Source organism: Bufo bufo, chromosome 5, assembly GCF_905171765.1.
Source record: "Bufo bufo chromosome 5, aBufBuf1.1, whole genome shotgun sequence".
Lineage (NCBI taxonomy): Eukaryota > Metazoa > Chordata > Amphibia > Anura > Bufonidae > Bufo > Bufo bufo.
In genome coordinates, this window is record NC_053393.1 from 52,285,813 (window position 1) to 52,574,170 (window position 288,358).

Here is a 288,358-nt window from a genome sequence, read left to right on the forward strand (position 1 = left end):
ATGTCACCATTCAAAGGGTGAGAACCTAGTAGAGGCCTGGGGCACCTCTCGCACAGCGAACATGAGATAGGGTAGAAGAAGGTCCCAGTCCTTCCCATCTTTAGACACCACCTTTTTTAACATGTTTTGTTAAACCTCTCAACTAGACCGTCCTTTTGCGGATTGTACACCGACGCCCATAACTGTTTAATATGCAGCAATTTACAGAGTTCCCTCATGACCTTGGACATAAAAGGGGTCCCTTGGTCAGTCAGAACCTCTTTAGGTAGACCCACTCGGGAGAACATCTCCATTATCTCAATAGCTATAAGTTTAGTCGATGTATGTCACAGTGGCACCGCCTCCGGGTACCAAGTGGCGTAGTCTAGGGCGACCAGGATGAGTTGGTGTACTCTAACGGACTTCGGTACCGAGCCTACGAGGTCCATAGCCATTCGCTCAAACGGTACCTCGATGATCGGGAGAGGTACCAAGGGACTGCGGAAAAGGCGCTGGGGGCTAGTTGCCTGGCAGTTCGGGCAAGATTTACAGAATTCGTCCACCTCTCTAAACACACTGGGCCAGTAAAACCATTGTAATATCCAGTCCTGTGTTTTCTGCATTCCCAGATGACCCCCGAGAACATGTTGGTGGGCTAACTCTAACACAAGTTTGCGGTAAGCCTGGGGCACCACCAACTGTTCAATATGTTCAGCCCACAGTTGGTTTACCTGATACAACATATCCTGATGAACCACAAAACGGGGGAACACTCACTCTGCCCCCGATTGTTGTGGTTCAATACATTTTCCCAGGCTCGGGATAGGGTTGGGTCTCGGTGTTGGGCGGTACCAAAATTATCCCCGGAGACATTGAGGTCTGCCAGCTCAGGCCCTGCCAGCTCAAGCCCTGGACCGCACCAGCGGAGCCCTTACTAGGGACACCAGACTCCCTGAGTCCAGAAGGGCCTCCGCTGGAGTGTCTCCCACTTCCACCTGGCACAAGTGATTTAGAGTTTCTGGGGTACCTGCTGCACACAGCTTCCTGGCATATATTGTATTGTTCGGCAATTGTGTGCGGTTCTGCTGCGATACTGCAGGTATATAGAGGGACAAGCGTTATTAGAACAAATAATTTCTACTGGTGTGATATACCAGTCGCCCCCCAAAAAAACTGATTGAAGCGGGGTGTTATATACCAATATACTTTCTTTATAGTGCATTTGGGTACTGTATAGTGCATTTGCGCATGTGCGTACGCGAAAATTATATTGCCGATATTTTGCATTGAAAAACTAAATAAATGGAGATCGCAAATTTGAATAATACATCTGGTATGTCACTGTCCATGTTGTGGGACTATTTGTGCACTTCTAATAATTATTTCTTGGCTGCAAATATGAGCTGAAGGTTTTTCAGGTTCGCCTGCCATTAAAATGAATGGAACCCGCCGCGAACTTGCGGTTCGCGTACATTTGATCGAATTTGCGAGATCACGTTCGCGAACCGTCCCGGCAGATGTTAGTCCATCACTACAGGTATATGCTGTTATGGGGGCAGTAGTGACTGGTATATGCTGTTATGGGGGCAGTAGTGACTGGTATATGCTGTTATGGGGCAGAAGTGACTGGTATATGCTGTTATGGGGGCAGTAGTTACTGGTATATGCTGTTATAGGGCAGTAGTGGCTGGTATATGCTGTTATAGGGCAGTAGTGACTGGTATATGCTGTTATGGGGGCATCGTTACTGGTATATACTGTTATGGGGGCAGTAGTGACTGGTATATGCTGTTATGGGGGCAGTAGTGACTGGTATATGCTGTTATGGGGGCAGTAGTGACTGGTATATGCTGTTATGGGGGCAGTAGTGACTGGTATATACTGTTATGGAGCAGTAGTGTCTGGTATATACTCTTATGGGGCAGTAGTGACTGGTATATGCTGTTATGGGGGCAGTAGTGACTGGTATATGCTGTTATGGGAGCAAGAGTGACTGGTATATGCTGTTATGGGGGCAGTAGTGACTGGTATATGCTGTTATGGGGGCAGTAGTGTCTGGTATATACTCTTATGGGGCAGTAGTGACTGGTATATGCTGTTATGGGGGCAGTAGTGTCTGGTATATACTCTTATGGGGCAGTAGTGACTGGTATATGCTGTTATGGGGCAGTAGTGACTGGTATATGCTGTTATGGGGCAGTAATAACTGGTATATGCTGTTATGGGGCAGTAATGACTGGTATATGCTGTTATGGGGGCAGTAGTGACTGGTATATGCTGTTATGGGGGCAGTAGTGACTGGTATATGCTGTTATGGGGGCAGTAGTGACTGGTATATGCTGTTTTGGGGCAGTGGTGACTGGTATATGCTGTTATGGGGAAGTAGTGACTGGTATATGCTGTTTTGGGGCAGTGGTGACTGGTATATGCTGTTATGGGGAAGTAGTGACTGGTATAAGCTGTTATGGGGCAGTGGTGACTGGTATTTGCTGTTATGGAGCAGTAGTTACTGGTATATGCTGTTATGGAGCAGAAGTGACTGGTATATGCTGTTATGGGGGCAGTAGTTACTGGTATATGCTGTTATGGGGCAGCAGTGACTGGTATATACTGTTATGGGGGCAGAAGTGACTGGTATATACTGTTATGGGGGCAGAAGTGACTGGTATATGCTGTTATGGGGGCAGAAGTGACTGGTATATGCTGTTATGGGGCAGTAGTGACTGGTATATGCTGTTATGGGGCAGTGGTGACTGGTATATGCTGTTATGGGGCAGTGGTGACTGGTATATGCTGTTATGGGGCAGTAGTGACTGGTATATGCTATTATGGGGACAGTAGTGACTGGTATATGCTGTTATGGAGCAGTGGTGACTGGTATATGCTGTTATGGGTCAGTAGTGACTGGTATATGCTGTTATGGGGCAGTAGTTACTGGTATATGCTGTTATGGAGCAGTAGTGACTGGTATATGCTGTTATGGAGCAGAAGTGACTGGTATATGCTGTTATGGGGCAGTAGTTACTGGTATATGCTGTCATGGGGCAGTACTGCAGTGCTTGAAGTGGGCCGGAACGCGGCGGTACTCAGTACCGCCACTTCCAAAAATTGCCCTGGAGAGTACCAGCACCTCTCCGTGCGCCCAGTACGTGGGTTTCCGGTACCGGAGCGCAGGGCCGGCCTTTGGGGTGTGCGGGCTGTGCGGCCGCACAGGGCGCCATAGTAACAGGGGCGCTGGGCGGCCGACAGCTCGCAATGTAATATGCGGCAGGCGAGGCTGAACTTGTGTTCTCCCTCGGGGCGCCCCCTCCATCTAGCCCTCCCCTGTCTGACCTGATTCGTTCCTCCTCCCCTGTCTGACCTGCCTGCTGCCCCCGCCGCTGCCAATAAGAAGAGAGACGGGAGGAGGAGGGGAGGGGCTGTGGCCACTGCGCCACCAATGAAGAAAACTGACCTGAAATACAAATACAGGAGGCGGGTGCTGGAATCAAATAGCCGGCACCCGACCTCTGTGACAGGGAGCTGCGATCAGCTGCAGTTGAGTTAACCCTTCAGGTGCGGTACTGGAGGGGTTAATTGTAGCTGATCGCAGCTCCCTGTCACAGAGGTCGGGTGCCGGCTATTTGATTCCAGCACCCGCCTCCTGTTTTTGTATAAGAAACGTTTGTGGCACAGTGCGCCCCCCCCCCCCCCCCCAACACCCCAGTATAAGAAACGTTGGTAGGCAGTGCGCCCCCACCCCCCCCCCCCCTCAGTATAAGAAACGTTTGTGGCACAGTGCGCCCCCCCCCCCCCAACACCCCAGTATAAGAAACGTTGGTAGGCAGTGCGCTTTCCCCCCCAAACACCCCAGTATAAGAAACATTGGTGGCTCAGTGGGAAGTGCCAGTGAGGGTTAAAAAATAATAAAAAAATTTTAACTCACCTCCTCCAGATGATCGCGTAGCTGCCGTTCTCCTGTTTTCTTCAAGACCTGTGGTGACGTCACTGAGCTCATCACATGACCCATTACCATGGTGATGGATCATGTGATGCTAACAGTGATGTCACCACAGGTCCTTTGACAGGTCATGAAGAAAGAACAGAAGACGATCAATTGGAGGAGGTGAGTTAATTATTATTTTTATTTTTTAACCCTCATTGGCACTGCCCACTGCGCCACCAATGATTATTATATTGAGGGGGGGCCCACTGCGCCACCAATGTTTATTATATTGAGGGGGGGCCCACTGCGCCACCAATGTTTATTATATTGAGGGGGGGCGCACTGCGCCACCAATGTTTATTATACTGGGGTGATGGGGGGGCGCACTGCGCCACCAATGTTTATTATACTGGGGTGTTGGGGGGGCGCACTGCGCCACCAATGTTTATTATACTGGGGTGATGGGGGGGCGCACTGCGCCACCAATGTTTATTATACTGGGGTGTTGGGGGGGCGCACTGCGCCACCAATGTTTATTATACTGGGGTGATGGGGGGGCGCACTGCGCCACCAATGTTTATTATACTGGGGTGTTCGGGGGGCGCACTGCGCCACCAATGTTTATTATATTGGGGGGGGCGCACTGCGCCAATGTTTATTATATTGGGGGGGGGGCGCACTGCGCCACCAATGTTTATTATACTGGGGTGATGGGGGGGCGCACTGCGCCACCAATGTTTATTATACTGGGGTGTTGGGGGGGCGCACTGCGCCACGAATGTTTATTATACTGGGGTGTTCGGGGGGCGCACTGCGCCACCAATGTTTATTATATTGGGGGGGCGCACTGCGCCAATGTTTATTATATTGGGGGGGGCGCACTGCGCCACCAATGTTTATTATACTGGGGTGTTGGGGGGGCGCACTGCGCCACCAATGTTTATTATACTGGAGTGTTGGGAGGGGCGCACTGCGCCACCAATGTTTATTATACTGGAGTGTTGGGAGGGGCGCACTGCGCCACCAATGTTTATTATAATGTCATATGTTTATAGTAAGTGTCTATGGAATAGACCCACTATAAAGTATTCTCAGTGGTCTCAAGTAAATATTGTTAATTAACTGAGTGTGCCTTGTTGTATTTATATTTAAGAATAAACTTTTATTTTTATCATTTAAAATAATGATGAGACGGCTGAGTTCAGTGGAACTGCTACGCTATTTTTATTAGAGAGAGGGAGAGGAGGGATCAGTTACATAGTGGTGGTTTAAGCTTGTCTGTCTAGAAGGCTTATTGTATATAGGGGGAGAACCTAGTTTATTTCACTAGAAGTCCCTATGCCCTTACCCTACTTGACCTAGTCTAGTCAGGGTGATAGCCTTAATGGCTGTAGTCGGAGCACTCGTCTTGAGAAAGACGACCCCCAGCCTCAGGAACCTCGGGCCTGTACTAGGAGTCCCTATGCTCTTACCTCTCTATTGTTTGTTGTCCTTATTCATCCGACGCGTTTCGCCAGGTATGGCTCTTCAGGGAATGACGAGGATGTTCAGGTGATGAAGGCAGTAGCTCTCACCTGTATCGATCATGCGCCACCAATGTTTATTATATTGGGGGGGCGCACTGCGCACAATGACGGGTTAGGGAAATTTCACAGCAGAGTGCGCATGCGCTGGGAGCCTCGCCGGCGGTTAGGGTAGGGAAGAATTATGGGCCAGTGCACAGGTGCGGTGATCGGATGGATGTTCTCAGCAGGACACCGGCCGACACTGCGCATGCGCTGGGAGCCTCACCAGCGGTTAGGGTAGGGAAAAAGCACTGACCCGTACATAATTTTTCCCTTCCCTAACCGCTGGTGAGGCTCCCGGTGCATGCGCAGTGTCGGCCGGTGTCCAGCTGAGAACATCCATCCGATCACTGCGCCTGCGCACTGGCCCATAGTTTTTCCCTACCCTAACCGCCGGCGAGACTCCTGGCGCATGCGCACTCTGCTGTGAAACTTCCCTAACCTGTCATTGTGCGCCTGCGCGGCGCTGCACACCTCCTCACGTCATGTCCGGTGCGACCGGAAGTGACGAAGGTAGGGAAATCTCACGAAGTAGGGAAGTATAACATTACACCGGCCTTTGGGGTGTGCGGGCTGGTAACTACTTGGTTGGATAGTCAGCCAGCCTATGCCATGATGCCAGCAACAAGCAGTGTTTTTTTGTTTTTTTTTGGGGGGGGGGGGGGGCGCCACAAGGTTAGCTCGCACAGGGCGCCTGGACACCTAAGGCCGGCCCTGCCGGAGCGCAGCGGAGAGCTGGCAGTATCTCCTCCCTAATGTCGTTGGCTGGGCAGCTAGTGGAGGGGGGCGGGTCGTTGCAGAGTACGGCTAAGGCTGGCGCAGGCAGGGAGTTGACCTCACGTTAGGTGACGTCAACTCCTTCCCGCGCGCCTGTGACTGAGGAGCGATCAGTGCGGCGACCAGTGACTGGTCCTCCTTGGAGTCAGGAGTCGGACGGTGCAGCAAAGAACATCGACTTTGCTTTGGAATCCAACTTCTGAAGAGTACTGGTGAGTGACAGGCACCCCCCCTCCCCCCACACACATTAGTTCCTCTCTGTACCAGTACCCCCCCCCCCCCCTGGCAGGGGGGTACTGGTACAGAGAGGAATTGATGTGTGTGATGAGGGGGGGGGGGGGTCTGATGTGCAGGGGGGTACTGGTACAGAGAGGAACGAATGTGCGGTGGTGGGGGGGGGGGTACTGGTACATAGAGGAACTAATATATATGTGTCTGATGGGTGGGTCTGATGTGTAGGGGGCCCCTGCACATCAGACCCCCCCATCACACACATATATATTAGTTCCTCTATGTACCAGGCCCCCCCCCCCCACCACCGCACATTCGTTCCTCTCTGTACCAGTACCCCCCTGCACATCAGACCCCCCCCCTCATCACACACATTAGTTCCTCTCTTTACCAGTACCCCCCCCCCACCACCACCACCACACATTAGTGCCTCTCTGTACCAGTACCCCTCTGCACATCAGACCCCCCATCACACACATATATATTAGTTCCTCTATGTACCAGTACCCCCCCCCCCCACCACCGCACATTCGTTCCTCTCTGAACCAGTACCCCCCTGCACATCAGACCCCCCCCTCATCACACACACACACACATTAATTCCTCTCTGTACCAGTACCCCCCTGGCAGGGGGGTACTGGTACAGAGAGGAATTAATGTGTGTGTGTGTGATGAGTGGGGGGGGGGTCTGATGTGCAGGGGGGTACTGGTACAGAGAGGAACGAATGTGCGGTGGTGGGGGGGGTACTGTACTGGTACATAGAGGAACTAATATATATGTGTGTGATGGGGGGGTCTGATGTGCAGGGGGGGGGAGCACCGGCGCCTAATAGAGTACCGGCACCTCTTTTGGCCCACTTAAAGCACTGGGCAGTAGTGACTGGTATATGCTGTTATGGGGCAGTGGTGACTGGTATATGCTGTTATGGGTCAGTAGTGACTGGTATATGCTGTTATGGGGCAGTAGTTACTGGTATATGCTGTTATGGAGCAGTGGTGACTGGTATATGCTGTTATGGGGCAGTGGTGACTGGTATATGCTGTTATGGAGCAGAAGTGACTGGTATATGCTGTTATGGGGGCAGTGGTTACTGGTATATGCTGTTATGGGGCAGTAGTGACTGGTATATGCTGTTATGGAGCAGAAGTGACTGGTATATGCTGTTATGGGGGCAGTAGTTACTGGTATATGCTGTTATGGGGGCAGAAGTGAATGGTATATACAGTTATGGGGGCAGAAGTGACTGGTATATGCTGTTATGGGGGCAGAAGTGACTGGTATATGCTGTTATGGGGGCAGTAGTGACTGGTATATACTCTTATGGGGCAGTAGTGACTGGTATATGCTGTTATGGGGGCAGTAGTGTCTGGTATATGCTGTTATGGGGGCAGAAGTGACTGGTATATACTCTTATGGGGCAGTAGTGACTGGTATATGCTGTTATGGGGGCAGTAGTGACTGGTATATACTCTTATGGGGCAGTAGTGACTGGTATATGCTGTTATGGGGGCAGTAGTGTCTGGTATATGCTGTTATGGGGGCAGAAGTGACTGGTATATACAGTTATGGGGGCAGAAGTGACTGGTATATGCTGTTATGGGGGCAGTAGTGACTGGTATAGGCTGTTATGGGGGCAGTAGTGACTGGTATATACTCTTATGGGGCAGTAGTGACTGGTATATGCTGTTATGGGGGCAGTAGTGTCTGGTATATACTGTTATGGGGGCAGAAGTGACTGGTATATACAGTTATGGGGGCAGAAGTGACTGGTATATGCTGTTATGGGGGCAGAAGTGACTGGTATATGCTGTTATGGGGCAGTAGTTACTGGTATATGCTGTTATGGGGCAGTAGTGACTGGTATATGCTGTTATGGGGCAGTGGTGACTGGTATATACTGTTATGGGGCAGTGGTGACTGGTATATGCTGTTATGGGTCAGTAGTGACTGGTATATGCTGTTATGGAGCAGTAGTTACTGGTATATGCTGTCATGGGGCAGTAGTGACTGGTATATGCTGTTATGGGGGCAGTAGTTACTGGTATATGCTGTTATGGGGTCAGTAGTGACTGGTTTATGCTGTTATGGGGGCAGTAGTTACTGGTATATGCTGTTATGGGGGCAGTAGTTACTGGTATATCCTATTATGGGGCAGTAGTGACTGGTATATGCTGTTATGGGCAGTAGTTACTGGTATATGCTGTTATGGGGGCAGTAGTGACTGGTATATGCTGTTATGGGGCAGTGGTGACTGGTATATGCTGTTATGGAGCAGTAGTTACTGGTATATGCTGTTATGGAGCAGTAGTTACTGGTATATGCTGTCATGGGGCAGTAGTGACTGGTATATGCTGTTATGGGGGCAGTAGTGACTGGTATATGCTGTTATGGGGGCAGAAGTGACTGGTATATACTGTTATGGGGCAGTAGTTACTGGTATATGCTGTTATGGGGGCAGTAGTTACTGGTATATGCTGTTATGGGGCAGTGGTGACTGGTATATACAGTTATGGAGCAGTAGTACTGGTATAAGCTGTTATGGGGGCAGTAGTGACTGGTATATGCTGTTATGGGGCAGTAGTGTCTGGTATATGCTGTTATGGGGCAGTAGTACTGGTATAAGCTGTTATGGGGCAGTGGTGACTGGTATATGCTGTTATGGGGCAGTAGTGACTGGTATATACTGTTATGGGGGCAGTAGTGACTGGTATATGCTGTTATGGGGCAGTAGTGTCTGGTATATGCTGTTATGGGGCAGTGGTGACTGGTATATGCTGTTATGGGGGCAGTGGTTACTGGTATATGCTGTTATGGGGGCAGTAGTGACTGGTATATGCTATTATGGGGACAGTAGTGACTGGTATATGCGGTTATGGGGGCAGTAGTGACTGGTATATGCTGTTATGGGGGCAGTAGTGACTGGTATATGCTGTTATGGGGCAGTAGTGACTGGTATATGCTGTTATGGGGACAGTAGTGACTGGTATATGCTGCTATAGGGGCAGTAGTTACTGGTATATGCTGTTTTGGGGGAAGCAGTGCCTTGTACAGTCTGATGCTAATGTCTGTAAACCACTGCGGAATATATTAGCGCTATATAAATAAATAAATATTGACAAAACTGACAAAAAGTAGACTATGAACCACAAAGTCTAACCAGTTTTAAGTTTCTGTTGTTTCCTGGTCAATAAAAAGAAATGCTGATTGATAAACCCCACGAGTGGGAACTTCATACCAGGACATGTTGTGTCTGAAGTGAAGAGTGCGATTTTTTTTTCATTTTTCACATTTCTTGCAGGGTTATCTTCAAAACTGCTGTTATGTTTAATTTTCTGTTCGAGTCTGATTTTATAATTTTTTTATTTTTTATTTGACCTGTAATAGTTTGTCTATCATGACATACAAAATCGAGAATTTTGCATTACCTTATCCAAGCCACTAGATGGCGCCAGTTTACAAGTAATAGGACTATTCATTACCCTTGTTATATGGATGTATAAGTAGCAAATGAGGGCAGATAAAAGCTTTAGTTTAACCCCTTAGGCTATATTCACATCTCCAGCACAAACTCTGGTAGTCTTCTCTGGCACAGGAACAGACTACCAGAGTTTACCACACCCAGCATTGCCAGATACCACTGCTAGGCAACTCCAGATCCCCATTGACTATAATGGGAACCGCCAGAGTTCCAGTGGATGTCCAGTATAAATGCCATCTTTTGGTTGCATAAATATTGCAGCAGTATTTTACCAGTCAAAAGGAAACATTTATGCTGTAAAAGCATTATTATATATTATCTAACATATATTATTATTATTATTATTATTATTATTATATTTAAAAAAGTATAGGCAATGGGGATCCTGCGGTGCCTGGCAGTGTGCGGTGGTATGCGACTATGCAGGATATGGTAGACTCCGGTAGTCTGTTCTTCAGCCAGAACTGACTACCGAAGTATGTGATGGAGATGTGAACCTACCCTTAGGGCTCTTTCACACGAGCGTGTCTCTTACGCTCTCACGCTCCATGTGAGAGAGGGATCGTGGGTCTGGACTACAGAAGCGCCTCTGCCTGACCTGTATGATCAGTATGATTCTGGTACAGAAAGGTCAGGCAGAGGCACACAGCATTATCAATCATGATAATGCCTTGTGCTTCCTAAGTCCAGAAAGCATGATCCTTCTCTCACAAGGAGCGTGATTCCCGCAAGGGACACACTCGTGTGAAAGAGCCCTTAAACTGAGTTCACACTTCTGTTATTTCCATCAGTTATTGTGAACCAAAACCAGGTGTGAGCCAAGAACACAGAAGAGGTGTAGATCTATCCATTACACCTGATCTCTGATTAGTCTTCACTATTGGTTTTGGTTCACAATAACTGATGGAAATAACTGAAGTGTGAACTTGTCTTTAATCAAATATCCCAAAAAATAGTTCAAACTAAATTGTTTAGCTTTGGTAGTTTACTCTACATGGAGGCCGTCACTGTTATATGTGAACAGATGTATATAGTTATGTGGAAATATTCACGTAACGTGGAACTTATACATTGGCGTCCCTTGTCTGTGGCTTTTTAGTCCATTTTCTCCTGACTGTCCCATACACATGCAAGCTCAGCTCGATCAAGTGTTGTGCGTGTTCTTAATAGGGAGAGAGATGAAAGCCACTAACAGGCACCACCGAAGGGGGTTTACCTCCCATGGGAACAAAATTCAATGGATGAGATCCTTTTCTTCTCCGACATTATCTGTTGGAATAAAGTCTGGAGCTCCCCATACACATTAGACTGTCAGCCATTCCCAACGTAAAAGGTCAGGTTCAGACGACAAAAGTATAATTTGTATGGGGCCCTTAAGTGACTGTCTGTTCTTCAACTAAAAACCCCTGCAAGGAGATATAGACCCCTGTGAGGAGGTGTAGACCCCTGTTTGGAGGTGTAGACCCCTGTTTGGAGGTGTAGACCCCTGTTTGGAGGTGTAGACCCCTGTGAGGAGGTATAGTCCCCTGTGAGGAGGAATAGACCCCTGTAAGGAAGTGTTGAGCCCTTTGAGGAAGTGTAGTCCACTGTGAGGAGGTGTAGACCCCTGTAAAGAGGTATAGACCCCTGTAAGGAGGTGTAGAGCGCAGTGAGGGGGTATAGACCCCTGTGAGGAGGTGTAGTCCACTGTGAGGAAGTATAGTCCCCTGTGAGGAGGTGTAGAGCACTGTGAGGAGGTGTAGAGCCCTGAGAGGGGGTATAGACCCCTGTGAGGAGGTGTAGTCCCCAGTGAGGAGGTGTAGTCCCCAGTGAGGAGGTATAGTCCCCTGTGAGGAGGTGTAGAGCCCTGTGAGGGGGTATAGACCCCTGTAAGGAGGTGTAGAGCCCTCTGAGGAGGTATAGTCCCATGTGAGGAGGTATAGACCCCTGTGAGGAGGTATAGACCCCTGTAAGGAGGTGTAGACCCCTGTGAGGAGGTATAGTCCCCTGAGAGGAGGTAGAGACCCCTGTAAGGAGGTGTAGTCCCCTGTGAGGAGGTATAGACCCCTGTGAGGAAGTATAGACCCCTGTAAGGAGGTGTAGTCCCCTGTGAGGAGGTATAGTCCCCTGTGAGGAGGTATAGTCCCCTGTGAGGAGGTATAGTCCCCTGTGAGGAGGTATAGTCCCCTGTGAGGAGGTGTAGAGCCCTGTGAGGAGGTATAGTCCCCTGTGAGGAGGTATAGTCCCCTGTGAGGAGGTATAGACCCCTGTGAGGAGGTATAGACCCCTGTGAGGAGGTGTAGACCCCTGTGAGGAGGTATAGACCCTTGTGAGGAGGTATAGACCCCTGTGAGGAAGTATAGACCCCTGTGAGGAGGTATAGACCTCTGTGCGGAGTTATAGTGTTGAGCACGAATATTCGAATCGCGAATTTTAATCGCAAATATTGCCACTTCGAGAATTCGCGAATTTTTAGAATATAGTGCTATATATTCGTATTCGCGTATAGTGTTGATCGCAAATATTCTAATCGCAAATTTATTGAGAATTTATCATGAATATAGGCACTTAGCAACATCCCTAGCAACCAATAGGAAAGTTGCCTACCCCTTAGTGTTGATCGCAAATATACTAATGGCAAATTTTCATCGCAAATATATTACATTGCCGATTTTTGCAATCAAGTAAATAATGACTGGAGATCACGAATTCTTGAATTTGCAAATTTATGGCGAATATTCGGTTCTCAGGCTGTAGCTGAGACTGCCCATATATAAGGATGATTTAATACTGAACACTGAAGGGGAGATACTGACCTTTCACCAGCAGATGGCAGACAGCATTACATATTAATAAAAGTGGAGTCCAGGAGAAGAAGGAGCCATATACGAGTATGTCATCTTGTGCCACTTTGAGCCAAGATGATATGTAGTTTGCTTGTCCTAGTGAAGGCATGCTGTTCTATTTGTCTGCCTATGTACTGACCTCTGATCGTTGACTGACTCTGACCCTCTGCTGTCTGTCCTGACTATTGCCTGTTTATCATATAGACCCTTAACTGCTTTCCCTGACTTCATACTAGTGTCATGGATACCTGTCTGTTTCCCGACTACAAGTATGGCTTTAACCCTTGGTGCTTAGTACTTGTAATGCTTATTTAAAGGACCTTTACACAGACCAATGCCAACTATACCAGGAATGAATGAATTGATCATCCCCCATACCATTTTTCACAATACTGGCAGGTATTACGGGCAGTGGGTGTGGAACCAGTGGATGTCTGAGTGCTGAGACCCCCACTGATTTCAAGAATGAGGAGGGAGAAGAGCACTCTATCTCCTCTTGCAGTGAGGAGAAAGTACACCATGTGAGCTCTTCTGTCTCCTTGTTCTAGCGATTGGAGGCTTATCAAGAGTTTTTTGAAAGCTCAGTGACACTTTTAATGGTTACAAAATTTTTACACAACTTTGCATAAATCAATAGTATAAGCAGCCACTCCCATTCAGGACAAATCATCTCTGCAGGGGGATCATATTACACGTGTCAATTCAAGTCTATAGAGAGGAGCGGGGGAAGGCGTGAACAGGAGCTAAGGCGAAAAGCACAGACAAAGAGAAACTGCACAGCTACATAGAAATGTTATAGCTCAGCACAAGTGCTTCACAAAAATACAGGTCAGTACTTCTGTGTAATGTCCTCCACTATCCTGCTTTTGAGTGATTGTGAGACAGTTAGGAAGTAGATTCTTCTCTATTTTCTATGGATAGTGTATGGCAGTTAGTCTCCACCCACTATGTCTGGAAGAACTGCAAACTAGATATTTAATAGGCACAAAGAAAAACTGCTATAAAAAAAATGCCATATACAATGATATAATGGTCATAAATAGTGTTATTCCTCATGTACACATATGGTACTATTGGTAAAGGTAACGTTTTTTAAAAGCTCATTGACGCTTTAAGTCATGGCGACAGCCTCTTGCATAGACATGACTTGTGTCTTTGTGCATGGGAGTGAGAGTCAGCTCCCTATCATCTCACAGCAAAGAAGAAAACAACACAGCACTTCAAACCATGTGACTGCTTATGAAATCTGCTCACCTGAAATGAACACAAATTAAAGGGGCTTTGTCACCAGGATCAACCCTATTAAACCAGACATACTGCCTGGAAGGGCTCATCATGCTACAACAAATGTATTGTTTAGAACAACTGCAGAGAAATCAGTGTTTTATTCATATGCAAATGAGAAGTTCGAGCACCAGGAGGCAGGACTGAATCCTTTGAGCACCGCTTTGTAACATCCCTAGTCTTCTGCACAGTCCCCCCTCCCCTTCATTGACAGAGCAAGTATAGAAAAAACATGCTTCTCTGTGTGGCAATGCTATAGGTGGGTGGTAAGTCCTTGGTTTTGCATGTAGAGATCCAAGGTTTAAATTCTGTGAGAGACTTTCAGGTTTTTTCGTCAGATATTTTTTTTCTTCTGCATTTAAACCATAATAAAAGTCTATGGGGGTCATTTATTAAGACTGGCGTTTTAGACACTGGTCTTAAAGGGGTTGTCTCACTTCGGCAAGTGGCATTTATCATGTAGAGAAGGTTAATACAAGCCACTTACTAAGGTATTGTTATTATCTATATTGCCTCCTTTGCTGGCTTGATTTGTTTTTTCATCACATTATACAATGCTTGTTTCCATGGTTACGATCACCCTGCCATCCCACTGTGGTGGCCATGCTTGCACACTATAGGAAAAAGAGCCAGCCTATGTACGGTTCCACGGTCCCGGCCACCAGAGAGGATGACGCTTTTTCCTATAGTGTGCAAGCACGACCACTATTGATGGATTGCAGGGTAATCATAACCATGGAAACAAGAACTGTACAATGTGATGGAAAAATTAATCAAGCCAGCAAAGGAAGCAATATGGATAGTAACAATACATTAGTAAGTGGCTTGTTTTAGTTTTCTCTACATTATAAATGCTACTTGCTGAAGTGAGACAACCCCTTTAATAACCACTATAGCTGGCGAAAGTTATGAAGAGGCACCTCTACATAACCTCGGTGTATCCAGCAACAGTCTAAATGTAAGCCAGCTCCCTTGCTGTCTTACATTGAGACATAAAACTGGCGTAGAAAATGATGAATGAGATGGGCCTGGCGGTCACTTACTTGCCCGCGTCACGCACACTTTGTTAGACCTGGCGTGAATAGGGAAAAATCGCAGATTGCAATGCAACTAACCTTTGCGCCGCAATCTGCGCCAGAAATACGCCTAATATAGTCATATTTCTGGATAGTAAAATAACTCCTATATCCTTATCATATTGAGAATAATGTTTTTAGGCTTAAAATCATATATTATGCCTGTGAATAAACCAGTAATAGGTTTTAGTTTTCTAAGAAAAAAAAGGATCTCAATATAGTAAGGTATTTTATTGTTATTATATGATTATATATTATTTATTATAGTATAGCCTTTTATTATGGGTTAAATGAGAGAGAGAGAGAAAAAAATAACAGAAAACAAGCTTATGTAAGTCTCTCCCAGGATTTAAACCTGGGATCTCCACATGCAAAACCATGCACTTAGCACATCGAGTACTGTGTTTTTTCTATGCTTGTAAGCTTACATATATTACTGGTGTCTTTCTAATCATATATTGTGCTTGTGAATAAAGCAGTGATATGTAGATTAGCTTTCTGAGCATACATCAATGTGGTGATGCTATAGTACATGAAATATGATATGTACATGTAGTACAAGTATATGATATGTAGATGCTAGGTGTAAGGGATCGCCTTCTTTCAGGGGGTCACAATCACAGATATCTTCACGGACACCAGGATTAAAGTCCAAATGACAGTTTATTTTCACCAGCCCAAACATACACAATACAAAATAAACACCTACCCGTCTATAAATGACAATTCTTTTATCGTCCGCACTTTCCTTAAAAAAGCGCCAGACTGTGGAATACCTGCCCCTTGGCAAGGGAGATTGCCGCAAGGGGGTGCTCCGGAGAACAGTTGCGGGCCTGTTTGGCGTGGCCCGCCTTCTCCTTTTTGCCACCCCACTGTCTCTTCCAGCCTGTTGCAGTACTGCAGATCCCTCCCCCTCTGTACTGCTGTCCTAGCTCGGCTTGCCACCTTCCCAGGTTGGGTCAGTGACTTCATCGTCCACCACCTCCTTTTCTACTTCCTCACTCTGGTCATCTTCCTAACTTGTTGACCTAACAAGAACCTCACTTATTGACAACTGTGTCTCATCCTCATCATCAACCTCTTGAGACACTAATTGCGGTTGACTTATTGGCAACTGTGTCTCATCATCATCATCCACCTCGTGAAACACTAATTGCCATTCCCCACCGTCATCTTTTTCTGACTGTGGATGCTGAAGAGTTTGGGAATCAGTGCACAAGGTCTTCTCATGTCCTTCTTCAAGCGGGCTTGGCGCAGGCCCAAATTAAAGAATTGCGATGAAAACAGCTCCTCGGAATATCCGAGTGTGGGATCACTTGTTTTCCAAGACTCTCCATGGTGGGAGGAAGGAGGATCGGGGTGAGGATTCTTTGACCAGACTCTTGGCTACTGAGACTGGATTTTGTGGAAGACAGGGTGGTGCTTAACCGACTGGAAGCATTATCTGCTGGAATCCAACCGACCACCTGGACGTAGAATTGTAGCGCAGGTAATGTTGCTGCTGTCACCAGCAGCTTAAGGTATACAGGAGATGTAGCGCAGGTAATGTTGCTGATGTAACTAGCGGCTTACGTTATACAGGAGATGTAGCGCAGGTATTGTCACTGCTATTACCAGTGGCTAATGTTATACAGGAGATGTAGCGCAGGTAATGTTGCTGATGTCACTAGCGGCTTACGTTATACAGGAGATGTAGCGCAGGTATTGTCGCTGCTATTACCAGTGGCTAATGTTATACAGGAGATGTAGCGCAGGTAATGTCGCTGCTGTCACCAGCGACTAACGGTATACAGGAGATGTAACGCAGATAATGTCGCTGCTGTCACCAGCAGCCAAACAATTGCACGCAATTTAGCGCACGTTGCGCTAATATATTTCACAGCCAGATAAAACAATAGTCCTTAAAAGGACTGTTGGGTCTCTAACACCTTTCAACACTCAAAACTCCCTAAAAAACACACACAATTCCTCTCCCTACACTATCTGCTGCAGCTCGCCCTGACTAAGTCTGACCAGAACCAAGTGTCATCAGGTGCTATATAGCACCCGATGATGCATTATGGCCAGCCAATCACTGCAATGCCAGTAACCAACATGGCTACGGCATTACAGTGAGTGGCACTACTTCCCCGCACTTTTATTGGTTGTGTAGTAGCTCAATGCTCGAGTGAAAAAGGTGTTCGGCCGAGCATGCTTGCCCAACACTAACTGGGAGGTGCTTAATGCCAGCCTGATTACAGCAGGCCTCACCTGCGATCACCTCAGGTAGAAGGGAATACCCGTCCTGGAAGGGTGTAGATTGGCAGATCCCACTTTCAGTCCTATCTGCCAATCCAACTAAAATCCAGCCCAGAATTAATAAACAAAACTGTCTCAGCAAACTATGCTTTGCTGAGACAACTGCCGCTCTCTGGATTTTAGCTGTCTCACCGAGCTGAGGTACTTGAGTGGGACATACACGCCTTCAAGCACTGTTCCTATTACCACATAGGACACAGCTCTGCCCTCAGCATGTCTAGCCCTGTCAATCAAGGGGAGGGGGGAGTGTTCAGAGAACAGGGGGTGTTACAAAGCGGTGCTCAAAGGATTCATCCCCGCCTCCTGGTGCTCAAACTTCTCATTTGTATGTGAATGAAACAGATTTCTCTGCAGCTGTTTATCGTACAGACAAAAGAAAAGTATGGTTTTAATCAGCATGATGAGCCCTACCAGGCAGTATGTCTGGTTTAATAGCCCATTTAATAAGTGTTTAAATTATTCAAAAGAAGCAGACATGAATTTTTGTACTACTTTAAAAATCATAGATAAAATGTATCTGAAAAATATTGATAATTGGGTGATTCAGATTTTTCATATTTTACATCAGATCTTCATGGCAAGGAATGAAGATACATACAGTTTAGAAGTATATATGGCGTAATAAATGAGCTTGTCGAATGTCCTTATTTTGACTTCAGCAATAAATTCCCTTACTCTTTCATGAATTATCAACCCCAGACATGTTCAGCTCAAAAGCAAGGCCTTTTATCTAGCAACTGTTTCATTTCTCTGATTAAATTCTGTCATTTTCACTTACTTTTTTGGATTATCCTAAATTGAAACTTGGACAGGAATACCTTTAAAAAAAAGTTTAAAAAATTAAAGTCATGAATTAAAAAGCAATCTGTTCTAAATTAAACACCCCCCGCCTTTCATGGTCATTGACTAGCTTGACCACTGTTTTAACCTTAGGTAGCCCTTGGCCTTTGGTGTGGTGCATGTAGCAGATGAAGATTACAGAAAACTTCCTTCTTCTAGCAGATAAATTAAGGGATCGCGGCTTCTCCTTCTTCCTCCTCACCCTGCACGGCATATTAGGTGGAAGCTAAGTGTAATTATTGCTGACAGCTGCATAATCAAAACCGTCTACATATCTGGAGCTGGTGGAGAGGAGTCGAGAGCATGCCTTCAGCACATGGAAACAAATATTACTCTTTGCTCATAGAAGACACTTGTGTTGTGTATTAAGCAAATGCATGACCAAATCTGTGTCTTGTGGTGGCTTCTGAGGTACTTTTATAAAGCCCTGTCCTTCCTTTACTTCCTATATTGTGGTGCAGATATGATTGTTGGAGGATGTGGCATACAGTACGGAAGATCAGAATCTGTTGTGATCCTTACAGGCTCTATGTCATGGTCTTACCTGCTTGCTGCTCTCCTTCGTTTGACATGTGCTGGCGGCCATCTTGGGTTCTGGGTTTCTTGTAGCCTTCCACCCTGCGGCTCCTCCTTCCCCTGGGAGGAGCTGGATGCCTAGCTCATATATATAGGAGGTCTGTGGCTTCAGTTCCTTGCTTGGTCCTCCTGTGTTCACATGCTTCTAGACTGCTGCTGCTTCTGGTTCCTGATCCTGGCTTTGTCTGACTACCTTGCTGGTTCCCGATCCTGGCTTCGTCTGACTACCCTGCTGGTTCCTGATCCTGGCTTCGTCTGACTACCCTGCTGGTTCCTGATCCTGGCTTCGTCTGACTACCCTTCTGGTTCCTGACCTCTGGCTTCGCAAAGACTCTGCTCGGTTTCACCATCCGTTTGGACTTTTGCTTTACAGCTTTATTTTCAATAAAGCCTTCTTATTTTCATTTATCTCTTGTTGTACGTCTGGTTCATGGTTCCGTGACATTAGGACCAAGCCATGAATTCTGACGGTACAGGGCCATCCTCGCTACCCACGCTGGTTGCCAGACTTGATCAGCAGGATCACCTGTTGGGTCGGTTCGCTGTGGCGTTGCAAACCCTGCTTGAACGCACGGCTCATTTCGCTCCCGTTGCCGATGGGTCGGTTGTCACTCCTGGGCTCGCTCCTACTGCCGCTCCGGTTGTTGCGCCAGAGTCTACCCCGACACCTGTTGTTGCGCCTGCGGTGTTTCGGGGTATGACCGGTTCTGCCCCTCTTCCACAGCGCTTTGGAGGAGAGCCAACTCAGTGCCGAGGTTTCCTTAACCAGGTGGGCATTTATTTCGAGTTGCTGCCACATGCCTTTCCTACTGAGAGATCAAAGGTGGGCTTCTTGATCTCGCTGCTCTCGGACAAGGCCTTGGCCTGGGCCAGCCCTTTATGGGAGAACAACAATCCGGTGGTTGCCGAGTTTTCCGGTTTTGTTGCTTCTCTTCGGAAGGTATTCGATGTGCCGGCTCGTGCTGCCTCTGCTGCGAAGCTCCTTATGTCCATCAGACAGGGTTCACGATCCGTAGCTGAATACGCCATTGAGTTTCGTACCCTGGCAGCAGAGGTGGGCTGGAATAATGAGGCTCTGGTTGCTGCTTTCTCTCATGGTCTCTCGGATGCCTTGAAGGATGAGGTTGCAGCTAAGGACCTACCAGTTGAGCTCGAGTCTCTTATTTCTTTCCTGATTTTGATTGACACCAGACTCAGGGAGAGACCTTCCTTTAAGGAGAACCTGCGGAGGTCTTCTAACAGATTGGTGCCTACGTTTGCTGTCCCACCCGTGCCTCCCTCTCCTCCCACGCCTCCTGGGGATGACTTGTCTGGGGGTGAACCCATGCAGCTGGGGTTTGCTCGCCTGTCCGAGGGGGAGAGGGCACTCCGGAGACGCGAGGGCCGATGCATGTACTGTGGTCTCGGTGGGCATTTTCGGTTGGCATGTCCGAACCGTCCGGGAGACGCTCGTACCCTGAGATCCTGTCGGGGGCAGATCTTGGGTGGAGTCTCCTCGTCCCCGGTTTCCCGTGTTGACAAACCACTGATCACTGTTGTCCTCTCCTGGGTCGGGGGCTCGGTGACGACCCAGGCGTTGGTGGACTCTGGTGCTGGTGGTTTGTTCATTGATAGTGTGTTCGCTGCCGCCAATTCCATTCCTCTGCAGGCTCGAGGTTCCCCACTGGCTCTTGAGGCGATAGACGGCAGACCCCTTCTGCCGCCACACGTGACTCATGAGACCCTTCCAGTGGGGATAGCCATTGGTGCCGTTCACAGAGAGTCGGTCTGCCTCCAGGTTATTTCGTCTCCACACTACTCGGTGGTCTTGGGGTACCCCTGGCTCCAGAAGCATAATCCGACTTTCGATTGGAGATCGGTCGAGATCCTCTCGTGGTCACCGCAGTGTGGGGCTAGTTGCATCCATGGGTCTGTCAAGTTGCTGTGTACTTCCTCGGACTCTCTGTTGCCTCCTGAATACGAGGAGTACCGGGATGTATTCGATAAGGTGCGCGCGGTTGCCCTACCTCCGCACCGCCCATACGATTGTGCCATAGAGTTACAATCTGGTGCCGTTCCTCCTCGTGGCAAAGTCTATCCACTGTCGGTAGCGGAGAATGAGGCCATGGAGGAGTACGTGAGGGAGGCGCTTTCACGCGGACACATTCGCAAGTCTTCGTCCCCGGCAGGGGCTGGATTTTTCTTTGTGAAAAAGAAGGGCGGTGAGTTGAGGCCTTGCATCGATTACAGGGGTCTCAATCGCATCACGATCAAGAACGCTTACCCGATACCCTTGATTTCCGAGCTGTTCGATCGCCTTAAAGGGGCCACGGTCTTTACCAAACTCGACCTGAGGGCGGCATATAACCTGGTAAGGATCAAGGCGGGCGATGAGTGGAAGACCGCGTTTAACACCAGGACCGGTCATTACGAATCCTTGGTTATGCCCTTTGGGTTGTGCAATGCGCCCGCAGTCTTTCAGGAATTCATCAACGATGTTTTCCGTGACCTGTTGCAGCAGTGTGTGGTAGTCTATTTGGATGACATCTTGGTATATTCTGAATCCATGGAGGCCCACATTCTGGATGTCAGACGAGTGTTGCAACGGTTACGAGAGAACAAGCTGTTCGGTAAGCTTGAGAAATGCGAATTTCACCGATCCCAGGTAACCTTCTTAGGTTACATCATTTCCGCTGAGGGGTTCTCCATGGATCCTGAGAAGGTTTCGGCTGTCTTACAGTGGCCCCAGCCCAGTGGTCTTCGTTCCCTGCAGCGCTTTTTGGGCTTCGCCAATTATTATCGGAAGTTCATCAGGGACTTTTCCATGCTGGCCAAGCCTCTCACGGATCTGACCAGGAAGGGCAGTAATTCCCAGGTCTGGCCGCTCGAGGCCATCCGAGCTTTTGAGGCCCTAAAGTCCGCCTTTGTGTCGGCTCCGATTCTGTCGCATCCCAACCCTGGGTTGCCCTTTGTCCTCGAGGTGGACGCGTCTGAGACGGGAGTAGGCGCCCTTCTGTCTCAGCGTAGAACACCAGAGGGTCCTCTGCTTCCTTGTGGGTTTTACTCCCGGAAACTGTCTTCCGCGGAGTGCAACTATCAGATTGGTGACAGGGAGTTATTGGCCATCGTGCAGGCCCTTAAAGAATGGAGGCACTTGCTCGAGGGTTCGGTGGTTCCGGTTCTCATCCTGACGGACCACAAGAATCTGACCTACCTTTCTGAGGCCAAGAGATTGACACCACGTCAGGCCAGATGGGCTCTGTTCTTGTCACGTTTTAATTACGTGGTCTCCTACCTACCCGGTTCCAAGAACATCAGGGCGGATGCCTTATCACGGCAGTACTCCGAGCTGTCCAGGGAGGAGTCGATTCCGACTTCGGTCATACCTCCGAATCAGATCCTGGCCGCCATTCGCACCAGCCTGACCTCTCCCCTGGGTGAGCAGATTTTGGCGGCTCAATCTGGTGCTCCCTCTGGGAGACCCAACGGCAGATGTTTTGTGCCTGAGGAGTTGCGCACTCGGTTGTTGCGAACCTACCATAACTCCAAGACCGCGGGGCATCCTGGAAAGAATCAGCTGTCCTGGGCTGTTTCACGTCTGTTCTGGTGGCCTTCCCTACGTTCCGACATCGCCGCATATGTAGCGGCATGCTCCGTTTGTGCCCAGAGTAAGTCCCCTCGGCACCTTCCGTTGGGCCTTCTGCAACCCATAGCCACCGGGGAGCGCCCATGGTCACACCTGGGGATGGATTTCATTGTGGACCTCCCTGCATCCCGAGGCCATACGGTCATTCTCATGATTGTGGATCGGTTTTCCAAAATGTGCCACTGTGTTCCTCTCAAGAAGTTACCCTCTGCACAAGAGTTGGCCACGATTTTTGCCAGGGAGGTCTTCCGGTTGCACGGTTTGCCTAAGGAGATTGTGTCGGATCGGGGGAGTCAGTTTGTGTCCAGGTTCTGGCGCGCCTTTTGCTCCCAGTTGGGGATTCATCTCTCCTTCTCCTCGGCCTACCACCCTCAGTCCAATGGGGCCGCAGAACGATCCAATCAGGCCTTGGAGCAATTCCTTCGTTGCTATGTCTCCGATCACCAAGACAATTGGGTTGACCTCCTGCCTTGGGCTGAGTTTGCCAGGAACACGGCGGTGAACTCTTCCTCTGGGACGTCTCCCTTCATGGCCAATTATGGGTTCCAACCTGCCGTGTTACCGGAGGTATTCTCTCCCCAGGATATTCCGGCTGTGGAGGATCACCTTTCCGTCCTACATGCTTCTTGGGTACAGATCCAGAAGTCCCTTGAGGTCTCTGCGCAGCGCCAGAGACTCCAGGCTGATCGCAGACGAGCGCCTGCTCCTTCCTACCAGGTCGGAGACCGTGTATGGTTGTCCACCCGCAACCTCAACCTTCGAGTGCCCACTCCCAAGCTGGCGCCTCGCTTTGTTGGTCCCTTCCGAGTGCTTCGCAGGGTAAACCCGGTAGCCTATGCCCTTGCGCTTCCTCCTGGCATGCGGATCTCCAACGTGTTTCATGTCTCCCTGTTGAAGCCTCTGGTGTGTAATCGTTTCACTTCCTCGGTTCCTCGGCCTCGTCCGGTCCAAGTGGGCAATCGTGAGGAATATGAGGTGAGCAATATCCTGGACTCACGCCTGGTCCGCGGTCGGTTGCAGTTTTTGGTCCATTGGCGTGGTTATGGTCCAGAGGAGCGTTCCTGGGTTCCCTCCGCAGATGTCCATGCTCCTGCCTTGCTCCGAGCCTTCCACGCACGCTTCCCTCAGAAACCGTTTTGTGCTCCGCGGAGGAGGGGCCCTTGAGGGGGAGGTACTGTCATGGTCTTACCTGCTTGCTGCTCTCCTTCGTTTGACATGTGCTGGCGGCCATCTTGGGTTCTGGGTTTCTTGTAGCCTTCCACCCTGCGGCTCCTCCTTCCCCTGGGAGGAGCTGGATGCCTAGCTCATATATATAGGAGGTCTGTGGCTTCAGTTCCTTGCTTGGTCCTCCTGTGTTCACATGCTTCTAGACTGCTGCTGCTTCTGGTTCCTGATCCTGGCTTTGTCTGACTACCTTGCTGGTTCCCGATCCTGGCTTCGTCTGACTACCCTGCTGGTTCCTGATCCTGGCTTCGTCTGACTACCCTGCTGGTTCCTGATCCTGGCTTCGTCTGACTACCCTTCTGGTTCCTGACCTCTGGCTTCGCAAAGACTCTGCTCGGTTTCACCATCCGTTTGGACTTTTGCTTTACAGCTTTATTTTCAATAAAGCCTTCTTATTTTCATTTATCTCTTGTTGTACGTCTGGTTCATGGTTCCGTGACACTCTACACATTGTATCAAGAAATCCCATTTTTGAATGATCTTGGACATAAAGTTCAACCAGCAAGCCAGGTATCCAGAAATATCCATGTGTGGAGGTGCAAGGGTGGGACAAGCTTTCTTGGTGCCTAGGTTAGTCACCAGGCCTGTAAACCACTGGGTCAGCCGGCATATATACTGGGAGGTCTGTGGTGGTGGTAAAAATCTTTCACCAGATATAGCAAGCAATGGTAATTTTTCACAATACATGTACTCTTCAGATTACTACCTATTTGGATTGATATTCATCCTTTGCCAGACCACCTGGCCCCACAAATATCAGTAGTTTCGAGACTAGGTCAAGCGGGAAGCAGATGGCAGCAAACATGGTGACAGAGAGCCAGAGACGCTCCCTATTGCTGAATACCCCTATTGCAGATACTCCAGCAGTCCTGATATCTGTTTGGTATAAATTACCTTCTGCGTTTGGTACCATGCTTCAGATTTCCAGTAGGTCCAGTGGGTTCTCCGGTCAGCTGTTGCTAACATAAAGGGGGAAGGGGGGGTTCGTGACCATACTTACATATTTACATAGTAATTGCGTACACAACACACACATGTATGGTCATATACAATGCTTTTGGAGAGTCCGAAGACTCTTTCACTATTTTCACTTTTGTTATGTTGCGGCCTTATGGTAAAATATTTTTTTTTATTTTACCATAAGGCCACAACATAACAAAAGTTTCCCTCCATCATTCTGTTAATGTGAATCATAATGTTCGAAATCTTTGCTAATTTATTGAAAAGGAAAAACTAAAATCTTGCATTGAAATAAGCATTCAGACCGATTACTCAGGACTTAGTTGAAGCCCCTTTGGCAGCGATTACAGTGTCCAGTCTGGCCACTCTGCATAAAGCTCAGATTGGTGGATTCCAGCTGCAATATGGCAGGCATCGCTCTGTTGCTACTGGAACCAGCCCTGCTGACTGTGGGGCTGCTTAACCTATCAGGGAGACAGAATGCCAGACCAATCAGGCTCTGTTCTGGCGTCACATGTCTCCTGAGGAGGGCTATTTAAACAGGCAGCTGCTGGCCACAGGTGCCTGTGATTGGTTTTCTAAGCCTCACTAGCTAGCTGTGTGTTTGTTACTCTACATCACTGTCTGCTGACTTTCACATTACCTCTGATTACTAATTTTGTCTCTGATGTGACCTCCTGGTATTTGACTCTGCTTGTTGTGACCTCACCTTTGCCTGCTGACTTTGTCTCAGACATTATCTCCTGGTTTCACATTGCTGTGTATTTGTATCTGATTTTGGATCTTGTTCCGGTCCTGGTTTTGCTTGTCTGGGTTTCAACTCTTACTACTCTTTTCCCATTTTGATTTATGTCCCTGCACTTAGCTAAGAAGGGACTGTCGTCCAGTTGTGGGTCGTCACTTAGGACAAATCTTGTAGGTAAGGACAGTGGTGCGGTTGGAGATTAGGGCTGCATTGTTCCCTACCCTTTCATGACGGATGGTTGAACTTTTGGAAGTTTCTCCCATCTGCACACAGGATCTTTGGATTTCAGCCAGAGTGACCATTAGGTTCTTCGTCACCTCTTTTACCAATCTCACTCAACTTCTTTGTTTGGAGGGGTGGCCATCTCTAGGAAGAGTTCTGGTGGTTCCAAATGTCTTCCATTTAAGAATTATGGAGGCCACTGTGCTCCTGGAAACTTTCAGTGCAGCAGAATCTATTTTGTACCCTTTTGCAGTTCTGTGCCTCCACATAATCATGTCCGTGAGCTCTTCAGGCAGTTCTTTCCTCTTCCCGACTGCATTGTCAGCTGTGAGACCTTATTTAGAAAGGGGCTCTGTCTGTCTAAATCATGTCATATCAACTGAATTTACCACAGGTGTACTGCAACCAAGGTGTAGAAATATTTCATAGATGATCATGAGAAATGGGAGGTCCCAGAGCTAAATTTCACACGGCATAGCAAAGGGTCTGAATACTTATGTCCGCTTGCAATTTTAGTTTTTCCTTTTTAAAAATATGCAAAAAATTCTAAAATTATGTCTTTGCATTATCATAATGGGGTATTGAGTGTAGAATGATAATGAAAATTAAAAATGTTTATTTTTTATTTTAGCACAAGGCTGCTAAAAGTAAAAGGGTCTTAAGACACCCTGTATACAAGCACACCATTGTTTTTCTTGTGAAATTCCCAATAAGTTTAATGTGTCACATGACCCTCTTCCTATTGAAAAAACTAAAGTTGGATTCAAAATGGCCGACTTCAAAATGGCCACCATAGTCACCACCCATCTTGAAAAGTTTCCCCCCTCACATATACTAATGTGCCACAAACAGGAAGTTAATATCACCAACCATTCCCATTTTATTAAGGTGTATCCATATAAATGGCCCACCCTGTAGAATGCCTAAAGCTTAGGCCCCCCTCCCCCGGGAAAAGGTTCCTTTAACGCTTTCCTGGCGCTGCAATTTTCCATCTTCGCATTTCTGTTTTTCGCTTACTGCCTTCCCAGAGCCGTCATTTTTTTATTTTTCCGTTCACATGGCTGTATGAGGGCTTGTTTTTTGTGAGACAAGTTTTACCACCATTTAATATTGCATAGGATGTAGTGTGAAGCGGGAAACTAACTTGTACTCATTCTCCAGGTTTGTATGAATCCAGTGATACAATGTATAGTTTGTCTTGCATTTCAACACAAAAAAATCTTTAAAAAAATATGGTTTTTCTTTTCATCACCACATTCTGACCCACATAACTTTTTTATAATTATATTTTTGGAGATATATGGGGGCTCATTTTTGCGGGAAGATCTGTTGTTTTTTATAATACTATTTTGGGGTGTATGACTTTTGGATCAGTATTTATTCCTTTTTTTTTTTTGAGATAAAGTGATGACAAAAAACTGAAGATAGGTCATCAATACAGGAAACGGGACAGCCCCCATGACAGGGGCGTAACTACAAGTGCCTGGGCCCCACAGCAATTTTTTGTATGGGCCCCCCCAGCCCCCCGCCCAATTTTTGATATACTATTTTTACCCCCACCTGTCCTTTTTATTTTCGAAAAAAAATCTTTTTTATTTATATGCAAATTACCTTCCTAACGTGCCCAAAGGGCTGTCCCTCCAGCCGTTTGTGCCCAGCTGCGTCCATTATCGCCAAGCCCAGCGCCGTCCCGCTATTAATTATTCACTGCTGTCCTCGTCTTTTGTTACTCACGTGCGGGCCCGCGCGGTGTCCTGGCAGCAGCCTCAAGTAATGTAATCGCACATGCGCCAGAAAGCAGAGAAAGCTTGCGCATGCGTGATTACACTACTTGAGGCTGCTGCAAGGACACCACATGGGCCCGGACGTGAGTAACATCAGCGCATGCGTGAGACTACGGCGCACTTAGAAAAAAAAAAAGAGGAGGACAGCAGTGAATAATTAACAGCGGGGCGGTGGTGGGCTTGGCGATAATGGGCGTGGCTGGGCACAAACGGCCGGAGGGACAACCTCTTGGGCATGTTAGGAAGGTAATTTGCAAATGCATATAAATAAAAAGATTAAACTTGACTGACATGCTGTCGGGCGCCGGGCCCCTTGTCAGCCCGGGCCCCGAAGCAGCCGCTTCCCCTGCTTCCCCGGTAGTTACGCCACTGCCCCATGATACAAGTCTCCTAAATACTAATAAAGCTCACCTGCCTGCTCTCCTTCCTTTCTGGATTGTAAGCCCTCGTCGGCAGAGTCCTCTCCTCCTCTGGGCCAGTCTGTCACTGTTAGTTCATTCCTTTTGTATGTGTTTATGTATTTTACTATGTACACTTCCTCCTTTCACATGTGCAGTGCCCGCTGGAATTAATGACACTATAAATAATAATAATTTACACAAGTTGGACTGTGGTATTTTCTTGGAGTAATGTGTGCAAAAATGCAGGAAAAATCGCATACTTTTTAAGGTGATGTTGGTAAATGTATAATATGTACCTACATTTTTTTCACAGGAAAAAAGGTGTTTCATTAATATATATATATATATATATATATATACAGGGTGGGCCATTTATATGGATACACCTTAATAAAATGGGGATGGTTGGTGATATTAACTTCCTGTTTGTGGCACATTAGTATATGTGAGGGGGGAAACTTTTCAAGATGGGTGGTGACCATGGCGGCCATTTTGAAGTCAGCCATTTTGAATGCAACTTTTGTTTTTTCAATAGGAAGAGGGTCATTTGACACATCAAACTTATTGAGAATTTCACAAGAAAAACAATGGTGTGCTTGGTTTTAACGTAACTTTATTCTTTCATGAGTTATTTACAAGTTTCTGACCACTTATAAAATGTGTTCAATGTGCTGCCCATTGTGTTGGATTGTCAATGCAACCCTTTTCTCCCACTCTTCACACACTGATAGCAACACCGCAGGAGAAATGCTAGCACAGGCTTCCAGTATCCGTAGTTTCAGGTGCTGCACATCTCGTATCATCTGAAGGCAATCGTCTATGCTGTGAAGATACGAGATGTGCAGCACCTGAAACTACGGATACTGGAAGCCTGTGCTAGCATTTCTCCTGCGGTGTTGCTATCAGTGTGTGAAGAGTGGGAGAAGAGGGTTGCATTGACAATCCAACACAATGGGCAGCACATTGAACACATTTTATAAGTGGTCAGAAACTTGTAAATAACGCATGAAATAATAAATTTACGTTAAAACCAAGCACACCATTGTTTTTCTTGTGAAATTCTCAATAAATTTCATGTGTCACATGACCCTCTTCCTATTGAAAAAACAAAAGTTGGATTCAAAATGGCCGACTTCAAAATGGCCGCCATGGTCACCACCCATCTTGAAAAGTTTCCCCCTTCACATATACTAATGTGCCACAAACAGGAAGTTAATATCACCAACCATTCCCATTTTATTAGGTGTATCCATATAAATGGCCCACCCTGTATATATATATATATATATATATATATATAGTATGGGTTAATTACTTATTCTCATGACTGCATGCATCTGTCATTTATTTGAAGTTTTTCCAGGATTAAATAAGAAAACAAAAACTTTCTGGGAATGTGATGAATTCAAAAGCAAGTGGAATTTATCAGGCGGGTAAAGCCTAATGCACACAAACATGTGGTGCCCGTGCTACAGACTGTATTGTCACCGATGGCATGGCCGCCATCTGCATGCACTTATCCATTCATTTGAATGGGGTTCGCGATCCGCATCCAATGGTCCACACCGCAAAAAAGTAGTGCATGCAGCTAAGCAGCAGAATCTGTCACAAAAGGTAAGTTTGTACTGCTCTCCGACTCCCACCCCCACCCAGTGCTGTCAGCAGTTTAGAATGGGCAAGACTCCCTTTAAAGGCTATATACTCCTTTGGGGGCAATTTTATTTTATTATTGCATTGTACTCATTTTGAGCAAAAAAAATTTTTTTTACCTTTTTAAAAATATGGCTTCCTTTTTTCTGTATAGAGCTGAGATGCTCTAGAAGCACCCTTTGGATTTTCTGTCTTTTCCGTCAGACCAGGAAATGACGGAATCCTTATCTCTGCTCTCTGACATTATGAACACTCATTATAGCTTAGTTCTTATCTTACTGATAAGAATGTCGCTTAAATAAGTGCTACTCAGTAGCACCTCACAGTAGTTGACCGGCACAAAGTGAAAGTGGAAGTACCAGTCACACAGCTAGAAAAACAGTTAATCCTTTCTAACAGAACCGCTTAATATTTTTAATAAAGGCCAATTGAAAAAATAATTTTTAGCCAAAAATGAGTAACATGCAATCATAAAACAAAAATTGCCTCCGAAGGTGTACATAGCCTTTAAATATTTATTGCAGTTGTGAAGTTTATAAGTTGCCTTTACAGATGTAGCAGAGCTATACTTGACATTCAATGCATTTTTTAGCTTACTTTTAGTGTAGTCCTTTAAAACCACTGACAGCAAAAATTCTGATATTACAATGAGTTGTGCCAAGCCAATGACAGGTCCAGATCTCTATATCTAAATAAATATTCTTGCGCTTTAGAAAGAAGATTCTTTTTTTTTTCTTAAACACAGGTAGAAGTGACAAAGTTGCAGATGACATCTGTACCTGCAGGAGCCGTGGAGCACTTTGAGGAGATAGGATGCTCTTATTAAATTGTCCCTGCATCATCTGTGCATTAGTTGAGACCAGCTGGGATCAATTCCAGCACAGTGTCATATCCACGGCCGACACCTGCCGATGACTTGCACTGGCTCATTTTGGGCTCTAGCTTGCAGAGAATGAGATAAATGACACGGTAGGGGGGTGGGGGGTCGTCTGCCTTCCTTCTCCTTCTATTTTTCAGTTTTTCCATCATTATCAAAAATTTTCTTCCTCCATGCAGGAAGGCTCCAATTATATTCCCAGCCCTTTGTGCTGTTCGGGGACTTACATTCACTAACGTTGAGGTTGCATTATAGTTTTGCTCTTTGATGGCTTCTTTGTTTTTGATCCTGTGCTTCATTCCAGGTTGATTTATCTTCCAATTTAACTTGAAATAATGTATGAGTTCATTTATTTCTATTTAACGTTAATGCTGCATCCTGATCCACAGTCACATGCCATATCAGCAGATCTGCACTTACTTCACGTATCGATTTACACCGCTGCTAAGGAATAGGCTGGAATGCCAGACGTCACCTGAAGGTCCTTCCTGTTTTTTAGTTGGGTACTAAAGAAAGTTCATTGCCTGGAATTCTGCAATGAAGTCACAAAGTCACATATGACTACCAAAGTCATATATATATATATATATATATATATATATATAATCCACCAAGTTACATATAAAATCCAACAAAGTCAACAATGACCCACCAAGGTGACATATGACCAATCAAAGTAGCATGTGACAGACAAAAGTCTTGTATGACCCGCCAAAGTCACATAGGAACAACCAAAGTCATATATAATCCACCAAAGCAACCTATGACTCACCAAAGTCACATATGACCAACCAAAGTCAGACATAATCCACCAAAGTCACATATATATATAACCAAAGTCACATATGACCAACCAAAGTCAGATACAGTATAATCAATCAAAGACACATATGACCCACCAAAGTCACAAGATGTCTCACAAGGCATAAAAAGTATACATGTAATTTTTTGTTGGATCATCACAAATTTTATAATTACAGAAAAACTATTTATCTCTTTTACAAAGAAAATGGCATTTTTTTCACAAGCATCATAACTAGTCTTGAGCGAATCAAGCTTCAGATCAAAGATCTGAAGTTGATTTGTTCAAAAACTTTGATTTTAATGCTGTCTCCATACAGCATTAAAATGTATTGGCTCCGAAGCCACGCCAGACTTCGGTAAATGACTGCGTCTTTAAAAACATTTTAAAACAGGAATCCGAAGTCGGGTTTGGTACCAAAGTACCAGCTGGTACCAAACCTAACTTAGGATAAGTAATTTTAAATGTTTTTAAAGATGCAGAAATTAATACCGAATTAATTCACCAAAGTCTCACTCTACTGAAATGAAATGAAGTTTGGCTCCACAGGGCCAATACATTTTAATGCTGTTTGGAGAAAATTAAAGAAATTTGGAGAAAATAAGTTTTTGAACGAATCGACTTCAGAGCTATGATTTGAAACACGATTCACTCAAGACTAATCTCAACCAATAAATGTGTCAAAAGCACCAAAAACGTCACCCTTTAGAGGTATTTACAGGAGACTTTATGGTAGTATTTGGTGCTGCAGCATTGGATTAAAAAAATTACAAAAATTGTATTTAAAAAATGCAGCAAGTCTCATGAAAACACACCCAAAGGGGAATATTTGACAATACCGGTGTAACGGGGTTCCGAAGGTGCACTCGGTCTCCCATTAACCGCAGACCTGCTGCTTAGCTTCGGGAGCGAGGATCTGTGTTTGACCTCGTTCCCAGGGCGGCTTTGCTAGCTGGGAGGCCCCCTGCTCCTAAGTCTGCCTTGAGCGCCGAGCTGATCACTCAGTGTTCGACTGGTTGGTCTGTCGGTCATGTGACGCTGGCCACGTCACATGACCCTCACTCCCCACTATAAATACAGGCAGCCTGCTGGCCACAGGTTGCCTGTTAATTTAGGTTCCTGGCAGTTGTTGGTTACCTGTGTACTTACCTGATCCTGTTCCCTGACGATCCTTTGCCTGCTCCTCCTGTACTGCGCATCCTTCCTGGTATACTGACCTCGGCTTCCACCTGACTACTCTTTGCGGACTCCTTTGGTACTTCTCGACTCTCCTGGTATTTATGACCCCGGCTTCTCCTGACCTTTCTTTGCTTATCCCTCTGTACTGCGTTGTCCTCTTGGTTTTGACCCGGTCCGTTCACTACCCGTTATTTGTCGTGTCTGTCCTGCCCGCACGTATACTAAGTTAGGGACTGCCGTCCAGTTGTCCCCTGTCATCAGGACTCGTGAGGTAAGTAGGCAGGGCCAGGGGTGAGGGTGGAGCGCAGTGGTCACTATCCTCTCCCCTGTGTGTGTGTGGACGTGACCGTTAAAACCAGCTAGTAAAGATAATGTGTAAAAACCTCACACTTATTTCTTAAGACTGGAGCAAGAAAACTCATCACTGTCTAGATCAGGGTTTTTCAACACCGGTTCTCGGGACCCACCTACCAGTCATGTTTTCAGGATTTCCTTAGTATTGAGCAGGCAATATAATTAGTGTCCATGCATCAGAACTTACCAAAGGTATTCATTCTGTGGGATATTCTCAAATCCTGACCGGTAGGTAGGTCCCGAGGACCGGAGTTGAGAAACCCTGATCTAGATGCTATATAGTCAAAATAAAAACAAGGTTTTACCACTCGACAGATGGAGTTGGCAGTCCAGACGACTTATACAAAGGAATTGCCTTAGACACGTAACCAAAGGTGAAAGCATGTGTGCTGTCTGCCAGTTTTTTACTTTGGATCTATATGGCCAGTTTTTGTTTTTGCATTCTCTTTTTTTTTTTTTTGCTTTCCGCCATCCAAGAGTCATAACTTTTTTAAATCTTCCCTTCATACAGCTGTATTAGGGCTTATTTTTTGCTGGATAAGTTTGATTTTTATTTAGCATAGCTTGTATTAGAAAATGGTGAAAAAGATTTTTGTGGGGTGAAATTCTATAAAAAATTCTATTATGTTTTGCTACTTAAAGTTTTTTTTCGTTGAATCGCCATATTCTGACAGAAATAACTTTTATTTTTCTGTCTGGACTGATTTATTTGTGGGTTAAGCTGTACTTTTAATTGGTACCATTTTTGGGTATATACAACCTTTTAAATCACTTTTTAAACAACTTTTTTGGGGAGTGGGGGGCAATATGACTAAAAAAACAGCAAATCGGCTATTGTTATTTTTTCCCTTTATGACGTTTACCGTATACAATAAATATTGTTATAATTCAATTGTTCAATGTTCTGACATTTTTTGATGTTGCGATACCTATTATGTTTATTTTTTATAGTTTATTTAATTTTATTAAATTGGTGATTTAAATATTAAATGATTTATTTTTTAAACTTTCTTAATTATTATTATTTTTTTACTGTATACACTTGTCCCATATACTGCAATAGAATACATGGGATCTTCACTGGCTGCCTGTGAAGCAACCAATTAGTCATAGCAACCAATCAAAGCACTGCGATTTCCCTGTAGGGGGATCCATTTGGAAGGCAGAGGTAGCCCCCTCCCCTGTTTAACCCTACACGTTGCCATTGACTGTGGTATTCGAGGGGCTAAATTACCAGGATAGGGGTCATCTTTGTTATACAGCCAGCAGTTACTGCCTATGGAGCAACATCCGAGCATGAGCCTGCTCCATACATCCCGTTAACTCTCATGACCTACGGGTACATGATGGTAGGTTAAGGGGTTAAAAACCAACCCACACTGCAGCCAAATTGGAATCCTTTTAAATTTAACTGAAATTGTTTAGCACTGCCAGACTAAGTACTTTGGCTGCATTTTATACTCATAGAATATCAGCAATAAAATGTGGCACACCAGATCATCTGTTCGGCCCTGGGTTTTGCTCCTTCGGCTTCTTCCGGAACGTCAGTACATCAACACATTATATGAACTGTGTGCTGATCGCTTCCACTGTGCAGTGTGCCAGAGAGTTATCTACAGGATTTATGCCTTCATAGGGCCCATTCACACACACTCTATTGATGTCTGCCTCCCATTTTTTTTCCATGTGGGGCAGCACCGCAGGTTGCACGGCTGGCGGTTTAAAGCAATGGTGTCCCTCCTTAATGCAGTGTCTGGACGGACGTCGATGGAAGCCATGGCAGGTGTCCGTTTATGTATTAGCTCCATTCAGTGGGGCTAAACTGCAAGTGGGTAAGCAGCATCCAAAGTAAAAACCATGGCAAAAACCACATCAATTTCTGCTGCGGTGCACGCATTGGATTTGGAAAGGCAAAATCTGCTATGTGAACGTAGCCTTATAGGGGTTGTCCGAGTTATGAAAAAATAATACAGCACTGTAAATCTGATGGTCAGCAATATATGTACATAAGCTAAGCAAGTTTTAGGCAAAAAAAAATCAGTTTCCTCATTTCCCTGGTTCTCTTCTGGCCCTTTGTTTACCTTCAATAACAACAATCTCTGAGGTTTTCCTCGTGAATATTTGTGCCCTTCCCCCTGCTCTGCAAAGGGAGTGAATACAAGTGCTGCAGTCCGTCAGCTGTGTGTTTGCAGGATGAGGAGAGAAGATCCTATGCCCAGCATTTGTTTCCTCACTGCCTGCCGCTGCTCAGCAAATCCTCCAGCCCCGAGTCTGTGCTGCTGATGGTAGAAGGGATTAAAGTTTCCTGAAGAATCCAGTGGGAGGGGAGACACAGAGCAGAGCAAGGAAAGAAGCTGACACCACAGATCATGTGACCCTCAGTGAAATCTGAGACAGGAGCCACTGCAGATTAAGTAAAAAAAATGTAAACCCCTTACATTACATTAGTTAGAAACATACAAAGACCAAAAAAATAACTTGGACAACCCCTTTAAGGGAAAAAACACTCCAGGGTTAGTTTTCTGATATATTTTTTTTGTGTCCTTGTACAAAAACATTTCTATTTCGGTTGTTTGGTTGGTTGTTCCCAATCCAGGTGCTGTTAGTGATTCCTCGCTCCTTGATATTTCTAGATACTACTGCTGATGGTGATGTGCTTGTAGTTGGGAATTTTTTGACACAGCAGCAGCAGTCCTTGGTTAGCTTGCCACAGATTTTTTTTACCACTTCTTCTTCTTCTTGATTTTGCCTCCAGACTTGTTCACACGATCCCTGCCTTTCATGACAGAGTTGCCCATATCCATCTCTTCTAGCTATCATGTTGTTGCTCATTTATGTAACTTTTGTTTTACATTGTTTTAATTCTACTATGGGACCTGAACACTAGCCGGTCACTGATCTGATCACTGATAATGCTGTATTGTAGTATACCTGCAATACCTCGGTACAAAACCCAACTTTGGATTCCTAATTGTGATTTGCTTAAGCCCAATAGTGGCCATTGGTAGACCTTGGCTGCCATAGCAATACATTGGCACCTAGCTAGTTGAGTTGCGCGGGGACAGGGACATGGCGTGACAAAGGGGGCTCTAAGTGTAATGGCAACTCCTCCTTTGCTCCTAGGGGCTTATTTGCATACATTAAAACATAATTTTTATCAGCAATGCCGGCACCTAGGGACATTGGACCAAGACAGATGCCTTCAGCTGCCAAGTTCACATGTAACAGGTCAGCCAGTGTCATAGCTCCAAACCCTCTGACAGATGCACTATAATAAATGTGCTCTATTATTTGATTGGTAATACAATGCTAAATAAAATGCAGCCTATATAAAACTATGAACTATCTCTAGTACTACTGTCATTAGTGGTCAGTGCCTGAACCTCTGCTTACACATAGAGGGAGCTCAGGAGCTCACCACATACTGCACATTTACTTTAATGTTTAAAAGTATGCAGTAAGCTCCTAAGCTCCCCCTAGTTGCAACTGCAGGTACTCAAAATTTTACCTTTTAACTTTATGTCTACCCAGGGGACTGTATATGAGAAGAACAAAGTTCTGTCCTCTATAAAGGTATATTTAAAAAAATTAATCAGTAGACTTCTACTTTAACCCCTTAAGGACCCTGGGATTTTCCATTTTTGTGTTTTAATTTTTCACTCCCCGCCTTCCCATAGTCCTAACTTTTTTATTTTTCCATTCACATAGCCTTATGAGGGCTTATTTTTTGCGGGACAAGTTGTACTTTCTAATGGCACCATTTATGCTTGCATACCATGTAGTAGGGAGCGGTAAAAAAATTCCAAATGGGGTAGAATTGGGAAAAAACGCAATTCTGATAAAGGTTTTTATTTTTATTTTTTTATATTGTACACTATGCAGTAAAATTGACCTGTTATCTTCATTCTCCAGGTTAGTACGGTTCCAACGATACCACACTTGTATAATTTTTCTTGCGTTTTAATACTGAAAATTTTTTTTTTCAGAACCATATTGTGACCCCTATAACTTTTTTGTAGCTATGTATACGGGGCTGTGTGAGGGCTCCTTTTTTGCGAGACGATCTGTTCTTTTCAGTGATACCAATGTTAAGTGTGTGCGACTTTTTGAGAACTTTTTATAAAAAAAATGATTGGGTAGTTGAAGTGACAAAAAATGGCAAATTGGCTGTTTTTATTTTTTTTTCTGCCATGCCATTTGCCGTATGCCCTTAATATTGCTATATTATGATGTTCATTTTTTTTATTGGTTAAGTATTTTTATATTTATTTTAAGGAAAGGGGGGTGATTTGAACTTTTAGGTTTTTTGATTTATTTTTTATATTTGTAAAAACATTTTTTTATTTTTTTTTAAGTCACCTTGGGTGACAATAACTGGCAATCATTCGATTGCCCAAAGTATTCAGTGATGGCTAAATAACCATCATTGAAGACTTCACTTGCACTATATCAATACAAGGCTGCCACCTAGTGGCCTGTATTGATATATACATCTAATTGACTCTGAAACCTGCTTGAGGCTTCGGTCAATTAGCGCAAGGTAACAGATTTCCCGATCTAAGCCGGGGAAAGCTGTTACCGATCCGGAAGCGAGGTACTTCCAGTTCCTGTCTGCCCAGATGTCGTGGTCACATTTGACCACAGCATCTGAAGGGTAAGATATATGCGATCAGTGCTGCGGGTCTCTGCACGTACGAGCGGGCGCCATGTTTAGAGATCGGACCTATGACGTACAGCTACGTCATGGGTCCTTTAAGGGTTAGGGGGTTTTCAAGCGTTTATGGTATATCTACCCTGATCCTGAGACTAGAAGTACAGATGCAACTGAGCATGATCCATGCTCCACTGTCTTCATATCGCCCATTGTTTTCTAATGTAGACTGAGTGTCGGGAACGTGGACTTAGCACACCTACAGTTGATATACCATAAACATTGTTGGTAGGAATTTGGACAATACCTTTTAGGATTTAGCAGCTATGGTATATGATCAGAAGAGCAACTTGAAGCTCCCGGGCTTCAATGCCAAATCTGGTCCTTGAGCTTCTTATGTGGTGGAGGAGTCTCTGGGCCCCAGAGCCTGGATATGACTGATACCTCTGCCCTCCCTATAGCTACGCCCTTGGATATGATTTAGGTAAAATATCACTCTAAAAAATCATTAGCAGAGAATCAGTTTACAATACATTTCTTAGATCTGGCCTCAAACAAATGTGTCTTCTGTAAAGTTTTGCTTCACCTTGTAATTACAGATAAACTGCTCGTTCTCACCACTTGCCTGCAGCCATGACTTACATGCACTTTATGTTCAGTCCAAGCCCTTTTATCTTAAGATAAATATATAAAACCTCGGCGCACGCCTTTAAGGGAGTCGAAGTTTACCCGTCTTCCCTAGGAGTGCCTGCAAGATACAAAAACCATATCCCATATTAACGAGCCCAGAAGCTTTGTGGAATAATAAATACATAGAGTTGAACAAATCGCTGGAAATCTGCGTTTGTTTCATTTTAATCCACATGAGACTGATCTTTAAACAATCAGCGCCGAGGAGCAATCTGTAATTATGTACTTAGTGGGAGAAAATGAGTTGATTTAAAGTGACCCCTGCTTCTCAGCGATGGTAATCAAATCAAGGCCTGCAGACGGTAAACTTCCTGTAGAAGCAGCCATGGTGTTTGTTCCTTCACCAGAATGGACTCATTAATAAACGGGTTTACTGCTTCATCCTGTCAGCTATAGAAGAACGCATGGAGTGTCGGCCATAAGCGAAAATGAAACACGTACTAAAAACGTTCAAGTCAATAAATTCTGCCATCAACTTTTTTTTTTATCTCGCGTTACTGAGAAGATTTATTTTTTCATTTTGTCATAAATTTTATGTGTTTTTGAGGATGTGATCTAGGGGTCCAATCACACTAAATCCCTAAGTTTGAGGTTAAAATGCTGGTAATAAGCTATGACTAAAAATACTCTTGCTCTTCCACCTTAAAGGGGTATTCCGTTCATTGGATTGGGTCTGCTTTGAAAGCATTGGGCAGGTTTTCCAAATGTCTAATATACTGTGATAAACATTTTTGCACTGTTCTCTGATAATATCTACTTACTTCTTAGTCTCCCTTTGCCTTGTTTACAGTCCTGCATCTCTTAGTTACGACCTGTCTGCTCTCTCCTGCTGGTGGTCGATCATGCTCAGTTTCTCTGCTCTGTGTCTAGTCCCAGATCTGTGAATGAGCATTCTCTTGCATCTGGGGACAAGCTCAAGTTGGAGCTTCTCATCCCGTACCGAACTTTGAGAGTTCGGGCTCGAGTTCTGTGTTCGGGCATTTAATAAAGCTTGTTGAAAGGCTGCAGGGCAGCCAATCAATAAGCTTTTAAACTGTGGGCACGTAGAAGCCATCACAGCCATGCCTAGTAATGGCATGGCTGTGATTGGCTGGTGCATCACGTAACCCAGCCTCTATACAAGCTGGATCACCTGTAGCACCGCCCATCAGCTCCGAGTAGTGCAGGGACAGGAAGCAGGCAGCTGAAGTGAGGGACAGTGTTAGGAATTTTATCTGGCTATTTATTCTGGTGGGTGACCTATAGTGATTTTTTTTGTGGGTGCTATACACCAGCTTTACACCCCTGACACAAAAATATAATAGTTAATCTGTCTGTTAGTTCGTTGGGTGACCTATACACATTTTTTTGTGTGAGGTACACCTGCACTGGATACGTGACAGGGAAATTAATATAGTTAATGTGTCTGTTAGATCAGTGGGTGATAAAAATGAGTGAATCGAAGCTGATGAAGTGGAATTTTATCCGAATTTCAGGAATTATTCGATTCGCACCGAATCCGAATTTCCTCACGCTTCGTGGTAACGAATCGTATATATTTTGCTAAAATGGCTGCTGCATATGTTAGGACATGGAGCAAGGAACTCTGGGAACGAGGAATCACCCACAATACCATGCATGCAGCCAATCAGCAGTCAGCCAGCCCTGTGATGTCACAACCCTATAAATAGAATCAGCCATCTTGGATTCAGCCATTTTCCAGTGTGCTTAGTGCAGAGAGAGACGTCAGCAGGCGCTAGGGACAGTGGTAGAAAAGACTTGAAAACTTATATTTTTCTCAATATAAGTTCAGGGAAAGAGCATTAGAAGTGTAGGGAAAGGATAGGGAGGAATTTTTCCACAGTACTGAAGCAGAACAGGGTCCAATAGGGGAGTTTACAGCCTGGGTTATAGGAACAATCCTATTACACCTTGCTGCACTGACTGGGCATCCAAATTGCCATTATACTGCTGCTCATTTCAGGTTTGCAATAGATCATACCTCTGTAATTACAGCAAGCCGTTCTTGTTATTTGGGTCTTATTAGCCCTTGTGTGGTGCAGTTATATATGTTCTAAAGCCTTTTTTTGGCGTGTATTAGTGGGGAAAAGGGGCTTATTAGCCATTGTGTGTTGAAGTGAGAAAATTACAGCCCTTTTTGGCGTGTATTAGTGGCAAAAAAATATATATTATTTGCTGTTCAGGGATGCAGTTATATATTCTAAAGCCTTTTTTTGGCATGTATTAGTGGGGAAAAAAGAAAAAGGGGCTTATTAGCCGTTGTGTGTTAAAGTGAGAAAATTACAGCCCTTTTTGGCGTGTATTAGTGGCAAAAAAATGTATTATTTGCTGTTCACGGCCCAGTTATATGTTCTGAAGTCTTTTTTTGGCGTATATTAGTGGGGAAAAAGAAAAAGGGCTTATTAGCCGTTGTGTGGTGAATTGAGAAAATTACAGCCCTTTTTGGCGTGTATTAGTGGCAAAAAATATATATTATTTGCCGTTCACGGCCACAGTTATATGTTCTAACGCCTCTTTTTGGCGTATATTAGTGGGGAAAAAGAAAAAGGGGCTTATTAGCCATTGTGTGGTGAAGTAAGAAAATTACAGCCATTTTTGGCGTGTATTAGTGGCAAAAAAAAACTTTATTTGCCATTCACGGCCGCAGTTATATGTTCTAAAGACTTTTTTGGGCGTGTATTAGTAGGGAAAAAGAAAAAGGGCTTATTAGCCGTTATGTGGTAAAGTAAGAAAATTAAAGCCCTTTTTGGCATGTATTAGTGGCAAAAAAAACTTTATTTGCCATTCACGGCAGCAGTTATATGTTCTAAAGCCTTTTTTTGGCGTGAGAGGGGGAAAAAAGGGGCTCATTAGCTGTTGTGTGGTGAAGTAAGAACATTACAGACCATTTTGGCATGTATTAATTTCCTTTTTATTTACTTATTTGATCTAACAGTATGTCAGACAGAGAAGTGACAGGCCCTGCAAAAGGGAGGGGCACAGGCCTAAATGTTTCTGGCGCAGGCACAGGTTGCAGCAGAGTAAGGGGGCGTGGCAGCAAGGGTCACTTCGAGAGGCCTGAGCTCCCAGTGTTAGCTAGCGGTCGAGTCTTGACCAGCAACCCAGCGGTTCTTGAATGGTTGACTCGATCATTGACTTCATCGCAAGTGACAGATCAGACACCCCCAGCCAAGAGTAGGTGGGTTCGTCAGACATAAACCTTAGTTGGCATAGCCCTGTGCCCTCACCTGTCCTCAACCTGCCTCTGTCCTTTTCTGTTCCTTCAACCAGAGAAGTACTATATGCTGTGGGCACAGCTCCACTATACAGCGAGGACGAGCTACTAGAGGACAGTCAGCAGCTACTGTCCAGCCAAGATCCGGAGGAGACATCCGCCGCTTCCTCTGGTAGGCGGGCAAGTAGTGATGAGGAGAGTGGCGTGGGAGCTGGTGTTGCGAGCGGTCAGGATCCTGGCTCAGAGACCGTTGAGGAGGACATCAGTGACATGCAGACAGTACTCAATGATGATGTAGCCATCATTTGGAGAAGAGGGTGGCAGCTGGCGCTTGAGGCAGCGGTGGAACCAGCAAGTCATTAGCGTGGCCAGGAGTCAGCAGGGAGGCAGCAGTGGGAGGTCGGGAGCAAAAGGTGCCCCGGTAGACCACCCGCTTCGCAAGAGCCTACCGGCCCGGAAAGTAGTGGTGCAGGGGTTCACGTAGGCAGTGACGGTAGCAGCCAGTCAGTGCAGAATGTTGGGGGTCAAATCACCTACTCAGTGGTGTAGCAGTTTTTTGTTAAGCCGCTGGGGGAGGTGAACATGGCCATTTGTCAAATCTGTGGGCAGAAGGTGAAGCGTGGCCAGGGTGCCAATGTTGGCTCCAATGTGGTGGTCCAGCCTGCCGCAGCAACCGCTGCATCACCCAGTGGCACGCACCCGATTTCAGGCAGTCAAGGCTCCACCACCTCAGCCAAAGGAAGCTGTCTGTCCTTCCCATAATCTGCTGGTCCTAATGCTCCTGCTCCTCCTCGTACTCCTCGTCAGTCATTCCGTCAGCAATCAATCACCGAAGGGATTGCCAAGAGACAACAGTATGCGTGCACTCATCCAATGGTGCAGAAGCTGAATGTGCTCTTGGCCAAGTTGCTGGTACTGCAGTCCCTCCCTTTCCAAGTGGGGGACTCTGCACCTTTCAGAGAACTGATGGCTTGTGCCAAGCCGAGGTGGAGAGTCCCAAGCCGTCATTTCTTTGCCAAAAAGGCAGTACCAGCCCTGCACACATATGTAGAACAGAAGGTGGGCCAGTCCTTTGAGGAGGCCACTTTATTTGTCAGTCGCCAGGACTACGGGATGAACAACGTCATTCCACTGATTCATATCCTGGAAAAGATGCTGGTAAATCTGGCTGGTCAGGGGACTGGAGACGTGGCGCCTACATCTCACAGCCTCATGAGCCCTGTGGGGCTAAACTGGAGGAGGAGGAGGAGGACATTGGAGCACAAGCGAAATGGATGATTTTTCTACACAGGTGACAGGAGAGGAGGAGCAAGAGGGAGATGAGGAAGACGAGGCAGATCACCCAGACACACTGTGGCAGTATGCAGTGGAGATGGAGGCAGGGAGTCCCTCCGACTCACTTGTGCAAATGGCCCGATGCATGCTCACTTGCTTGCGTAGTGACAGCCGAATTGTCACCATTCGGCAGAGGGATGACTTCTGGCTCTCCACCATGTTAGACCCTCGGTACCGGTCCAAAATGGGGGCCTTTTTTACACCCGGTGAGAGGGAGGACAAACTGAACTACTATAGAGACATCCTATGTAGCCAGTTGGCCTCTGCCTATCTGCGCCATCGTCCATCCTCTCGCAGGTCTGACCGGGGGGGGCCCTCTTCACTCACGTTCCACTGCCATGGCTGCTGGGGCAGGGTGGCAGGAGCAGTTCCAGCTCCATCAGCAGAATCCTGAGTCTAGAGTTGCTGATGGGAAGCTTTCTTCACCCGCATAGTGAAGAAACTACTTACCAGCAGCTAGAAATAGAGCAGAACCTGAACCAGCAGATGGTGGCATACTTGGAGTGCACCCTGCCAGCCGTCATTGAAGATCTGCTGGACTACTGGGCTGCCAAACTGGATTTGTGGCCGCAACTGGCTGAGTTTGCCCGGCCAGTAGTGTGGCATCAGAGCGGGTGTTAAATGCAGCGGGGGCCATAATTACCCCAAGGAGAACTCTCCTGTCCATCCAAAATGTGAAGAGACTGACCTTTGTCAAGATGAATCAGGCGTGGATCAGCCAGGATTTCCACCCACCAATGCCTGATGCATCAGATTAGATCATCCATGCTGCCTCACCCAAACCTTGACAAAAGAGACCGGTTTCTTCTGGTTACCTGCCTCAGCTACTATTCTGATGCTGCCACTCGCTTGATGCCACACATCTGATGCCAAGTGCTCCTTCTTACACCCACCATCACCTGCGGGTACTGTTAGTGCCACTCACCTCCCCACTCTGTCACCGGTTCACTCTGTGGTCTCTTGATGCTGCTGCCACCTCCACCCTATGTCACCTTGCCACTCTGTGGTCTCCTGATGCTGCTGCCACCTCCACACTATGTCACCATGCCACTCTGTGGTCTCCTGATGCTGCTGCCACCTCGACACTATGTCACCTTGCCACTCTGTGGTCTCCTGATGCTGCTGCCAACTCCACACTATGTCACCTTGCCACTCTGTGGTCTCCTGATGCTGCTGCTACCTCAACACTATGTTACCTTGCCACTCCGTGGCCTCTTCATGCTGCTGCTGCCACCTCCATACTCTGTCATTGTGCCACTCTGTGGTCTCCTGATGCTGCTGCTACCTTCACACTATGTCACCATGCCCTCTGTAGTCTCCTGATGCTGCTGCCACAACACTATGTCACCTTGCCATTGTGTGGACTCCTCATGCTGCTGCTGCCACCTCCACACTCTGTCATTGTGCCACTCTGTGGTCTCCTGATGCTGCTGCTACCTCCACACTATGTCACCTTGCCATTCCGTGGTCTCCTCATGCTGCTGCCACCAACACACTATGTCACCTTGCCACTCTGTGGTCTCCTGATGCTGCTACCACCTCCACACTATGTCATTGGGCCACTCTGTGGACTTCTCATGCTGTTCCCACCCTCCCCACTCCATGACTGGGCCACTATTTTGCCATTTTGGTCTGGTTGACATCATCATTTATTTGACCCTTCTTCTGATCTGTCAGAAGGAAGGAAAAATGAGACACACAGCGGATCCTGTCTGTTTAACAGCTGTAAGGCCTGTAAGGTCCCATCAGAATTGGCTTATGATTTGGTAGCCAAAAGCAGGAGTGGGTATAAAACACAGAAGACATGCAAATATTCCATTCACGTATCATCTCTGTTTTGGATGCACTCCTGTTTTTTTTGGGCATTAGCAATATTGTTAGATTACTGACCAAATGCTGACCGAGTGAAGCCGGATGCTCAACAGACAGGATCCGTTTTTTTGGGGGGTTTTGTTCTGACGAATCAGAGGAAGGGCAAAATAATCAGTGACGTCAACACAAACTTACTGCTGACACCCTCTCCACTCGGTCAGGGGTCTCTACTTGTATAAGCGTTTAATAGAACAGGTTCTGTAGAAATCTTTGTGAAATCAGCTAACAACGGTGTAAAAGAAGTGCGTTCTTTCACGCTATAGTAGGATCTTGGGCCTCTGCACTGTTCTTTATACCTGACGCTAACATCGACCTGTAAGGCTGAGTTCACGCTTGAGTTATTTGGTCAGTTTTGGCTCTGTAACTGCCCAAAGAATTGAAGTGTTTCACTACCACAGCAGACTCACTATGCGTGTTGCTGCAAGGCACAGTGTTCTACACCACTATACAGGCTCTCTGCAGCCAGGAAATAGCTGTTTTTTAACGTGATTCGCCACAAATTACTTTCGGATCGAATCGAATCTTTTCGGAAAATTCGGCGAATCGACCAAATCAAATTTTTGAGAAATTCGCTCATTCGCAGGGTAATTAATATAGTTAATCCATATGTTAGATTGGTGGGTGACAAATACTGTAGCTCACGTTCATTAAAATGAACCAGGCATAGACCCCTCAGCACTTGTCCGTACCTTGCTGAGTAGACAAGTATACCGGCCGCACCCAGCCATTGATATACTCCAGCGCACTTTCTCTTTGCGTTCTATTTTCCATTTCCCAATGTTTTTGGGCCTTCCTAAATTAATTTTTTTTAAAATTAAAAAAAATAAAGGGAAAAAAATAATAAAAAAACAACAAAAACAGTGTTGGTTAGGCCTCTTTCACACTTGCGTTGTCCGGATCCGGCGTGTACTCCACTTGCCGGAATTACACGCCGGATCCGGAAAAACGCAAGTGTACTGAAAGCATTTGAAGACGGAACCGTCTTCCAAATGCGTTCAGTGTTACTATGGCACCCAGGACGCTATTAAAGTCCTGGTTGCCATAGTAGTAGTGGGGAGCGGGGGAGCAGTATACTTACAGTCCGTGCGGCTCCCGGGGCGCTCCAGAATGACGTCAGAGCGCCCCATGCGCATGGATGACGTGTCTATGTGATCACGTGATCCATGCGCTTGGGGCGCCCTGACGTCACTCTGGAGCGCCCGGGGAGCCGCACGGACGGTAAGTATACTGCTCCCCGCTACACTTTACCATGGCTGCCAGGACTTTAGCGTCCCGGCAGCCATGGTAACCACTCTGAAAAAGCTAAATGTCGGCTCCGGCAATGCGCCGAAACGACGTTTAGCTTAAGGCCGGATCCGGATCAATGCCTTTCAATGGGCATTAATTCCGGATCCGGCCTTGCGGCAAGTGTTCCGGATTTTTGGCCGGAGCAAAAAGCGCAGCATGCTGCGGTATTTTCTCCGGCCAAAAAACGTTCCGTTCCGGAACTGAAGACATCCTGATGCATCCTGAACGGATTTCTCTCCATTCAGAATGCATTAGGATAATCCTGATCAGGATTCTTCCGGCATAGAGCCCCGACGACGGAACTCTATGCCGGAAGACAAGAACGCAAGTGTGAAAGAGCCCTTACCTCCTGCTCCTCCACCGCTGCTTCAACCTACACCGCCACGTCCACCGCCTCCTCAAACTCATACTCCACTTTGATCTCTGCCTTCTAGTTCAAGATTATTATTATTTTATTTTTTTCTATTCTATGTTATTTTCAGTCATTTCCCTATCCACATTTGTTTGCAGGGCAATTGTCCTGATCTTACCCCCATTTTGCTTCCTTTTGCAGCCCTCTAGCCCTTACTACGACTATTTTACAGCCATTTTAGTGCACCAAAGTTAGGGTCCCCATTGACTTCAATAGGGTTCGGGTTCAGGTTCGAATTCGGGTCAAGTTTTTTTAGGCTACTTTCACACTAGCGGCAGTCTTCTCTGGCAGGCTGTTCCAGCGGGGGACGTGCTGCGGCCGGACCTCCGGCCTGCCCCCATTATAGTCAAAAGGGCCGGAGCGGACTTCTGGCGGCACGATGCACTAGCGGCAGCATGGATCCGGCAGGCTGTTCCTCCGCTGGAACAGCTTGTCGGAGAAGGCTGCCGCTAGTGTGAAAGTAAATCACAGAAATAAGATAATAATGCACTTAGTAAAGTAGATGCAAGCATTATATATGGACAAAGTCCTCACTCTGATATGATAAAATCTGAGACACTTAGCCAATATATTTTGATCAAAACACATCTTTGCCCGCCTACCAAGCGCCAAGGTGGTCTCAGGTCAGGCGGGTCCTATGCTAAACCTACCTAAGCCATTGGGCTTCTATGTTCAGGAGCGCAGACGCCGCACATATTGTGTGCTGCTCCTAGTCACCTCATATGGCCAGTGACATCCGCAGATTTGTATATCATACCGTGCAGGATGTTTTTATCTTTTTGTCTATGTAGTTTGTGCTTGAGGGAGTGGCACCTTCAAGTGTGAATGCACACCTACTTTATCTTGGGAGTAGCATTCCTCTGCACTTTTGCCCTTCCTATCCAATAGAGCGCCTTGATTAGGTGGTACATATACAAACCGGATACCAAAAAAGTTGGGGCACTAAACAAATTGTGAATAAAAACTGAATGCAACGATGTGGAGATGGCAAATGTCAATATTTTATTTGATATAGAACGTAGATGACAGATCAAGCGTTTAATCCGAGTAAATGTATCATTTTAAAGGAAAAATACGTTGATTCAAAATTTCACGGTGTCAACAAATCCCCAAAAAGTTGGGACAAGTAGCAATAAGAGGCTGGAAAAAGTAAATTTGAGCATAACGAAGAGCTGGAAGACCAATTAACACTAATTAGGTCAATTGGCAACATGATTGGGTATAAAAAGAGCTTCTCAGAGTGGCAGTGTCTCTCAGAAGCCAAGATGGGTAGAGGATCACCAATTCCCACAATGTTGCGCAGAAAGATAGTGGAGCAATATCAGAAAGGTGTTACCCAGCGAAAAATTGCAAAAGACTTTGCATCTATCATCATTCATCAACTGTGCATAACATCATCTGAAGATTCTGAGAATCTGGAACAATCTCTGTGCGTAAGGGTCAAGGCTGTAAAACCATAGTGGATGCCCGTGATCTCCAGGCCCTTAAACGACACTGCACCACAAACAGGAATGCTACTGTAAAGGAAATCACAGAATGGGCTCAGGAATACTTCCAGAAACCATTGTCAGTGAACACAATCCACCGTGCCATCCGCCGTTGCCAGCTGAAACTCTACAGTGCAAAGAAGAAGCCATTTCTAAGCAAGATCCACAAGCTCAGGCGTTTTCACTGGGCCAGGGATCATTTAAAATGGAGTGTGGCAAAATGGAAGACTGTTCTGTGGTCAGACGAGTCACGATTCGAAGTTCTTTTTGGAAATCTGGGACGCCATGTCATCCGGACCAAAGAGGACAAGGACAACCCAAGTTGTTATCAACGCTCAGTTCAGAAGCCTGCATCTCTGATGGTATGGGGTTGCATAAGTGCGTGTGGCATTGGCAGCTTGCATGTCTGGAAAGGCACCATCAATGCAGAAAAATATATTCAGGTTCTAGAACAACATATGCTCCCATCCAGACGTCATCTCTTTCAGGGAAGACCCTGCATTTTTCAACAAGATAATGCCAGACCACATTCTGCATCAATCACAACATCATGGCTGCGTAGGAGAAGGATCCGGGTACTGAAATGGCCAGTCTGCAGTCCAGATCTTTCACCTATAGAGAACATTTGGCGCATCATAAAGAGGAAGGTGCAACAAAGAAGGCCCAAGATGATTGAACAGTTAGAGACCTGTATTAGACAAGAATGGGAGAGCATTCCTATTTCTAAACTTGAGAAACTGGTCTCCTCGGTCCCCAGACGTCTGTTCAGTGTTGTAAGAAGAAGGGGAGATGCCACACAGTGGTGAAAATGGCCTTGTCCCAACTTTTTGGGGATTTGTTGACACCATGAAATTCTGATTCAACATATTTTCCCCTTAAAATGGTACATTTTCTCAGTTTAAACTTTTGTTCCGTGATTTATGTTCTATTCTGAATAAAATATTAGAAGTTGGGACCTCCACATCATTGCATTCAGTTTTTATACACGATTTGTATAGTGTCCCAACTTTTTTGGAATTCGGTTTGTAGGTGTGCTTTCTCCTCCTCCCATTGGTTGCTTGATGCACATGGAGGTGACTAGAAGCAGCACACCATATGTGCGGCGTCTGCGCTCCTGAACATAGAAACCCAATGGCTAAGGTAGGTTTAGCGTAGGACTCGTCTGACCTGAGACCACCTTGGCGCTTGGTAGGCGGGCACAGATGTGTTTTGATCAAAATATATTGGCTAAGTGTCTCAGATTTTATCATATCAGAGTGAGGACTTTGTCCATATATAATGCTTGCATCTACTTTACTAAGTGCATTATTATCTTATTTCTGTGATTTTCTTCAATAATATGGCCAGGAACATCTGCAGATTTGTATATCATACCGTGCAGGATGTTTTTATCTTAGTTTTTTCTCTGATTTTTTCTCTGGTAAGGGGATGCTCTTGCTCAACCTGATTAATTTAGGCAGAAGTTTTGATTGCTTGACCTTCCTTTAAATGTTCGTGTTTTCTGCTCTTTTGTTTCTGGGTATAGCGAAAGCTCTGTGCATTTGAATCTAGCTTTCTTGAATTTTTAGTATCCTGCTCAGGTGCATTTTTGTGAGGTTCGGGTAGCTTAGCGCCTGTAGTCCTTCTGTCATTTATTGCTGCCAGCATTGATTTTTGTTGCCTGTAGTTTTCCTGTGAATTCTGTTTATTGTCTGCTTGCTGAGTTTAGTTTTTGATTGGTCTCTGGCTGTGTTCCTGAGTTTATATGGATGACCAGGGCCAAGTTCAGTTGGTGTCTTTATCTCTATTTATCATCTTTCATCCGCACTCAGCCTGAATAACATAATAATCTTCCATCTGCTCCATTGCCATCTCCTTCATCCATTTGTGATTATAATTAAGTCATCTGTTGATAGGTCACCTTCTGTATTCATGTTGTTTACTAAAGCACTCAATTTACTTGCCCCTCCTTGGGATGGCTGGTCTTGTTTAATAGGCCTGGTCTCTTTGCTTTCATAATGCTCAGGCTAAGCATCTCTTTCCATCCCTTTTGCCCTGGCCTCAATTCCACTGCAGTGCTCAGCTACAGATGTCCTCTCTAGGTCCCAAAGCAACGCACTCCTATGGCTAGTGCCATATGGCCCCACTGTCTAGCTAGCTGTTACCAGGGTTATACTGGCATACCAGAGGATCCTCTGGTGGACCCAAGCTCTGACAATATTGGACCCCTAGTAAAACAGGACCCTTAAGGTCCCATTTATACGGAGGATGGGCCCTCAGAATAATTTCCTCTGATGGGCCCAATTAACTTCTGTCCAATGCTGGCTGTTACACAAGTATTTCTTGCAGAAACAAGACTCTGGTCTCACTTGCTCCAGTTCTCCTGCAGTCTCCTACGCTTATCTATTTTCCCTCTAGAGAAAATGTACCTAACGTGGGGACATCAGTGGTGTTGCCCTCATGTAAAAGTGCAACACAATATACAGTGCCATAATGATAGGATGCAGCCTTTCTGTAACAAAGAGTGCAGTTCCTTTTAAAAACGTATCATGACATATCTTTGGCAATACACTCCCTTCAAAGTTTTCCCTGCACAGAAGAGCTCCCAGTCACCGGCTGTGCAGTGAACTGGAGCTCAGCCCAATTCACTTGTGCCACACAGTACTGCAGTTGCCCTGCTCACCAGGTGTCTATGACATTGCTGTGCATTAAAAAACAATAGGAGCCTCAGCCCGAAATCAGAGCTGCGACATCTTCATTTCCAGAACCAGTGGGGGTCCAACTGGTGAGACCACCACCGATCATCAAAGTCTTTTTTTCTCTTTACATTGGGGCTTATCATTTTGTGTTTGAATTAGCTGTATAAGATTTTATTTTCATGGGATGGGTTTTGTAGATTTATATAGATGCCATGTGTTGGCACATATCCAGTATGGTACTTGCAAAGTTGTTTATGTTATTTAATGACTTATTCACAAGGCTTGAGCCCTAAAAACAACCTTTATTAATGATTCTTAAAATTAAGTACTTCAAGGAAAAAGGTAAAAAGATAAACAAAAATATGTCATAAATGGTATAAGATACAAAATATGGTTGCGTAATTTGTCACAAAGCAAATTTTTTGTAAAATTCAGCAAAGCAGCCAAATCGAATTTTCAATAAATTTGCTTATCTCTACTTAGTTGTAATCCCTTTAAATTATACAAAGTCCCGCCTATACACAAGGTAAGTAATTACATGGGTGGACAGGAGGCTAGCAGGCTCCTGGACTGGCATAAGTTAATGCAGCAGAGAACTAACGCCCGCTATGAGGCTTAAATAGTGGCGCCGCATATAATTTCTACCCGCCGGAATAGTCACTTCCGATCGGGTGGAACGCACATTTGGAACGCATGTGTTTACTTCCTGCGCATCGGCTGGTTAGGTGGATCGCTCTTCCTCCAGCGCAGTGGAACGCATGGAATGAACGTTGCGTTCCACATGTATAATCTGGCAATATTGGAGGATCTCAAAAGCTAGTATATATCAAACAGGCGCACCCTCCAGAATATTTATAGTAAAACTTGATTATAGTGATAAATCAAATAACAGCTACATATAAATAAATTATAGCCATGATTATCATGCCATGTATTTAATATAAACTCCATTTGTTCATACTGCCGCTCCATTGCCAGTCAGTACACCCAATTCAGACATAAAGATGCCAACAATGATACTTGAGGACACCAGAGTTTAATTAACAACCACTGATATAGTGGCCGTTATCAACACTATGAAATGTTAATATGCTTCTTGCATCAAAGGCTAGCTATAGGCAGAATGCAAATACTGAAAGCAGAGGCAGTCAGGGAAGAAAATAACCCATTGTTTAAATAACGCACGTGAACGTTAATCTCTCATTTAACCCCCTAGTGGACTGGGACAGAAAACGGTAGATCCATTCAGATTCCTTCTGAAGGATTTTTTACGATCCCAATACCGCTTCCTAGGGGGGAACTGTATCACTTCAAGTGCCACAAACTTAAGGGCACGGGGGTTACCGCTATGGAAGTCAATTACATTTGCTACCGGTGTATTATGTTTCTTATTAATATCATTGATGTGTTCGCAAACCCTGCGCCTAAGTTCTCTAAATGTCTTACCAATATAGTCCATTGGACAAGTACACTGACAAACGTAGATCACTCCTTTACTTCTACAGTTTATGAAGTCTTTAATGACATAATTGCGATTCGTCACAGAGCAAGTAATTTTTTTAGAAATGCATACAAAGCTGCATGCTTTACAGGATCGGCAACGGAACATGCCCCACGGTTTTCTATCAAGCCTTGTTCCTGCTCTTTTTGGGCCATTATAATGACTTTGAACCAACCGGTCACATAAACTTCTACCTTTCTGATAGGTGATCTTGGGAAAGGGAGAGACTGCCTTTGTAAGATCCAGGTCCATAGACAGAATTGACTAAAGTAAGTATGTGTTGGGCGAGCACTCTAACATCAGGCTTGGAACAATATAGCAATATACCCAATATAAAATCAATATAAAATCAATATAAAACAAATAGTCGCAATATATTCGCAAAGGGGACAATTCAAATGCGCCACCATAAATGTCTGTGTTGTAATATGGATCTCTTTACCATACATGCGCATGTAATACTCTTTGTTTTATATGCGACACCTGAGGGATTGGTATTGTGTCGCAAAATAGTCGCAGATAATGGAGGTATAGATATTACTTTCGGATAAGTTCTAATATAGTCTGAAGAATGATAGTATTGTAAATAGTCATATATGACTTGAATACGACTTTTAGATGACGTTGTCGGCTATTTAGCTGCTGTCCTCCTTCCTACGGGGGTTATCCGTGGTGTCTCTGCTGACTTGACGAGGGGCGAGCGGTGCAGGAGACTTCCGGCGTCTCGCGTCGCACTCCCTGAGTATGTATTATCGAGATCTGTTTTGTCGAAAACTCGCGGGAATACACTCGCGATACTTCAGTTTCATCCGGGTCTGGCGTCTCTTGTATGTGAACTTGAAATCCAGTTTTTTCGATTCCTTTATGGAAATGTCTGCATGGCCATGCAACTGGAGATATTTCAGCAGGTGTGCGATGTTACCATACGAATAGTGAATTCGATACCTCTCCTCCAGGCACCACACAGAAGCTCCGTCCATAGACAGAATTGGCCAATAAATATTCAGAATGCCTCTAACCTCTCTGTTGGCAACATCATAGGTGGATATAAGGCAGATAAGAGCCTTATCTTTATCATCATTGATCTTAGGGACGAGAAGATCATTTCTCTCACATCTGTGCTTGTTTAAAGGCATCCCTGATAATTTATTGGGGATAACCCCTTTGTAGGAGTCTCTCATATAATTTCCTAGACTCCACATGGAAGTTCTCACGGTCGGAACAGTTCCTGCGCATGCGCAGGTACTATCCCTTTGGATACCTCTTTTAAGGTAACCAGCTTGCCCTCCTGTTTTTCAACTGCCACATTCAAAAAGGTTATACATTCCATTTGTACCTCATATGTAAAACTAAGTCCAATCTCAATGTCATTCAAAGTCTCAATCAGTCTACAGAACATGTCCTTGCTCCCATTCCAGATAAGAAATATATTGTCTATATAACGAGTCCAGAAAAAAATCTTATTCCACCAAGCTTGATTGTCAGGGAAATCACTTTTGTCTTCCCACCAGCCCAGGAAGAGATTCGCATATGTGGTGGCACAAGGGCTGCCCATAGCAGTCCCTCGGAGCTGGTGGTAGAAGAATCGGTTAAACAGAAAAAAATTATGTGTAAGAGTAAATCCAAGAAGACTTAGAATGAACTGATTGTGTTTATTAAACTGCACTCCCCTTGTACTTAAATAGTGGCCATACCTTTATCATGCAGGGTTGATGTATAAAGAGATTCTACATCAATACTCGCAAGTAAGCAAGTAAGGTCTACCGGGAGGGTCTCAATCTTCTGAAGGAAGGAAGAATGACGGAAGAGACAAGACAAAATGTTTCAACACCTTGTCAAGATAGATACCACAGTTTGGTGTGAGTGAGTTGACATCTGACACAATGGGACGACCTTTGAGTAGATGGACCCCTCTATGAATTTTAGGTAACCCATAAAAGGCTGCAATTTCTGGTGATTTAGGGAGTAAAAGGCAAAATTCTGCTTCACTGATCACGCTCTCCTCCAAACCATGTCTGAGGATTGATTTTAACTCTGACATGATTTTCACGGAGGGATCGGAGGAACTATCTGATAACTCCAAGTATCACCAAGGAGGTCCAAACACATTTTCTGATATATTTTGTGATCTAAAATAACCAGATTGCCACAATTGTCTGAGGATTTTATAATAATCTCACTATCCCCTTCAAGGCTCCTTAGTGCATTTAGTTTACACATAGATAAATTCTGATAAGAATTCTTTGTCTCTAGCTGTTCTAAGTCAGAGACAACCATCAGTAAAAAGATGTCTATGTGTTCGGAATTGACGGGGGGGGGGGGGAATCTGGTGCTAGTTGGACGTAAGTCCGTGAAGGGACCCTCACCAGGGTTTCTGGAACCTTCTTCCCACAAATCCATTAGGGAAAATCATTTACACTGACCCCTAGTTTTTAACATGTTTGCTTAATAGAGTTATGAAAGAATTTGTGCCATTTTAATTTCCTACAAAAAAGATGTAAATCTTTGACGCATGTGAATAAATTAAATCTTGTTGTTGGTAAAAATGAAAGTCCATTCTGAAGAAGATTGACCTCTGTCTAATTCAAAACATGGGAGGACAAGTTGATTATCTGTAAATCATCAGGTGATTGTCGCCCCCCTTTTGTGCGGTCCTTCAATTGGTAAGGTGTTTGGTTGTTGCTTAAAAAAGAGGTTGAATTGCTTGCTTAAGAAACTAATGAAGAAGAAGAGGAAGAGGAGCCAGAAGGTCCCCCTCTCCCCATATTTCCTCACTGTCTACCCTATTTCTGCCACAGATTTTTTTATAGTTGGAACTGGCTTTTCCGTATCCCCCTGTTTTGTGGGATTGACCAAATTCTGAGTCTCAATATTCAACATCGTATGACGAGATTTCCAACTCAGACTGAGCACTCAACTTATTATCAAAATAATAGGCCTTATTCTCTTAAAATTCCCCCAGATCTTTTACAAATTGTCTATGTTTTCTCTCCTTGAGGAGATTCTGATATTTCTCGACCGACATTTGGAGAGATGCTTCCCTTTTATTAAACTCTGGATCAGCCTTGAACTTCAGGGTTGTATCTGTCAGTTATTTTATTTTTGTAGATGCTTTCTCAAATAGCTTTTTTTCTTCCTCAAACAAAATGGTCTAAGTGTGAGTTCCTGTTCCCACTTCTGGATCAGCTGTGGAGAGCCTATACATGCCGCCGGTCTAATTGGTATATGGAGTCCTTTGGGTACTATTTTATGTTCCAAATTGCTTTCCAGGGATTTGATCTCTCACCAGGATTTTATATTTTCTTTATACCCTGTATATAAATCCTTGAAGGCTAATTTACAAGTGGCAGATGTGGATAATCCAGGTATTTCTTTCTCTGAAAAAATATCCCTTGTCTCCATGATAAGAGCTTCCGTAAATAGAGTACCTGACAGAAAGCTAGCCATAATAAACCAAATCACCAAAGAAAAAGAAAGAAAAAGAGATATTACACAATACCTATCTTGAGTCACACAATTCTCTTAAATCACTTATTCACAAGGCGTGATCCCTAAAAACAACCTTTATTAATGATTCTTAAAATTAATTACGTACTTCAAGGAAAAAAGTTAAAGATAAAAATGTCATGAATGGTATAAGATACAAAATATGGTTGCAAGTATAGGTCTAATGGATGAGTGGATAATGGGGATGGGATCATCTGTCTCTGATTCACCCTATATATCCCTCAGCCCCCAGATGGTAGGGGCTCCCTGTCTTCGTACCTATCCTGAAACCGCCCTAAAGATACCCTATGCAATGTCAATAGTAGAAAAATAGTATCTAGTAGAAGTTCCCGCATCCCAACGCATTTCCCACAAGGCACTGGGTTCATCAGGGGGTTATAAAGGGAAAAATAAAATAAATTGGATATAAGAATATAGGGTAATTAAAATAGAGCTAATAAAAAGGTTATATACATCTAGTATATGTTTTAGAAATTTTTTGCTCCTCGACTGACGGGGAGGGGGTGGTTTAACGTGGATTATGTTGTACCAAAATGAACCAAAATTGAGCACAAATTTTAGTGCAAAAAGTTAGACAAGTTTCTAGCTAGTCGCTAGTCACCAAATTCTGTTACATTTGCAGCATTTTTAAATTGTCTAGTCTACGTTTATATTGTCTAACTATTGGGATCTTGAAAATCTCATTCACATCGCAGCTATTGTAAAAAAAAATGGAGCTTTGCTGCAAGAAAATCCACAGCATATGCATCATGCATGGTAGACAGGATTTGGAAATTTGCCCCGTGTTTGTATTTTTTGGGGGGGGGGGGGTTTTGCTAACTTTTTAAGATAGTGATTTACTTTTGCTAGTTCTGTACGTAGCTTCTAAAAGTTGTCATATATCATCCTAAAATCCACAGGCTACAAATATGATATAAAAGCTTACTGGAAACCATCCAAACGTGGTCAGAAGACAGATGTTTGGAGAAACTGAGAAAGGTTAGCAGCATGAATAAAATGATTTTATTCTTTATAGTCAAACATCAACCAGCAGAGTGGGTTCTGTTCTTTTACTGTTTGCTGTATGTCCACGATCTGTAATAGACTGTATAGATTCATCTCTACTGGACCTATATGTATGTATCTACTACATAATTGATTAAAGGGGTTATGCCAAGTATTACACTTAAAGGGGTTTTCTGGTAACAATTATTTTTTATCCAGTACCCACAGCATGTCTCTTATTTACCTGCTCTGGTCATCTGCACTGACCCGCTCTTTTCATCTTCCGGTCCCTATGCTGTTTACATCCAGCTGGTCACATGCACTGCTCCAACCAATGACTGGCTTCAGGAGTGACATGATGTTTGTGGTCACATGACCACTGAAGCCCATCATTGGCTGGAGAGGTGCATGTGACCAGGCCCATGGTCAGTCGGATGCATGAAGACCAGAAGATGGTGGAAGCTAGGGGAGCACGGAGGACCAGAGCAGTGAGGAGCAGGTAAGTATGAATATGAATATTCTGTTTCAAAGAGCCGGCTGAAGGCACTTGATAAAAAAATTATTATTACTGGAAAACCCCTTTAACCTCTTCATGTTACAAAAATTTTCTATTTATTCTCTTTTATTATCTTTTCCAGAGCTGAAACTTTTTAATTTTTCTGTTCGCATAGCCATATGAGCGCTTGTCTTTTTTGCAGAGCATGTTATACTTTCTAATGGCACCATTGAATATTTCATATGATGTAGTGGAAGGCTGGAAAAAAAAATCCAAATGTGGTGGAATTGGGAAAAAAAGCAAATTGTTTTTTATGGGTTTCCTTTTCTTACGGTGTTCCCTATGCCGCAAAATTGATCTAGTTTTTCTTGTGTTCTAATACTTAAAAAAAAAAAAAAACTTGGAGACTTCCGGTTCCGGGCCTGCCATGTGAGGATGCAGCGAAAAGAGCTCCTCTGCTACACTGACTCCTAGAGCACCATTTCAGAGCGTCTGCACAGCATTCCCTCTTTAGAAACCTGGGAACGGCCTGGGAGGTTCCATCCTCGATACATGGACCGGTACTTATTACGGCGCGGACACAAATCCATGGGGGTTCGGATCCACTGGACTGCAAGCGTCTAGCTATAGAAGTGGCACTGCACATTACCCCAGACATCCAGAGGACTCTGGAGACCACCATACAGTCTTCCCTGTCCCTGATGGGAAAGTACGAGGAATACACACTAGGGCCAAGTATTAATGAGCTGAAAGAAAAAATTGCGGTGTGTTCCAGCCTGGAACGCACCACCGCTAGGCTGGCCGGGTAATATGGACCCTCTGGAACGCACCGCAATGTATGAGCTTCCTCTGAGTGGGAGTAGCTGTGGCCGCTATGTCGACTGGATATTTTTCTGGTTTGCGATGCGCTCCAGCCTGGAATGCATCGCGATGTATGGAGTGGTTGTGACCTGGCCTCTTTTGATATTAATTATAACGCGATGCGATGCGTTCCACGACATGGTGTATATTCCTCGTACTTTCCCATATAAAGTCGTGGCCAAAAGTTTTGAGAATTACATAAATATTGGAAATTGGAAAAGTTGCTGCCTAAGTTTTTATAATAGCAATTTGCATATACTCCAGAATGTTATGAAGAGTGATCAGATGAATTGCATAGTCCTTTGCCATGAAAATTAACTTAATCCCCCAAAAAACTTTCCACTGCATTTCATTACTGTCATTAAAGGACCTGCTGAGATCATTTCAGTAATCGTCTTGTTAACTCAGGTGAGAATGTTGACGAGCACAAGGCTGGAGATCATTATGTCAGGCTGATTGGGTTAAAATGGCAGACTTGACATGTTAAAAGGAGGGTGATGCTTGAAATCATTGTTCTTCCATTGTTAACCATGGTGACCTGCAAAGAAACGCGTGCAGCCATCATTGCGTTGCATAAAAATGGCTTCACAGGCAAGGATATTGTGGCTACTAAGATTTCACCTCAATCAACAATTTATAGGATCATCAAGAACTTCAAGGAAAGAGGTTCAATTCTTGTTAAGAAGGTTTCAGGGCGTCCAAGAAAGTCCAGCAAGCGCCAGGATCGTCTCCTAAAGAGGATTCAGCTGCGGGATCGGAGTGCCACCAGTGCAGAGCTTGCTCAGGAATGGCAGCAGGCAGGTGTGAGCGCATCTGCACGCACAGTGAGGCGAAGACTTTTGGAAGATGGTCTGGTGTCAAGAAGGGCAGCAACGGAGCCACTTCTCTCCAAAAAAAACATCAGGGACAGATTGATCTTCTGCAGAAAGTATGATGAATGGACTGCTGAGGACTGGGGCAAAGTCATATTCTCCGATGAAGCCTCTTTCCGATTGTTTGGGGCATCTGGAAAAAGGCTTGTCCGGAGAAGAAAAGGTGAGCGCTACCATCAGTCCTGTGTCATGCCAACAGTAAAGCATCCTGAGACCATTCATGTGTGGGGTTGCTTCTCATCCAAGGGAGTGGGCTCACTCACAATTTTGCCCAAAAACACAGCCATGAATAAAGAATGGTACTAAAACACCCTCCAACAGCAACTTCTTCCAACAATCCAACAACAGTTTGGTGAAGAACAATGCATTTTCCAGCACGATGGAGCACCGTGCCATAAGGCAAAAGTGATAACTAAGTGGCTCGTTGACATTTTGGGTCCATGGCCTGGAAACTCCCCAGATCTTAATCCCATTGAGAACTTGTGGTCAATACTCAAGAGGCGGGTGGACAAACAAAAACCCACTAATTCTGACAAACTCCAAGAAGTGATTATGAAAGAATGGGTTGCTATCAGTCAGGAATTGGCCCAGAAGTTGATTGAGAGCATGCCCAGTCGAATTGCTGAGGTCCTGAAAAAGAAGGGCCACCACTGCAAATACTGACTCTTTGCATAAATGTCATGTAATTGTCGATAAAAGCCTTTGAAACGTATGAAGTGCGTGTAATTATATTTCACTACATCACAGAAACAACTGAAACAAAGATCTAAAAGCAGTTTAGCAGCAAACTTTGTGAAAACTTATATTTGTGTCATTCTCGAAACTTTTGGCCACGATTGTACTTTCCTTACTTCCCTCCTTAATAATAGGTCGATTAGTTTATTTATCCACCCATTACCCATTTTTTCATTAGATTATCTTAATATTTGAAAACTTCCTGTTTCCGGCCCTAATGGTCATGTGACCAGGAAACCACTGCCCACATTGAAACACCACATGGAATCCATCAAACAAATGAGGTATACCTCCCTCTATATAACTGAGATTTTATCTTGTCATGTTATGTTTGTCTATATGCTTCTGATGAAGGGGACCTTTATGTAGTCCCCGAAACGCGCCAAGCTCTTATTCAATAATAAAAAAAAATGCATCCTTTTAAGTCCTCAAGTTCATCTGTTCAACAAGGACGGGGTGTATATCCATCTTACAGGCGATCTCGGCGGGGGAGGTTAGGGGGACAGGTGTCTTGAGTTTATCCTGTCTGCCCTCCTCCTCAGTGAAGTAAGTCCCTGAACTCACCTGGCTTTCTTTTATTTCATTCTTTTACTTTATCATGTAATGTTTTTTAATATATTTATATTTACTATTATATGTGACTACTGCCTAGTTTCACTTCATATTCCATACGGCTTGCCCATTATCTAGGGTGTAATTCTCCTCACTAGGCTTTTAGCCTATTTACTACCTTAGCATCTCACACCAAAATCTTGTTAGATCCTCTTTCATCACCTTATTCCTTCCTTTCCTCCATAATCTGGTATCAGTTTTGGCTCCCCACCTACTTTGTTTAACCATTAGAAATGCACAGTGTATAGGACCTGAATAAAATACATAAGATGACGCTTTGTTAGCCCATTAGAGATAGTAGCAGGGTGCAGAAGGGGTAATGCCACTCTGGGGCATTACACATGTGGTATACTGGATGGGAACTGTGAATTGTCCCTGCAGTGGAGGCTGAGGACACGGTGGAGGATGAGGAGGCAGAGGCGGACATTGTCGCAGGACCAACGATGTGTGAACGTGGAGGCGGAAGTGGCATACCTGGCCAAGTTGCTGGTGTGGCTGAGCAGGAGCCACATTCACCAAGTGGGTCGGAAAGGACATGTATTGTCCCTGACCGTAGTTACAGCTCCACACGTCAGCGCTGCCGTGCACTTTGGCAGACACCGACAGGCTCAAGGACTGGCCCACCTTCTGTTCTACATACGTGTGCAGGGCTGGTACTGCCTTTTTGAAAAAGAAATGTCGGCTTGGAACTCTCCACCTCGGCTCTGCAGAAGCCATCTGTTCTATGAAAGGTGCAGAGTCCACCACTTGGAAAGGGAGGGACTGCAGCACCAGCAACTTGGACAGGAGCACATTCAGCTTCTGCACCGTTGGATGAGTGCACGCATACTGTCGTCTCTTGGCAATCGGTTCGGTGATGGATTGCTGATAGAATGACTGACGAGCAGGAGCATCAGGGCCAGCAGATGATGGGAAGGACAGACAGCTCCCTTTGGCTGAGGTGGTGGAGCCTTGACTGCCTGAAATCGGGTGTGTGCCACTAGGTGATGCAGCGGTTGCTGTGGCAGGCTGGACTACCACATCAGAGCCACGGTTCTCCCAGGCCACTTTATGGTGACGCTGCATATGTTGACGCAGGGCCGTGGTGCCAACATTGGCACCCTGGCCACGCTTCACCTTCTGCCCACAGATTCCACAAATGGCCACCTCCTCCGAAAGCTTAACAAAAAACTGCCACACCACCGAGTAAGTGATTTTACCCCCAACAGGCCGCACTGACTGACTGCTACCGCCGCTGCTTCCATGAACCCCTGCACCACTACTTTCCAGGCAGGTAGGCTCCTGCAAAGCAGGTGGTCTACCCTGGGCACATTTGGCTCCCGACCTCCCACTGCTGCTTCCCTGCTGACTCCCGGCCACGCTATTAACTTGCTGGCTCCACTGCGGCCTCACGGGCAAGCTGCCACCCTCTTCTCCCCATGATGATGAAGCCCCTACATCATTATCATCATCGAGTACTGTCTGCACGTCACTGATGTCCTTCTCAACGGTCTCTGGGTCAGGAGCCTGACCGTTTGCAACACCAGCTCCCATGCCACTCTCCTCATCACTACTTGCCCGCCTATCGGAGGAAGCGGCGGATGTCTCCTCCACATCTTGGCTGGCCAGTAGCTGCTGACTGTCCTCTAGTAGCTCGTCCTCGCTGTATAGTGGAGCTGAGCCCACATCATATAGTACTTCTCTGGCTGAGGGAACAGAAAAGGACAGAGGCAGGTTGAGGACAGGTGAGGGCACAGGGCCTGCTCCCGGGCCATACCAACTAAGGGTTGTGTCTGACGAACCCAACGACTCTTGGCTGGGTTGCTGATCAAGACACGACCACTAGATGACACCGGGAGCTCAGGCCTCTCGCTGCGACTCCTGCTGCCACACCCCCTTACTCTGCTGAGTCATGTACCTGCGCCGGAAACATTTAGGCCTCCCCTGTGCAGGACCTGGCACTTCTTTGTCTGACATACTGTTAGAGCAAATAAATAAATAAAAAGGAAATTAAAACATCCCAAAAAAGTCAGTAATTTTCTCACTTCACCACACAACGGCTAATAAACCCTTTTTTCCCCACTAATACATGCCAAAAAATGCTTTAGAACATATCACTGCACCGCACAAGGGAAAATAAGACGTAGAAATATTTCCTTGTAATAAACCCTGTTAATGGTTGTATCAAACAGCACTTGCACCCAAATAACAAGAACGGTTTGCTGGAATTACAGAGCTGTATAATGTCAATTTGGATCTACAGTCAATGCAGCAAGGTGTAATAGGATTGTTCCTATCACCGAGGCTGTAACCTCCCCTACTAAACCCTGTTCTGCTCCAATGCTGTGGAATGATTCCTTCCTATCCTTTCCCTGAACTTCTATACAGCAAAATAAAAGTTTTAAAGTCTTTTATATTACTGTCCCTAATTCCTGCTTACATCTCCCCCTGTACTAAGTACACTGGAAAATGGCTAAATCCAAGATGGCTGAGGATATTTATAGGGCTGTGACATCACAGGGCTGGCTGGCTGCTGATTGGCTGCATGCATGGCATTGTGGGTGATCCGCCCAGCGCCGCTGCCTTCTCAAACAGCTGATCGGCGGGGGTCCCGGGTGTCAGACCGCCGCCGATCAGAAGCTGATGATCTATCCAGAGGATAGATCATCAGTAAAAACAAGGTGCAGAACCCCTTTAACTTCGCAATGCCTCAGAGCCTTCAGAAGACTCAAGGCTGGCATAGCAATTGAATGGCTCCCCCGATCCCAGCAGGGCTCTTCGGTCCTTTTGATATAATGGGGAACCCGATTTGCTCCCACCAGTATGCTGAGAAGTCTGTAGTCACAATGTAGGTGTATGGCCACTGAACATTCTGCTGCATTCAGTAACTATTTCACTAAAGGGCTAGCATATATGCTGTTGCAGTAAGCCGGATTGGGACTGATGCACACTGGCGCAATATTAATAGTTTTTAGTTTGTGACGCCAATTGCAATATGCGCAGGTTATAGTCTCAGGGCCCTTTAAGATGTAATAACTCACATACCAGGTGAGGAATGCCAGAGGGGGATAATGTCTCTGTGTAATGTCAACGGTGTCTCCTACCTGGGTACGGCTGGACTCCTGGATCCTGGCTCACATGCAATAAATTGAGTGCGGTCAGTAGGAGTAATTGAGGAATGAATGAGATCCAAACAGGTAATATGATCCAACTTGTCTTTACTTAATGGGTGCAGCATAAATCCATATGAGTACAGCAATAGTCTTTAGGTCCCAGCAGGTATTGGCAATGTATGGCAGGGGTTAATGCCTCTTCTGCTTCTATACTATGTGCCCAGAGAGTCTGGCAGGTATCTATCTTCTGCTCTGTCTGTCTGTCTTCTGCTTGATATGGGCCTGACTAGCTGAGGAGGCATTTGGCTTCTCCTGGACTTTGGATTAAACACTCACAGCTTAGCTCACAGGGAATGCTTCTTCCTGAAGGCTGGAGATGGCTGCTTTTCTTGTCAACCAGCTGAGGCTGATGGCTCAGGCTGGGAAGAGTGATCTTGGCCTCAACCGAGACTTGATCCTGTCTTGGGATCCCTGTGTCTGGGAGCTCCTACTAACACAGCCTTCCCCTAGCCGGGGTGGCTGGTACACACTGGATCTAACTGGTTTCTTCTCTCCCTTGCTGCAGGGCGTGGGACCAGCCCACTTCTGCTCCTAGAAGAGGGGGAGCTAAACACTGGAATGAACTATTCCAGTCTAGCTATGCTAAACTGAACTAAACACATTGCTGCCACCTGCTGGTGTACATGGAAATTACAGCATATATGTATATAACAGGCTTGTAAAATACACATAATGGAAAATGCATTGTTAATACATATGCACCAGACATGTTGTAGCGGGGAGAAAGAGTTTAGTGACATACTCCAGGATGTTACATAGTCACTCGGTTGCTTTTATAATCCACAGGGGAAGAAAGCTGTTAAGTCCAGATCTTTGCTGCACACACATCCACAGCTCACACTACACTGAATTACGTCCTCCTAGAGAAAAGGGGTGGTGCCAGCCCTGCCTAGCAACAGCAGTTAGGGACCCACTGCTTTCTCTGTATATACAGCGTGTGGGACACACAGTGCACAGAATACAATGACATACAAACTTGCAGTGGGAACACTGCATGTCTCTTCATGTAATCCCAGATAGACTTAAAGGGGTTCTCCGGGCTTAACCTTTTTTTAGCTAAAAAAAAAAAACCTGTGGAGGAAAGATTATTGATCAAATACTTACCTTCCACATTGCAGCCGTTCTTGAGATCTGCCTCCCAGTCACGTGGTCCCTCCAGATGGGTTTTCGGTGCTTCCGGGCGAAGTCCGTCTTTCTCTCTTCTCTTCCTGCCTTGAGCAGAAGACGGATCGTCACTAATGAGGTCACCGCCTCCTGCAAGTTGAAGCACCTGCCTCAGTCTTCTTCCTCCAACGCAGGCGCAGTAAGCACATTTACAGTGTGCATGCACCGGTCTCTCTGCTCTGGCTCCGTACAAATTTACACTGCGTATGCGCCGGTATCTCGAGTGAGGGAAGCGTCAGAAACTGCTTCCTACAGTTTCATTTCATTTGAACTTCAACTATGGATTGCAAAGGGGGCACATGAGGGGCAGTGCGGGTGGCAAAGGGGCACATGAGGGGCAGTGCGGGTGGCAAAGGGGCACATGAGGGGCAGTGTGGATGGCAAAGGGCACATGAGGGGCATTGTGGATGGCAAAGGGCACATGAGGGGCATTGTGGATGGCGAAAGGAGGCACATGAGGGGCACTATGAATGGCAAAGGGGGCACAGTATGGCACACAAGGGGCACTGTGAATGGCAAAGGGGGCACTGAATGGCACACAAGGGGCACTGTGAATGGCAAAGGGGGCACATGAGGGGCACTGTGGATGGCAAAGGGGTCACATGAGGGGCACTGAGGATGGCAAAGGGGGCACATGAGGGGCACTGTGAATGGCAAATAAGCATAAGAGGGGTTCTGTGGATGGCAAAGGGGCACATGAAGGGCACTGTGGGTGGCAAAGGGGGCACATGAGGGACTCTGTGAATGGCAATGGGGGCACATGAGGGGCACTGTGGATGGTAATGGAGCACATGAGGGGCACTGTGGATGGCAAAGGGGCACATGAGGGGCACTGTGGATGGCTGATTCCAGCTGTTTATCACACTCTGGAGATGGTGAGGGCAGAGCCTGTGGACGGTCAGTGATGGTATTAGATACACAGCTCAGCAGGCTGTATCACACAGGATAGGATTAGATACACATGAGGGCAGAGCCTGTGGACAGTCAGTGATGGGATTAGATACACAGCTCAGCAGGCTGTATCACACAGGATAGGATTAGATACACATGAGGGCAGAGCCTGTGGACGGTCAGTGATGGGATTTAGACACCGGGTGAGAAATAGACTCAGGTCTATGTGCAGAAAGATGGACACAGGAGTTGTAGTGGGTGTGGCAGCTGCAGGCAGAGCAGTGTGGGGGCGTGGCCAGCCTGTGACTCATCACTGTGCACTGCAGCCAGGCTTGTGTATCAATAAAGTTATGCATTCAACAAAACAAGAAGGGGAGAAAGTAAACAGATCTGCCAGGATAATGTGATCAGTGATGGCCAGTTCGCATGTGAACACATGCGGGCTGCCATCTATTCTCACAAGTCCGGCGATGCACAGGTAAGCCCTTACCTGTGCCGCGAGCCGGTCTGAAATCAAATGCGGTCACCGGGAGCAGGCAGTTCCGAGATCAGCCGCCGGGGGCCTTCATCGGGCTGTTCTCGGAACTGCCTGCTCCCGCTGCAAACTGGCCATCACTGAATGTGATGTCTTCCAGGGGGGAAGGAAAGCTCGGACATGAAAAACAGGTATTGGGGGCATATGTATGGAAGGTGAGGGGTGTTAGGAGCACAGAAAAAGAATTTTGATTTTGGGACCGGACAATTAGTGATGTTTAGATCAGGGCTATGTGGGGACTATATTATCACTTCCAGGACTCCTTGTTCTTCTTAATGCAGTGGACCCGGGAAAGGGGAGTGGAGGATGGGAGTGGTAGTTTGGGCCCTGAGTGTTGTAGTAGTACTCACACTAGCAATGCTCCCTTTATTTCTATGAATGCCCTTGGTTTTTGGAAGGCTATCTTCTACAAGTCCATATGTTCTGGTGTCCCACATACCTTGACCATGTACCATGTTTTCTAGTCTCACTTCAGCTGACGGAATATGGCTGTGCCTTATAAATAAACACTGGAAAATCACATTTGGAAAATAATAACTGATAATTGTACATTTACATGGAGTTTTCAGTCTGTGCTTATCAGTGGCCGGCAGATCTGTATTCTAGATGGAAATCGGAATAATCTCTATAAACCAGAAAATGCCCGCAGTCTGAAAATATTTGTGCGCCCAGTTCTGTTTATTAATAGCTTTTAGCTAATTGTTTTACTAGCTATGGAAAATCATTCCCATCACCTTTACCCTAGGTTTCCAGTTATTGGAAATCTCATTTCTGCCAAGTTTCATGGTTGTAATTATGGATATCGGACGGATTTAATTAATGGATAATTTTCATTTATTTTTTTTCATGAATAATATTATTTAGGAAATAAAATCATTTAGTCAAATAACTATCATCAGCGGGTAGTCTCTTCATATTCCAGTAGTATAGGGTTTAGGGTCCGTTCAGACGACCTTAATTCTGGGTCCGCATCCGTTCCGCGATTTTGCGGAACGGGTATGAACCTATTCATTTCAATGGAAAAGAAATAGAGCATGTTAATATAAGGCTGGCCGTGTGCGGTCCGTATTTTGTGGATTCACAAAACACTTACGGTCGTCTGAATGGACCCTTACAGTATTAATGGCCTAGTCTCAGGACAGGTCATGAATATCCGATCAGTGGTGTTCTGCCAGATTTCTATACCTTGCCAGAACGGTATACCGGAAGTGACGCGACCGCACATAAATCAGCTGGAGGAGGGTGTGTGCGGCGCTGCACAAGCGCACATCCACTGGATTAGCAAAAAATCACTGCAGCGCCACGGGAGAAGGGCTTCATGCGCATGCGCGAAACCGTACACCGCACGCGTGCACTTAGGGGGTAGGTAGATTTTCAAGCGCAAAATGTTCCATCAGATCTCCCTACCCCTGAGTGCGCACAAATTATAAGGAGCAGTTCATCCTTACCGCAGAGCTGAGTGCAGAATATCGAGGTCACCACATAGCAGAGCTGAGTGAGGGATATTACCCCAATATCCAGCACTCAGCTCTGCGGTGTCCCCCAATATCCCGCACTCAGCTCTGCTATGTGGTAACCTCGATATTCTGCACTCAGCTCTGCGGTAAGGATGAACTGCTCCTTATGATTTGTGCGCGTGTGCGCACTCAGGGGTAGGGGGATCTGATGGAACATTTTGTGCTGGAAAATCTACCCCTAAGTGCGCACGCGCAGTGTACGGTTTCGCGCAGAAAGTCCTTCTCCCGCAGCGCTGCAATGATTTTTTGCTAATCCAGTGGATGTGCGCTTGCGCAGCGCCGCACAGACCCTGCTCCAGCTGATTCCTGTGCGGCCACGTCACTTCCGGTACAGCGTTCTGGCAAGGTATAGAAATCTGGCAGAACACCGGCACTCCCGCTAATCAGCTGTTTGAAGAGGCCACATCGGTGAACCCCACGGATACTTACAGCACACCAAGCACAGCGCCGTACATTGTATAGTGGTGGTGCTTGGTACTGCAGCCCAGGTTCATTAGCTTGAAGGGAACTGAGCTGCTTATAGACCTTGTAACTGATGAACGTGATGTCATTGCCCTCTCCAAGCAGCTGATGTGCCAGGAGTGCCAGGAGTCGGACGCCCACCAATCAATTATTGATGAACTATCCTGGAGATAGCTCATCAATTTTAAACACCCAGACAACCCCTTCAATCACTTACGGTAATTACCGGAGAGGTTACCCCAACTATTTTGGCAGATTGTTTTATTCCTGCTGCATTCAGAGAGCAATGACTTTTTTATATTTTTTGGTTGTCGTAGCCACACAAGAGCTTGTTTTTTTTACGGGATGAGTTGTATTTTTTAAATTCTGCTATTTTGGGTTACAAGTAACTTATTAATTAAATTTTAGGGGGAATAAAAAAATAAATAAAAAAAAGGAAAACCACTATTCTGCCATTCACTCTTATATAGATATTTAAATTTCCACCGTTCATCAATCAATGGGAGAATATGGCAAAACCACATATCTATTTTTTCTTTTTTTCTTTAAATATTTCTGCACAAAAATTGCATTTTTCTGTTTTTGTATATTTTTTATGTCGCAGCATTCCGAAAACCATATATTTTTTTCCATTTCTGCAGGATGAGATTCATGTTTTTAATAGAACCATTTTAATATCTTTTATTACATTTTTGGAGCTGATGGTAAGAAAAAGCAATTCTGAAGGTTTTTTTTAATGCATTTTTTTCACCATTATTCATTGTTCACCTTGTGGTTTGAATAACGTCATAACTTCATAAAAAAACCTGGTTCACACGACTGATACGGATTGGCTCTGGATGTGTTCAGCAAAACTTGCACCATTTCCGCGCGGGTGCAGTCAGTTTTGTCTGTATTTGCGTTCAGTGTTTCAGTTTTTTCCGCGCGGGTGCAGTCAGTTTTGATGCATTTTTCATACGCATGAAAAAAAAACGCAACCATCTGTTAAAAATACATTGTATCCAGACTGCATCTGGATTACATCCGAATGCAATTCGTTTTTCACTGAAGCCCCATTCACTTCTATGTGGCCAGGGCTGCGTGAAAAACACAGACTATAGAACATGCTGCGATTCTCGCACAACGCAGAACTGATAGATGAAAAAAAAAACGCTCATGTACACAGAACCATTGAATTGACTGGGTCAGGAGTCAGTGCGAGTGCTTTGTGTTCACCTACCGCATCGCGCCTTAGCGGTAAACTCACTTGTATGAAAAGGGCCTAAGGCCCCTTTCACACGGGCGTTGCGGGAAAATGTGCGGGTGCGTTGCGGGAACACCCGCGATTTTTCCACGCGAGTGCAAAACACTGTAATGCATTTTGCACTCGCGTGAGAAAAATCACGCATGTTTGGTACCCAAACACGAACTTCTTCACAGAAGTTCGGGCTTGGGATCGGTGTTCTGTAGATGTTATTATTTTCCCTTATAACATGGTTATAAGGGAAAATAATAGCATTCTGAATACAGAATGCTTAGTAGGTGATCAATTGAGGGTTAAAAAAATAAATAAAAATTAACTCACCTTCTCCTCTTGTTCGCGTAGTTCCCGGTCTCTTCTTTAATGATGAGCTGTGGGCTAAAGGACCTTTGGTGACATCAGATCACATGCTCCAATCACATGGTCCATCACCGTGGTGATGGAGCATGTGATTGGAGCATGTGATCTGACGTCACCACAGGTCCTAGCCGATAGTTCATCTTTTAAGAAGTAAAGAAGAGACCGGGAACTACGCGAACAAGAGAAGGAGAGTTAATTTTTTTTATTTTTTTTTCAACCCTCAATTGATCACCTACTAAGCATTCTGTAACCATGTTGTAAGGGAAAATAATACAGTGAATAGACTGTCACCTAGCAACAATGCGTGAAAATTGCACCGCATCCGCACTTGCTTGCGGATGCTTGCGATTTTCACGCAACCCCATTCACTTCTATGGGGCCTGCGTTGCGTGAAAAACGCAGAATATAGAGCATGCTGAGATTTTCACGCAACGCATAAGTGATGCGTGAAAATCACCGCTCATCTGAACAGCCCCATAGAAATGAATAGGTCGGTATTCAGTGCGGGTGCAATGCGTTCAACTCACGCATCGCATCCGCGCAGAATACTCGCCCGTGTGAAAGGGGCCTAAGGGTATTATGATTGCAGCAATACAATGCATATTGATTTTTTTACAACTTTACCAAAATCAAAACATTTTTCAGGGATTATTTTTTTTTGCTTTAAACACTTATTATTCTTCGTTCCACACTAGGAGCAGTCACAATACAATTGTTTGACGACTTCTTCAATGCTTCAAAAGGTAAAAGGTGGCAGGAGATCTGTGAGACTGGCAACGCGTGGTATGATCTGACATGTTTTCCGTTTGGATCAAATGACGTCTGTATTGTTTCTGGTGCTTGCCACACCTTCTTTCCCCAGGTGTGGCTATTAGGGTCATTTAACCTTCTCTATTCATAGTTGCTTCTCCCACAATGCTGTGCGGTTTATAGCTTCGTTTTGGCCCTTTGGATAGATTGTGGTTGGATCTCGTTCCTGGTGCTTCCATTGCCCCTTTGAAGTTAAGTCTTTCCTTTCCCTTTTTGTATTTTGTTTGGGTTCTGTGTGTTGCTTTTCCCTATTGTTTGTATTAGGCCTGTAGGAGACTCCTGTTCGTCCTTCCTTTTGGAGGAACAGGTAGTCTCGTCCCTGCCATTAGTACCAAGGTCCTATAGGGCTTGATAGGACTCTAGGTATTCCTGCGTATGAACTCACCTACCTTTGGGGTCTGTTCATACTGGTAATCAGTCAGGATTTTGGTTAGGGTTTTCACTAGGAGGTGTCCATTTTCCTTCCCTAGTTCTCAGGCCTGATTCCCTGTTCCCTCCTATGCTCGATGTGGTGTTTCCCTCCCACACCGAAACATGACATACTCAGTATACCAAAACATTATTGCCTGTTATGCCCTAATAGGTGTATAGCCATGGCAGGCCTAAGGGTCCTTTATTAGGTATCAGCTGTCATTGCTATCCATTGGCGGACCCATGACTGTGTTGCATGGCGCTGATTGGGGGAGCAGAAAGCTGTATAACCACTACAATTCTGTAGTGATTTACTAAACTAACAGCACTGTAGATCTTCCCTCACCCACCTAGTAACATTACCATCTCAGGGATCTGTAGTGCCATTGGTGCCAGTTTAAGATAAAACATGCACTATGGGGGGAGATTCCACCTTTCATTTTTCACAGCTCCTTTGGAAAATGAAAGGGGGAATCTTATTGGTTGCTATGGGCAACTAAGCCAGTTCTACTTTACACCACTTTGATAACTCTCCCCCTATATTTATATTGTAACTCACACAGGGGCATACACAGATATCATAGAGCCCCATAGCTAAACTTAGTATGGGCGCCTCAGTATGACTTCTGACAAGGAATATTAATTAAAAAAAGGTCATGCTTTTCCCCACTTACCCCAACTCTTATGTAGGAAAAAGCAGAACAAGTGCTTTATAAATATGCAACTGTATGTATGTTTTAACGCTATGTTTCCTGCTTCCCTTCACATTGTACATGATAAAACTGCCTGCCCGAAGCCACCACTAGGAGGAGCTCCGTGCCCAAGAACATATACAGGTAGATTTGAACTCAGTGAAAGCTGTTGAAATCTCTTTGCACTGCTCTCCCTCTAGTGGTGGCTGCAGGAAAATGCTATGAAGTTATGTCAGGAAGCAGAAGGAGACCATCACTGTCCCCATCACCATCACTGTCCCCATAGCAGATGCACCGTCTGCCTCCATTGTGAGTTCGCCACTGGGCTCACAGCCTAATGCCATGATGTACAGTATATTGTAGTGCAGAATTCGGAAAGTGGTTACAACGCCCCGGTCCTAACCAGTGAATCTGCTAAATGGCCATAAAGAGCTAAGGGTGGGATGGGGTTTTGGAGGTGTACATAAGCCTATTCATTATGTTTAGTAGGATCTTTTTGTTTTTACCATTTTTTATAACCATTCACATATAACAAAATGTTAAAATATTCTCGTCTTCACACTAACCACTGGAGCACAATAGGCGGACACATCTGGTTTTCTGCAGCTCGTCCTCCTCAATAAAAGCTGAGAAAAACTATGTAATTTTAGGAAGTTTTAGGCAGCTCCCTGTACTATTCCTGGTCTCAGAGAGGAGCTATGCTCCAAATCAAAGCCAAACGAATTGATTTCAATCCAAATTTCTGGAAAAATTTGATTTGGAGCCAAGCCGAATTTCTTCGCGCTTCATGGTAAGGGTGGGTTCACACTAGCGTTAGGGATTCCGTTATGGCTTTCCGTTATAACAACTGGGTCTCGTTATGCAAGACGGAAAACAAAGTCCTGTCGAAAGGACTTTGTTTTCCGTCTTGCATAACGGGACCCAGACGGATCTGTTATGCTTTCCCATAGACTTCTATTAGGACGGAGAGCAAACAGAATGCCTTTTAAAGGCTTCCTCCGTTTTGCATTCTGTCATAATACAAGTCTATGGGCAGAAGAACGGATCCATCCTTCCGTCTTATGGATTCCGTTATTTTCCGTTATAACCATGTTATAACAGAAAGCCAAAATGGAATCCCTAACGCTAGTGTGAACCCACCCTAGCAAATCTATTTTTCCTGAAATATTGGCAAAAAAAAAAAAAAAGATAGATTGAAGATACCGCACCAAATCTTGCACCGAGTGATGACACCACACCAGTGATGACGTCAGCGAGCCCGGCCAGCATGATGACATCATCACGACACCACGACTGCCTCTCCTCAAGCAAATGGATAAAATGAGTATTTTTTTTTACTGGATTAAACCCTGAAAGCCCACAATTGTAGCATCAGATGCCACGATCAGCAATGGATGCGGCATCAGAGGGGTTCAATGGCGGGAGGCCGTTGTCGCGCCTGCTACATACAAAGGAATGTGCTTTGTGACAAAGTAATTGGTCACGAATCAAATGACTTTGTGAAATTTGGCGAAGAAGCCAAACAGAATTTTTCATAACTTCGCTCATCACTAGTGGCCACACACATTACTTAAATGTCAGCCGAACCCAATTCAACAGGATTTCACGCAGTGGCGTGCTAAGTGGAAGGGGGGGTGTTTCCACCCCGGGTGCCCACTGTCAGGGGGGTGCCAGAGCCCAGAAGCAATGAGCGCTTCCATCAATACAGATAGAAGTGCTCATTGCTGGAGCGCCGGCAGCTGCGGTCCTGTCATTCAGCTCCACGCGCTCCGTCTCTCCCGCACAGAATGGTGAAGCAGGAAGGCACGAATCGTGCTGCCGGCCTGTGTGGGCGGAGCCTGGGTATCTGCCTAAGCTCCTCCCACAGAGTGCCGCAGAGCGATCTGTGCCTGCAGGGGAGAAAGCTGGTTGCGAGCTTCAGGAGCGGGACAAGCTGAGTAGTTACTGTGTTTTGTTTTTTTGTTTTTTAACAGAGGGGGCACAGAGGGCATTTCTACCATGGAGGCGGCATAGAGGGCATTTCTACCATGGAGGCGGCACAGAGGGCATTTCTACCATGGAGGCGGCACAGAGGGCATTTCTACCAAGGAGGCGGCACAGAGGGCATTTCTACTACAAAGGGGGTACAGAGGGCTTTACTACTGTGAAGGGGCACAATGGGCATTTCTACTATAAAAGGGGCACAGAGGGCAAAACTACTACAAAGGGGGACAGAGGGCATTACTACAATGAAGGGGGCACAATGGGCATTACTACTGTGGAGGGGGAACAATGGGCATTACTACTATGGAAGGGCACAATGGGCATACTACTGTGAAGGGGGAACAATGGGCATACTACTGTGAAGGGGGAACAATGGGCATACTACTGTGAAGGGGGAACAATGGGCATTACTACTATGAAGGGGGCACAGATAGGGCATTACTACTGTGAAAGGGGCACAGAGGGCATAACTGCTGTGAAGGGGGCACAATGAAGGGATAAGTACTTTAAGGAGGCACAATGTGGGCATAACTATTGTGAAAGTTGTACAGTGAGGGGGCACTCAATACCTGAAATAACAACGCAAGTGTGAAAGTAGCCTAACATGGACTATATGTACCATTTGCAGTATTGGTACCTGAGGAGTTATTGGGTGTCCCCAGAGACCAGGACTCAGATGCAGCTGCTGAACCTTCTCCCCCTACAGCAGCAATGTGTTGAATTTGATGATCTTGTCATCCTATGTCACCAGTCACCAAGGACACAACCCACTGGTATTTGACTATTTTTTTCTTTTGTAGCCAAGCTATAGTTTTGCACTACAGTCTTAGGGTGGGTTCACATCATGTTTTTTTCCATCCGTTTAACATATACAAAAAATGTATATGTTCAAAGGATGCCTCAGACTGATGCCATCCATTCACCATAGAGTCCTATTGTAAAAAAAAAATTTAAAAAAAAGTAGACTTTTTTCCTCCATTGTAAAATAAAACAAAAACATACACTTTTTTTTACTGGACTCTGCAGGATACAAGAACGTGGTTGGCTGCGTTTTGTATCCCTTTTTTCTTTTTACTAACTTATACGTCAAACGGAGGCAAAAAAACTTGACGTGAACCCAGTCTTACACCTCTCCGTTCACCTCACACGAAGTGCACATCGCAGGGCACGGAACGTCCTGTTATTTCGATTTCAGAAGCAATGTTATTTATGCATCAGACTGAAACACAAGCAAAAGTGAATCTGTTTATAATGAATTTAAAGCTCCGTCTCGCCCATTTCACATGCTGATATTTATGCCTTAAGCCATTTAAGTGCGTCTGTTGTTTGGCGTGTATTTACCTTAAACGAGGCTGACAAATAATGACTAAATGGAAACCACATCTATATTATGGTGAAACGGAAAGAGTTCCATAAAAGCCTTCGAGAAAGTCAAGAAAATTGAGCCATCACCGACGGTGAAATAACGGAGGTGGTATTATGAACCATATCAAATGTTAGCCAGAAAGTCATTGATTGACTATAAGAATAATCTAAAAGTGCAGCCTTGTAAAAAAGAACAGCTGATAACAATCTCCAGCGGTACGACTGCGGGATTTAAGGAGATTTCTGAAAACAATGCACGCAAGACGCGAAGCTTAATATTGGGAACAGATGCAAAAATGTCTCTGAATAATGATCATATATGAAGAAGGAATGCTTTCCCTCATCTTCCACTTGCCATATATAATGATTCCCATATTACTTGTCCTCACAAGGCACAAGTCAGTGTAAATTAATCCCAAGCAGCAGAATCATATTCCATACGACCAGCCAGCCTCGCCTCATAGATGGGCATCAGAGTTCAAAAAGAAGGGGGGGGGGGGAAGCCAAAAATTATTAATCGAGTTTCGAAGATTATGTTATGCATTAACTTGATGGGGGTTGTTTTTTCTTTCTTTTTTCTTTTTTAACATTTACAAATTGTTGTCAGATCCTTAGCAAACCCCTCTGAAGGCCATGTTTAGCTTGAGGCAGGAGAAGGATAAGGTATAATGACCACAGAAAGAACTGACTTAATACAGGGTGATCTGCGAAAAAAGTTCCCCCGTCTCCAGCGATGGTATGACAAGAAGAACGAGCAAGTGTTTTTTTTTGTTTTTTTTTTATTGCCCACAAGTCACAAAAGATGCTGAAAGTGGTCCCCATTCAGGTCTCTGCATCTTTGGGCATTATGTTGGCCGATACTGCTTGAAGCTCTTCAACAGGGATGCTGTAGAAGAAAAAATTTCCTGCTTTTTCCAACAAGATGGGGCAACATGCCGCACCTCACGGGACTCACTGGGACGGGTTCATGAACCGTTTACGAAAGAGCGAACTGTGAGCAAGGGGTTATGGCCACCACGTTCCCCAGACGTGTCCACATGCGATTTTTTTTATCTGTGGGGAAATTTTAATCAGATAGTGTCTGCTAACAATCCACATCCCCTGGAGAAACTCAAGGAAAACGTCACAAACACTATCCGCAGCATCAACTTGCAAGATAACAGGCTGAACTGGATGGACAGTTGTCTTTTTTCAGCTTTATAAACTATGTTACTGCTAAAGAGCTGCAAGCAGTATCAGCCAGCATAATAGACTTGAACGGGGAGCACTTTCAGATCCACTTGCTCATTCATCTTGTCATACCTATCGCTGGAGGCTGGGCTACTATTCCATGGGCCACCATGTATAAGGCCAACACATATTATGTCATGTATTGTTATGCCTTGTATACTCCCAACGTGGCTGTGTGTGGTAGTGACGGAGTTAGCTAACTCTGACACAGCCATTTGTGGGAGATTGCTAGGTGGTGGCTGGCTCCATCCCTAGATCTAGAGTGTTCTAGGAGAGTCTAAGGAGGGAGTTCAGAGTGGGAGGAAGCAAAGTCCATATTCTACCTCTCCTCAGATTTCAGGATTCAGAGACTAACAGATATCTGTTTGATTGCTGCAAGATCTACAGTGAGAGAAAAAGGAGAACTTGGAATCTGCATGGCGGAGTGAACAGAAAAAAAATCAGTAAGGTAACCGCCATTTAGGGCAATACAGACTTAACTGCTGTGGAAGGATTATAGATAAGACACCCTACACACTTGAAGGGTAACTTTCATATTTTTTTATTTGCTAGTTTATTAGAGCTAGATATGTATACCTGAGTTAGTCTGTCAATGATTGTCAAAAGATCTGTAATTACCTTATAATAACAGCTTTCATTAATGTCCTCTGTCCCTTTCCACTGCTCCCTTAAAAGACTGTTACTAGGGCTTGTCTGTCTCCCAACTTAATGTAAACAGAAGACAGAGGGGCGATCCTTCACACTGCATGCCTGCATTAGACTTCAGTAATCCAATCTGATTGGCTGGCAGCGAGCTGCTGGCTACAGCAAGTGTGTATGGGAAGTGAGGGAAAGCAGTTTTGGCCTCAGAGAACTGGCAGAGGAGCGATCTTGAGAAGGTCCTCATATTGTAAATGTTTAAACAGCCGTAACTAAGGGAAAAACTCAAAGAAAACAGTGGTATGTGAAGAAACTAAAAATTGCTTTATGCATAATGCTGCTGCAGCAGTAACATATGCTAAAGTTTTTTTTATTTTTATAAAAACATGACAATTACCCTTTAAGGAACGACCCGGCCAGTCATATCATCCAATCTGTATGCCACAGTGTGCCTTACAGGTATTGTTGAGCGAAGTTTACTAAAATTAGATTTGGTTGCTTCACCAAATCTCACAAAGAAATTACTCACAAATAAAATTACACCATTTGAGGCAAAATTTATTCATTACCACGAAGCACAAGGATAATCTTCTTCACGGCGAATCAAATTTTCCCTGAAATTTGGATCGAAGTCCACTTTGGATACTTCTATTCGTCCAACACTATATATGATATGTCCATTCTAGGACACAGTTCTGCACTCGCCAGGCTGATATCTAGCCCTGTCAATCAAGGGGAGTGTGCAGAGTACAGGGATGTTACAAAAGCAGTGCTCCAAGGATTCAGGGCCGCTCCTGGTGCTCCAACATGCTCATTTGCATATGAATAAAACATAGATATCTCTGCAGCTGTTTAACACACAGACAAAGGAAAGGAATTGCGTGAATTAGCATGATCAGCCCTACCAGGCAGTGTGCCTGGTTTAATAGGGTTGATTCTGTTGCACTGATTTTCAAACCATATTTGCCACCATGGGTGGCTGCCTATCACAAGTCTACCTCTTACCCTATGAATGCAAGACAACTATGTATACACAGTAAATACGTTTATTATATGTAGCGTCTCAGCTCTATGTACAAAGTATAACTGCTGTGCCCTTCGAGACATAAAGCAGTTACCGCTGTAGTACTGAATATTAGCATCAACAGTTTTAATACACAACTGTTTGGTTATAATAGGCACCGAGAACCAACATCAGCTAAACAAAGATTTCAAATACAGTCGTCTTAAATGTACAATGTGGAAACCATAAACTTACAAAATTAAAAAAAACATTTACATTTCTACTTCCAAACAGTTTAGTTTTTTTTTGTATTGTTCCTTTACAGAAATATACACAAGTCCGTTATTTTTTGCTGCATGGCATCCTGTTAACAGTCCCGGTCTAAAATACTGGCGGTTTCCATCATAGGCACTGAATAAAAAATAAAAAATAAAGTAAAAAAAATAAAAAGCGAGAGTCTTTGACACATCTACACCAGGTCACTGATTCAACTCAGTAATTCCAACTGTTGGCGAGGAAAAATAATAATAAAAAAAAAAAGTATAAATAACACAAATAAGCTTGTGATATGTTCACAAAATATTAGTAACCAATACCGTTAAAGCAGCCATTCTGCAGTTCATCTGTGTGCAAGAGCATGTAGCAGCCTTTGTGCACTTAGCAAATGAAGAGAATAAAATGAAAAAAAATTGTCTCTTTACGGACTGATTCTATCTGTGGCCAGAAAAGCGCTGTGTTGCTCCTGGGCCCTTTCAAGCAACTTCTTTTTCTTCTTTTTGTTCCTTTTGTCCTTCTTCATTGTTCTTTTACCTGGAAAAGATAACATCATTAGGGTTTTCTATACATAAAATATACAACTCACTTCACAGCATCAGCAGGGTCCCTCGTTTATAGCAAATCGGACAATATGTTCCCTGAATTACTGCTGTACTTTAAAGTGAATCACCTTTTACCATCATTCATATCTTATTATATCTTTAAAGCTCCAAGGCACATATATCAAGTGTCACAGTTCATAGATAATAAGGTTGGTCCATCAAGCTTCACGGATGCTGTACCTTTGGTTATTTTGTAGTAAAAGTCTCTGCAGAAGAAACAAACAAAACTGCAGCAAACCCTCCAAATCTCCATGTTTTCCATAGGACTGTCCTGCTTAAATGACTCGGGGTGGAACTTACATGACTCGGGGTGGAACTTACATGACTCGGGGTGGAACTTACATGACTCGGGGTGGAACTTACATGACTCGGGGTGGAACTTACATGACTCGGGGTGGAACTTACATGACTCGGGGTGGAACTTACATGACTCGGGGTGGAACTTACATGACTCGGGGTGGAACTTACATGACTCGGGGTGGAACTTACATGACTCGGGGTGGAACTTACATGACCCGGGGTGGAACTTACATGACCAAGGGTGGAACGTAAAAGGCCAAGGGTGGAACGTAAAAGGCCAAGGGTGGAACGTAAAAGGCCAAGGGTGGAACGTAAAAGGCCAAGGGTGGAACGTAAAAGGCCAAGGGTGGAACGTAAAAGGCCAAGGGTGGAACGTAAAAGGCCTAGGGTGGAACGTAAAAGGCCTAGGGTGGAACGTAAAAGGCCAAGGGTGGAAAGTAAAAGGCCAAGGGTGGAACGTAAATGGCCAAGGGTGGAACTTAAATGGCCAAGGGTGGGGCTTCAATAAGGATTTAAATATTGGAAGGTATTCAGCACAAATGGTAGATAAGAGAGGTTTCCAGCAAACAAACTACAGTGTATCTTGCCTTGTGAGCTAGTGCACAACTCCACAATAAATTACAGGCAGGTTTCGAAGCTTGAAATGTTGAACAATCCCATGTCATAGGCTGTAAGCTGTTTGGGTCCTAGGGATATAGGATCTGTCTGACATGAATCAACTGTTAAAGAGGACCTTTCACCGATTCTTACCCTATGAACTAAGTATACATACATGTGGAGCGGCGCCCGGGGATCTCTCTGCACTTACTATTATCCCCGGGCGCCGCTCCGTTCTCCTGCTATGTCCTCCGGTATCTCCGTTCCCTAAGTTATGGTAGGCGGAGTCTGCCCTAGCGCTGGCCAATCGCATTGCAGAGCTCACAGCCTGGGAGAAAATAACATCCCAGGCTGTGAGCTCTGCGCTGCGATTGGCCAGCGCTAGGGCAGACTCCGCCTACCATAACTTAGGGACTGGTATCTCCGCCTACTATAACTTAGTGAGCGGAGATACCGGAGGGCATAGCAGGAGAACGGACCGGCACCCGGGGATAATAGTGAGTGCAGTGAGATCCCCGGGCGCCGCTCTACATATCTGTATAGTTAGTTCATAGGGTAAGAATTGGTGAAAGGTCCTCTTTAAAGGGGTTGTCCAGAATAATGCCACTTATGTCCACAGGTAGTGTGTGGTTTTGAAGCTCAGCCCTGCTCACTTTTAAGGGGCTAAGCTCCAGTACCAGACACCACCCATAGAGAGGCGCGATGATGTTTCTGTAAGTGTTTGGCCTTTGCCATAAAAAATTAAATAAAAACGGGAAACGCAGTGTGACATTTCCTGAAAATGTCCATCTATGGCTACCACATCCAGATGGAGAATGAATGGAGAGGTGACTGCAGCTCTCTCTACTCAAGTCAACGGGATTTATAGTAATAACGAAAGTAGGGAAACCTTTATATTATCTCATCTCATACCTTGTGATAACTGATGAATTAACTGATACTCCGCTCTAAGACATCTCATTCTACAAATGCCATAGGTAATCAAACTGAAGCTGCTGGATATGATTATATTACCACAGAACAGTAGTTTACTAAACCAAATCCCTTAATATTCTGATCGGAGTCATGAAACTCGCGCTCTAATCACAGTGGTAACTGTAACATGTTACTGATTGTGATCCCAAGCGATTTGTAACGTCGGCCAAAAAATCTGGATGTAGTTAATATTTTAATGAAGCCGTGTTTTATAACATAATCCATTAAATCACAAGCAATAGTTTGGAGCAAGAATCAAAAACACATGAGGGAGATTTTTTGTCTAGCACTCTACATAGATGGCTGTGCTTACAATAATGACCCATATGTGTGATGGTGCCACCAGATTTAGAACATCTATTATTCAGTATATCAGTTCTCGACCAGACATACAATATAAATATAATGTATGTACGAAAGATATTGCTCGTGGCTGGAGCCCTTGCCACAGAGTGCAGATCTCAGCAGGGACAGACTTGCATGCACCAATGCAGTCTTGCCAGTGCGAGTGCAAGATTTCAGGGCCAGGCATCTGAACAGAGAAGATGAAGTGGCGACAGGAGAGGAGGAAGTTAAGCGGTGCTCAGAGGAGCTAGGCCAGACCCTCGGTGCTCCAATGATCCCATTATAAAAAGTAACAATTATGCTACAACTTAACATCCGTGATTCCCCATGATCAACCTTACCAAGCAGTCTGCCTGGTTTAATAGGGTTGACCATAGTGACAGATGTTCTTTAAACTTCCTCTGTCTGGACTTTAGGCACAGCAAAGGCTCACTTAACTGTCAGACCATCACTGCGACCAGAGAGAAACTCCTTGTAGTAACTCAATTAGAGCATCCCAAATTACACTAAATTAATGCCATGTTCTTTTGTGGCAGTCTTTATCTAGTCCTATCAAGAGAACAATAAAACTGTCATACTGTTATCCCAATTCTACATCTACACTTGTAACAAGGATTACCTTGTAGATAACCTATTCCACTCATGGCAGCAGTAAATTGAACAATGGATTGCCCATCTATATAGACTGCTACAGAAGGAAAGGACAGTACTTTGTGTTTGATTTTCAATGGTGTAGTACTGCAAAAATGAAACCGAAGAACATGCCCCAAAAATGTGTTCCCTTTAAACACAATAGGGGGAAGGATGGGGGGGGGGGGGATTCTCAATACAGAGGGAACTTGTTTTGTTTGAAAAGTCACTAATTCTAGGGGAGTTGCAAATTGCACACACATTTGCAAAAAGATTGCACAAAAAAGAAGTTGAAAGGAGGCATTGTTTATAACATTTAGACAGATTTATTAAAATTAAAGCCAGAAAATGGTGCAAGCTTTGGCTCGGATCTAAGCCTGCTCATAGCAGGCCTAGAATTAATTTGCTTTCTTTTAATAAGTTTAATATTTTTTTTATTTTTTGCAGGTGTCTGAAACCATGTCTTAATAGACATAGGCCAACAATTTGAAAATCTTCTTCCTTTTATCAGGGATCACCATCACATAACACTGGGAGCATGAAGCCCTCCACAAGGTGGAGATATTCTGCCGAAAATCAAAGAACTGCACAATGCGTTATGTAAATATTAAATCAGACAAGTTCATTTGATGGGGCATAAATGTCACATCCACATAGTTATTTTTTATGCAATAATGAACTGCTGGTAGTATTAATCACATACAGACCCATTAAAGGATTGTTACAACATTATAGCATAGCAGTTAGGTCTTCCACACTATCTGTTCCCTATTAGGAGTTCATAAAACTGGATAATACAGTATGACTAAAAGCCTGAATAGAGCTAAATAAAAACTTAAAATTCAGGCTAATACAGCAAAATCTTCTCAACTTCTAAGCCACTCTGAAAGCTGTGATTTAGGCTGCTGTTTGAAGGTTTCTTGGACCGAGCGGCCATTGTAGTTGCTGGACATAGGGAATAATATAGTAACTAAAACTTTTTGCATGCATGTAGGGTTTGGGATGGAGCAGGTATCGGTTCAGAAAATTATGGCCGTTTTCTGCCAGAAACTGTGCCGCATTTGTGTGTGCGTCATCCCTGGTATTACAGCTGAACTCCATTAAAATGAATAAAAAAGGGCTACAATAACGCACACAACCTGTGGACAAGTGTGGCACTGGTTTTGGAAGAAAGCAGCCACGTTTCTTATAACCTTGCTCATATTAAAGGGATTTTCTTCTGGATAGGTCATCAGTATCTGTTTCAGCAGAGCCCATAGCCAGCTGGATGTAAACCATGCTGGGACTGGAAGATTGAGGCAGTCTGGAGGATCGGAGAGGCATGGAGCAGGTAAGTATGAATCTTCTGTGTTCAGGGGCCATGCTTTTTACCAGAAAACTTCTTTAAATGGGTTGTCTCACCTCAGACATTGGGGGCATATCGCTAGGATTTGTCCATCTTTGGGACCCGCACCTGTCTTTAGAATGGCGCCTGCAAAGTGAAGTAGGGTGCACCACGCATGGTGGCCAACTTCTATTCATTCCTATGGGAGCTCTCGGCTTTTTTCGGCAGTCCCATTGAAATGAATGGGAAGCGCATTACGCAAGCGCGGCCACCGCCCCATTCAATTTTATGGGGCTGACGGAAATATCCAAGCCAGTGCTCGGATATGGCTTGGATATTTTCGGCGCTCCCATAGGAATGAAAGGGAGGGCGGCCGCACATGCGCAGTGTGCCCTCCATCACTAGACAGTGGGACTCGCACCTATCAGATGTTGGGGGCATATCCTAGAGAGGCGAGACAACTCCTTCAAGTACTTTGACATCATTTTGGGAACAGTGAACTGAACGGGGCTACTGAATAAAGTTCCAATATGATATATTTGCAATTATCCTAAATCAGTGATTTACATCAATTGTAGCGATATTTTTCAATATAGAATAGGAACAAATCCTCACTTACCGTATATATCTTAAAGGTCACCTGATAGCCTATGATGTTTGTGTTTCCTGAGGAACCAGTGTTTTGCTGGGGACACGCAGCGTCGGGACTTTAGGTCTACCAAACTTTTGGGACAAGATGATATTTATTTGATATATAGGGTGTGGACAGGTACAGAAAGGGTCTAGCCACCAAGAGGTGGGGTCGCCTCTTTCTTGGTGGGTGCTCTGCCTGCAGGCAGGGTGAGCTTTAGGGACATGGTAGGGACAGTACAAATTTTTGTCCCACAATTCCAAAACAGATAACTCCAACCATCAAGATATATGGGTCACCAAACCGTGAGTAAGAACTTTAGTCCCGCCTCATGATGACCTGTTCACTCTCTGTCTGTCAATACTGGATTATCAAGGCTTATTACAAATCACTGTATTTATCATATTAGAGGTATTCTGCAATTTTTTGATAATATAATAAAAGTTATATTTTAATTAAGGGAGGTAGTCACTTTAAGTTTCATCTAGAATAGGACATGCATTCCATATTGATTACAGATGGAAGATCCTCCCACTATAGTTTTGTGGTCTTTGAAATGACCGATGAAGAAAAAAAAAAAATATGGCTTTCTTGACGAAACAGAAAAAGAAATACACACAGAGAATCTGGCGCCAAGAAGATTTGATTTCAGTGTAAGAAATTAGATTAGGCTCCATTAGGAACGTGCCTGCATTTAAGAGGCTATAGCTAAGCTTATTTGTGCTCGTCTTGAGCTGCAGTTCTTTCAATAAATCCTGTACAAGGAATTTCCCTCAGATTCAGTATAGGAACACGACTTGTTCACCAAACTAGGTAAAAGTCAACCTCCGCTTCCATGCAATGTACTGCTTCGTAGACGCTAGGTAAGATATGGTCTAAACCAGTGGTGTGTGCACCCAGGGAGGAACTTGCCATTGTCTTCAGGGGGTACTTTTACTCATCCTCAGGATATGACCAAAACATTGGTTCTCACTGAAAAAGCCCAGCAGGTGTGTGAAGACAATGCTTATTGGGAAAAAAGTATGCAAATTAGTTCAAGGGAGTCCTATCTGTAGACCGCTCTATTTTGGGGTGCGTTCTTGGACCCGCTGGGTAATGGCTGGCTGGAGGAGATGCCTTTACACATATCTTAGGGGTTGGGGGTGCAGGTTCTCACTGCAGAGAATCAGCCGTGGGAAAAATAATTACACGCCCAGACAAGGGTCAAGATCAGGGCCAGCCATTGTGAATTTGTATTGACTTGCAGACTACGCATCTAAAGTTTTTATATACTAAATGTATAGTATAATGTTTAAGAAACCTATTCAAAATCCAGTAAAACTAGTTACCTAGTCAGGTTGTGTGATGGACATAAGCAGTAGTGTGTGAGATATAATCAAATTAGGGTGCATCTGTCTTCATTTAGGGTTCTTCAGTGCTCCCAGTTGGCCCCTTTAGAAGTGAAGGTACTTTAGCGATCCCCAACCGCCGGGCCGCGGCCCAGGACCGGGCCCTGGAGGATGGTTTGCCGGGCCGCGGCGATCAGGGCAGTCTTTAACGCTGTACTAATGAAGCGCTTCCATTATGGAAGCGCTTCATTAGTACAGAAGGACCAGGAAGCGGTGAAGGATCTGTACTCACCGCTTCCTGGTCCACGGCTCGGCTATCGGCTGAGGTCGCAGGAGAGGTAAGTGTTTTTTTTTATTTTATTTTATTTGCACTGGGGGCTGATGGCTGACCTGGGGGACATATGGCTGACATGAGGGGCTGACATGAGGGGCTTATGGCTGACATGGGAGGCTTATGGCTGACATGGGGGGCTGACGGCTGACATGGGAGGCTTATGGCTGACATGGGAGGCTTATGGCTGACATGGGAGGCTTATGGCTGACATGGGAGGCTTATGGCTGACATGGGGGGCTTATGGCTGACATGGGGGGCTTATGGCTGACATGGGGGGCTTATGGCTGACATGGGGGGTCTGATTGCTGGTCTGACCTGAGGTGTAATGAAAACTCTAAAACCTAGGTGCATCTTATAGGGCGAAAAATATGGTACAGTGCAGCAGAGACCAGTGCAGCAGAGAACATAGTCAGTTTATATAGTCGTTATATATTTTAATATGCACCTTGTGTTTTGTTATGCGCGTGAATCAGCCAGCCCCGCCCACCCCCTAAGCCCCGCCCAGTAATTCATGTTTACACGTAGATCCCCTGATCTGCCTGCTGGCGTGGCACCAGCAACATGGCCGCCATCCATCAGTGGCCTCCATTCTGTTACACTGGAGATGACTCCGTATGCGTTAGTTCCCCTGTCTGTCCCCACTGTAAGTGAATGGAGGGGAGCTGCACGTAAACACGAATTAATCATATTTAACTATCTGACATCAGGCCCAACAGTTTGAAGGGGTTTTCCAAGACTAAAAGGGGTTTTGTCACTTCAGCAAATAGCATTTATCATGTAGAGAAAGTTGATACAAGCCACTTACTAATGTATTGTTATTACCCATATTGCTCCCTTTGCTGGCTGGATTCATTTTTATATCACCTTATATACTGCTGGTTTCCATGGTTATGACCACCCTGCAATCTATCGGTGGTGGCCAAGCTTGCACACTATAAAAAAAAATTACCAGTGTGTGCTTCCATTGTCCCAGCCACCAGAGAGGCCTGAGCTTTTTACTATAATGTGTTAAATGGCTTCTGTGCTCCTCTGCTGGTCCTTTTCGTCGGTTGGTCCCAGCAGAGAGCACACATCACTGTAAGTACCCACCAAACACTACACATTTAGCCCCAGATCACCCCCCCCATCACCCCAATTAACCCCTTGATCACCCCTGTTAATCACTAGTGAAAGGGAAAAAAGTGATCAGTGTAAACTGTCACTTTTTTTTCCCACTAGTATTGACTGATAGGTTTTAGGATAGTTTAGGCCCCTTTGGTAAGTAGTTAGCGTCAGTTAGCGCCCAGCCCACCGCACTGCAGTGACTGATTCGCTGATTAGCGTATCGCTAATCAGCATTTGTACTTTTATAGTATCTGTAAGTGATCAGAACTGATCACAGTTAGATCTATAATAGTATTAGTGTCACCTTAGCTCGCCCTCCACCCAAAACGCAGTGTTTGCCCGATCAGGCCTGATCGGTCGCCCACACGTGCGTTCACCCACGCCCGCCCCGCCGCAGTGACAAAATTTTTTATTTTTTTTATCACTGCACAATCACTTCACAAGCGCTGCAGCGATAAAAAAAACTGTTTTGATATTTTTTATCAATCCCAGCGGCTTTCTGTACTTCGCTAGCCTTCCATTTGTAAGACAGGCTTGCTTTTTTTCTTGGGTAGTCTCAGGGAATACCCCCTAAATTTAGTTGACCAAATGGCAAATAAGGGGTATTCTTCTGAAGAGGCCTACAGGCTTCTGACCCAGTCGGATGAGGAATGGGAACCCTCATCTGACGAATCCAGCGGGTCAGAATACGAACCTGTAGAAAGCAGTGGCACTCTGACCCAAAGTTCGGACGATGAGGTTGAGGTCCCTGATACCACCAGGCGTACCCGGCCCAGTGTTGCTAGACCACAGGTTGCGCAGGATCCGCTTCAAGGGCAGCAGAGTGGGGCTGGCGCTGTTGGATTACGTGGTGAGGCATACACCAGCAGCGCAGCCCATCCTGGACCTAGTACCAGCACTGCCGTAGAACATGGTGAAGTGGCGAGCACCAGAAGGGCAGTTGAAGACAGACAGGCCCGTAGAGCCCCTAGAGTCCCTGAGGTGCTGGCCAACCCTGATTGGCAGCCCCCAACTTCAGCCGCACCTGTAGTTCCCCCTTTCACCGCCCAGTCTGGAGTTCGGGTTGAGACAGCTCAGATCGGATCGGATCGGCACTGGGGTTTTTTGAGCTGTTCTTGACTGCGGAGCTCTTGGACTTAGTCGTGGCAGAAACAAATCGGTATGCCACTCAATTTATAGCCGCCAACCCGGGAAGCTTTTATGCCCAGTCTTTCCGGTGGAAACCAGACCAAGTTTCAGAATGTAAAACTTTTCTGGGCCTTCCCATCAACATGGGCCTGACAAAAAAGCATGAATTGCGGTCATATTGGTCCTTCAAACCCAATTCATCACATGCCCATGTTCTCTGCTGCCATGTCCAGGACACGATTTGAGACCATCCTGCGTTTTCTGCACTTTAGTGACAACAGCACCTCTCGTCCCAGAGGCCAACCAGCCTTTGACTGGCTCCACAAAATTCGGCCCCTCATAGACCACTTTAACAGATTTGTATACCCCTGAGCAAAACATCTGCATAGACGAGTCCCTGATACATTTTACCGGGCGCCTTGGCTTCAAACAATACATCCCAAGCAAGCGCGCCCGGTATGGGGTCAAATTGTATAAGCTCTGTGAAAGGGCCACAGGCTATACCCACAAATTTCGAGTCTATGAGGGTAAAGATCAGACCCTGGAGCCGGTCGGTTGCCCTGACTACCTGGGGAGCAGTGGGAAGACAGTCTGGGACTTGGTGTCACCCTTATTTGGCAAGGGGTACCATCTTTATGTGGACAATTTCTACACAAGTGTGCCCCTCTTCAGGCATTTGTTTCTAGAACAGATTGGCTGCTGTGGCACCACGCGACCTAGTCGCCGGGGCTTCCCCCAACGGCTCGTTACCACTCGTCTTGCAAAGGGGGAGAGGGCTGCCTTGTGTAACGAAGAACTTCTCACGGTGAAATGGAGAGACAAGCGTGACGTTTACATGCTCTCCTCCATTCACGCAGACATGACAATCCAAATAGAACGACCAACCAGTGTCATTGAAAAGCCTCTCTCAGTCCACGACTATAATTCGCTCATGGGAGGGGTGGACTTCAATGACCAGATGTTGGCTCCTTATTTAGTGTCCCACCGCACCAGACGCTGGTATAAGAAGGTGTCTGTATATTTAATTCAATTGGCTATGTACAATAGTTTTGTTCTCTACAGTAAGGCTGGGAGAACAAGATCCTTCCTCAAATTTCAGGAAGAGATCATCGAGAACCTCCTGTATCCAGGAGGTTCCGTGGCCCCATCCACTAGTGTAGTGAGCCGTCTACACGAGTGACATTTCCCCAATGTCGCTGCTGGTACCTCAACCCAAGTGCCACCCCGAAAAAGATGTCGTGTCTGTAGCAGGAGGGGAATAAGGCGTGACACCCGCTATTTCTGTCCTGACTGCCCTGACCACCCTGCCCTATGCTTAGGGGAGTGTTTCCGGAAGTACCACACACAGGTACACTATTAGCATAGGGATTGCGTGACACAGGACAGGCACACAGGGCTATTAGGGCCCTTTCACTCACAGCTGCTGCAAACCTCTCCTTTCACCTGGGACAAAGTGCATAATGTACTTCGCCACATCTCTGGGCGATTTGCGCTTTGCACATTGTCCCATGGGGAAGGAGAGGTTTGTCCTATAAAAGGTTAAAAAAAAAAAAAAAAAAATCACAGGTAAGCAAAAAAGTTAATGTTCCAAAAGTTCAATAAAGTTTATAAAAGTTAATGTTCTGCTTCAAATGTTATATAAAGTTAATGTTAATAAATTGATTGCATTGCGGCCTGTTTTTTTGTTTTGTTTTGTTTTTTTACCTTCTAGGTGGACCAAGCGATCAAGCAGCTGCAGCACTGATGTGCATTCGGACAGAAGCATTGCGCTGCTGTCAGATTACACAAAAGTCGGTGTATGCGGCGCTGCAAGACGAGATTTCTCCTCTGCAGTAAAAAAGATACGTTTGCCGAGGCTTATGAGCTGAGGGGCGGTGTTCATATGCTTTGGCAAACACTTTGTATATAAAAAAATTAAAAAATAAATCCCGGCAATGATTTATTCATCCACATTGATTGATGTGAATGGAGAAATCGGGTTTGCCAGGGCATACGAGCTAAGTGGGTTTGGATGTTGGGCGGAGCTCCTATGTCCTGGCAGACGCCTTTCCCCTCCTTTTTTTTTTTGGGCAGAGATTTTTTCATCCACCTTGATTGATGCGAATGAAGAAATCTGTGCCGTTCATTTTTTCTTTCAGCCCAGAGGCTGAACGGAAAAAAAAATCTCATTACCCGTATGCTCAATATAAGGAGAATAGCAGAAACTCCTAATGCTGGCCATACATGTAATGATTGCGGAGAACCTCAATTGCCAGGGTAGTACAAACACCCCACAAATGACCCCATTTTGGAAATAAGACACCACAAGGTATTCGCTGAGGGGCATATTGAGTCCATGATTTTTACATATACCCATGCTGGGTGAGAGAAATATCTCTCTAAAATGACAACTTTGTATAAAAAAAAAATGGGAAAAGTTGACTTTTACAGAGATATTTCTCTCACCCAGCATGGGTATATGTAAAAATACCCCCGTAAACACATTGCCCTACTTCTTCTGAGTACGGCGATACCACATGTGTGACACTTTTTTGCAGGCTAGGTGCGCAAAGGGGCCCAAATTCCAAAGAGTATCTTTACGATTTCACAGGTCATTTTTTACGCATTTGGATTCCAGACTTCTTCTCACGCTTTAGGGCCCCTAAAATGCAAGGGCAGTATAAATACCCCACAAGTGACCCCATTTTGGAAAGAAGACACCCCAAGGTATTCCGTGAGGGGCATGGCGAGTTCATGTAAATTTTTATTTTTTGTCGCAAGTTTGTGAAATATGAGACTTTGTAAGAAAAAATAAATAAATCATTTTCCGCTAACTTGTGACAAAAAAAAAAAAAAAACTTCCATGAACTCACTATGCCCATCAGCGAATAGCTTAGGGTGTCTACTTTCCGAAATGTGGTCATTTGTGGGGTGTTTGTACTGTCTGGGCATTGTAGAACCTCAGGAAATATGACAGGTGCTCAGAAAGTCAGAGCTGCTTCAAAATGCAGAAATTCACATTTTTGTACCATAGATTGTAAACGCTATAACTTTTGCGCAAACCAATTAATACACACTTATTGCATTTTTTTAATCAAAGACATGTAGAACAATAAATTTAGAGAAAAATTTATATAGAAATGTAGTTTTATTTGAAAAATGTTACAACTGAAAGTGAAAAATGACATTTTTTTGCAAATATTTCGGTCAATTTCGATTAATAACAAAAAAAGTTAAAATGTCAGCAGCAATGAAATACCACCAAATGAAAGCTCTATTAGTGAGAAGAAAAGGAGGCAAAATTCATTTGGGTGGTAAGTTGTATGACCGCGCAATAAACCGTGAAAGTAGTGTAGTGCAGAATTGTAAAAAAGTGGTCTGGTCATTAAGGGTGTTTAAGCTAGGGGAGCTGAGGTGGTTAAATACAAATGATCTATCGTCTGGATAGGTCATCAGTATCTGATCAGTGGGGGTCTGACCCCCGGGAACTCTGCCGATCGTCTGCTTGAGAAGGCATCAGCGCTTGCAGTTTTATAGAAATGAATTGGGCTGAACTGCAACGTACGGTGCTGTGCTTGGTGAGCACGGGGAAGACTGGTAAAACCCTAGCACATGTTCAGCTAGTAATATAAACTGGCCAACCCCTTTAAGAAACGTTAGCAAAAAGAGACAAGAAATAGAAAAGTAATGCAAAGAGGAGTCGAAAAGGGTCTCCAGCATCCTCAGACCCCTTCACAATATATGGTGCCTGGTACTGCACTCACAGATGGTTAATTTAATATAACATTTACATATGGAAAATCAAAGATAATAGAAAAAAAACGTCAGCTATCCGCAGTGACAGCAAAATATGACGTGTTTGCATTGACAGCGAGATTCTGATATGTTAGATATCAATCACTTCATTAATATTTTACCAAATACCTACAAGCTACGGCTTTAAATGACCTTGGTATGTGCTCAACTTTTCATCTTAGGCCTTAAAGGAGCACAAATAAGCAAATATGCAGTGACCCAGCGGATCACTGCTCAAGGTCGCTTGCAAAAAGTTCAATGTTGTGATGTTAAAAGCAGTTCTCTCTCTATGCACTATGTATTCCAAATTGTTGTGTTTGGGCATCACTGGCAGTCTTGGTTAGGCTAGGTCGGGCTCCTCTAGTTAGTTAGTAAGTTAATGCTAAGCAAAGCTAGAGACAAGACCTACATGCGCGAGCTCCTGCAAAGTAGGCCTAAAGAGAGGCCTCATCCAGGAGACACCATTCCTGAGACTGAATAGCTACCAGGGAACAACTTAACTGAGAGACTACACCTGAGGGAAATAACAGACATCCACAGAAGGTCTAGAACCATCAAGGCCGTCCTGGATTCAGACAGTAAGGTACCGAACGTGTATGATAATAAGACTTTACTGCTTGTGGGAAGGGTATATTGCTTCCAGCACTTACCACACTTTGAGATGGACTGGCCATCCGGATCTAAGATCTGCACCCCGCAGCCTAGGAATTGCAGAAAGAGTAACTACACGCCTGTGGTTATTTGGAAAGATTACAAAGTGAACTTAGATTGAGACTCAGGGAGGACTACTACCACCATCATTCTACTGCCTATGCACAACTATTTGGAGAAGCCTACTCTGTAGCATAGTCCAGAACAGTGCCTATTTCTGCTACTACTACAAAAGTCATTATCTATTCAATAAAGAAGGACTTTATATTTATTGCAACAAACGGACCTGGTCATTGTCGCCAACATTCATCGACCCTCTCTACCTGACTTCTCGCCTTGCCTCCTGCCAAACATCCTCCATCAGGGGCACCCCAACTACTACCCGGCAAGGGTTCCAGAAAGCTAATGAGTGCCCCGAGGGAGGAAAGGGTGCACCCGCCATTCATTGTGCACAGCCCAAGGAGTGCCAGAGGGAAGATTGTCACCACAAACTGTGAGTACTACTACCATCATAGCCACTACCACTCCTGCCATCCTCACGCAAATATGTTCAGACACATATACAATAGTGCCCATAAGTTAACATACCCCAGACCGAATTTGTAAGATGCGTACCATTTTTGGAAAATAGGAGCGGTTAGCTATTTTGGGCAGCCTATACAGTGGACGAAGTTAGAAACAGAGGGCCGTCACTGTGTAGTTTTCAGCTCTGTGTAGAGCTTCTCAGCTCCCATTCACATGTATGGGAGTAGAGCTGCAGTACCCCAGCACAGAACCACGTGGCCTCCGGCTCCGTCCACCGTATAGTTTCTGCTGCTGGTGGCTGCCCAAAACATCTGATCAGTGAGGATACCTCGTGTAGGACCTCCACTGATCTGATAGATATGGATGACCTATCCTAAGGAAAGCTCATCACTAAATCTTGGGAAAGCCCTTTGATATCAATTAAGCTCTGCTACATCTACATAATTAATAAATAAATATATACAAATTTTGGTAGCCGTTTATTCGAAGCAACCTAAACAAGTCCAGTTCCAGTCCTGTGTAAATTGTCTTTCCATTCCACCCAGGAGCTGATGTTAATACATCAATATCTTTCAACACACAAGACATACGGTACATTATGTTACGTCTGCTCCTGTCACAATGGTGTCATCACCTCCCACTTATCCATGAAGTACAGATTATTTTTCCTGTTCCACTCGGGCCTCCACCTAATGAACTTAACATACGTCCCAACTTTCCATAATGAGCCACACTTACTACTGATAGATGCCTCTTTTTGCAGTGTTGTATACCATTATATCGGTTTCTTAACTGGTCCAGGACATGGCCGCACAAAGCAAAGTCATCAAGGTGTGAAGCAGTCAGCATTCAGGCATAGATGTAGCAGAGCAAAATTTGACATGTGGCTCAATTGTTGTCTGTGGTTCTACATAGAAGTACATGTTAATTTATTAGATTGTCCCATTAAAGACTGCTGTCATCACACTAGGATCAGTGGGGACCAATGGCTGCAATCCCTGCCAATTGTCCACTTTTAGCTCCATTCGTCTTTGTCCGGGTGATGTCACACTGTGGCTTTCTAGCACCTTTAACACATCTTTCTAGCAAACGCAGGGGTCAGACCCTCGGTAATCACATATGAGACAAACTATGAGAAAAACCTGTATACTCAAAAAATTTACAAACGATGCAGCTCCAAAAAAGGAAAATGATCATGTCAGCTATGCTACATCAATATAAATATACTGGGGTTGATGAGAAAGCTAAAAACATAACCTTCTAAATTTGGGATCAGTTGTTCAAATAAAAAATAATAATAATAATAATAATAATAAAAAGTGAGAAGAACACTTACTTGGAGCACTTCATATCAACTTTCCAGCTGCAGACTCACCAATTCCTGGGCTCCTCCTTTGCCATACAAGATGGCCGCACCACTTTTCGAACAACCTGATGCATACAGTGCACTTGGTAGTCCAAGACACTTCCTGCTGCCCTTGGATTGGCCAGCACTGCTCACGTGAACAGTGAAGGCCAATCAAAGATCAGGGCTGGACAAGTAGGAAGTGGTTTGGGCTACCAATGCACAGTGTGCATCAGATAGTCTTAGAAGAGGTGCGGCCATCTTGGATGATAGAAGAAGAGACTGAGAATTGGTGGATCTACAGGTAAAAAAAAAAAAAAATGGAGGGCACCAGGTAAGTGTTCTGCTCCTTCCCCAGTTAATGTGATTTTTTTCTTGAACTGTGTGGTGATGCGTACAGTATAAGTGCTGGGAGACGTGTATATCCCACCCAGATACCTCAACTGAAATCCAGAAAGCTTCAGTGGCTTGAGCAAAGTGTAATTTGTAGTGTTGGGCATGCTTGGCTGAACACAAATTTTACTCGAGCATTGCGATGCTTGGCACATCGCGGTGTTTGGGAAAACACTGCGTGTGCTCTAGAGCAATGCTAGAGTCTCCTCCCCGCACGTTTGATGGCTGCGTCGCAGCCAATAAACGTGCAGGTAAGTGCTGCCGCTCACTGTAATGCCATAGCTATGTTGGCTATTGGCATTACAGTGATTCGCTGGCCGGAACGCGTCATCGGGTGCTTTATAGCGTCCGATGACACATGTTCAGCTCAGTCTTAGTCAGGGAAAGCTGTGCTGAAGAAGGGACAGACAGTGTAGGGCAGGGATCAGCAACCTTCGGCACTCCAGCTGTTGTGAAACTACAACTCCCAGCATGCTGCTTTCACTTCTATGGGAGTTCAGAGAACAGTCAAGCATCATGTGCATGATGGGAGATGTAGTTTCACAACACCTGGAGTGCCGAAGGTTGCTGATCCCTGGTGTAGGGAGGGAAATCCTAATATTTTTATCAAAAAAGTTGTTAGAGACCCAACAGTCCTTTTAAGGACTATTGTATCTGGCAGCAATATAATTATTAGCGCAAACTGCGCTAAATTGCGTGGAATTGTTAGAGAGACCCAAAAGTCGTTTTAAGGACTATAGTTGTATCTGGCAGCAATATATATTTTTAGCGCAACCCTCGCTAAATAGCTTGCAATTGTTTGGCCGCTGCAGACAGCGACATTATCTGCGCTACATCTCCTGTCTAATGTGTGCGCAGCCTAAAAATATCTGTGACATCCAGTGTACTTTTTCCGTAGACGGTGTCCGCTGCGGACAGTTACTTTACCTGCGCTACATCTCCTGTATAACGTTTGCGTATCCGAAATATCTGTGACATTCATTCAGTGTAATTTTTTATCAGCCGGTGGTGACAGCGACATTACTTGCGCTATACCTCCTGTAGAATGTTTGTGCATCCTAAAATTAACTGACATTCAGTGTACTTTAGTTGCGCATATACTTACAAAACCTGCGCTACTGTAGGTGCGACACATTTGCAAGCATATATACCATTTAAAATCCGCAAGGCAAGCAGTAAGGGACGGGGAAGTGGCCATGCTGCTGATGGTGCATGCAGAGGCCATGGCCCTTGGCACGGTGAAACTGTGCGTGCTGCCAGAGCACAAGAAACACACTCATCCACGATACCTAGCTTCATATCCCAGTTTGCAGGGTGGCGCAGGACACCATTCTTGAAGTCACACCAGTGCGACCAGGTCGGTTGGATTGCAGCAGATAATGCTTCCAGTCGGTTAAGCACCACCCTGTCTTCCACAAAGTCCAGTCTCAGTAGCCAAGAGTCTGGTCAACAGAATCCTCACCCTGATCCTCCTTCCTCCCACCATGGAGATTCTTTGCAAACAAGTGATCCCACACTGGGATATTCCCAGGATCTCTTTTCATTGCCATTCCTCAATTTGGGCCTCTCAACAAGCCCGCTTTAAGAGGGACATGAAGAGATCTTGTGCCCTGATTCCCAAACTCTTGAGCATCCCACAGTCAGAAAAAGATGGCGGTGGGGAACAGCAATTAGTGTTTCACGAGGTGGATGATGATGGTGAGACACAGTTGCCAATAAGTCAACCGCAATTAGTGCCTCAAGAGGTTCATGATGAGGATGAGACACAGTTGTTAATAACTGAGGTTGTTGTTAGGTCAACAAGTCAGGAGGATAACCAGAGTGAGGAAGTGGAAGAGGAGGTGCTGGACGATGAAGTCACTGACCCAACTTGGGAAGGTAGCAAGCCAAGCGAGGACAGCAGTACAGAGGGGGAGGGATCCGCAGCATCGCAACAGGCTGAAAAAGACAGTGGGTGGTAAAAAGGGAGCAGACGGGCCAAGCCAAACAGGCCCGCAACTGTTCCCCGGAGCACCCCCTTCCGGCAATCTCCCTTGCCAAGGGGTAGGTGTTCCGCAGTCTGGCGCTTTTTTTTAGGAAAGTGCAGAAGATAAAAGAATTGTCATTTGCAGCCTGTGCCGTACAAAAATGAGAAGGATCATGAACACTAGCAAACCTCACCACCACCAGCATGATCCGCCACATGGCATAAAAGCTCCCTAATAGGTGGGCCGAACGCCTTGGGTTCACAATCAGTGTCTGCGGGTCACACCACTGCCTCCTCTTCCCCTGTGTTACGTGCTGGCCAATCCCCTGTCCAAGACGCAGCCCCGGATGCCTCCCGCCATGCACCTGGACCTTCGCAAGCACTATCAGCTAGCACATCCACTTCTGTGTCCCAGCGCAGCGTACAGATGTCTATACCCCAGGCCTTTGAACAAAAAGCGTAAATACCCAGCCACCCACCCACAGGCCATAGCACTAAATGCGCACCTTTCCAAATTGCTGGCCCTGGAAATATTGCCATTTAGGCTTGTGGACACTGAGGCTTTCCGCAGCCTGATGGCGGCGGCCGTCCCGCGGTACTCTGTCCCCAGCCGCCACTATTTTTCACGGTGTGCAGTCCCAGCCTTACACAGCATGTGTCCCGTAACATCACCCGTGCCCTGACCAACGCAGTTATTGGGAAGGTCCACTTAACGACTGACACATGGACAAGTGCATTCGGCCAGGGACACTACATTTCCCTGATGGCACACTGGGTTAACGTTGTGGAGGCCGAGAGCGAGTCGTACACGAGGATGACACAGGTGCTACCGACGCCAAGGATTGCGGGCCCAACTTCCATCAGGGTTTCCGCCACCACCTATGTAAGTGGCTGCAACCCTCTTCTCCTCTGACTCCTCAACTTCCACCTCTGAATTATCATCTTGTAGCACCAGTCAGACATCAGTCAGTAGCTGGAAGCAGTGTAGCACTGCAGTGGGAAAGCGGCAACAGCCCGTGTATAAACTGATCTGCTTAGGTGACAAACAGCACACTGTCGCAGAGCTGTGGCAGGGTATAAGGGACCAGACTGAGCTGTGGCTCTCGCCACTCAACCTACAACCAGGCATGGTCTGATAATGGCCGTAACTTGGTGGCGGCTTTGGAGCTCGGCAAGCTCACACACATACCACGTGTTCAACGGTTTCTCAAAACCTACCTCAATTTGCCTGAGCTACTGGTGAAGGTGCGCCGTGTGTGTGCCCATTTCTGCAAGTCATCGACAGCTTCCGCCGGTCTGGTAACGCTGCAGGAGCGCTTGCAATTGCCAGATCACAGAATGTTGTGCGACGTGAGCATGCGCTGGAACTCCACATTCCACATGTTGGCCAGGCTTTGTGAGCAGCAGAGGGCAGTAGTGGAATACCAGCTGCAACATGGTTGTCGCCTTTCCAGTCAGCTTACGCTCTTCACAAGCGAAGAGTGGGCATTGATGTCTGACCTCTGTGAGGTTTTACGCAACTTTGAGGAATCAGCACAGATGGTGAGCGGCGATAACGCCATTATCAGCGTAACCATCCCACTTCTGTGTCTACTGAAACGCTCGCTGCTCACAATTAAGGCGGACACTTTGCATGTGGAAGAGGTGTAAATGGGGGAAGACACCACCCTCAGTTCGTCTTCTCAGCGCAAATTGGATGATGATGAGGAGGAGCAGGAGACGGTTGCCTCTGCTACAGAGGGTAGTACCAATGAAAGTTTTATGCCATCTGTTCAGCGTGGATGGGTAGAAGAGGATGAGGAGATTGTTAGTCATCCTCCTGATGAGGACAGCGAAGTCTTGTCTGTTGGGACTCTGGCACACATGGCTGACTTTATGTTAGGCTGCCTTTCTAGTGAATCTCACATTATACGCATTTTGGCCAACACCGATTACTGGTTGTTCACCCTTCTCGACCACCACTACAAAGAGAACTTCTCATCTCTCATTCCTGTGGTGAAGAGGACGAGCAAAATTGTGCAATACCAGAAGGTCCTTGTGGAAAAATTGCTCCAAAAATTTCCAGCTGACAACTCTGGAAACAGTACGTAGTTCCTTGGCCAACCGAGGAGGGGAGACGAGGGGAACACACAGCAGTTCCAACAGAGGCAGGGAAACACTCTCCAAGGCCTAGGACAGTTTTATGACACGCCACCAGCACCCTCAACCTGATGCGCGGCCTAGTGTCACAAGGAGGGAAACATTTTGGAAGAGGGTGAAGGAGTATGTAGCAGACCGTGTCAGCATCCTCAGTGATCCCTCTGTGTCTTACAACTATTGGGTGTCCAAGCTGGACACGTGGAACGAACTGGCGCTCTACGCCTTGGAGGTGCTGGCCTTCCCCGCCGCCAGCGTTTTGTCAGAGTGTGCATTTAGTTCTGCTGGGGGCATAATAACTGATAAGCGCATCCGCCTGTCAACTGAAAATGCTGACCGGCTGACTCTTATAAAAGTGAACAAGGCCTGGATTGCCCATGACTTCTCTACTCAACCAGAGGAAAGTGGCTGAACATAGGCACTTTAAATGTGGCTTTTATGGTGTATTGAATACACTGTATTCCCAAGCACCCCTTCCACCACTAAAAAGGGTATATGGTTTAATCTCCCTTTTCTCGTCCTCCTCCTCCTCCTCCTCCATCATATCAACATGCTTATTAGGCTGCCTTCGCTCCTAATGTTTTAGAGGGTCACCAGCAGGCCCTCGCCCATAATGTTTTTGAGGGTCACCAGCAGGCCATCACCCATAATGTTTTAGAAAGTCAGATCAGCAGCAGGCACTCGCCCCTAATGTTTTAGCGGGTCAGCTCAGCAGCAGGCCCTCGCCCCTAATGTTTTAGCGGGTCAGCTCAGCAGCAGGCCCTTGCCCCTTATGTTTTATATGGTCAGATCAGCAGGCTCTTGCTCTAATAGTTTTGAGGGTCACCAGCAGGCCATCAATCATAATTTTTCAAGGGTGTGTATGATGCCCTCCTTTATGTGTAATAAAGGGTGTATTGTAGTGCCGGTTCCTTGTAATTTTTGGCAGCCCTTTCACTTAGTGCATAGGCTTTATGAGTGTAGGAGTCCCACTACCTGAACAATTGTACCACAATGTGAATGAGGCCCTCCTTATGTGATATACAGGTTGTATCGGAGTGCCTCTTCCTTGCAATTTTTGGCAGCACTTGCACTTTATATACAAGTAAATATACAGGAAAGAATGTTTCCTAACAATTTTTCCTCTAAAATCGATTTTATCTTTGGTTTTGTGCGTACTATTATCAGTCTGTAAAAGTGGCGTACTACTCAGACAACATCGTTCCCAGCAGCGACCTAAGAGTCCAAAATTCATCCAGACATCCTCCCCATGCTATTCCCGAACAATTTCAGTGGTGTTTCCATCAATTTCTGACCTTTTCATGTGAACCAGACACCCCCCCTCCCCCTCTTCAGAGCAGGGGGTGCCTGGTTTAATGCTCTGGTTCTCCCATTGACTTCCATCTCGAGGTGTTCTACTCGAGCACTTTGGTGCTCGACCAACACTAGTAGTTTGCTGAGACAGTTTTGTCTACATGTTCTGGGCTGGATTTCATGTGGACTGGGGAATAGGTTTGGTAGTGGGATCTGCCAGTCCACACCCTTCCACTACATATATTGTCTTTTGCCAGAGGTGATCGCAGGTGAGGTCTGCTGCTGTAATCAAGGAGGGGTAACGCAACCCTCTGTGTATGACTTAGGAGGGGGAAGAAAGGCTGAGGAAGCCTGAGTTTCTCTGTGTGGTCTCAGCCAGGAGAGCTGAGGGGTCACAAGGCTTTGTAAAGCCTGAAGTTTGGGGGGGCCCAGCGACACCTACGGATAGAGGGTCAGAGTCGGGAGGACTTCTGGACCATCTCCCCCCAGGGGTGCTGGTGTGGTCACAGCCTGGAGGCTTCTGGACTGTATATGGCTGAGGAAGCCGGATCTAATCCCGTGTGTGAACAGCGCTCTATAGGTGAGGTAGAGACAACACATGTATTAGGTAGAGCCCAGATGGGCAGGTGTTTATTTTTGATGTTTGTGTGTGTGATGGTGCCGAAATGCCGAAATAAAGCACCTTTTGGACTTGAACCCCGTTGTCAGAGGAGAAGTCTGTGGTTGTGACCCCCTGAGAGAGAGCGATCCCTCACAACTGGAAGATCATTTTAAAGGGGTTATCCAATATCACAAACAGCCCCCCCTCCCCCCCATGTGCCGGGCCTGTGAGAGGGATTATTATTACCTGGCTCTGCACACCGCTCCTGGTCCCCGCACCACCTCTGCTGCTTCTCCCTGTACACGGATGAAAACATCCGGTGTCAGGGAGGAGCACCTAATGGCAGGCAGGGACGTGAACGAGCCTCCCTAGCGTCACCCACGATGCTAGAGAGGCTCGTCCCCGTCTGCCAAAGTATTCATAGTAAAATATTTTTGCTTGCTCTCTCTGCTCTGGCTAATGAGGGGGGGGGGGGGGGGGGGGTTGCAAGCAGAAGACTATCCTAAATTACACATGGATATAAGTTGACATATTGGAAAAGGATCTATTTTCTTTCCAGAAACAGTGCCACCCTTGTCTATGGGTTATTCACGGTATTGCAATAGGGTTGGGCTGCAATACCAGAAAAAACACCCATCGTATACACCTAAAAGGGTTTTCTGAGATTCAGATATTGATGACCTATCCTCCATATCAGATCTGCGACACCCCCTCCAATCAGCTGCTTGAAAAGTCTCCTCGCAGCTTACCAAGCACAGCACAGTCTATTGGATAGCAGCTGTGCATGGTACTTTGCTGCGCCTAGGCCACATGACTGATGAACATTATATCACTAGCCCGGTGACAGCTGCGGCCTCTTCAAACAGCTGATCGGCGGGGGTCTCGGGAGTCGGAACCTTGCCAATCTGATATTAATGACCTATCCTGAAGATAGGTCATCAATATCAAAATTTTGGATAACTTCTTTAATTTAATCTATAGGGCTCTACTTACCTGATGAAGGCCAGGAGAGTGTCCTATCAGGTCGGTACACATTGGCATACCTCTTTCAACTTTATAGGAAGATGCAAAAGGTGTAGCAGACTGTGCTTTCGCGGGGGGGGGGGGGGGGGGGGGGGAACATACTGCATGGCAAAATTTTCTATGGGTGACTTATGCCAGTGTATGTTCCCAAAGTATACCTCCGACAAAAGGCTAATTTTGTGCACCGAGCCCAACATACCCCCTGTACCCCCCCCCCCTATAAATTGTGAAAAGATTCAGATCCCCCTTTTTCTTAAATGTTCAGAAATGTGCAACGTATTGTAAGCCTCAAGTGTGATGATGAACGTAGGAAAGGCTGGAACCACCTCTAAGCATGGTCAGATCTCAGAGATGTCCCCATTAAACTGTCTCTACTAATTGGAGTGTCTGTATTTGTGTAGGAAATGTAACATTACCAATGAGAACACGCGTTTATTGAGACTAATAAGCCCGCAAGGTCAAACCCTTCCAATGCTATCAGTTACCATTCAGGACAGGGCGAATATTATAACACTGAAAGACCAAGATCATTTTGCCACATGTCTGAGATCTCAAAAGCCGAAAGGCCCTGCGAGGTTACGACCTTCTCTTGAACTTCTCAATCCAAGCCCTTAGTCCATTTGACACACCGTAGACCACTGGTCACATTACATTGTAACTTGCTACAGGATACTTTCCTGTCTAAATGACATCCAGCAGAGACCAGTCTCCGGGGATCCTTGAGAATGACCAGCCTTGTGTTTCTAATAGCACAGAAGCCTGTCAAAGGATCATGTAAGAAAAACATCTGCAATACTACACTGAAAGAACATAATGTTGACAAATTAACCTCTATGAACCGAGCAGTCAGAACATGTTAAGAACAACAAACAGCAGCGCCAAACAATGGGGTTACTTATCCACGCCGAAAAGAAAAAAAAAGTCGCCATAAACATATAGAAAGGGAATACAGAGATAATACAGCCAGTGGTAAAATGTGCACTATCCAAGAAAAGAGACATAAAGCACAACAGTACTATCATAAAATAGTGCACATTGCACCAAATTTCTGAAATTGAACAATTTGCTCGAGATGTTCGATTTTGTTCTTGTGAGATGTAAAAACAACAACAATAAAAAATAATCAAAATCCCATAATATATTTGACAGACACAATGCACTCTACTTTTAAGGTGCAAGATATGCTAGACTTATTTGTAAATGTTTAGCGCAAGGGGTTAGTCACATGACTATCAGTTTTGCGGTCCGCATATAGCAGATCTGCACAATATGGATATCCTATCTTTTGTGGTGCGGAGGCACGGACCCCAAAGTCCACTGAAGTGCTTCCAATCCATGCCTCTGCACCACAAAAGATAGGATGTGTCTTATCTTTTGCCGTATCTTGTAGATCGTGGACCCACTCAAGTGAATGGGTCCGTATCCGCAGCACAGGGTGCACCCTGTCAGTGCCCGTGTATTGCATTGAGATTTACAGTTGTGTGAAAGGACCCTAAGCAGAAGTAATTAAAAAAAAAAATTGAATGAAAAGTCGTCCTCTGCCTTATCGGCTTCCTTCATAGAATGCATTATAAAACTGTCTGGAGGGGGAGCAGCGTTCACGTCAGTAACAGGAGCAGCAGTTCAGCCTGGTCCCCATAGTCATGTGGTCTGCCTCCATGGAAAGTACATCATTGGCTGCAAATTGCTCTCTCTACTCGTTACTCATATGTTAATATACAGGAGTCCTTCCCTTAACCTCACAAATACCGTATTTGCCCTCCCCTCCCCCTAAAGGTTTGTGGCAAGTTTTAAATGAATGAAATAGATAACACCACGCAACAAAAAAAAATTTTTCGTCTGCTACTGGGCAAAAAACATTTGTCCTATACTAAATCGAGTGTGCGGATTCAGAATCGGTGTCCGAAGTCAGAATTGTTCTAACGGGTCACGAAATGTTGCTATGCATAAGTATGCCTAAATGAGATAAGCACTTGGAAAGCATTGAAAAATTTCGAACAGAACGAGATTTACTCCAACAATTACCTGATCTACATAAAAGTTTGCGTAGTAAACAGTGTATAAAAATGTAATGGAATCACAAAATTTCAAAAAGTCAATTTTTTTTGTTTAAGGCCCCTTTCACACGGGCGAGAATTCCGCGGGTGCAATGCGTGAGGTGAACGCATAGCACCCTCACTGAATCCGGACCCATTCACTTTAATGGGGCTGTTCAGATGAGCGGTGATTTTTCACGCATTACTTGTGCGTTGCGTGAAAATCGCATCATGTTCATGTACATTCTGCGTTTTTCACGCAACGCAGGCCCCATAGAAATGACTGGGGCTGCGTGAAAATCGTGAGCATCCACAAGCAAGTGCTGATGCAATGCGATTTTCACGCATGGTTGCTAAGGAGAAGAGGGATGAGACACCAGGGACCCCATTTACTTTATTATTTTCCATTATAACATGGTTGTAATGGAAAATAATAGCATTCTTTAATTCTGAATGCTAAGTAAAAGGTCCATTGTGGGGTTAAAAATTTTAAAAAATGTAACTCCCCTCATCCACTTGATTGCGCAGCCGGGCTCGTCTTCTTTCTTCTTCTTCTTCTTGCAGGACCTGGCTGGAAAAGGACCTTCGGTGATGTCATCGCGCTCACCACATGATGAGCATGGTGACGTCAGCGCAGGTCCTGCTGAATGAAGATAGAAGAACCTTCTATCTTTATTCAGCAGGACCTGCGCTGACGTCACCGCGCTAACCACGTGGTGAGCGCGATGACGTCACCGAAGGTCCTTTTCCAGCCAGGTCCTGCAAGAAGAAGAAGAAGAAAGATAAGCCCGACTGCGCGATCAAGTGGATGAGGGGAGTTACATATTTTTTTATTTTTAACCCCACAATGGACCTTTTGCTTAGCATTCTGAATTAAAGAATGCTATTATTTTCCATTATAACCATGTTATAATGGAAAATAATAAAATATACAGAACACCGATCCCAAACCCGAACTTCAGTCAGTGAAGAAGTCCGGGTTCGGGTACCACAGTCAGCATTTTATCACGCGCGTGCAAAACGCATTGCACCCGCGCGATAAAAACTGAACGTCGGAACGCAATCGCAGTCAAAACTGACTGCACTTGCGTACCTACTCGTACAATTTCCCCTGATCACAGACGCAACGCATCCGGACCTAATCCGGACACGCTCGTCTGCAAGGGGCCTAAAAATCTTACTTGAGCAAGGCCCAGTACTGTTAAAAGTGCTTCAGGCATCTGCTTTTGCGTTTGTGAACGGTCATATTTTCCTGTTGTAAAAACCAGCAGTAGTCCCCCATCATGTTGGGATTCCAGCGGCCTTGATAACTGTTCTCCATTGTAGAAATATCTTTATGGAACTGCTCTCCATGTTCGGCACTTACGTGTCCCAAATTGGGTGGGAAAAAGTCAAGATGGGAATGCAAGAAATGCACTTTCAATGACATTCGGCAGCCAAGTTGTTCATCAGCTGTAAGCATGTTGTCTACTAATTCAGCACAGTTTGCAGCTCGTCTGTTCCCAAGGAAGTTCTTCACTACTAGCACAAATGCATCCCAAGCTGCAAGACGCACTCGCTTTGTCAGATTCTTGCGCTGATCATAAGTAGTGTATTTGCCACATATGTAGCAGAAATGGTCTGGATCGTTAACACATTTGCGTTTAACCATCTTAAGTTTGAAAACTGATAGCACTATAACAGATCACTTTATCAAAATCTGTCCAGCTTGGCTTATATACTTACTGCTGACATCAGCCTGAGTGCGTCCGAACAGGTCTGGACATGTCCATTGGAATATCTCCAATATAATGCATTAATATTATAACTGAATAGGCTTTGCATGTACTTAAGCCTTTAAGGACCTCCGACGTACATGTACGGCGGAAGTCCGGTCCCCAAACATGGCCGTGCAGCGGGCACCATAGCCGCTGGGTTTCTTCTATTTTAAATAAAACAAATAAAAATACTTAAACGATAAAAAAAAAAAACATCATGGGCATTCCCACATGCGAAAATGCGCATACTATTAAAATATAACAATATTAATGGCATACAGCAAATGGCGTAACAGGGGGGGAGGGGACTGCCAATTTGCAATTTTTTGTCACTTCAACTTCCCAATAATTTTTTCATAAAAAGTGATCAAAAAGTCGCACACACTTCAAATTGGTATCACTGAAAAGAACAGATCGTCCCGCAAAATGAGCCCTCACACAGCCCGTATACATAACTACAAAAAAGTTATAGGGGTCAGAATATGGTTATAAAATAAAATAAAAATCCTCAAAGGTTTTAATTTTATTTTCAGTATTAAAACGAAAGAAAAATTATACAAGTGTGGTATCGTTGTAACCGTACTAACCTGGAGAATGAAAATAACAGGTCAATTTTACCGCATAGTGTACAGTGTAAAAAAATAAAAACAAAAACCTTTATCAGAATTGCGTTTTTTTCCCAATTCTACCCTATTTGGATTTTTTTTCCTGCTTCCTACTACATGGTATGCAACCGTAAATGATGCCATTAGAAAGTACAACTTGTCCCGCAAAAAATAAGCCCTCATAAGGCTATGTTAATGGAAAAATAAAAAAGTTAAGACTATGAGAATGCGGGGAGTGAAAAACGAAAATGCAAAAATGGAAAATCCCAGGGTCCTTAAGGGGTTAAAATCTAGATGTGTCAGGCAAATTACGAGTTCATATTTGGAATCAGCACGCTCATTTTAGTATAAATCACATGTTTTTCTCTCAGTAGCAAAATCATTGTTGCGCGGTGTAAGTGTCTGATCAGTGGGGGTCTGACTGCTGAAACCAGGGGCATGCCTAGGGTATTTGGCACCCGGGCGGGTCCTTGCTCTGGCACCCCCCCACCAATACTTTAAAAAAATCTTACCCCCTCACAGTCGTTATGCCCACATTGTGCCCCCTTAAAGTACTTATCCCTTCATTGTGCCCACTTCATAGTAGTTATGCCCTCAGTGCCCCTCTCACAGTATTAATGCCCTATCTGTGCCCCTTCACAGTTGTAATGCCCTCTCTGTGCCTACTTCACAGTAATAATGCCCCTTAATAGTAGTAATGCCGATTGGCCCCCTTCACAATAATAATGCCCATTGTGCCCCCTTATTAGTAATAATGCCCATTGTGCCCCCTTCACATTAATAATGCCCCTTGTGCTCCCTTCACAGTAATAATGCCCTCTGTGTCCCCTCCATAGTAGAAATCCCCATTGTGCCCCATTAATAGTAGTAATGCCCTCTGTGCTAGTACTGCCCATTGTGCCCCCTTCACCGTAATAATGCCCTCTGTGCCCCCTTCATAGTAGTAATGCCCTCTGTGAACTTTGCCACCTCCATAGTAGAAATGCCCACTGTGTCCCCTTCACATTAGCAATGCCCTCTGTGCCCCCTTCACATTAGCAATGCCCATTGTGCCCCCTTCACATTAGCAATTACCATTGGGCCCCCTTCACATTAGCAATGACCATTGTGCCCCCTCTGTGTTAAAAAAAAAAAAAACACAGTAACTACTCACCTTGTCCTGTTCCTGAAGCTCACAGTCCTCTCTCCCCTGCAGGCACAGATCGCTCTGCAGCACTGTGTGGGCGGAGCTTATGCAGACTCCCCGGCTGCAGGCTCCACCCACACAGGCCGCCAGCGCGATCAGTGCCTGCAGGCTGAATGGTGGAGCGGGGAGAAGTCTTCCTGCTCTACCAGAGCGGCCTGAAAGAGGGGAGGAGCGCGGGGAGCGGAGCGGTGAGTGACAGGAACCAGCTCCCTGCGCTCCAGCAATGAGCGCTTCCATCTGTATTGATGGAAGCGCTCATTGCTTCTAGCACCCACTGTGAGAGCCGACACCCGGGGCGGACCGCCCCCCACCCTTACCTCATCCCCTTAGTACGCCACTGGCTGAAACCCTTACTATTCATGAGAATAGGGGTACTATAAATCTCTGTATGACTGGGGCAGCGGCCGAGCATGAGTGCTGCCGCTCCAGTCATCTCTGTGGGACTGCTGGAGATTACAGAGCAATTAACTGTATTTTTCACTTTATAAGACAAACTTTTTTCCAAAAAGGTGGGGGAAAATGTCAGTGTGTTATGGAAGCACTCATTAGTATGCAGGAAGAGCAGCGAGCGGCGACTGTAGCGCTTCCTAGCACTGCTCAGCACTGTGTACTGACCACGTATAGCATCAGTACATAGTGCATTTAGGTGTGGCACTATGACCTGACACTGTGCAACGCCACAGTGCAGTGCGGGGCTGGAAGAAGACCAAGGAGCGGTGACTGCTGAAAGAGAGCACCATCCGGAGCAGGAGAGGTAAGTTAATTTATTCTATGTCTGATCTGAAGTCTGATGAGGATTGGGGGTCTGATTGAAGGGTCTGATCTGAGGTCTGATACAGATTGGGTGTTTGATTGGGAGGTCTGATCAGAGGTCTGATAAAGTCTGGGGGTCCGATAGGTTGATCTGGAAAAGATTGCGGATCTGATGAAGATTGGGGAGTCTGAACTGAGGTCTGATGAAGATTGGAGGCCTGATCTAAGTTCTGATGAAAAAATTTGTTTCTGATTTTCCTCCTCTAAAGCGGAAAATATGTTACTTGGCCTCTCTGAATGGGGCAGCAAGACCACCACCATTCATATAGAGGATTAGTTTAAAACTTGCCGCAACTCCTTAAAGTAAAAAGTAAATAAAACTGGTATAACTTTCCTCTAACATAACAGATGAGCATGACCTAACCTCCTGCTCCTTACGATGCTTGTAGACCATGAGTCCCATTGCTGGAAATCACTGGTCATCGACGACTGACCACCATTTATAGTAAATACACAGACATCAATAAGCAATATAAAGTTCTTCATGACATCAAGACTATAAAAAGACTTGATTTTCCATTTTAATATGGCAGTTACGAATGTAGTTATCGCTGCTCACTAAATTATTTATATTTTTTGCACTTTTAACCCCACTAGCAATTGACCTTCTGCCTACAGTCTTGATTGTACAATACATTAGCCGTAATTGGACTGTAAATTGTTAAACACATTCCATATTCCACTCTATGGCTTGAGAAATATAGAGAGAGATTTATCAAAACTGGTGTAAAGGAAAACTGGCTTAGTTGCCCATATGAACCAGATTCCACCTTTCATTTTTTCTGAGCTCCTTGTCTATGGGTCCTGAGTAGTATTGTAGCTTACCCTAATTTACAACAGCGGAGGTGAGCTACATATACCAGAATACCAGACACAACCCATGAGCAGATATTGAAAAAGGAAGCCGCCATGTTGAATATCCCATAAATGCTCAATTGGTGATAAACCTTGCAGGCCAAGGAAGTGTTGCAATCTGGTGGAGAACTTCCTGGGAAACCCTTGTTATGTGTGGGCGAGCATTATCCTGCTGGAAAAATGCCAGTTGGAAGCCCTTCCATGACAGGAACACATGTGGCTGCAGAATGTCCTGCACATATCGCTGAGCTGGTAGTGTCCTTCATATCACTAATGGGGCAACCAATTGTCATATGCGGTTGCTCCCAAAATCATCAATTGGGGCAGTGTGTCATACCAAAGCAAAGGCAGGACTGAAGCGCTCACCACGAGGCCTCCATACTCTATCTAAACCCTAGTCAGATCCCAAACAGAACCTGGATTCATTGCTAAAGACGATACAGTTCCAGTCCATAGTCCAGGTTTCTCATTCACAACACCACTGCAAATGAAGGTGACGGTGGCTGGCTGGCTGTCGATGGAAGGACATGTAATGGACGCTGTGAGACACCAAAATTTCCTTCTGCTAAGGGTCCATTCACACAATCGTAGGCCGCCCATGCCTGTATTGCGGACTGCAAATGGCGATTTCACAATATACGGGCACTGGCCGTGTGAATCCTGTATTCTGGATGCAGACTCATTGACTTGAATGGGCTAGCAATCCTCAAGACACATTGCGGTGCAGAGCGGAGGCACAGATCGGAGGTCCACAGAAGCGCTTCTGTGGGCTATTTGGCATGTGCCTCCGCACCACAAAAGATAGGCCATGCCGTATATTGCCGATCACGGACCCGTTCAAGTTAACGGGTCTGTGCCGCAATACAGGATTCACAGGGGCAGCTTACGTTCATGTGAATGTACCCTTAGCGCCTGGAAATGGTCTGGGCAAAGACAAGGATGTGTAATTAAGGTGCCACCTTTATCTGGATGATGGATAATGAAACTGTTGGAACTACTAATTTGTGTTGATGGATCAAACAATTCTCTCTACAGGTGGTCTTTCTGGTGCCTGTTCTCTGTGTGTGTGCGCATGCCCTCACATAACCACTGTTCCCAACATCTAACAGCGGGTCAGAACAGCCTAGGTGGCAGGCAATTTGTCAAAACTACCACCCTGCTTCTCTCAGTCCAATGTTGTGCCCCCTCTCAAAGTTTGCCAACTGGGCGAAATGTCTTCGAAATGCCTCTATGACGCACTCAAGCAGTCAACAAACTCTCGCCAAGAGGTACACTACCCAAAGGTAGCCTCTGAGAGCACTTTTATAGGGAAGCACTTTTATGCCAGTTTAATCAGGCCACACCTGTAATCATTTACAAATCTGTAAATGACAAATGCACGCAGAGTCTTGTAGCAATCTGACATTTCTATCTGGGTGCTTTATTGAGTGTATAAAATGGAAATTGTAATTTTTAATACATTAAAGTGTCCCTGTATTTTCATGTCCTAGACAGACATCAAAGATTTTGATTGGTGGAAGATCAGAGTGCCGAGACCCTCATCGATCACTAGAATGAGCAGAAAGAAGCCCTCCTATAGATCGCTCTCTCTCCTCGCTGCTGAAAATGGACCCAATAGAAAGTCTTGGAACTCATCTCAAGTCCAACTGCTGCAGAAAGGAGCGAGAGCGCTCATTGTGAGTGTATCTTTCTCTTCGTTCTAGAAATCAGTGGTGGTCTTAGCACTCAGACCCCCACCGATCAAAACTCTTGATATGTCTCTCTAAGTATAGGTAAACTTTGAATAGAACTGCCTATAACTCTTTAAAATGGAGTTGTCTGTCTGATTAAAATAAAAATAAAAAATAAATGTAAAAAGTACTCAAAAAGGTGTAAAATAATAAGATAAGTCATACTTTCCTTAATGATCCCCACTGCCCTCCCAGACTACTTCCTGGTCTTTCTTGACACGCAGGAAATAACTGCTCAGCCAATGAATGGCTGAGATGGACAGGCACATATGAAAGGAGCTAGGGAGGAAGTAGTCATTCCCTAGGCCTAGTGCCTAAGGGGGGGTCTTTCATTTAAGACTCCATTATTATAAGTGGCACATGATATGTGGGGGGGGGAGTGTATTACCGATTTTGCCCTGGGGCCCAGGAGCTTTAAGCCATGCCTCTGCTAATATAGCTGTAGCAACGAGTGTAATTACACCCATTAAATTTCCATCCAGAATGCCAATCAAGGCCCTGAAAATAAAGCAAGTCTACTTTTGGAATTTGTGACATGTAATAGCCATAGTGGCTCCCAGGGGTAGCATTGACACTTAGGCACTGGTGCAGAACTAGAAGTGATACATAACCACTGGGGCAGCCTTGTTACAGATTTCGCATCAGGGCTCAAGGAGCGTAGAATTATAAAACAAATGCATTGATAAAACTACTCCAAAACTTTTACCTGTAAGTAAAAGGAACTACATGAATGGGACATTTTTTTTTTTCCTGGAGGGCAGAGAAGAATTGTATCATCTGAAAGGGCTAACCTCTCTATTGTGCAATATATTTCAGGGATCATTTTCTCTTTTCCTAACCTGGCAGTGACCTTAGGTTTTTCTATAGATATTTCTAAGAATAGCACATCTGTTCTTCTTTACTGCGGTAACATGATATTTTATACCCAATATAAATGTGTAGGCCCCCTGCAGGTCTGTGGAGCTTTGCCAAATTCTTCAAATAAGACTGTTCCAACAATGGTGTTGAGCCTTCGGTGGACTGGCCCTAGAGTGAGATTTTGCACATACTGAACTGTATGGATTTTTCACCTTGAAACATTAAGGTATTACCATCACAGTTCTACAGCAGTTATCAAAAAACATAAAAATGATCATAAAAGACCTTCTGGAAGAAAAAAAGAAAAAAAGAAATAAAAATCGACCTACAGATGTAGTAGTCAATGCCAATTGTAAACCTGCACCTACGGATGTGTCCACTATTGCCTTCTTTCAAATTTGGTTGAAAGGGAATGTATCGTTAGCAAATTATCTATTTTTTTTTAAATAACTTTATGTTTTATGTTTTTTTTTTTTTTATTATTTTTGGTGATTTTTTTTTTTTTTAAATGTCCATGTCACTATCTATATAAAAGAAAATTGTATATAGTCTTGCAATTTTCACACTGGCCTGTCTCGAGAGCAGCCACATAGGCTATAGACACAATGGACAGGAGCGGACCCCATTGACTTCTATGGGAGAGTTTTCTAGGCGTGCTCTGTGACCTGTACTGAGGTCAGGAGGGAGCAGATAAGCTGTGACATCATCTATTGCGATTGGTGGATCCTGAGTCATCTAGAAAGAGCTGTTACTTGTGATTATCACCCCAGGTAGAATTACAATGATAATAGCTACTGAAAAGTTACCTGTACAGTAACAGGACAGGAAATGACTTATTACGCCTAGTGGCCAGTCTGAAAATTGCAGGATTAGAATTTTTTTTTAAAAATATATATAGTGACATGGAAAAATTAACCTCTTAAGGACATAGGGCGTACATGTACGCCCTGTGTATTTTCGATCACTGCCGTGCGGCTGGCAGTGGTCGGAACCCGGTGCCTGCTCAAATCATTGAGCAGGCACCTAGGCTAAATGCGCGGGGGGGTCCCGTGACCCCCCCATGTCGGCGATCGCGGCAAACCGCAGGTCAATTCAGACCTGCGGTTTGCTGCGATTTCTGCAGTTTCTGAAACTTTATATGCCTAAAAAAAGTTTTATTCACCCCCCCCTGCACCCCCGAATGATTTTATGGTGGCGGGAGGTGCAGGGGGAGGGTTGCGGGCGGTGTGGGCGGTGCAGGAGGCGGGATCGCGATCCCCCGCCCGCCTCCCCTGGTATAATCGTTGGTTTCTAGTGGGTATACCAGGGTGCCAGCACATTGCTGGCACCCTGGTATAAACGGCTGACATCTGCGATGCGATGTCAGCCGTTTAACCCTTTCCATACAGCGGTCCGTACGGACCGCTGTATGGAAAAGGTTAACAGCGCAGGGAGCGCCCTCCCTCTCCCATCGGGGGGCTGCTGTGCCTTTGCAGCCCCCCGATGGGGAGGGAGAGAGCCCCCAGACAGCCCCCCGACAGATCCCCTCCTTACCCTTCCCCGTCTGCGAAGTTCTGACCAGAACTGAGCAGACGGGGAAGGTTCCCATGGCAACAGGACTCCTCTCAGGCATCCTGCTGTCCATGGTGCTGAACAGATCTGTGCTGAAGGCATAGATCTGTTCAGTGTAAGTAAAATACAGTGCAGTACAATATATATTGTACTGTACTGTATTATACAGACATCAGACCCACTGGATCTTCGAGAACCAAGTGGGTCGGGGTCAAAAAAAAGTGAATAAAAGTGAAAAAAAAGTAAAAATCAAAAAACACATTTATCACTGATAAAAAATGAAAAAAATAAAATTCCCTACACATGTTTGGTATCGCCACGTCCGTAACGACCTGATCTATAAAACGGTCATGTTACTTTACCCGAACGGTGAACGCCATAAAAATAAAAAATAAAAAACTATGATGAAATTGAAATTTTGCCCACCTTACTTCCCAAAAAAGGTAATAAAAGTGATCAAAAAAGTCGCATGTACGCCAAAATTGTAACAATCAAACCGTCATCTCATCCCGCAAAAATCATACCCTACCCAAGATAATCGCCCAAAAACTGAAAAAACTATGGCTCTTAGACTATGGAAACACTAAAACATGATTTTTTTTGTTTCAAAAATGAAATCATTGTGTAAAACTTACATAAATAAAAAAAAAGTATACATATTAGGTATCGCCACGTCCGTATCGCCCGGCTCTATAAAAATATCACATGATCTAACCCCTCAGATGACCACTGTAAAAAAATAAAAATAAAAACGGTGTAAAAAAAGCAATTTTTTGTCATCTTACGTCACAAAAAGTGTAATAGCAAGCAATCAAAAAGTCATACGCACCCCAAAATAGATGCCAATCAAACCGTCATCTCATCCCGCAAAAAATGAGACCCTACTTAAGATAATCGCCCAAAAACTGAAAAAACTATGGCTCTTAGACTATGGAGACACTAAAACATTTTTTTTGTTTTAAAAATGAAATCATTGTGTAAAACTTACATAAATAAAAAAAATTGAATACATATTAGGTATCGCCGCATCCGTGACAACCTGCTCTATAAAATTACCACATGATCTAACCTGTCAGATGAATGTTGTAAATAACAAAAAAAAAAACGGTGCCAAAAAAGCTATTTCTTGTTACCTTGCCGCACAAAAAGTGTAATATAGAGCAACCAAAAATCATATGTACCCTAAACTAGTACCAACAAAACTGCCACCCTATCCCGTAGTTTCTAAAATGGGGTCACTTTTTTGGAGTTTCTACTCTAGGGGTGCATCAGGGGGGCTTCAAATGGGACATGGTGTAAAAAAAAAACTGTCCAGCAAAACCTGCCTTCCAAAAACCGTATGGCATTCCTTTCCTTCTGCGCCCTGCCGTGTGCCCGTACAGTAGTTTACGGTCACATCTGGGGTGTTTCTGTAAACTACAGAATTAGGGCCATAAATAATGAGTTTTGTTTGGCTGTTAACCCTTGCTTTGTAACTGGAAAAAAAAATATTATAATGGAAAATCTGCCAAAAAAGTGAAATTTTGAAATTGTATCTCTATTTTCCATTAAATCTTGTGCAACACCTAAAGGGTTAACAAAGTTTGTAAAATCAGTTTTGAATACCTTGAGGGGTGTAGTTTCTTAGATGGGGTCACTTTTATGGAGTTTATAATCTAGGGGTGCATCAGGGGGGCTTCAAATGGGACATGGTGCCAAAAAAACAGTCCAGCAAAATCAGCCCTCCAAAAACCAAACGGCGCACCTTTCACTCTACGCCCCGCTGTGTGCCCGTATAGTAGTTTACGGCCACATATGGGGTGTTTCTGTAAACAGCAGAGTCAGGGCAATAAAGATACAGTCTTGTTTGGCTGTTAACCCTTGCTTTGTTAGTGGAAAAAATGGGTTAAAATGAAAAATTTGACAAAAAAATGAAATTCTCAAATTTCCTCCCCATTTGCCAATAACTCTTGTGCAACACCTAAAGGGTTAACAACGTATGCAAAATCAGTTTTGAATACCTTGAGGGGTGTAGTTTCTTAGATGGGGTCATTTTTGGGTGGTTTCTATAATGTAAGCCTCGCAAAGTGACTTGAGACCTGAACTGGTCCCTAAAAATTGAGTTTTTGTAAATTTCTGAAAAATTTCAAGATTTGCTTCTAAACTTCTAAGCCTTGTAACATCCCCAAAAAATAAAATATCATTCCCAAAACAATTCAAACATGAAGTAGACATATGGGGAATGTAAAGTCATCACAATTTTTGGGGGTATTACTATGTATTACAGAAGTAGAGAAACTGAAACTTTGAAATTTGCTAATTTTTCCAAATTTTTGTTAAATTAGGTATTTTTTGGTGCAAAAAAAATTATTTTTTTGACTCCATTTTACCAGTGTCATGAAGTACAATATGTGACGAAAAAACAGTCTCAGAACGGCCTGGATAAGTCAAAGCGTTTTAAAGTTATCAGCACTTAAAGGGACTCTGGTCAGATTTTCAAAAAATGGCCTGGTCCTAAGGTGTAAAAAGGCTGTGTCCTTAAGGGTTTAAGGAGAAAAAAAAAAAATAACCAATACAAAAAAAAACAACCTTTAACGAAAAAAATGTGATTTAAACAATAGATCACTATCTGATGACACATTCCCTATAAAGTGTAAGGGATTGAGCTGCAATACCAAGCTCAGCCACTATACAATGTACAGCGTTGTATTTGGTTTGCTATGAAGAGGCCGCAGCACTTGTCAGAGCACCACAGCCCCTTAAAACGGTGATCGGTAGGGGTGTTGGGAGCCAGACCCCCATCCATCTGATGTTGATGACCTTTCAAACAGTCACTGGTAGGGGTACTGGGAGTGGGACTCCAATCAGTCTGATGTATCCTGAGCATAGGTCATTAATATTTAACTCCCGAAAAGTCCCTCCTTATAAAATGATTGGCAAAATACACCAATTATTTGCGATTGATTTTCTAATTGTTGGATTAAGCTGTGGAAGTCGAAAGAATTTTTCACATTCCTGTCATGGTTCACGTTGCCAAGTTTTGAGCTTGGATCGCTTTTAACCACTTTTACGCCATCATTTTTACTACAAGTACCATTTAGGTTAATATATGTAAAGGGAATATTCAGGCCATTTAATGCAGTGCTGATATATAACATTTCAAGCGCTAGGCAATCATCGGACTCATGCTGAAGGCATTACGCCCGTTTTATAAAACCTGTCATCATTTTGCCTTTTCCTATTATGATACTTACAAGGAATGTATTTAAATATGTATTTCATTACTAATCCTGCCTACGAACAAAAGTCACACCGTCGGGCTCAGAATGATTAGTATGAAGGATGCAATGAGAAGGAGAAGAGGGATTAGCACAATTTGTCAGCTGACTGACACAGAGGAAAAATGACCATGATGGAATTAGGGAAGTCTGGTTCGAATCTTGCGTTCCAAGGAAAGGATTTCACCGTGAGATATTGGGTTATTTGTCAAAAAATAAATATTTGAGAGGAAAGAAAAAAGAATGCTTTCACATGGTAATACATACTAAACGTCATCAGACCTTTCTACAAAATGCCATTCATTTTACAAGAGTCTTCTGAAGCTTAAAGGGGTGACATATCCCCTTTTTCATCCAGGCAACCGCCCCCCCCCCCCCTCCCCAGATATGAGCATTACACTGATAGGCAGAGGCTTCTAGGGAGGGATTACTATGTAGGGGGGCAAATTACTATATGGGGCAGTATGGGGGAAACTACTGTGTGTGGGGGCAGTGTGGGGGACACTACTGTGTGGGGTAAATTACTATATGGGGCAGTGTGGGGGAAATTACTGTGTGGGCAGCAGTGTGGGGGAAATTACTATATGGGGCAGCGTGGGGGGCGTTGCTATTGGGGAGGCACTGTAGGGGAAATTCTATTATTTCTGTGGACACTGTACAGGGATTATTACCTGGGGCACAATATAAGGTGTTATTATTACTGGGGGCACTCTAGGGGACATTATAGCTGCTGTGGACACTATAGGGACATTTGGGGTCATTTATCAAACTGGTGTAGAACTGGCTTAGTTGCCCATAGCAGCCAATCAGATTCCACCTTTCATATTTGACAGCTCTTTTGGAAATCCAGTTCTACTTTACACCAGTTTGATAAATGACCCCAATGTCTACTGGGGTCACTATTTTTTCAGCAGTATAGTACCTGGGTGAGTATTTAGCTTTTTTTTCTTTTTTTTTATGTGCCAACTTTGGGAGACATGGGGGGGCACAGGAGAACATGTGGGGGGAAATATTATGGTGAGATACTGTGTGGGGGCAAATAATTATGGGAGGGATTACTATGTAGGGGGCAAATTACTATATGGGGCAATTTGGGGGAAACTACTGTGTGGGGCAAAATACTATATGGGGCAGTGTGGGGGAAACTACTGTGTGGGGGCAATGTGAGGGAAATTACTGCATGGGGGAAATTACTGTTTGGGGGCAGTGTGGGGGAAATGACTGTGTGAGTGAAATTACTGTATGGGGGCAGTGTGAGGGAAATTACTGTATGGGGGCAGTGTGAGGGAAATTACTGTATGGGGCAGTGTGAGGGAAATTACTGTATGGGGGCAGTGTGAGGGAAATTACTGTATGGGGGCAGTGTGAGGGAAATTACTGTATAGGGGCAGTGTGGGGGAAATTACTGTATGGGGGCAGTGTGGGGGAAATTACTGTATGGGGGCAGTGTGGGGGAAATTACTGTATGGGGGCAGTGTGGGGGAAATTACTGTATGGGGGCAGTGTGGGGGAAATTACTGTATAGGGGCAGTGTGGGGGAAATTACTGTATGGGGGCAGTGTGGGGGAAATTACTGTATGGGGCAGTGTGGGGGAAATTACTGTATGGGGGCAGTGTGGGGGAAATTACTGTATGGGGGCAGTGTGGGGAAAATTACTGTATGGGGGCAGTGTGGGGAAAATTACTGTATGGGGCAGTGTGAGGGAAATTACTGTATGGGGGCAGTGTGGGGGAAATTACTGTGTGGGGGCAGGGTGGGGGAAATTACTGTGTGGGGGCAGGGTGGGGGAAATTACTGTGTGGGGGCAGTGTGAGGGAAATTACTGTGTGGGGGCAGTGTGAGGGAAATTACTGTATGGGGCAGTGTGAGGGAAATTACTGTATGGGGGCAGTGTGAGGGAAATTACTGTGTGGGGGAAATTACTGTATGGGGGCAGTGTCGGTGAAATTACTGTATGGGGGCAGTGTGAGGGAAATTACTGTGTGGGGGCAGTGTGAGGTAAATTACTGAATGGGGGCAGTGTGAGGGAAATTACTGTATGGGGGAAATTACTGTATGGGGGCAGTGTGGGGGAAATTACGGTATGGGGAAATTACTATGTGGGGGCAGTGTGGGGAAAATTACTGTATGGGGGAAATTACTGTATGGGGGCAGTGTGGGGGAAATTACGGTATGGGGAAATTACTATGTGGGGGCAGTGTGGGGGAAATTACTGTATGGGGGAAATTACTGTATGGGGGCAGTGTGGGGGAAATTACGGTATGGGGAAATTACGGTATGGGGAAATTACTATGTGGGGGCAGTGTGGGGGAAATTACTGTATGGGGCAGTGTGAGGGAAATCACTATGTGGGGGCAGTGTGGGGGAAATTACTGTATGGGGCAGTGTGAGGGAAATTACTGTGTGGGGGCAGTGTGAGGGAAATTACTGTGTGGGGGCAGTGTGAGGGAAATTACTGTGTGGGGGCAGTGTGAGGGAAATTACTGTGTGGGGGCAGTGTGAGGGAAATTACTGTGTGGGGGCAGTGTGAGGGAAATTACTGTGTGGGGGCAGTGTGAGGGAAATTACTGTATGGGGGCAGTGTGAGGGAAATTACTGTATGGGGGCAGTGTGAGGGAAATTACTGTGTGGGGGCAGTGTGAGGGAAATTACTGTGTGGGGGCAGTGTGAGGGAAATTACTGTATGGGGGCAGTGTGAGGGAAATTACTGTGTGGGGGCAGTGTGAGGGAAATTACTGTATGGGGGCAGTGTGGGGGAAATTACTGTATGGGGGCAGTGTGAGGGAAATTACTGTGTGGGGGCAGTGTGAGGGAAATTACTGTATGGGGGCAGTGTGAGGGAAATTACTGTATGGGGGCAGTGTGAGGGAAATTACTGTATGGGGGCAGTGTGAGGGAAATTACTGTATTGGGGCAGTGTGGGGGAAATTACTGTATGGGGGCAGTGTGAGGGAAATTACTGTATGGGGGCAGTGTGAGGGAAATTACTGTATGGGGGCAGTGTGAGGGAAATTACTGTATGGGGGCAGTGTGAGGGAAATTACTGTATGGGGGCAGTGTGAGGGAAATTACTGTATGGGGGCAGTGTGAGGGAAATTACTCTGTGTGGGGGCAGTGTGAGGGAAATTACTCTGTGTGGGGGCAGTGTGGGGGAAATTACTATGTGGGGGCAGTGTGGGGAGAAAGTATAAAAGACACATATGACTTCTCCACTCCTGGCTTTGGCTTCCAAAACTCCATGCAGGAACCTTACCATGTGGCTGTACCCTAAGGAACTGATGAAGATAGCCAAGTACAAAACTCAGCTGTTTTCGTCTGCCCTATAAATATTGAATAAGTGAAAGCTCACATGCTCGACTGCTGCTCTATTCCAACTCCTCCTCACTACAGCAATGCCATGTGGAGGAACAGGGGTCTAGTATAGAGATCAGTGGGGGTCCCAAAGATGGAGCTTGTTAAGATCAGAATGTCCCCATTCTGGGAAAACACCTTACATTTTTCAGAAACTTATTAAACAGCATATGTAACATGGACAAAAACAAATTACCAAAGAGGTTTTCCAGGAGTACACTATTGATGACCTATCCTCAGGTCATTAATGTCTGATTGGTGGGGGTCCGACTCCTGGTACCACTGTCGATCAGCTGTTTGAGAAGCCAATGTCCTCCAGTACTATATCCATATGCTAATCATACATTGTATAGCAGCGGCTGTAATTGGTATTGCAGCCCAGGGCCATTCACTTGAATAGGACTGAGCTGCACATGGGCCATGACATCCATGTACGTGATGTCACTGGCCTAGGAAGTAGTTCTGGTGCTCACCAGAGCGCCACAGCCTCTTCAAACAGCTGATCGCATGGGTGCCGGGAATCAGACCCCACGATCCGATATTGATGACCTATCCAGATATTTTACTCCCAGAAAACCCCTTGAAGGGGTTATCTGTCGGAATAAAATTTTCTTAGATAAGGGCAGAATGGGTTAAAAAAATATATATAATAACACATGCACCTCATCATTGCCCCACTAATGTCATTCCCATGCTTACTGCTGCTCTGGGATCAACATGCAGGAAATAGCAGAAGATGTCTGCTCGGCCAATCACTGACCTCAGCTATAACCCTCCTGTGCCATTGGGCTGAGGGGAAATTTCCTGCCATGTAGGGCTGCAGCTAACGATTATTTGAATAATCGATTAGTTGTCGATAATTTCATCAATTAATCGGGGAAAAACAGCAAAATGACAAACAAAAGGGGTTTATATGATTTTACTTGAAAAATTATGTTCAAAGGCCATATTAAAACAAATTTAGGAGTTACATAATTATTTAAATTTTGCATTACAATGTAAAAAAGACAAGTTATGGGGGATCTGTGGATGAAACTGTTATGGGGATCTGTAGATGGTACTGTTATGGGGAGGGGGATCTGTGGATGGCACAGTTATGGGAGGGGGATCTGTGGATGGCACAGTTATGGGGAGGGGGATCTGTGGATGGCACTGTTATGGGGAGGGGGATCTGTGCACTGTTATGGGGAGGGGGATCTGTGGATGGTACTGTTATGGGGAGGGGGATCTGTGGATGGTACTGTTATGGGGAGGGGGATCTGTGGATGGCACTGTTATGGGGAGGGGGATCTGTGCACTGTTATGGGGAGGGGGATCTGTGGATGGTACTGTTATGGGGAGGGGGATCTGTGGATGGTACTGTTATGGGAGGGGGATCTGTGGATGGTACTGTTATGGGGAGGGGGATCTGTGGATGGTACTGTTATGGGGAGGGGGATCTGTGGATGGTACTGTTATGGGAGGGGGATCTGTGGATGGTACTGTTATGGGGAGGGGGATCAGTGGATGGTACTGTTATGGGAGGGGGATCTGTGGATGGTACTGTTATGGGGAGGGGGATCAGTGGATGACACTGCTATGGGGGGGATCTATGGATGACACTATATAGCATCGTATGCTATATGTGTCATCCACAGATCCCCCTCCCCATAACAGTGCCATCCACAGATCCCACTCCATAACAGTGCCATCGAAAGATCCCCTCCATGACAGTGCCATCCACAGATCCCCTCCATAACAGTGCCATCCACAGATCCCCTTCATAACAGTGCCATCCACAGATCCCCTCCATAACAGTGCCATCCACAGATCCCCTTCATAACAGTGCCATCCACAGATCCCCTCCATAACAGTGCCATCCACAGATCCCCTCCATAACAGTGCCACCCACAGATCTCTCAATACACCGGCCACATCAGTATTCAGACTATTCCTTAACTGGCAGTAACTTTTACTTGAACTTTAAATCAGCTCTATGATCTTTATTACCTTACAAATACAATGAAGCTCCAGTAACAGGCAGAGCAGGCGGCGGCGTAACGTCGCTCATGTGACGCGCCTGCTCTGCCCACTTTATGAATGAAGCAGACGGAGCAGGCGCGTCACGTGAGTAAGTGACGTAACGCCGCCGCCCGATCTGCCTGTTACCGGAGCTTCATTGTAAGTTAGTAAAGATGCGCCGATATAAAGTTGAAGAAAAAGTTACTGCTGGTTAAGTACCCTGACCGCCCGCTCCCGCCCCGCATAGCAACGAATCGGCTGATTATTCGATAACGGGATTCGTTGACAACGAATCCCGTTATCGAATATTATCAATAACTTTGATTAATCGTTGCAGCCCTACTGCCATGTCCTATCTAAAAGAAATTTCACACCACCGGACAACTCCTTTAACATTGACCTTTAAAAGTGGTGTTCTGAGAGTTTTTTTTTTTTACTGCTGACCTATCATCAGTATCTGATCAGTGGTGGTCTGACACCCGGGGCCACCGCCGATCAGTTATTTGAGAAGGCACCGGCGTTACCAGTAGTGTCAGTCTTCTCTCACCTCACCAAGCACAGCGCCGTACATTCTATAGTGGCTGCTCTTGGTATTGCAGCTTAGCCCCGTTCACTTCAATGGGGCTGAGCAGTGCCTAGGCCATGTGACCGATGAGCGCAATGTCAGTGGGTAAGCTGGACAAGGCCGCTGTGCTACTGCTAGCACCGGTGACTTCTCAAACAGCTGATCGGCAGGGGTCCCAGGTCTCTGACCCCCACCGATCAGATACGGATGACCTATCCAGAGAATAGCAAATACTATATTCAGAGCAGCACTCAAATACCAGGTAGACTCTAACTGGAATGCATCAGCCCATCCACAACCTGAGATCCACCTTGGTCATCCGGTCACCATACAAACACAAGTTGACAGCAGCCTATCCAGAAGTGAACTTTATTCACTATATACGTTTTTTGAGCTCACTTTATGATTTGCTTGATAAAAGTCTACTATGTAGTCGAAACGTTGCACTTCATTTGACGTTATTGCACATTTTTTCATGGACCCACTGTGAATAAAGTTCACTTCTGGATAGGCTGCCGTCAACTTGTGTTTGGATGCTATCCAGAGAATAGGTCATCAGTTGAAATTTCTTGGAAAACCTCTATAAAAAGCTGTGAAATAAAACAGTTGCAATACAGAACGCAGCAGAGTCAACCATCTTGTTACAATAGTAAAGCATTCTGCATAAAAAAGCCTTTGCCAAACAACCTCAGTTATGACCTAGCTGTGAGCGCTGCCCCAGCTTCTTGGCGGTACCTGCCGCTGGCAAGTACTTTATCTCCTGATCTTATGGGAAGTCTATGGAGCAGCCAGAATGGCTTTCATCAACAAATTATATATTTGTCAAACGTAATCTTGTAAAAAATAAAAATAAAATAAAAAAAATATTAAATTGAGAAATAGACATTACAGGAGAGAGAGGAATGGTAAAAATGTTACTAGACAGAAGGTACGGGCTTTTGATCTGGTCATACACGAAAACAAAATCTCCTTAAGTATTTTAATCTAGCGTGAGAATAATTGCAGAAGACAGGCATGAAGTAGTCCACAAGGGATTTTCACCAATGTAGGAGCAATTTATGATAAATGACATACTCCTTGGTTGTTGGTGCCAGTCAGGGCATTGCCCATGGTCTACGAGGCAAAAGTTGCCCAACATCTAGTCTTAAAGGGGTTGTCACATCTCAAGCATCGGTGGCTTATCTCTAAGATATGGCCCCAATGTCTGATAGCTGTGGGACCCACCTCTGGTACCCGCAGCTATCCCTAAAACGGAGCCCGCATGCATGGCTGCCTACCATTCATTTCTATGGGAGTGCAGAAAATAGGCGATTCCTAGAAATGAATGGGAGGTGTGCTGTGTAAGCGAGACCACAACTCTATTCCTTTCTATGGGGCTGACGGAAATACCCAGCGCTCGGCTATTATTGTCAGTCCCAGAAACACATAGAAACGAGTGGAGGGCAGCCATGCATGCGCAATCTGCTCTACTTCACTCTGCAGGCTCCATTCTAGAGGTAGGTGCAGGTCCCAGAGGTGGGGCTAGCACCTATCAAACATATCCTAGCGATATGCCACCAATGAATGAGGTGAGACACCCCCTTTTAAGAGATGTTTGCTCGGGTTAAGGAACATCTTTGCTTTTAATTAAAGGAGGCTTCCAGGACTTCAATGTTGATGACCTATCCTCATGATCAATATCAGATTGGAGGGAGTCTGATGCCCCGGCACCCCCACGATCAGCCATTCATGGCGGCTGCTAGAAACTAGAGTGGACAGAGCCAGAAGGCTTCATACACTGTGTAGTGGTCGTGCCAGGGTACTGCAGCTCAGCTCCCACTGAAGTGAATGGGAGCTGAGCTGCAGTATGTCAGGCCCAGAAACTACATGGTGTTCAGAGCCTTCTGCTTCCAGTGCTATCCACTGTATAGATGGCCACACTGGCGGCTGCCACAAAACGGCCAAACGATGAGGGTGCTGGGTATTGGTCTGATCGGGGTGCTGATCCTGAGGACAGCTTATCAACAGTGTTGAGCGAATCGAAGTCCACGAAGTGGGCTTCGAACTGAATTTCAGGATAAATTTGATTCGAATTTCCACGTGCCTTGTGACTGCAAAAGACAAAAAAATAATAAAAATAATCATACTTAGCGGCTCCATTTGTTCGCGAACGGCTGACCGCTGCCATCTTGCTTGAAGATTCCAAGCACGGTGAAGTATAACATTACCACGCTGGCCGGCGTGATGACGTTATCTCGGGCCGTGCAAGATTTTGCACCAGATCTTCAAGCAAGATGGCGGCAGCCAGCCTGTCATGAGCAAATGGTTGTTTAAAAAAAATAAAATTTAACACCAGATTGTTGCTATCAGATGCGCAATCGTCGCTCCGTCATTGCACCCACTACTTACAAAGAAATGCATTTAGGGACATAGTCATTTGTCACGAAGCATATTTTTTTGTAAAATTCAGCGAAGCAGCCGAATCAAATTTTCAAATATCTCTAGTCATTAATATACAAGTACTGTAAAACCACAAAGTGATACTCTGACCACATTTAACATGGTGGAATAGTTAGTCAGCTGAGATCTGCAGAGCGCAGCCGTATGGGTACAGACCTGTGCAGTAACTTCTCTCGTTTCCGCCTCTCCCCCCAATAAGGTGGACAAATAACCATACCACATAATGCTCAATTATCACCGCAGTTGCTTAAACACTGTTGAATCCACCAAACACTACAAAAATAATATAGTGTGCAATTCCAACTCTTTAGTTTCACATAAAAGTGCAAGTAAATATCACCGTACAGTGCTCAAATACTAATATATAGTGACCAATACATTGGAGGTGCCACACAGGCTGCACATCTCTAAGACTGAACTTCCATACAGTACAGTCTACAGATGCACCATCTACACAGGGATCTGTTTGACCATGGGTCTATATACTGTGTTTTATGAGAATGCAAAATATAGTTAAACTTATTCTTCACTGCCACAGAGTCAGCTCATCAGCAGGCCTTCAACTACAATCTTTTACAGGGTCAGCTCACCTGCAGGCCCTTGCATATAATGTTTTAGAGGGTCAGATCACCTGCAGGCCCTCACCTACAAACTTTTTTTTTCAATGCATGTAAAATTAAAAAAAAGAAGCAACTTTGCAATTTATTTTTGCTCAGTTCTTTTTTTAAAAACCTAAGTGTCTCCATGGTTACAGACTACAAACAAACCGTGTAGTCTGATCCCGTTGTCATACTGCCTTTCCATCTTTCTCCTGCGTCTTGGTCGCCTCCAAAGTGCTCAGATGAGAGCTGGAGAGGCTTTATTCTTGTTATCACTCAATCTCTAAGCTCACTGACCCACATGCCAAGGGAAACATCTGACTTGTCAGGAGGAGTTTTATAAAACTGAGAGGCACATTTCTTCGGATTATTATATAAAGTCATAAAATACTATACAGTACGGTATTATTATATTTTTTTTTCAAATTTAGAATGCAACTGATCTCTCCCAACATTTCAGGCAGCTGAGAGACAAGAAAACTTGGATATAAAACAGGTGAAAAAGAATAAAGGAAACTGCTGTGGTTTGGCCAGGAAGCACAGAAAAAGGATCTGGTGATGGAGACAAGTCTGCTGACGGCGTCTGAGTTGTAGAGCGTGTTGTGCATTTACAAAGTCGACACCACAACTATAATATCTGCATACAAGCCAAAAGGCTAAAAAAGAATATTTGAGAAAGCTCTACAGAGTGATTCAACACGCAATAGAAAGCAAATGGGTGATACCATCTACTCGCCATATATTGTGGCGGTACGCTCCACCATGAAGCCATGTATTGACCAAATTCCAAATATTATTATTTTTTTTTTTTATAGAGTTTTGCGATGGAAATACCACGGTTCCTTCTATCAGATGACCGTGGGGGTGACCGGAGAGAGAAGCAAATTCATGAATAGTAACCAATTCTACAATGGTCCAAATTTAATTGCCAATGGTATTTGCCACCTTTTGTCCTCTCTGCTCACAGCAGGCATAGAAAGTTGACCATCTGGCACAAATTTGTGGTGCAAATATGCGTCATTTTTCTCTTACTCTAGTTAATACATTTGGCTTAAACAAAGTCTCCTGGGAAATCACGTCCACTTTTCAAACATGATAAGCAAGAAGTAAAGTCACACAATGTGACTTTCAAAAAGCGGTGGTAAAAGTTCCCTCATGCAGTAGAAAATTTGCACAAAATACTGAAAATTCTAAAAGATACATAGTAGAAGGAAAATAGGTCATGCACTAAACGAAGTTTACCAAGTAGGCCAGAGGGGTAGATGTATGTGATGACCTCATGATATTTTCTTGAATTACTCCAAGCCTAACTTTTTCAGAGACCCATATCCAACACCCAAAACGACAAGGAGACCACCAATAATTGTCATCTTGGTTATGGATGGATTGCATAGTCAAGCAATCCAAGAAATAGTACCAGTTATACCATGTTGAAGACAGAATGTTATTCCCTTAAAAAGGTTGTCCATGTTTTTGGACTTTTTAAGAAAAAAAAACTTTTTTTTAAACTTTCAACAGTTTTTAAACTATCACCTGCTCTCCGGCTCCATTCAACAGTCTTCTGGCCTCCTGTTCTGTAAAGTTACAGATGGATGAGGTCACATGTGCCACTGAAGTCAACAACTAGCCTTAAGAGGTTGACGTGTCCTCAAAGAGGTGAGTATGATTTTTTTCAACAGGTAGAACACACTATAGGTTTAAATAAAATAAAAAGTACAAAAACCTGGGCAACCACCTTTAAAAGGGGTATTCTCATCACAGAGAGTTGTGGGATATTCCACAGGATCCCCCTATAAAACATTTATGGCTTTTATTCTGTGAATTTGCCATAAATGTAAGTTATGAGAACACCTCTTTAGCTGATAGAGAGTCTATGAATTAGATATTGCTTGTGGACTACTCATATCTTTCTTACCTCCAGGACAGTGCCGTACTGCCAGTTTACATCTTCTAGATTCTGCAATGGTTGGACATGGGATTGTGTCTTTTGCTGGCTTCTTTACAATCTGTCGAGTCCTCGTCTCTAGGCCCCATTTATAACCACATGTTCTGTTATTTCTAATGCATGTTCCCCATTCGCTCCATGGTCCCACCTCACATCCATCTGGAGGAAACCAACAAGTTTGAGAAGAACTTTGTTTAATGAAGACAATACTATCGAGTTGGACAGCCAACAAGATGTTGCCCAAACCAAAACATAACAAACCCTGGCAGATATATTACACTACATTTAGCATAGTCTGTAGATATAAAAAAAAAAAAACGTAAGAAATCCTTAAGACAAGGTAGATGTCACTCACCCACACACTCCATGGTGTCATCCAATGGTGCAAATCCCTCGGGACATTCCTCAAAACAACGTCCCTTGTGAGAGTAAAATCCTGGTTTGCACTTCGTGCAGAAATCTCTGCTAAAACAAGAGTCACAATTCTCGATTCTGCATCCTAGAATAGAAATAGAATAATTAGCTTCTCCCCCTCATGTATATTATATAATACAATTTTACAAAGATATCTACCAAAAATAGATGGCATTGTAGTCTAAAAAACGTGAGGTTACAGACTGCACTACTGGTTTTAATGAAAAGACCTCTTTTGTTAAGGTGCAGTCTGGTCCTGGAGTTTGTGTGTGGATTGAAAGCACCAAATACAGAAAACCCAGGAACCCAGGTAGGAAACTCTTATTGTTGCACAAGGTAATCTAGATCCAAAGTGAAAGTTTCCATAACAATTAGGGGCAAATTTTTGAAGGTTATAGAGGGCATGTGCATCAGACCTCACTATTTTCCTAAATTAGTGGTTATCTGATGACTATTCAGAGGTCCTATCCAGCCAAAAAGGGGCGTAGAGGAGACCATGCAAAATTGCTGCTCTATCTCCACTGAAGTCCGTTTGGCTGACAGCTAGCTCTCCCAACTCCCTCATACACACGCATGCTTGGTTCAGCTGAGCTTGTATGTATTTTTGAAGGAGGAGAAAGCCACTGCCAGACACCTATGGTGGTAGCTTATCCACTGGGAGAATAAATGGCCTAGGTAATGAATTTCAATGCATGCAATCCTTTTCAGTCAGGAGGTCACTTACCAATTAGATTGTCAACTGGCCCTGCTGAAATCATCAAGTTCAGGCAGCAATACTCTAATGGGAGTTGCTGGCTAGACCGATGAAGAGGACTATCTATGCACATGTGGTCTCACCTCTCCTATGTGGCTGTGATAGGAAGGCCCCTACCAATTATATTTTAACCACTACATGTAATCATGTGTGACTACACCCTAAGAAGCATTAAGGGGATAATTTACTAATAGATATACCCCACTTTGTGACGTATACCATGCCCCCTTTTTTAGACCTGGTGTGAGCGGGGAGGAAGTCGCAGATTCTGCCAAAACATTGCCTGTCTCATTCATCATTTTCTAATTTTTTTTTAGGTGTAGAAGATGGTCTAAATGTAAAACAGCAAGGAAGCTGTCTTACATTTAGAAGCGGCGGTGGATACACCAGCACCTCTACATAACTTCAGCAATCCACAGCCAGCACAGGGGCTTATTCAGACCGGTGTCTAAAATGCCAATCCTAATAAATGTGACCCTAAATGTTCCTTTAGTAAAAGCCTTTTAAAAGGTGATCTAGAATTAGGGTATTCATTGCCTTAAATGAATCAACAAATGCCTCTCCTTAAAACAGCAACAGAGTTTAACATAGGAGTTTTGCCATGAATAATATTCTCCATTTTTCAAACCCGCCCCTGGATCTCAATACTTTTCTAATTGCATGTATTTAAAAATTCTGTATAGTCACTGAGCTATTCAATAACATGAATCTGTATTGTGCCATCTGCTGTCTATTCTTTTCCTTATTTCATGTCCACCTTACTTTGGTGTTTGCACACGCCCAGTTTAAAAGAGCTACGGCAGAAAGAACACACCCTCTGAGCTGTGATGGAGAGAGAGCTGCAGCAGAATAGACACACCCCTGAGCTGCAGCAGAATGGTCACACCCCTGAGCTGCAGCAGAATGGTCACACCCCTGAGCTACAGCAGAATGGACACACCCCTGAGCTGCAGCAGAATGGTCACACCCCTGAGCTACAGCAGAATGGACACACCTCTGAGTTGCCAGCCTTAAATAAATTTAGCAAAGCAACTAAATCGATGAATGAGGAGATCTCTGGATCCATGTGAGGTACAAGGCTGGTTCTAGCTTTCTTAGAAAGAGGTTTCCATGTACTATACGATCTCAGATTTACATTTTGTACATCATTCATGGCATAACCCTTTTAAATGCTTTTTCTGACCCCTTAAGCGGCTTTCAAAAATTATAACTAAACATATATTAAAAATTGGATGCTACACGTTGGACAACTCGTCATGTAACACGTTGTCACCTTGCAAGATGTCGCAGACATTACCAGTAACTGGCATCATGGGAACAGGGCCACATTTTAAGTGTAGCCACATCAGAAGTGCATCAAGCTAATACAAAGTGATTTTTAGGGGTCAGAAACTAAAATATGGCACAACAAGATTTATTGCATAATATATAAAGAATAGAGTAAGTAGTCTGATATAGCATACTCATGGATATCCTAATGGATGGGGGAGGGGGAAAGAACAATGGTCTAAACAGCAGAATCACTTTCTACCTGGAGGAACAATGGACGCACACGTTATAAATCAGGTACATTATGGGGAATACGTGGTTCATTTCTGAAACACTATATTCGGCATCAATGCAAACCATCAGCAGACGTATGGAGTTACAGCGCCGTGCATTTGGAACTCATTTCTTATGGCACAATACTTGCTCCTTTGGTCAATTGCATAAATCTTTCCAGTCTCATTGTGTCTGAAAAATACAGAACTTGCACAGAACTGAAATAACTATTTGTGAACTCCCCGAGGCTTTTTCTAACTACATATTTTTTGAGGTTTTTATACATGTACACACACACATTATAATGTATAGCTTATAAGAAAATAAGTCAAGGTCAACAGGGAATCTAGGAGCAACATCTTAAGTGTCTTAAGCTGTGAAGGAGCCTTTGTTCTTCAGAGTTGTACTACAATGATATTCCACATCATCCACAATGCCCTCTAGAGAGAGTAAACCGCTATAGTGTTTGCTTGTGACAAAACCTTAAACTGAGAATGTGAGCTGAACGGATTTGTAAGGAAATATAGCGGTAATATAACTTATAATAACAAAATAGTTGACCACTACCTATAGGCATTGCAGGTGACATTCAGCACAGGTGTTGTCCTCTGTTGTAAGCCAAAAACTCGCCTGATCACAATTCCTGTAAGGTTGGGTTTACAGGCTCAGGTTTTCTGAGGCCAAAACCAGGAGTGGATTCAAGAATTAGGTGCGGTAGTACATGTATATGTCCTTATTACTTTCTACTCTACCTTTAGGATCCCCACCTAGTTTTGCCTTCAAAATTGCAAAATCAGAAAACCTGAACGTGGAAACGGAGGCGAAGAGCTAGCTCACACAATGGATTTTGCCCCGCTACTTTTTGCATCGTATTTTCAATTTTGATATGACGGACCTGCTCCCCGTTTAGCGCTAAACTGCAATCCAACACAAGCCGTGGTTTCCAGCAGCACCCGTACAAATACTGCTCCAAGAAAGGACATGTCCATTCCAAGGGCGGTCACAGAAGATAAATCACAGCCACATAAATGGCAGAGCAGCCTCCCGCTGAAAGCATATCAAGGTGGTTTACTCGTTGCTAGCACGCGGTTTTTGGCACGGAATTCAGCAGGGGCAAGAATCTGTGTGAACTAGTGCATTTGAAAGTAGCAGTAGTTTGCCATGCTGCTGGAAAGGGATTGAGTTAGGGTTGTCCAGGGTATATAGATACAGAACTACAGCGGTGATACATCTTTGCCCACCCCCTTCTCACCACCACCACCTCTGGCACAGTAAAACCACATGCAATTTGCCAATTACCCTGTGTTTTTATTACATAACTTCTTTAGTCTGGAAACACACATGCAGTTTTTGAGGCAGTTTTTTGGATGGTTTTAGCAGGAAGAAATTTGAATCTTTTTATGTTTCTCATTCCTTTAGAATCCACTCCTGTTTTTTGTTCAGAAAATTTACACTAAAAACTGCAACGTGTGACCCCGACCTGGAAGGAGTTTCCTGAACTTTGATATCTATGACCTTTCCTTAGGATAAGTCATCAATATCAGGTTGGTGGGACTAGCTCCTAACATTCCCACCAATCAGCTGCTTGGAGGGGCCATACTTTTGTACAGAGCTGTGCCTATTAGAACAAGTCAAGAAGAAGTGGCGCTAGAACACTGTGGCCCCTTCAACCAGTGAGGATTCTAGGTGTTGGACCACCATGATTGATGTTGATGGCCCATCTTTAGGATAGACCATCAATATTGCAAGTCGCAGAAGTCACTAGTGTTGAGCGCGAATATTAGAATCGCGAATTTTAATCACGAATATTGCCACTTCGAGAATTTGCGAATATTTAGAATATAGTGCTATATATTCTAATTGCGAATTTATTGCGAATATCAGCACATCTCTAGCAACCAATAGGAAAGTTGCCTATAGGAGTAGTGTTGATAGCGAATTTTCGTATCGTGAATTTTCCGATTGCCGATTTTCACAATCAAGAAAATAATGACTGGAGATCACGAATTCCCGAATTTGCGAATATATAACGAATATTCGCGAAATATCACAAATTCGAATATTGCCCCTGCCGCTCATCACTGGAAGGCACCTTTTTAAAAACCTGTGCATCCACAACTCACGGTAAAACCACAACTTACAGCATATACTGCTCTGGCTGTGTAGATTGGTTCTTACCCATGTAGGAAGAAAAAAAAAGCAATTCCCAAATTTTTTTTATTGGCTTTTTTAAAAAACGTTTACAGTGTGAGATTAATTACATAATAATTGTTTAGTGTGCGCCATTACAGACGTGGCGATATCAAATATGTGGAGGAGATTTTATTTTAGCGATTTTTTTAAGTTTATATAAAATTTAAATTTAATACTACTTTTTTTAACTTTTGTTTTACCAGTTACTAGACCCGCAAGGGGACTGTAACAGTGTTGAGTGAATCAAAGTTAACCAAGTGGACTTCGATCCCAATTTTAAGAAAAATTTGATTCATCACGAAGGCGAATTTCCTCGCTTTTCATGGTAACGACTCAATTTTTCCTGAAATGGTGATAAAATTTTTTTTAAAAACATACTCCCCTCATCTATTTGATCACGGAAAGTCCATCGCGGCCATATCGACTAACGAAAGTGCGCCAAATCTCGCATGTGCTGACATGTGACGTCACCACATCATCACACTGGCCGGGCGCGGTAACCTCCTCAGTGATGACATCACCGTGTCCGACCAGCGTGAGGACATGGCGACGTCATCACGTCACTGCGCACTTGATACGTTTTCTCCAATCAAGATGGCTGTGACGGCCTCTCTGCCATCCAATGGATGGCAATAAATCCCTGATTAACCCCTGAAAGGCCTCAATGGGACTCTCAGATACCGCAATCAGCATTGAACGCATTTGAAGGGTTCAATGACAGGAGCAGTGCGATCGCTGTTCCTAGTCATTGCACCGGCTACATACAATGGAATTGATTTGTGACAAAGTACTTTGTAACTAATCAAATTTTAGTTGAAATTCCGCGAAGCAGCCGAATCAAATTTTGGAAAGCTTCGCTAATCGCTTCTATAATATATTATACATCTTATGCAATACAGTGCATTATACTATTAGTGCTATACTGACAGTCACCTTCAGGGTGCACATATAATACATATACACACACAGTCAATGTTACCAGCATATGGATTTTTTAAAATTAAATAACTGATATTTTCAGTTTGATGCCTTCTCTTCTTCTACCATCACAGTGGATAGTTTGTAACTTTTCTTTTACTAATCCTAATATCACTCTGATTTACATGTAACAAACTTTGACACAAAGAATCAGCAACAATTTGTTCAAAGGTCAGCTGAAATGATAAGCGTGAAAAATGCAGACAATTTACAAGCAAATTACACAAATGATGTGTAAATGCACAGGGCTCAACAAAGGCGGGATTAGTAAACTATGCTAAACTTGCAGTCACATCAAAGAGGATTGGCTAAGACGATTGAAACAAAGTGACATTAAGAGGGTTGTGGAGTCTAGTAACAGCTGAACTACTAATACTTTCTAAATCACTAAAATACAACAATATTTGGAATTATTAGTTGAGCAATTAATGTAAATGAAATCCACCTTCACTTGGATAAGAGAAGGACTGGAATCATTACTCCCCCCATAACAGCACTTTGGGTAGTTATCCCCCCGTGAATAAAGTCTGGCTTTGCAGATTGTAGCACCAACTCCCTCCCTCCGGTGGTATACACTGAGGGCAAAGGACCCCATAGCAAAGAATAAAATGGGTCCATTATGGGGACAGTTTTACCAACAGAGGCAACTGGTTTTGGTTTCCCTCTAGTCTCTTTTAAAGGCCATTGGGCCAATTTTCTCCTTCCATGCTTGCTGACAATGCAGTTCCTCTGGATATGGGAATCCTGTATAGGTTCTCATCACCCAGTAGAAAAGGGCCCCACAACTTCCTCATTGTTGACCTCTATGTTGTTATCTTGATATCTATGTAACAGCAGTCTGGTTTCAGGGCCTGGAAACCCCCTAAAACTGCGGCCCTCCAGCTGTTGTAAAACTACAACTCCCACAATGCCCTGCTGTAGGCTGATACCTGTAGGCTGTTCGGGCATGCTGGGAGTTGTAGTTTTGCAACAGCTGGAGGGCCACAGTTTGAGGATGCCTGCCCTAAAAACAGCAAAGTTCGTAGCCTTTAATGGTCACTATCGTGAGGGATCGGTCATGTCAAACTAATTTAATCAGTTTCTATGAGGAGGTAAGTTCTAGACTTGACAGCGGCGAATCAATGGATGTCGTATATCTGGACCTCTCCAAAGCATTTGACACTGTACCGCATAAAAGGTTAGTATATAAAATGAGAATGCTCGGACTGGGAGAAAACATCTGTATGTGGGTAAGTAACTGGCTGAGTGATAGAAAACAGAGGGTGGTTATTAACGGTACATACTCAGATTGGGTCACTGTCACTAGTGGGGTACCTCAGGGGTCAGTATTGGGCCCTATTCTCTTCAATATATTTATTAATGATCTTGTAGAAGGCTTGCATAGTAAAGTATCAATTTTCGCAGATGACACTAAACTGTGTAAAGTAATTGACACTGAAGAGGACAGTATACTACTACAGAGGGATCTGGATAGATTGGAGGCTTGGGCAGATAAGTGGCAGATGAGGTTTAACACTAAGAAATGTAAGGTTATGCACATGGGAAGGAAAAATGCAAGTCACCCGTACATACTAAATGGTAAAACACTCGGTAACACTGACATGGAAAAGGATCTAGGAATTTTAATAAACAGCAAACTAAACAGCAAAAAACAGTGTCAGGCAGCTGCTGCCAAGGCCAACAAGATAATGGGTTGCATCAAAAGGGGCATAGATTCCCGTGATATGAACATAGTCCTACCACTTTACAAATCGCTAGTCAGACCACACATGGAGTACTGTGTACAGTTCTGGGCTCCTGTAAACAAGGCAGACATAGCAGAGCTGGAGAAGGTCCAGAGGAGGGCAACTAAAGTAATAACTGGAATGGGGCAACTACAGTACCCTGAAAGATTATCAAAATTAGGGTTATTCACTTTAGAAAAAAGACGACTGAGGGGAGATCTAATTAATATGTATAAATATATCAGGGGTCAGTACAGAGATCTATCCCATCAGCTATTTATCCCCAGGACTGTGACTGTGACGAGGGGACATCCTCTGCGTCTGGAGGAAAGAAGGTTTGTACACAAACATAGAAGAGGATTCTTTACGGTAAGAGCAGTGAGACTATGGAACTCTCTGCCTGAGGAGGTGGTGATGGTGAGTACAATAAAGGAATTCAAGAGGGGCCTGGATGTGTTTCTAGAGCGTAATAATATTACAGGCTATAGCTACTAGAGAGGGGTCGTTGATCCAGGGAGTTATTCTGATTGGAGTCGGGAAGAAATTTTTTATTCCCCTAAAGTGGTGAAAATTGGCTTCTACCTCACAGGGTTTTTTGCCTTCCTCTGGATCAACTTGCAGGATAACAGGCCGAACTGGATGGACAAATGTCTTTTTTCGGCCTTATGTACTATGTTACTATGTTACTATGTTACTATGACAGCAGTCTGGTTGCGTAGACTGGACCTCCCCCTATAACAGCAGCCCGGCTGCATAGTCTGGACCTCCTCCTATGACAGCGGCCTGGTTGCGTAATCTGAACCTCCCCCCTATAACAGCAGTCTGGCTGTGTAGTCTAGAGCTCCCCGTATGACAGCAGTCTGGCTGTGTAGTCTGGAGCTCCCCCCTATAACTGCAGTCTGGCTTTGTAATCTGAACCTCCCCCATATAACAGCAGTCTGGCTGTGTAGTCTAGAGCTCCCTCTATAACAGTAGTCTGGAGCTCCCCCTATTTTAGACTCAGCTTTTTTGGTATAGGTTTGTTTGCTCCCTCTATAACAGCAGTCTGGATGTGTAGTCTGGACCTTCCCCCATAACAGCAGTCTGGCTGTGTTGTCTGGAACTCCCCGTATGACAGCAGTCTGGCTGTGTAGTCTAGAGCTCCCCCTATAACAGCAGTCTAGCTATGTAGTCTAGAGCTCCCCCTATAACAGCAGTCTAGCTGTGTAGTCTAGAGCTCCCCCTATAAACAGCAGTCTAGCTGTGTAGTCTGGAGCTCCCCCTATAACAGCAGTCTGGCTGTGTAGTCTGGACCTCCCCCTATAACAGCAGTCTAGCTGTGTAGTCTAGAGCTCCCCCTATAACAGCAGTCTTGCTGTGTAGTCTGGACCTCCCCCTATAACAGCAGTCTCGACCTCCCCCTATAACAGCAGTCTGGACCTCCCCCCTATAACAGCAGTCTGGACCTCCCCCCTATAACAGCAGTCTGGACCTCCCCCCTATAACAGCAGTCTGGCTGTGTAGTCTGGACCTCCCCCTATAACAGCAGTCTGGCTGTGTAGTCTGGACCTCCCCCTATAACAGCAGTCTGGCTGTGTAGTCTGGACCTCCCCCTATAACAGCAGTCTGGCTGTGTAGTCTGGACCTCCCCCTATAACAGCAGTCTGGAGCTTCCCGTATTTTAGACTCAGCTTTTTTGGTATAGGTTTGTTTGCTCCCTCTATAACAGCAGTCTGGATGTGTAGCCTAACAGAACCCTCTTGATCTTGACCAAGCTGAGCTGAGACCAGTAAATGGAGAGCAGTGAGGACTGAACCAGTATTGGAACAGCAACGGTGCGTGGTAAGGGTCAGTATGGCCTACTTTTAACCCTTTGTGGCCCTCTGTGGCCTCCTTCTCTGTGGAAACCTCCTTTAAAGTCTTTGGGAATGAAGAGGGAGGGGAAAGGGGGAAGAGCAGTTGGCCAGGTCATCAATCTGAAAGTCCTTTTCTTCTATGCAAAAAAAAAATCCAGCAATTAATGCTTGGAATTTAAAATACTAAATTTACAGAATTTCAAAAACAGAGGCGGGTACCTTTAGAGCGGTTTCCAGGTAATTTTTTTTTTTTATCTAACGTCTGCAGCCTGCCTCCTGGAACAGAAGATTCATACTTACCCCTGGTCCCCAGAGTTTTTACATCCGATGCTGCATGGGCATGCTGAGGTGATGCCAAATTTACTAATTACTCAGAAAACACTGCAATGCATTTCGTATGAGATGTATCGGCAGTTTAATATTTTTTACGGATGGGATTGATGGTGGAAAGTTATTCTTGACCACATCAAACAAGCATGACACGTATTGCTTGCTGCTGCTTCTCGCACGAGGAGGAGGACAGGGGTCTATTAAGAAGCCATAATGCATAATGATTGTTTTGTTTGATGAGCATCATAGATTCATCTTCAAGATACAGTCAGAAAAAGGGAGCGACAGCCTCTTTGGAAAGTTATTATACAGTTGTTACTCTGTATTAGGTCTGCAGATCATGTGAGCAACTTTCCTTTTCGGCTTCTGGGAAAGATTCCTTGCATCATAGGTTCTTTATGTTGTATGATGTATTAAGGAGGGCCTTAAGCAAAGGATCAAAACAATTTACCAACTGACAACCCATTGACTAAATGGTTTTTACATCAGCTCATTCACAATCATGGGCGAGATGTCCTCACAATTCCTATAGGATCCCACCATCAATGCACTGCTGTATGCATTATTAAATTATTTTGCAGGTCACAATCTGAAGCTACACCCTCGCCCTACAGTTATTTTCCCTTCATCAATCAAAAATAAAATAAAAAATAAAATACAAAATGTCATGTTGATCCTATAGATCCAAGGTTAGATTAAGGATGGTGCAGGCCCCAGGGTAAAAATTTTGGTGAGGGAGTCTAGCCTTTTCTTTGGATCTCATGCACCTCGTTGGAGCGGTGATGCAGTTCCCTGCATGGTAGGTAGCCTAAGGCCCCTTGGAGACGAGCGTGAGCGGATTAGGCCCGGATGCATTCAGTGAAAACCTCCTTTATTGACTACAGAGGTCACAATAGCGCTTGCAGCCGTTCGTAAGTGTTTACACTCGTGTATATGGTGTAAGCCAGGCATGCCCAACCTGCGGCCCTCCAGCTGTTGCAAAACTACAACTCGGAGCATGCCCGAAAAGCCTGCAGCTATCAGTCTACAGCAGGACATTGTGGGAGTTGTAGTTTTACAACAGCTGGAGGGCCGCAGGTTGAGCATGCCTGGTGTAAGCAATCAAAGGATTGCATGTTAGAGCCCCTTAGGGGGACTAAAAATTCTAGTAATGCCTCATTCACACATCAGTGATTTCCATCAGCCAAAACCAGGGTTGGAGCCTCCACAGACTTAGGCCTCATGCACACGACAATGCCGTTTTTTGCGGTCCGCAAACCGCGAATCTGCAAAAAACGGAAGCCGTCCGTGTGCCTTCCGCAATTTGCGGAGCGCAACGGGCGGCCCATTGTAGAAATGCCTATTCTTGTCTGCAAAACGGACAAGAATAGAACATGCTATATTTTTTTTGTGGGGCCACGGAACGGAGCAAAGGATGCGGACAGCACACGGAGTGCTGTCCGCATCTTTTGCGGCCCCATTGAAGTGAATGGGTCCGCACCCGAGCCGCAAAAACTGCATGAGGCCTTAAGGTATAAGGGAAAGATCTGCACCTGTTCTGTGTTTAGAGCTGCACCTGGTTATGGCTCAAAATCCGCGCTGCAGGTCAATTTCTTAAAATCTCGTCCATTTTGCTGGATCTGTAACAATGCTGTGGATGCGCTACATAAAATTACGAGACGACAAATTCACAGTGTTTCCGCACATGTGAACATGCCCTTATACTAGCTACATGAGACTTTCCCTTTAATCATAACAGTATAGCTTCATACAATTGGGGTGTGAGGATAGATAGATAGATAGATAGATAGATAGATAGATAGATAGATAGATAGATAGATAGATAGATAGATAGATAGATAGATAGATAGATATATCTTTACCGGTAGACCTCCATGCCTCAGGACAATTACTTTTGGTCAGACAGTGCAGAGAACGTCAGATCAAAATGAAACGCATGCAGTAAATCCACTTACTTGAACATCTGTTCATGTCAGGTGCTCTCAGTCCATAGTATCCAGGAGGACAGGAATGCAAACACTCTCCGTACTGCCTCATCCCTTCTCTCCGCAGAAAGAAAAACAGTTTTGGTTGGCAGCGGATACACCCATTGTCTTTCGAGCACGACAGACAACCTTTGCATGTTGGGCTAGTTCCATAACTGGCTGTAAAATAAAATGTGCACAGTCAGTTTAGAAGACCAGAGCAGGAGGAAGAGCATGAACAGCAGTGGTACCTCGCCGATGGATGGGCGGCAATAGTCTCATTTCTTACTGCACATACTGTATACTGGTTCTCAACAAATTGAACTTGACCCAAATTTTGCAAAAATTAGAGTTGCATCCCAATCCAAATTAGAGATTAAGAGAGAAGGTGGTGGGCATAAAATAAAATTTAAAAAAAAAAAGTGAGGGACAGGAGGAAAAAAATGACTCCTTTGAGATCTCAAAGTGTCACACAAATTTTCAGGCAAATTGGAGCACTTTAGATTAAAGGGGTTTCCAGGCTCCTGATATTGATGACCCATCTTCAGAATAGGTTTAATAATGAGTGAGGGCCAACAACCCGCACTCCCACCGATCAGCTGTTTCTGCAGCTTCCAGCCCTGGAACTAGCACTTTAAATGGAACAGGACGCACAGCTCCGTTCAAAGTGTAGTGGCCGTGCTAGGTTACTGCAGCTCAGACCTCATTCACTTCAGTGGGAGATGAGCTGCACTACCCAACATGGCCACTATACTTGGAACGGAGCTGTGCTTCCCACTCAATTCAAGAGCTAGTTCCAGCCCTGAAGGGTGCAGAGAACAGCCGATCGGTGGTAGGATGTCGGACCCTCATTGGTTGGATGTTTATGACCTATCTTGAGGATAGTTCATCAACATGAGGAGTCTTGAAAACCTTTTTAAGGGCTCATGCACACGAGCGTAATGCCTCAGTTACAGATTGTAAATGGCCGGTCCGAAATATATGGGCAATGGCCGTGGTACGGATGTGCACCCATCGACTTGAATGGGTCAGCGATCAGCCAGATACCACCAAAGATAGAACATCTCCTATTTTTTTTTTTTTGCAGGCGAAGGCACGGATGGGAAGCCCACGGAAGCTCTACAAAGGGCTTCCATAGGATTTGGGGTCTGTGCTTCTGCACCGCAAAAGAGGACATGTCTTATCTTTTGCGATAACTTGCAAATCATGTTGCGAATCATGGACCCATTCAAGTCAATGAGTCCGCATTCGCAAATGGAATGCACACAACCAGTGCCCATGCATTGTGGACCGCTTAGGGCTCGGCACTTAGCCACTCATGTGCATGAGCCCTAAGGTAGATATCGGTCAGTGATCAGCGGCACCATTAGGATACCTGCACAGTATGCAGAAAATCTGTATTAAATCGACACCAAAACTGCATAAAGAACCACATATAACTCTGCAGTATTTATTGCGGTTTTGATGCGTTTACCCTGTTTTTATTGCGGATTTTGTTTATGTGAACCCCATTGAAGTCTGTGGGGAAAACTACTATATCTAAGGTGCGGAATCACACAAACAATTGACATCGCACAAACCAAATCCACACAGCAGGTCAGTTTCCGCATGGAAAATAGATGCAAAGAGCATATGAGATTTGTCAGATCAATAACTTTGCTGGTATTGTACAATGCTGTGGCTTTTCCACACAAAAATCAGGTCGGAAAAAATACATCTAATCTGCATTGTGTGCAGTTACCCTCAGGCCTCGTTCACACGAGCGATATGGATTTCTCAGGATTCAGTTTTGTCTGTGACTGCGTTCAGTGTTTCAGTTTTTCCGCGCAGGTGCAATCAGTTTTTGATGCGTTTTTCATGTACTTGAAAAAAAAAAAACTAAAAACTAAAACTGAAGCATAACAACCTACATCTCCTATTAACCATCAGTAAAAAACACAATGCATCCGGATGCAATGCGTTTTTTCACTGAAGCCCCATTCACTTCTATGGAGCCGGAGCTGCGTGAAAAACAAAGAATATAGAACATACTGCGATTTTTCCTGAACGCAGAAATGATGCACAGACCTTTTGAAATAAATGGGTCAGGATTCAGTCCGGATGCTATGAGTTTGCTTTACGCATCGCACCCTGGCGGAAAACTCGCTCGTGTGAAAGAGGCCTTATAAATCTTGTGTTTGTAGTAACATTAGATCCTGATAACTGTCCTGAAATGCTGATCCGTTTTTTTTGCGGATAAGATGCAGACCCATTCACTTCTATGGGGCCCTTTCTTCCGTTCCACGGCTCCGCAAAACAAATAAAAAACATGTCCTGTACTTTTCAGCGAAAATCAGGACATGGCCCCATTGAAGTCTATGGGTCTGCAAAAATGCGGAATGCAATCAGTCTTTATGCGGACAGGCTCAACTGTCCGCATAAAAACGGATCCGCATTTATGTCTGTGCCGTCTGAATGAGCCCTTAGTAGCCTATCCTAGCCATATGCTGCCAATGTCTGATGCTACAACCCCACTAAGCCTTCACGTTCAGAAGAACTAGCCAAGCACACTTGCTCAAGTTTTCTCTGCAGTGAATGGAGAGGATGCCACCATGGGCAGACTGGCCATAGACCCTACAGATAAATTTACCCAGAGGGCTGATGCCAAGGGGGCCACCCAAGCCCTCCTCTTCGCCACCAGCCAATTACACAAAGATGTGATGCTCTCAGCAGTAATTCATGTATTTTGTGCTGCACTATGGTATTTGGCTCTGCTGGGGCGGTATTTTGTTCTGCACTGTGGTATTGCTGGCCCCGCCTACTTCTGTTGCCCTCCTTCTGCCTACAACATGGGGCCACTTTAGTTTTTTTCCAGGGCCACTTCCCTGTTCGTCCCTGAATGTCACTGTGCACTCTACTTCACTTCAGAGGCCCCACTCTGGAGATAAAACCAGGTCCCAGAGGTGATACTTGCACCTATCTGACACTTATGGAATATCCTAGTGATATGCCGTAATTGTTAAGATTGGACAACCCCTTTAAGAGGCCTGCATCTTAAGCTTCTTTCTCCAGCACAGACTGGCAAATGGAAAGACCAGTCTTAATACATCCCCCCTCCGCCCCCTATACGTACCCGTTTTGTCTAGAGCGTTCCATCAATGAAAATCACATTGGGCCTCATTTATCAAAACTGTCTGAAAGTAATTGTTGCTCCTAGCAACCAGTCAGAGAAATGAAAGCAGAGTTCTGACTGGTTGCTAAGGGCAACAAAGATAGCCTTATGCTTTTATTGCATTTTTGAGGGGTTTTACAGTTTTTTGGAGCATTTTTATACATTTTTAGGCAAAATACACCAGTCCCAGATGTTGTATGGGAGTCTATGGGAAATATTAAATGCAGGATAAGCAGGCATTTTTTGTAGTGATGTTTTTTTTTTCAAATTGCAGCATGTTCTAGGTCTGATGTTTTTTTTCCCTCATTGCCTGTTTTTCTCTCATAGACCTCCACTATTTTTATTTTTTTCTTAAGCCACAAAAAAAACGTTTTTTTTACCAATGCTTTTTTTCCTCATACAGCTCCATACAGAAAGTGACATTAGGGGCACATATCTATAGTTACCAACAGTCCAGAATTTTTAGAGTTTGTCCTTAATTTTGGCAAAAATCAGACTGTCCCTGTCTGAAAATGGGTGTGGCCTGTTCTGCAAACCCTTCCCATAAGTCCATGGCCAATGCGGCGTTTAGACCATTCCTGAGGCAGGGCTTACTCGTCCTCAATTTACCTCCTTCTTAAAGGGCACCTGTCATGTTGAACATGGTGTCTGGGCTGCAGGTTATAGAGCAGGAGGAGCGGAGCAGATTGATGTATAGTTTTATGGGAAAAGATTCTGTAAAACGTGTCATTTATACAATTATATACCTGCTCATCCTGGGCTTTGTAGTCCAGGAGGCGGTCCTATCAGTGACTGACAGCTATCTGTGTATAAACAGTCATAGAGGGAAGGATGTCAAAAAAACACTACCAGACAAACGCTGATCCTTGCAGGTGTTTTTTGTTTTTGTTTTTTACTCCCAAAAAAACGCCTGGATCAAAACAGTGTGTGAAGGAACCCTTGCTGTTAGACAGTTTTGATAAATGAGGCCTAAAGGGTTTTCCTATAGTCTGTGCCTGGAAATGGATTCCTGAGCTTCGCGTTTTTTGTAGACGACCAACGGAAATCTCTGACTAACACAAATAGTTGGAAAACCTCCTCATCGTCATCATGAGAAAGAAAAGCATTGTGAGAAGAAAAATGTCCTGTCAGTCAGAAGTCATCCTGCCCGCTGTTTATGTGCATGTAGCCTGTAGGGATTACAGACCGCTGCACAGTGTCAGGAGGCTGCCCGGTGGCCTTTGATGTCAAGTGCTACTAGTGAGCTCAGCCCAGCCTACTGAGGAACGACAGGGACACAGGAGGATTACTCCACACATCAGGCTTCAGCACAGACCTCTCTATTCTGACATATCACGTAAACTGCGTTCTAGATTTAGCAGAGCCAAAATTGTGATCTCACTCCTCAGGATAGGGGTCCGACACCCTGCACCCCCACTAATCAGCTGTTCTGCAGTAGCTCCTGGTTGGAGCAAGTTATTGCCAGGCCTCTCCAATTCAATTTTATAGGAGCAGTGGTGCAGTACGCCGGTCTGTCCTTTCAGGGGCGGACTGGGAACTTAAAGTGGCTCTAGTAAAAAAAAATTAAGTGGCCCCATTTTTTGTCAGGTCCAAATTGAAAGAATACGAGTAGGCGGAGCCATCAATAGCATGTTGCGGCACATGGTACCACCCCTGCAGAGCCAAATACCGCCGTGCATCACAAAACAGGGCTGTGTAGTTATGGCACCAGACTTGCTACAGAACAGCTGATCGTGGGGTTTGGGGCATAGGAACTCCGATCAGAGGATAGACCATAACGTGTAACGAGTTTGACAACCTCTGTCATATTTTCATATTATAGTAAATAACATATCAGGATGAACGAATGGGAAGCGCACCAAGTCAGTATTTTCAGCAGTCCCCAGTCGTGCACTCCTTCCAGCTCGTCTGTCCCACAGGTTGATTTTAATTAGTGTTAGTATTTAGCTTGGCCTGCTCCCCCCCCCACTCACTGAAGCCATACGGCACCAGGAGAGAGATAGTGTGTGGACTCTCATTGCAGTCCTTGGTGACCATGTGGCGCCAGGGGTGGTGTGGAGTGGGCCCGGCGTGCATGCTGGTAACTGCTTTCCCTGGATATAATGGAGGCCATTTTGGCACCGAAAATGACGGAAATTCAGGCGGATCCAGCATGCATGTGGAACCTGCACTTTCTGAATTTTATGATAGCCGATATGGCACATAACAGGTATATTTAGTGTTCGGAACCCGTCTAACTAGAGATTGCCTTGACGTTCGGCAGACGGGCTCAAATAATTTTGTACAAAACGATTTGCCAAGTATCTCTAACTTATTAGTTCAGCATTTGCTATTATGATGCAATTTTGTACCTTATTTGATCTGCAGTGAGCTGTTGCATTGCTTGTTTTGTTTGGCAGTCTTGTTCTCAGCCATAGCAACGTGCCCCTGCGCTTTGGGATGTGCTGACCAAGCGGCTGCCTTAGGGCGCACCCTGGGGGAGGGCGGAAAAATGAACCACACGCCCCAGCCCACGTGCGCAGTACGGCCCCGGCCCTCACTCAGAGCGGCACGGGCCCTGCAGCATGGCAACACGGTCACGGGGTCAGGCCAGGGGCGTGTGACTGGCGAGTGGCGCAGCGGCGGCGGGCAGCATCACAGCCAGATTGCCGTAGCAGCAGGACGGGTGGGTAGGTCATCACTGATGAGCGCACTAACGCCAGAGCGTACTGCATAAATGTGTTTTAAAAAAATTACTACACAAACAACAATCATAAATGAGGGGGGGTGATGGTGACCGTGACATGATGGGAGGGGGGACAATGCCTGTAGTCTGTGACATGGGGATGATGGGGCCAGGGCCGGCCGGGGGGGGGGGGGAATTATGTGCCATGGGGATGGGGGGGGGGATGTGACATGAAGGGGGTGATGTGACATGGTTTGGAGGGGGAGAAATGTGACATGGATGGAGGGGGAGAAATGTGACATGGGGGGGAAATGTGACATGGGGGGCTGATATTAGGGAATGATGGCTTACACGGGGGGCTGATCTACGGTCTGATTAACATTGGGGGGCTGATTGCTGGTCTGACCTGAGGTGTAATAGAAAATATTTTTTTCTTATTATCCTCCTCTAAAACCTAGGTGCGAAAAATACGGTCCTCAAACCAGCGAGAGTCTGAAGCAGAGAGAAGATACCAGGACCACACAGAGGAGAAGCCAGCTGCTGCAGACGGGACCAGGGCCAGGTGAGCTACGAGGGGGGGGGGGGGTGTCCTCCTGCGTGCATTCTGTATTTTTATCACACCCATCAATTGCAAGGGCTGTTAGCATCTGAAAGTATGAACAAGAATAGGACTTGCTCTGTAATTTGCAGAACAGTTGGAAAAATTGCGGGTCTCAAAGATATCTCTAGAATGGAGCTCTCAAAGTTCAGGAAACAGCAGGAAAGCATACTGCGCATGCGTGGCTGCCCTTCATTTATTTCTATGGAAGTGTCAAAAATAGCCAAGCGGCATGCTCACCTATTTTCTGAAATGAATGGAGAGTGCACTGAGCAAGAGCGGCCACCGCTCCATTCGCTTGTATGGAACAGCTGGAAATCACCAAGCCAGCACGCTATTTTCATAAGTCCGATAGAAATGAATGGAGGGTGGCCGCGCATTAGCAGTGCTCTCCCATTCTCTTTGGGAGCATCTTTCTTTATATAAAACGGGCTTAGTTGCCCATAGCAACCTATCAGATTCCATCTTCATTTGGAAAATGAAAGTATCAATCTGATTGGTTGCTATGGGCAACTAAACCAGTTTTTCTTTATACCAGTTTTAATAAATCTCCCTCAATGTGTACCTACCCCAACACTGTCTTTGTTGGCCCTAGCAACCAATCAGTGCTTCGTTTTCATGTTGTAAACTGCTTTGGAAAACTGAAAGCTGTCTTCTGATTGGTTGCCAGGGGCAACACACACAGTCCTACTGTTTGATAGTCTTGAAAAATGAGGCCTAGTTAAGGGAGCCATCCCCCATGACACAACTATCCACAATCCCAGTTGTACGTACACATTTCCCCCATTTCCAGTAGATATTGGGTAAAAACGTAAACAAAAAGCTCTGGGAATTGAGTTCTACGTTCTACATTTCCATAAGCCCATTATAATGACATCATGTATTTAATCCAGGACAGAAATCCATTTGAGGAGATACAGTTTCCCTCTGAATCTCCATACCAGCACACGTATTGATTTTCACTCCTGTTTTAAACAGTTTTTTGCTTTCTGTCCTTGCGCGATCAAAGCAGACGAGATCACGTGAAATCATCTAAATATGATTCGAATGTATTAAATCCCTTACAGGCGGAGAGGTTTGTGTGTGTAGAACATATAATTAGATGTAGTAGAGCTGAATTTACTGTTCATCTTCTCAGTACGCCTTGATAACACCCTGCGGAGATCCTGTATAGTGGGACACGGAGTGGCTGAGGTTCTGTATTATGGCCTCCTATAGGCATCATACTCATAGTTGCCAACTGTCCCGAATTTGCAAGGACTGTCCCGAATTTTCAGTGGCGGTCCTGGCAAATCTTGGCAGGCGCAATTGGTTGGGTGGGTGCTGGGCATTCCCAAGGGTGGAGCTTACCTGGCCCAAATTTACCAACTAAAATGTTGGCAAATATAAAGGATGGCATGCATTATCTAGGGGGGAAAACCTCTGTAATAGGGTATGCAATGATTTCAACTTGTGGGCAAAAAAACCCCCTCCATATTTAGACCCCACAACCACAACAGTGTCTGCTTTGCAGTCCGCAAAATACTGATGCGGCCCATGTCCCGTCTGCATTTTTCTTTTTGTGGTCCCTCGGCTATTTCCCATAGAAGTGAATGGGAGCAGGGGCCAGTCATGTGGGGTGCGCTCCCATTCACTTCTATGGGGAGAGAGCTTGGTGGTGGCCAGACCGGAGTCCTCTAGCCACCACTATGCTACTCCAGATATAGGTGCGGGTCCCAGCGGTGGGACCCGCACCTATAAGACAATGGGGACATATCCTAGCCATGGCGCTGACTCTTCAAACATATGACTGGTGGATCTGCTGGGAGTCAGACCCCCAACAATCTAATACTGATACGACCTATCCTGAGGATAGGTCATCAATATCGAACTCCCAGAAAGCCTCTCTAATGGAAGTTGTGCTATTAACATAATTGACTATGCTGTATAAATATAAGCTGCCCTTGAAACTACCAGGGTCATAAAAACAATAAAACATGGGGTACTGTAAATGCATTTTGTTGCATTCCCTCCTTTACAACACTTAAAAAGCCATAAAACAGATGTCATTGTCAATTAATTGCTTCTCCATTTTTTCTAAATATTGTCTTGACTAGTCCACTTCAAAAACATCCATCTGCCACATGTAGTTGGCAAGAAAAATACAATTCTTCAAGTAAGGGAACGGAATAAAGAAAGCCTGACAATGGTACTGCATATCAAAGTGGCCTCAGAACACAGTGGGAATCAAAGGTGGAGAAGACACAAGATGCCAGCCATCTGCCTGTGAATAGCCTCTCCAGCAAGGACCATGTTATCACAAGCAACTTCAATAATGCTTTTCAGGTCAGCAACGTCTTCGCGAATAGCAAAGACCATCAGGACAATGGGAAGGCGGTGGGTAGTAAAATATGGTTTCATATCCAACAGAGTTGTTTGGGGGTCTTACGAGCAAATCTATATGGAAGTAGACAAGAGATGTACTCAAAAGACCGCCACACCTTAAATTGGATTATCAGTTCTCTTATATCTTGTGTATAGGCTTCTTCTTTGCGAAGACCATCCACGTAGGAGACCATTTTTGTGAAAATTTAGGTGGTTCTCCCAGAGAGCTTTCACTGTATATTCCTAGCCAAATTAAAAACAAGAGACTTTGAAAATGTAACCCCAACCCTGGGTTTTCAAATGTGATTTTTTATATATATTAATAAAAAATATATATCGCTGTAGGATAGAGCGCTCTATCCTACAGCGATACTACCGCATTCTATCCTGCACTTTACCACTACGTCTCCCTTCCAATAGCGGCATAAGTCTGAAGAAGGCCATCCAGCCGAAATGTTACACTAAAAGCCGCAGTAACCCGAAAATAATAAAATAATAAATTTTTCTATATCATACGCTGGAGTCTTTGTATTACTGATAATTGGGGCGGGAACCCTACTCCAAGCACAAGCCACAGAGTGCGACAAGGTTCCTATAATATATATATATATTATTTTTTTTAAATATAATATTTTGGTTGTGTTCCTTCATTTCATTCTTTATTCTTGTTACTACGTAAAAGGGTTTTCCCGAAGTTTAATACTCACGGCCTATCCTGAGGATAGTCCATCAGTATCAGATCGGCGGGTGTCCGACTCCCGACACTCCCATCGATCACCTATTTGAAGGCCCTAGGCCAGTGACATCACATTCATCTGTCACATGGCCAAGGCGCAGCTCAGCACCATTTAAGTGAATGGTCCTGGGCTGCAATACCAAGCACAGCCACTTGATAAAGGGTCTTGATAAATGACCCTCTAAGTGCTCAGCCTTAGGCTCCATCCTGCATAGAGCTTTACAGAGACATTAGGATTCCCTGCGACTCAGTTATAGAACATGAAAAACATTTTTCACATTCTGTTTCTGTTGGATTCAAACCGTATACAAACAGAAAAAAAAAACTGTGTGCCTCTGTATGAAATTTGGGTCAGGGGTGCAACTATGGGGATGCAGAGATTTCAGTTGCATGTATGCCTTGGTTCCTGAGGTCGCCCAAGGGCCCCTTTTCCACATAAGTCACGAATGTTGTCATTAATGGCACATGATATGTGGGGGGACTTGTTCCGTTTTGTCACCCAGGAGTTTCCAGTAATGCCTCCGATTGGGCCCCAAAAGGAGCTTATGGCTGCAACTCTGAGGTTGCGGAGATCCATAATACATCCATGTGCATATGGAACTTAGATTATGAGCCCCATACGGAACAATCATCTATTTGCCAGTGTCTATGGATGTGATAGCTCCAAGGAGGGCAAGAGCCATATACCCTCCATATACAGCAGCCTGTACAAACACATGTAGATTTTGGCCCACTCAAATATTTGGAAGCACCTGCCCACTTTAAACCCCCCATAAAGAGCCTATACACCGTTTGATGATCATAGCCATCTACATGGTTTATTCCAGGTACAGTTCATTCTAGAAAATAGATTCCATGTTCACATAAAGCTTTAAGCATGACTTCTCTCCTTCCCAGAAGACTACACCGCTCCCGGCCAAGACACAGAATTAATCCAGACCCATGTCAACAGAGCATGTGATTGCAAATTAACAGATGCAAGGATGCTTCCCCTTCATGTGTGGGATTTAACACTATAGTGACAGCTGCGGTAACAGAGGCTCCCTCCATGCCGAGCTCTCCGTGTTTACATAGCGCTACATTTACCTCTTAACCTGGGAGCCCAGTAGGTCTTGGAAGACTCCATGGGATTACTATATATACAGTTAAGAAGATTTATCAGTGCGCCGCAGCTTTAAAACTGGAGTTCGAGCATCTGGAAAACTCTGACTTGCAACCCATTTCCAGGGCTGGAAATCTCTACATTTTTCATTATATTCTTCAGTGAATTTTCAAGACAAGTCATTTGGGTCCATCTTTAAATTGGGCAGTGCCTCCTTGCACCAAAAGTACAAGTTTATTGTATTGTTCTAGAAATTAATCTGTAAATACTTTTATCTAGTACCTGATAGGAGTTACAGCCCATATCTGAAAATGATCCTAAAACAATAGACATGAATGCATTTCCCAAAAGTCGTTTCGGGTCTGATCCGGTCAAATCAGATTTGGTTTGAATAAGTTTGGTCTGAATTGAAAGTGTCCTGATTGCCCTGAAAAGTCTGAAAAGTTGCGTATGACACGCTGGGATCTCCTATGACTGTTAGGGATGAGCGAATCGACTTCGAATGTTTCGTACAGTATTAGAATGTATTGGCTCCGATGAGCCGAAGTTATTAATGACTGTTTTTTACAGTAGAAATTAATTTCTAAAGTTATTAGCTGAAGTCTTGCGAGACTTCGCAAAGTAATAATTTTGGCTCATCGGAGCCAATACATTCTAATAAGGTACAGAGCGCTCACTCGGTACAGTATTCTAACTAAGTTTTATGCAAATCCCTAATGACTGTGTCCAAACTCTTTAAAGGGGTTGTCTCACTTCTTCAAATGGCATTAAGGGTCCATTCATACATCCGTAGTGCATTGCGGATCCGCAATACACCCGGCCGGCACCCCCATAGAAATGCCTATTCTTGTCCGCAATTGCAGAGAAGAATAGGACATGCTCTATTTTTTTCCAGAGCTGCGGACCGGAAGATCGGCGGCGCGCTCCGGAAATGCGGATGCGGAGCCGCACCCATTCCGCACAATTGCGGAACGGATGCGGACCACAATTGTGGACCTGTGAATGGAGCCTTATCGTGTAGAGAAGGTTAATACAAGCCACTTACTAATGTATTGTGATTGTCCATATTGCTTCCTTTGGTGGCAGGATTCCTCTTTTTCATCACATTATACAATGCTTGTTTCCATGGTTATGACCACCCTGCAATTCAGCAGCAGTGGTCGTGCTTGCACATTATAGGAAAAAGCACCAGCCTTTGTGAGCTCTCACGGTCCTGGCCACCAGAGAGGCCGGTACTTTTTCCTATAGTGTTCCAGCATGACCACCACTGATGGATTGCAAGGTGGTCGCAACCAAGGAAACGAGAATTGTATAATGTGATGTAAAAATGAATTAAGCGAGCAAATTAAATAATATGGATAATAACAATGTATTAGTAAGTGCCTTGTATGAACTTTCTCTACATGATAAATGCTACTTGCTGAAGTGAGACAATCCCTTTAATGAGAAGACAGCACTAGTAATGACAAAGTGACAGTGACCTATATGCCTACGGGTAAACGGATGGTAGTCTGTGGTAAACTGCCATGTAATAATTTACTACACTTATAATGGTCCAAAAAGTATCCGTTTTTGGTGGCAGATGCCTTCTTCTCTGTCTTGTGATCAGGTGGTGGCCTCAATTTTGATTGAGTTGAGTTGGATGAAGCACAAAAGTTTCAGATTCACTGACATTTGAATCTTTTGGGAAATGCGTAACAAATTTGTGTAGAAACAATTCACTACTAAACAATTCCAATGGAAACTGCATAATGTACAAATCACATCTTTTTCTACGGTTCTCTACATTTAGATTCATGGTGGGGAAGTGTACTATGAAAAACTCATGAGTTTTTGATGGCATTGTGCAGATGACATTTTTCAAAATCCCATATATTATAAAAACGCTGATAGCTGATTGGTGAATTGTTACGGCTAAGTTACTTTACCCAAAAAGCACCAAGTACCCTTCAAAAGAGCTCAACTAAGTGGTTTAATATGCTCTTCCACTGAGGCAGTTTTTGTGGCTGCCATGAAGCTCTATGAAGAGGTGGGCCCAAATCACGTTTTACTAAGTCGGTGGTGAACACTTAAACAGGACTGCTCCTCCACAATGGTTCTACTACCAGGAGAGGTTTTCAAAAATGTATTCCTAAAACTGATAAACAAGCACTGAGCCCTCATGATCCTAATAAGTGGGGGCATGTGTTAACTGAGCCAAAATATAGAAGAAACCCAAATGTAAATTTTGCTAAAGTGCCCAGTCTTCCCATGGCTTTTACCGACCTTGAACTGATCCCAAGTTAAAAAGTTAATCAAATTAAAAGGGGTTCATCAGGGCAGGGGACATCTCATTAGAATGAGGAACCCATGAAATACAGTTGATTGCCCCAAGCCATGCACCCGGAACCCTTACAGCCAACTAGAAATGGAGTATGAATGACCATCTATGCCAAGGAAAAAAACACAATGCAACAGCACTCTGCAAACCAAATAAAGTACAATAATGCCATAGTAATAGAAAATATTCTGGTGCTAATGCTACGCTTATTTTGTAAATGGGAGATTCCTGGCAAGTACATTTTGTACAAAATTATTTGGGTCTGTCTGCCACACGTCAAGGCGATCTCTGCAAGGCGGGAACCTAACACTAAATGCTACCTGTTATGTGCCATAATGACCGCCATAAAATTCAGGGATTGCAGGTTCACCTGTAGCCTGCTCTCCATGCACTCACTGGAAGCCTTTTGGCACCAGGAGAGGTATAGAGTGGACTCTCATTGCATTCATTGGAAGCCGTCTGGCACAAGGAGAGGTACAGAGTGGGCTCAGCATGCATGTTGGTACCTGCATCCCCTAAATTTAATGAAGGCCATTTTGGCACCAAAAATGATGAAAACCAACATGCATGTGGAACCTGCACTCCCTGAATTTCATGGTGGCCGTTATGGCACATAACAGGTAGGATTTAGTGTTAGGTTCCCATCTAAGTCTACTTTCACACTCGCGTATTGACTTTCCGTTTGTGAGATCCGTTCAGGGCTATCGCAAGCGGTCCAAAACCGATCAGTTTGCATTGAGATCGCCTTGACGTTTAGCAGACGGGCCCAAATAATTTTGTACAAGATGTATTTGCCAAGAATCTCAAATTTACAAAATAAGCGTAGCATTAGCACCAGAATATTTTCTATTACTATGGCATTGTTGTACTTTATTTGGTTTGCAGAGTGCTGTTGCATTGTGTTTTTTTCTTTGTGTTTCTAGCCATGGCAGCACGCACCTGCGCATTGGGATGTGGTGACTGACCCCCTTTTTCTTTGCATCTATGCCAAGGGTCAGCAACCTTTGGCACTCCAGCTGCTGTGAATCTACAACTCCCAGCATGCACACTCGCTCATCTGTTCTTGTAACTGTCAAAAAAGTGAAAGGAGGATTCTGGGAGTTGTAGTTTTGGAACAGCTGGAGTGCCGAAAGTTGCTGATCCCTGATTTAGGCAATATAGGGACAGCAACAAAACAAAGGCTTTTGGACTGGGGACTTGTTTTTATGGGACAATCCCCTTAAAAGCTCAGATGTCCCATCCGTTGAGCCATGCCTGGCAACTGCAGCTCAGTCCCTTTCATTTGAACAGGAGTAAGCTCCAGTACCAGGCACAGCTGACCATTCAGACAAGCCACTGTGCCTGTGGGAGCAATGAAGATGGCTGTGATGAAACTTTGATGTCCTCTCCTTATGACTGGCCATCAAGGTCTAAAATTTTGGTCAAAAGGTAAACGTCATCATCATCTAATAAAATACACTTTCCCCCCAACCATTTCCCACGTCGCTAAAGGTTTTTGAAAAATCGAGTATTAGTCTAGGGCTACACGGCGACATTCTGTTGCACCAATGTCGCGCGACAATTTTTATAATGATAGTCTATGGTGTCGCGGCATGCTGCGACTGCGACGCGACAGTAGCAAAAGAACTATCCAAGATGGATTTTTCTGCGACTGTCGTGTCGCAGCATGTCGCAGTGCGACACCATAGACTATTATTATAAAAATTATGGTGCGACATTGATGTTGCAGAGTAGTTGTGCCCTATGCGTCGCCCTAGCCTTATCCATTCCAGGGGTCAATTACCATCATCTCAGAAAGGGAATCCTCACACAATTTAAGCAAAATATGCGAGTGGATATAAAGGCAATGCGGTAAAAAAAAAAACTAAACAACAAGATAATATACTGCATATATAATAAAAGCTCTGAACATGCTGTGTACATAACAGGTCCTAATGAAGGTCTTAACTCTGCTCAGGACAAGGAGAACATTACCAAAACCACTAGCAAGAAAATTCTGTAAAACAAATGAAACAATTTCTGCCTATAAACACTTCACACACAAGACACATATGAACTGCATTTACAGCAAATAAATGTTTAAAATTGCAAAAGTAAATTTAGATTTAGTGTTTTCTATAGAAGTTACACTCAGGAAAATAATTTCCTTTCCTTGTATTGTTTGATCTACATTCATCTGCAATATTCCCTTTACAGAATAAAAGTGAAGTCTTAATACTTAGAAAAAAGAATTTGAGAAAGTGCAGCTATAAAAACACAGCGCCAAACTGAGGAGGAGTAGAGGTGGCGGGTTTACAGAAATAAAATTTGAGTGGGTAGGGCAACCCCCTCCCTACCCCACGTAAAATGACCTATTAGGTCTTTCTTAGCAATAGTTGGGGGTCCGAGCTCAACACTAGGCCAGTGTCGAGGACAAAGTCCATAGAGATTCATGGCCTTGGGCTTGAATGTGAACTCCTCCAATAAATGGGAGTTGTTGTTTTTTATCCATGCATAAAGTGTATTTCTAAGGAAGTAATATAAAAGGGATTGTGTCACTTTAGCAAATGGCATTTATCATGTAGAGAAAGTTGATACAAGGCACTTACTAATGTATTGTGAGCGTCCATATTGCCTCCTTTGCTGGCTGGATTCCTTTTTTTACTATCACATTATACACTGCTCGTTTCCATGGTTATGACCACCCTGCAATCCATCAGCAGTGGCTGTGCTTGCACACTATGGGAAAAAGCACTAGGGGCCAGGACCATGCGCTCCCATGGTCCTGGCCACTAGAGAGGCCAGCGCTTTTTCCTATAGTGTGCAAGCACGACCACTGCTGATGGATTGCAGGGTGGTCATAACCATGGAAACGAGCAGTGTATAGTGATAGCAAAAAAAGGAATCCAGCCAGCAAAGGAGGCAATATGGACGATCACAACGCATTAGTAAGTGCTTTGTATTAACTTCCTCTACAATAATACATGATAAATGCCACTTGCTTAAGTAAGACAACCCTTTTAATGATTAAAAAAAATATATATTATTTAAATGTATTTTAGCTTTAGTATTGGTATTTTATTTTGCTTTTAATTTTCCCCAAAATGCAAAAATGTATCATTTTATTGTACAATAATAAAAATGAGATCTCTGAAAATGTCCCTGAATTTTAATTTTAATAGTAAAACTAAAATACATAAAACATTTTTATAAATTTGAAATTAAGCATTTAAAATTAATTATACATAATTCTTTTTTTAAAAAAAGGATCTATATAGCCCATGGAGAGACCATTTTTTTTACGCAACAAATGTCATCTTGCCGAGGAAAAGGGAAACACAATAGGCATTTCTGACATGAAGTCTGTGCCCTGCACCACATGAAGCGGAGCTCAGACCAGGGGCAGCAATACAAACATTTGAAGTCAAACTTGTCCAATGTAATATACAATTAGAGAGTAAGATATGCTTTGAACTTTGGCAGTTTCTGATGTTCAGAGCTGAAAAATAATAAATCATAGCAAATGAATGCCTGAGAGTACAATAGTCTAGCAAAGAAGACAGCAATAAGGAAGATCACTTAAGTATGTGCGTGAATAGCGCTGAGAGTGTTCATTACCTGGGTTCTGTGCTGCTGGGGCTATTTTTTCACTTCAAAAACAAAAAAATATATATTTTTTAAATCACGGGTTCTTTAAATGACATGTTTAACTCTTGTGTTTTGCAGTACTGCTCACTTTGGAAGTGCGACAATTTCTCATGATTGCTCAGTAATAAAATGTTAAACAAGAATGTGAGTAATTGGAGAGTTTAGATCTAAACGACAGCCTTAAGGTTCAATAACTGCAAAATGTTTACAGCACGGCTTTGATGTATGGCTCTGATCCTAACGAAAAAAAATAACTATAAAGTACAACAAAAAAAAAATCCCAAATGGTTAAAGTAAAAAATAAAATATTCAACTGACCCTGCTCGGTGTTCTTTATTTGGGGCTCTGTATCTGAAATTGAAAGAAAGTAAACCAAGAAAAGACCATTTCCTGGTAAGCAGGTGCATTAACTCCTCATGCGGGGTTTTGTTCCTTTCTAGGAATATGCATACATTCATTTATTTATTTATTGCAGTGTTTCTCCTTACCTAGGATTCTCCAGCCACAAGCTGGGAGTTGAATTTTTGCACTGATTTATAACATGGAATAGGGAAAGACAAATCTCAGATGGCAGGTAGCCAATGCATCTGCTGGCTCTTACGGGCATCTGTCAGCAGTTTTGTACCTATGACACTGGCTGACCTGTTACATGTACACTTGGCAGCTGAAGGCATCTGTGTTGGTCCCATGTTCATATGTGCCCGCATTGCTGAGAAAAATGATGTTTTATTACTTTTTCAGGCAAAAAGTTTTCTTGACAATAAACTGATCAGGTTACAGTGATCAGCTGTAATCTGTAGAGAAAAACAGGTAGTAACTGTCCCATTTTCTTACAGCACCACCATAGTGGAAAAAAATTATACAATGCCCATTCAATCAATGGGGTTGTCTATGTGATGCAGGACAGGTCCTCCAAAACAAGAGATTCTCTTTGTATCCACTCTGGCCAAGAAGAGACAGAGATCCAGAACAAAAGGATCCCCCACCTATAATGAAGAATTCCTATTTATTGGGTAAATGTGCAGTGACCTGCTGGTTCACTGATAAAGGGTTAATGCTATGGTTCACTGCTAAAGTTATTGCGTGGTTTACGGTTAGAATGTTCACTGAAAGTGTTAACTATACACCATCAGTGATACAAGTGGTTTATGTAACTTTGTTATGGAGTGCGTATTCTAAAAGACTTAATATGGGTAGGAAATAGTTAACTGGCAGGTCTCATTAATAGTTGACGGGTAGCTTGCTGGACCCTTTCCCCCTGGTTAGAAAGTATTCTGGTAAGCAAGCCAGAGGGAAGACCCATTTGGTGTGTGCTTCTGCCAATAGAACCCTTCTTCAGGAAAACACAATTCCTGTGAGGAAAAAGCTGCTAGAAAAGCAACTTTGCTGGGAACTAACTTTTCAGGAAAGAAGCACTGAAATTTAGCAGAAGGTTGAGGACCATTTAAGGGTTGTGCTTGGACAAAGTCTGTAAAGGCAATGCATCTATACAGCTGTAGACTTTACTGCACATGCTTTGGGTTATATTGCTTCTGGCGCCCATTCTACTACTGAGACAGACTGGCCTTCCACTATAAATATTGACAGGGATTGCACACCTTTGGTCAATTAGGAAGATTGCTTGTATTAATAAAGAGAGACTCAGGAAGGATCACCATCTCAGCCACCTACTATACACAGCCTTTGGGAAAAGCCCACTCTGAGAAATACTTGAGAACTGTGCCTACTGCTGGTATTTGCACTGTGAACCCCATCATCCATTCAGTAGAGGAGAGACTTTATTAAAATCAAGATGCCTGGTTATTGGTCTCCCTGCACAATCCAGGTTTTACTTGCCCGTTTTCTTGCCTTGCAACATGCTGCTCACATAACACGAAAGGCACCCCAACTACCACCAAGCAGGAGACCCCGAAGTCCAGGGTGTGCCCCAAGGGGAAAAAGGGTTGCGCCCATCACCCTTTGTTGCACACATAGCCTGGAAGAGCACTGGAGCAGGGTTGGCCACCGTGTGGACTACGACTACCCCCACCATTCCTACCCTCTCCACAACCTCCCTACACCAGCCTCCCACCCCATCTTTGCAGGCTAGCATACTGCATATGAAAATGGATTTTTCTGAACTAGACAACTGATGGCAGATAAAAAATAAAAAAACTTGTGGCTTTGTCTTTAGTCCAACTATCAATATATACCTGCTTGTTAAACACAAATATCTAGTTAATCCATAAAACTGTAAGGCTATGTTCGCATCTGCATTAGGTTTCCCATTGTGAAAGAAAAACAGGATGCAGTGCTATTTTCATTACACAATGGACACTAGCAGCACCTTATAGACCCCACTGATTTATAATGAATTCTGATCAGTTCCACTGAGGTATCTGTCATTTTTAAGTGTAGATGGGCACTGCATGCTGCACCATTTTTCCTATCAACTATCTAAAAATCTGCAATGGAGGCTCCTAATGGAGCTTCCAATACAAGATGTGAACATAGTCCTACAACTACAGTGTAAAAAATATGGAAATATGGACAAAACAATACTCACTTCAAACATCTGAATAAAGAAATATGATCTCAGATACTTTGACCATGGCAAGAGTTTCTACACACAGAATGGTAAGAGCGGATTCACATTTGCATTGAACTTATCCAGCAGAGGACACGGACATAGCTGTGCACCCCCAGACTACATTAACTATACTGTTATCTGGACACTTTGTGGCAAAAGTTCTGGCTTCGGACGAACAAAAAGCTGTGCATACAGGACCTATGACAGAAAGTCAATGAGAGCCTGCTGTGAACAGCCATGTCTGGCTATGGCGGATCTGGTGAACTCCAGCAGGCTGTTCCTCTGCTGGATCAGTTAAACGCAGATGTGAATCAGCCATTAGGAAACCAGAATCTACCAATGACCCAAGCCAGAGTGGTTAAAGCTGACTGGAAGAAATTTAAAAAAGTTCAACCAAATTTTTTTTACAGCATTGTTTTCGAATACAACATTTCAAAGACATTGTATTGAACAATACATTGGATGAGTCACAGCAGCAGACAATTTGCACTACACTCATCCATGTTCGTAAAATGAGTCTATAGTTTCCAAAAGCTGTCCGAAAACCATACTGGACAGATACGGTTTGGAAAAATGTTGCTTGGTCTGAAATGTAATTTCTGATACAGATGGTAGGGACACCTTTGGTCTTTGGTCTATCCACATAAATTACTCCAACTATGTGTCAATAATTCAGGCTGGTGGTGCATTATTGATGATCACCATGGGCATCTCCTTCTCAAATACACTGCTCAAAAAAGGGAACACAAAAATAACATCCTAGATCTGAATTAATTAAATATTCTTCTGAAATACTTTGTTCTTTACATAGTTGAATGTGCTGACAACAAAATCACACAAAAATTAAAATATGGAAATCAAATTTTTCAACCCATGGAGGTCTGGATTTGGAGTCACACTCAAAATTAAAGTGGAAAAACACACTACAGGCTGATCCAACTGTGATGTAATGTCCTTAAAACAAGTCAAAATGAGGCTCAGTAATGTGTGTGGCCTCCACGTGCCTGTATGACCTCCCTACAATGCCTGTGCATGCTCCTGATGAGGTGGCGGACGTTCTCCTGAGGGATCTCCTCCCAGACCTGGACTAAAGCATCTGCTAACTCCTGGACAGTCTGTGGTGCAACGTGACGTTGGTGGATAGAGCGAGACATGATGTCCCAGATGTGCTCAATTGGATTCAGGTCTGGGGAACAGGCGGGCCAGTCCATAGCATCAATGCCTTCGTCTTGCAGGAACTGCTGACACACTCCAGCCACATGAGGTCTAGCATTGTCTTGCATTAGGAGGAACCCAGTTCCAACCGCACCAGCATATGGTCTCACAAGGGGTCTGAGGATCTCATCTCGGTACCTAATGGCAGTCAGGCTACCTCTGGCGAGCACATGGAGGGCTGTGCGGCCCTCCAAAGAAATGCCACCCCACGCCATTACTGACCCAATGCCAAACCGGTCATGCTGGAGGATGTTGCAGGTAGCAGAATGTTCTCCACGGCGTCTTCAGACTCTGTCACGTCTGTCACATGTGCTCAGTGTGAACCTGCTTTCATCTGTGAAGAGCACAGGGTGCCAGTGGTGAATTTGCCAATCTTGGTGTTCTCTGGCAAATGCCAAACGTCCTGCATGGTGTTGGGCTGTAAGCACAACCCCCACCTGTGGACGTCGGGCCCTCATATCACCCTCATGGAGTCTGTTTCTGACTGTTTGAGCAGACACATGCACATTTGTGGCCTGCTGGAGGTCATTTTGCAGGGCTTTGGCAGTGCTCCTCCTGTTCCTCCTTGCACAAAGGCGGAGGTAGCGGTCCTACTGCTGGGTTGTTGCCCTCCTACGGCCTCCTCCACGTCTCCTGATGTACTGGCCTGTCTCCTGGTAGCGCCTCCATGCTCTGGACACTACGCTGACAGACACAGCAAACCTTCTTGCCACAGCTCGCATTGATGTGCCATCCTGGATAAGCTGCACTACCTGAGCCACTTGTGTGGGTTGTAGACTCCGTCTCATGCTACCACTAGAGTGAAAGCACCGCCAGCATTCAAAAGTGACCAAAACATCAGCCAGGAAGCATAGGAACTGAGAAATGGTCTGTGGTCACCACCTGCAGAACCACTCCTTTATTGGGGGCGTCTTGCTAATTGCCTATAATTTCCACCTGTTGTCTATCCCATTTGCACAACAGCATGTGAAATTGATTGTCACTCAGTGTTGCTTCCTAAGTGGACAGTTTGATTTCACAGAAGTGTGATTGACTTGGAGTTACATTGTGTTGTTTAAGTTTTCCCTTTATTTTTTTGAGCAGTGTATTTACTTAAAAGTAGAGTCTCAAGTTGGCTGCATGAACAAGCAATTCATAGTACTCTAATAAGCCTGAAAAAGATCTGCTGATCTGAAAGAAAAGAGCGTCCAACCAAGTACTAGATCTAGAACAAAAGAGGTTGTCTCAGCAAAGACATTGGTAGCATATTACAACAGGAAGTTGGAAGTACCACCGCCCACTGTGAAAGGGACCTCTGATAATTTGTTCTCTGGATTGGTGGAGATCTCAGATGTTGGACCCCACTGATCAAAAGTTTATGACATATCCTAGCAATATAAATAATGTGTCCTCAAGAAACACCTTCTGGGCAGTTTCTTGTCATTATGGAGTTGTCCTCTTACGAAACTTGACTGATTCTGGAGAATGTTGGGAAACAACCAACGTCAACATTAATGACCCCTTCATCCGCCACCAAATATGCTAAGAGCCCTTTTGCTCCAGCAGATAATTGGTTGAGGAATCACTGTCCAAAGTAAACATGACAACGATCAACCTACAATCAAGCAAATGCTTGTATGTCGGATGGGCATATAAAGCTCGCTGGTTGGCAGCACATGTCCCCAGGTAAACAGGGGATATGCTGGCAAAAATATGCAAACTTAATTGCGTGACCAATCACACCAACGATCATCTGTTCCCCTTTCAGCACCAGCCCATATGAAAGATGCTTTAAATAAGTACCAATCAACTGGTCATGTCATCAATCAGCTCTTGTTCAGGCCTGGGCCTATGTAAAAGAACCCTTAATTGTACAACTGATCATGGCTTTCGTTCATACTGTGTAGATTTGACTTGTGCTGCTTTTCATCAAGTTTTCACCTCCTGGTGGTTTACATTGTACAGGAAATCAAGGCTACATTTGGTGTATAACAAACTGGTCATTTCTACTAAGACAGAGTTTCTGCTTCCTGTCTGTCAATTCATGCAATATTATCCAAAATAAACATAGCCCCTCTATTGTATTCATTTGGTAGTCTTGTCAAAGAGATTTCATTTCTCCCCCACTTCTCCTCCTGGGCCCAGGGCAAGAGGGGGCCCAGTCTTAGTTGGGTTTATCCGCTCTTCTACTGGAGGTGAAAACTTGGTCAGGACTCTACCCTCTAAAGAAACATTTAGCAAATGAGGCAGTAGAAAAATGGCCCAAGGGTCATTGAAAAAAGAGTTTAGGCAGAAACCCTTCTGTCCTGTGTGGGGGACCTGGTTTGATCCTTGCTATGGGGCCCTTACTCTATGTATGCCACTGATTGTAGTTTTTACTGCCTCCATTTTGGGGTGCATCAAACTTATTGATTTCTCTTCAATATGTTTGAAGGGGGAAGGGGGAATAAAAAAAAAAAACTTTGCAATTCATGCTTCCATAATGCTTTCATACGTTGCAATATTATTATACTGTACTGTTTGCCACTGCCAGGTTCTTTTAGGCTCTACCTTAAGATGCCCATACCAATAAGATTAAAGTTGTCCATTCAACAGTCAATTGAAACAACAGAGCAAACAATCGAAATGGCCAATCGTAGCCTTCTGTATGTTAAAAGTGTGATGGGCCAGATTGGAAAACGTCACCGTTGTCAGCCAAAATGATATGTGTATGGCATGATCGGCCAACTTAGCCAACTTGCCGTTGTATATTTATACTCGCCAATTATTGGAAATGAGCATTTTTATGAATGTATGTCCCTGATAATGGTCTTGACCCCAGTCATGTGTAAAAAGGCCTTTGGGGGTTAAACATTTGAGAACCAGAGTAAGGTCTCATCCACAAGAAAATATTTTGGGTCCGCGTTCATTTCTATGGGTCTACAAAAAATTGGACAGGAATAGGCAGTTCTATTAGGAAATGCGCCATGCACATGGCTGGTATCTGTATTTTGCAATCTGCATGAGGCCTTATCTTATATTTTGAGCCAAACTGTATGGTGGTACCATGGTTCAGTAGACGTGTAGAAATCTAAAGATATTTTTTAGTGTGCAGCAGCCCACCATAGAAACAAGTCACAAAGGAAGGTTTACACATAGGGGTGCACCACCAATGAGGCCAGGTGAGGCGATCGCCTCAGGCAGCACGGGTAGGGGCAAGAGGGGGGCAGCGGTCGGGCCATGGGCAATGAGCGCTTTCATTGTGGCAAAGGGGATTGGTTAAGAAATTAGCATTTTAGCCCAAAAAAAATTATTAATAAATCGCTGCAGGTTCTATATTCTGCATTTTTCACACAGCTCTGGTTCCATAGACGTGAATGGGGCTTGTGTAAAATCTGGATGCAATGCATTATTTTTTTTTCACTGACGGTTGATAGATGTACAGCAAATTGTTCTTCTGCAGTTTTTTTTTTAACGTGCGTGAAAAACGCATCAAAGACTGATTGCAAAAACTGAAACACCTAACGCAATCGCAGACAAAACTAACTTGCGTGCAAAACCATCAGTTTTTTCCTGAACAGATCCTGACACAATCTGTATCGTTCGAAGAGTTTCAATCCCGAGCCATAAATGTATCGCGCTCTCTGGATTAAAGCCCAGTACATGTACGGCGCTTGGTCATTGTAGAATTAAAGGGATTGTCTGGACTATACATTTTGACGGCCTATCCTCAGGACTGGTCATCTATTTCCGATCAGTGGGGGTCGCGCGAGCGCTGCTGCCACTTTAATGTTTAACTGCATGTCGCCTCCCTTGTATCAGCTGTTTGGAGAGGTCACGGCGCTGAAAATACCCTGCGTATTTTCAGCGCCGTGACCTCTCCAAACAGCTGATCAGAGGGGGACCCCCAGATATCCGATATCTGGACCTATCCTATGACTTAAAACTTGTCACACAACTGAAAAATAATACTCCGGTTATGAGGTGTCTAGTGGAAGCAGCAATCTATTCCAATATGTCACATAATGGGGTCATTCAAAATTTCCCAATATAAAAAAAAAAGTCACCTAATGAACTCCAGCTGGACTCTCCCATAAGCCAGGGGGGAAAATTATACGTTCCCATTCCATGAAGATTTTCATCCAGACCAGTAGTGCAGAACCAGAGAGCCAAACTTCAAAGTCTTTACCACAAAATAAAACCCCTGGAGTTAGAATATATGCAAGCTAAAATCAAATGACTGCTACTTCACTTCTGTAGGCCTCACATTTCCTAGAAAGACATAAGGTTTTTTCCCCCCCTCGTGGATTAATTCAGAAAATACTGGCATGCTTGGGCACTAAATGGAAATGGTCTAGAATGCAGGTGCCACTTCATCCAGACTCCTCCTTGCTATGGCTGTACAAGTGCGGAGAAGGGGCGGATTAGTCGTAGACCCCACAGGGAAATTTCCTGGTGGGCCGATGCCCAGGGAGCCACCTAAGCTCTTTTCACGTCTGCTGACTGGGTACATAATGATCTGATGCTCTCTGCAGTAAGTACCTCAGATGCCCCTCTGAATTTCATTGTATTACCATCTCAGGACGGTGATGCAGTTGAATACTGCAGAGGGGCAGCAGTATGTTGTGCTGCACTGTGGTATATGGTTCTGCTGGGGCGGTATTTTGTGCTGCACTATGGAATTGCTGTCCCCACCTACTTGTGTTGACCCGCCTATAATGGTGTTTTTGCCAATTTTTGCAGATTTTGGACTTTTTTTCTTTACATGGTCCTTTTTTTTTTGCAGCAAAACCACCAACTTCAGATGTTGGCTGAAAATCTATGATAACTATGAAACTCAAGACGGACAGGCATTTTTTTTCCCAATTCCTGTGCATTTATTCTGTCCATGGTGTCACATGTGTGAAGAAAAGACTGGCACAAAAAAAGCTACAGAAAATGTTTGTGACATGCTAAAAACCGCCAATTTTTTTTTTGCGAACTGGTTATGAACATGAATGAAATGAAAAATCACTTTGTCTGGTCACATAAAAGAATAAAACTGGACCCTGGAAAGTCTATACTACTACTTCTCAAAGTATAAAGGTGGGCCTCGCTGGTAGGGCGCCCTTATCTCTTTGTCAGGTACCACTAGGGGCGCCCATACATATTCAAGAGCAATGATTGTTCGGTGAACAATGATCTCTCCCCCCTCCCTCATACACATTCAGCTTGGATGAGCAGGTATATGTGTATTCAATAGTGAGAGGGGGAAAAAGCCACTACCAGACACCCCAGGTGGTGACACCTTCTGGGAGAACGAAAGGATCGGGCGAAAATATTCACTTTGGCTGATCCTTCTCTCCTCCAACATCATCTGGCAGGGGAGAGTCGGGAGCTCCCCACATACATTGGGTTCATGCTCATGTTTTTGTCCGCATCTGATCTGCATTTTTTGCGACTCGGATGCAGACCCATTAACTTCAATAGGGCCGCAAAAGATGCTGACAGCACACTGTGTGCTGTCTGCATCCGTACGTCCGTTCTGCGGCACCCGCAAAAAAAAAAAAAAAAAAAAAAGAAGGACAACAGTTTTACAGAGGGCTGGATATTCCGTTCTGCAAAATGCAAAAACCACAAGGCTAGTATCAGTGTTTTGCAGATCCGCAATTTGTTACAAAAACGGCTACGGCCGTGTTCATGAGCCTTAAATGTTTATAGAGGACCTGTCATTCCCCATGTAATAACAATTCTGGAACATCTATTCTTATGGCCGGTCCTTTATTATCTCTACTAGAAGTTATGAAAGAATTGCTAGCAGTCTGCAGTAAGGGTACAGAGGGGAGGTAACCAGTTGGGGGGGGGGGGGGGTCCCAGGTCCCTGTACAGTCTCACTCTATCCAATCAGTGCTGCCATTTTCAGTCTGTGCAGGTACAAATTTCCAACTGGTTACCTCTCCTCTGTACCCTTACTGCAGACTGCTAGCAATTCATTTCAGAATTCTAGTAGAGATAATACACTGCGTGCAGAATTATTAGGCAAATGAGTATTTTGACCACATCATCCTCTTTATGCATGTTGTCTTACTCCAAGCTGTATAGGCTCGAAAGCCTACTACCAATTAAGCATATTAGGTGATGTGCATCTCTGTAATGAGAAGGGGTGTGGTCTAATGACATCAACACCCTATATTAGGTGTGCATAATTATTAGGCAACTTCCTTTCCTTTGGCAAAATGGGTCAAAAGAAGGACTTGACAGGCTCAGAAAAGTCAAAAATAGTGAGATATCTTGCAGAGGGATGCAGCACTCTTAAAATTGCAAAGCTTCTGAAGCGTGATCATCGAACAATCAAGCGTTTCATTCAAAATAGTCAACAGGGTCGCAAGAAGCGTGTGGAAAAACCAAGGCGCAAAATAACTGCCCATGAACTGAGAAAAGTCAAGCTTGCAGCTGCCAAGATGCCACTTGCCACCAGTTTGGCCATATTTCAGAGCTGCAACATCACTGGAGTGCCCAAAAGCACAAGGTGTGCAATACTCAGAGACATTGCCAAGGTAAGAAAGGCTGAAAGACGACCACCACTGAACAAGACACACAAGCTGAAACGTCAAGACTGGGCCAAGAAATATCTCAAGACTGATTTTTATAAGGTTTTATGGACTGATGAAATGAGAGTGAGTCTTGATGGGCCAGATGGATGGGCCCGTGGCTGGATTGGTAAAGGGCAGAGAGCTCCAGTCCGACTCAGACGCCAGCAAGGTGGAGGTGGAGTACTGGTTTGGGCTGGTATCATCAAAGATGAGCTTGTGGGGCCTTTTCGGGTTGAGGATGGAGTCAAGCTCAACTCACAGTCCTACTGCCAGTTTCTGGAAGACACCTTCTTCAAGCAGTGGTACAGGAAGAAGCCTGCATCCTTCAAGAAAAACATGATTTTCATGCAGGACAATGCTCCATCACACGCGTCCAAGTACTCCACAGCGTGGCTGGCAAGAAAGGGTATAAAAGAAGAAAATCTAATGACATGGCCTCCTTGTTCACCTGATCTGAACCCCATTGAGAACCTGTGGTCCATCATCAAATGTGAGATTTACAAGGAGGGAAAACAGTACACCTCTCTGAACAGTGTCTGGGAGGCTGTGGTTGCTGCTGCACGCAATGTTGATGGTGAACAGATCAAAACACTGACAGAATCCATGGATGGCAGGCTTTTGAGTGTCCTTGCAAAGAAAGGTGGCTATATTGTCACTGATTTGTTTTTGTTTTGTTTTTGAATGTCAGAAATGTATATTTGTGAATGTTGAGATGTTATATTGGTTTCACTGGTAAAAATAAATAATTGAAATGGGTATATATTTGTTTTTTTGTTAAGTTGCCTAATAATTATGCACATTAATAGTCACCTGCACACACAGATATCCCCCTAAAATAGCTAAAACTAAAAACAAACTAAAAACTACTTCCAAAAATATTCAGCTTTGATATTAATTAGTTTTTTGGGTTCATTGAGAACATGGTTGTTGTTCAATAATAAAATTAATCCTCAAAAATACAACTTGCCTAATAATTCTGCACTCCCTGTATAGGAAATGCACAACACAGAGCCATAAGGACAGATGCTCCATGCAGTACACAAATAGCCCACTGATTTCAGTGAAGCGAGTAATTCCTCATTTCTCCTGCGGAGGTGCTGCAGGGGAATGAAATACTTCCTGCAAGGTTTCAATCACAGCTGATTGTTGGTGGTCCCAGCAGCGTATCGAAATCCATCCGTATTCCGGCTCCAAGATTATATATACCATTCAGATTGTCATCAGTATTGCTTCAGTAATGTATTCGGATTTAGGCCTCATGCACACAGCCATTGTTTTGGTCCGCATCCGAGCCGCAGTTTTGGCGGCTCGGATGCGGACCCATTCACTTCAATGGGGCCGCAAAAGATGCGGACAGCACTCAGTGTGCTGTTCGCATCCGTTGCTCCGTTCCGTGGCCCCGCAAAAAATATATAACATGTCCTATTCTTGTCCGCGCTTTGCAGACAAGAATAGGCAGTTATATTAAAGGCTGTCCGTGCCATTCCGCAGATTGTGGAACGCACACGGACGCCATCCGTGTTTTGCAGATCCGCGATTTGCGGACCGCAAAAAAAACTGAACTGTCGTGTGCATGTAGCCTTAGATGGGTATTCCTTCTTTCCTGCATTTTTTATGCTCTCCCATTGACCAAAATGGGTACAATTGGAAGCAAATACGCACAAAAGTTGGAAGAGCTGCAGACTTCAAACACTGGAGGGAATTAAACACCCATGTGAGTAGCCAAATTCATCAACATTAGGCCTCATGCACACGACCGTTGTGTGCATCCGTGGCCGTTGTGCCGTTTTCCGTTTTTTTTCGCGGACCCATTGACTTTCAATGGGTCCGTGGAAAAATCGGAAAATACACCGTTTTGCAGCCGAGACCGTGATCCGTGTATCCTGTCCATCAAAGAAATATGACCTGTCCTATTTTTTTGACGGACAACGGTTCACGGACCCATTCAAGTCAATGGGTCCGTGAAAGAACACGGATGCACACAAGATTGGCATCCGTGTCCGTGATCCGTGGCCGTAGGTTACTTTCATACAGACGGATCCAAAGATCCGTCTGCATAAAAGCTTTTTCAGATCTAAGTTTTCACTTCGTGAAAACTCAGATCCGACAGTATATTCTAACACAGAAGCGTTCCCATGGTGATGGGGACGCTTCTAGTTAGAATACACTACAAACTGTGTACAAGACTGCCCCCTGCTGCCTGGCAGCACCCGATCTCTTACAGGGGGCCGTGATCAGCACAATTAACCCCTTCAGGTGCGGCACCTGAAAGGGTTAATTGTACTATCATATCCCCCTGTAAGAGATCAGGGCTGCCAGGCAGCAGGGGGCAGACCCCCCCCCTCCCCAGTTTGAATATCATTGGTGGCCAGTGCGGCCCCCCCCTCTATTGTAATAATTCGTTGGTGGCACAGTGTGCGCCCCCCCCTCCCTCCCTCTATTGTAATAATTCGTTGGTGGCACAGTGTGCGCCCCCCATCGGCCCCCCTCCCTCTATAGCATTAACAACATTGGTGGCCAGTGTGCGGCCTCCCATCTCCCCCCCCCCCATCATTGGTGGCAGCGGAGTTCCAGTCGGAGTCCCAGTTTAATCGCTGGGGCTCCGATCGGTAACCATGGCAACCAGGACGCTACTACAGTCCTGGTTGCCATGGTTACTTAGCAATAGTACAATAGTAGAAGATTCATACTTACCTGCTGCTGGCTGCTGCTGCGATGTTCGTGTCCGGCCGGGAGCTCCACCTACTGGTAAGTGACAGGTCTGTGCGGCGCATTGCTAAATGAACTGTCACTTACCAGTAGGAGGAGCTCCCGGCCGGACACAGACATCGCAGCTCCCAGGTAAGTATGAATCTTTTACTATTGTACTATTGCTAGTAACCCGCTGCCACCAATGATGGGGGGGGGGGAGATGGGAGGCCGCACACTGGCCACCAATGTTGTTAATGCTATAGAGGGAGGGGGGCCGATGGGGGGCGCACACTGTGCCACCAACGATTTATTACAATAGAAGGAGGAAGGGGGGGGCGCACACTGTGCCACCAACGATTTATTACAATAGAGGGAGGAAGGGGGGGGGGGGGCGCACACTGTGCCTCCAACGAATTATTACAATAGAGGGAGGAAGGGGGGGGGCCGCACTGGCCACCAATGATATTCAAACTGGGGAGGGGGGGGTCTGCCCCCTGCTGCCTGGCAGCCCTGATCTCTTACAGGGGGATATGATAGTACAATTAACCCCTTCAGGTACGGCACCTGAGGGGTTAATTGTGCTGATCACGGCCCCCTGTAAGAGATCGGATGCTGCTAGGCAGCAGAGGGCAGTCATGTACACAGTTTGTAGTATATTCTAACTAGAAGCGTCCCCATCACCATGGGAACGCCTCTGTGTTAGAATATACTGTCGGAAATGAGGTTTCACGATCTAACTCATATCAGACAGTATATTCTAACATAGAGGCGTTCCCATGGTGATGGGGACGCTTCAAGTTAAAATATACCATCGGATTGGAGAAAACTTCGATCCGATGGTATAAAAGGGACTCCAGACTTTACATTGAAAGTCAATGGGGACGGATCCGTTTGAAATGGCACCATATTGTGTCAACGTCAAACGGATCCGTCCCCATTGACTTGCATTGTAATTCAGGACGGATCCGTTTGGCTCCGCACGGCCAGGCGGACACCAAAACGACTTTTTTTTCATGTCCGTGGATCCTCCAAAAATCAGGGAAGACCCAAGGAAGATCCTCCAAAAAAATGCGGTCGTGTGCATGAGGCCTTAGAAGAAGATTCCAGCCCACAAAATATGCAGCATATACAGATTGCAAATACGCTAGACAGAAAGAATCCTTTAGGGGTCCAGAAAGGTGGAGCTTGAGGTTAAAACGGAGCTAATGTATAATCACAATTTTTTTTTATTTTTTTTTAAACACAAAAAATAACCAAAGACATGAACGATAGTTTTATCATCCTTTAAAGGGAGTCTTTCACGCAGATTCACCCTATTAACCTAATAACAGTGTTATGTCCACGGCATCCCCCCTATTAAAATTGTGCTTACCGTTTGTTCCTTGCTAGCATCGTTGTGCAGGAAAACACTTTTAATCCGTATGCAAATTAGTCTGTGAAGGTGCCCAGGGGCGGCGTTACAACGGCCGGTGCCCAGGCCCCTGGGTCATTTTTATACGAAGCCAGTCCCCCTCCGCCGCGTCTGCCCGCCCTTAGTCTCTGCTCTAACCTCCCTCCTCCCGTCCGTAATCCCACGCATGCGCCGATAAACGCGATAACGCACGGTAAACTGCGATGCCCTGGCCCGACAGTGCTCATTCAATGCGCACGCGCCGTTATCGCGCCGATATTCTCCAGGAAAATTACTGGAAAAATGGTTAAAAATGCCAAATTTTCATTCACTAGGGAAGAGGGCAACCATTAAAAGGTAGTTGTGCTGATTTGACCCCAGTGCCCCAAAGAAAATTCATACGCGAGACTAAAAAGATTTCAATTCTACATGGCGATTTTCATCATCACAAAACTATGCTAATGCCGAATTAAATGTGAACCATTAGCTCCATGGCTTAGGTTTCCTCCTTTGAATAAAGTGAAATGATTTGTGAAATGTTATGGAACTTTATTTTTAATAGAATTAAAAAAATATAAAAAAATGAATTTTTACGTTATTGGAAAGCTTGCCCAAAGTGAAACCCAAACATCTGTCAGCCATTAAACTGCTGTTATACATTTCTTTCTATAATGGAAATTAAGATAAAATGTTTAAATGTATATAATACAGTCAGGGGGTTTTGTAACTGGAAGCAATTCAAGTCAGAGTAATAGACACTAAAATATTCAAAAACTGTGGGGTAAGCCAGATGCTAAAATTAAAAAAAATGTAATAATAATTTTTTTGGACAATACATGTTCTCATTGTACCATAGTTGTGTTTTTTCACAAGTTTTGCTTATAAAATGCAGGGAAAAAAACACATCTGAGTAATCAGCTGCGCCTTACTATTATCTGCTACGGTTTTGCAAGCAACAACATGCGTCAACTGAAAAAAAACTGGAAATTGCACTTGGGGTACCTGTACACATTGTGGATTATTTGCAGATTTATGAACAAGCAAAGTGAATGAGGCTTGAAAAATCTCATGTACATTTTGACCTGACGTGCTCATTTAGAAATCTGAGGTATGTCAACCGTTTGTGCAATATTTTTTGTGCCGATTTCACCCTTTGCAGTGCAACGTGTGATATCAGTGCAAAACCGCATCAGAATCCGCAAGTGACACATGCCTTGTTTGTGGATCTGGTGCAGAAACGCTAAGAAATCCGCACATAAATCCGTACGGATATTTTGTTTGTAAATCCGCAACTTTGTGCGGGCACCCAATGCCTACCTGCAGATCCTCATGCAGAAAAAACAAAAATTCCATTTTTGGGGGGGCTCTCTCTCTTTGGGGAGAGCACCTTAGTCGGTGTGAGGAGACTTATAGGCCATACATGCTCCTCTGGAATTCTGGGAAGAAAAGGATGCAAATTAGCTCTTAACAAGCTCTGCCTCTGATGCCACCAGATGTAAGGCAGCTATCCTAGAAGTCAATGTTGAGCCTTTTAAATAGGCCTTGAGACATGACTCGGATATTAAATAGGCCAGCGCTTCATCTGCAGACAAATGTTTCGGGGTGATTGCCCCTCATCAGTGCAGAGCACTCCTCACGCTGACTAAGGCACTGTCTCTCCAAGTAGAGATCATACTCCCAAATCCTGACTTAGGCCTCTCAGTAAATTAAGCCAGTATTCTCTGCTCTGCACTGATGAGGGGCAATCACCCTGAAACAGCTGTCTGCAGATGAGGTGCTGGCTTATTTATTATCCAAGTCATGTCTCAAGGCTTGTTTAAAAGGTCAAACATTGATGTATAGGATAGCATCCTTACATCTGGTGGTATCAGAGGCAGAGCTTGTTAAGAGCTCATTTGCATCCCTTTCATCACTTTGTATTACTTGTCTCATTCATCAAGCCCATTTTTGGAGTCAAACCTTTACAATAACTGGGTGGATTTAATGTATGCATTGTACAGATATGCTGCTCTCCACTGCTTTGCTCTGTTACATTGAGAAGCTATTTGTATTTGCAGAACCATTCATAGTATAGGGCGAACTTCTCTACTTTTACTCCCATGAGGTCTGAAATTCCAAAAAGAGAGAAGGTTTCATTGGCAGGAACATGATACTTGAAGGACCAGTGGTGTACCTGCCATACAGGCAACATGGCGTAGGAGATGGTAGCACAGATATACATTAGTGCACCTCCCTAATCACAGTTTGCAGATTCTAATGTTATCCACACCACAGAGGCATATGCTTCCTCTAAGAAGTTGGGTCCTAGCTCATTTTGGCTGCATCTCAAGCCAAATAAAATTAGGAGAATTAACCTAAAGATCATGAAAATGAGATGGGGTAGCAAACAAGAGCCAAGTCCTTCCAATCCAAGTGGTTAAGGATGTGGTACTGTTAACCAGCACCGGAAAGGAGCATCTTTCTAATCTTGGCTATGACCACCTCATCTTTATTTACCCCCCTTGATAGCACAAGGTGAATTCTGGCAAAACCATGTTCTAGAATCTGCAGAGAACATTAGGGAGGAAGGATGTGTGGTTAAAAAGAGATCAGACCCATAGGACGAGGAAACATTTAAAAACGTTCTGCCCCCCCCCCCCCCCAACGCATACTCTTGAATAGTGCTAACTGTTGGCACGTTCTTGTCCAGCATTGAGCTACTAGAGAGATGACCAGGAATCACCATTTACAAGATCCATTTCTCCAAAAGTGAAAAGTAACCTTACAAAGAAACAATGCCAGCCTATGGAGCATGTATACTAGAGCCATAAAACTTTCTCCAAGTACCGACTGCACATCTGTGTTATTCATACCCTCTTGTTAAAGGGGCCATCATGTTCGTTAGTCATCATCTTCATTCCTTTCCTCCTTGAAACCACTTTTATAAACATCAACGGTCGCAAAAACCCCAAAAGATCTTGGAGATACGTATGTAAATGTCTGCACACTGCAATATTCCCTTTAACATCTGTTTCACGTTTGTCTGTTAAACTGTGCCGTTTGATTCACAAACCCATCAAAACCCTATAACCATCCCAAGACACAGTGAAGAAAATGCATACAAAAAGACTATAAAACAACTGTAGTATTTCAAAGTAAAATGTCTCCTGTCTGAAAGTCAAGGGGTGATATTTATCAAACACTGGAGGACAAGAAATCTGTTATTTGCGTTCCCCCGCAGCTGTCAAATGCCATGTACAAATGTAATTCACTTTATGTGTCATACACATTACAAGTCATACCTCTGGTTTCCAACATATGGATTTTGACACATGCTTTAGGCAGATATGAACGCTACGTTTGGTTACATCGATTAATCTTTATCTTCTCTCGCACCTGATGAGGTTTTAACTAGAGTTGAGCGGACACCTGGATGTTCGGGTTCGACGGGTTCAGCCGAACTTCACAAAAAGGTTTGAGTTCGGGACCCGAACTCGACCCGAACTTGACCCCGAACCCCATTGAAGTCAATTGGGACCCGAACTTTTGAGCACTAAAATGGCTGTAAAATGTCATGGAAAGAGCTAGAGGGCTGCAAACGGCATCAACATGTGGTTAAGAGCCTGGCAAGCGCTCTGCAAGCAAATGTGGATATGGAAAGGACTTAAAATAACATAAAATACGCAAAAATAAAAAATTATAATCTTGATCTTGGTGGACCAGGTCCATATGGAGTAGGAGGTTGAGGAGGCGGTGTAGGTGGAAGCAGCAGTGGATGAGGAGGAGGTAGCCAACACTGGTTTTTGGTTTTAATTAATTTATTTATTTTTGTTTAAATTAGGGTACACCCCAAAACATTGGGAAATATAACCTGTGATAACCCCCTCCAGTCGTGCTAAACACACGTTCAGACAATACACTGGCTGCAGGGCAGGCCAGCACCTCCAAGGGGTAAAGGGCAAGCTCAGTCATGTGCCCAATTTGGAGACCCAGAAGTTGCAGGGGCTGACCCATCAGTCAGTACGTGTAGGCGTGTGCAAACTTACTGCCCCACCATGTCGCAGGTCCCCGTGATGTTCACGATCCAATTGGATATCTGCTCTATCAACTTTCGATGTTCTTTTCTGCGCCTACTATGTTGATCACGGTTAGCGGCGAATCAGGGTTCCACGTCGGAGAGGGAGCCTGAGAAAGGGATACCACATCCAAGGGAGGTCAATGGCTGCAATGTGATCAATTTGAAATGTTATTAAAGCGGAAGGATCGAATGAAAGGGCCAATTAAAGACAAATTTTATACATTTTAAGCCCCTTTCATCTATGCAGAGCTGGGATTTTTCATCTGCAAAAATGGGTTAATTGACACGGGTATAAAGATAGAGTGGAGGTGCACCCGTGAGCTGCCACCCTATCCCCTGTCCCTGCCTACTTGCACTACCCGCCCTAGGTGACGGGGCGCAACTGGGCGACAGTCCCTGACCTGAGTAAGTGCAAGCAGAGAGATCGAGACAGCAGGGAAGCGGACAGCCAATGAGAGTTAGCACTCGAGCGGACAGAGAGGTGGAACAAGCAAGGTACCACCAAAAACGGAAGGGCGAGGCGGGTCAACTAGCCGGGGTCAGTCCAGGAGGTCACGTCAGTACGAGGGAGGAGCTGTGGCCAGCAGGTTGCCTGTATTTATAGTGGGGAGTGAGGGTCATGTGACGTGGCCAGCGTCACATGACCGACAGACAGGCAAGTCGAGCACCGTGTGATCAGCTCGGCGCTCAAGGCAGACCTAGGAGCAGGGAGCCTCCCAGCTAGCAAAAGCCGCCCTGGGAACGAGGCCGAACACAGATCCTCGCTCCCGAAGCTAAGCAGGTCTGCGGCTGATGGGAGACCGAGTGCGCCTTCGGCGTCCCGTTACATTAATGTCACCCACCAATGGAGCAGACGCTTTTTAAAAATTTCGGGCCCTGTCAACTATGTAGAGCAGGGGGTTATTCATGGCAAAACTGTGTTCATGTCACCCACCAATTGAACAGACGATTTAAAAAAAAAATTGGTCCCTGTCACCTATGCAGAGCAGGGGTTTATTCACGGCAAAAATGGTAAAATGTCACCCAAGAATGTAACAGACAAATTAGTGAAATGTATTTCCTTGTCCATTAGGTAGAGCAGGGGTATATCACAGCCAAAAATTGGTGTTTTTTTAAACCAAGAATATAACTGCAGTATTTAAACTTTGTATTTGACTGTCAGAAATGCAACAAAGGCCACAAATGTATTATCTTGCCCAAAATGTGTGTTTTTTTAATACCAGCATATAACAGCGGTATGTCACGCTTGTATTGGACTGTCAGAAATGCAGCAAAGGCCCCACATGTAGAGTATTGCAAAAAATTGGTGTTTTTTTAAAACCCAGAATATTATTGCAGTATTTTAAAGGGAACCTGTCACCAGTTTTATGGTGTCATAACTAAGGGCAACATAAATAAGTGACTGATTCTCTTAGCAAAATGCTGGGTCACTTTCTTTAATTGACCCAGTCACTCTGCCAACATCTTGTATTAAAAAGCTCCAGCTGATAATGATGAATCCTGAATATTCATGAGCTCCTGACTCTCCCCGCCCACCTGCTGCTGAATGACAGTTTTTTTCCATATGAATCAGCAGCAGGTGGGCAGGGGAGTGGCTATATCTCTGAAATAAATATACGCTGGACTCACTGACATCACGCTGGACTCAAATCAGCTCATTAGCATGCAGCATCTTTGTGTGTATATTATGAGGTAACCATCTGTCACACCAGTAAGTGAATACATCTAAGGTACTTTTTAGTAGTTAATGATTGTATATAATTAGTTAGATTATAATCAAATATCCACATGACAGGTTCCCTTTAAGCTTGTATTTCACACTAACAAATGCTGCAAAGGCCCCACATGTAGGGTATTGCCAAAAATGGGTGTTATTTAAAACCAAGATTATTATTGCAGTATTTCAAGCTTGTTTTTCACACTGACAAATGCTGCATAGGCACCAGATGTAGGATATTGCCAAAAATGGGTGTGTTTTTTAAGGCCAGAATATTATTGCAGTATTTCAAGCTTGTATTTGACTGTCACAAAAGCACATATGCTGTGCTGGTGCACAGAACTTGCATAAAATGGCCGCCGCCGCCCACCTAACAGACGGATAAAAGTTATTTTTCTGTGTCACTGGGCTCAGGGCAGGGTAAAAAGATTGTGCACTGCACCCACACAACTAATTGTATGTAGATCGCCGAGTTCAATTGGAGTTCTGATTAAAGATTCTGTCCTATTCTCTCCCTCACAGCAGCAGCATCCTATCCCTACACTAGTAACAGCAGAGTGACGTGCAGCGCTACGTGACTCCAGCTTATATGGAGGCTGGGTCACATGCTACACTGGCCAATCACAGCCATGCCATTAGTAGGCATGGCTGTGATGGCTTCTAAGGGCACATGAGTTAAACGCTTGTTGATCTGCAGCCTTTCAAAAAGCGCCATTAACTCGCCAGACACCGAACCCGAACTTTTACTGAAAAGTTCGAGTCCGGTGTCCAAAAATCCTAAAGTTTGGTACGAACCCGAACTTTACAGTTCTATGACGGAATGCATAACGGAATGCCTGTAGAGGACTCCCCTGCATTATGGAAACTGGACAGATCCGTTTTGCAGCCCATAGACTTCTATTATGACGGAATGCCTCTAAAGGCATAGAATCCATAACACAATTCTGCTTTTACCACCAAACAAAGCGTGAACGAATTTCAAAATATTTCTAATATTAATCAATGCGCCTGACACTAGACATCCATATTTTACTGAAATGTAAATTCCCAAATCGCCACAGCTTGACTCAAGGAGGGACATCATGATAAGGCCTCATGCAAACGACCGTGTGACCGCAATCTGTGGACGTTGATCCATTCACCTGAATGGGGTTCCATGATCCACATCCAATGGTCCGCACCACAAAAAAAGTAGTGCATGCACTACTACTACATGGGCTTCCAATCCATGCCTCCGTTCCGCACCGTATCTTCCGGATTGAAGACCCATTCAAATGAATGGGTCCGCATCCGTGATAAGGTAAGCACACGGCCGGTGCCCTTATATTGCGGACCCGATGTTTGAGGGCCGCAGTACAAGCACAGACCTGCTACAATTGTGTGGATGAGGCCTATACCATAAGGTCTTCTTTGAACAGGGGCCAGTAGCTTTGCTTCAAATATTTATGCAGTTTTTAAAATTTAGACAGTAATTTATTGTGTTATACGCCATTTTTGGGCGTATTTAGGTTGCAGATTTTGTTGCAAAAGTGTTTTGTGAGAAAATCTGTGACTTTACCCTGCTCACATCACTTTCACGAAGTGGCCAAGGAAGAGGGCTAAATATACTCAGAATATAGATTTAGCAAAAAATTGCGTACTTCATTTTTAAATGACTTCTCTGCTGTCGTGTGTGTACACAAGAAATAACACTATATCCAGTCACTACATGCAGAGGTGGGCTTGCCATAGATCCTAAAGGGAAATTTCTAGGTGGGCCAATGACCAGGTGGCCACCCAAGCCCTCCTAAATGCTGCTGGCCATGTACATAATGATCTGATGCTTTCAGTGGTAATTAACACTGAGAGCATCAGGTACTCCTTTGAACAGGGGCCAAATACCTGGCCGGCGACTGCAGATGCCCTCCTGAATTCAATTTGATGGCCTTCCTCAGGACAGTGATAGTTGAATATTGCAGCAGGGCTCCATATCTTTAAGACAACTGGAGGAGGACAGAACATGCAGCTATATATGGAGAGTACAGATGGACAACTTCTGGGGTAGTATTTAGTGCTCCACTGTGGTATTTAGATGTGCTGGGGCAGTATTTTGTGCGTATTGCTGACCCCCAGCTACTTGTGTTTTCACTGCCTACTTTGTTGCCACCCTCCCCCTTCTATCTATCCCCCTATCAATTTTGACCCACCTAAAACATAGGGGCCACTTTTCATTTTTTCCAGTCCACCCCTGATTTTAGAATTTGCATATGGCATTTTTTAGCAGTTTTCCCTCTGCAGGCTCCATCTGGAATTGTCAGTTCTCCCTAGTGGCTGAGACCAGCTGCTATGATGTCTATTGTAGACTGCACACGGAGAAAACAGGAGATTCTGCTCCCTCATTCCAACTAAGAATTGCCATATAAAACAAGTATAGAAAAGAACTGAGCAGAACCGATGTGAATAAAGCCCTTGGCACCCGCCAGATATAACACTTCCTATTGCCTGCTGCAGCCTCTTTGTCTGTACCTGTCTCTCTCACTGCCAATTCACTCCTCCCCTCCATTGAATTCTATGAGCAGCTTGTAACCTGACCCTTCAGTGAGCCAACAGTTCATTTAAAGGGGTTATCTAATACCATAAACTGACCCCCCCCCCCCCATGTGCAGAGCCCCTCCCAGGGAATATACTTACCCCGCTCCTCTTATGGTCCCCGTACTGTTGCTGCTGCTTCTACCCATGCGCGGATTAAAACATCCGGTGTCGGGGGAGGGGGGGGTGAGCAGCCAATGGCAGGCGGGGACTGGGGGAGCCTCCCTAGCGACACCTGAAATTTTAGAGAGGCTTGTCCCCTTCCCCGCCTGCCATTGGCTGCTCCCCCCGTCACCAGATGTTTTCATCCGCGCACGAGGAGAAGTAGCCCACCAGGGCTATGAGTGAGATGAGTCTGATTAGACTAGTGGCCCTGCCCTCTCAATGACTGACAGGTGTCTTTCATATTACTCATAGGAAGAAAAAAAATATGCCAATCATGGGCAGTGGTGGGTGGGGCCAAGAGTCTCAGACTCATCTCTCACACCAATACCGGGCGATGCAAGGTTTTCTCTGTCAGTACTGTAAAAGCGCCCAGGAGTGACAGCCCGCTGAAGTCAGCCATCTGTCACTGTGCTATGCTGCCTTCAGCAGGGGCAACATAGTAGAGGTGACAGGTTCTCTATGAATACTCAAGTCAAGACTTTTTAAACCTCTCCTGGTCATACCCTTAAAAACATATGCCTAATAGTACCAAGCAGTGAAAGCCCATGATGCCCATAATTATAGATGGAGGAATGGCTACACTGGCCTAAAGTTTAGGAGGTCCATGAAAGGGTTCTCAACTTGCCAACCTTTAGGATGTATTAGAAATAGATTCAGCAAGCTCAAGATTATAAAAGGCAATAGAGTCATTAGCGAATTAATTCATGTTTTTTTTTTATGTAATCACTCTCCATAGTGCAGTCTAGCCTTTAACCCTGTCAATTAGTGATGAGCGAAGCGAGCTTCGGAGAATAGATCGCTCAAAACTTTGTTTGAATACTGTACAGAGATTCATCTTCATACAGTAGTCAAACTTATAGGCTTCGGTGAGTTGAAATGAGTTATCACCAAAGTCGACTTCACCATTCGATTTTTAAAATTGAAAACCATTGTAAAAATAGGAATCTGAAGTTGGCTTCGGTACCGACTGGTACCCCAGTACTGAAGCAGACTTTGGAACCAAATTTTAAAATGGTTTTCAAGTTGAAAAAAAATCAAATCCCGAAGTTATTCACCTAAGTCCCGCGAGACAAATTTCCCTTGCGGGAGCCTATATATTTTAAAGCTGTACGAAGACGAAGATCTCCGTACAGCATTCAAACGAAGTTTGGAGCGAAACCTCAATTCGCTCAACCCTACTTTCTATGCTTATTAAAATACCCACCTCCTGTTAAATGGAATCTGTCAGCAGTATGTTGCTCGGTTCTAACAGCTCCAGCGCATGCCAACGAGTCCCCATATTCATGAGCTCACGGCTCTCCCCGCCGTTTTTCCCGCTGAATCAGTAGCAGCATAAAACCGGTCATGGATTCTCTTTAAAGCTCTCGGGTAGGGGGCTACCGTTTCTCCTTGTACAGATACGGCTGGTGTAGGAAGTCTTACAGACAATTCTCCCTAGGACGAATTATGCAAATGTGCTCTCCTTGAGAAGGAAGAAGACCATCTCTCTAGACAGTCCCACCTATCAGTTGCAACCCAGTAAGTCAATGGCTCGAGCCATTAAAGAGCCTTGAAATTACTAGGGATACCAGCCAACCAAAGACATCATACTTCTTTGTCCCATGCTGCATTGCTATGCGTTCCTCCATTCTCAGCAGCCAGGAAAGGTTAGCCAAATATCAGATGCTGCTGCATGCAACTCCTTTTTCCAATCTTGGTCATTAGTAATTACAAAGGAGAAAGATGTCCATGCTGGGACGGCCCCGCATAGCTTCCAAAAGGCTATCACCCATGCAGAGTGGAGGATGCCACTTAAGATGTTCCCTTCACTTCATGGACAGATATCTTTTTGCAATGTATTATTCACCTGTCCCAGACTGATTCAATGTCGTGATCCGCCTCTCTCCCCACTCTCCATCCTGCTCGGTCTCACCTTCTGTGTGTTCGGTTGCTGCATCGTCCCAACAAAGGTTTGATGGCGACACCCAACTGGGTCACTTAAACCTGTCTCATGCCACCGGATGCTACCTGATCTTAGATTGCCCTGCTACATCCAAGTCTACAATTTGGTTACTCTAGTACTACCTAGAGTTCTGCTTTACTATCACTGATTAACTTTACTGCTCTGCTATGCCACCGCTACCTATCCATGCTACTGCAAGATTACTGTAAGATCTATAGCTTTACCAGAAAAGAAGATCCACTAACTACTTAACGTATCCACCTCACCAGGTGAGAGCATAGCATAATGAATGTTATCAATCATGCTATGGGTTACAGCATCAAAATGTTAGAGATTTCACTTTTTCTTAGCTAATATGAACATATGAAGGCCTATTCTTCTAGAGAAATTCCTCAGGGGTTGGCCTCAAAAGAAGATTGGTTATACTTGACTCTAATATCAGATCACTCAAGCTGATTAAGAGAGATGTTCCAATACTGGATGGATATTAGAGAAGTGCTGAATATTCAGTTATCCTATATAGAAACATAGGTTAACCAATGGTTCAGAGGTTCACTAGGTCCACCTAGTATTTGCAATAGGAGATCTGAATAAGGCCAAACACAAACAGCTCATCAACTGATGCAATCAGTGAGGGGGAACATCTGAGACTTTTAAACCACACAAGATGAGCTGTCTGTGGACAATGGACCAGCAACTGATCTGGACACAAGACAAACCGTAGATGAGGAGCTTTGCTCCGGTCAGGTTTTGTCGTACATTAATCCTTTTCAGGTGATGATGCTTCTATTCTACAGCTGATCTCCTCAAATATTTTCCTTCCTCCAGTCCTTAAGCCCTGCAGATAAGTTTAAGTAGCAGAAACAAATGAATTTCACTAACTGAACATCAAATTACACTGCAGAGCGTTCATTTTTAGAATGAAAGATGTGAAGACAAACCAGATTAGACTAAGGGGACATGTAAAGTAAGTATATACCCAGACGAAAGCTGGACATGGATGCTTTTTATCCCAGTTCTGGTAACCATTAAGTAGTGAGAAATATGCAGTCTAACAGAAATTGATCACTTTATTACCATGGACCATACAACGTACAAGAACAAAATAGCTGGAAATATATATTTTAATTAGAGTCAACTGTGTCCCTTTTATTACGCTACTGCATATAAGGGATATTTTATATCCAATCGCTCAATAACTGGACAGCCCAACCCTGGGACCTTGGCTTGGTTCCTGCAGGTTCTTTATACATTTTTCGCTTCCCATACATACTTAGAATTTTGATTATTATAGAACTGCTTGTTACCCATTTTAGCGACTCATTGCTGCGATCAGACACAGTGGAATGCCAGACCAAAAATTCACAACATATTACAGTACAATGCACACTGTGGGAAAAAAATATATCTATGTAGCTCTTAGGACTCCTGCACACGACCGTAGGTGTCCCGTTGCACTTTAATGGGTCGGCAAATCCGGAGATGCGGAACGGAAGCACGGAACGGAAGCCTATGGAAGCACTACGGAGTGCTTCCGTGGGGATTCGTCCCGTACTTCCATTCCGCAAAAAGATAGAACATGTCCTATCTTTTTGCGGAACGGCCGGATCGCGAACCCATTAAAGTGAATAGGTCCGCGATCTGCTGCTGCTGCCCCACGGACGGTGTTCGTGCATTGCGGGAGGCAGCACGACCACTGGGCGCACACGTTCGTGTGCAGGAGGCCTTAGGGCACATTGAAGAGCTTCAGGTCCATAGCATGCTCTGTAGGGAGCAGATTTCTTTCAGACTTCTCATGGATTCACCTCTTGCAGAGCAGAATCTACATGTAATACATGGGAATCCACCACAAGTGAACTTCATGCGCTCTTCTTAAAAGTGGTTGCTAGGGACCGTTTCTACAGACCCTCTACCCCTTGGCATGGCTGGACCTGCAGTGGGAATTATAAACTGATCCCTGCTACGGAGTTCTGACTCAATCATTCTACCTTGGGCACCACAGGTCGGGTCTCAGATATTTTGAAGTTTTTTTTATTTTTAATATGTTTGAGAGATTTTTTTTACAAATGTTTTTCACATAATTTTTTAGTCCCCTTAGGGTACTTGATACACTGTAATACTTCTCTATCACAGTGTATAGGGGGTTTTACCGACGGTCCATTCCATCCTGTCAAGGCGTAATAGTGGCCAGAACATGACAGGGTAGGGAACCTTCAGAAAACTCAGCACCCTATGATTGTGTTTGAAAGGTGCCAATCGGTGGATAGAGGGAGCTCTTCTGACTAACTGCTCCGATGCCACAGTCACTATTGACTGTGGCATCTAATTGGGTTAAACTGCCGTGATCAGAGTTATCTATGATCTGGGCAGAGAGAGCAGGGCACCAGCTGTATAATACAGCTGGCACCTGCAAGCGATGATGCAGGCCCAGCTCCTGAGCCATCACTGTGATGTACTATTACAGCACTGATGTTAATTCACCACACTCAATAATAGGTCTCTGAGCGTGAAAGGGTTAATGAACCGGTGGCAAAAACAAAACAAAAAAAAGCATGTTCCACAGGTGAAACTTGAAAAATTTGAATATTGTGCAAAGTTCATTTATTTCAGTAATGCAACTTAAAAGGTGAAACTAACATATGAGACTCATTACATGCAGAGCGAGATATTCCAAGCCTTTATTTGTTATAATTTGGATGATTATGGCTTACAGCTTATGAAACCCCAAGGTCACAATTTTGAGGTACCCTTTGCTCAGGGAGTATGGATTATTAGCTGACTAGAGTGTGACACTTTGAGCCTAGAATATTGAACCTTTTCACAAAATTCTAATTTTAAGCTCCATTAATGCAATTCCTTTTAATTTGCATTACTGAAATAAATGGACTTTTGCACGATATTCAAATTTTTGGAGTTTCACCTGTAGATATGGCCACTAATACTTTGCAAAGAGACAATGGGGGAATTTATCAATGGCTTTGCTGCCTTTTTTTTAATTTTTTTTACAGATTTATTAATAATAAATTCAGAAAGTGTGACAAATCATTATCTGCTAATAGAAGGCATATATTTCATTTTCTGACTTTAGGACAGTCCAAAAAGCATCAAAAGTATTAAGGAGGCATGCATGCGAATTTAATAAAGTCACTCTTGCGATCTGGTATGTGAAACCCACTCCTTAAAACAGCATCTGTCAGCCGGATCAACCCTAATAAACTAAGCATAATTCCTGATAGGTTTGATCCTGTTGAGTAAAATGACACCTTTCTTGTGTTTCTCTGAAGTACTGTTACTGAGTAACACACTCATTTTATACAAGTAAACTTATTGGAGCACCAAAGGGTAGGCAGAGCCAATTGGAGCACCAGAACTTTACTGCCCTGCTTCTTCCACCACTCCCCTTTTCCAATTGAATGACAGGGCTGGGCATCTCAACTGCTCCTGTAATCTAGCACCCGATCCACTGCTGACAGGATGGGCACATACATACAACCCAATCCAGACGTCACCACCGCATGCACAGTAAGCATGCTTAGGCAGTTGAAGCAGATGCTCTGCGCATGCGCCAATACTGCAGTCAATGGCACAGGCACTTTGGGAAAGGTGGAGGGGCAGGAGGAGCAGGGTGCTGAAGGTTTAGTGCTCAGAGGGGCTCTGCTGGCTCCATGGTGCTACATAAAGCTTATTTGCATAAAAATAAAAACAAGTCCTGGTTGGCTGTTTTCAGAACTCAACAGAAATGAATGGAGCATGCTGGGAGTTGTAGTTTCACCACAGCTGGCGTGCCGGAGGTTAGTTAGCCATCACTGGGCCCTAGGCGCAGCTCAGTCCCATTCAAATGAATAGGGCTGAGCTGCAATACCAAACACAGTCACTATCCAGTGGATGGCGCTGTGCTTCATAAGCTGTAAGGAGGTGATGGCACTCACGGAAGTGCAGCAGCCTCTTCAAACAGCTGGTCAGTGAGGGTTCCTGGAGTTCAATCCCCACAGATTACATACTGATGACCCCTCCTGGAGGATAGGAAATCAGTATCAAAATCCTAGACAACTTTTTTAATAATGTCCAAGAATGCACAAGTTTATAAGCTGACAAAAATGGTGCAAATGTCATCAAAATGTATCCAGAAGACTCGCATTTCATAATATATTTTGTGCAATTACCGACCTCTTTGCTGTTCATTCATGAGACTAGCTGAGGTCCTAGCATGCTATGAATAATTGTGGCCATCACAAGCATTTAGTTGCCATACATTTATTTTGCAGCCCAAACAATTCCTCATTTGTGGAAGTCACTGGATTCTACCAGTATGCATATCCCAACAGCATAAACATTAAAATGGCACCATAAGAGTCAATATCCTACTGCCCCACACTCAAGACACATAACAAGAGTCGTCCTTCTGAGAAAGCATATAAAGTTTCTCCTTAAGACAACTCATCCCTGCTCTCACTAAACATGGCCTTTCTGGGAACAATTAATTGTTTGAAATAACAGCCTTGATGGATAGCGATTACTTCAGTTTTTTTTTATAGATACATATCCTCAGTGTATACAAACTCAAACTGGGAGTCAGGTAAAATAAATAGATGAAGTAAATCCTTATCGGTGGATCAAGATAAGAGACATCTGGATTAAAAGCAATTAAAGAAGAATGACTGGGAAATGAGTAATGGAGGGACACCACAAGATACCAAAAAAATAAATAAATAAAATGGAATCTGAACAGATATACAATGACACCACAATAGGTGAATATTACCTACAAATGGCCGCCCACTACAGATTTTACTTAAAGAGACACTAAAGAATACAAAAAGCATAAAACATCTTGACTCTTCTTCCCTTTGATTCCTTTTCATCTTATATTACAAATAAGGGCTCATGCCCACGACCGTATGTATTTTGCGCTCCGCAAAAACCGGATCCGCAAAAAATACAGATGATGTCCGTGTGCATTCCGTATTTTGTGGAACAGAACAGCTGGCCCCTGATAGAACAGTACTATCCTTGCCCGTAATGCAGACAATCATAGGACATGTTCTATTTTTTTGCAGAATGAAAATAAGGACATACGGAATGCACACAGAGTACCTTCCGTTTTTTTTGCGGACCCATTGAAATAAATGGTTCCACATACGGTCCGCAAATAAAAACGGAATGGACATGGAAAGAAAATACGTTCGTATGCATGAGCCCTAAAACTGAGAAATGGCAGCCATGCCCTCCTCCTCCTCGTTTTTTGCCTGGCTGTAGGACAACTGGCTGCAGCAGGAGTCTCCCTCCTCTGCCCTGTCTGTAGAAGGACAAAAAAAGACTATTAAGCCATGCCCTCTCAGCTGTTCCCCAGCTGATAATGGGCAAAATGGTGATTAACCCTGTTTTATTTGCAAAATTTCTACAAGACTGTTTCAGGAGACAAGGCTTATGAAATCTATGTACAATGTGAAATATAAGACACATGACAGTGACTAAAAAGGTTTATTTGTCCATCGAGGATGTGACAGACCAGAACCTTCACATGGAAGCAAGGAATGGCAGGCTTGGTTTCGGAAAAAGATTTAAATTAGCTTTCCTAAGCCTATCTGATGTCTGCAGATGTGTAACACCCCAGAGTGGTGTTACCATTCCTGCACCCTGCTACTGTCTTTATTGGGCTAACAAAATGTCATCTTATGTATTGTTGTCCAGGTCCTATACACTGTGCATCCCTAATCTGTTTGCAACTGTTATGTTCATGGCAGAGCTGTACTTATATAGACTGGAATGGAAAGTTCCATTCTAACCCTCCTCTGGAGAGCAGTGGGCTTGTCCTACTTCCTGCAGGAACGGTGGGGACCAGTTAGAATTAGTGTGGTTTACCCCCTGCAAGGGGAAGGGTGTGCAGGGGCACATCTCTGCTGGACATGCCCACGCTAGCCAGAGCACCCTAAGCTCTGCTGGCCATGGAGGCCAAAGATTAAAGCCTCAGGAGCCAGGAGGAAAGTTCCCTGGCATAACCTAGAGAGTCAGACTACAGAGAAAAAAATGCAGCATACAGAAGAAGCTGAGTTATACAGCCAGCCTGTCAGTACAGCAGAGTGAGAAAAAGATATAGCATAGTTGAGTTTGCTTGCCAGTTTAATGCTAAAGCCTGCTGTAACCAAGACAAAGCCTGAAAGTGTTTAGAGAAATGTTTATTCAAGTAAAGCTGCCATTGAACTTCATCTCAAGGTCTGAACTCAAGCTATTTCTTCAAATCTCTAAATTATTCCCTCTATCTTTAGCTTCGGAGCCAAAGCCTGCGGTCCAGCCGTATCCAGGTAGGAGTACTGTGACGTTCATAAAGAGACATTTAGGCCGCACTACACCACTCAGCATTTCCTAAACCTGGGTCCCGACAGAGGGCCCTGGGGAGAGGTGCCCGTTGAAGATGCAAGATGTGATCATTTTCATATATTTTTCCCAGAAAACCAGGAGGGCCTTCACTGGCTTACGATACTCCTCATACATATCTGGCATCCTCCATAAACAAGAAAAGAACCCCAACCAAGGCCTCTCAGGCAGCCAAGCAGATTTTATTTGCTCAGTTCTGTTAAAGGGTAGTTACCCAAAAAGAGCTGAGTTCCTGGCATGAAACACTCTGTTTTCCTATGCTTTTGGAAAAGACTGGCTTGCATGCCTCTTTTTCAGAGAAGAATCATGTGGGGACACAAGCACAGCAATAAATAATGGAAATGAAAAAGGACTGATTTAATAGATTGAGGCTACCACTAGAAACCTAATGAGTAAAAATTGGGGGATTTTGATCTATGAAAATACCAGGAGATACAGTTAGGTCCATATATATATTTGGACACTGCCACTAATTTTGTTTTTATTACCCGTTTACTAAAACATATTCAAGTTATAGTTATATAATTGACATCAAGTCCAGACTTTTAGCTTTCATTTGAGAGTATCCACAATAAAATTGAATGAAGGGTTTCGGAGTTTCAGCTCCTTTACATGTGTCACCCTGTTTTTAAAAAAGGGACCAAAAGTAATCGGACAATTGACTCAAAAGGCTGTTTTTTGAGGTGTGGTGCTTGCATTTTGAAGATTTTGCTGAGAAGTAAACATGCGGTCAACGGAGCTCTCCATGCAGGTGAAACAAGCCATCCTTCATCTGCGAAAATGGGGGGGGGGACATCAAAGAAATTGCTGCACTATTAGGAGTGGCAAAATTTACAGTTTGTTACATCCTGAGAAAGAAAGCACTGGTGACCTCAACAATGCAAAAAGATCTGGACACCCATGGAAGACTACAGTGGTGGATAATCGCAGAATAATTACCATGGTGAAGAGAAACCCCTTCACAACAGCCAACCAAGTGAACCACACTCTCCAGGATATAGGCGTATCAATATCCAAATCTACCATAAAGAGAAGATTGCAAGAGAAGAATACAAAGGGTTCACTGCACGGTGCAAGCCACTCATAAGCCTCAAGAATAAGAAGATTGCACTTTGCTGAAAAACATCTTAAAAAACCAGCACACTTCTGGAAGAACATTCTTTGGACAGATGAAACCAAGATCAACTTATACCAGAATGATGGAAAGAAAAAAAGTATGGTGAAGGCATGGTACAGCTCATGATCCAAAGCATACCACATCATCTGTAGAACACGGCGGAGGCAGTGTGATGGCTTGGGCCTGCATGGCTGCCAGTGGCACTGGGTCCCTAGTGTTTATTGATGATGTGACACAGGACAGAAGCAGCCGGATGAATTCTGGGGTTTTCAGAGATATACTGTGCGCTCAAATTCAGCCAAACTGATTGGTCGGCGTTTCATAATACAGATGGACAATGACCCAAAACATGAAGCCAAAGCAACTCAGGAGTTTATTAAAGCAAAGAAGTGGAATATTCTTGAATGGCCGAGTCAGTCACCAGATCTGAACCCAGTAGAGCATTTCACTTGTTAAAGACTAAACTTCAGACAGAAAGGCCACAAACAGCAACTGAAATCCGCTGCAGTAAAGTCCTGGCCGAGCATTAAACAGGAGGAAACACAGCGTCTGGTGATGTCCATGAGTTCAAGACTTCAGGCAGTCATTGCCAACAAAGGGTTTTCAACCAAGTATTAGAAATGAACATTATATTTATAATTATTTAATTTGTCCGATTACTTTTGAGCCCTTGAAATGAAGGGATGGAGTTTAAAAAAATGCTTTAGTTCCTCACATTTTTATGCAATCATTTTGTTCAACCCACTGAATTAAAGCTGAAAGTCTGAACTTCAACTGCATCTGAATTGATTTGTTCAAAATCCATTGTGGTAATGTACAGAACAAAAATTAGAAAAATGTTGTCTGTCCAAATATATGTGGACCTAACTAAATATACATAATAGAGATGTGCAAATTAATTATATTAATTTGGAAAGCGTCCTGAATTTTTTGCAATTTGTTTAGGGCGAATAAAGAGAGACCTCCATGTGAATAAACCTGTGCAATTTAACTTTCTACCCAAAACAATAAAAAAAAAGTGCTTCACACCTGCATATACAGCATAGCCATCCACTCATTGCTCAGCCTTTTAAACAGGCTTATTTAGTATAACTAGGAGAAGAGCCAAGACAACCTTACATCTGCAACTAGTTCACTTAGGACAAATGCCCTTTATCAGAGCAAAACAGTTTTTCTTGTTGAGAGGCCTTGGGGGGGACTATTATGCGATTTCTATTATGGAGAGCAGTTAATATATGTGATGACTATACTATGCACACTAGGCATTCTCGCTCAGGAGAATTTAACATTTAGTGCCCAATTCGTCAGTGCATTTTCCATTGTTTACAGGGAGTCCCAGCAGAGCAATCAGTTTATGCTCAGGGAACTCCTAAAAAAAAATATTTAAAAAAAATCAACTGTAATATAACTATACACACAAACGATCTGGTCAGAAAGCTTTTCCAGAATTCTACTCATAATGCAGTAATACACCCCCACTAATAATTAGGCAAACAGAAGACCGGAGTGATTGACATGGATAGGACAAACACTTGAGTGGTGTGAAACATCAGAGTCAGGGGTTTTACTGCTGTCAGTCAGTACCTCCAGACCTCAAATTTATTTATATGGGCGTTGGGTCCATGATGTCCTACATATATTTTGCCTAGGGCAAACACCATCTACTCCGTACATGATCTATCTGCCTGCATGCTCTCACTACCCTGGTCCCTTTAAGGTTTGGTTCATAATTCATCTTGAAAGTGTTCGACAGCACCAGGCCCGTCAGTAAAAGGCAAGAGAAGCAAGTTGTGTTTGTTCGTGGTTTCTTTGTGAACAGGGAATGGCTGTTCTACGTACCGGACACAAAGATCATCAACAAACTACATAAAACAGACATAAGGATTTGGTTGACCATGAAAGACCTCCTTGAAGTCCCTCCTGACTGTGTGGTGGAGAGAGGACTACCAGTCAAAATGCACAAGTCCTAGACAAGAAAGGCCCACTGGAGTCCATCAGGGGAATAGAACTGAGAACAATGCAAATTTCTTTTTCACCATTCAGGCCCTTAGGAAAGGCAGGTGACAACGAAATGGGCTCTACAATTGGCATTTGATTATTATTATTTTTTTTAGGTTTTCACAACTATAAATCAAAACATATTCAAATAATCATCATAGCAGCATTTGTCGCTACTGCCTTGTATTTCATAGGATTGTTCCATGAAACAGACATGTGCAAACATGCTTAAAAGTGAATATTTCGAGCAGAGGCGTACAAAGATATCATATGCCCCCCCAAATTATGCCCAGGCAACACAAAGCTTTATGCCCAAGATTTCTGATGAATTGTTTGTTTGTTTGTTTTTTAAATGGTCATGAAAAAAGTTGCCCTCCACCTCACTCACTTTATCCAACTTCTATGTCAAAAAAAGTGGAATAGGTGCTTCATAAATCTGGCGCTCTTTCGGACCACCATATTTTTCAATGTATTTATAGCAGCCAGCTGGCATAAATGCACTAATGAATCTGCTTCCCTGTAGCCACCACTAGGGGGAGCTGAGTCTACAGGAAATTATACAGTTACCGTTTACTGGAATGGAAGCTGAAATAGTTTCTTATTTATTGAGCTCCCCCTAGTGTTGGCTGCATGACAATGCAGTATTTTATGTCAGGGCTTCCCTTCCCGTGCCCCATTGTGGTGGTCTGGTCTGCCTCTATTGAATGTACCTCTGATTTCTAGGATATCTTGTGGGCATTCCTGGGTGAATCACTGGTGTGTACTTGTTGTGATGACAGAAGGCAGGGTGCAGAGTCCTGGAAAGGGACTTATAAGCCTGAATCCTCAAATCTATTGATGCTGAAGGTAGATGAGGGAGATGATCGCTTTGGCCGACACACTTATGTGTATGGGGAGCTCAACAGATGAAATGGAGGGTAAATAAGGGTCCGGCAATTTGAATATTTTTGCCCAATCCTTTTGTTCTCCCGGAAGATGAGCTGCTGCCTAAAGTGTCTGGCAGTGGCTTTCTCCGCTCTCCCCATAAAATACAGAGACATTCGAGTGAGCTAAACATGTATGGGTAAGCTAGGAGGTAGTTGGGAGAGACCGCCATTGAATGTGTATACCCAGCTAAGGCCTCTTTCACACTAGCGTTTTTACTGGATCCGGCAGGGTTCAGCAAAAAACGCTTCCGTTACTGATAATACAACCGTCTGCATTCGTTATGAACGGATCCGGTTGTATTATCTTTAACATTACCAAGACGGATCCTTCATGAACTCTATTGAAATTCAATGGGGGACGGATCCGTTTTCTATTCTGGCAGAGAAAACGGATCTGTCCCTATTGACTTGCATTGGGGGTCATGCCAGATCAGTCTTGTTCCGCATCCCAGGACGGAAAGCAAACTACAACATGCTGCGGTTTGCTCTCCGGTCTGGGAACGCAACTAAACGAAACGGAATGCACTTTGGAGCATTCAGTTCTGTTCAGTTCAGTTTTGTCCCCATTGACAATGAATGGGGACAAAACTGAAGCATTTTTTTCCGGTTTTGAGCCCCTATGACTGATCTCAATACCGGAAAACTAAAACACTAGTGTGAAAGTAGCCTAAAAGGACAAATAATCTAAAGATTGTACTGTATTTTAAAGTCCCCTAAGAGGACTTAAGTGTATAAGTGTAAAAAAAATAAATAATAATAATAATAATAAATATATATATATATATATATATAAATAATAATAATAATAATAATAATAATAATAATAATAATAAAATCACCCCCCTTTCCCCTGAATAAAAAATAAAAAAGGTCATTTTGACCCTTGCATCCAAAAATGCTTGTACTAAAGTACAAGCTTAAAATATACTTAAAATATAAAAATATTAATCTCATATGGCAAATCAAAATAGACATTTTTCATCACTTCACAAAAAAAAAACAACCGAATAAGAAGTAATCAAAAAGTCATACACACTTCATAATCTTATCAATAAAAAAAATACAGACAGCCCCACAAAAAATGAACCCCGATCCAGCATTAGGCTTGAGCGAACCGAGCTTCGGATCATAGATCCAAAGTCAATTCATTAAAAAAAACGTTGTAATGCTGTTTCCATACAGCATTAAAATGTATGGGCTCCGTGTAGCCAAACTTCGTCTCAGCCAAAGTTGTGCGAGACTTTGGTAAATTACTACGGTATTCCTATCTGTGTAATTTAAAACATGTTAAATTAGGAACCCAAAGTCGGCTTCAGTACTGGCTGGTAGCTCGGTACCAAAGCCGAGTTTGGATTCCTATTTTAAAATGGTTTTAAAATACGCAGATAGGAATACCAAAGTTATGCACTGACGTCTCTCACAACTTTGGCTGAGATGAAGTTTTGCTACACGGAGCCAATACATTTTAATGCTGAACTGAAACAGCATTACTAACAAAGTTTTTTAACGAATCGACTTCTGATCTATGTTCGGAGCTTGATTCGCTTACACCTATCTAACATCATAGACATAAATTTAAAAAAGTTACGAGGGTCGGAATAGAGCTATATAAAAAAAAAAAAAAAGTATAAGGCCTCTTTCACACGACCAGTTTTTTTTGTTTGTTTACGGGCCGTTTTTTGCATTTCATTCATTTTAATGGTTCCGCAAAAAAAAGGAATGTACTCCGTATGCATTTCATTTCCGTATTTCCGTTTTGTTGAAAGATAGAACATGTCCTATTATTGTCCGCAAAACCCGTTCCGTGGCTCCATTCAAGTCAATAGGTCCGCAAAAAAAAAACGGAACACATACAGAAATGAATCCGTATATCTTCTGTATCCGTTCCGTTTTTGCGGAATCATCTATTGAAAATTTTATGCCCGCCCAATGTTTTCTATGTAATTACTGTATACTGTATATGCCATATGGAAAAACGGAACAGAAACAAAAAAACGGAACAAAGGATCCGTGAAAAACAGACCGCAAAACACTGAAAAAGCCATACGGTCGTGTGAAAGAGGCCTAAGGCCTCATGCACTTGACTGTTTTGGTCTGGATGCGGACCCATTCACTTCAATGGGGCCGCGAGAGATGCGGACAGCACTCAGTGTGCTGTCCGCATCCGTTTGTCCATTTTGCGGACAAAAATAGGCAGTTATATCAATGGCTGTCCGTGCCGTTCCGCAAATTGCACACAGACACGTTCTGTTTTTTGCGGATCTGCAATTTGCAGACCGCAAAACACACAACGGTCGTGTGCATGAGGCTTAAGTATTAAAACATGAGGAAAACTATACAAATGTGGTGAAGGGAACAGGACAGTCTTACCGCATAGAGAACGTTGCAGTTTCCCACTACAATGCATGTAATGGTGCTATTATACGGCAATATGAACGGAAAAATAAAAAGTTATCGCTTCAGGAAGGCCAGGAGTAAAAAAAAACGCAAGCACAAAAGTGCTAAATGGCCCGGTCCTAAAAAAAGGTTAAAAATCACAGACCCTAGACTAAAAAATGAGAGTGACACTTTATAGAAAAAAAATTCTCCATTTGTCCTATGTTAGTTAGATCCTGTTTTAAGCCTCATTAAAGGGGTTATCCAACCCCTATAATGTCCCCAAAATGACTGAGCCCCTCATACTGGGCATACTTACCCCCGCGTTGCTTATGAGGCCCGTATGGCTGCATTTCCCCGTTGCATGGATAAAAACATTCGGCAACTGGGTGGGGGGCGCAGCCAAAAGCAGGCCGCGATGGGAAAGAGCCTCCCTAGCATCACCCGCGTTGCTAGGGAGGTTTGTTCTCGGCGTGGCCCGCTATTGGCTGCCCCCGTCGCCAGATGTTTTGATCTGCGATGCAGGGGAGCGGGGTAAGTAAGACCAGTATGAGGGCCCTGGGCATTTTGGGGGGCATTATTTATAAGGGTAGGATAACCCCTTCGTAATAATCCTTCGCCTCACCCCCCAAGAAAGTTTAAATATAGACATGTATTCGATCTTCTCTTGCCAATGACAACTAATACCAGACTAAACAGCAGTAATCATGGAAAGTCAAGAGTGATAGCAGCAATTCAGATTCATATCTCGGTCATCTCCGTTACACAGACACTACCTTACTCATTTCCTGAGACGCACTCGCTCTAGATTGAGTTGTTTAATTGCATTTCCCCGGTAAAGCAAACAGACATTTCTCATTAATGACTTTACTGCTACTATCTGCATACATTCCAATGAGAGAGACCTCCGCTTAGCCTATGCCTTGTGCCCCCATGGCACAGATGTTCAGAAGGCAAAATAAATTATTCGGGGTTGTTTCCTAAGAAAGGTAAAAGGCTTGATATTTATAAAATACTGGAAAAAGGAGGATATAAATTGTTACTCTACACTCTTAACTTGCTACCTTCCCTAAACATGCACGAGGATATTAAAGAAATTATGTGACCAGAAAATGTAGGCACCATGCCTTGTAGGGCTTGCTCTGCTGGACGTAATGATACCTTTCATCTAGCGATCCATTGCTTCATTCTGGAGAAAAAGTACTTTTGATCCATATGGAAATGCGCAGTGAAGTGCACCGAGGGTGGGTCCAAGCCACTCTGTGCACCCTTGCTTCTGCTTCCTTTTTCAGCCCTTGCACTGAAAGGCTTCATTACATTCAGCAGGGCTGGCCCTACAAGGTATTGTGCCTGGTTTAGGAGTGAATTTACTGGAGGAAGATTTCCTTTAAAAAGGAGTTAGGCAGAGTTCATACTTCAGTTATTTGATCAGTTATTTCCATCAGTAAGCTCCATTCACATGAACGTATGGCCTCTGTGCTCGTGTTGCAGATCGCAAAGAGCGAGCCCGCAATACACGGTCACCGGCCCCGTGAACTCCATATCATGATTACTGACCCATTGACTTGAAAGGGTCCGCAATCTGCAAAATACAGCAAAGAATAGGACATGTCTTGTCTTTTGCAGATCGCGGACTCAAGCCAATGGGTCCGCGCCGCAAAACAGAGTTCACACGGCCAGCGCAACACGAGCATGGAGGCCATACGTTCATGTGAATGGACCCTTATTGTGAGCCAAAACCAGGAGGGAAGCCTACTCAGAGATGAGGCATAATGTAAAGATTTCTTCCTCTTGTGTTTTAGACCTGCACCTGGTTTTGGCTGACAAGTGTGAACTCAGCCTTCAAAAAACATGTCTGCTTATTTTCCAGCACCACAATTAACAGAGCTGAGCTGCAATACCACACACAACCTGTGAGTAGATGTGGTGCCATTTTTGGAAGAAAGCAGCCATGTTTTTATAATCCTAGACAACCTCCTTTAAAGAGTAACTGTCCTTTCATTTCCCCCCCATAAATAACTAGTACAGTTGAATATAAGAAACCTTGTAGTATATCTCATCAGAGAAAGAGGTTTCTTTCTCCTCTTATCAGACTCCACCCCTGCTCTCCCCTCACCTTCAAAACTCTCAATTCACTGCTGAAATCCATCTTCAATAAAAAGACGGGTGACCTGCTCACTGATGGATCTGATTATATAGAAGTCTACGGAGAAGGAAGGGGCTGCTAGAGACTGGAGGCAGATAGACTAAGACTGCATGTTATTTGTAAGTGATTTACTGTCTTATTTATTTGCTGGATTCATATCTAAACTGCTCAGTACTGCTATGTAATGTCCTCCATTAGGGTGGGCTACAGAGAGTTAATGAGCAGGACCTACTCTTTTTCCGCGTCATGTGTATGGGCAAACATGATGCCAGCTAGTCTCCTACCACGAGGCCTGAACAAACTGAGCATTACAGATTGCACAGGTAAAAAAACTTCTAAAATGCCCAATACAAGCTAAAAAATGGACAGAAATAGCTTTATCCCTCATGTATGCACACATGGCAACTTATTATTCGGGGGGGGGGGGGGGGGGGGGGGGGGGGGGGGGGGGGGGGGGGAAGTCACCTGAAACAGTTACACTTTGAAGGGGTTTCCGGAAAAAAATTAAAATGGACCCCAGCAATCCGTCCTAGAATGTGAGCAGGAATAGTTACCTCCACTTGCAGAGCTACCAGGCTGCTAGGCCATGATGGGATATCATAGGCAGGGTCATATCTTTACCATCTATTGTCGGTAGTGTAGTTTACTTACTGGTTTGATCAGCTTCCTGCAGAGTTTTCTAAGCAATCCCAGTAGGCTTTCCTCTAACGTTTCTCAGGGCTTGCTGCTCCCTCTGCAATTAGTTACATCCACCTACACCTCCCCTCTCAAGGTTAGCTAGGTGGAACAGCCACCAGGAAAGACCAGGAAGTTCTGCATGTAAACATCCTGCCAGGATGCAGTAATGCTGAGAACAGGGGAAGGAAAAACAAGTGTCTTGGGCGGCAAAAATATGCAGCATTTGTGGTAATGTCGACAGATAAAAGCTTCATTTTGAAACCGGAGAACTTCTACAAAAGGTTGCATCTGGAAACCAGATCTCTACCTGAGGACAGACCTTCTCCCTTATCCTCAGTTGAAGGAATGACTACTTTTGCCCCTGGCTTGGCAAGTTGATTTTTAGGATGATACAGAAGACAAAATTTATGTTTGCTGGTACTTTCTAAATAGCCATGACATCATTAGACAGGAACACATGGATTTCCAAATGTGCTTTGGCTCCCTGCTGGAAACACACACACACTTCTAATAAAATTGTGTAGCGTACATCTGGAAGCAAATAAAACCAGGCTTTATCTGCCACAGCAGTAGTATCCGACTGTTACTGGTTGTAGGGATCTTGTTTGTGGGAAAATCCAGCCATACAATAATGAAAATTAATTACATGTGAGGAGAAGAAAAAAACTATTTGGCTTTCGGGATTAACTCCGAACAACGGTGTTTGTCCAGCTGCCATTTTATTTTTCACAGTAGCAAGCTTAAAGGGGTTATACAAACTTTTTTAGCAGACTCCCATCAGAGTGGCTCAGACCCATACTTACCTGGACACCACTGCTGCGTTCCCCCTCCATCGCTCCATGGCCTCCACCGCAGATTCCGGGTCTCTGTTGGTGGGGCTGCACGTGACTGCTGTAGTGTTGACCTGTCACCAACGAGTTACGTCACTGGATAACATGACGTACCGCATGGGTGATGGGTCAGTGCTGCTGCCGATGATTGGCTGCATTACTGCTGCAAAAGGGAAGACTCCATGTATCCCTTTAAGGGTTTTTGCATGTTGTCTGGAATTTGAAAATATGGTTTTCTTTTATCGAGAAACATTGCCACATCTGTCCATAGGCCATCTGCAGTACTGCACTTCAGCTCCATTCACTTACATAGGCATGAGCTGCAATCCCAGGGACCTCACATATTACGGAAAGCTTGCTGGTTTATGTATGACCAGCAAATTAGCCATTATCTGCAAGAACACTGGGGAGATTTATTATTGCTGTCTTGAATTTACACAGCTAAGACCTAGACCAGGCAGGAGAAGCGCCAAGTTTATCAAAGTGGTTCACTCGTGCTGGATTTAGTGCCTGCTAGTCATGTTGGACATTTTTCCTTTATGCTACCTCTTGGTTGGCTGTAGACCAATATTTTGCACCAACATCTTGGCACATTTTAGGCCATGCTCTTGCTGTAGACAACTGTCAAGTGAGGCACAAAAAGTAGTAAAAAAACACTATAAAAGCACAATAAATCTGGCACATCACATGGATGGTGGTTTTTGGTGCAAATTGGGTCAACATCCTGGCACTTAGTAAATCATTGTACTGACAAAGCCGGTCTATAGGGCCAGCACAAGCCTCTTCACACATCTCACTGGCCAAATCTGATTGACCCGTTTTTTTGTCTATAGCAGACTACACCTGTCAGCAGCCACTCTCTACTGCAGGTAGTTACATCTAGGTGGTCATTCAGGATTTTTTCCTGAAGAAGTAATCTTTACAGATTAATTATATAGTTTCAGGGTGATTAATTTGAGACCTCAAAAGGCTGTTTGGGGTGGGCACTGCAGACTGGATTCAACTACAGGCACCAGGGATTCTTGATGGGCATTTCAACCCTACTGGTTGATCGGCCAGTGGATACTAGTTTAGCCTAGATGGCGTTCTGTCCAATTTTTTAACACACCCCTATGGTGTACTATATAGCGCCCACATAATAAAGTCACACAGTGCACAAAACAAAATTACCCTCAGGTACCAAAACAACACTGCCCAACTAGGAAATATGGCTACATCTTGTGACTTTCTATAGGTTTGGACACAAAGTATGGAATTGGGGTATCAGGGTCACAGGTGCCTCTTCAATGGTGATGGAACTTGCGTCACTCCATAGGCAACATCCTCCCCTTCCCCTCTTGTCCACCAATAGAAAACAATGGATTCCTGCTGAATCAGCAGTACTATCCGCTCAAAGTGCCCGGGCAAATCTTACCAGCCTTTGGTGTTGATGAGACATTCCACAATGTATGGTAGAACGCTTTAAAAGAAGAAAAATCTTCTGGTTGCAGCTACTTTGCTTCAACCATAAGAGGAACTAAAAAAAAATAATAATTTGATTTCCAGTAGATCTTCTATAGAAGAAAAGTTGAGAGGTCCTAAAACTTATCCCAACAACCACCTGCCCTCCACCCCCAAAACAACAGCTCAGTGGTCACACAGTATATTAACCCATTATGCTTGAAAAACGTACACACTCTTAGGATTCTCTCATTTTCCATGCCTCATAAAAATAAACCCATTATCTTCCACCTCTACAAGAGGCCAACTTTTCGAAGTGCCATTAAGACGTCCGCCATATAGATTTCTCCCTGTCATATTGTACATAGGATCAGATCAAAGGCCCTGAAGCCAAATGGTCTTTTCAGAAACACTTTAAAGGTGAGGTAAGACATGCAATGTAAATCTATGAAGTAGAGAAAAAAAAACTAAAAAAACAAAACAAAGAAATTGATGTCCTCATGACTATACCGAGCAATAACCGGGCTTCGCTTACAGCCATTTGAATTATATATCTCTGGAACGATCCTCTGCTGTGGCTTCTGAGAGCAAGCAAACATTCCTACGTGCAAACCGTAGCAGTCACTGTGCAGTAAATCAGCTCTGAGGGGCCCAAGCAAACATACCGGCCTGCAAGTTAGCCGGGCAGCACATTAAGTGAGGCCTTCAATGCTATGTTGGAAAAGCTGAAAACCAACTTTCATGGAACATTATGTGTATTTGAATCAGAGCTGCCAACCAAAAATGTTACTTATATTTTTTAACCCCAGCAACTCTTTCTACTATTCCAAAATGGCTCGAGACGTTAAAGGGGTTGCTTAAGATTGTGTAAAATATATATATATATATATATATATATATATATATATATATATACATACATACACACACACACACACACACACACACACACACACACACATATACATACACTGCTCAAAAAAATAAAGGTAACACAAAAATAACACATCCTAGATCTGAATTAATTTAATATTCTTCTGAAATACTTTGTTCTTTACATAGTTGAATGTGCTGACAACAAAATCACACAAAAATTTTAAAATGGAAATCAAAAATTTTTCCACCCATGGAGGTCTGGATTTGGAGTCACACTCAAAATTAAAGTGGAAAAACACACTACAGGCTGATCCAACTTTGATGTAATGTCCTTAAAACAAGTCAAAATGAGGCTCAGTAGTGTGTGTGGCCTCCACATGCCTGTATGACCTCCCTACAACGCCTGTGCATGCTCCTGATGAGGTGGCGGACGGTCTGCTGAGGGATCTTCTCCCAGACCTGGACTAAAGCATCTGCCAACTCCTGGACAGTCTGTGGTGAAACGTGACGTTGGTGGATAGAGCGAGACATGATGTCCCAGATGTGCTCAATTGAATTCAGGTCTGGGGAACGGGCGGGCCAGTCCATAGCATCAATGCCTTCGTCTTGCAGGAACTGCTGACACACTCCAGCCATATGAGGTCTTGCATTGTCTTGCATTAGGAGGAACCCAGGGCCAACCGCACCAGCATATGGTCTCACAAGAGGTCTGAGGATCTCATCTCGGTACCTAATGGCAGTCAGGGTAGCTCTGGCTCTCACATGGAGGGCTGTGCGGCCCTCCAAAGAAATGCCACCCCACACCATTACTGACCCAATGCCAAACCGGTCATGCTGGAGGATGTTGCAGGCAGCAGAACGTTCTCCACGGCGTCTCCAGACTCTGTCACGTCTGTCACATGTGCTCAGTGTGAACCTGCTTTCATCTGTGAAGATCACAGGGCGCCAGTGGCGAATTTGCCAATCTTGGTGTTCTCTGGCAAATGCCAAACGTCCTGCACGGTGTTGGGCTGTAAGCACAACCCCTACCTATGGACGTCGGGCCCTCATATCACCCTCATGGAGTCTGTTTCTGACCATTTGAGCAGACACATGCACATTTGTGGCCTGCAGGAGGTCATTTTGCAGGGCTCTGGCAGTGCTCCTCCTGTTCCTCCTTGCACAAAGGCGGAGGTAGCGGTCCTGCTGCTGGGTTGTTGCCCTCCTACGGCCTCCTCCACGTCTCCTGATGTACTGGCCTGTCTCCTGGTAGCGCCTCCATGCTCTGGACACTACGCTGACAGACACAGCAAACCTTCTTGCCACAGCTCGCATTGATGTGCCATCCTGGATAAGCTGCACTACCTGAGCAACTTGTGTGGGTTGTAGACTCCATCTCATGCTACCACTAGAGTGAAAGCACCGCCAGCATTCAAAAGTGACCAAAACATCAGCCAGAAAGCATAGGAACTGAGAAAGGGTCTGTGATCACCACCTGCAGAACCACTCCTTTATTGGGGGTGTCTTGCTAATTGCCTATAGTTTCCACCTGTTGTCTATCCCATTTGCACAACAGCATGTGAAATTGATTGTCACTCAGTGTTGCTTCCTAAGTGGACACAGTTTAATTTCACAGAAGTGTGATTGACTTGGAGTTACATTGTGTTGTTTAAGTGTTCCCTTTATTTTTTTGAGCAGTAATATATATATATATATATATATATATATATATATATATACACACACACACACACACACACACACATATATACACACTCAATCTAAATTCCAAAAAATAAAATGTAATTAAAAACAGAATTCAACGACTCGTAAATCTTATAGACCCATATTCTATTCACAGTAGATCATAGAACACATAACAGATGTTGAAACTAGGACATTATACCATTTAATGACAAAAATTAAACATTAAGAACTTGATGGCAGCAGCAATTCCAAAAAAAAGTTGGGGCAGGGCCCTCTCTACCATTGTATATCATCCCCTCTTTTAACAGAAGTGAGGAACCAATTGATGGAGTATTGGGAGAAGAATGTTGTCCCATTCTTGTCTGATGTAGAAGGTGAGCCTAAAGGGATAGAGGTTGGAGTAATAGGCAGAAGCATGGAGACAGCAGCATGAAGAGTGGCGTGGTGAGCCATGGGCAGCTGTCCTAACAAAAGGTCTGGACTGTAGGTGGCCAGTTCAGCACCTGGACTCTTCTGTGAAGCTATGCTGTCGTAGTGGAATATGTTGTTTAGCACGGTCTTGCTGAAAGGGACGTTTTCTGGACGGGAACATATGTTGTTCTAAAACCTCTGCATACTGTTCAACATTGATAGTGCCTTTAGAGATGAGTGAGCTGCCCACGTCATAGGCACTAATGCAACCTCGTACCATCAGAGATGAAGGCTTTGGAATTGTGCGCCGATAACCACCTGGATGATCCCTCTCCTCTTGAGTCCAGAGAACATGGCATCAATGGTATCCAGTAGTAGTAGCGGGCAGGCACTCTATTTATGGGGTCATAGAAAAACCATTTAGTAAGGATATATTTCTTAATATATTTATTCGATCAATATAAAAAACTAATAAAAATAACATAAAATCCCACTAGCTCGATAATCTGCTAGTGAAAATTAATATAAGCAGTGCGGTATTCTAGCAATATCTTGACCGCAGTGTTTTATCAATAAAGCAGCAATATTCTAGCAGTACATTAGCAGCAGTGTCTAGGCAAAAATAACAGCAATATTCCAGCAGTACTGTCTTGGCAAAAATGGCGACAATATTTTGGCAATAGCGGCAATAATGGTAGGGTGCAGTATAGTGCAGCACTGATATAGCCGCAATGGGATTAGTCCCTTAATCCTCAATACCAATAGTAATAGGTGGTGGCGTTTGGAGACAGAACTGCAGCAGTTCCTTGGTGATTGAAGTTCCTCCGTGACTGCACTACTGCTGGGATATAAACAGTACTTTATTTGTGAGATAGTTCCTATCTTACTTCACATATATACGAAAATCGGTTTACTCACAGTTTGTCTGTCTCCCATGTGTGACATCCCACACACTTTGAGAGAACAGACTTACCCGTATCCCATTATGTTTACAACCTCCGATCGCAGAGGTTATCCACACTTGGCGTCCCACATGTTCTGGCGGTATCTCCGTGTTTCTCCGGATTCCTCCGCAGGTTGTTTATGGGTTCGCCTCTTTAGTGCACTGCCGGCGTTCCACGTGTTGTAAACCGGGAATGGAGTCGGGTAGCTGTAGATGTAACTATATTCTTCTTGGAGAGCTCCATCGTAGATGTTTTAAATTGATAAATTCTGGTATACTTTTTCACCAAATATGTTTCTGAGCATAAACTTGCACCTTCCTCAGGGGCCACTCATTTTTATGAAATGGTAAAAATGCCTCACTTTCATCATCGGATATGTTTTCTGTTGTGAATAAAATATGGGTCTAAGATTTGCAAATGATTGCATTCTGTTTATATCTGTGTATTTCCATTTTACACAGCGTCCTAACTTTGTGTCGGGTCAGAGTGGTTGGGAATGATGAGTATTTTGTTTGGTTTTAATACCATTTACAATTTGTTTTTAAATCCAGGACCTTTCACCTCTGAAAGTGCTCTTGGAAAATTAAAACTGTGCTGTGATTGGTTGCCAGAAGAGACTATTTCTAAATATAAATATCTACCATAATTTTTTTTTAACTGCACCACCCAAATGTATGTAGAGTTATACCAGCTGCCAATTGACATCAATCATAGAAGCAGTGGTGGACCTTCCATAAAAAGCAGCGGAGGACCTTCCATACAAGCAGCGGAGGACCTTCCATACAAGCAGCGGTGGACCTTCCATACAAGCAGCGGTGGACCTTCCATACAAGCAGCGGTGGACCTTCCATACAAGCAGCGGTGGACCTTCCATACAAGCAGCGGTGGACCTTCCATACAAGCAGCGGTGGACCTTCCATACAAGCAGCGGTGGACCTTCCATACAAGCAGCGGTGGACCTTCCATACAAGCAGCGGTGGACCTTCCATACAAGCAGCGGTGGACCTTCCATACAAGCAGCGGTGGACCTTTCATACAAGCAGCGGTGAACCTTCCATACAAGCAGTGTACACAGCAGTTGTGAGGTCCTTAGTGTTACAGCAAGCAGAGGAAGCCATTTAGTGCAGGTCTCTCCCACCATCATGGAGGCTACTTCCAGCATATAGAATTATACGAACTACAGATGTTCAGTTTAACCATACAGTATATTATGCTTTCTTCTTCCATACTTACCAACATTGCAGTTGGTAAATTAGGGACAAGTAGACCCCGGCCCTGGGGAGCACCCAAGTCATGTGGGACCTCCTACTTATGGGTGAGGCTTACATAAGCCCTGCTCATTTTTGGTCTGGGACAACCTGAATTTGCAGGGACTGGCTGTTGGCAACTATGTTCTTCATACTTACTAACGTTGTTGGTAAATTTAAGTCATGTAATACTCTCAAGAACACAAACCCATCCAGTAATGTTGATTTATAGGCAGGGTGTACACAAGTTCCACAGCGTGCTGTAGTTTTATTCCGGCCGCCTCTCAAAACGTTTGCTGTGCTGCGGCTGGACCTCTGGCCCACCCCATTATACTGAATTGGGCCGGAGCGGACTTCTGGGGGCACGGTGGACTTGCAGTGGCACGGATCCGGCAGGCTGGTCCCCCGCCGGAACAGCCTGCCGGATCCTGCTGCCGCAAATGTGAAAGTAGCCTAAAAAATAAAGTTTTAATATATGCAAATAAGCTTCTAGGAGCAATGGGGGCGTTGTCGTTACACCTAGAGGCTCAGCTCTGCCGCACCCTGTCCACTCTGACTTTAGGAGAAGTCAGGACCAGGCGTGATCACATTTACACCCCCTTGCTCTGTCAAAGTGCAGAGAGTGCGGCAGTTGCACAGAAAGCGGAGCCTCTACGTGTAATGGCAACGCCCCGGTGGTTAGAGGCTCATTTGCATATAACAAAACATCATTTTTCTCAGCAATGTCGGCACACACGAACATGGGACTAACACAGATGCCTTCAGCTGTCAAGCGCCCATGTAACAGGTCAGCCGGTGTCCTAGGTACAAATCTGCTGACAGATGCCCTTTAAGGCTACATGTATATGACAGTGAAAAACAGACCTTTTTTTTTTTTTTAACAGCCATCACATGTCTGTTTTAAGACCAATGGTACTCTATGGGGTTATTCACAAGGCAGTTTTTTTGATGGCCAGTGAACAACGGACGTCAAAAAGTAGAACATGTTCTATTTTGTCAGTTTTTCACTGATCAACTGCCCCCATACAATGTAAAAATTGACAATTTATCAGTTTTAACGGATGCTGCATGTGGTCTAATAGGTGGTTTCGGACAGTCCCTGTAAATTCAGGACTGCTGGCAACTACTGTATGCTTGTTTGGCAAGACCTCTTTTCAGTGCAATTTCTGGTGGTCGCCTGAAAGAGGTTTCACAATATTTGCAGTTAGTTCCCCCTCTTGCTATATCGTTATATTGATAATCACCTCAAAACAGAATAAAGAAATATAATGTATCAGACATTTTTCCCTAGCCATTAGGGCAAAAAAAAAAATAAGAAGTCCATTCCCAGCTGAAGATGGAGGATGACAAGTAGAAGTCCAAACCTGGTTTTTCCTAGTAGATTTCTTGTCGAAGTTTTAAAAAATAAAAAAGTTTTAAAAAGTTGCTTAATTTTTATTTATTTTTTCACATCCATTTCATGCATGAACAGAACCATAAGTGGTTCCAACTAGGTTTCTCTTCCATAGAAATCATTGGAGGGCTTTGTCTAATAGTATAATTCATGGTTTCACTCAAGCTAATTGGTACGGCCTCTTCCATACAACTTAATAAAAGAGTCTGTGATTGGCCTGTTTATTACACGGGCCCGCTCTGTACACACAGGGTTTTAGCAGAGGATCTGAAAGTCATTTAGGCATCTTGTTAAATTGGTTTTAAAGTAAAACATTAAATGAAGTGAAATGATCGATCTGATTTCCATTTCAGCCTGGATGCAATTGATTTCTACTGAGTTAAAGACAGGTCCTGAGCCAAGTTTTTTTTTTTTTTTTTTTTATTTCATTAAGAAAATTCTATTATACCGCATGTGAGATCATGTAATAGAGCCGAGAACGCCAGAGACATTTTTTGTGGCCGATGCCCCACAGTGATTATTTAAACATTAGCAGATGTTATAGAGAGAGCGGCAGGATTCTAGGAATGTATTACTTTCTCCCCCGAACAAATGTCATGTTATGTCCCTTCTAGGTTCTCATTCTCAGAGACCTATCCCTTATTACAGAACACCAGTAAACACGCTCATTATGGAGGCTGCCGCTCAGGATAATTGCCTGCACCTATGGGAAACAGTTTTACATGAGCTGTGTAATTGCAGGTGTCAAAGGGTTATAAACAGATGGCAAAAAAAATAAAAACTCATTTTGCCATCGGTTTACATCTAGTTTAATACATTTTAAATTCTTAAAGGGAACCTATCAGATTGAAAATGCAGTCCGATCCGCAAGCAGCATGTTATAGAGCAGGAGGGGCCGAGCAGATTGATATATGGTTATGTGGGGAAGAAATTCTGTATTACCTGTCATTTATTTAGTTAAATCTTAGGAGTCCAGTGGGCGGTCTTATCAATAAATGACAGCCATTTTTTTTTTTAAGTGTGATTAGAGATAGTTACATAGTTAATACGGTTGAACAAAGTCCATCATGTTCAACCAAGGGATAGGTGGGGATGTGAATTCTAGAAGATGGGAGTGAGACCCAGATTGCAAAATAACTGGCGAATAGCGATTACTGAGTAGGACCGCCCACTGGACACCTAATGAGTAGAAATTTAGATTAAAAGGGGTTATCCCATGACCAATGTAAAAAATCAAAATCAGACATCATAGAGTAGATGAAAGTCTTTTTAACAAAGCTAGAACCAGCCCTGTACCTCACATGGATCCAGAGATCTCCTCATTGCTCTGCTAGATTTATATCAAGCTGACAGCTCAGGGGGCGTGTCTCAGCTCTCCCTATCACAGCTCAGGGGGCGTGTCTCAGCTCTCCCCATCACAGCTCAGGGGGCGTGTCTCAGCTCTCCCCATCACAGCTCAGGGGGCGTGTCTCAGCTCTCCCCATCACAGCTCAGGGGGCGTGTCTCAGCTCTCCCCATCACAGCTCAGGGGGCGTGTCTCAGCTCTCCCCATCACAGCTCAGGGGGCGTGTCTCAGCTCTCCCCATCACAGCTCAGGGGGCGTGTCTCAGCTCTCCCCATCACAGCTCAGGGGGGCGTGTCTCAGCTCTCCCTATCACAGCTCAGGGGGGCGTGTCTCAGCTCTCCCTATCACAGCTCAGGGGCGTGTCTCAGCTCAGGGGGGCAGTTGAAATATGAAACTGAGCATGTGCAGCCATCACAGCGAGCAGGACAAAGAAATAAGAACAAAGCAGGTGGCGCTAAACATACATTTAATTTTTTTTTATTACATGCAATTACAAAAGTATTTACATCCAGGTGCTGGTTTGAAAACTGTAGAATATTTTTTGTGGGACAACCCCTTTACTGAAATTCAATGTGCTCATCTCCTCCTGCTCTACACCATGTATGATTCAACATAAAGTGATCATGTGAATATAGTCTATTTCAGTTGCAAATGTTTTTGATATAATCGAAAATAAGGCTCCAAGCACATTCCAGTGTGACTATATGGGCTTTTACAACAGTTTGGGCTTATTTGAGCAAAAACAAATGTGCAACTTTTTGCATTTGTACACCACTTACAGTTTTGAAAGATCAGTGTGAAAGAGGGCTGGTCAGCCATGTTATTTAGCTTCACTTCAGATTTATCACTGACTTTCTTTAAAGTCACAAACTCACTCCAGTAGATAAGGTGCTAGGTTCAGATATATGCCTAATGTAACAATGTCCAGATAAATTTGTCACTAAGTACGCCAATGCAGAATCAAAGTGGACTTCAAATATTACCCTCATGATAAATTTCCCCATCCCAGTGTCTGCTGGAACCATACATCTTTATCTCCCAATGGCCACCAACTCCACCGACCCATCATCCTGGCCATGCATAAAGCAAAGCCATAGGCACTTTATGTAACATTGCATAGAGCGAAAGGGGAGAGCAATTGATCAACCCCCCTATGTAGGGTTGAGCGAACTTGAACTGTAAAGTTCGGGTTCGTACCAAACTTTAGGATGTTTGGACCCCGGACTCGAGTTTGGTGTTCGGCGAGTTAATGGCGCTTTTTGAAAGGCTGCAGAGCAGCCAATCAACAAGCATTTAACTTGTGTGCCCTTAGAAGCCAACACAGCCATGCCTACTAATGGCATGGCTGTGATTGGCCAGAGCAGCATGTGACCCAGGCTCTATATAAGCTGGAGTCACGTAGCGCCGCACGTCACTCTGCTCTTACTAGTGTAGGGATAGGATGCTGCTGCTGTGAGGAAGGGAATAGGAAAAAATCTGTTATCAGAAGTGCTTGTTAATTCAGCGATCTACCTAGATTTAGTTGTGTGGGTGCAATGCACCATTTTTTTACCCTGCCCTGAGCCCAGTGACACAGAAAAATAACTTTTATCCGTCTGTTAGTTAGGTGGGCGTCGGCGGCCATTTTGTGCAAGTTCAGTGCACCAGCACAGCATATGTGCATTTGTGACAGTCAAATACAAACTTTAAATACTGCAGTTATAGTCAGGGTATAAAAAAAAACACCCATTTTTTGCAAGACCCTACATCTGGGGCCTTTGCTTCATTTGTCACAGTGAAATACAGTCAGTCAATACTGCAGTTACATTGTTGGTTGACAAATTAACATTTTTTTGTGACCGTGAAGTAATTGTATAACATTTGCCTGGCACACTCTTATGTGACCTCAAAAATGTTTCCTCTTTATGACACTGGCACTGCCTTACTGTCAGTGAACTTAATTGTTGACTATTGGCGGTTACATTGTCGCCTGACATAAACCATCTGTTAGTTTGGCGGGTGAACGCAAAGAATGAGGAGAACGTCAAATAAGGGACGTGGCGTCGGTCGTGGTGCAGCTCCTGTTGCAGGGAGAAGACGTGGTCAATCTGTGCCAGCTACACGCACAAGTGAAACACCTTTCTCAGGTGCGAGTTGGCGACAGAACCTTCAGCGTTATTTGGTAGGGCCGAATGCGGCTCTACCAAAGGTGAGGCCAGAACAAGTACAGGTGATAGTAGATTGGGTTGCTGACAGTGCCTCCAGTTCCTTCACATTGTCTCCTGCTGAAAGACCACAGTTGGCACCTGCAGCCGATGTCCATCAGTCTTTCACCTCGCCCCCTTGCAAATCAGCCAAGCAGTCTGAGCTCCAAGTCATGCAGCAGTCTCTTCTGCTTTTTGATGACTCTGTTAGCAGGGTTTCCAAGGGCCATCCACCTATCCCTGCCCCAAAAATGGAAGAGATTGAGTGCACCGATGCCCAACCACTTATGTTTCAGGATGAGTACATGGGAGGACCATCGCAGAACGTCTCGGATAATGACGAAACACAGGTGCCAACTGCTGTGGCTTTCTGCAGTGTGCAGACCGACAAGGAGGGCAGGGTTGAAGACTGGGTGGAAGAGGATGTGGAGGACGATGAGGTCCTCGACCCCACATGGAATCAAGGTCATGCGAGTGACCTGTGTAGTTCGGAGGAAGAGGCGGTGGTCGCACAGAGCCACCAGCACAGCAGAAGAGGGAGCAGGGTGCAAAAGCGGAGCGGCCATCCCCTAGACAGTACGCCTCCTACTGCCCACCGCACCAAGGGACCGAGCACACCAGAGCCAGCCCAAAGGAGTTCCCTGGCGTGGCAGTTCTTCAGACAATGTGCTGATGACAAGACACGAGTGGTTTGCACGCTATGCAATCAGAGCCTGATGCGAGGCATAAAACATTCTCTACCTGAGCACCACCTGCATGACCAGACATCTAAGTGCAAAGCACGAGCTGCAGTGGAGTAGACACCTCAAAAACCAAGAAAGGTCTCTGGCTCCTCCTGCTTCCTCTTCTGCTGCAGTCTCGGCCTCTTTATCCCCCTCTGGAGTGACAGTGGCACCTGCCACCCCACAAACAGAGGATCTGCCAGCAAAGCCACCACCTGGGTCACCAAGCATCTCCACAATGTCCCATGGAAGCGTTCAACTCTCTATCTCCCAAACACTGGAGCGAAAGAGGAAGTACCCCCCTACCCACCCGTGATCCCTGGTCCTGAATGCCAGCATTTCAAAATTACTGGCCTTTGAAATGCTGTCATTCCGTTTTAAAAGCCTTATGGCGGTGGCTGTCCCACAGTGCGTCGTGCCCAGCCACCACTACTTTTCCAGGCAAGACATCCCTTCCCTGCACAACCAAGTGGGGGACAAAATCAGGTGTGCAATGCGCAACGCCATCGGTGGCAAGGTGCACCTGACTACGGATACGTGGACCAGTAAGCACGGTCAGGGTACACTGGGTAAATGCAGTGGCGGCTGGGCCTGAGGCGGATAGTAGTTTGGCGCATGTGTAGTGTACGGGAGCTGTAATGCCCGTCACTACAGAAGGGTCACTTGTGTGCTGTCGTTTCCCCTTATTTATGGGGAGGTTGGTATGAGTCATCTTCATAATGTAATGCTATGTACTTCCCTGTTACTGTGAAATGTGCATGTACAGGCCTGCTAGGGGTGTCATTCCATCTCTGAGTCACTAGAGGGAGCTAGGGAGCCCTAGGTTATATAAGGCCCAGTCAGGGAGAGGAAGAGGGGGATTTAGACTGGTTAGAGATTAGACCATGTCTGAGTTAAGTCCAGGCCTGGAGCTTGCAGACCAGGAGAGGGTATTGCAGTCCCTGTAACCGGGTTCCAGATCCAAGGAGAAGGTTCCCCTCCTGAGTTCATATATGCAGAAGCAGGAACACCACAGTTAACCAGCCTGAGGAAACTGAGAGAGACAGAGGCAAGCCCAGAAAAGCAAGAGGTACTAAAGACAACAGAGGAGGTACTTGATCATTATAAAACCAAGGATATAAGCCAGAGCTAGGGCATCGGGCCTTGGAGAAGAGTTTCTAAGTTCCAGGATCAGTCAGGAATAGAGTGCAAGCCGCCTGTACTGCAAGTCCTGTGTTTAACACTCTGAAGTCACCTTGCTATATATTGCCTGCATCAAATTTATTGAAATCAACTGTCTTCAAAGGAACTGCGCTTCCATCTGTGTCCATGTATGATGACTACTAAAGTTTGAGTTCTGTTTTAACATCACGTGATTCCTCAGTTATTCCTGCTATCAGCAAACGGCGTGCCACCGTTTAATTGGCACTGGCGTCACGAACATTACTTATCATTACCTGCCTTGCAGAGAGTCAGCTGTCTCAGGTTAGTGGTCACAATTGCACTACAACACCCAGGAACACTATTAACCCTAACTTGAGTACGCTGCACGTCTCTTTTGGCGTCACGAACAGGATACGCACGCTTTCTAGTGCAAGAAGCGTGAACTTTGTGCCTTATACAGTTACCCTGTGACCAAAGTGACAAATTGCCTGCTTATTTAAAGTGGACTTTGTGGACTGAAAAACATACCAAAAGTGTCCCTAAAACCTCCAAAAAGCACTGTGCAGTGTTGCGCTATCAAGAGGAAGGAAATCGCCACATTGGAGTGTGGTTTTATGGACTTTTTACCATCCTGCTTGCTGTCAGTGAATAGACAGCGTTTCTTGCTAAAAGATGGCCGCTGAGCTTGCTGAAATTACTGCTGCGTCATCTTCATCCCGAAAAGGCGGGAAAAGTTGGCGCCTTTTTACTGAAAAAGCGGGAAAAGGTTCAAGGTCAGGCGCCACCGCCTGTCTGGACATTTGCATGTCTGCCAGCATGCCTTCCACATACTGGAATACCTGGGGGGCGGCCTCCCAGTGCAATGGGAGGAGCTGGCTGAAATTATTGGCGCCACCCTGTCGCTCTCCGTAGAAGGATCGAGCATGTTGGAGAGTAAAGACTGCTCTGCTGAGATGTCTGCGCCTGAGCTATTGAAGACGGATGTCGTTGGTGTCTAGCCAGAGGAGGCTCCACCGGCCTACTCTCCGGGACCGGAGAGACCCGCCTGCCCGCCACTGGGGAAAGAACCGGAGCATTGCTACGGCTCCTGGAGAGACTTTTTTCAGCCCTCTTTCAAGTGGTCTGCATTAATGGCAGAGATCCGGGAGGCCGCTATAAAGAGGAATACTAAAACCAAAATATATTATGAAGAACTGACCAAGTCCATTTATGACCGTCATTCCAATACCCAACCCCGCCTGGAAAGGAGAAGGGGGTTGGTGCTGTCCTTTGACAAAACCCGTGGTTCATACAAGACGACATTACTGGCAGAGACTTGTTCGTCAACCGGAGGTCTGTCAAGAGAGGTTACCTCCCTGAGCATCTGCATAACCTCCGCGAGGGAGAGGAGGTAGAATTCACCCCTGCCGAGGGCCTGCGAGGCCCATATGCGACTGCCGTGACCCGTCCCAAGAAGCAACCGGAGGACTGGGAGGCAGAAGAGGACTATTCTGGCTGCGAGCGGGCACCTGAGCGCTCTCCAGAACCAGCCCATCACGCGTTCCAAGAGCGGGGCTCTTTCATTGGTCCTAATGTATTCTGGCAGCCAACCGTGTTGGAGAAATGGGTGAGTCCCTATCCGTCCCCCGAGCTGCCTCGCCGGGAGAAAACCATCCAAGACATGGAAAATTTAAAAGGACTTCGCGTTACCCTGGAGAATATCCGGAAGGGTAGGAGACCAGATGCGCCACCGGAGCCTGCAGCGGCCGCGTCCGATGCATCCTACACTGTGCCTGCGCCGGCGGCGCCAGCAGAGGACAGCGATTCGGAGACTGAAAGTATAGGTGACCAGATCGTCCGGCTGGAGGAAAAGTTGCGGGAGCTGCGCAAGATTGCCACCGCCAGGAACCAGACGCCGCCTAAGGAGGACGAGGTAAGGGTGCCTGTCACCACCCGTAAACCACCTTCTGCTAACATTGCTCCGTCAAGGCCCCAAAGAAGTCCCGCTAATCCTGTGACTTGCTGCACAGAGCCCACCGGACCGCTTGCGGCGGCGGTATCAAGTCCACCCCAGCCTACTATAATTATGCCGGGACCGGTACGGTCCACAAGAGTCTTTACCCCTAGGCCTATGGGGCCAATACCTATTAGGGGTCCTTTCACTTTGCAGCTGCCCCCTGACACTGTAATGTGGGCACATCCACCTGTAGAGAACTACTACAGCCCTTATTTGCCAGCAGAGCTGGGCAACTATGATGCGCCCTTGTGAATTAGCCTGCTAGGCCTTTGATTTATTTCGCCAAGGGATGATTTTGAAAGTTTAACCCTTCCAGGACAGGAGTCCTTTGTTTCTGGTCCTTTGTTGCTGCTGCCAGTTTACCCACGGCTCAGTGGTAGTGGTCACCCACTGAAATAATAAAAAGTCAACAAAGCAAAGTTTGTTTCCAGGACCTCCTGCCTGCTCCTGCTATCACACACCAAGTTGTGCCTGTTCCGTTGTTGCACCTTTTACCCTTAACCCCCTTTTCAGGTTGATCAGGGGTATTACAGCACTTGTTTTTAGCTGTCATTTTTATTGTGCAACTGGATTCCAAGGATATGTGCCCAGTGATAGACTCAAAAGTACCTGAGCCTCTGAGATTTTTGCTCTTTTAAAGAAATGTGCCCAGAGATGGACTCCACTGCACGAGAGCCTCTGTGATTTATAAGAAAGGAACCTGGGTACGGACTCATATTTGTTCTTTGAGCCTCCAAGAACTTTTATACTGTTTTATCTTTTCTGCTGTTCTATTAAGGACAATTTGCACATATGGACTATCCTGGTCATAATGTTACACTGTGCCAGGTCAGCGCCCCAGTTCCATTCACTATCCTGAGAGAAGAGAACGACGCCCCTTGTCACCACACTTCACCTTTGCCAATTGGACCTGATGTGAATGTATATGCAGATGAATTACGTATATGTATGCCTGCATGTGTCTTTTTCTATTTCAGGTGAAAATTCCAGTTGGGCGGGCCCTGATGGAGTACGAGGTCGTACTCAGCTTAAAGCAGCGGGGTATGTAGTGTACGGGAGCTGTAATGCCCGTCACTACAGAAGGGTCACTTGTGTGCTGTCGTTTCCCCTTATTTATGGGGAGGTTGGTATGAGTCATCTTCATAATGTAATGCTATGTACTTCCCTGTTACTGTGAATGTGCATGTACAGGCCTGCTAGGGGTGTCATTCCAGCTCTGAGTCACTAGAGGGAGCTAGGGAGCCCTAGGTTATATAAGGCCCAGTCAGGGAGAGGAAGAGGGGGATTTAGACTGGTTAGAGATTAGACCATGTCTGAGTTAAGTCCAGGCCTGGAGCTTGCAGACCAGGAGAGGGTATTGCAGTCCCTGTAACCGGGTTCCAGATCCAAGGAGAAGGTTCCCCTCCTGAGTTCATATATGCAGAAGCAGGAACACCACAGTTAACCAGCCTGAGGAAACTGAGAGAGACAGAGGCAAGCCCAGAAAAGCAAGAGGTACTAAAGACAACAGAGGAGGTACTTGATCATTATAAAACCAAGGATATAAGCCAGAGCTAGGGCATCGGGCCTTGGAGAAGAGTTTCTAAGTTCCAGGATCAGTCAGGAATAGAGTGCAAGCTGCCTGTACTGCAAGTCCTGTGTTTAACACTCTGAAGTCACCTTGCTATATATTGCCTGCATCAAATTTATTGAAATCAACTGTCTTCAAAGGAACTGCGCTTCCATCTGTGTCCATGTATGATGACTACTAAAGTTTGAGTTCTGTTTTAACATCACGTGATTCCTCAGTTATTCCTGCTATCAGCAAACGGCGTGCCACCGTTTAATTGGCACTGGCGTCACGAACATTACTTATCATTACCTGCCTTGCAGAGAGTCAGCTGTCTCAGGTTAGTGGTCACAATTGCACTACAACACCCAGGAACACTATTAACCCTAACTTGAGTACGCTGCACATGTCTTTCCACCACCGAGGATTGCAAGGCGCTTCAGTTTGCCTCCTGTTGCTTCCTCCTCCTGCTCCGCTTCCTCATCCTCTACTGGCTTCTCATCCGGTCAGCGTAACACCATCACCACCAACTTCAGCACAGCCAGGGGTAAACGACAGCAGGCAGTTTTCAAACTTCTGTTTGGGGGACAAACCCCACACCGTGCAGGAACTGTGGACAGGCATGGAACAACAGACCAATGAGTGGTGTTCGCCCAGCCTGGTGGTGTGCGATAATGGGCGAAATCTCCTAGCAGCTCTGGGCCTAGCCGGTTTGACACACATCCCTTGCCTGGCCCATGGGCTGAATTTGATGGTGCAGATGTTCCTTAAAAATTACCCCGATCTGTCACAGCTGCTGCAGAAAGTGCGGGCCGTATGTGCGCGCTTTCGGCGTTCTCACCCTGCTGCTGCTCACCTGTCAGCGCTGCTGCTTAACTTCGGCCTTCCCGCTCACCACCTCATATGCGATGTGCCCACAAGGTGGAACTCCACCTTGCACATGCTGGCCAGACTGTGCGAGCAGCAGCAGGCGATAGTGGAGTTTCAGCTGCAGCACGCACGGGTGAGTCGCTCTGCAGAACAGCACCACTTCACCACCAATAAGTGGGCCTCCATGCGAGACCCGTGTGCCTTGTTGCGATGTTTCGAGTACTCCACCAACATGGCCAGTGCCGATAACGCCGTTCTTAGCGTTACTATCCCACTTCTATGCCTCCTTGAAAAAACGCTTCAGGCGATGATGGAAGAGGATGTGGCACAGAAGGAGGAGGAAGAGGGATCATTTCCAAGGGTTTCAGGCCAGTCATTCAAAAGTGGCTCTGAGGGTGGGTTCCTACACAATTGTCCAGCAAGGGCACAGTTCTGGAGGATGACGAGGTGGAGGATGAGGATATGGAGGAGCAGGAACCATGTTCACAGCAGGGTGGCACCCAAACCAGCTCATGGGCATCACTGGTGCATGGCTGGGGGGCTACAGAGGACACAGACGATACACCTCCCACAGAGGACTGCTTTTCGTTGCCTCTGGGCAGCCTGGCACACATAAGCGATTACATGCTGCAGTGTCTCCACAACGACCGCCGAGTTGCCCACATTCTAACTTGTACCAATTACTGGGTGGCCACGCTGCTGGATCCCCGTTAGAAGGTCAACGTACCATCCTTAATTCCATCACTGGAGCGTGATCGTAAGATGCGCGAGTACAAGCGCACGCTGGTAGACGCGCTGCTGGTGGCATTCTCACTTGACAGCGGGGGCACAGTGGAAGCACAAGGCAAAGGCAGAGGAGGAGGAAGAGGTCGCCAACGCAGCTGGGGCACCACCAGCACCTCAGAAGGCAGGGTTAGCATGGCCGAAATGTGGAAAAGCTTTGTCAGCACGCCACAACAACCAGCACCACCAGCTGATATGGAACGCCTTAGCAGGAGGCAGCATTTCACCAACATGGTGGAGCAGTATGTGTGCACACGCCTACACGTACTGAATGACGGGTCTGCCCCATTCAACTTCTGGGTCTCCAAATTGGGCACATGGCCTGAGCTTGCCCTTTACAACTTGGAGGTGCTGGCCTGCCCTGCAGCCAGTGTATTGTCTGAACGTGTGTTTAGCACGGCAGGGGGCGTCACAGACAAGCGCAGCAGCTTGTCCACAGCCAATGTGGACAAGCTCACGTTCATTAAAATGAACCAGGCATGGATCCTACAGGACTTGTCAGTACCTTGTGCAGAAGAGACATGTATACCGGCCTTACCCAGCCATTGTTATACTCCAGCGCAATTGCTCATTGTTTATTTTTTGATATTTCCCACTCTTTTGGGGTGTACCCTAAATTTAAACAAAAAAAATTATTAAAACCAAAAACCAGTGTTGGCTACCGCTTCCACCTACACCACTACGTCCACCGCCTCCTCAACCTCCTACTCTATATGGACCTCAACCTCATAGATCAAGATTATTATTTTTAATTTTTTACGTATTTTTATTTTTATTTTAAGTCATTTCACTAATTTGTCTGTTACATTGTTGGGTGACAAATGCTCATCTTTTGCGGCCTACACTACATTTAGGACAGTACGAATGGTGAGGCCAGAACAAGTACAGACAATAGTAGATTGGGGGGCTCACGGTGCCTCCAGTTCCTTCGCATTGTCTTCCACCCAGTCCCTTGCTCAAAGATTAGAGTTGGCACCTGCAGCCCATGGCCATCTGTCTTTCAACTCACCCCCTTGCAAATCAGGCAAGCAGTCTGAGCCCCAAGTCATGGAGAAGTCTCTTATGCTTTTTGCTGACTCTGCTGGTAGAGTTTCCATGGGCCATCCACCTAGCGTGGAGGAGATTGAGTGCACTGATGCCCAACCACTTATGTTTTAGGATGAGGACATGGGAAGACCACCCCAGCACGTCTCTGATGATGACAAAACACAGGTGCCAACTGCTGCGGCTTTCTGCCGGCTGCAGACCGACAAGGAAGGCAGGAGTAAAGAGTGGGTGGAAGATGATGTGGAGGATGATAAGGTCCTCGAACCCACATGGAATCAAGGTCATGCGAGTGACCTGTCTAGTTGGGAGGAAGAGGCGGTGGTCGCACAGGGTGCAAAAGCATCTGTTACATTCTTGGGTGACATTTTACAATTTTTGCAGTGAATAAACCCCTGCTCTGCATAGGCGACAGGGACCGAAATTTTTAAAAATAATCTGTTCCATTGGTGGATGACATTAACCCATTTATGGTGATAAAAAAAAAAACTGCTCTGCATAGGTGACAGGGACTTAAATTTCTAAAATTAGTCTTTAATTGGCCCTTTCATTCGATCCTTCTGCTTTAATAACTTGTCCCACATTTCCGCTCAATCACATTTAATTTCATACACTGACCTCCCTTGGATGTGGTCTCTCTTTCTCACGCTCCCTCTCCTGCGTGGAACACTGATTCCCCGCTACCTGTGATCACCATGGTAGGCGCAGAAAAGAACAATCAAAAGTTGATAGAGCAGATATCCAATTGGATCGTGGACGTCACGGGGACATGCGAAATGGTGGAGCAGTATGTGTGCACACGCCTACACATACTGACTGACAGGGGTCTGCCCCCTTTAACTTCTGGGTCTCCAAATTGGGCACATGGCCTGAGCTTGCCCTTTACGCCTTGGAGGTCCTGGCCTGCCCTGCATCTAGTGTATTGTCTGAACGTTTGTTTAGCACGACTGGAGGGGGTTATCACAGGTTATATTTCCCAATGTTTTGGGGTGTACCCTAAATTTAAACAAAAAAATAAAAAATTTAAACCAAAAACCGGTGTTGGCTACCTCCTCCTCCGCTTCCACATCCACCGCCTCCTCAACCTCCTACTCCATATGGACCTCCTCCTCCTAGATCAAGATTATTATTTTTTATTTGTATGTATATAATGTTATTTTAAGTCATTTCCCTATCCACATTTGTTTGCAGAGCACTTGCCATGCTCTTAACAACATTTTGCTGCCATTTGCAGCCCTCTAGCCCTTTCCATGACATTTTTAGAGCCATTTTAGTGCTCAAAAGTTCGGGTCCCCCTTGACTTCAATGGGGTTCGGGGTCAAGTTCGGGTCCCGAACTCTAACTTTTTTGTGAAGTTCGGTCGAACCAATCGAACCCAAACATCCAGGTGTCCGCTCAACTCTACCCTTGTGTCCAAAACAAGCAGCAAGTACTTTTTTCACAAAATTGTGACTTTTGCAGTTCTACACTGCACTCACCACTTTCCTGAAAAAAGGGGGGCATGGGGGAGGGAGGGTGCCTCCTGCAAATTTCCTATGATTTATACCAGAACCATGTGCAACTTACAGCTTATAGCTGCTGTAGAGTTGAGTTTCTAGTGCACTCATTTTTTAAGAGCCTTGCACCTCCTGATAAATTGGGTGCATCACACTCCAGCGTTAACCACTGGTGTATAAAATACAACTCCATCCAATATGTCCGCTTTACAATCTTTTCTGAAAAGCTCGATAAGAACTCACCCAATATATATAAAACCTCTCAATAGAAAAAAAAAGAAGACACATGGAAGAACGGTGTGGCTTCAGAGATTTCTCTGGGTACCATACTACGGATATGTGCATGAACCCTTAAGCTAGGGCTCCCTGGGTCACGAAAAGAATTTGTAGGATTAGCACAACTTAATGATTCTATGGGGGAAAAAAAAAAATTATAGGAAAAAACAGGCCAGACAATGTTAAAAATAAGCAAAGCGTTCATCACCTCCACCGATCCCCTGCTGCTGCTCCAGTGCCTGCTTCTCTCCACTTCCTTTTCTGGCTTAACACATCGGAAAGGGCAAGAAAGGTCTCAACAAGTCCCTGGCCGAGACAGTTCACTTCTGCCAGTGATTGGCTGAGTGGGCATTTCCTGTACCATATAGGAGAGAACAGCGGGAACCCTGTAAGCATAGGATTGGGAGCAGTGCGGAATCGGTGAGGTGAATATTCCTTTTCAATGTTTTTGTGGGGATTTTTTTTTGCATTTTAGGACCAGCATTTTTATTACGCCTTTTGCTGTCAAGTTTTTGTTGCTTTTTCTTTCATATTATCATCACTGACACAATAGGATGGTAATGGCTATAAACCAGATCCACAAGTTCAACCAGCATCTCACTGACGGTGTTCTACAGCCTCACCCTGGTACAGGTTGACCGATCTGGACCACGGCGAGACTCTATTGGTGCAGGGTAACAGTAAGTGGATCTATTGTGAGCCCCGTTATCAATACCCGTGCTCAGGCTTTTCTTTCAGTTGTTTCCTATCTGACTGCATGTTTTTCATTACCCAATTCAGTCCCCTGATGACCCCTGCATCTGTGGGGGTAATGCGCAAAACACAGTCATCTTTTTCAGGGCAGGTATTTTTTGGATAAGGCGTCTATGGTTAGGAGTAGGGGTTTCGAGCCCCTGCTCCTTTGTTCCCTCCTAACATCTGTGTCACGAAAAATGCCACAAACTCCCTGAAAAAAAAACAAAAAACACTGTTCTCCAAAAACATAAGAAAGCGAAATAAAAAAATAAAAATATGTTTATGTGTTCTGTATTTTCCTTCAGAAAATCTGGCCACAGCATTTTTTTCTTTTCATCAAAACATGATAAAAACCCGCAGCAAAAAAAGTTGCATTTAAAAAACTCTTAGTCAGGTCCATAAATATTGGGACATCGACACAATTCTAACATTTTTTGCTCTATACACCACCACAATGGATTTGAAATGAAACGAACAAGATGTGCTTTAACTGCAGACTGTCAGCTTTAATTTGAGGGTATTTACATCCAAACCAGGTGAACGGTGCAGGAATTACAACAGTTTGCATATGTGCCTCCCACTTGTTAAGGGGCCAAAAGTAATGGGACAGAATAATAAATCACTTTAATTTTTTTATACTTGGTTGCAAATCCTTTGCAGTCAATTACAGCCTGAAGTCTGGAACGCATAGACATCACCAGACGCTGGGTTTCATCCCTGGTGATGCTCTGCCAGGCCTCTACTGCAACTGTCTTCAGTTCCTGCTTGTTCTTGGGGCATTTTCCCTTTAGTTTTGTCTTCAGCAAGTGAAATGCATGCTCAATCGGATTCAGGTCAGGCGATTGACTTGGCCATTGCATAACATTCCACTTCTTTCCCTTAAACTCTTTGGTTGTTTTTGCAGCATGCTTTGGGTCATTGTCCATCTGCACTGTGAAGCGCTGTCCAATTAGTTCTGAAGCATTTGGCTGAATATGAGCAGATAATATTGCTCAAAACACATTCTCCATACTCTTCTCATCACTCTGGTACAAGTTGATCTTGGTCTCATCTGTCCATAGGATGTTGTTCCAGAACTGTGAAGGCTTTTTTAGATGTCGTTTGGCAAACTAATCTGGCCTTCCTGTTTTTGAGGCTCACCAATAATTTGCATCTTGTGGTGAACCCTCTGTATTCACTCTGGTGAAGTCTTATCTTGATTGTTGACACACATACACCTACCTCCTGGAGAGTGCTCTTGATCTGGCCAACTTTTGTAAAGGGTGTTTTCTTCACCAGGGAAAGAATTCTTCGGTCATCCACCACAGTTGTTTTCCGTTGTTTTCCGTGGTCTTCCGGGTCTTTTGGTGTTGCTGAGCTCACCGGTGTGTTCCTTCTTTTTAAGGATGTTCCAAACAGTTGTTTTGGCCACGGCTAATGTTTTTGCTATCTCTCTGATTGGTTTGCTTTGTTTTTTCAGCCTAATGATGGCTTGCTTCACTGATAGTGACAGCTCTTTGGATCTTATATTGAGAGTTGACAGCAACAGATTCCAAATGCAAATAGCACACTTGAAATGAACTCTGGACCTTTTATCTGCTCATTGTAATTGGGATAATGAGGGAATAACACACACCTGCCCATGGAACAGCTGAGCAGCCAATTGTCCCATTACTTTTGGTCCCTTAACAAGTGGGAGGCACATATGCAAACTGTTGTCATTCCTACACCGTTCACCTGATTTGGATGTAAATTCCCTCAAATTAAAGCTAGTCTGCAGTTAAAGCACATCTTGTTTGTTTCATTTCAAATCCATTGTGGTGGTGTATAGAGCCAAAAATGTTAGAATTGTGTCGATGTCCCAATATTTATGGACCTGACTGTATATGTGAAGGCACTGATTTTTTCGCATTATGTTTTTCTGAAAATATGCAACTATTCTTTACAGCATTTTCCAACTTTTTTATATAAAAAAAAACAAAAAAAAAACTGCAGACAGATATCAGCTGTTAATGAGAAAATACAGTATGGAACACACTACAAACAGCATGTTTTTATGGCACTTTTGGGGTTATTGAAGTTTCTTCTCTCTTTTTTATGCAGCATGGACGGAGTTGGTAACCGAAGAGCTGCTCCAACCAAAGTGAATGGGAGCGATGCGACAGATACCAGCTCCGACCACTGCCCAGTGGATGGAGCTGTGTGGTTCCAGCACTGGTGCTACTCTGAAACAGCTGATATGGCAGGGGTTCCAGGAGTCAGGTCCCTGCCAAGCATAAGCCATCAATATAAAAATCCAGGACAACCCTTTCCAGGAGTTTTATACTGATGGACTATCCTAAGGATAGGTCATCTATATCTGATCAGCGGGGGTCCGACTCTCAGCACCCCTGCCAATTAGTTGTTCTCCAGTAGCTTCAGAAGAAGAAACAGACACCAGATCTCTACAGCTCCATCTGCTAGACTGTAGGGCAGGCCATCGATATAAGGGCTCATTTACATGACTGTAGGCAGTTAATTTCCGCATTGAAGACAGCAGGTCCGCAATATACGGGCACCGGCCGTGTGAATCCCGTATAACAGATTTGGACCCATTGACTTGAATGGGTCCGCAAGATACGACACAGTGCGGAGTGGAGGCACAGATCGGAAGCACTACAAAGCACTTCTCTGGGCTTTTGGATCTGTTCCTCCACACCACATAAGATAGGACATGTCCTATCTTTTGCCGTATATTGAGGATTGACTTGAATGGGTCCAGGCCACAACATGAGATTCACACAGCCATGGATGGCCAACGGTCGTGTGAAAGAGCCCTAACAGTCCTGCAAAACCCCTTTGAGATCTGGAGACCTACTTCCACTTCGAACAAGACAGTACAGTCATTGAACGTTGCAAATCATATCTATTCTGCACCTGCAACTGGAAGGAAGCATGCAAAGAAGAATGGAATGATCACCAATGGATACAATCCCTACAAATTGAATTGTCGTTGGTCGGGTCTCTAGACAAAATGAACACCTTTTGTTTCTCAAATTCCTTTAAAGAAAAACTTGTATGAAAGGAGGGAAAGCAAGAGGGGATTTACACCAAATGAGAAGAGAAATGTTGACAGTGTGTACCCACCGGTGAATGCGCTTACCATAAATATTGAGGGGCTTTTCGCAAGTAATCAAATGTCCACCATTGAGCAGATTCAACCCATGCTCCTGCGGTTAATCCACTTGTTCAGTGTGGTAGGAGATCAATTAAAACCAGCTTAGGTTATTGTAAACGGGACAATTCACACAAGTTGGGTTAGATCTCTATTCACTTCTCTGGCTCACAATACTTAAGCTGGGCAGTAAAGCATCTATCACCCTTCACCGTCTAGCCAGCACTTTAAGTAGTTCCACATTTAATTAAAGACACAGTATACCCTTTGTTGGCAGATTGTCAGGTCACTTTTAAGCGTTTGCAATCAAATTCAAGCCGGTAAAAGAAAAAAAAAAAAAAGTTAAGAATTCTACAAAACATCTGTTGGAACAACTTCAAAATAGAAAAACCACTTTATAATCTAATGTTTTAGTTACTCAAAAATTTACAAGACCTTAAATGTTTAAACCGTTTTGCTGGTGCATTTTACGAGAGGTCGGTACGTGTAAGTAGTGCGAGGTTTATGGTGCGCCCGAAAAAAAAAAAATTCAAAAAAATTTAAAAGCACAGGTATGTAATGATCTTGTTAGCAATAACAGTTCTACGATTAGATGCCGGTTGAAAGACATATTGAACATGCCTTCTCCCAAAAGCCTTCTCCCAAAAAAAAAAATTAAAAAAAATCTAAAAAGCTCCCATCCAGATGTAGAGTAAAAGCTGAAATATAATACCAGTTAAAATACAAGCCCCTTTGAGAACTCATTTCATGGGCGCACAATGCATAACAAAACTTTGGACCAGCGTCTCACTTTTTTTTTTTTCTTAAAGGGCATCTATCATCAGATTTGTGCCTATGAAACTGGCTGACCTGTTACATGTTCACTTGGCATCTGAAGGCATCTGTGTTGGTCCCATGTTCATATGTGTCTGCATGGCTGAGAAAAATAGTCTTATTTTAGGCAAATGAGTCTCTAGGAGCAACGGGGGCGTTGCCGTTACACCTAGACGCTCCACTGTCTCTGCAGTCCATGTGCCAGAATAAAGTCTACGGCAGCTCAGAGGTGCCGTACATTTCTGTCTTCATTTGCGCTTGAAAACTGGTGCAAATGAAGATAAACGTGTGTACCCACTGACCCTGTCCACTCCCCACTTTTCAGAAACCGGCGAGTACAGTGCAGAAACACCACTTGGGCCAAAAACGCAAAGTTTGCAACTGTTTTATGCCAAAAAAAAACACATGACGCAAGAAGACAAAACATTTCCCAAGATCTCTAGCAGTTATTGTTAAGGTCAACCTGGTCGCCTGGAGGGTCAAGTACCAGCACAGCTTGCGGCACCAAACTTTCAGGGTTTGTTGTGCAGGAAGACGGGAAAGAGAAACCAATGCTGAGGTTAGCAAAAAAATAAATATACAAAAATAGTTCCTAACTAATGGGTGTACAGGACAAAAACAATCCATCTATTGGTTGAGATAGGACCATACATGAAAATGCAGCAAGCTCTAGAAGGTATTCCTAAATCACCCCCTTTCATTCTCAGGAGGTCAGTCTCACTGAACATCTGGTAAATCTGCCTACATAGGTTTATCTGTTGCTCATAGATGTCACACCCACAATAACTTATTGTAGGGTTGGAAACAACCCCCAATGTATCAGCTACCTCTGAGGAGTTATTTTTGTAGGGTGAAGAACCACTGACTGGTTGTCAGGCATAATTATTTAACGTACTTGACCCTGCCAGAAAAAAAGAGCAACCTAATGGTTTCACTTGAATGCCAAACCCCAAAGAGTTTACTGATGCTGCATTTATAATGTGCACATCATTACAAAACCTTACACGAATCCATTATTAATATAGTAAATTATTTCTCCGTTGAGGCGCAAAGTGAGCAGACCTAATGCATTATCCAAAAAAATAAAAAATAATCAAGGAGACTGAAGTTAGAGTCAGAACGGAGACTTAAAAGCTGCTTAAGACTTTAATGGAAGAAAAGCACAAAGAATTCCAATGTTTTAGAGAACGTTCAGTTATTCTCAATACAATCCTATCAAGAGATATTACTAAACACAACCGAGACATCTTGAGATGATATATTCTTATTGAGATGATGCACGGCTGGGTCTAGAGACTTAAGATAAAGCCAAGTCCTCGCAGTCTCTTCCTAAGACAAAGGTTTCTTGTGGCGTCTGTAAGAACCCGTTATGGAACACATACCTTGCTTTGTTTAAAAATTCTTCAATTTGTTCTCCTTGGAGACTTCAGAGAGATGGGTTTATGGTTATTGGCTGTGAAATTTGAAGGAGGAGCTCCATACATTGCAAGTTAACATTTTTTGTATTGAATTCCGTTGTCAAACGGTCTTAAGCCAAAGCAGGAAAATCGAGATGGTTTGGGAAGAGATCAACCTCATTAAAGTGGCTATTTCTATTTCCATGTTTATTGCAGGACTTTTAAAATAGGTAGACCTTAATATTCTAGGTAAACCTTATAAAAACCAGGCGTGATCGACAAAAACGGTTGTGTGCTACTTACATATGAGAAAAGTCTACCAAGACTAAACCTCACCTTTGAACTTAATGAACTTATGGGAACTGCATTAACAGGAATTCCCAAATATGTCCATTATGAAACTTGCTCTTCTACGAGAATGAACCTTTCTATCAGTGGCGTAGGGATCGCCATAGCAATGGCTATGGGGCCCTACGCCACTGGGGGCCCGCCGCCGACTGAAGATTAAAAATAAAAAATGTGGCGAGAGGGCCGGGCGTGGCGCTGTGATAGGGGGCGGTCGGACTCGGAGCCGGCGGTTCGCCGGAAGTGGAGGAGGCGGGGTTGCAGACTAGGAGCGGCACGTACTAGGAAGCTGCGAGTTGAGCTGCTGGAGTGTCGGTGGCTGGCTGGCTCGGCGGGCGGCGCATGCGCAGTACGGGCTACAGTTCAGTTGGTTCAACTTCAAGTGGCTGAGGTGAGGGCTGGCTGGGGAGTGGGACTGAGTCTGACTGAGTCTCCGACCGAAGCGGCAGGGGCAGCGTCAGTCAGTGGAGAGATGTGGAGACTAGAGTACTGTAACTGGAGTCACTCTGGAGACTAGTGTAGTGGACAAGTGGAGGAGACTGGAGTTTTTTCATCTGTGTGTGTGAGCTACCGCCGGATCTCAGCATCTGCCCAATTCACACATATACCTGCTCAAGCCTGGCAGGCGCAACTGCGCCCGCATTATTTAATAGTGTGGTGTGGTAATGGTTAATGGCATTGGCGAAGACACAGACACAGCCACCTAATCCTATCTGTGTCTTCGCCAATGCCATTAACCATTACCACACCACACTATTAAATAATGCGGGCGCAGTTGCGCCTGCCAGGCTTGAGCAGGTATATGTGTGAATTGGGCAGATGCTGAGATCCGGCGGTAGCTCACACACACAGATGAAATAACTCCAGTCTCCTCCACTTGTCCACTACACTAGTCTCCAGAGTGACTCCAGTTACAGTACTCCAGTCTCCACTGACTGACGCTGCCCCTGCCACAGCCACCTAATCCTATCTTCGCCAATGCCATTAACCATTACCACACCACACTATTAAATAATGCAGCTGCGCCTGCCAGGCTTGAGCAGGTAAATGTGTGAATAGGGAAGATGCTGAGATCCGGCGGTAGCTCACAGTGAGGTACAGCCAGATCTCAGCATCTTCCCTAATCCATATTCACACATATACCTGCTCAAGCCTGGGAGGCGCAGCTGCATTATTTAAAGGGATTCTGTCAGATTTAACCCCTCTAACCTAAGCATATGCTCATGTCCAGACTAATAAGAAGAATCCTAAGCTGGCCTTAATAAACCTCACTGTGGCTCTATTCGCCCAAAAAACAGGTTTTTATAACCTGTCAATCACTTACTTAGGTGCCCAAGGGGAGGTCCGTTAATACAGGGTTCCCCGTCTTCAGCACCGCCTTCTACAGCTCAGCGCCGCCTCCGCAATCGGGATCTGGCAGAGGGACGGGGAGGATTGCGGAGGCGGCGCTGAGCTGTAGAAGGCGGCGCTGAAGACGGGGAAGGCGGCGCTGGGCAACGGTCGGCAAGGGGTGCGGCCGGGCACCCTGTATTAACGGACCCCACCTTGGGCACCCTAAGTAAGTGATTGACAGGTTATAAAAACCTGTTTTTTCGGCAAATAGAGCCACAGTGAGGTTTAATAAGGCCAGCTCAGGATTCTTTTTATTAGTCTGGACATGAGCATATGTTTAGGTTAGAGGAGTTAAATCTGATGACAGAATCCCTTTAATAGTGTGGTGTGGGGATGTTGGGGTGGGAGATCCGGGAGGGGGGGGGGGGCCATAATTTTTTTTTTGCTATGGGGCCCATTCATTTCTAGCTATGCCCCTGCTTCCTATAGTAAACTAGGACAGCTTTCATGCAAAGTTTTAGAATCCGGCCCATGACCCCCATACAATAGGAAGAATACAGACTGGCCAACATGGCAGCCTGTATTCTGTAAATGACCCAAAATGGCAGGAGTTCGATTTATCTCGCCACTGCCATGCCATAATGTTGGATCCCCCCCAACTCACAAAATTCTGATAGTATATTAAGAATTGCTCTTCATGGGTTCCCAATAAACGACCACAGGTCCACTATGTAGGTGGGGGGGAGCTTTAAAGTGGATTTATAATTTGACTTTCATAGATCTCAAAAAACTGAGCACATTTTAGATGGTCATTACAGGATAGGTCTATGATCTGCCCAGGCAAATAACCAGACTGGGAGATTACATTTGCTGTTACCTGAGCCCTATGGGAGGTTAATCTATAGATATCCTTTTGGAAAAGAACAAGAATCGAACTCAATTTGCACCCCCCAAACATGATATCTCACTAGATCAATGCTATCCATCACCACAAGTGGTGACATCTTAGCAAATAACATTTCATCACCATTAGTGGTTTCCTTCAGTTCTCTACTGCATCATTATGTATAGATGAAGACTAATGAAAATTACATAACTACAATAGGTTATCCCAAGCCATCAGGTCCAGGGCAGGAAAAACACAATTCTGATATTAGGAAGGTGATATGTACAGCTTGTGTAGAGTTCATCTGAACATCAGAGGGAACCGAAGCTGGCAGCTCTGCTCCTCTGACCAGCACAGGCTTCGGTCATTGAGATTAATGATTCCATTGCCTTCAACAATATTCCCAGCAGCGAGCTCATGTAGAGTTTGTCAGGAACACCACATGAACATGCTGCTTTTCGAATGCCGGAACACTTCTCTGGTGAGAGATCAGTAACAGTGACCACCCAAGCAGATACTTTATTTCTTCCCAAAATTATTACATTTCATTCACCAACTAAAGTCACGACACACGTGCTGCCATCACCTTTCAACGGAGAACACATTGCAAACTGAGGTGATCCATCTGGAGAAAAGTATGGGGTCAAGGTGTTACACCCATGATATAAACAGTTGAATATGGATGCAATACGCTAGCCTGAGGAAGCCCTAACTAGAGAAACAAACATTGAGTTACCTAATTTTACCAGTATTTTATCACTTTTTACTACTCACTTACTTCTGTCCAGACAGCCAAACCCCAGGAACGTAACCAAAGCACTTGCATTTATTTAGGTTTATTAAATTTAGCAGTGACTAGGTCAAACTTGATGCCAAAAGCAGTTTTCACCAGAAACCGTGAGAGAATGATCTAAAGAAAGTGACTGTGCCAAACCGTGGTCTGATACAATCTACAGATACCAAGTGGGAACCCCATGAGAAGATCACTCTAGGTTTCTCCAACAACTACATCAACACCTTACCTCATCATGTTACTTCTATGAATTTCCATTTCTGGGTGTTTTATTCAGATTGAGATGTTCTTTAATTAACTTATAAGCAAGAACTTTATCTTTAGTTCTTAGAACACATGGAGGGGGACGTTGAGGAATTTTGTGTAGGAGACAGCGAAGAGAAATACAATAAAGAACTAGACATAGGATTCAAGAAAGTAGAATGAAAAATGAAGAGACCTCCATATAGTTCAACTGCTGTGGCCAATTTTGGTAAAAAAAAAAAAAAAAAAAGTTACAAAGTGCCCAGCATAAAGGTAGTCTGACCCATTTCTTGGATCCAGTAATCCACATTTTTATTTAGACCATCCTAGCTGATTGATATGAATCAATCAAGGGGCTATGACTGATCTTCAAATCTACTATAAAGCCTCAGCCACACGATCTGGTTTCCTGATGTAGTTTTAGAAGCCAAACTCAAGAGTGGATAATAAAAAGGAGAAAAATTATAAAGGACAGATACAACATCTCCTCTTTTTTGAATCTCCTCCTGGTTTTGGCTTCTAAAACTTCATCAGGAAACTTGACCATGAATCGAAAAGATTTGATTGGTTGCTAGGAATAACTGCAAATTTACATTGCTCTTTACCTCCTTATGTATGTAGGTTTCCTATAACTCGCATTTATAGAATACAATATGGCGTAAATGTCCCAGTGATGGAGAAACAACCTCTGAGATCCCCACTGATGCCAAAAGTGAAGATGCCTGGTCACCTTTTCAAGTGGTCAAACACGTGGCATCACTTTCCATCAAAAGTCTATGAGGATTATAAAACATCCAATTGCACTCACACAACCATTTCTAAGTCTCCCACTTGTAATGGAGTGTAACTGTGCACCTCCTGGGATGAGGGACAGGGCATCCTTAGGATCACCAGGAATGGAGGACAGGGTATCCCTCAGGATCACAAGGAATGGGAGACAGGGCATCCTCATCCCTCAGGATTACCAGGAATGGGAGACAGGGCATCCTCATCCCTCAGGATTACCAGGAATGGGAGACAGGGCATCCTCATCCCTCAGGATTACCAGGAATGGGGGACAGGGCATCCTCATCCATCAGGATCATAAGTTATGGGGGACAGGGCATCCTCAGGATCACTTGAAATGGAGGACAAGGCATCCTCATCCCTCAGGATCACAAGGAATGGGAGACAGGGCATCTTTATTCCTCAGGATCACCAGGAATGGGGGACAGGAGATCCTCCTCCCTCAGTATCATAAGTTATGGGGGACAGGGCAGCCTCAGGATCACTTGGAATGGGGGACAGGGCATCCTCACCAAGGCTCCAGGCATCCAGACTCGAGAAAGCCCCTTTAAACTAGACATTTGATATTGGAACCAGTTCTTCACCCACGATACAGACCCTCACATACAACCACCTGTAGTTAATAAGTCCCAGGCTTGACATAATCGCACATGAATGCGTTCTGGAGCAGATAAGAGAGAACACCGACTGTTCCTGGAGATCTAGACTGGAGCACTATGTGGTCTCTACACAACATAAAGTTTCACTCATAGTCAAGCTGAAGTAAAAAGATCCCACAAAAACCATGTGCAGGTCTTATGGGTGCATGGAGAGTAAAAGAAATAAATCACTCCCTCTGTACAGACGTAGCAGAGCAGTGTTTGTCATTTGTTAAAACTAACTGAGATGCCCTTAATGTGCTATCTTTGCTTTTTACGTGGGACTGCAGACAAACCATCTAGATTAATCTAGATTATCACTGCTGAGAGATCACATGTAGCCACAGAGGGTTAAAAGACAAACCCAGCACTGCTATATGCATATTGTGTAGAGATCAGCATCCTAAGTCCTCATTCACATTTCCATGGAAAATCAGTCCACGTTTCATCCGTGAACAGTCTGTGTGTCCGTTTTTTTTTTGCCCTCCGAGTCTCATCGATACTCCACGGACTCTGCTCGGCTGAAAATCTCCAGAGCATCTCCTACCAATAGTCCATGAAAACCATGGCCCAAACACAGGTGGCATCCACGTTGTGTCCATGCACGTCACCCATGGTCAGTGGAAAACCACTGGTGTGTGAAAAAAACACGGGTACGTGTGCTGTCCGTGGAGAACACGCACAGCACGCGTCCACTGAAGTGTGAACGAGGCCTAAGGGGTCCGATGCTTTTGGCCAGGTTGACCTGAAGACCAGAGCCGTTACCTTTGAAGCTGAGCTGATGTTCTATCCCCATGAAGATATGGTAGCACCTCAAGGGCAGAAGACGCCAAAAATACACAACTAATTACCCGTCTTATTATTCCTTACATCATTTTGCATAAAATATTATTACTACTACTTCTATCAGTCGCTTCCCACCAGATACTATCCTGACATAGCACTACCACTAGGTGAGGCACTACTCCACCTACTGTCCACACAGAGAAATGCACTTTCCTCCTCCAGTATACAGCAGCATGCAACACTGGAGCTGTGACCAACTCAGCTCTGCTACATCTCCTTACTCATGACATGTGATCACAATTCTCCCTCAAAGGATGGCAGATTCAGCTCTGCTACATGACATGTCCCCCCAGCACTGACCTCTTTTGCTCCTTCTCCAGCGGTTGGGTTGGCAGTGGCCGTAATCCACACAGTTCAGGACCAGGAGAGCAAATGAGAAGAGTCTGAATCGCATTTGTGCAGGTAGGTGTTCACAGCGACTTACAGCAATAAATACAAGGTGTCAGTCCTGGGAAGGGGGGAAATATGACTTAAACGCAGAGCAGTGTGCACGGGGTCCAAGCGCTCAGCCAAGCCTCCATCTCCGGGAGGGGAAACGCACAACCTGGGGGGGGATGGAAAAGAAAATAGACACTTTTAACACTTCCAAATTGAATTCCCACAACTCCCATCATCCCACTAGCCGGCAATTAGCACTTGCGACAAATGAATTAACGGCTCTAATGACCCAGGTCAATGGATTAGCAGAGGCACCTGCGACAATGTCTCACCTTGTAATGTCGGGAGCGGATCACATCGGATCTCAATCAAGTGTGTGGCCAGGATCAGGGAAAGTTTGGAGATCCAGTGCTTCCTTAGTTGGGGGGTTCCTGGTCCTCTTTGTGGGGCGCATTCATTGGAATTCAGGCAAGTGCCATCCCCAGAGTAGCAGAGCTGAGTGTGGGGCCGGCTCCCTGAGGGGCTGCTGCTTCTGCGCGAGGTGCCCTGGTTTGTTGCAGCCTGTGGAGGGTGTAGTGACCTGCAGGCAGCTCTGATGCTCCAGTAATAGTCCTCTGGTCCTCAGCACACCCAGCATCCAGGACTCCTAAATAAAGCAATGCCCTGCACAGTGATCCTCCTCCTCCTCCTCCCCTTGTCCAGCACAGTGCGCAGCACACAGCACGCTCAGCTCACCTACACCAGCTCCACCACCTCCTGCCGAGTAACCCTTTAACTGCATGGAGCAGAGGGGGCTCTATGTCCTATGCCTGTTACCTTCCAATGCACTAAAAGTCCCAGCATACCCTGCCTGCTACCACCCATCTGCCCTGGCACAACAAGTCTCTCAGGGGGTTAACCCCCTGGTATCACAGACTAAGTGGCACTAAAAGTCCCAGCATACCCCGCCTGCTACCACCCCTCTGCCCTGGCACAAGAAGTCTCTCAGGGGGTTAACCCCTGGTTACCCCAGCTAAGTGGCACTAGAAGTCCCAGCATACCCTGCGTCTGTCGCTCTACAGCATGGCTCCCCACTGCAACCCATTTGTCACCAAAGGACGGCATTACATATTTTCTGGCTCTGTGTTAGGGCTCATGCTCACGACCGTATGTATTTTGCGACCCGCAAAACCTAGATGACATCCGTGTGGCATCCGTTTTTTTTTTTTTTGCGGATCCATTGTAACAACGCTTGACTGCAAAATGGACAAGAATAGGACGTGTTCGGTCTATTCTTTGCGGTCTGTACGCGCGGACGTACAGACACGGAACGCGCACGGGGTCTAGAATTGACATTTTTTTATTAAATCATTTTAACCCTTTCATCACTTGCCCCAGGAATTCACACTGGGTAGATAGGTGGGAGAAACTTCAGCGACTGGAAGTTCCATTTATCGGATTGGAGTCATTTAGGCGGCGAGCACACGGATTTCGGCAAGCCCCCATTCAGGTGACTGGGACAACTGCTAAAGGGGGTCGTCTCATCTCATACTTCATGTGCCGCCAGTGTCCGATAGGTGCGGGTCTCACCTCTGGGACCCTCCGCTATCTCCCCAACGGCATGTCAAAGTAAAGGAGAGCGCGGCCACCTGCAGATCATGGCTGCCCTGTGATATTTGGGCGTGACCAAGATGGACGCGTAGCACTACACATGGGTGAGAGGTACTAGAAGTCTCAGCATGCTCTGACAATCTCTGTCCATCCCTCTGACTTTTAGGCCTCATGCACACGACAGTATTTTTTCGCGGTCCGCAAAACGGGGTTCCGTTGTTCCGTGATCCGTTTCCGTTTTTGTTTCCGTGTGTCTTCCTTGATTTTTGGAGGATCACCAGACATGAAGGAAAGTGAAAAAAAATCTAAGTCAAGTTTGCCTTGCAAATGATAGGAAAAAAACGGACACGGACGCAGATGACAATCTTGTGTGCCTCCGTGTTTTTTCATGGACCCATTGACTTGAATGGGTCCGCGAACCGTTGTCCGTGAAAAAAATAGGACAGGTCTTATTTTTTTGACGGACAGGAAACACGGATCACGGACGCGGATGAGAAACGGTGCATTATCCGAGTTTTCAACGGACCCATTGAAAGTCAATGGGTCCGTAGAAAATCATGGAAAACGGAACAACGGACACGGAACACAACAACGGTTGTGTGCATGAGGCCTAAGGCCTTAGGCCTCATGCACACGACCGTTTTTTTTGCGGTCCGCAAAACGGATTTCCGTTGTTCCGTGATCCGTGACCGTTTTTTCTTCCGTGGGTCTTCCTTGATTTTTGGAGGATCCACGGACATGAAAAGTGAAAAAAATAACTAAGTCAAGTTTGCATTGAAAATGATAGGAAAAAACGGACACGGATCACGGACACGGATCACGGACGCGGATGACTATCTTGTGTGCATCCGTGATTTTTCACGGACCCATTGACTTGAATGGGTCCGTGAACCGTTGTCCGTGAAAATAATAGGACAGGTCCTATTTTTTTCACGGACTGGAAAAATGGATCACGGACGCGGAATCCAAACGGTGCATTTTCCGATTTTTCCACGAACCCATTGAAAGTCAATGGGTCCGCGAAAAAAAACAGAAAACGGAACAACGGCCGCGGATGCACACAACGGTCGTGTGCATGAGGCCTTATCCTAATGTCCGCCTGTTGTTGCGGCACCGGCTTCTTCCCGGTACAGTCCGCCGGCGCCGCTGTGGTCTTCACTGTGCGTTAAAATTGCTACTGCTCCAAAATTAGAACAAGTGAAGCTCATTCAATACGTGCGCCATTATTGCAGCGTGGTTCTCGACAAATAGATTTTAACCTTATAACTGCCAATGTGAAAACTTCAGGTTGCGGAACTATGGGGCCACCTGCACACGTTGCAGAAAACGTGCGATTTTTTTTTTCCCGTGCGGATTCCAGTGCAGAAAAACCCGCAGTGTAGTACAGGATCAGTAAGGTGCATGAGATTACACTTTGCTTCTTTGTCCCCTGCCGCGTGGATTGCAGCGTGGCAGTCAGGGTTTGCGGTTTTAGCTGCGGATTTCACCAATTTCTAATGAATGGTTAGATCTGCGGCAAAACCACCTCAACTAGAAATATGCAAAGTGCGCGTGAGGTTGGGCAGATCGCGGTCATTTTGCTGGTACTGTATTAGGGCTCATGTTCACGACCTTTGGCTGTTTTGCGGTCTGCCCATTGCGGATCCACAAAACACGGGTACTGGTCGCATGCATTCCACATTTTGCGTAACGGCCGGCCCCTAGTAGAACAGTCCTATCCTTCTCCATGCAATAATAGAATGGCCATGCGGACATATGGACATGGAATGCACACAGAGTCATTTACGTTTTTTTGCTGCCCTATTGAAGTGAATGGTTCCACATACCGCCCGGGGGGAAAAAAAAAAACGGACAAAAAATACATTCGTGTGCATGAGCCCTTACACTGCAGGTTTTTTTTTGCACATATTCACCCCTGCAGTTGCGTCAGTCATTTGACATAGAAAATTAGCGACTTTTAAGCTTTTTCCGACACCCTAGCCTCTAGTGGGCGGGGGCTCGGCTGCCCAACTTATTTAACAACATGTGCGGCAGAAAACTGGAAAGTGATGTGAAAACACCTAAAAAAAATGTCAAGACCTCCAGCACGCTGCATAAGACGAAAAACACCAACTAGTTAAGAAAAACACCAGTGTCACAAAAGCTCGCGTGTCCGCTGCGTTTCATACGTCCCAGAGATCGTCAGCGAACATCTGGAGCTGGTGCTTTCAGCGCAAAAAATGCCACTAAAAACCTGTGTGTGAAAGTACCCTTAGGCCTCCTGCACACGACCGCATGGCTTTTTCAGTGTTTTGCGGTGCGTTTTTCACGGATCCGTTGTTCCGTGTTTTGTTTCCGTTGTGTTTCCGTTTCTGTTCCGTTTTTCCGTATGGCATATACAGTATACAGTAATTACATAGATAAAATTGGTCTGGGCATAACATTTTCCATAGATGGTTCCTCAAAAAAACGGAACGGAAACGGAAGACATACGGATGCATTTCCGTATGTGTTCCATTTTTTTGCGGACCCATTGACTTGAATGGAGCCACGGAACGTGATTTGCGGGCAATAATAGGACATGTTCTATCTTTAAACGGAACAGAAAAACGGAAATACGGAAACGGAATGCATACGGAACACATTCAGTTTTTTTGCGGAACCATTGAAATGAATGGTTCCGTATACGGACCGTATACGGAACGCAAAAACGGCCAGTAAGCGGGGAAAAAAAACGGTCGTGTGCAGGAGGCCTTAGGCTGAGTTCACACGGGCGTGACGGATTTGTTCAGGATGCGTCCCGGGTGCATTGCAGCCAACCTGCGCGAGTAGGTACCCAATTGCAGTCAGTTTTGACTGCGATTGCGTTCCGTTCAGTTTTTATCGCGCGGGTGCAATGCGTTCACCTCACGCATTGCACCCGCGCGGAAATCTCGCCCGTGTGAACTCAGCCTTACAGGCAGAATACTCATCAGAATTTTCCAACAAGTGCCGGTCTATTGTCTATGTGAAAACATCCTTAGACGTTTTGTGTGCATTTTTTATTCTGGAAAAAACATTTATATATATTTGATCTTTCGGTTTCAAATTTATTTATTTTTACCTGTAACACTTTAAACGCTCATTTTTCAGATGTTTTCAAGCCCTACAGGAAAACCTAGCGGGGGGGGGGGACACCATATCTAGAAAATGCTGTATTTTGGTGAAAAAAACACCCAAAATGCAAAAACAACGCTTTGTATGTAGTGTTATAAACTTTATAGTGACATTTTGTCAAATTAGAAATAAAAAAAAAAAAAGAAAATATCATCTAAATACAGTGAAATCACCAAAAATGGAAAAAAAAGCCCCAAAAAACGGTGTAAAATGGCTGTAAGGACGCATGCACACGATGCATATTATGCAGCAATTTCTGTGTAATACAGAACCAGCAAAGTTAGAGGGTCACTGAGTTCTCAGAAAACTACCGATTACGGCTCATGCACGCGAACGTATTCTCTTTCCATGTCCGTTCCGGTTTTTTTTGCAGACCGTATGCAGAACCATTCATTTCAATGGGTACGCAGAAAATACTACCAACTAATTCGCAATTATGCGGAACGGGTGCGGCCCCATTCATTCTCTATGGGACACAGTGTGCTGTCCGCATCCACATTTCCAGAGTACGGCCCCAATCTTTCGGTCCGCAGCTCCGGAAAAAAATAGAGCATGTCCTATTCTTGTCCGCAATTGCGGACAAGAATAGGCATTTCTATGGGGGTGCCGGCCGGGTGTATTGCGGATCCGCAATTTGAGGATCTGCAATGCACTACGGACGTCTGAATGGAGCCTTACTCCGTGTGTCCGTATTTATGTTCCGCAAAAAAGTAGCGCATGTCCTATTATTACCTGCAAATCACGGTCCGTGGCTCCATTCAAGTCAATGGGTCCACAAAAAATACGGAATGCTTACGGAACACATCCATAGGTCATCCATATTTTGCGGATCCATGCCCACTTTGCTACATTACAGTACGTTAAAGTAATGATAACAAACTTCCTGTTTCCGTTTACGATCCGCAAAAAACTGATCGCACACAGAAACCATACGGATATGTTTTGTGGCATAACGGAACGGATGCGGCCACAAAACAGAAAAAAAAAAAACCCTCAGATATGGAACAAGGGATCCGTTAAAAACGGACCGCAAAACAACAACAGTCGTGTGCATGTGCCCTTAATCATTGCGGTTGTGAGTGCTAAGACCCCGCCGATCATTAGGACGCTCCCACACTGCACTTACTATGTGCGCGCTTCTCTCTCCTCCTTCTAGCTATCCGTGGGGGTCTCAGTACTCAAACCCCCACCGATTGAAAGCTTTGATAGGTCTCTATGACATATCAAAAAATGTTCTGAAAACTCGGTGACCCTTTAGGCAAGGGCGACACTGGTCACGCGGCCTGGATCGCTGAGTAGCGGTGATCCCATAGAAATGCATGAGATCGCTGCAGTAATCGCACGAAATCCAACACGGCTGGAATTCTTGCAACCGTTGCGGCGATCCTATTAGTTTCTATGGAATCACCTCTACTCAGCGATCCTGGCCGCGTGACCAGTGTCGCCGTGTAGCCCTTGCCTTAGGCCTCCTGCACACAACCGTTTTTTTTCCCCGTTTACTGGCCGTTTTTTGCGTTCCGTATACGGTCCGTATAAGGAACCATTAATTTCAATGGTTCCGCAAAAAAAACGGAATGTACTCCGTATGCATTCCATTTCCGTTTTTCGGTTCCGTTTAGGCCTCATGCACACGACCGTTGTTTTATTCCGTGTTCGTTGTTCCGTTTTTCATGATTTTCTGCGGACCCATTGACTTTCAATGGGTCCGTTGAAAACTCGGCTAGTGCACCGTCTGCCATCCGCATCTGTGATCCGTGGTACCAGTCCGTCAAAAAAATAGAACCTGTCCTATTTTTTTCACAGAAAACGGTTCGCGGACCCATTCAAGTCAATGGGACCGTGAAAAAAAACGCAGAGGCACACAAGATTGTCATCCGTGTCCGCGCGTCCACGTCCGTTTTTTTCCTATCATTTGCAAGGGAAACTTGACTTAGACTTTTTTTTACTTTCCTTCATGTCTGGTGATCCTCCAAAAATAAAGGAAGACACACGGAAACAAAAATGGAAACGGATCACGGAACAACGGAACCCCATTTTGCGGAACGGAACACAACAACGGTCGTGTGCAGGAGGCCTTAAAGATAGAACATGTCCTATTATTGCCCGCAAATCACGTTCCGTGGCTCCATTCAAGTCAATGGGTCCGCAAAAAAAACGGAACACATACGGAAATGCATCCGTATGTCTTCCGTTTCCGTTCCATTTTTTTGCTGAACCATCTATTGAAAATGTTATGCCCAGCCCAATTTTATCTATGTAATTACTGTATACTGTATATGCCATACGAAAAAACGGAACGGAAAAACGGAACAGAAACGGAAACAAACAACGGAACAACGGATCCGTGAAAAACGGACCGCAAAACACTGAAAAAGCCATACGGTCGTGTGCAATAGGCCTTATGAGATTTTCCATATTTCACGTACACTGAGTTTTTTGTTGTTTTTGTTGTTTTTTTTACGCCCAGAAATTGACATGCGGTGCAGAGTTTGAAATGCGCAGCATTTGTCAATTGTCGGTGCAAATTTTTGGTGCAAATGCAAAGGATGAAATCTGGGGCCAATCAGCGACAAAATCCACAAATAACAAATTTTGGATTTTATTGCGGTTTTGATCGCACGCGAAAATCTGGCCAAAAAATTCAGCATAAACTACTCCGACCCGTACATGTCCCCTAAGAAAATCCTTGACAAACACGTAGACAGAGGATTTGCTGCGGATTCAGTCTGTGCATTGTAAGGCAGCGATCCACAGCCCATTCATTTCTCCATCACATTATACACTGCTTGTTTCCATGGTTACGACCACCCTGCAATCCATCAGCGGTGGTCGTGGTTTCACACTATAGGAAAAAGCGCCAGCTTTTTCCTACAGTGTCCAAGCACGACCACCTCTGATGGATTGCCTGCTGGTCGTAACCATGGAAACGAGCAGTGTATAATGTAAATAAAGGAAGCAATATGGACAATCACAATACATTAGTAAGTGCCTTGTATCAACTTTCTCTACCTGATAAATGCCATTTGCTGAAATAGACAACCCCTTTAAAAACCTGTTGGTTCGAAATGCGCAGACCACTTTTTTGTGGTGTTAATACACGTAAGTTTTAGAAGACTCCCACGGCTGGATATTTTTCTTCATTTCAAGGTTTTCTCGCTCCAGGAGTCCGTACAAGGTTTTCTTCCTGCGGGAAAATAGGTTTAGGAGACAACACCCGAAAAGCATGATTCTGCATGCGGTGACCACATGTGGTCGGCCGCGTGGGTTCCCCGAGCGCAGCACGACCACGACATGACCGCTCCACGCGGCCGTACCCTAAGAGAGGAGGCCACAGAGGAAGAACAGTACATTACGTAGCATCCTACTCCTTCGAGAGGGGGCAATACTACTACTCCCAGCATGGCCACGGCATTGAAGATCCCGTACCCTCTCGTCGAGGAGGAGGAGGTCCTGTTTACATAAGCAGAGCTTCTAAGTGGCCATTTTTAGGATGTAAATGAGCTGTATATTGTGCTCGGCCGTATAATTTGATTAACATGAAAATACAAAGCCTCCTGCAGGCCACAAGGCGCAGACGCTCGTAGGTAAATAACGAAGGGAACAATTGCCGCCGCATCAACAGCCGAGCATTTAAGTGGCATTTGGGGAGTTTTTTTAGTTTTTTTTTAAAGAGTGGATGTTAATGAATTAAGTTTATAGAGCATGACAAAGGCTGGGGATTGTGTAATCAGGTTGTTTCCTCAATCCCGGGCCACTCAGAGGAAATTTAATGGATGCTACAGAGGAGAAGTGAGGCTCGTTTGGAAGCTGAAAGGGGTTTGTTCTGGAGCAGTTAAATATATTAGATATATTACAGAACATTAGATCTTGATCGCTCCAGTGATGCAGTCAGCGTTTGGACAGAATTGATTAGGTGATATCACAATGTAAAATTGGATCTTACCTCATCCCCTAGATTAAAGATACGAAAAGGACTTCTTAAAGGTGGTGATGGTTAGAAACTTTGCCTCTCCTCCCCCATATTAAAGAAATTCCCCCCCCCCTCCCCAAAACGTCTTATGACGGTAACGGTGTTGATCTCCTCTGAGGATATGGCCACACGGTTAGGTTTCCTGAATGCAAAATCAGGAGTGGATCGTAAAAGGAGAGAAAGTATAAAGGACAGATACGACTTCTTTCTTGTTTTTTGAATTTTACTCCTGATTTTGGCTTCCAAAACCTCATCAGGAAACCTGACCGCGTGTCCGTACCTCTATAGGGCAGAGGAGCAATAAGACCAGGTATGACCACAACCTCTGCATTTTCTACCGTATGGCCGTACCTTTATAGGGCAGAAGAGCAATGGGACCAGGTATGATCACAACCTCTGATTTTCTACCGTATGGCCGTACTTTTATAGGGCAGAAGAGCAATAAGACCAGGTATGACCACAACCTCTGCTTTTTCTACCATGTGGCCGTACCTTTATAGGGCAGAAGAGCAATTAGACCAAGTATGACCACAACCTCTGCATTTTCCTACCGTGTGGCCGTACTTTTATAGGGCAGAAGAGCAATAAGACCAGGTATGACCACAACCTCTGCATTTTCTACCGTATGGCCGTACCTTTATAGGGCAGAAGAGCAATAAGACCAGGTATGACCACAACCTCTGTATTTTCTACCGTATGACCGTACCTTAATAGGGCAGAAGAGCAATAAGACCAGGTAGGACCACAACCTCTGCATTTTCTACCATGTGGCCGTACCTTAATAGGGCAGAAGAGCAATAAGACCAGGTATGACCACAACCTCTGCATTTTCTACCGTATGACCGTACCTTTATAGGGCAGAAGAGCAATGGGACCAGGTATGATCACAACCTCTGATTTTCTACCGTATGGCCGTACTTTTATAGGGCAGAAGAGCAATAAGACCAGGTATGACCACAACCTCTGCTTTTTCTACCATGTGGCCGTACCTTTATAGGGCAGAAGAGCAATTAGACCAAGTATGACCACAACCTCTGCATTTTCCTACCGTGTGGCTGTACTTTTATAGGGCAGAAGAGCAATAAGACCAGGTATGACCACAACCTCTGCATTTTCTACCGTATGGCCGTACCTTTATAGGGCAGAAGAGCAATAAGACCAGGTATGACCACAACCTCTGTATTTTCTACCGTATGACCGTACCTTAATAGGGCAGAAGAGCAATAAGACCAGGTAGGACCACAACCTCTGCATTTTCTACCATGTGGCCGTACCTTAATAGGGCAGAAGAGCAATAAGACCAGGTAGGACCACAACCTCTGCATTTTCCTATTATGTGGTCGCACCTTTATAGGGCAGAAGAGCAATAAGACCAGGTATGACCACAACCTCTGCATTTTCTACCATGTGGCCGTACTTTTATAGGGCAGAGGAGCAATAAGACCAGGTATGACCACAACCTCTGCATTTTCTACCGTATGGCTGTACCTTTATAGGGCAGAGGAGCAATAAGACCAGGTATGACCACAACCTCTGCATTTTCTGCCGTATGGCCGTACCTTTATAGGGCAGAAGAGCAATAAGACCAGGTATGACCACAACCTCTGCATTTTCTACCGTATGGCTGTACCTTTATAGGGCAGAGGAGCAATAAGACCAGGTATGACCACAACCTCTGCATTTTCTACCATGTGGCCGTACTTTTATAGGGCAGAAGAGCAATGGGACCAGGTATGACCACAACCTCTGCATTTTCTACCGTATGGCCGTACCTTTATAGGGCAGAAGAGCAATAAGTCCAGATATGACCACAACCTCTGCATCTTCTATAGTTATGCCCCTGTAGGTGACTAAAGATGCCCATATGCCTTCAATAGCTGAATGCTGCTTTGGCCGACAGCTGTCTCCCCCAATTTCCATATACACGTTTGGTTCTGCTGACAGATCTTGCTCCAGGCTCCGAAAAAACATGCTTGGTTGAGCCGAGCATTTATGTGTGTTCAATGTGAAAAGTGGAAAAAGCGTCTGCAAGACCCTTCTGGTGGTGGCTTATCTCCCAGGAGAGGAAAAGGATCACACATTAAAATCAGCAAACCCTGCCAAAAATGGTGGGCTCACCGACAAGCAATGACGTGCCCACCATGTAGGCAGACCACACAATTGGTATGGAGGATCCATAGCTGGACTCCCATCTTCTCTTTCTGTCATAAATCCACCATATTTTACTTTAGCCGCCACTAGGGGGAGCTCTTTGCAAAGAGATTTTTTTTTTTATACCTGCCATTGCATTCAATGGTAACTGTATAAATCCTATGCACTAAGCTCCCCCTACTGGTGGCTGCAGGCAGACAGTTTTACTATATTTTGCAAGAAGGCAAGCACTTCACACGATTTATTATTTTAAGAATGGGTGCTTTATTAACAAAGCACCTGTTCCACTTTCCAACTCAATTTTTCATTAAAAATTTCCTTAAAAAGAATTCAGTAGAAATCTCACAGGAAGGGGGGAGGACATACAAAGTTTTGCAATGGGGCCTATTAGATCTATGTACTCCCCTGCATACAATACTAACGTGTATGAGGACTTTAAGTATGTAAAGCCAGTTCTTCACCAGGGGCTGGGACTATTGTTCTCAGATTAGGGCTCATGCGCACGACTGTGTTTTATGGCCGCATCCGATCCGCATTTTTTACGGGTCGGATGCAGACCCATTCACTTCAATGGGGCTGCAAAAGATGAGGACAGCACAACTGTGTGCTGTCCGCATCCATAGGTCTGTCCCAAAATACATGTCCTATCCGTGTCCATTTTATCGACAAGCATAATACAGTTCTATAGAGGGCAGGACATTCTGTTTCCCAAAATGTGGAACACACGCGACCGGTATCTGTGTTTTGCAGACCGCAAAAACGGCAACGGCCATGTGCATGAGCCCTTATGGAGTTCTTAAGGGGGCCATACACTTTAGATAATGGATGGTAAATTGCTCATTTGGCCGACAGCTATTCCTGCTGGACCCCTGTCCACACAGGATGTCATCTGTGGTGGAAAAATCTTCAACAAATGCGCGGCAATATCTGCATGAAGTACACGTATAGAGTGCTGCAGATTTCACCCTGTGCATTTCACTTTCTGCGAATTTGCTGCCTGTAAATCCATAATGGCAAATGCTCAATGTTTCATACCCTTTAAGAGGTTTTTTCACCTTTTAGATATTGATGACCTACCCTACAGTCCATCAATATCAAATCGGTGGGGGATCTGTCACCAAGCACCCCCCACTGATCCACTGTCCAAAACATCTGATAGGTGGGGAGGCCGGGTGTCAGACCCAACCTATCCAGTATCTAAAGGGATAGGTCCTCAGGATAGGTACTCAATATCCAATCAGTGGGGACGTGACACCCTGTACCTCTACCTGGAACTAGCACAGCGCCGTTCAAAGTCTAGTGGCCGTGCCAGGCAACTGCACCTCAGCTTCCATTCACTTCCATGGGAGATGAGCTGCAATAACCTTCCTATTCCATTCACAGTGCAAGTTCCAGGTGGAGGTGCAGGGAACAGCTTATTGATGGGAGTGCGGGGTGTCTGACTCCTATTGATAGGATACTAATGACCTAGTTTAAGGATAGGTCCATTGGTGGACTGGCCACCAGTGTACCAGAGGATCCTCTGGTTGGCCCAGGCCCTGATACCATAGTGGGCCCCAAAAGTTTAGGAGAAACAAACCCATCTTCCTTCTGGTCCAATCACTTGCCACTAGGGTCTCTTTCTTTGAATCAAAACCTATTAGACTTTATTTATACTATGGGGGTTGGGTCCCAAGAATAATTTCCGGTGGTGGGCTCAAGGTGAATAGGCCATCAATATAGGGAGCCTGGAAAAACCCCTTTAAGGAGATTGTCTCGTCATTCACCATCCATCTAATATGTCCTGCTCCGGAGATCCGTGGCAAACAGCAGAAGACCCCACTCTGTAATGTCCATATGCCCTAACAGAGTTTGCCGATATCCAGATTTTTTTCTTCCTGACTATCATAAATTCACCCGATGCAACCAGTAATGAGGACAGTAATGATAATCCAGACATCTGCGGTAACAGGACTCGTATCTGCCAAGCTGGTAAATGTCATCTGGGAAGGAAACTCCTGTCCTACACGGAAGGAGCAGCTGCTGATTGTGCGTTCCTTCCAGCGAGCCTCCTGTAGTTGTGAGGAATGTAAGCTAGTCAACCACTAGAGGGTCCAGCATCCAGGAGATGGTGTCACAGGCGGCTGAGTCTGTACCATGTCCCAGTGTGATACGTCTGACACATGGTGAGGGCCGAACCTGAGGGTAGACAGGCAGCAGTAATGTCATCCACCATGTCCTCTCACTAATCCGGGAAGTCTCAATCAATATTTTGTCAATTAAATTTTTCACCACCAAAAACAGTGAAAAGTCTAAAACTGGGGTAAAGCTGATCACATTGTGTTCCCTGTACAGTGGGTGGCCAGGGCGTCACTGGGCAGGAAACATCAGTAAAGGGTCTACAGAGGACCCCTATCAATCTGTATGGGATGGCATATGCTACCGATATGCCAGCTTTTACTATGGAGGCAGACATACTGTTGGTGCAGCTGCACAGGGGCCCTATAGCCAAAAGGGGCCCATACCACTATAAAAAAGGGCACCAGGGTTCCCTTGACTCAAAATCACTGATAGATTCTGATCCATTAGAGCACTATGATGAGCCCCTCACTCCTGGTAAATTAATTGTTAAAGGGGTTTTCCGGGACCTCTGAATAGGTCATCAGTATCTAATGGGTGGGGTCTGACAACCGGGACCCCCGCTGATGAGCCATTTGAGAAGGCAGTGGTGCTCCCATGTGGCTTCCATCAAAGTAAATGGGCCAAGGCTGCAATACCAAGCATAGCCACTATACAATGTACGGCACTGTGCTTGGTGAACCGCTTAAAGGCCGTGGCACCCCCAGGAGCGGCACTACCTTCTCAAACAGCTGATCGGCGGGGGTCCCGGGTGTTGGACCCCCGCGATCAGATACCGATGAACTAGCCAGAGAATAGTCGGCAGACCTCTAGGTGAAGTATCGTCCAGCCACACATTTCCTCCTCAGGGGTCGCACGCATAAAGGTGAATACCCTGCCATTGTTTAAGGGTCTAGCACCGAAGTAGATCCCTCCTGCCTTTCTATATGTACGCTGCTTATGGTTTCGCATCATAGGTTATATATCATTGTGCTGTTAAAGGCAACTTGATGGAGGTACAGTACATGTGTAAGATTTGCATTGGTCTGGTGACTACTGGCCATTTACATTGGTCCGGTGACTACTGGCCATTTGCATTGGTCCGGTGACTACTGGCCATTTGCATTGGTCCGGTGACTACTGGCCATTTGCTTGGTCCGGTGACTACTAGCCATTTACATTGGTCCGGTGACTACTGGCCATGGATACGTCTTATCTCTGGGTATTATTGACAATGGAGTGTCCTACCCTGCTGCTAGGGACAACATGGCTGAAGCTGCATATATATGTCTTCTATGGAGCCCTTTATGTTTGCCTGTTTCAAGAAATCCAAATTCCCAGTACTTGTTCATATTTTTGTACCCATGTGTCTATTTTATTGATATTTCCCTTTGGTTTATCTCTCAATTTCCAAAATATGCAAATTAGGGCTTAAGTTCCCTGACGGCAGGCCCTAGTGACTAGGGGCACCTTAGCTCCCCTGGACACTCCCCCATTCACCTAGATGCCTGGTTCTGTCCATTAAGTGGAGGGGGAGTATCCAGGAAAGCTCAGAGGAGGAGCTAAGGTGCACCAAGTGCCTAGGAACCGGCCTTGGTGCACTTAAGCTATCATTTATACATTATCTATTACTTATTTCTACTGCAGCAACAGATCAGATGCTTTTGATCAGCAGGGTCAGCTTTACCAGACACTATGGCTCATTTGTTAGGGTTGATCCTGCTGACAGATGGCCATTAAGGTCAATATAATTTATTGATGTCCTAGGCCTGAACAGGGCGTAATAGAGTCACTTCAAAAATAATATTTATGACTAGGGATGAGCGAATCGACCGCGGATGAAACATCTGAAGTCGATTTGCATCAAACTTTGTTTCAATACTTTACGGAGAGAGCGCTCCGTACAGTATTAGAATGTATTGGCTCCAATGAGCCGATGTTATTGCAGCACGCCAGACCTGCAGGGTATAGCGAAGCGAGGTCACGGTTATGGGCAATCGAGGGTTGCTCACTGTATTGGAGAACCCTGGGCAGGCATGCGGCAGTGAAGGAGAGGTAGACACAGTTCCTCTGGGGCACACTCTGTATGTAGGGACCAGGCCTGATGGTGGATGAGGTGCCCTGGATGTTACAGGTATTTTGAGTGCCTGGGGCAAGGTCCCTTTTGGATTTGTGACGCCAGTGCCTGTAACGGTGGCGCACCGATTTATAGTTGGAATAAGTGAGGTACACAGGTGGTATAGTGAACCAAACGTTGCTTTACTTAACAGTCCAACTTTGTACATACAGATGGTAATACAGTCCTTTAGACCAAGTACTTCACAAGCAGGCTTATTCCACAAGATGGCAGGTATTGATTATGCAAGATACTCAGAGGGTAAATCCACAACACACTCAGAATCAGGTTGTACCTTTCCTCAGAAATAGTGTACACTGTTCCTTTCTAGAACTCCTGTCTGGTTTCTTATCCCAAGGCCCGGATGCCTAAATGGTGGCTTAAATCCTTGGTAAAATATATATCTTCCTCCCGTATTAATCCTTGCTTTGCTTTATAGTTCCTCTGCCTATTAGTGTACTTATCTTGGCTGGAAATATCCTTACTGGACCTGTGAATGACTGTAGGTTTCTCCCAGGAGGTCCTGTCCTTCTACTGGGGTGTCTCAACTGAGCTAGTCCTAGCCTCAGGAGCTTCAGTTAGACGAAGTAACTCCTCTAGTCCCCTGGAATGAACTAACACTACCCTGTCTGGGCCTTCCTATATATAACCAGGGCTCTCTGGCTCCCTCTAACGCCCGGGAGGCTAAACTGCACCCTGACAGGCCTGACACCCAGTTAACACAGGGAAATGGATACACATGACATTAAATGCAATCAAAACACATTAACCCCTTTTGTGCAGTGCCCACCTTTACCTAGTGGGACACTACATACCACCACGCTATAACGTTGCCCGTCCTCGGCGCTACATGGAGGGGCCCTGCCCGGCCGGATACTGCAGCATCCGGCATACATGGCAATTATCACAGCAACAATACAAAGATTAACAAACATTGTAACTGAAGGAATGGTGAAAGGGGCGTCGTTCTTTTCTCTCAGGATAATGTAAGGGAACAGGGGCGCTGACCTGGTGCAGCGTATCAATAAACCAGGATAGTCCATAAGAATGCAAACAAACATAAGTCCTTGGAGGCTCAAAGGATCACATGAGTCCGTACCCAGGCTGGCAAAGGTTAAACAGGGGTTTCCCGTGAGGGGCTACCTAGGCCCATGATGTAGTCCTCAAACCTCACAGGTGGGTGTCCCCTGGTAGAACGAGTGGACCTCCTTAGTGGCAGGGATTCTTCCTGCCTGGACTCAGGAAGGTCAGAGGAGCTCACCGCCTCTGGAGCCACTTCAGGAGCTCTCTGGGGTATGATGTCCTGAGACGGAGGACTAACAGGAACAGGAGCAGGAACCAGTAAATTCAACCAAGGCGTGAGGGCCCAGTGGAGTGGCTCTTTATCATAGATCAAGTTCTCCACAGCCTGCATAGGGTCCATAGGTGGAGCCGGCAACTCTTCCTCAGAAGGCTCAGGCTCCATCTCCTCTGCCACTGGTTCTCCTTCTATACAGGGCTTGAGGCGGTTCCGGTGAACGACTTGGGGACCTTTTCCTTCTTTGGAGACCTGGTAAATGTGGGCTGCAGCATTGGGTATGGCAGTAATAACGTAGGGGATCCTTTCCCATTTGCTGTCCAACTTGCTGGTCCGGTGGTTGTTTTTCAACCATACCTTGTCTCCCAGAGCCAGGGGTCCCGCACGGGCAGTCTGGTCATAGTCCTTCTGCTGCCTTTCTCGAACAATCTCCATCCGTTCCTGGACAATCTCCTTAGCATTGAGGAGACGCCTTTGATGTTCCACTACCCAATCTGTCCTGGGCAGTGGGTTGATTACATCCGGTACTTGTACACCCAGGGAGTGATCCGCAGGCAATCTCCCTTGTCGGCCAAACATCAAATAGAACGAGGAGTAACCGGTGGAACAATGGATGGTGTTGTTGTAAGTGTACATGAGCTGGGGCAACAGAGTAGGCCAATCACCCCTCGTATCAGGGGGTACTGCTCTCAGCATTTCAATGAGAGTCTTATTCATTTTTTCACAGAGTCCGTTACCTTGCGGATGATAGGGGTGGTCCGGACTTTCTGGCAGTTGTGCAGCAGGCACATCTCATGGAACAGCTGTGACTCAAACGCAGACCCTTGATCGGTGAGGATCCTTTCTGGGCAGCCGTAGGGCAACAGGAAATGCTTCCAGAACGCCTCCGCTGTGGTCTTGGCTGTCAGGTCTTTCACAGGCACTGCTACGACAAACTTAGTGAAGTGATCAATTATAATCATGGCATACGTATACCCAGAACGACTCGGCTCCAACTTCACATGATCAATAGCGACAAGTTCTAAAGGAGCTGTACTTACAATAGGATGGAGAGGCGCCCTCTGGTCATGGCGTTCAGTCCGCCCCACAGCACAGGAAGTGCATTCTCGGCACCATTTTTCGATATCCTCTCTCATCCCAATCCAATAGAATCTTCTCCGTATGGTGGCCTCAGTCTTTTGCACACCGAAGTGTCCGGACTGGTTGTGGTACATGTCCAGTACCAGGCTGGCATCCCGACGTGGCAGGAGAATTTGGTAAACTCTATCACAGGACACTGGATCCAGACTCCTTCTGAGCAACAGGACTCTTTGAAGGAATAGTTGGTGGCGATGTCTCCACAGTCTCACTAGTTCTGGGTCTGCACTCTTCCTGCGGATTCTCTCAGGGATTTTCCCACTGGTAAGGAAGTCGAGCAGTTCACCGAGGACTCTACTTTCGGACTGGAGCTTAATCCATCTTTCTTGATCGCCTCTGGACTCAGGATCATCTGAGGAGGGAGGATCAGCAGCAGGGAGATTTTCAGTACGGATATTATCCTGCTGGGCAAATTTATTGTAGAACGCGGGCATTTCCACTTCTTCCCAGGCATCTTTTAGCTCATCTGGGGCCTCTGTAGTGGGAAGCCGCGACAGAGCATCGGCGTTATCGTTGGAGCGGCCTGCCCGGTACTTCACAGTAAAGTGATAGTTGGCAAGGCGGGAGGCCCATCTTTGCTCCAGTGCCCCTAATTTGGCTGTATTCAGATGTGCCAGGGGATTATTGTCTGTGAAGGCAACAAATGGTGTGGCAGCGAGATAGTCTTTAAACTTTTCGGTCACAGCCCACACTAAGGCAAGAAACTCCAGCTTGAAAGAACTGTAATTCTGGTCATTCTTTTCAGCTCCCTTCAGGGATCTGCTGGCGTAGGCAATTACCCTTTCTTTGTTATCTTGCACTTGAGCCAACACGGCCCCCAGGCCTCTTTTACTGGCATCTGTGTAGAGGTGGAATGGCTTCTGATAATCTGGGTAACCCAGAACAGGGGGTTCAGTCAACTTCTTCTTTAGGAGTTGAAAGGCAATTTCTCGTTCTTGGTTCCATTCAACAGGAATAGGAGTTTTCGGGCTCTTCTTTGGATGCCCCCTCAAAAGTTCCTGGATGGGATCCGCAATTTGTGCGAAATGCGGGATGAAACGCCTGTAGTACCCTGCAAAACTGAGAAAGCTTCTCACCTCTTTCACGGTCATCGGAGTAGGCCAGTTGCGGACAGCAGCAAGTTTATCAGGATCAGGCTGTATTCCTTCGGCACTGAAAACGTGCCCAAGGTATTTGACCGCTGGTTTCAGCAGGTGGCACTTGTATGGCTTGATTTTGAGGCCATATTTAGCAAGAACTTGAAACACCTCACCCAGGTGCTTTAAATGGTCCTCATACGTCTTGGAGTATACAATGACGTCATCCAGATATAAGAGTACAGTCTCAAAATTCCTATGGCCTAAACAACGTTCCATCAGCCTCTGGAACGTTCCTGGAGCGTTACACAGTCCAAACGGCATATAATTGAATTCAAACAGGCCCATAGGTGTAGTGAAAGCAGTCTTTTCTCAATCTTCTGGGGCCATGGGTACTTGCCAGTACCCACTGGTTAAGTCCAAGGTGGAGAAATAGGCTGATGACCCCAGGGTAGTCAAGGACTCTTCAATGCGTGGCAATGGATATGCATCTTTGTGGGTGATTTGATTAATCTTTCTGTAATCCACGCAGAACCTTATGCTGCCATCTTTTTTTCGGACAAGTACTAGGGGCGCAGCCCAGGGACTGTGACTGTCCCGGATTATATTAGAGTCTTTCATTTCTTTTATCATCTCTTTCACAGACTGATAGGTAGTAGGCGGTATGGGTCTGTGCCTCTCCTTAATAGGAGGATGAGAGCCAGTGGGTATGGTGTGTTTGATTACACTGACCTCTCCATAGTCCGTGGAGTGCTTGCTGAAAGCCTGGTGGTGCTCCTTCACCAGCTTCAGGACTCCCTCTATTTGCTCTTTTGGGGTGGATTCGTTCCCCACATGTAGTTCTTCCCACCAGGATGTCGTAGGGGTGCTGCTGCTCTGTGTGGTCTGGAACGCCTCCGTGGCAGGCAGACGGATCACATCCTGGAAAGACACTTGAAAAAGCTGAGCAACGGGGCAGTGTTTAAGGAGAGTAACGGGATGATCACCAAAGTTAATTAAGCGGACAGGCACTTTACCTTGAGACACGGTCACCAGGCTCTTGGCTGTCCGTATGAAGGGATGATTTTCAAAGGGAATAGGTTCCACTAGGGCTTGATAGTCCTGGCCCTGGATCCCCAACACAGCACGGCACCACAGGATGATCTGAGAATTTGGAGGCAGAATTACCGGCCGGTTATCCCGGATCCGGACAGTGCAAATTTCTCCTTTCTTGTTGGCGAACCTTTGCTGAGCACACAGCACACTAATAGTCTTTTGAATAACCCTTCTGGAAGCAGGTGAGGCTGAAGATATAGTTTGATTCAATGCTTCAAGCACTTCGGGGTAACAATTTTTTAGAACGTTAGTCCCTAAGATCACAGGGTGTCCTCCTTTATCTCCTGCTTGTACCACAATCACGCCTTGCTGTGGCAGGGTGGCATCTCCCACCTGCAGGGTAGGTTCCCAATACCAATGCACTTTCACTGGCTTACCGTTGCTGGCAATGATATCTAGCCAGGACTCTGGTGGCTGGGTGAGAAGACTTGGATCCCAGAACTTGTCAAAGGCGGGCCGTTGAATGGTGGTGACCTGTGACCCAGTGTCCAACAGGGCTTCAAAGGGTATCCCGTTGATACATATATTAATTTTTGGACGGGACCCTACATACTTAGGCATCCAGCTTGGATCCTTTGGACCTACTGTTCTACCTCCCGAGGGGCGGTCCTCTGCCTCAGGGGTTGCCCGTTGAAACTGCCAGCACATGGATTCAGTATGTCCATATTTCTTACAATGGTGGCAGACAGACTGTTTTCTACTTCTGGGCCAGTAACTCGGTCGCCCATCAGGTTCTTTTGGATATACATCCCTATAGGAATGTGGGAGCCTTGGAAGAAAAAGGGCCTTCATCTTCCAGTAACAATGGTCTCTCCCACTCCTCGATTTTCTTACACACCTTTTCTAAGCTTAGAGTAAGATGGTTCACTTGCTCCATTAGTGCTGCCACTACATCTGTGACTGGAGCCTGGGTGGCCTGACCGACTCCTGCAGACCCCACATTAACAGTCTTTGGCTGACAAGCCTGAGGTTCAGGGTAGGCTGCTGGCCCTGGAGCAGGGTTCTGGCCTAGTATACTGATGGCCAATTCTTTAAAGTCCAGAAATGCACAGTGAGGGTGTTGAGCTGACAACATGCGTAGCTGGCCCTTTAAATGCTCAGTACTTATGCCCGCAATGAATTGCTCTCTAAGAGTCCGGTCCTGGTCCTCAGCTTCTTTAGGATCCACTTGGACTACAGCTCTCAGTGTCTCTTGTAAGGACAGGGCAAAATCGCGGAGCGACTCTCCAGGCTGCTGCTTTCTGCTGAAGAAACGCATTTTAACTTCTGACACCGTTCTGGCCTCAAATGTGGTGCCCAAGCGATCAAAGATCTGTTCCAGGCTACCTTTCTCAGAGCGGGGCCACGACATGACTTCCCTGTGGGCGGCCCCTTCTAACTGAGCTAGGAGGATCTCCATTTGCTGTTCAGCAGTTATGGGATAAAGCCGGAACAAGGCCAGTATCTGCTCCCTAAAGTCCTTTAACTTGTGGGCTTCCCCTGAATAACGTGGGAACCAGGGGGCCCCAAAATAGTACGGCATAGTCAGCGGCATCAGGCTTGGCGGCCCTAGGGTCGGCTGGGGATACTTCAGAAGGCACGACTGGGGCCACCTGTCCGATTTCCTCAGGTGTAGACATGGCGTTGCTAGGTGGGTATGGCCCTTTAAATGTAGCGGAGCGGACCGGAGTGGCAATGGTAACAACTTTATTTTTATTTTTTTCACAGTAAAGTCTCTGGTTACCAGCAGGGGTCCCTCCGGTACCCTGGCAGGGGTCGGGAAGATTCCGGTAAGGTGATCGGGGGAGCCGGCAAAAGTTCTAAGTCGATACTCACTCCGGTGGTGCTCGCTCCAAGTCTCGCGAGATGCGTGGCTACGGGCGTCGAACGTCCTGCGTACAGCGTCAGCAGGTGGGCGCGGCCTCTCGTAGCTCCGGGACTCAGGTAGGCGGCACCTTTTCTTCCAGGCAGGGCGGCGTTCTTCCTCCTCGCTGGCTGGGTGATGACTCCGCCTGGTTCTTTTCGCGCCAAAGTCCTCTTTTTCGCGCCAAACGGTTCACCGGGCGTACTTGCAATCCAGGTTAAGTGGCAAAATCGTTGTCTATTCACTGAGCGGTGGCTCAAATAAGCAGGAAACAGTCCAGAAAATACTATCTTCACACCGCAAATTTTTCCAGTCCTTTGGCCCAGCAATTTTTAATAAAGTTTTAGGGCTTGGTCACTTTAAGGCAAGACCTGCAGGGTATAGCGAAGTGAGGTCACGGTTATGGGCAATCGAGGGTTGCTCACTGTATTGGAGAACCCTGGGCAGGCATGCGGCAGTGAAGGAGAGGTAGACACAGTTCCTCTGGGGCACACTCTGTATGTAGGGACCAGGCCTGATGGTGGATGAGGTGCCCTGGATGTTACAGGTATTTTGAGTGCCTGGGGCAAGGTCCCTTTTGGATTTGTGACGCCAGTGCCTGTAACGGTGGCGCATCGATTTATAGTTGGAATAAGTGAGGTACACAGGTGGTATAGTGAACCAAACGTTGCTTTACTTAACAGTCCAACTTTGTACATACAGATGGTAATACAGTCCTTTAGACCAAGTACTTCACAAGCAGGCTTATTCCACAAGATGGCAGGTATTGATTATGCAAGATACTCAGAGGGTAAATCCACAACACACTCAGAATCAGGTTGTACCTTTCCTCAGAAATAGTGTACACTGTTCCTTTCTAGAACTCCTGTCTGGTTTCTTATCCCAAGGCCCGGATGCCTAAATGGTGGCTTAAATCCTTGGTAAAATATATATCTTCCTCCTGTATAAATCCTTGCTTTGCTTTATAGTTCCTCTGCCTATTAGTGTACTTATCTTGGCTGGAAATATCCTTACTGGACCTGTGAATGACTGTAGGTTTCTCCCAGGAGGTCCTGTCCTTCTACTGGGGTGTCTCAACTGAGCTAGTCCTAGCCTCAGGAGCTTCAGGAAGACGAAGTAACTCCTCTAGTCCCCTGGAATGAACTAACTTCCCCTGTCTGGGCCTACCTATATATAACCAGGGCTCTCTGGCTCCCTCTAACGCCCGGGAGGCTAAACTGCACCCTGACAGGCCTGACACCCAGTTAACACAGGGAAATGCATACACATGACATTAAATGCAATCAAAACACATTAACCCCTTTTGTGCAGTGCCCACCTTTACCTAGTGGGACACTACATTATTACTTCGCGAAGTCTCACGAGGCTTTGCATAATAACGTCAGAAATGGATTATTACTGTAAAAAAAACATTTCCCGAACTCGGGTTCGGTTCCAATCAAGGACGTCCTTCCCCTATTAATTGCTTAGACTATACACAGACTTGTGAAAAATTCCGTAATCGGATATCTATGCCCCTCCCAGACCCATCCTGGTCGGAAAACCTCACATTACTTCCAGAACCGCCTAAAAAAAAACAATATCTATGATCTATACTAACTTTTTATGTAATCAGGTAACTTTACAGAGGCTGATTCACAGTATATAGCAGCTAATGCTTGCGGATTTCCCTAAATGCATCCGCTTTCAGGAAGATTCCTACAAAACCATCACTAGATGGTACAAAACACCCGTTTTTCTTTTCTCTTTGGGCCCGTCATTTCTATTCCAGCAAATCACTATATTAGGCAATCTACCATGGGCTTTTGGTTTGGCTTGCATTTGTTTTATATGTCGTGTATATTTTGCTTAATTCGAAGGTGCCCGTGCGAGTATACGGGAGAGATCATAGTGAAGATATGCTATCCTCTAACAGGAAAAGAGAGACATGTTCACCAACAGGAGATTCTTGGGACTGCGCAGCAACCAACGTGCTCTCCTTGGCTAGGATTCAGAGGATGTTTTGCCTTAATAATAGCTCCTGGTGATTTGTATGAGTACTATACACTGCACCTTATGAATGTCCTTGTTAGAATTGTTCTATTTTTCACAATAAAAAGAGAATTTACAAAAAAAAATTAAAAATCTATACAAGGTGCAGAGGTTAGAGTTGCATCCAGACACTAGTTTTTGAAGTGGCACAATGACCCTTCTGCCACATAAGAGGACTACAATACTATAAATGATGTGTAGTATTCGGAGGGTTTTACCCCAGATTTAGATTGGAGACCAGGAGCTTAGACTTTGACTGTGAGATATGTCATAGTCTCTTTCCCCAGCAGTGATGATAATGTATATTCCTTAGGAAACTCTAAATGTGTGAGGGCACTGGACCAAATGAAGGAAACTTAAAGGGCTGATCAGCTGGGATTTACCATACAATTGCCCTACACTGGCCATAGTGAGCGGACATCTGTCAGAGTGAGATGTTCTCTTACAGAGCAGCTCTCCATTCTGTCACATAGATGGTGTCCCAGGCAAGAGGTTTCTCACTAAGATGTCCATATGAGCTAACAAGGTGTATGAAGAGTGGATGTTATCCTGAGATAACCTCTTTGAGTAAACATGTTGAGAATTAATTGTGAAAATGCCATGTGAATATGACCTTTGTTGGCTTTGAACCCATGATCACATTGTGGTAACACTTGCAATGTTAATCATGAATCCTTTGTGTTTCCTTCAAGGTAAACTGTTTGACCATATTAGACAATTCCTCAAACTTTTGAGGCCTATTTATTAGAAACCCTTGGCATCTCAATGGAATACGCCATATCTTTCTGTCATATTATAAGACTATAGTGTTTGACAGCTCCTGCATAATCAACACCGTCTGTAGTGCACATCTAGTACTGTTCTGATGTAGTCCACCTCCCTCATGCTTTTAGTTTGAAAAACAGATCACAAAACTTAGCAGCAAGAATATTGCTGAAGAACTGCTTATGTATAACAATCTAAAGATGGCATCTTGCCATTCCATATGCCTGTCTAAACACATGATGTTCCTCCTTAAATGTTAAAGGAGGCAAAAACATCTCTTCACACTACATCAGGTGAACTTCTTCTACTGGCGTTTCAGAGCTTATAACGGCAGCATCTGGATTAGAAAATTTGGTTCGATTATAAATCTGGTCTGGATTTTGTATTTATAAAAACAGCTAGTGTCTTCTCCAACTGGAACATGGCCATTGCTCTCCCATCTTAGCAGCCTCAGTCATCGGCATGTGAAGGTATTTATCAAGAACCCTGCCTCTTTGGTAATGGTAAGAAGACTGGTGGAGATCGGTCTTGCTTTGTTTACAAACTGTGATATTTGGCTACTGTTAAAAACCTTGGACACTTTCCATGTAAATTCCTCATATCTGGAGTCAATGAGTAGGGAGAAGCAGGCTGCATCGATCAGGCATCAGTTGACTTTGTAGTTTCAGGATTTCTTCATCCAAGTTCTTCATCTTGTGTCTTCTTAATCTTCTATATTAAATTCTCAAGTTCTATGATAATACGATGTGTTTATATCTCAAAGTAGAAAACTTTTCTTACGAAACCATTCCATTGAAGGTAATTATCTAAGAGAAGTTAGGTGTTTAGGATGGGATATTTTTTATATTTATTGAAACTCTTCCTAAGTATTTTTCCTCTCATTAGAGGGGTTGTCTGTGGTAAAAAAAACATTGCCGCTTTCTTTTAAAAACAGGACTACACCTGTCCAATATGTATGTCTGGCCTTAGAGAAAATCCAATTGGAGGGTTACAATGATCCTTTCTTGAGATCACTTTGGAGGACACATTTTCTGACTGGTAATATGGATGATGAAGGACACATTTTCTAATAAGGTTTATAAAAAACAAGACAGTCAATATCAGGTCATGAATTTTAGTGCAAAGGCAGAAAAAAATGGTTGTCATATAATTTGACTTGTACTGTACTTACTATCACTAAGGTTACTTTTATATGGGCCGATATCTGGCTCTAAACAAGCATCGATCAACAGTATAACAAGCTGAATGGCACTTGATTAACCACTTGCCAACTGCCTGTTGACTATGTACATTTGGCTGGTTAGCGCTTATTTCTGTAAGGATTTTTCTGAACGTCATTGCAGTGTAGGCAGTTGCTTGCTTTTTTTTTTACCATCCCTCCCTTCTCCAGCGCTGCATACCCAGTTGTCACGGATGTTCCAACGACAGGTGGCAGGAGATCGGTGAGACTGGAAACACATAGTTTGATCTGACATGTTTTCCGTTTGGATCAAATGACGTCTGTGTTGTTTCTGGTGCTTGCCACACCTTCTTTCCCCAGGTGCGGCTATTAAGGTCATTTAACCTTCTCTATGTATTGTTGTTTCTCCCACTATGCTATGTGGTTTATAGCTTCTGTTGGACTTGTGGATAGCTGGTGTGTGGATCTCAGCTAAGTTCCTGGTGCTGCCATAGCCACTTAAAGTTAAGTGTTTTCTTTCCCTTTTGTATTTTGTTTGGGTTATTTTGTTGCGTTTCCCTGTCATTTGTATTAAGGCCTGAGGGAGCTTCCTGTTTGTTTCCTTTTGGAGAAACAGGTTGTCTCAAGTCTTGACATTCTTACCAGGGTCCTATAGGGTGAGTTAGGACACTAGGTATTCCTGCGTATGAACACACCTACCTCTGGGGTCTGTTCATACTGGTAATTAGTCATGACCTTGATTAGGGTTTTACTACGAGGTGTCCTTCTCTTTTCCCTATTTTCCAGGTCTTATTCCGGTATCCCCTTTCCCTCCTATGCTCGGTGTGGTGTTTCCCTCCCACACCCGAACGTGACAACAGTTCTCAATGAGCACTGTGCATCCAGATCAGGAAGGGGTAATGCCATTTCCTGCTCAGGTCCTTGTGACCAAGTTATAGAGGCTAGGTAACTGCATGAGCTGCTGGGTCTTAGCAGACCCAGATCAGCTCTGCAGTGAGGCTGCTTTGTACAACCTCTATGGAGAATGTGTTCCCCAATGCGTGCTCCAATTACAGGAGAAATCAATTCCAAAAAAATAGTATAATTTTAAATGTTCTCCAAAGATCCTATATGACCTTATGAGGGACAAAAAGTATAAAATAAAAAATAAATAAACAAAAAATACAAAGAATTCTATGTATGTACATAGTATTTTTGTTGCATTTTTATTTTTATTTATCTTACTCTTTTATATAGCATTGACATGTTCCTCGGCACTTTACAGTCATCACTGGGTGCTATTAGCAAGGGAAAATGAGGCAATGTGAAAAACAGGCTGTGTTTTTCATTTTATTTATTTTCTGCTTTTTCCTTAAAAAAAATTAAAACTAAAAAAATATATATTAAAAGAAGCCCCGTGTATCACAAAAAATGGTGCAAAAACTATTTACATAACCGAACTGAAAAGAAAGTTATATCTTTCAAAGACACGTGCTAAAAAACTAAAATGCACCTGGTCAGTACAAGGATGGGGGTGGGCTACAATAAAAAAGTCCAAATGGTTCCAGCGAGTAAAATCAATGATACATTTTTTTTTAAATGAAGAAATGAAGTATAAACAAGTAATCCTCCTGTATAAAATCAACGCGTTTCAACCATAAGACAGGTCTTAATGGATTCATAGTATATTAGGATTCATAGTTTATACTATGAATATAGGATTCATAGTAGAAAGTATTACTTTAAACTATGAATCCATGAAGAAGACCTGTCTTATGGTTGAAACGCGTTGATTTTATGCAGGAGGATCACATGTTTATTCCTTTTTTTAAATGAAGAAATAAAGAATCATTGATTTTACTCACTGGATATCATTTGGACTTTTTTGCTGCATCTACGTTGGGTGTGAACACAGCCCGGATCCGTGCAGAGCAGGTCAGAGCCCCATTACCACTTGAGAGCTGGACTGTGTTCTATCTACAAGGTGGGTTACAATAGCCTGGTCCTAAACTGAGCGGTCTTTAGTACAATTATTCATCCTTATGCAGTTTACATACTATTTACACAGGGAAGAGATGTGCTACTGACCAATGAGTATATTTGTGCCTGCTCATGATTTGACCACTTGGCTGATATGTTTACACTGGACAATAATCGGGAATGAGCGTTCTTATGAAAGTTTTCTTGCCCCATGTAAAGACCCTAGTTGCAGCTACTTGTAAAGGTTGCTTTGATCTGCGCACTTGGCTGTAATAGTCACCAGACTCATAATAACTGCCATAACCACTATAGTAGTAATACACTTGAGCCTTTGAGCAGCGTTTATCTTATGTGCAGGTTTATAAGTTAAAAAATATATTTTGATCAAAACACATCTGTGCCCGCCTACCAGCGCCAAGGTGGTTACAGTCAGGCAGGTTCTACGCTAAACCTACCTATGCTGTTGGGCATGTACATTCAGGATTGATGCCCCTGCACATATAGTGTGCTGCTCCTAGTCAGCTCTGTGTGCATCAAGCAGCCAATGAGAGGAAGAGCCCGCACAGCTATATGTACCACCTAATCAAGGCGGCCTGTGGGATGGGCAGGGCAAAAGTGCACAAGAATGCTACTCCCCAGATAACAGAAGCGCATTCACACTTCTTCAAGAACATAAATTTATCAAAAATCACAGAAAAAGATACAAAAAATTCTGCACTATGTGATAACTGAATATGCGGATGTACATGGCAAGATTTATAAGGAAAAAAATCATGGAAAATAATGCACTATTTTCCGTGATTTTTTTCCTTATAAGGCCTCATGCACACGACCGTTGTTTGGGTCCGCATCCGAGCGGCCATTTTGGCGGCTCGGATGCGGACCCATTCACTTTAATGGGGCCGCAAAAGATGTGGACAGCACTCCGTGTGCTGTCCCCATCCGTTGCTCCGTTCCGTGGCCCCGCAAAAAATATAACATGTCCTATTCTTGTCCGCGCTTTGCGGACAAGAATAGGCATTATATTGACGGCCGCCCGTTCCGTTCCGCAAATTGCAGAAGGCACACAGGCGGCTTCCGTTTTTTGCGGACGGCAAAAAACAGCACGGTCGTGTGCATGAGGCCTTAGTCTTGCCATATACATCCGCAAGAATAATATATTTATTATATCGTGCAGAATGTTTTGTATCTTTTTCTCTGATTTTTAACAGGTTTAAAATTATTATTATTATTTTTGTAGACCCTGAAGGATTTGAGGCTACTTTCACACTAGCGTTTTTGCTGGATCCAGCAGGGTGCAGCAAAAACACTTCCGTTACTGATAATACAACCATCTGCTTCCATTATAAACGGATCCGGTTGTATTATCTTTAACATGGCTCTCCGGTATGAAAACAGAACGGAATGCATTTTGGAGCATTCCGTTCTGTTCAGTTACATTTTGTCCCCATTGACAATGAATTGGGACAAAATGGAAGCGTTTTTTTTCCGGTATTGAGACCCTATGACGGATCTCAATACCAGAAAATATTAACGTTAGTGTGAAAGTAGCCTGACTCAAGTGCTGAAGACCACTTTTGGCCATAAGCCCCCACCTCAGGGTTGATTGTTGTCAGGTCAACAAGGATTGGTGGAAAATCTGTCAGTGCAGCAAATCAACCACTGTGGGAGCTGCAGTAGCAGCCATATTGGTCATCAACCTTATTCACCAAAAACATAGGTAAATAGTACCAATAGTAAAGAGTAGCCCAAGGCAAGAAGAGGTGAGTAAATAGAAGAGTCTAGTTAGGGATCTCAATTATTTGTTGATCTGAAATTATTTTGGGGTTTGGTTTCTGAATTTATTTTAGGGTCAGGTCTGGGATTTAACGACTTTCATGTCCCCAGGCTGCTTTTTCTACTTATATAGCTGATAGCGTGTTACCATAGCTCCAGCAAGCTCTGAGTATTCGATAGGTAACACTGGGAGGTGCACTTTTGAATAATGACCAAGAGAAGGGGGTAGTTTGAGTTGACGGTTCTGAAAGTAACCTCCCTGGAGAAACAAACAACAGCTGACACTGGAGTTGAATGCAGAATTTTTTTTGGTGATAGAGAGACTCAGACTTGATGACTGATTACAGTGAGGCTCAACTCTTGTAACAATTTTGGCAAATGTAGGGAGCAGTGGCTACACGTATCATAAACTCTGCTATGGTGCGGCGGAATGTTCATTCCAAACCTGTGGTCAGTATATACAGTACTAGCTAATACACAGCACAAGTCAAAAATAGCAAAATGGTCACACGACCCAAGAGGATTTGGTATCTGGCGCAGCCAATGATTGGCTGCAACGATGTCAAACCAGATGTTTACAGCAAAGGAGCCCAGCAGAGCATCGCAGGCCAGAAGGAGAAGGAGCGGGGAGCCAGCGCTGGGAAGCAGGTAAGTAATCAAGTGGGCGGGGGGAATGGGGGTTGCCAAAACCACCCCATTCTTATATACAAAGAGGTTGCCCCATCCGAGAATTATGGAAGCAGCGTAGCTTGCTTGCATAGCTCCCATTTACTACATGAAGAGTCACGGAAACAGTGAAGTGCTCCTCTGCTCAGCTGTTTACATAAGCCTAGCTACCTAACAATCCCTTTAACCCTTTCTACCCAGGGCCAGTTTTCACCTTCCTGCCCAGGACATTTTTTGCAAATCTGTGTCACTTTATGTAGTAATAACTTTGGAACATTTTTACTTATCCAAGCCATTCTGAGATTGTTTTCTCGTGACACATTGTACTACATGACAGTGGTAAATTTGAGTCAATATATTTTTTCTTTATTCATAAAAAAAATCCCAAATTTACCAAAAATTTTGAAAAATTCACAATTTTCTAAACTTTAATTTCTTTACTTTTAGACAGATAGCAATGCCTCGTAAAATAGTTATCAGTCATTATTTCCCATATGTCTACTTTATGTTGGCATCATTTTGTAAATGTAATTTCATTTTTCTAGGACGTTAGGAGGCTTAGAAGTTTAGAAGACATTTTTCAAATTTTCAACAAAGATGATACCAAAAACCCACAAAGGGGACACACAGTACATATAATATCTTTATTAGACAGTAATAAATTACAAACAATTAAAACATTGATTGAAAATGAAGCAGCAATGCAAGTAGGCGCTGCGACAAGCAGCTCACCTGCTTTACCAAGAGAAAAAGATCACCACCATCTAGAATGCTCACTTCAATAGTAAATGAAGGTGCACTAGTAGCTGTAATATCGCAAGGTCAATTAAAACTTTTCCCCAAAAATCCTAATATTAAATGCCACTATAAGTTAGTCAATGAGCCCAAACAGTGGACTAAGTAAATAAATTAATTAGGGACAAAGTATTATAATGAAAAAATACCTTGATAAACAGCCAAAGGGATCCGATCTCTGGACAGCAGGGAGCACACCCCGACGCACGTGTCGCTACCGCTTTCTCAAGGGGCCTCAACAAAATTTCCAAGACCATTTATTTAAGCACCAATTCAGATATAAAGTGATTTTGAGGGGCTTACATAATGGAAACCACCTATAAATGATGCTATTTTAGAAACTACACCCCTCAAATTATTCAAAACTGATGCTACAAACTTTGTTAACCCTTTAGGTGTTCCACAAGAATTAAAGGAAAATGGAGGCGAAATTTTTACATTTCATTTTTTATGCAGATTTTTCATGTTAATCAATTTTTTTCTTGCAATACAGCAAGGGTTAACAGCAAAATAAACTTCAATATATATTACTCTGATTCTGCAATTTACAGAAATACCCAATGTAGCGGTATGCTGTTCTATGGGCATGTGGCAGTGGTCAGAAGGAAAGGAGCGCCATATGGATTTTGAAGGCAGATTTTGCAAGAATGGTTTTTAGGCACCGTTTTGTATTTATAGAGATCCTGACGAACCCCTACAGTGGAAACCCTCAAAAAGTGACCCCATTTTGGAAACTACACCCTTCAAAGAATATATTAAGTGGGGTACTGAGCACTTTGACCCGCTAAGCGTTTTATAGAATTTGGAAACACTTGGCTGTGAAAATGAAAAGTTTAATTTCTTCCAATAAAAGGTTGCTTTAGCCCCATATTTTTCATTTTCACAAGGGGTTACAGGAGAGAAAGCACCCCATAATTTGTTACCCATTTTCTCCTGAATATGGCAACACCCCATATGTGGTGGTAAACTGCTGTGGGGGCACATGGCAGGACTTGGAAGGAGCGCCATATGGCTTTTGCAGCGCAGATTTTGATGGATTGGTTTACGGGCGCCATTGGTTTTTATTTTTTGAATGATTGTCTTATATGGGGCTAAATTTTTGCGGGATGAGGTGACGGTTTGATTGGTACCATTTTAGGGTAGATAAGACTTTTGATCGCTTGGTATTACATTTTTTGTGAGGCAAGGTGAAAAAAATGGCTGTTTTGGCACAATTATTATTATTTTTTTTACAGTATTCACCTGAGAGGACATATCATGTGATATTTTTATAGAGCCGGTTGTTACGGATGCGGTGATACCCAATGTGTCCATTATTTTTATTTTTGTTAAAGGGATTCTGTCACCAAGTTTTAGGCTATAGAGATACGGACATGCATGGCTAGATCGCCGCTAGCATGTCCGCAATATACCGGTCCTATAGGGCTGTGTGCTTTTATTTTCTTTAAAAAAGGATTTTAGAGATATGTAAATTAGTCTTGTATGTGTCCAAGGGGCTGTATGAACCTTTCTGGAGCCCAGCCACGCCCGCCTGTGAAGGAGCCCAGCACCGCCTATGTCCTCCGAATCTCCTCCTTTCATCACCGTTAGATAGCCGTAATCTCACGATGCGTGAGCTCACGCATGCGCAGTGCCGGTATAGTGTTCCTTCCCTGTGCTGGCATCAGCCTCAGGGAAGGAACTGCGCATGCGTGAGCTCACGCATCGCGAGATTACGGCTATCTATCGATGACGAAAGGAGAAGATTCGGAGGACATAGGCGGTGCTGGGCTCCTTCACAGGCGGGCGTGGCTGGACTCCAGGAAGGTTCGTACAGCCCCTTGGGCACCTTACAAGACTAATTTACATATCTCTAAAATCCTTTTTTAAAGAAAATAAAAGCACACAGCCCTATAGGACCGGTATATTGCGGACATGCTAGCGGCGATCTAGCCGTGCATGTCCGCATCTCTATAGCCTAAAACTTGGTGACAGAATCCCTTTAAGTTTTACACAGTAAATGCATTTTTTAACAGAATAAATTCTTGTTTTTGTGTTGCCATTTTTTTTTTTTCGTTTTTGTGTGATTGTCTTAGGTAGGTACTAATTTTTTGCGGGAAGAGATGATGGTTTGATTGTTACCATTTTGGGGTACATGCGCCTTTTTGATCGCTTGGTATTACACTTTTTGTTAAGTAAGGTGACCAAAAATGGCTGTTTTGGCACAGTTTTTTTTTTTTTTTTTACTGCCTTCACCTGACAGGGTGGATCATGTGATATTTTTATAGAACCGGTCGATACAGACGCGGCGATACCTATTATGCACACTTTTCTTTTTTTTTTATTACCTAATTATGGGAAAAGAACACTTTACTTATAACTTATTTTTTTATTATGCAAAACTTCATTTTAACTTTTTTTTCCACAACATTTGGGGGTCTGATCCCCTTTACAATGCATTATAATACATCTGTATTGTAATGCATTGGCTGTAAGTGTATTACACACTGTAATACACTTACAGGTGAAACTCAAAAAAATAGAATATTGTGCAAAGTTCATTTATTTCAGTAATGCAACTTAAAAGGTGAAACTAACATATGAGATAGACTCATTACATGCAAAGCGAGATATTTCAAGCCTTTATTTGTTATAATTTGGATGATTATGGCTTACAGCTTATGAAACCCCAAAGTCACAATTTTGAGGTACCCTTTGCTCAGGGGGTATGGATTAATTAGCTGACTAGAGTGTGACACTTTGAGCCTAGAATATTGAACCTTTTCACAAAATTCATATTTTAAGCTGCATTAATGCAATTCCTTTTATGTTGCATAACTGAAATAAATAGACTTTTGCACGATATTCAAATTTTTCGAGTTTCACCTGTACAGCCTTCCTGCTTGTGAGATCCAGGGAGCTGGATCTCACAGGCTAACAGGGAAGACAGCACGATGCCTAGGGCCTCTTTCACACGGGCGTCGCGTGTGAGGGCCGGACAAGATGCGGGTGCGTTGCGGGAAAATGCGCGATTTTTGCGCACGAGTGCAAAGCTTTTTAATGCGTTTTGCACGCGTGTGAGAAAAATCGGCATGTTTGGTACCCAGACCCAAACCCGGACTTCTTCACAGAAGTTCGGGTTTGGGATCGGTGTTGTGTAGATTTTATTATTTTCCCTTATAACAGGCTTAATACAGAATGCTTACTAAAATGTCCATTGAGGGTTAAAAATAATAAACAAATTTAACTCACCCCATCCACTTTATTGCGTAGCGGATCTCTTCTTCTTTCTACTTTCTTCAGGACCTGGCTAAAGGACCTTTGATGACGTCACTGCGCTCCTCACATGGTCCATCACCACGGTGATGGAACATGTGATGAGCGCAGTGACGTCACCACAGGTCCTTTTCATCAAAAAAGAAAGAAGACATGCCAGGCTGAGCGTTTAACTGGATTAAGGTGAGTTTATTAATTGTTTTTTATTTTTTAACCCCTCCATCACTATTTTACTAAGCATGTTGTATTAAGAATGCTATTATTTTCCCTTATAACCATGTTATAAGGGAAAATAATAAAGATCGGGTCCCTATCCCGATCGTCTCCTAGCAACCATGCGTGAAAATCGCACCGCATCCACACTTGCTTGCGGATGCTTACGATTTTCACGCAGCCCCATTCACTTCTATGGGGCCTGCGTTGCGTGAAAAACGCACAATATAGAGCATGCTGTGATTTTCACGCAACGCACAAGCGATGCGTGAAAATCACCACTCATCTGCACAGCCCCATTAAAGTGAATAGGTCCGGATTTAGTGCGGGTACAATGCGTTCACGTCACGCATTGCATCCGCACGGAATTCTCGCCCGTGTGAAAGGAGCTTAAAGGGAACCTGTCACCAGTTTTATGGTGTCCTAACTAAGGGCAACATAAATAAGTGACTGATTCGCTTAGCAAAATGCTGGGTCACTTTCTTTAATTGACCCAGTCAATCTGCCAACATCTTGTATTGAAAAGCTCCAGCTGATAATGATGAGTCATGCATATTCATGAGCTCCTGACTCTCCCCGCCCACCTGCTGCTGAATGACAGTTTTTTTCCATATGAATCAGCAGCAGGTGGGCAGGGGAGTGGCTATAACTCTGAATTAAATATACGCTGGACTCCATGACATCACGCTGGACTCCAATCAGCTCATTAGCATGCGGCATGCGACATCTTTGTGTGTATATTATGAGGTAACCATCTGTCACACCAGTAAGTGAATACATCTAAGGTACTTTTTAGTAGTTAATGATTGTATATAATTAGTTAGATTATAATCAAATATCCACATGACAGGTTCCCTTTAAGGAAGGCATCGGGCTGCCGTCCCAGCCATCGGGTGTCACCGCCAGCTCTGTGAGAAGGTCTGTTAGACGTTCTTCGCTACCTCTTGCATGACGTTCTTTGTTTTGGTTTCACTTTGTCATCTCCTTTCCTTCTCCCAGCTGTCACCTATTTACACTAATTGTCTCCCTTTTATATTCCCTCCCATACTGCCTCACTTTGCAGTTTATACTTCTTCCTGGATGAGTTGTTCACTGCTGGATGCTGCTTCTCCTCATTCCTCAGATAAGTCTATTTCCTTTACTTGTGTTTCCTTGCTGGCTTGATTGTAGGTGACCCTGACTCCGTCCGTATTAAGTGCAGGGAGCCAGTGGTCGTGTCCCCTCACTATTATAGGGTTTTCAGGTGTCACATAGTATAAGGTACGTGGACATGCAATCGTCTACCATAAAGATCTTTGCATAGGCATAGCAGTCAGGGAGAGCTCTAGGGGTTTTATAGGGCTCACCCATATGCTCCTTAGTTTGGGATCAAGCCAGTCGGATGTTTATTTATAAGTTCCAGCTTTCTGCAACACCATCCGTGACATCGGGTCTCCGTTCCTACACACACCTGGCACATGCCGAGGTCAGCGCTGATCGCGGAATAGTGAGGGTTAATGCACCGTCATCAGTGTTTTCACCAATGCCAGCGCATACAGCAGGGATCCGGCTAACGGGAACAGACGGTCCCCTGCAGCTGATCAGGCGGACGCAGCTCATGCACCCGCCCAATCAGAGTGCCGGCTAAATAAACCAAATATTTACAGTGCATTATACAGTTTAGTGTGAACATGGGTTCAAATTGATCAGGGTGGCACACACCGTACAACCTGTAGATTGAGGCTCGCTGAAAACCTGGCACAACTTGCTGGGGCTTGTAGTCTCACAACTACTGGGGATCCTTGGTAGACCTACACCCAAGGTAGAATCAAGTTCTGTTCACGCTAATGTTATGGCTTCTATTTATAATGGAAGCTATGACGCTGTGACTGATCCTGTTGGAAGACCATCAAAGTTTCTGTTTTTTTGATGATGTCTCACCTAAAGAGAGCTTGAGAGTACTGTCACACGTTTTTGATGACGTTTTTGAAGCCAAAATCAGGTGTGGGTCATAAAAGGAGAGAAAGTATTATTAACAGATAGTACTTCTCCTCTTTGTTTGAATCCATTCCTGGTTTTCACTTCAAAAACAGCATCAAACCACCTGAACGTGTGGCCGTAGTTCTCCAATATGGCTTCCTAAATAGATGATGGGTCAGTGTAAGAATCTTTATGATCTTCTTGAAATCCACAGCAGACATCACCACTCTTCATAAATAACCATCCTCGTGTCAGATGTTCTCCAGACTTTGGATTCTGGCTCTCCGCGGGCAATGTCTATTTGTGCTGGCTACATCAATATCTTAAATAAATCTGACAGATCTTCTCTGTCTTCATGTAAAATCATAAACAGTGTTATCATGTCACCCTTCATCTTCTGTGAGCTAGTCATATTTGTCCTGGGCTGCTAATCTCCTGCCACTGATAACCTGCGTATGAAAGCATTTTTCTACCATCATCTGTGGCCATTTTTTAACTATGTCTGTCGAAAGGTTGGTGCCGTGCACTTTCATTACGGTGATATGAAGCAACTGCTGTACATGGCACCAATATACAGGTAGTTCAGACAAGGACAAGCTCTTTCTACAGTTTCTTCAAAACTCTTTAAACCTTTTTTTTAAGGCCTTCTTCACATTTTGGTTAAGGAGATCTGGCACAAAGTAGCCTGCCAGATCTCACAGGGTACGGCGTTGCCGGATTCTCTACTTCACTGCCGGATCCCTGTTGACTGTAATGAGGTCCAGAGTTAATCCAGCGTAAATGCTGGGTTTCGGATGGACAAATTGCATGCAACGTTTTTTTGTCCGGCCAGCATTTGCGCAGGATCAAGGAGCCGAATCTCCTTAACAGAAATGTCAACGAGGCCTAATCGTATTATTAAAAAAAAAATTAAATAGGTTTTACCATTCATTCTCTTAACTGTATAGTCATGGGCCCCTGTAGCATCTGATCCACCATGACTCTGGACTGCTGCCAAAGAACTGAATGGGTGCAGACCATGGAGAGCATCAGCATGGGGTGGGGGAGAGTCTCAGACTGCTACGTTCCTTATATTGTCACCGGAGGGAAGCGGCAGTCTGAAAGGCACAGTGATAGCAGTGGCAATAACTGCAGCCGTCATCACCTGTTGGAGCTAGTGATTGACAGTTGTCCTACTGAATTAGAGGTAGGTATTGTAGGATACTAGAGTCTCAACCATTCAACTCATTCAACAATTCTAATTGTGGTGCTGACGATGGGAAGGGCTTCCTTTGTCTATATCTGTCAACTTTTGAGAAGAAAAAAAAAATCAGGGAGATAATAAAATGGAATATAAAAAATGGTGCACAACATGTTTGGCATTATGTCTCATTCATTTGTATAGGACATGCCCCAACCTACAAGCTGTCGAATCACAAATAGTACTTGGCCCCCTTCATCACACTCCAAAATCAATGCAGGCCAAACACCTCAACTAACACAGATCACAGACCATACCCCCATTACCTAATACAGACCAGACCCCCTAAATTAATGCAGACCATACATCGGGCCCTTGAAACACAATTCAGACAGCAGACTAGACACCTATATAAATGAGGAACCATTAATTTATACACATTTCCCAAACCCCCTAAATAAATACAGACTCCCTTACCATAACCTATAAGGTTTGTAGACCTTCTAAATAAATACAGACCCAAGACTGTACTCCTAAAATAAAACACAAATATCTGCCCCACCCCATAAATGCAGACCCCAGAACAGATCCCCTTGATACAAACATCATGCCATAAACCCTTAAAGGTAATCTGTCACCGGTGATCTCTCTATCTGAATCTTTGCATGGACACATAGCTGTGGTTCACCTTATTACAACACAGTTTTTTATTTTGTTCCCAAATTATGATAGTTATGATAGTTTTTCCTAATATGCAAATTAGTTATTTGGTGCAACAAGGGCACCCCCATTGCTCTTGATGACCCTAAGCTCTGCTCATTTCTGTGGCCAGCTCCTTCCTCAGTAAGTTGGTTGACAGAGCCAGGCATTGCCAAAGCAAAGAGGGAGGAGCTGGATACAGAAAGAAGCGGAGCTTGGGTAAATCAAGAGCCATGGTGATGCCCTCTTTAATTTTGTTATCAATCACATTCTTCCTAAGTTGTCAGCTCCATTGCTGTTATGTTGGTGGCACAGGTGCCGCTCCACTTACCCTTTACCTGTCACGGTTCCAGTGCTCTGGCAGTAAGCCCGGGTGCCAGTGTCCTGTGTATCTATTGGTGATATTCTTCATGGAACCTTACCTCATTCTGTAGTAAGGGTTAAACCCTCTTTTGGTTCTGCATGCAGCTGCTCGGCTCTTTCTAATGTGTTAAGGTCCCTTTACACGGGACAATATTACAGCAGAAGGAATATGCTTCCTTCACACGGAGGAGACCAATGCATTTGCATGCAGCGATCTGCTCCACAGTATACGGAGGAACAATCGCTAATGCCATCACTCTTCTCCACAAGGACTCATTGTTTGCCAGCAGGAGATCGTGTTTACACGGCACAATCTGCTGCTGGTAAACTATCACTTTTGTGTGCGCACAAAAGATCGGATTACCCAATGAACGAGTGTTCCGCTCGTTCATCGAGTAATCAGCGGTATATTTACACCGCCCAATCATCGCCAACAAGCATTATTTATGAACACTCGTTAGCAATAATCTGTACGATTCTCATCCCGTGTAAAGGGCCCTTTAATCACCTTCTGCTGTATATGCCATGCTATTTATCTCTTTCTCTACCTGAACAATAGGTTTAGTTTGCAAGATCCTGCGAAGGTGCTATAATCTACTTATTAACCTGTATGCCTATTTCTGCTTGATTTCCGGATTCTGACTCTCTGCCGCCTTACCTGTGCCTGATCGTTGTACTGACCCCGTGCTGCCTGCCTTCACCTTTGGACTTGTTTCATGCACTCACATGAACTCTGCCTACCCTGATCTCAGCCTCTTACTGACGAGTTTTCCTGACCTTGTATACTGCCTTTCCAAGGATACGATTCCTATGTATTGGCTGTTGTTCTCACAAAATTGAAATAAATTAAACAAGGTACATTTCCCGGAGACCATGAAAGCCACAACGGTTGTATATGGAAATAATGAAAAGCTTGTTTTTAATTTTCTTGCAAAAGGAATAATTGTACAGACCACTCCGCCAATAGACTTGTCCTTTATAGGTCCAGAAAGAGTCCAAATGTTACTGATGAAAGAGCTCAGTCCAATTTCAGAAAAGTAATAATACACTAGTCTTCATGACTTGAAGTAATAGCAGATGGGTGCCTAACCTGAAAAATATAGTCTAATAGAATACAAAGCTCCAGGCTGAGTTTTACCTTTTGTTTTTAGATTCAGCATTCTTGGCTTTCTATTATCCATACTGCAGATTTTTTTTATTAATTATTATTTGTTATTTATTTGTCATTATTGTCTAACCTTTTTGGCAAACTTGGTAACCTTTTATGTAATTTCATAGAGGTCTTATAAATATAGCCAGCAGGTAAGGGCCCCCCGCCCCCTTGATATAAGAATAAGGCCTCATGCACACGACCGTTGTGTGCATCCGTGGCCGTTGTGCCGTTTTCCGTTTTTTTTCGCGGACCCATTGACTTTCAATGGGTCCGTGGAAAAATCGGAAAATGCACCGTTTTGCAGCCGCATCCGCGATCCGTGTTTCCTGTCCGTCAAAGAAATATGACCTGTCCTATTTTTTTGACGGACAACGGATGCACACAAGATTGGCATCCGTGTCCTTGATCCGTGACCATAGGTTACTTTCATACAGACGGATCTGAAGATCCGTCTGTATGAAAGCTTTTTCAGAGCTGAGTTTTCACTTCGTGGGGGGGGGGGGCGCTCTGGCCACCAATGAAATTAAAACTGGGGAGGGAGGGGGGCCCCCTGCTGCCTGGCAGCCCCTGATCTCTTATAGGGGGCTATGATATGCACAATTAACCCCTTCAGGTGCAGCACCTGAGGGGTTAATTGTGCGGATCACAGCCCCCTGTAAGAGATCGGGTGCTGGCAGGCAGCAGGGGGCAGTCATGTACACAGTTCTCAGTATATTCTAACTTGAAGCGTCCCCATCACCATGGGAACGCCTCTGTGTTAGAATATACTGTCGGATCTGAGTTTCACGATGTAACTCAAATCCGATGGTATATTCTAACATAAAGGCGTTCCCATGGTGATAGGGACGCTTCAAGTTAAAATATATCATCGGATTGGAGAAAACTCCGATCCTATGGTATATTAACTCTTTACTTTACATTGAAAGTCAATGGGGGACGGATCCGTTTGAAATTGCACCATATTGTGTCAACGTCTAAAGGATCCGTCCCCATTGACTTGCATTGTAATTCAGGACGGATCCGTTTGGCTCCGCACGCCCAGGCGGACACCAAAACGACTTTCATGTCCGTGGATCCTCCAAAAAGCAAGGAAGACCCACGGACGAAAAAACGGTCACGAATCACGGACCAACGGAACCCCGTTTTGCGGACCGTGAAAAAATACGGTCGTGTGCATGAGGCCTAACTGCGTAGTTTCCCAACGAAAGGGTAATTGAGTTTTAGAGCTTCCCACAAATTAACTTATGCTTTTGCTAGGGACAGTGTGAGGGTCCATGGCAGGGTCAAACATTGACCTATAGGATAGCTGCCTTACTTCTGGTAATACAATATGGAAGATATACCACGGCACTCTCATTTCTTCAGCATTTCAACATTTAATCCCCAAATCTCAGCGACGTTTCGACCTGTGTGGTCTTTTTCAGGCTTGAAAAAGACCACACTGGTCGAAACGTCGCTGAGATTTGGTGATTAAATGTTGAAATGCTGAAGAAAGCGAGTACTGTCTGTTATGCACTGATGGGAGTCAATCGCCCAGAATAAGCTGTCTGCAGATGAGGTGGTGGCTTAATTATAATCCAAGTCATGTCTCAAGGCCTGTTTAAAAGGTCGAACATTGACTTATAAGTTAGCTGCCTTACATCTGGGGGTATTATAGACAGAGCTTGTTAAGAGCTCGTTTGCGTCACTTTCTTCCCAACCTCCCCTAGTGCACTGGTCTTCTTATATTGACTTCTAGCTGCCCCAATGGGCTACTTCAGCATCCAGCAGTCCTCCTTAAGCCTGGAGGCTGTCGAAATATAGGTAGACTGCCAGTACTATATTGATCTAGACTTACTTTCCAATCACCGGTGAGCCTTATCCTAATCCTTGTCCCTATCCTTGCCCATATGGTGTTTATGCTCACAACACACTGGGACTCAGAATACACATTATCATGATAGCATAGAGAGGGAAAAATAATTGCAGGTCACACAAGACCGTTTGTGGGGGAGGGGGATAGTTTATGAGGGGAAAGATCCAGAACACAAGGACAAATTAATTACAGCACAGACAGGGCAAGGACCAGTGTTCCATGTAAGCTGCGCGGGCATGCGGCCGCGCAGCTTCCTTTATTCCTCCACTCAGGACCTCTGCAGGCCCGCTCACTGCCGCAGCCCGGACTTCATGTAATGGTGTATGCCTGTTCCCTACTCTGGGGAAGCCCACCCTGGCAATGCACACAATTTTCACTGTGTGCATTGCTGTAGTGGGTGGCCCTAGAACTCGGAACAGGCACCCACCATAACTGCCTACAGTGCCCTTAACGTCCTGACATTATCCAGTGTCAAGACGTTCCTGTGCGGTGCTCCAAGATGCCCACCTCCTTCCTCATGTGCTGCTGGAAGAGGAGAACATGTGCAACGCGGAAACAGAGGGGAAAAGAGGAGGGGGCGGCGTCTTTTTAGACCTAGCCCCCGGCCAAAGTGTTGAAGTGGCATCAGAGATCCCTAAGGGCAAAGCCAAGTAATTGTAAGTTTTCATGTGGAATATGTTTATGTTATACACATATAGTATACACTGTGCCACACAATATACAGAATACCTCTACACTGTGTAGGGGTTATACTGTATATTGTACCGCATGGCGCAGGGGTTATATTGTCTGGCATGGTGTAACCTCCATACATTTGATGTACAGGATGCATTATAATCTCTGTACCATGCTGTATAATATACAGTACATTGTAATCCCTGCACCATGCTGTATAATATACACTATAATCCCTGCACCATGCTGTATAATATACATTATAATCCCTGCACCATGCTGTGCAATATACAGTATAACACCTACACTGTGGGGTTATTTTGTATATTGTACAGCATGGTGCAGGGATTATAATGTATACTGTACTGCATGGTGCAGGAATTATAGTGTATGGATAATACTGTATATTTTACTGTATGGTGTATGGATTATAATGTATATTATACAGCATGGTGCAGGGATTATTCTGTATATTGTACAGCATGGTGCAGGGATTATAATGTATACTGTACGGCATGGTACAGGGATTATAATGTATATTATACAGCGGTGCAGGAATTATAATGTATATTATACGGCATGGCGCAGGAATTATACTGTATATTGCACAGCATGGTGTATGGATTATAATGTATATTACACAGCATGATGCAGCGATTATAATGTATATTACACAGCATGGTGCAGGGATTATAATGTATATTATACAGCATGGTGTAGGGGTTATACTGTATATTGTATAGCATGGTGTATGAACTATACTAAGGTATATATTGTACGGCATGGTGCAGAGACTATAATATATTCTGTACAGCATTGTGTAGGGATTATAATGTATATTATACGGCATGGTGCAGGGATTATAATGTATATTACATGGCATGGTGCAGGGATTATAATGTATATTATACGGCATGGTGCAGGGATTATAATGTATATTATACGGCATGGTGCAGGGATTATAATGTATATTACATGGCATGGTGCAGGGATTATAATGTATATTATACGGCATGGTGCAGGGATTATAATGTATATTACACAGCATGGTGTAGGGGTTTTACTGTATATTGTATAGCATGGTGTATGAACTATACCATATATTGTACGGCATGGTGCAGGGATTATAATGTATTCTGTACAGCATGGTGTAGGGATTATAATGTATTCTGTACAGCATGGTGTAGGGATTATAATGTATATTACACAGCATGGTGTAGGGGTTTTACTGTATATTGTATAGCATGGTATATGAACTATACTATTTATTGTACGGCATGGTGCAGGGATTATAATGTATTGTACAGGATGGTGCAGGGGATACACTGTATGCTCTTTAATGTGACAATTATCTTAGGTTTTCCTATCGCTCACCTTTGATGGCGCTGTGCCCAGCTCTGGACCGACCCCGCTCAGCACTTGCCAAGGCTTAGAGGGAACACTGGCAAGGACTACATAAACTGATGCAGGGTCAGTGCAGTGAGGGATGCTGATTAATAAACAAGCTAAAACCAACACATGCAGAGGCATACAAACAATTCATAAATGAATTATGTTATGACTGGAGTAAAAAATACACCTACTATGTACTGGAAGGAAGATGTGACTGTTTATACACAGAAAACAGCAGTCTGAGATGCTGATAATTCTGCCGTGTTCAGGCACTGAGCCCTGGATAGGGAATGGGCCTCTGCACTGAGCTCAGAAGCTCATTGAGCTCTGGAGCCATCCAGCAAAGAATGACACACCAACTTCCTTCAGTCCATCTATGCTACCAAGGAGGGGAATCGCCTAGTAACAGTGAGTGGACAACAAAATTGCTAGAAGGGAGACCCCTTGTGGCAGAGATTTCAGAAGTATTTTTAGGGTGGATAACATTAACATTTTTAATCAACGTGATTTTTTGAAGAAGTTGATTGAAAAGTTAGTGCCCATTTAAAGCTACAAGGTGTTCTAAACTATTGGAAGTAAGCTTGTGACCAAATGGTATTATACCCCTCTCTAGATAACGACAGAGTTTTTCCAGGAACCTCTCATTTATGTTGGCATAGATGTCACATATTCTCTCTTTCATATTTTTGGGGGAATGCCCAGTAATTATGTGGCAAGACACCTTCTCCCTATTGAGAAATGTATTAGAGATGAAGATTAATCCATCCCCTGCTATGGCTTTATTCTCCTTTGATATACAGTACAGACCACAAGTTTGGACACACCTTCTCATTCAAAGAGTTTTCTTTATTTTCAGGACTATAAAAATTGTAGATTCACACTGAAGGCATCAAAACTATAAATTAACACATGTGGAATTATATACATAACAAACAAGTGTGAAACAACTGAAAATATGTCATATTCTAGGTTCTTCAAAGTAGCCAACTTTTGCTTTGATTACTGCTTTGCACACTCTTGGCATTCTCTTGATGAGCTTCAAGAGGTAGTCCCCTGAAATGGTTTTCACTTCACAGGTGTGCCCTGTCAGGTTTAATAAGTGGGATTTCTTGTCTTATAAATGGGGTTGGGACCATCAGTGGCGTTGAGGAGAAGTCAGGTGGATACACAGCTGATAGTCCTACTAAATAGACTGTTAGAATTTGTATTATGGCAAGAAAAAAGCAGCTAAGTAAAGAAAAACGAGTGGCCATCATTACTTTAAGAAATGAAGGTCAGTCAGTCAGCCGAAAAATTGGGAAAACTTTGAAAGTAAGGGCTATTTGACCATGAAGGAGAGTGATGGGGTACTGCGCCAGATGACCTGGCCTCCACAGTCACCGGACCTGAACCCAATCGAGATGGTTTGGGGTGAGCTGGACCGCAGAGTGAAGACAAAAGGGCCAACAAGTGCTATGCACCTCTGGGAACTCCTTTTAAGACTGTTGGAAGACCATTTCAAGGGACTACCTCTTGAAGCTCATCAAGAGAATGCCAAGAGTGTGCAAAGCAGTAATCAAAGCAAAAGGTGGCTACTTTGAAGAACCTAGAATATGACATATTTTCAGTTGTTTCACACTTGTTTGTTATGTATATAATTCCACATGTGTTAATTCATAGTTTTGATGCCTTCATAGTCATGAAAATAAAGAAAACTCTTTGAATGAGAAGGTGTGTCCAAACTTTTGGTCTGTACTGTAGATAAGATTCCTCATAGATTTAGGAAGTTAGCATTATTATTGCTCAAAATTGAAAATCACTTGAGCAACAGAGGCGCATTCTGCAAGGGGTCCCTTTAAAAGGGTTGTCCGGGTTCAGGGCTGACAGGAACCCCGGTGACGTCACCGGCACTGATGGGCGGGATTTAGCTCTGCCCTAGCCAGTAAAACGGCTTGGGCAGAGCTAAAGCCCGCCCCTCAGAGCCGGTGACGTCACCAAACACACTGCCGGGCAGAAGTTACCGCCCGGCAGTGTGTTATTGAAAATAAAAAAGCCTGTGCCCTGCACGATTTAGCGCAGGGCACTGGAGCGCATCGGAGCATGAGATGCTCCGACGCTAGCCTCAGGGGGGCTGTCTGTGTCAAAAAAAGGGTATGTCCGGGTTCAGCTCTAAACCCGGACAAACCCTTTAAGATGAGATAAGTGTTTTGTGATGCCAGTTGCAATGAAGCAACAACGCGACAGAGTCCCTTTAAGAAATGGTGTTGGTACCCAGGTGTAGGAATGGCCAAGTGATATAGGGTGGCCTATAATGTCCTTTAATGTTTTGTGCACGTGTCACGGTGCTCCTACCTGGATATGCTGGAACCCCAGGCGTTGGCTCTGAAGAAGAAAAAGGGGGTAGTTGAATGGTGGGATGAAGAATAAATTGAGTCCAGACCTTGTGATGAAGTTGAAAAGCAGCTTTACTTTGCATAAACATTTCTCCAAACGGTTTACAGACTTTATCTTGGTCCCAGCAGGCTTTAGCATCAACTCTGGCAGGCAAACAAACTCAACTACATTGTTTTCTCTCTGGCTCTTCTGTACTGACAGGTTGACTGAATAACTTTGCTTTAGCTCTATGCTGCACTTTCCTTCTGTAATATGTCCTCTTAAGTTATACAAGGGAACTTTCTTCCTGGCTTCTGAGGCTTCAAGCTTCTACCCCCATGTCCAGCTGAGCTTAGGGTGTTCTGGCTGGCTTGGTTTGGGCTTGGGTACGTCCCGAAGAGACGTGGCCCTGCACACCTTCACCTAGCTTGGGTTAAGCTAGGACTGACCTCTAACTAACTAGTCTCCACCCTTCTGTAGAGAGAGGGTTAAAATGGAAAGAAGGGTTCTGTAGCTCTGCCATGCTTACTGCCTCCTTCTGGTGAACCAGGTACATTACATGAAAATATACAGTATATGTTCTTGTACATATTGAAGAAATGTTGGTAAGTCCCAGCATCTCCAGCAGACTCCTGGCCCCAGCAATCACATTACAGGCAGCAGAGACGGTGTCTCATCTCACCTTAATAACGACGAGATGAGACAATCCCTTTAAGGCCCCTTTCACACGGGCGAAAATTCCACGCGGGTGCAATGCGTGAGGTGAATGCATTGCACCCTCACTGAATCTGGACCCATTCACTTCAATGGGGATGTGCATCACTTGTGCGTTGCGTGAAAATCGCAGCATGTTCTATATTCTGAGTTTCTCACGCAACGCAGGCCTCATAGAAATGAATGGTGTTGCGTGAAAATCGCAAGTATCCGCAAGCAAGTGCGGATGCGGTGCGAATTTCACGCATGGTTGCTAGGAGATTATAGGGATGAGCAACCCCGGACCCCATTAAAGTCTATTCACTGTATTATTTTCCCTTATAACATTGTTATAAGGGAAAATAATAGCATTCTTAATACAGAACGCTTAGTAAAATGTGCCTTGAGGGGTTAAAAAATAAAAATAAAATAACTCACCTCATCCACTTGATCGCGCAGCCGGCATCGTCTTCTTTCTTTTTCTTTCAGGACCTGCAAAAGGACTTTTGATGACGTAATCGCGCTCACCACATGGTGAGCGCAATGACGTCAGCACAGGTCCTGCTGAATGAAGATCCTTCTATCTTCTGTAACAATGTTATAAGGGAAAATAATAAAATCTACACAACACCGAACCCAAACCCGAACTTCAGTGAAGAAGTTCGGGTCTGGGTACCACATTCAGTTTTTTATCACGTGCATGCAAAATGCATTGCACTCGAGCGGACTGAAAAACTGACTGAAATTGTGTGCGCACTCGCGCGGGTTTCCTGCAATGCATCCGGAGCAAGTCCGGGATGCCCATGTGAAAGAGGCCTAAGTGTTTGCATAGGTGCATAGGCCTGTAGAGCCAGTAACCAGGCCAGATGTAGAACAATAAATGACTCCTTTTAATGAGGTGCAAAATAGGAATAGTATTACATCCAAAACACAGCAAAACACAGTTCCAACTGTACACAGTGCAATTCTTACCAGATAACAATGTATGGATTTAGGCACGGATGGGAGTTATGGACCTTTTTCCTCTCTATATGTATCTCTCTATATCTTCCAGCAGAATCTATTGTAGGCAATCTCACTTTTGCAATGGTGGCTGTAATGTCCACAGAGTTATACAGGGTTTTATAGAAACGTCTGGCCAGGTCGTGTCTAGGTGTGAAGGGTGTCTTAACAGTGTCCCTCACAGCAGTAAAGTTTTAACATCTTTTAGTAGCAGGTTACCTTACTGACTCTAATGCTCAGCTATGCAGACTCTAAGCTCTCTTGTTCTTTCCTTTGTCTTTCTCCTTCCCTCCTTCTCTGTAGATCATGCAGGGATCGGCGAGTATCTGTAGCTTAAGGCCTAAAAGGAAACACAGGTCTCGGCTCCTTCCTCTTCCAAACTTCCGTCTAGACTAAAGCCAGGGGTGGAGCCAGTCCACTCCTAACCTCCTACAAAGGGCTGAGTCAGGATTGTTAGCCCAGGCTGTTTCAACCATACTTGGTTATACTGGGTGCAATACACAGCATGACATAAAATTACATTACATAACATAAACAAATGAACAATTTGCAGATTCCCCTCTTGCTCTGAAGTACTTCTGGTGTACCCTTTCTGCCCTCAAGGCACATCATGGAACTTTTTAAGGATCCTGCTTGGTGGTAGTTGGTTGCCCTTGATGCTGAATGCTCAGCAGGGTGCAAGTCAGAAGTCACGGGGCCTGGTGGATGATGTAGTAAATCCCTAAGCCCATTTAATTAGAATAAATAAAGTCTCTCATAACTAAGTATATGATGAGAGTTTTAGTATAGTAGCAGCATTTGGTACAGTTCTGAGGTATACCACAGACCTTACTTCTCTCTAATGGCTGCGTATGGGCAGTGGCAATAATGTTAGTAGTAGTCCCTGAGTCTGAGTCTATAGGTGCTATCAATCTTCCCAATTGACCACAGGTGCACAAATGTACTGGAGTTCCCACAGCAGGGTGCAGATGTTACATCCGGATGGCTAGTCCATCTCAAAGTGTGGTGGGTGTTAGAAGCAATTAACCTTTTCCACAAGCATTAAAGTCTTTATGCCATAAACGAGTAGTACCTTACTATCTCTATCCAGTGCAAGTCCATGGTGGTTCTTCTATGGCTGTCTGTTCTCTTTCTCTCTGGGGTTTTTTCTCAGTTGAATGGGTTGTCTCACTTCAGTAAAAGACATTTATCATGTAGAGAAAGTTAATACAAGGCACTTACTAATGTATTGTAATTGCCCATATTGCCTCCAGTGATGGCTAGTTCACCGTGTTCGCCCGCGAACACATGCAAGCTGCCATCTTAACTCACAAGTCCAGCGATGCACAGGTAAGTCCTTACCTGTGCCTGTGCGCGAGACGGTCTGAAATGAAATGCGGTCTCTGGGTGCAGGCAGTTCCGAGAACAGCACGATGAAGGCCCCCGGAACTGCCTGCTCCCGGAGACCGCATTTTATTTCAGACCGGCTCGCACACAGGCACAGGTAAGGACTTACCTGTGCATCACCGGACTTATGAGTTAAGATGGCAGCTCGTAGGTGTTCGCGGGCGAACACGGCGAACTGGCCATCACTGATTGCCTCCTTTGCTGGATTCATTTATTTTTCCATGGGTTACGACCACCCTGCAATCCAGCACCGGTGGCCGTGATTAACAAATTATAGGAAAAAGCGCTGGCCTAAGCACACTCCTGTAGTCCAGGCCACCACAGATGCCGGTGCCATTTTCTATAGTGTGCAATCACGGCCACCACTGCTGGATTGCAGGGTGGTTGTAAACCCTGGAAACGAGCAGTGTATAATTTTATGGAAAAAATTAATCAAGCCAGTAAAAAAGGCAATATGGCCAGTCAAAATACATTAGTAAGTGCCTTATATTAAATTTGTCTACGTGATGAATGCCATTTGCTGAAGTAAGACAACCCCTTTAACCCCTTCACGATTGCAATCCGTCTATATACGTGATAGCTGCACATACCCCGTGCAGCTACCACGTGTATAGACGTCATGGCAGCTCTTTAATCCAAGCGCTGCAAAGCGCTTGGATTAAAGCTTCTGCCCCTGCCCTGCTGCTGTCACAGACAGCATACAGTCTAGTAATGCCAGCAAGGAACCAATCAGAGTGGTCCCTTGCCGGCAATCGATCCGATTGGTTAGTCTGTGCAGACTAACCAATCGGATCGAGTCAGTGTTAAAATGCCGGTTTCAGGCTCTGATCTGCACTCTGGAGATCAGAGCCTGAAATCAGGTAGTGTCCTGAAGCCCCCCGATCTGTGCCCCCTTCCTGTGCGCATCCAACCCCCCACCACCACCGTGAGCCCTGCCTCTGCCATCGGTCCCCACCCCTCCATCCATGTATCATGCCCCTGATGCGGTCCGCCCCGTCCAATAAACACCATAATAAAAAATAAAAACTGTAAAAAAAAAAGCAATTTTTGTCACCTTACATCACAAAAAGTGCAACACCAAGCGATCAAAAACAAGGCGTATCCACCCCAAAATAGTACCAATCAAACCGTTACCTCATCCCGCAAAAAATGAGCCCCTATTTAAGACAATCGCCCTATTTAAGACAATCGTGACTATGGAGACACTAAAACATAATTTTTTGGGTTTCAGAAATGCTATTATTGTGTAAAACTTAAATAAATAAGAAAAAGTATACATATTGGGTATTTCCACGTCCGTAATGATATGCTCTATAAAACTGTCACATGAACTAACCCCTTGCTGTAAAAAAAAAAAAAAAAAAACTGTTCCAAAACAGCAAAATTTTTGGTCACCTTGCCCATAAAGTGTAATAATGAATGATCAATTAATCATATGTACCCAAAAACGGTACTATTAAAAATCTCAACTCTTTCTGCAAAAAACGAGCCCCTGCACAAGACGATCGTCAGAAAAATAAAAAAAAACATATGGTGTTCAGAAAATGGACACACAAAATGCCTTATTGAAACAAACAAACAAAAAAGTAGACATATTTAATATCAACAACCTGCTCTATAAAAATAGCACATGATCTACCATGTCGGATGAATCTTGTAAAAAATTTAAGATAACAAAACGGTGCCAAAACAGCAATTGTTTTGTTACCTTGCGCCTCACAAAAAATGTAATATAGAGCAATTAAAAATCATATGTACCCCAAAATAGTACCAATAAAACTGACACCTTATCCCCTAGTTTCCAAAATGGGGTAATTTTTGGGGAGTTTCTACTGTAAGGGTGCATCAGGGGGGCTTTAAATGGGACATGGCATCTAAAACCAGTCCAGCAAAATCTGCCTTCCAAAAACCATGTGGCGCTCCTTTCCTTCTGTGCCCTGCCATGCGCCCTTACATCAGTTTACGACCACATGTGGGGTGTTTCTGTAAACCGCAGAATCATGGTAATAAATATTGAGTTTTGTTTGGCTGTTAACCCTCAATGTGTTAAAGAAATTTTTTTTTATAAAATTTAAAATCTGCCAAAAAAGTAAAATTTTTAAATTTCATTTCTATTTTCCTTTAATTCTTGTGGAACACCTAAAGGGTTAACAAAGTTTGTAAAATCAGTTTTAAGTAACTTGAGGGGTATAGTTTCTACAATGGGGTCATTTATGGGGGGTATCCACTATGTAAGCCCCACAAAGTGACTTCAGACCTGAAATGGTCCTTAAAAAGTGGGTTTTTCTTAAAAATTTTAAGAATTGCTTCTAAACTTCTAAGCCTTGTAACGTCCTAAAAAAATAAAATGACATTTCCAAAATGATGCCAACATAAAGTATACATATGGGGAATGTTAAGTAATAAATATTTTATGAGGTATCACTTTCTGTTTTAGAAGCAGAGAAATTGAAATTTTGAAAATTGAAAATTTTTCCCAATTTTTGGTAAATTTGGGATTTTTTCATAAATAAAGGTGAAATATATTGACTCAAATTTATGACTGTCATGAAGTACAATGTGTCACGAGAAAACAATCTCAGAATGGCTTGGATAAATAAAAGTGTTCCAAAGCTATTACCACATAAAGTGACCCATGTCAGATTTGTAAATTTTGACCTGGACACTGGGGCATCAATGACCTTTGGTCATGAAAGGGTTAAGTAACTTTTTGGAAACTTTTAAGTTTCAGGAGTGGAATCTCCTGAAGGATGCTTCACCTTGGCCCTTCTTTGCAGGAGCTCAAACAAGAATCTGTTGGCTCATGCTCTGCCCATCTATGGCCCTCTAACTAACCAGGGGGCAGACCAAGTTCATCACCTTGGTAACCTAACCAGTTTTACCAGTTAGTTAACCTTTTGTTGTCCTTACATTGGCATTAGATATACACTCACCTAAAGAATTATTAGGAACACCTGTTATATTTCTCATTAATGCAATTATCTAGTCAACCAATCACATGGCAGTTGCTTAATGCATTTAGGGGGGTGGTCCTGGTCAAGACAATCTCCTGAACTCCAAACTGAATGTCAGAATGGGAAAGAAAGGTGATTTAAGCAATTTTGAGCGTGGCATGGTTGTTGGTGCCAGACGGGACGGTCTGAGTATTTCACAATCTGCTCAGTTACTGGGATTTTCACGCACAACCATTTCTAGGGTTTACAAAGAATGGTGTGAAAAGGTAAAATCATCCAGTATGCGGCAGTCCTGTGGGCGAAAATGCCTTGTGGATGCTAGAGGTCAGAGGAGAATGGGCCGACTGATTCAAGCTAATAGAAGAGCAACGTTAACTGAAATAACCACTCGTTACAACCGAGGTATGCAGCAAAGCATTTGTGAAGCCACAACACGCACAACCTTGAGGCGGATGGGCTACAACAGTAGAAGACCCCACCGGGTACCACTCATCTCCACTACAAATAGGAAAAAGAGGCTACAATTTGCACGAGCTCACCAAAATTGGACTGTTGAAGACTGGAAAAATGTTGCCTGGTCTGATGAGTCTCGATTTCTGTTGAGACATTCAAATGGTAGATTCCGAATTTGGCGTAAACAGAATGAGAACATGTATCCATCATGCCTTGTTACCACTGTGCAGGCTGGTGGTGGTGGTGTAATGGTGTGGGGGATGTTTTCTGGGCACACTTTAGGCCCCTTAGTGCCAGTTGGGCATCGTTTAAATGCCACGGGCTACCTGAGCATTGTTTCTGACCATGTCCATCCCTTCATGACCACCATGTACCCATCCTCTGATGGCTACTTCCAGCAGGATAATGCACCATGTCACAAAGCTCGAATAATTTCAAATTGGTTTCTTGAACATGACAATGAGTTCCCTGTACTAAAATGGCCCCCACAGTCACCAGATCTCAACCCAATAGAGCATCTTTGGGATGTGGTGGAACGGGAGCTTCGTGCCCTGGATGTGCATCCCTAAAATCTCCATCAACTGCAAGATGCGATTCTATCAATATGGGCCAACATTTCTAAAGAATGCTATCAGCACCTTGTTGAATCAATGCCACGTAGAATTAAGGCAGTTCTGAAGGCAGAAGGGGTCCAACACTGTATTAGTATGGTGTTCCTAATAATTCTTTAGGTGAGTGTACATAGTGCATGTAACAACGGCTGCTGTGCACCGCTGTTCCCCTGCTTACCTCCGCGGTCGTGGGCACTGTGTTCGGCGGTGATCTGCTGCCAGTGCTTCCCTATTCACCGCTGCTGTCCTAGGCTCTGTTCTTGTAGGTACCGTTAGGTCTTGGGATCCGCTCCAGTTTCCTTTCAGCCCTGGCCACATCATGCTTGCTGCTTGTTTCCTGCAACACTTCCTTAAAGAGGACCTTTCACTACTCTACAAACTAAAAACTAACTATATCAGTGGGCAGAGCGGCGCCCTGGGGTCCCCCTGCACTTACTAGTATGCCTAGCTCAGGCTATGAGCTGTGCGCTGCGATTGGCCAGCGCTGCAGCAAGGGACACGCCTCATACAAGAAATCAGTCCAGTACAACAGAGGGAGCGCAGACACCGGAGCCTATACCGGGCGAACGGAGTGGCGCCCAGGCATACTAGTAAGTGCAGGGGGACCCCTGGGCGCCGCTCTGCCCACTGATATAGTTAGTTTTTAGTTTGTAGAGTAGTGAAAGGTCCTCTTTAAGGGCTGGCACGTGTCACTTCCTGTGCTTTATGGGTTAGATCATGTGACCTCGCTGATCAATCCTAGCCCTCCTAAACATTTATAAGTGGCTCATCCCCCTTCCCAGATGCCTGAGTGTCAAAGTCCTTGTGTCCTGCAAAGGTTGCGGATTTCTCTGCTTGTGTTTCTGGACTACGCTACCTGTTTTATCCCTGCCTGCTTGCCTTGACTCTCTTGTTGCCGATCTGGATTGCCTGACCTGTACCTGTGCTGCCTGCCCTGACCTATTGCTTGTTTCACTTTGCCTCTGCCTCATCCTTCGGTCCTGCACTGTTACTCCTGGTTACGGCTCGGCCTGCTGACTACATCCGTACCTCTGGTACCTTGCTCAGGTACCTCCTGGTCCAGCTGCCTTGTGTGCCAGTCTTCTTTAGGAGATATTGATCTGGTGTTCCCCTCAGGAAAGTCTATCCCCACCATCAGGGGTACTGCGAAGAATGAGGGGTTCACTTAGACAACACCCTTAGAGGAGGTAGGACACGTGGCACAGTGGGTTCACACCCGCTGGTTTGTGACCGTGCACAAACAAACTTCTATAACAATAAATCACAGCATTTAACTCCATAGCATTAAATGAACCATTTGCAGTGGCCCTCTGGGGCGCTGCATTAACGCATTGAGAAATTGGGGGGCATACAATGCATTATCAAAGAGTGTAAAGGCACCATATATTGTTGCCATCTCAAGAGAACAAAACTGAACTCAAAAGTATCCTAGTAACACTGCAGCAGGTTCAGCGCGTCTTTCTCAGCTATTTTTGGATGCATGCTTTGAGTGTAATACAGCAAGACATGCAGTGCTCCATGTGTGACAGGTCATGAGAGGTGGCAGCCCCTCCATCCTTTGCTCTATATTACCAGGCGGAACAACAAAAAAAGGACACAAAGTTTTGAGAACCTGTAGAAACTGTAACCTACTGCTTTACTGACTTCAGGAGAACATGACAAGAACCCCATTACTATTTAAACTCAATGGTGACCACATCCACGTGTAAGTGCATACTGGATGGAATTACTTTTTTACATTTTATGTTGAGGATTGAAATTGATGTTCAAAGTAACCAGGAAACTGATTAAAGTTTCTTCGAATGTGCTTGAGATTAATTGCCATTACCGTGACCACTTCATGGCCCTTAGAATTACACCCTTTTCAGTCCATGTCCTTATGGCCAATGATACCCACCGTCGTAAAGCCCGTTCTGACTTTTCAAAGCTGACATCCAAACGTATGGTTTGCCCTCCACCGTTCTCCGCTGGACTTGTCATGCAGGTATTTTTAGGAATGACTCATGTGAATATAATTTACTCGCAGTCTTGAGGATGGATCCTATGCGCTCGGTTATTGTGTGATTTAATATTTTGCTGTAGAGAAAAGCATATACATTTCCCAACTGGAGCCAACAATGACTTCATGTTCCTATGATATCCATAATGAGGAATAACCACGATCAAGTCAAGATCAATGAAGGTTTTCAGCTTTTGCTAATAGAACAGTGAGTTTATACTGATACTGGTTTCATGTGTAATGAATAATGATTATCTGCAGGCTGGAGTGCATTTTACTTGTGGTTTAAAGGGAATTAGTAAAAGTCAATGTGCTATTACTTGATAGAAGAGAGGTCAAGACACTAGAGGTCGTTTGCTAACAGAAATAGTGGAAATGGACGACTTAAAGGCTCTGGTCACATTACATGTTTACAAGCGCAGCCAACTTTCCCGGAAAGCGTGTGGACCAAAATGCTATTCCTTGATATTTGCTAATCGCTACTCACATTAAAAGGGATCGGTTGTCTTTCCTGACATGTCTTTTCTAGTAAATACTTGTATCTATAGTAGGCCTCGTGACATTCATCTATTATTCCTCCTCAAAATGTATTCCTGCCCCAGGTCTTCTCTAGACAGTAAAAACAACTCTTTTGTACCTACTAGAAAGTAGAACCATGTGAGCGCCTTAGGAAACATAGAATGTGTCGGCAGATAAGAACCATTTGGCCCATCTAGTCTGCCCAATACACTGAATACTATGGATAGCCCCTGGCCCTATCTTATATGAAGGATGGCCTTATGCCTATCCCATGCATGCTTAAACTCCTTCACTGTATTTGCAGCTACCACTTCTGCAGGAAGGCTATTCCATGCATCCACTACTCTCTCAGTAAAGTAATACTTCCTGATATTACTTTTAAAGTGATTCTGTCACCTAGTATTACCCTATAGACCTGTGGACATGCACGGATAGATCTCCGCTAGCATGTCCGCAATATACCTGTCCCATAGCTCTGTGTGGTTTTATTTCTGTTAAAAAATGATTTTATAGATATTTAAATTAGCCAAGTAAGGTGCCCAAGGCGTGGTTACTTACGGTTAAGGAGCCCAGCCCCCTGTGAAGGAGCCCAGCACTGCCTGCATCCAGGAATCTCCTCCTTGCTCACAAAGTTACAGTGCCGTAATCTCGCAATGCGCGAGCTGGCGTATGCACAGTGCCGGCAAAGTGTTCGTTCCCTTTGCTGGCATCAGCCTCAGTGAACGAACTGCGCATGCGCTTGCTCGCCCATCGAGCAAGCGCATAAGTAATCATGCCTTGGGCACCTTACTTGGCTAATTTAAATATCTATAAAATCATTTTTTAACAGAAATAAAACCACACAGAGCTATGGGACAGGTATATTGCGGACATGCTAGCGGAGATCTATCCGTGCATGTCCACAGGTCTATAGGGTAAAACTAGGTGACAAAATCCCTTTAAACCTTTGCCCCTCTTTTACCTTGTTGATTCCCTTTATGTATTTATAAGTTTCTATCATATCCCCTCTGCCTCGTCTTTCTTCCAAGCTATACATGTTAAGGTCCTTTAATCTTTCCTGGTAAGTTTTATCCTGCAATCCAGTGGCGTAGGGATCGCCATAGCAACCATAGCAGTGGCTATGGGGCCCTACGCCACTGGGGGCCCGTCCGGACCACATTGATTTTATTTATTTTATTAACACACACAGGCAGCCAGGCCCGAGGCCTGGCTGGGGGGAAGGCAAGCCAAGGAGTAGTCAGGTCAGGACTGGAGCAGGCGGGCCCGGGGCGCACTGCCGCACGAGCAGAAGATGAGGTAGAGGGGGCCGAAACGGGGGCGTACCTGTGGGTTGGCCACTCTGTGAGGTCTGCTGTAGTGTGAAGGACCTGCGAGGATGTCACAGTCATGTGATCAATTACAATAGGGGCGGAGTTTAGTGTGGAGGGGATACTAAAGAGTGAGTGGAGGACCTGTGGTGATGTCACCCGGAGGCGGAGCCAGGCACCAGCGCAGGAAGGAAAGATTTCCTCCTAGTAACTAGAGGGAGGAGGCGGACTCAGGCGGTGGAGGGGGCCGGGCCGGGGGTGTACCTGTTGTGGAGCCGGAGGCCTGGAGGGACTAGGGAGGGAGTGGTCCCACCGGCCGCACTGGCGCCAGTCAGATTCACGCTCTCTGACTGAGATTGAGTGAGAGAAAGGAACCTCAGTCTCGCACTGCTACTGCTGCCAGCCTGTGCCTGCCTGCGCTGTACTGGACCGGTCCTCTGCTCAGTGCTCCTGCCTCCTCCTCAACTGGTCTCCAGTCCTGCCACTCCAGTCTGTGCCTGCTGTGACTCTAAATAAAAGTAAGAAGTCAAAGTGAATTTAAGAAAGTGAGAAAGTGAGAACTTATGATTTCTGAGATACTTAATCTAAATTCTGAAGTTAAAAAGAGCTGCCTGCAGAGTGGGGCCCCCAAGAGAAGCAAGGGGCGCCCTCCTTATCATTGCAGGTCTGCAGGCAGCTGTCACGACTGAGGATGGGGGAAATCCTCAGCCGTGTAACACCAGGTCATGTTATGGCCTACTCGGCCAGGAGAACAGGATAGGGAGCAGGTCACCTCCTAAGAGCGTCCCTACCCTGACCCTAACTCCTAACTGCATGGGCCGACCTTAAAGGTAGGAGGGCCCATGCGCAGGAACCTCGGATCCCAAACTCACCCTCCGTCCGGTCCCTGCGCTAGGAGTCAGAGTAAGACGCCCCACTCCTCCTAGGCACGGAGGAGCAGGAGTCTCAACGGCCAAGCTGTAGGGAAAATGGGGGAACACAAACAGTACTATGGATATGGCAGGTAATGTGAACAAGATCCACTTACCTGCCACAGCCTTGCTGACTGGATCCCTGTGCAGGCAAGCTGAAGTCCAGACAAGATTCAATGAACCCAGCAAACACACAACCACACACAGGAACCCAGATCCATAGCTGCACAAATATACACAGGAACAAATCAACTGATCATAACATAACATAATGTATGACAATTTATGATCACAAGGGTGGCCCACACTGGCAGATGGAAAAGACCAGGAGAGTTCCTCCAGCTTACAAGGCTGGAGTACCCCTCAGAAGTCTGTCTCAACTGAGGCTTTATAGCCCAGGCAGCCACACCCACAAACGGACACACCCAGTGCACACACACTAGGAAGGAGATTAACCCTTCCATCACCAGGGAAGGGAAAACACCACTTAAAGGGGAAAGTGCACACAATGACATACAACACAGTGCACACAACACACACACCTAACAAAGGGTTGCTAGGTGTGACCGCATGCCAGGGCAGCAAGCTACCTAGCGACGCTCAGGCTGCTCTGCTGCTAAAAACACTGGTTGCCCGCGGCAACCACAAGTGAGGCCACAGACAAGCGGCCCTCACCCGTGGTTGAACGCCCATACAAAACCGCAGGCAACCGCATGCGGTAAAGGAGTCACGGTCATGGGCATGGCCGTGACAGCAGCTCTTTTTAACTTCAGAATTCAGATCATCAGACTCTCACTAATTACAAATTTACAGCACACACCCCTGTAGTGTCCACCATCAGACAGGGGAGGGAAGAAACCCCAGAACTAGAGTGTGCTGTAATTAGTGAGAGTCTGATGATCTGAAGTTAAAAAGAGATGCCAGCAGTAATAAGGAGGGAATTAGCCAACATATCCTGCTTGGAGGACATGTCTGAGCCCGAGCACTGCCCCAAGGTTTCTCAAGTAGCTCGGGACCTAATGCTAAACCTACCTGGGCCGTATGGGCAATACCAGGGCAAATTACAGGAGCGCAAGGTCCGACTCAAAGCAATCTCCCAGTAACCTCCAGCATATGACCATGCATACAATGGGAGGAGGCAGAGAGAAACCTTGGCGCGGTGCTCGGGCTCAGACATGTCCTCCAAGCAGGATATGTTGGCTAATTCTCAATTTTACACCAGTATGAGGGTTACTAATACCGCAGAGTGCACCTGTCTTTGTTTTTGTTATATTAT

General features: G+C 44.6%; 1 protein-coding gene across 1 annotated transcript; it reads right to left on the minus strand.

The window, feature by feature from the left end:
• Positions 1–78,023: 78,023 nt before the first annotated feature.
• RSPO2 (R-spondin 2) lies at positions 78,024–229,488 on the minus strand. The gene is made up of 5 exons (XM_040433837.1): positions 229,395–229,488; positions 137,882–138,070; positions 126,512–126,655; positions 126,127–126,315; positions 78,024–78,136 (listed from the first exon to the last, which is right to left on the minus strand). Exons 1-5 carry the CDS (start codon positions 229,486–229,488, stop codon positions 78,024–78,026), a joined length of 729 nt encoding a protein of 242 aa, XP_040289771.1.
• Positions 229,489–288,358: the final 58,870 nt, after the last annotated feature.

What these genes read in the sequence shown, in the direction of transcription:
- RSPO2 (XM_040433837.1), bottom strand. Translation starts at nt 229,488, where the DNA reads ATGCGATTCAGACTCTTCTCATTTGCTCTCCTGGTCCTGAACTGTGTG. An exon ending in TGACACCATGGAGTGTGTGG is followed by an intron (nt 126,316 to 126,511) that starts GTGAGTGACATC and finishes GGTTTCCTCCAG; the next exon opens with ATGGATGTGAGGTGGGACCA. An exon ending in AGTACGGCACTGTCCTGGAG is followed by an intron (nt 78,137 to 126,126) that starts GTAAGAAAGATA and finishes TATCTTTTCCAG; the next exon opens with GTAAAAGAACAATGAAGAAG.